General features: G+C 38.1%; 1 protein-coding gene across 1 annotated transcript; it reads left to right on the top strand.

The window, feature by feature from the left end:
- The first annotated feature begins 51499 nt into the window (after positions 1–51499).
- Positions 51500–276893, top strand: CDH12 (cadherin 12). Its single transcript, XM_054191248.1, has 12 exons — positions 51500–51584; positions 117508–117923; positions 152006–152300; positions 203225–203344; positions 209038–209205; positions 228247–228434; positions 236716–236969; positions 257381–257517; positions 265017–265138; positions 266696–266813; positions 271767–272018; positions 276394–276893. Exons 2-12 carry the CDS (start codon positions 117693–117695, stop codon positions 276891–276893), a joined length of 2385 nt encoding a protein of 794 aa, XP_054047223.1. The 5' UTR covers positions 51500–51584; positions 117508–117692.
- The last annotated feature ends 11465 nt before the right edge of the window (positions 276894–288358 follow it).

Here is a 288358-nt window from a genome sequence, read left to right as displayed (position 1 = left end):
TGCACTAAATGCTATACCAAATCTTCAAACTTAATTGCTTTTCAGTCTCACCTAAGGTTTTAAATCCTTTAGTTACATGGATAATTATTGTCTCAAGTATATAGATAAATGGAAATGGGGATGCAATGAACATTGCAGCATTGAAAATATAGCCCAAAAGCATGATTTCAAATCTCAAACTAAACAGCTCTTTCCAGCCATTTGCCAGTCTGTGCAAGGTTAGCTCACTCATTTTATTATACAGGTTAAGAATCTGAACATGTCATCTTCTTTTACACAAAATGAAAGTACATCATGTATGATTTTTAGACTTTTCCTCTTTATTCTGTGAATCGAGCTCATCGTATCGGTAGTGAGAGAGAAAGCTTTGTGTTTTTTTAAATTATTATTATTGTTGTTGTTGTTTACATTATTAAAGGATACCCCCAGCCTAGCAAGCAAGAAGACTCCATAAGTCTTTAGATATTTTGCAATTTTTAAAAGAAATGAAAGCTGAAAGTGCTACATGTTAATTTACATATCACTAATCATAAGCAATAGCTATCTTATGCGTTGTGTTATGTATGCAGGTAAATCTATTTCTAAGCATGAATGAACCTTTCATCCAGAATCCAGATCTGAGGTCAATTTCCACCTTTCTGTCATCTCAGTTTAGTTTAGTTAAGAGGTATGTAGATGAGATAATACAGAGGTAATATCATTAGATGCTTGCTGAATTACAGCTTTTTTTGGTGGTCTTATGAACAGATCAGCAAATTAAAGAAGTAACATCCAACAAAGTCTGCCAAGGTTGGTATTTTGTATGAACAGAAGTGGTATGTCATAGGAAACATTGATACAGAATATGAGCAAAACATATACTTAATATGAGCAAAACATATTCTATCTGGGACACTTATCTAAATATGACCAATGAGAGCTGTACAAATAACTGATTTTCTGATTCTTATTGTTTTCTAACACTGGGAAAATCTGAAGAAACCTAGATAGTATAAAGAAGTCAAGATTCTTCATAAATTGAAATGCCAAACAACTATGTCAAATAAAATGTCTTTTTACTCAAATCCAAATATTTTCTATAGAGTTCATCCATTCCTTTTAAAACATATGAATATTTACTTTTTTTTAATAAAGATCTTATTTAGAAAAGGCTTTTTATTACTATCTGAGTTGATTTATTTTTTTCCAGGACAGAACATGCTCAAAATAACTAAAAGTGGTGACAAATTTTGGTATTGCTGCATCTACAAGACTTTTTTTGAAGAATAATACCAGGTTCACCTATTAAAATACAGAATTAAAATGAATTTTGATAGTATGTTTACATGTAGTGGTATTTTAGAGGAAAGCGAAGCTAATACAAATGTCACTTCTTATTAGGGAGCTGCTCAAAAGCAAGTACTGCAGTTGTAGGTGTAGGAGTTAGGCACCATCCACTGTTTTGTTGCAGAATATGGGTTTAACCGAATGCCATAGCACGGTACTGGAAAATGCAATTTGTAGCACAGATTTCTGTCACCTCTTGGAAAAACTGCAGTGCTACTCTTGGCTTTGAACTGATCAAATTAGCTGGCAAGTTATCTCCAGTTTAATTTCCTTAGTTACTGTTTTATGATGTCCAGATGGTTACAGAACATATCCTGAATACTGTCTGGATTGGGACTTGCCAAGGAACTGCATGGAGATCAGTGTCTGCTTCATTGTACACGTTTGAGACTCTGCAGCCAGGGTGATAAAGAGAGACATATGTAGGAGAACGCACTAAACATGCTATTTAACTGCAGTCTTTTTCCAACAGCTCAACACAATGCTTCTACACCAGTATATTTTGACAATCCTGAGCAAGTTTCTGAGCTGCCGGGTCACAGGGCAGAAGTGGTAATCCCTATCAGGTCAAGCAGAGGTGTATTAGTGCAGGGCTTATGATTCCAGAGCTTTGTAACTTCATATTAAATGCTTCAGGCATGAAGGAGAGAGCTTGTGCGTTCTTTGTGCAGGCATGACGTTGGTCCCTTCAGTATCTGTTTTAGGTGATCAGTGTGCTATTGCTTAAACTAGACCTGATTTTATTAAATCTCACTGTAACCAAAATAAATTTAGAGAGGCGAATATTTGTGTTTTTCTTTGTTAGCAGCAACAGATCTGCTTTTTGAATTTGTGTTCCCTGCACTTAAAACCACAGTGCTGTCTGAAAACTATAATAATATATTTTCCTTGCAAATGATTAGCCCCTTCCAGTTCTGTCTGTGGAAATACTTCTGGTCACACGACAACATGACTATGCACTTCTCTTGCATTAAAGAATGGTATCCCATAAGAGTCCTCTCAACATATTTTTTCATCTCGAACCTTTAATTTAACTTCAGAAGTAGTCATTTTTGTTTGGCTAATCAAACTTAGATTCCCATGAAATAATATCATTAGTGCTAACTTTTTATTTTCAAAAGCCACTTCTGTTTCTTCCTGATGTCGGTCCTGAGTCCAGATACAAAGTAATGAGAGATTTTTCTTCTTACTTTTTTTAGGCATTCTTAAGATATACTGGTAGCTTATGGTGGTTAACATTGTCATTAATAGCAAGTGTTCGAGAAATAGTAAAAATTCTTAATAATGTATGCATTTTCATAATGCTGTGGGATATGTACTGACCTCTGTTGGTTGCTGACATATATTTGAACATGGGAGGATTAATAATGCAGCTCCCTCTGCTCCATTGACATGTCTGCTCTGAATCTCAGAGGAGGCTGCTTTTTCTGTAATAATCAGGATTATTCATAACCCAGTTATATTGAACAGCCATATATTCTCAACCTGAACTGCAGCTTATTAACCAACTATACAGCCCAGGAATTTTAACTAAAATATTAATATAGTATGCTATTCGCTCAGGACAATTCATGTCATCACAATTGGACAGGTTCTCTTGCTGCGTCATAAATTCTGATTTTTAATAGATTATTACACACCACATCAAGCTAACTGTTGTCATGCAGGATGTTGTCTTCTTGTCAATGATTTTTTTTTTCCTGATTAATAGCCTCAAAGTTTCATATCATGATATTTTAGAGATTGGCTTTGTTTTACACCTTCACGTCCTGCAGTTGAAATCTGACATTTTAGTGGAACTTGAGTCTCCTGAAGTTGCTACCATCTGTTCCTCACTGAAAACATCCTAAGACGGAACAGAGTACGATACGTAGTTTATATGTAATAAGTACATAATATGCATTCACAGTGGAATGCCATATTATTAATTTAATCATACACATATTCAAATAATACTAATATAGTGGATAGTACTACTGAGCAATAGTCTATGGAGTGTGAAAAGACTGTTTTTTTTAATGACCCTTGTCATATTACAGTGTATTGCAAGAATCTAGAGCGTAAGTACAGAACGCAAAGACTGAAGAGGTCAGATATTAATTAAACAGATAGTTCATGTGGGTCTATAAACAATTCCTCCTACTCCTACGGAAAAGCCCAAGAAAGTATTGAAATAATATTATCTCTTTGGTTGTAGGCTGATGTTTCCCCAATCATAAACAAAGCAGTTACAGTGTGTGACCCAGGTACTGTTGCCTATGTGATATTATAAATAGGAATAATTCTTGCAGGCACTAAAAACCTAAAGGTGAACTAAGGAGTTCAGTATATCAGTATAGATATTCTAGTACATCAGATGATTTTATTTTGACACTCTGATTACTTATTTTGAAGAACGATTATCTGGTATTCTTCAGAATTTATTTCTCCTCTCAATTATTTTACTGTTTATGATCTGCATAACAATATGCTGCAGCCTTACTCAGATTTTTAGCTCTACTCTGAGATGTAAAATTAGGCCTTGAGCACTTGTGGTCATAAAAGACTCCTTGACACTTCTTAAAAGAGAGAAAAGGGTTAACCTCCTGAAGAGTGGCTTGCTCTGCTAGTTAAGGCCTAGTCTGGGTAATTCATTCCATTTTATTTATCTAAAAAGAAAAACAGAATGGCCAGATTGTCTGTCCTGATAATGCCATAAAATGAGTGTCTGTCTGTGTAAGAAACACCATGTTTTCCCCAAATATAACTAATTTGGTGATTAGTGAGGAAACTGTCCCTATAAGCTATTCATAGAAATCTCATATGCTGTAGTAACAGTGCAATTTAAGTTATAAAATAATACATTTATTTTAACTGATACGGATTGAGGGGAACTGTTTAGGAACATCCTCATAACTCTGATTTGGGAATCTAGACCAAAAAGCGACATTATTATTTGGAAGGTAGCGTTAAGCGTTGCTGTAGAATTTGATGTACTGGAGGTGAAGGTAGAGGGGGGGGTTGATGTTCAATTAGTTGTATTGAAAAGTACTGAAAGTATCTCTGAGTTAGTTTATTCTAAGATTAATGCTAAATTGTAAAAAATGCACGCTTTGTTTTGTTGTTTTTTTTCAGAACATTTAGTTATGAACACAGTCCAAAGTATACTTGAGCCTCTGCCTTATGCACATAGATCCTGCACTGATAAGACGCAGTGTGACAAAATATGGATTTCCCCAGCGTATTTTGGTGTTAACAGGATGAAGGGATTAGGATTTTTAATTATCTGTTGGAAACAGAAGTGTCATCATCAGATCAATATGCTGACTCTTACAAGTATTTTGTTTTCCGTGGTTCCTGAATTGGGCTTCAAGAGCAAGTCTGCGAGGGCGTCAGTATGGTTTGGACTGTGTGAGAAAAAATTCAGAAGTTTGCTCCCAAAGAGAAACTGTGTTCTGAACTCCTACACTTGTGACTACTTTTATTGATTGGATTGATTGGTTTCTTTGTACATCCCTTGGGGTCTGCCAGTTCTCAGGGAGAGGGAGTTCCTCTCTAGCAGGTTTGTCTCTGTCGCTCTTTTCTCTGTTATTTGTGTACTTTAAAATCTTTTTATTGTGTCAGGGAATCTAGATCTAGAAACTTGCCATGAGTTCCCTTAGGGGAGATGTTGTTTGAAGGTTGTTTTTTTTCCCCTATTTTCCTTGCAAATGGACCTAAAAGGTATTAGAAGACAGAAAGAGCTAGAAAATGGTATAGCTAGATCATCAATTTACCAGATCACATTCTGTAATTCCAGAGGGATATAATGAAACTCCAGTTACTATCCTGGAATCTGAACTATCTTTAGTTTGCAGGCACATAGTCCTTTTTTTGTTTGTTTAAAAAGCAGTCATTTAAAAAGTAGTAGCCTCTTCGTGTCATTAATCCCGCCCTTTGCAGACTGACTAGTCCTGGGGAATATACTGCCAGTAGACAAGTCTACTGCCTGGGCATAATTCTCGGCAGTAAAGCTGGCATTGGGCCTGCAGGAGTAGATTACTATGGATTGTTTCCCAGGAGCAGCTTTAAGAATTATGTCATTTGGCATCTGAACCATATCTTTGGGAATACCCTCTTCATGACTTTCAAAATTCAGTCTGGATATTCACTCTGGACTTAACTTTCAGCAAAGTGCTCGTAATTCACCGCAGATCATTCCACGTTAGACCCCTTTACTATAGTTGGCGAACTTATGCAAAACTGTCAGTCCATGAAGGAAGAGCTGGGACCTGGTGATTGAGTGTTTTGGCCTTGGAGTTGAGGAAGCAAGCAGGTCAGTTAACACTTTAAGGATTCTTGCTTACTGTCCCCATCATTCATCTGAAATGAGTCTCTGCCTACACTATATTATAATATCAATTACAGATCTGAGCGTGGTGTTTGTAATTAAAGCCTTTGTTTTTTTCTTTTTCTTTTTTTCCTCTGTTTTCTCTTTTTCCACTGTTTTCCTCTGTCTTACAAATTTATTGAGTGTAGGGAAATGGATCACTGTGTTTTCAAGTATCTGAGTATTCTTTCAGACTTCTGCTGCGATTTAGAGAAGCGTTTGAACTGTCCCATCATTCAGCCAAACCTTTAAGCACATGCCTGAATGTCATTCATTTAAGAATGCATTAAGGTTACGGATTTTTTCAAGTGCTTTGGTGAATTAATATTTTAATTTTTAAAGTAGAGGCTTGACTTCTGGTAGGGGACTTCAGTTATTAATAGTAATAATAATAGTATAATGTTTTGAAAATCCAAAGTGATCGTGGTTTGATTGGGCTAACTGCTTCTAAACAGAAGAAAAGAGTTTTATGCCCCACTCTGGGCATCTTTAATAGATAGGACAAATAAAAAGCAGGAGGAAAAATAGCATTATCTCTACTGTATTATTGGGAAACTGCCATTCAAAGAATTTTAGCAACCTGTACAAATGACAAAGGAAGCATACGTAGCAATAGAAATGACCCCTTGCCTTCACAATCTTCAGCCCCCAGCCATCCATTCATTTTCCCTCACTGCTGTGATGTCCCTGAAAACCGGTATGTTCCTTTTTCTTTAATTAACAGTCAGCTAAAAGATACAAGTCCCTTTTAGAAAGAAGAGACTTGTCTTTGACATCCTTTGTCAGATTTCCTGTAATTGGAAAATCTGGAATGGCTCTGCTCATGGGAGCTAAATGTTAAAATCCAAATTCAGTCTTTAGCCTATTAAAAACCATCTCATTTTCTCTTCCCTCAAGCAGCATTGTCAAAATTTGCTCCCCAGGTGTCTGCATAGATGGAAGTTACAGCTGGTGTCTGTCCCGCTCTTTACATTGATGTTTGTATTTGTCCATCTGACTGAATGCCACCTGCTGCAAGGGCAAGAGGGTGGGATCACCCATTTCTGAACAATGTCTTTCTGCCAACAGAAGGTTATTCAATTAGGCAATCATTCCTGCTTAATGCTGGATGGGATGATGTCAGCCACCTGCACTCTCTCCCCCTCACTTTCCACTTCCTGGGGACAACAGCCTTTTCTGTCCCTGGAGAGGAGGGGAAGGTTTTCAATCTGTTCTCTTTTTGCATTAGCTTCTGACTACAGTTATTAGAGTCTGACATTTGTTTTCCTTTCTGACTGAGGCTATATTCAGTATGGACACTTTGTAGAAATACGAATAAGCATTTGATAAGATATTAATGTTCTCGCCCCCCTCCCTGTTCTAGCGGGCTGAAATTTTCTCTTGCTTGCCTCGTCATGGGATTAAGAAATTTCACATGCTTCAAGGCATTACACTAGGACCACTAAGGGAAGAGTCAGAATTCCTAAGTGCAATGGCACTGTGAGACTCTCCCTGCAATTTTGTATGCATTTATATGTTGGAGGTTTTTTAAAGATTTGTGTGTATGGTTGATTTTACTGGAGTTACTCCATTTTATAGAAGTAGAAACAGTATTTATCATTCTAGCATCACAAGCTGGATACTTTTTGTAGAAGAGTGTTCTCTTTGTTTTTTATTTAACTGGATGTGTGGCCTTATGACTTTTCAGGGTGTTCCCTACACTTTACATGGTGGATCTCATTGTGTGGAAAAAAGAACCAAAAAAAAAAAAAGACAAACAAAAGGGATGGGGAATATCATCTGTGTCTTATAAACAAACAGACATGTTCCTTTGTACCCTTTCTTAAAACTTCACTAATTCATCAAGTATGTCAAGCAACAATCTATTCCAGAGTTTATTTTAATAAGAGTATAATGACAAATCTTATATTTCTATCCGATTAGATAATAATTTCCTGAAATACAAAATATTTGTGGCATCTTGAAATCTTCACATGAATCTGGAAAATTGTCCTCTGAGCGTGGTTATCAGAACAAAATTGAGTTTCATTCGGCCCTCATATGTCCCTGAGGCTCTATTGAACCCAAGTGCCATATTGTTGAATTTGAAGTAATTCCATTTGGTTTTAAGTGAACTGAAGACAAGATTGAGTCTGTCAGATCTTATTTTAGGTGAAGGGCATAACTGAAATTATTTTCCTACTCTGGTAGTGTTTAACTTTTTATTTGTTTCTTTATTTTCCTCTTGATGTAGTCTTCTAGTCTCTCGAACGTTTCATTTACATAGACCCTGTTGTGACTGGAAAAGTGTCGAGTCATTATGTTAAGTCCTATTTATTAATGTTTCACTAGTTTTAAAAACTAGCTTTTCCAGTAGAAACACACATTTTTCCAACCTGCATTAGAGCAGTGTTCACTGCTTTCAGATATACTTGCTGCCTTTGCTGTCTCCAAAGTATTTAATGATCTCACCCCAAATGAATGTATAAACAGTTTTCTGTTTAAACTGAATCAGTCTGTTTAAACAGAATCATAAAATCATAGAATGGTCTTGGTTGGAAGGGACCTTAAAGATCATCTAGTTCCAGCCCCTCTGCCACAGGCAGGGACACCTCCCACTAGACTGGATTGCTCAAAGCCCCATCCAGCCTGGTCATGAACACTTGCAGGGAAGGGGCATCCACAGCTTCTCCGGGCAACCTGTTCCAGTGCCTCACCACCCTCACACTAAAGAATTTCTTTTTAATATCTAAACTAAATCTACTCTCAGTTTAAAACCGTTACCCTTCAACCTATCACTACATTCCCTGATAAAGAGTCCCTCCCCATCTTTCCTGTAGGCCCCCTTTAAATACTGGAAGGCCACTATAAGACCTTCCTGTAGCCTTCTCTTCTCCAGGCTGAACAACCCCTACTCTCTCAGCCTGTCTTCACAGGAGAGGTACTTCAGTCCATGATTATTTCTCTGGCCCTCCTCTGGACTTGCTCCAACAGGTCCAAGTTGTTTTTATGTTGGGGGCCCCAGAGCTGGACGCAGTACTTTGGGTGGGGTCTCATGAGAGCTGGGTAAAGGGGCAGAATCGTCTCCCTCGCCCTGCTGACCGCTCTTCTTTTGACACAGCCCAGGATACATTTGGCTTTCTGGGCTGCAAGCGCACATTGCCAGCTCATGTTGAGCTTCTCATCAACCAGCAACCCCAAGTCCTTCTCCTCAGGGCTGCTCTCAAGCCATTCTCTGCCCAGCCTGTATTTGTGCTTGGGATTGCCCTGACACACATGCAGGACTTTGCACTTGGTCTTCTTGAATTTCATGAGGTTCACATGTGCCCACCTCTCAAGCCTATCCAGGTGGCATCCCTTCCTCAGGCAGGTCAACTGTACCATGCAGCTTGTGTCATCTGCAAACTTGATGAGGGTGCACTCAATCCCCCAGTCCATGTCACCAACAAAGATGTTAAACAGCACTGGTCCCAATACTGACCCCCATTGTAATGTCACCTGTCCCTGCTCTCCCTTTCATCTTGACCTGTAAGCTCTTGGTGGTCTCATCATCCATCCCCCACGTGGAGCTCCATGCACTCCAGCTGGTCATTGAGATACAGGGTAACACCCCCTCCTCATCTCCCCTTCCTAAAGAGCCTGTATCATTCCATGTTCCACCACTCCAATCATCAGAGCCATCCCACCACATCTCCGTGATGCCAATAAGATCATGACTCTGCAGGTATGCGCACGTCTCTAACTCCTGGTTTTTTTCCCATGCTACGTGCATTTGCATAGTGGCATTTAAGTTGTGTCCCCCGTTGAAGCTGATTGACTGTCTGGAGTGGCTGGAATTACTTTGTGCTGCACTCCAGGTTCTCTCGTGCTGGCCTGTGATCTTCTTCAGGCCCTGGCACTGGCACCAAACTGATAGAAGTGCGATGGATTGAGGTTCCCCTCCCACAGCAACTTCAGTTTAAAGCCCTCTTCACGAGCTTGGCAAGACTCTGACTGAAGATGCTCTTCCGCTTCTTTGACAGATGGACCCCATCAGCCCCTAACAGACCTGGTTTCTCAAAGCGAGTCCCATGGTCTATGTAGCCGAACCCCTGTCTGTGGCATCAGTCCTATAACCATTTTTTGACTCGACAGATTCAACTGGTCCTTCCCTTTGACTGGGAGGAAATAAATGTCCAACCAAATAAAACTTCTCCAAACCAGAGGACATCACAAGTATTTTGTCTCAAAAATTATGAATGTAAAAAGAGAATGGGGGGAAAGAGAATTGCAGAATCATATAAACAGTGAAGATGAAGGAGAAGCTTAATTCCAGGCAGATAGGTGGAAGGTAGCTTGGAGATGAAAATAACTATATGCAACTATTGAGTTGAAACAGGGATGAAAAAAAATACCGTAGTAAAATAGAGCAATTGAATCACTGCAGAATTAGCCACTATAACACCTATCATGCTTTCAAGGCATTGTAGGACTTCCAAAAGGTGTTTCCAGACCACATTACTTAGTAAACGTTACATTTTCAGCTGGACTGTTGCACTTTGTGTCTCATGACTTGACACCATAATTACATCTCTGAGGTAACACAGAGGTGATTTTTACTTCTTAAATGGTATTGTGGAAGAAGAAGGTTGCACTGTCCTAAGGAGCTTAAGATGCCATTTAATTCTCAGACTGATACACAAATTTCTCCAAAGGCATGTAGTTAGCGGCAAGCCATCCAATGCAAATATCCGCTAGAAGGAAAGCTGACTCCTTGAAGAACTCTTGACGTATCTTCCTTCAATACTAGAAATTAATAATATGGGTCAACTCCGTTTTCAAGACAAGAATTTTCTCAGTTGAAATAAAGATAAGAAACTGAGTGAGCTGAATTAGGTCAAGGATAATGTTTAAACCCGTTGCAGTAGTACAAGGGCTCATCCTCCCAGCACTTATAAAATATTAATATGTATCAGTTTAGAAAATTAGAAAATTATATTTGGAACAAGCATTTATTTGACATTTACATTTGTACAACTTAATGTTACGTGTTGACAGAAGTAAACTAGACTGATTATAAATATCTGCTTTTAGTTTTTTAAATGTGTTCAAGATAAGTAGGAGCCCTCACAGAGATCCTCATGTGCACACAGAGTCTGCAACTACAGACCGAAGCCCATTTATAGTTTCCTGAGCATGCAAAGAGATTTTCAGCAATCCCAGAGATTTTCAGCCAAGCAGCACACTGACACTCAAGGGCAGACTGGCCACAGCTGGCCACAGCTGTGTGATTGGAACAAAGGTGGTGGAGCATTCTGTGCTTAAGCTTCCTTTGGAAAATTGCACCTTCACAGCACGACAGACATAAAATATGGGTCACGTCTGTAATTCATATAAGCCAGTGTGCATCAGTGGAGATGTTCTATAATGGAATTAGCCTTCAAAGGGAGATGTCAGTGGTAGGGATCATAAAGCCCTCTATTACGCATGTGAATATATATATATGCGTGTATATAAAATCAGTAATGTGCAATTTAGGTTGAAAGTTAAGTTTGTTCCTAATAAAAAACCATAGAAATCTTGATGCTACCACAGATAAGTATATGGCTAACAGTGTTTAGCTTTAAACAAGTAAATCTCTGTTTTGATTTACGCTTGCAGCACTCAAAATGGCAGAATCAATTTGTTTGAAAATTGGTAAAACAAATTTGTTGTGGGCTATGACCTTGTATGCCGAGCTTCATCCCAGAAGTATTTTTTCTTTATGTTTGAATTATAAATCTTGGAAAAGCAGTTTTTATTGCAGAAGTATTGACATAGCTTTAACTGTAATGGTGTGGCTATAATTTTGTTAAACAGTAGGTATGTGTATTGCTAGCTGTTAACTAATATTTCTTAACTAGTAGACGTTAAACAGAGAAGCCAACGAGAAAACTGCGGGGGCAAAAACCAGTAAAGTAATTGATGTGAAGAATTAATAAAAGCGCAAAAAACTACTATAGGAATGACCCCGGATGAAAACTATTTGGATAGCTGAAATTGTTAAACATGTATGTGGAGATAAGCATACATGGAGGTTTATTGGGTAGATGTTGCATTTTCTGCGTATTTCAAGACTCAGTTTTGTTGAGAGAACACAACAGCACTCTAATTTTGTAATACATAAGATTATAGAAGGCAATAAAAGCAATTATTGTGGCTAACTGCCACATGACTTAAAACAGAATTTGAGTGCAATTTTACTAGGTACTACACTGTGTCTGTGCTTGAAAAAAAACTGTTCTGCCTTTTTTGGAGGAAACATGGGAAGTGCTGGTTATCCTCTGTAGCATTAAGATAGAAAGATGTCTGATCCTGAATTATTTGCTAAGGGCGAATACTTGTTTTCACCTGTGGTGCACTCTCTTAAGATTCACATATATTATCGGATGTTCAGATTTAAACACACTGAGAGCAGCTGAGGTTTTTGTTGCATTCATGTTTTCATTCATTATTTTTTTAAAAAACTTAATTAAAAAATAATTTAGGCTAAAGTTACTACCAATTGCGCATAATTACTTAATAAAGATGTACCTTTGTGATAATCAAATAAATTCTCCACAAACATTCATAAGAGCTGATGTCAGTAAAATCTTATGTCAACAGAAAAAGAACCCAGTTAAAGTGTATCTTATTTCGGTGGGCCTTCATTTTAATTGAAATATGAAAGGATGAGACTCTTTAAAAACGTGGGAAAGAAATAAGCATCTGTGTTGAGAGTGTTCTCTTTGTTAATGTCAAATCTGTAAGTTGGTAAGCATTCCAAGGTCATTATTTATTGAGTGATACTTGTTACCTGGAAAAAAGAAGGACATTTTAAAGGCAAATTTTCTATCAAAGACCAAAATGGAAATCTAAGGCCAAACAAATGAAAATATTTGTGATTTTTCACAGAATCACAGAATGGTAGGGGTTGGAAGGGACCTTCAGAGATCATCTAGTCCAACCCCCTTGCCAAAGCAGGTTGACCTGTATAAAAAGAAAAACTTCTATAAGTACATCAGGGGTAAAGGCAAGACTAGGGAAGACGTGGGCCCTCTCAAGAAGGAGACAGGAGACCTGGTCACCCAGGATATGGAGAAGGCTGAGGTGCTGAATGACTTCTTTGTCTCGGTCTTCACCGGCAACCACCGAAGTTGCAGGATGCAAAGGCAGGGTCTATGAGAATGAAGAACCGCACACTGCAGGAGAAGATCAGGTTTGGGACTATCTGAGGAACGTGAAGGTGCATAAGTCCATGGGACTGGATGAAATCCATCCACGGGTCCTGAGGGAGCTGGCAGATGAAGTCGCCAAGCTGCTTTCCATTATATTTGAAAAGTTGTGGCAGTCTTGTGAAGTTCACGCTGATTGGAAAAGGGGAAACATAACCCCCATTTTCAAAAAGGGAACAAAGGAAGACCCAGGGAACAACAGGCTGGTCAGTCTCAGCTCTGTGCCTGGCAAGATCATGGAGCAGATCGTCCTGGAAACTCTGCTAAGGCACATGGAAAAGGAGGAGGTGATTGGTGACGGCCAATGTGGCTTCACCAAAGGCAAATCATGCTTGACAAATTTGGTGGCCTTCTATGATGTTGCCACAGCATTGGCAGATAAGGGGAAAGAAACTGACGTCATCTACCTGGACTTATGCAAAGCATTCAACACTGTCCTGCATGACATCCTGGTCTCTAAATTGGAAAAGCATGGATTTGATGGATGGACCACTTGGTGGATAAGGAACTAGCTAGATGGCTGCACTCAAAGGGGTGCAGTCAATGGCTCAATGTCCACATGGAAACCGGTGACGAGTGGCATTCCTCAGGGGTCAGTACTGGGACCAGTGCTGTTTAACATCTTTGTCGGTGACAAAGACAGTGAGATCGAGTGCACCCTCAGCAAGTTTGCTGACGACACCAAGCTGTGTGGCACAATCAACACGCTGGAGGGAAGTGATGCCATCCAGAGGGACCTGGGCAGGCTTGAGAGATGAGCCCATGCAAACCTCATGAAGTTCAGCCAGGCCAAGTGCAAGGTCCTGCACCTGGGTCATGGCAATCCCAGGCACAAATACAGGTTGGGCGGAGAATGGCTTGAGAGCAGCCCTGAGGAGAAGGACTTGGGGATGTTGTTGGATGAGAAGCTCAACATGAGCTGGCAATGTGCGCTTGCAGCCCAGAAAGCCAACCACATCCTGGGCTGCATTAAAGGAAGCGTGGCCAGCAGGTCGAGGGAGGTGATTCTGACTCTCTACTCTGCTCTGGTGAGACCCCACCTGGAGTACTGTGTCCAGCTCCGGAGTCCTCAACACAAGAAGGACATGGACCTGTTGGAATGGGTCCAGTGGAGGGCCACAAAGATGATGAAAGGGCTGGAGCACCTCTCCAATGAGGACAGGCTGAGAGAGTTGGGGTTGTTCAGCCTGGAGAAGAGAAGGCTCCTGGGAGACCTTATCGCAGCCTTCCAGTACCTGAAGGGGGCCTACAGGAAGGATGGTGAGGGACTCTATCAGGGAGTGTTATGATAGGACACTGGGTAACAGCCTCAAGTTGAGACAGGGTAGATTTAGATTGGATATCATGAAAAAATTCCCTTTAATCATTTCCTTTATTTTTATTTTTATTTTCTGTGTCTGTGTCTGGCCTTGCTATTGACCTTTTACAGCAGAACACAAGGGCAATTCTTGAGCTTTTCCTGTCCTTAGTGACCACTAAATGTTAAAAAAAGAACTGTTCTTACTTCCTAACACCCTATGTTGATAACACAGCAAGCTAACAAATCTTTTAAATCGCAACTTTAAGGTTCCATTGGTCTGGGAAGTGAGCATCCTACAACGTTTAAGTACAATCTTATAGTATCATCAGCTCCACTGAATTCTCTGCTCGAGGCAGTTTGATACGTTCTGTCAGCTCAGCAGCATATTGTTTGACTTGCTCTTCAGTGCAAATCTAATGGGGATTAACGGCAGCAAACTCAAGAGCACTCAGGGGCTTGTTCACCCTACTTTGACTCCAAGCAGCTCCCTAGAACGCTGAGAAAAGTGCTCCAGCTTAGGATAGTCACAATGTCAGTCAATTCACTAAGAAGTGCCTACTTTAGGGAACCCAATATTACAGGACGAAAAAGGCCTTTCTAAGGGTGAAGACACTTTTTATGTCTTTCTAGTACCTAGTGCACATTTAGAAATTCTGTCAAAATTTTGTCCCTGTGATGCCACAGTGCAGTCCTTCACCCTGTTTAGCAGACTGTCCCTCTTTTCTGCAGGTCCATAGGTAGCATGTGTATAATTGGTTAGAAAACTTGGAAGTTTTATTTCTTATCATTTTCACAGGAATATAAAGTCAAGAAATAGATTTCACTGAAAAAATTGTTTGAGGGAATGTTTCATTGGTGAAAATTGAATTAAAATAATTTTGTTTCCATTTGAGTCAAAAGAGAAGCTCAGTCTTCCAATCCAGAATGCATCAAGGTGCCTTATTTGACTTCTGTAGTAACTCCTAGTAGGAATATAATTCCAGACTCCTTATTTTTAGCTCAATGTCCCAAGTAGACAACAAACACTACATCCCAGAACACAGCGTTCTTCTCCTCCTCCCCCCTCCTCCAGTATAGACTATGCATCTTTAATTTAGAAAGCTGGAATTCAGTTTTAACTCTCAAGTTCAGTTGTTACTACTTGTGTAGCTGCTCTGTACTAATTGTGTTGGTGCAGAAGAATGTCCCCAAAGTAACTGAAATCACACATGACACAGTATGACAAAGACCCCCTTGTGTACCCAAGACTGATATCTGAATACAGGAAGGTTCCAACCTTCTCTAAAAATCAATTCTTATCACATAGAAACATTGCACTGTTAAAATAAGATTGGATTGCCACACTTCTTTCATTGCAAAACAATACTCCTAATTATAAACATTTATTATCGTGCCACTTCTCAGAAGATTGTAGTTAATGCATGTTCTTTGCCACTGATGCTTCAGAAATCATCCTCAAAAGTTCACCGCAGATCATAATATGTTAAGTGATATCAGAAGCCTGTAGAAATGGAAATTTTTTGAATGTAGAGGACAAGTCTGTGCTTTTTATCTAGTTTAATTCTTGCTCAAGTGGGTTTCATTTTATGAAGACGTTTATAGTATTTATTTTTCCTTTACCTATGATAAACTATTTCAAAAGTGTCTACTCTGGAAGTCATGAAGAAGGAGATGGATAGACACACGTTAATTCAGAGTTTTTTAGACATGTTGTATTAAAATAATACTACTATGTGTATCCATCACATTCAATTGTTAAATCTGAAGTATTGCCAAATTTTAAGACAATATCAAACACTGTAACTCTGTTTCTGAAGCATGAGTTCTTAATTATATGCGCTGAAACATCTAACGTATCAGTTTATAAATATTCATTCATCAGTTAAACAGCTGGTCTCTCTCTCCCTCTCTTTTTTTCCCTATTTTTTTTTTAAATATACATTTGTGGGTTTTGGATGCTGCTGCTTCTCGGAAAACATGCTTTTCATCAAAGCAAAATCCTTTTCATGCCAGCATACCTAGTTTGAGAACTTTTCTGAAATCCAGGTTGTATTGTTTTGATGAAAAAAAGAGCTTCATTCTCCTACTATGTGGGAGATGCAAGATCAGATTCTCTTTTCAATTGTTATTAAACATAATGATGCAAGATCAGATTCTCTTTTCAACTGTTATTAAATATAATGATTTTATTTTAAAAGTATCCATTTTTATAATGATTCATCAAATTTTAAACGACTCAAAAATAGTTCACTACATGAATAGAATGATCTGAACAGCTTCAGTGAGGGCAACTGAGAGATATTAACCTCAAAATATTTCAGACTGGATGTAAGGGAGCTCTCACTTAGGATGTGGAAGACCAATAGATTCAGGGACCTGAACCTGGCATTTGCCACATACTAGGTGAGTCTTCTCACCTTCTCTGTGGTTAAAATCCCTCTGACTCTCTGTTTCATTCCGTTCTCTTTCTCTGTCTTTTCCTTTCTTTTTCCAGAAAGTCATATAAAAGGCGTTTGGTTTCATTTCAGCAAATATTTCCTATTCTTGATACCTCAGGAAGAACTGTCTTACAAAGAAAGATTTCAGCACTTTAAAATGAAGCACCATCTTTAAATGTAATTTAAAACATTAATATTATCAGCTATTGCATACATTTCACAGAATGCATTTGGAAATTATGTACATCTTTCATTTCTCATCTCTTCAATCTCCAAAGTTATATGTAAATATAAGAATTGAATTCTGGTAAAATCTCATCTTGCAAGGGAAGCTGCCTCTGAGTCAAAAAAAGGACAAAGACTAAAATTTACCTTATCATGAGAAAGGAAATGGAACAATTGTCCAAACTACATTTTAATTCTTCAGTCAATGGGTGGCAATCCATTGCAGATCATATTTATGTAAGAGACGAGGATCACCTACATTTTGTTTCTCTACTGTATGACACAGCTTGGCTAGGTCATTGTCTGACGAATTAAGGCACCATCGTGGTTCTTCACAGAAAAACTATGTTTAGAGATATTGTGGAGAAAACTTAAAGCATGCGAAGGATACGAATCTACTTTCTAATCTCAGTCCAGGTGATCTGAGAGAAGACTCTGGATGGTGCAAATTGTTCTGAGTGCTTTTACGTCTCGCTATTGTCGCTTTTCTTGGCCAAGTTCCATTTTACTGAATTGCTTGCCATGATTTACTGCTTTTGTTTAAGCTTAAGAAAGCAAGGAGATGGGTCTGCTTACAAACAATGGAAAAGAGATGTAAGAATAACATTGTCCACAGTGTCAGCTTAGACTCTCTGATCAGTGTTCCTGGTTTGGGATAGCTATTCAGTTGCCAAGAGAGGTTGAGTCTTGAAGGGCTTTTCAGAGTAAAGTTTTATGGACGTATGTCAATCTATAGGAAGGGACAGGAGGCAGTTCAGCCCTTTTATTCATTCTTGAAATTTTTTAGGAGCAGCCTAAGAAAGCATCTGATAATTTGGTGCTATGTGTATCTGGACCTAATAACTATCTAACGTAATCTCTCACTGGTAAATGAGTTTTGCTTGAACTGATACCGTGTGGATGCCTGTGCTGAATGTCTTGGGAATAATCTCCAGTGAAAATCATGTGGAAGAGACAGTAGGATTCTGTGGAAACCAGGAGGGTCTGAAGTTCTCCTAGGAATACAGTTTGTTTGTCTGTATGAATGCATGGATTATTCTTCACTTTTTGACTGTGCTGCTTAGAAATGTAGACATTATTAGGGTATGATTCTCAGAGGATGGAGAAAGGAAAAGTCACACCTACATGCAAAGAGTAGCATGAAACGAGCACCGATAAAGATTTCAGTAGTTAATTTAATAGAAAACAATTAAAATTAAGCATGTTTGAAACAAGGATATGAATCAAATATGATAATGTGTTTGAACAAAAATATAAAAGTATCAGAAAAAGATAAAAGAAGCTCATTTAACTACATCATTCAAAGCCTATTTCTTACCAGATTTTTTCCAAGAAAGCCCATTTTAGCATCAGTTTTATGCTTCAGTTTAATGTGAAGCATTTTCTGTCAGTTGCCAGAGTAGATGATAGGATGTTTACATGTTATTACAGAAGAATTCATGGCTCATAAGTACTTTAAATTTGATATTTCTGGTTGAAGGATCCTGACTGGCTATAGAATGAATTACATTTTATATCCATCTGGTTGGTGTATGGAGCTGGAATGAAACATGAAGAATTAAAGACTGAACAATTAAACTAGGCTTTTTAAATATAGTAGTAAAGGGATAAATCTTGTTTGAAGTGTACAAATAATGTAATTTATCTTGCAAGACTGACGTGAATAATTGCAGCTACCCATTACCCTGGTGAAATAAATTCCACTTACATATCACGCTATCGTGCTCTGCAACTCAGTTTTTTTCCACCCTTTCACCATCTAACACTAACCAGCACACATCAATGTGCAGAAAAAATTTCCCTTCAAGAAAGTCATCCACACGAACAGCCTTATTTGAAAGGCTTAGAGGACGATTAGTTCCTCAGGCTATATTCCTATTTAAAAAGGTAGAGAAGAATATATGATAGTAAGCAGCATGTGTGAAATTTAAAAATAGTGAATTCAATTTAATCTTGACACACAGATTTGGCATTCTGTAAAAAAATATAAGTATATAAATTTATAAACATAAATTTACACTTTGAATTGAAGTCATTAAAAAATAGTATTTTTCCATTTAAGCCAGAAGCCACGTGCAAACCTCTCAAAGATGCATTTTCTTCTTAGTAATATATCTTTATTGATCAACCAAAAGCAAAAAAGAAAAAAAAAATGTTTGAAAGTTTCTTTGAACCCTAAGGAGCAGTTATGTTCAGAAAATTGATTGACTGTAAAAGGGTTGTTTTTATGAAAGTTTTGAATAGAGTCTCTTTACCTTGTTAGCTAAAACAGGTTTGTATTATTTGCAGATATTCATATTGCACTCAGCACAAAGGGCGCTTCTGTTTTTCCTTTGCTTTTTGTCCGTATCTCAGATCGTTTTCATGAAGTGAGATGGAGAGTGGTCAGGTAAATAATAAAACCCGCAGATCTGAAACAGCAGTACCAAGCAGTGGGATGGCAACCACTTAACCAGGATCAGCAGCGTCTGATACAGTCAATCTGATCATGCTTTAATATGCTGTGTTCTCTACGTGCCAGTTACCGAGGCCACGTAAAGCTCTACAGCAGGTTGCAGTAATCAAAAGCTTTTTATTTTATTTACCTTTCTAACTCATCTTTCAGAGATTACTTCCATTTATAGTTTGTTTCTTATCACACTAAGTCTTACTCGACCCACAGTTCTTAACAGTACTATTTTCTGTAACAAGTAAAGTAATGGCATTGCGTGTCCTAGTATTCATTGACTCTGGAACAGGGATAATTGTATTTCTGATTTGAAATGAGTTGTTTTGGGTTTTTTTTTAAGAAAGCTATATATTAACTTCAAACATTTGAACATGCCTTTTGCCCAAGTCCAGAATGAAAAACAGTTAGGTCAGTTAGAAAGTTATTCTAAAATAGAAAAAAATCAATACCATACAGTAAAATAATTTTCTATACAAATGACAGCCCTTCTGTTTTAAACTGGTCTATTTGCTTACCAAAAAAAAAAAAAAAAAAAAAAAAAGAGAGAAAAAGGAGATTTTTTTGTACATACACTTGAATTAAATTAACTTATACCTTTAAAGACCAAAAATACCCATACACATTATCGGTTTGTTTTTTAAATGTGGGGTCAGTTCAGCAAAAACTTGAAATCTTCCATTGACTTTTTTCTTTCCTATTTTCTACTGATAGTTCTTTTTCTTTAAAGTTCTTTGATAAGCTTTAAGGTCCTTTTGAAAAACAAGGTTTCAGTACAAAAGTAGATTTTCAGCTCAGTTTCTTTCATTAATCTGTTAAAGGGGTTTTGTGTGAAATGATAGTTCTGTGATATGTCTGAGGTAGTTCTGACTTTATTAACTGAGAGAATTTGGACTGCTCTTGCATAACATATTAAAATATCCATAATTCATTAATCAAACCTGAGCTATCTAACAACAACAAAATTCCATGATGTGAATTCACATAGATTGGCCTGTTGCTGGATTCTGGTGTCCTTGTTCAACTTCTGTAATAGCTTATTTCTTGATCTTCTTGCTAAATAGTGTTCCTTGAAGTGACTAACAGAGTCAGAAATTCAGAGCAAAAATCCACTAATAACTGTAATATTTAATTCAACTTTAAAGTTCCTTCTCAGATAATTGAAGTATTTTATTCTTTTTAATCTATGAAAAGGAAGAACAGAATTATTTATTGTTGTTTGTATATTGTCAAAATAAATTGAGACTGAGGAAATCGATATATTCTTTGAAATTTCATATGTGCTGCTAGTTCTCAGAATAAGAACTTCTAAAAGAGCTTTTAAAAAAATGAGAGCTCTTTTTAAAAGTTTGTTGTTACAGAAATTAGCATGGATCAGAAGAAGCAAGTGATTAAAAACTGAGATGGATTTCGGCAGCAGTCTATAACTTTTCTGAGATTTGAGGGGAAATCATTTAACCTCAGAAAAAAAATGACTGGGGCCAGAGCAAGATTCCATGTCATGCACAGGTATCTATTTATTAAATTATCTTTAGCTTCTTATGTAGGACCCTCTTCCTATTTCAATTCTTTGGTCCTCCTCCTTGAAGAAGATAAAAAGATATAAAATACACATGAATGATAGAAGCATAAGGTTCCTCTTTCTCCATGTTGACCTAGGGGTTAATCAGTCTCTTGACTGGGTCTTTGCTCTTTATGTACGCTGACCATCAGGCAGACTTTATGAGAAAGCATCCCTGTGTTTCGTACAGTAGTAAGTTTCTAGACATAACATGCTATGTTTCCATAATGCTGAGAAGGAAATTTAAGCTTTAGACTTTTGTTAGTCCAGCAGAGAAAAAAAATAAAATAAAAACCTCTCTCCGTGTTCTCCAAAAAAACCTGGGTGGGAAAGTTAGAAAAATGACTGCAGGGCATCAGCCACCTTTCACAGGACGGGACTGTCTCTCCACAGGATTAAGTGGGCCACAACTTAAGGGGGCCCAAGAGGGAGGAGGAAGAAACCCCCTTCGTGAACACGACATGCTGGAAGGGCTGCAGCCTGGCAATTTGCTGTATGTCCCTCTGCCGTCCCCACCTGCCCTTCTGCATGCACACACAGTGACCTTCTGCAGGAAGCCAGACACAGCCCGTGGTCAGGCCCCCAGGAGCCCTGGAAAGGTGGAGAGTAGGAGGGAGTAGGAAGTGTGTGGTTTTTACAACAATTTCAACTGCATGGTTGTTGAGGGGTTTTTTTTGTATTTGAGAATGTGGACTGTAAAAACTGTGAGCACATCAGCCACACCAGCAGCGCTTTGTTAGGACCACAGGCACGACATGACAGGCTCTTGAGGGTAAACAGTGGTGGAAAAGGGGGGCAAACGCTTTAGTGATCCCAGGAACAGTGACATGGTGAGCCACCCTCTGCGAATATGTCTCTGCAGGTGGCCAGGGGTGATGGCAGAAGACTAGGAAGGCAGAGATTGTGTCAAGTCTGCCAGCTGTTTGTGTGATTTTGTTTTATTTTGTTTTATTTTATTTTATTTTATTTTATTTTATTAGCAGTTTCAGTGATGGAGGCTCACTGAAAACATGAGAAAAGGGAAGAGAGGTTTTTGCCTTGGTTTTGCTGTCAGGCTGCAACTCCAGCTGGGCAAACTTTGGTATGGAGAAGAGGCAGCAGAGGTGCCGGTGGCTCACATTGTTACCCCAAAACCTGAGAGGGAGAAAAAAAAAAAGCAGCAGCCCCTGAAGCAGCCTGAGAAGAGGTGGGATCCAGGTTAAAAACCCAGGGTTGCTGCAATCTGTAGTCATAGTCTGAGAAGATCAGAGGTCTTGCTTTCTCTTCTTTTTTGTGACCTGGTTGAGTCCAGGTGTTTGGTCTTTTTGGCAGGCTTTTCTGTGAACCGAGGGCAGAAGGCCAAGCACACCTGTAGGGAAGACAAGAAAGAGGAGAAGGGCAATTTCCTCCACTTTCCCGACCCCACCCTAGATGCCTGCTCTGCTGGTCCCAGAGCTGAGCTGAGTAAAGGGGTTATACTTGGGAACCAAAGCTTTGGGGCTGGGCTTCTGGCACAAGGGGTTCCTGCAGTGTAACCATCCAGAGCTTCCTCTGGGAAAAGTGACATCCAAATGTTACACAGCGCAGTAAAAAGGAAGCAAAAATATGCGAGTAGGAAAAAAGCTTTAAAACCGAGGACCGTTGAGTAAGTGCTCACTGTACTTAAGTAGCGTTCAGTGAAGCGAGGTAGAGCTAACTGCATAAGCCAGAATGTAAACCTGTAAGGGATGATTGTAATTGATGCATTCAAATAGGCATTTATTTTGAATAGAAAGAAGAAAAAAGAGAGAGGTGAAAGTTTAGGTGCAAGAAGTTGATTTTTTTCAGCTAAAATATGAAGTTTTATGTGTTTGTTCTAAAAAAGAGATGAAACCCAGGGGTAAGAAACAAGGCTGTTGGATCACTGAACAGTTCCTTAAGCACACCGAGTAAAATATTCTTACCTAGTAGTAAAGCCATTCATAATAGATACTGCAAAATGAATTGAGAAAGCAACAATGCTGCTAATTAGCTGGAATGTCACCAGAAACTCCTCCAGAAGGAGATGCTTTGATTGGGTTGACAAAGATAGCTATTCATAGCAGTCTTGGCTGCAGGGGTTTTGTGGTTTTTTTTTTTCCATAGGTAGAACAGAAGGAGAAACAATCTATTTCAGTCCTGTGGGTATTGTTAGCTGTGTAATGCATAGCTTTGGATTTTGTTTTGGTTTGTTTTTTTATTACCGTATCTCAATACGGGGAAAACAAAAGCTAGGATACTTTTCTTATGAGGTCAGTTGCCACGGCTGAAGTTAAAAACATAAGAAAAATATGCACCTAGATAAAGAGAGAACATGGGCACTGTTTAAAGTGGGGTTTTTTTCTGTATTAATTTGGATTAGAAGTGTTACTGTAGTGAGACTAATATCTCTTTGTTAGGCTCCCTCTGTATAGTGTGTTCTTTTTCCCATTACACTACTTTGAATATAACAACCCAGAGATGGATGCCCTGAGCTCCATTTCTCTGTCTGTAGAGACAGTTTTACCTAGGTTATGATTAGACTGTTAGTGCTGCACAGCACACAGCAGTCTGAAAGCAAAATAGATCGTACTTTCACTTTTTTTTCTGAATTCAGCTGAAAATCTGATCCATGTCTAAGTTACATGCTGAAACTCGGTGGGTCACTTTGTGGCCTACTCCGATCTCAGAACTCAAGGCGTCCAATCCCTTTACCTCCTTCCTGGGTGGTATTTTCTGCACGTTCCAGGTTGAAGTGCTCCATATGTTTGGACTTGCAGAAAATGCCTCCCCTCTGCCATTGCTCCTTCACAATTAATTGCGCAGAGGAGAATACGATGACATTTTTTCTAAGACACTGGATTGGATTGTGGAACCCAGCAAAAAATAATCCCTTTGTTCTCTCATTTGAATGTGCACCTCTGAGTCCGAGGAGATTTTAATGTTAGGAGGAAAATTCCTTTAACTATAAATACATGCTCAATTCAGAGCATTATCTACAAAACTCAGAGAAGATGTGTAAACTGAAAATTGTGCTATCTTACTTTCCCTTACATTGAGTTTTTCAGAACTGTTTGCCTACCTGAAGTTAACTGTCAAGATGTCAGAGTTGATGCAAATAACAAACTAGGAAGGCAGAATAAAATAAAAAAAAAACACCAAACATTAAATATCATGTTTTATGATAATACTTCTTTGTATCTTTCAGTTAATTGTTTTTCATGTGACCTCCTAGAGGAATGCCCAGAGTGATGATGTGCAGACACAGGTTAAATCTAAAGCACGTACAGGCTTGAATGGATTTACTAGAGAGCTAACGTAGCTTTACTTGGCCTGCTTGCACTGCGAGGGTTGGCACGCATCTTGTATTGTATTATGAATGTGATCGTTGTTTGGCTTCAGAGTACTCCCTTAGCTGAGGTTCTGTTAATATTATTGTTAATATTACAGTCTGTGAGTTGGGGGAAAGCAAAGAGTGCAGCTTATGTGAACTTTACATCTTTTTTGGATTTCTACAAATCTCTGAATTTTGCTGTTTTCTTATCATTGATGGGTCCGGTCCACCTCTTCAATCACTGTCCTGCATTGAATGCAGTTGTAATCTCCTTTTATTCGGGTACACAATATAACATATTGAATTCCATAAACTTTGTGTATAATGAGCTCACTTTTGTTAGATATCCACACTCCATATTCCACAACTAGACTTTTGGTCATCTTCCACGAGTAAGCTCTCCCGTGGGTAGGTAGAGGTTTTTTTGAAAAGAGAAAATACGAGTCAGTGAGAATGCTGCAAGACCAGGGAGGGAGACCGATACTTGCACAGGATGTATGGACTCATTTCTTCTGTTATCAGATGCGAATCTCCAAAAAAACCCACTGCTGAATACATTATCTGCATGTCAAGAATTTTCCTTGAATATTCCAGTTTGCTATTTAAACTTGGGCTGCTTCAGATATCTACCTGTTTTTTTCCTTTTGGAGTTTTTGAAGTAGTTTTCATTTGATTTTTGTTCACAGCAAATATCCAGGGCCGTATCCTTTTTAGGGCTACACACCTTTAACTTAGTATTTAAAGCTGATATTGCTCAAGGGCTGGTATCTTTACTACTCAGTCTTCAGACTTGCACATTTTCTTTTCATCAGTGCTTGAATGCAGTGACCATGTACTTCATGCTCTAGACTTTCCAAATACTTTTAGGATAAAAGCCTGTAAAAGCAGAAGGAGATACTGTATTTATTTAGGGGTTTGCCTTTATCCTCTGCTTTTCCATAGCTCTGTTAGCCTAATATGTCTTTCTGTTGAATCCTTTTAAGATGCTCAAAGATGATCCTACATCTTGTGGTTCGTCAAATCCCAATTGATCATAGTGCTAATACTTTCATCTCTCCATACCAACATCCTTGTAACGCTTTCCTTATACTGTGGTAGGTTTGTTTCAAAGGCGTGTTGGGTAAGATTTTGAATGGTTACTTTGAAACTTATATGAATTTATGATAAGAGTAAAAGTAAGACTGTACTTCGTTGAGGAGGTTAACATGATACCATAATTTTAATAATATGAATAGTCAGGCTGACTGGCATCTGGGGTAAAATGAAATAATCCACTTTCTTTTATTGCATAAGTTTTGTTTTCAGTGTGACACTCAGACTTGTAGTTGCATCCCGAAGGGGAATGTTTTATATACATGGACATTTTTAAGGCTTCACTGTTTATGTTTTTGGGTTTTTCTTTTTACCTCTTCTAATTTTTGATGCTTTTAGGAGCACTAAATTCCAGAGCACAATTTTGCCCTTTGAGGGAAATTTTGATCACTGTAAGAACTCTGGTTGTTCGCCTAAAATCGTTACTTACTACTGGTTTATGATGCTTTTAGGTTTACTGTTATTTGAACGATTACTTTCATGGTATTAATTTATCAGGGTTTTTGGAGGCAAATATTTGATTTTGATTGACAAATATTTCATTCAGAAATGCTTTTCGGCTGATTGCATCCAGGACAAGAGAAGACATAAGCATGTAATTCAGTCTTTCCCTAGATCACAGGTCTGTAAGTCTCTGAAATAGAACAGAAATGTCTTTCTTCTATCTGGAGTAGTGAATGTACAAATTCTGAGTAAAATTCAGTGTTCACATTTATTTCAAGACAGTGTTTTGCCAAGAGCACAAGCACAAGAAATATCTATGAAAAGAAATCTACACTGTATGCTCCTTGTTTAGTTTCTAAATTTTATTTTTGCCTTTCCTTTCAGAAAGGGCTTGAGCAATCCATAGCAGGTAGCATGCAGAATTACCAGAGTCTTCATGAATACACATCAGCTCTAGACTCTCCTGGTCTTGCGTCAAGGCACTCACGGTACAAATGGGTTTTAAAACCTTCTGGAATAGACTTTTGTTAGCAATCTTTCTCTGAATAGGATATGCATCTGTATAGATTGGAAACATTTCATTTAACCTTTTTCCATATCTACTCCATTTAAGATACGTTAATTCAAGAAATACTTATCTAAGAGGTTTTATATTTATGTATAGTTTTTTGCAGTTGTATTTTTTTGTGTTGTGTGTAATAGTTAATTCTGCAGAGCTGTGCCATTGAAAACGGTGTTGCAGAAAATTTGTGACGTTGGCCATTGAGATTTAGCTAGCATAAAGTAGAATAAAGCTGTAATCATGTAACTGAGGGCAACATATTTTTAAAGGTTACATTTTATATAACCTTCTTATTATTTCTTTTACATGGGAAATGTTGGGTTTTTTTCTGTGTCTTGATAAATATTTTAAACTAGTTTCTCAGTTGGGAGGCGAATATCATCAAAGAAAAGGATTTCAGGAAGCTTAGAGGACCAATTTGCCTGACATTACGGGGATGTTGTGGTTTGGAAATAAAGCTGTTGCTGTGAAACTACTACTCTATACATACATCCCCAGGGGCATACAAGGAGGAATTTTTTTCTATAAACTGTTAGTGTGATGCTCTCATGAATTTCCTGAAAGTAATCAACAGGCTGTTGATAGTGTTTCCCACAGAAGATTGGCTATTTTGGTAGGCAGTGAACCCGAACAGGGAGTCAGCTGTTCGAAGTGCAGCCTGACTCCAAAGCAGCAGTCTGCAGTTAGAGATGTTACTTTTGTACTGATAGGGAGGATGATACTTTGAGTATAGAATCCAAAGGGAGATAGCAGTCACTTATACTAGTATTTCATTTTTTTAAGCAATCTTTCCTGTTAGTTGGAAGATTCTTGTAAAATGCTGAAGAAAACTGCTTGAAGTCAATATTCTCATGAGCAAAAATTTATTATTTTTAAGATGTAAAAATTAATAAAGACCGTAATACAAAACTATTTCTATATATCGGATAGACCTAACTAGATAACACCACCTCAATTTTAACACAATTATTTTACTTTTAAAATTATATGTAATTCTTACACAAAATATTTACTATGGTAAAGAAACTGAGTCAGAAATAGAAAAATAGCTCACACAAATTGTCTAAGAAGCCAATGAGAGGTCCAGGAATAGAATCTGACTTTCCAGCATCTCATTCTAGAAGTCTAGTTCTGAAAAATACATTGTATAATGTAGCATCACAGTTAGGAATTAAAAAAAAAAAGCAAACACTTTATGCAGAGCAGATTTTCTATTGGAATAAATGTGTCGCTGAAGATTTTCCACATACATGCTGCTTTTCATTTTGACGCAAGCATATATCAGAAAAATCTAAATGAAATATTACATTCTAAGCAGTTCATTTAAGATTATTTAATTCTGTTCTCTCTCTTTATGTGTGCTCCTGGTTGTTTGATCTTGGTTACATTTTAAAAAGGTAAGGGCATGAAACTCCCAAACTTTATTTCTTTTGAAAAAAATATAGTACCAAGAGAGATGACCTTTACTAATGAACAGATTCAAAATAAAGTATTTTGGGTATGCTTGAATCAGACAGAAGTTTTTCAATTTAAGGAACTTCAGCATATTGTAGTTTGTTACATATTGACTTTTTTAAAATGTTTCACAAAGTGGAACTTTCAGTTTCTTTCTCTGTCTTGGTAGAAAAGAAAGATGTTGAAACATCATATTTCCTATGCAACAGAAATAATGAGGTTTGCCTAACTCTAATTTGAGTATGTCTATTACTCTAGAAGGTAAAAAGTCTTTTGTGAAAGGAATCAATATTTATCCCACCATGAAGGCCGAAGCAATTTCTCGAGTGAGGTGAAAGTGTGTATTAAAAAACATTTTCATTATGAAATCTGAGTCCCTCAAATTTTTTGGCATTGAAATGTTTTCGACATAGTTTATGGAAAATATAACTTTTACCAGCAATTTTCTACTTTAATCTAGCACTTAGTTAAGTACTTACTGATGTCAAGGACGTGGCTGTAACCAAGAAACTATAAGTAATGTCTTTTTAACAGAAAGTGATGTTCCCACGTAATTAAGATGCACAAATAGCATCAGAACTCTTTTCAGTGCAAACCCAGAAGTTAGTCAAAAGTTCTGTAAAAGCTGTTGTTTCGGTGGTGCATCTGGTCACTCCCCATCTTAGAGTAGTTAGCAAGTAGTGAATGCAGCTTGGTTGTTGACATTCCATTGTATTCTTAACTTGTTTGGGATCAGATCCAAAATCAATTGCTATCAATGGCAGTTTTCTGACCTATGTTAAGGAGAGTTGGATCTGGCTCTTTACTCATTGAAAAATTTTTTATCATTTTCTGTAATACTGTCTGCCACACTGAAACACTAAACAGCTGCGGGGTTTTGTGCTTTTCTCTGTTTCATTATGAGACATGGCATCTCTCTTGACTAATGGGATGGAAATCAGTAATAATAGCAGTTAGCAAGTAAGTAACATTCTTTGAAGATGTCAAAACAAACAACAACAACAACAACAAAAACTCAGAGAGAGAATTGATCTTTTTAGTAATTTTCCCCGAAATGACTAACAGACACAGGGCTTGCCATCTATAAAATAGATTTTCGGTGAATCAGGAGAGAAAAACAAAACAAAACAACACACCACACCCCCTCCCCGCACCGTCTCATTCCACTGGTGAAATGAGCTATTCTGGGAACTGAATTTAAGACTAAATGGTACCTTTGTACTTGTCTATATGGAAGACAAATGCAGGATTTGGCAGCCCAGAGCCATGATATTTCGAGGATGCCTGCTTCCAGAAAGACGAGTCAGAACTGGAGATCATTAATGCAAAATGTGCCTGAACAACGTAGGGCACTCTTCAGCAGCCTGAGAAAACACGCAGGAGCTATGGTGTGAATGTTACAAACCACTTGTTTCTTCTTTGTATTTTAAACGTCAGTCTTCCACTGTCTGGTGGATTTCTTATATTAAAAAGTATGCAAATTTGCTACTTACTACAAGGATTAGTTTTTCAATCATGATGTCTTGCATCTGTGTCTAGTTGTGATGGCTTATATGTTGAGGATTACTGAGAATTTCTTTTCATTGTGTCTCTCGGTCTTCATGGGTAATACTAGGGCTTTAGATCTGTGCCTGACTGACAGCTCTGAAAGGCAGAGGTTTTCTACATTTTCTTCTAAGTTTATATAACGTGGATAATGCATTCTCCATTGTAGCTTCCTTTTGCCTAACTTGAAATCCTGATGGGACATCATTAGAAGTCTTCCTTACAGATCTTGGTCACTTTGGCTGTGTCCGTATCAATAAATGAAACAGACCAGGCTCATTATGATGAGGGTGGTGAAACACTGGAACAGGTTGCCCAGAGAGGTGGTAGATGTGCCATCCCTGGAAACATTCAAGGTCAGGTTGGATGGGGCTCCCAGCAACCTGATCTAGTTGAAGATGTCCCTGCTTATTGCCAGGGGGGTTGAACTAGATGACCTTTAAAGGTTCCTTCCAACACCAACCATTCTATGATTCTCTGGCACTGTGGTGAAAAAGCAGAGAACAGCAATGTAATTAAACTCTCTTAGCTTTCAAAACAAGACAGTGTCATGCATGCTCCCTGTTGGTCTTCGCTACCTCCTAAGCCATGCACAGGAATAGCTTGCAAAAAAACATGGAGGCTGCAAGTGGGTCAGAATCTATTCTAATAATTTTGTGGTGTGAATGATTGAGCCCAGTGCCCAGGAACATTCACAGACTTTGATTAGTTTAATAGTATAAGCATAACTTTTGAGGCTGCTGAAAGGTTTGAAGTGCTTACTATATTTTTGAATGGTAGGATTCCATTTAACATATAGGTTGGAAAACAGTGTCAGGACATTTCCCTATCTGGATCATCAGTGGACCCCAGCTTCAGATGTAACATGATAGAGTTCTCACCTGTTCCCTCATCTAGAAGTACCTTAAAGATGACAGATTGAAACCAACTGCAATGTTAGTACTAGGATTAGCATCGAGTCAATTGAATCCACCGAAGGTGAAGTGTAAGACAGTTAAAATGATGCCTATTAAAGAAAAGCTGCCGCTTGCTCCTGAGGCCAAAGTGGGATGCAGAAAATGATGCGTGTCTTTGTATGGAAAGCTAAGCCATAATACCTTTTCCACTCAGAGATGCCAATGCATCTCTTCACAAATATACCAAAGATAGCTCTGTGCTCGCTGGCTGGGATGCTGATAGTGATGTAACTGCAGAACTACAGAGCTCGGTTTGGCCGGCTCCCTTCTTTGGCTGCCCTGCAGATTTGTCTTAAGAAAGTCCAAAAAGCAAAAAAAAAAGGTTAATGCTGATTATTTGACAGATTATTAAGTATTGTAGCAAATAAGGACTGTATCAAATCAAATACCTTTGTATTATACATTTTTATGTACGTACAAATTATACACAGTTTATAGGACACATATATATTGTTGGGGTTTTGATTTCTGCAAAATAATGATTTTAAACATCAAATAACAAAATGACACAGTAAAAATGCAGGAGACTAGCAGAGACATCCTATTTGCAGGTTTGCAGTCATGGCTTGGGAGTACATTGAATATGTGTTCAAACAGCATCTTGCTTTTAGTTATGCTGCTGCAGAAAGTCACAAAACTGAATGCTGTGATTCAGGTATTGTTCCTGGGCCACAGTTGGGAGGATCTTCAAATTTAGATTAATCTTCTTCATCCAGCTCCTAGTATTTTAACCCTGCAGTATTTTTAACCCTGTAAGAAACCCCTACTTTAAGATATTCTTTGTTTATGGATATATAAACAACAAATTTTTTGGTTATCTAGTATTACGTATAACAGTATTTATAAACTTATATTTTCTGTGTGCTTCTTGGCAGTTGTCCTTGCAGTATTGTTTTTGGTAATTGCTATATCCCTTCATTCGAACTGATCGTATTGGTATGAAGTGTTCTTTGTTAAATCTCAGTCTTTATAGGACCAAAACCTGAGGTCCTTCATTCTGCCAAAGTCAACATCAAATGCAACAGACGGAATGTAGTTTTTGTGTGTGTGTGTCAGCAAAATGGAAGCATTTTGGCATTCTGATCCTCAGTTTTCTTAGGTCACACGTATAGAGACATTATCATCAATACCTAAAATTCATAGAACTGTAGAATGATTGAGGTTGGAAGGGGACACCTAGAGCTGGTTGTCCGGGGCTATCTCCAGATGGCTTTTGAATATCTCCGCGTATGGATACTCCACTACCTCTCTGCGCAACCTGCGCAGGTGCTGTCACTCTCATAGTGAAAAAGTTTTGTCTTACACTCAGAGGAAACATCCTGTGTTTCTGTTTGTGCCCATTGTCTCTGGTCCTGTCACTCGGCACCACTGAACAGAGCCTGGCTCCGTCTGATGTACATCCTCCCTTCACGTATTTATACACATTGAAAAGATCTCCCTGAGCCCCAGTCCCTTAATCATCTTTGTGGCCCTTCACTGAACTCTCTCCAATAGCTCCATATTCTTCAGTGCTGGGGAGCCCAGAACTGGACACAGCACTCCAGGTATGGCCTTACCAGTACTGAGGAGAAGGACAAGAAGGTGATCTCCCTTCAGCTCACCCTTCACCTCCCTCTGCCTGCTAGCAATACTTTGTCTTAATGCATCCCAGGATACCATTATTTGTCCTGGCTGCAAACGTCATGATACTGGCTCATGTTTCACTGGTGTGCACCAGGACCCCTGGGTCCTTTTGGCAAAGCTGCTTTCCCCAGCTGTCCATTCTGCAAAGCTTGTTGGTCACCAGCATGTACCGGTGCATGGGGTTGTTCCTGCCCAGGTGCAGAACTTGCACTTCCCTTCACTGAACTTTGCAAGGTTCCTGCCTGCCCATTTCTCCAGCCTGTTGAGGTCCCTCTGGATGGCAGCACAACCCTCTGGTGTATCAGCCACTCGTCCCAGTCTTGTGTCATCAGCAAACTTGCTGAGAGTATGCTCTGCCCAGTCATCCAGATCATGAAGGAACGTGTTGATTGGAGATTGGACTCAGTATTGACCCCCGGGGTGCATCACTAGTTACTGGCCTTCACCTGGACTTCATGCCACTGATCACCGCCCTTTGGGCCTGGATGTTCTGCAAGTTTTTGATCCACTTCCCTGTCTGCTCATCCAGCCCTTAGTTCAACAGCTTCTCTATGCGGGTCTTATGGGATCTTTACTGAAATCAAGGCAGACAATATCCACTGCTCTCCTCTCATCTGTCAAGCCAGTCATTTCCCCACAGACGTTTATCAAGTTGATCAAGCATGAATTCCCCTTGCTGAATTCCTGACTATTCCTGATCACCTTCTTGTCTTCATGTGCCTGGAAATGGAACATCAGGAATTGAAAATGGAGTTATCATTGTTGAGCTGGGGTTATATACAGAGGTGATATTATATATCTTTTGCTTCACACATTGCACAGTGACAGATGGGGAGGCTAGAGATAGTGGTCAGTGTGAGGTGTTTTCTCGTTGTTTTTAATTTACACATAATATGTGAATGTATTTATTACAGTAAGAGGAAAAGTAAACTGCAACTGGAAATGGGCATATGATTAAATTCCTTAAATTGTAATGGGGTGGGTTGTGTTTGCACAATGTCCCATTAACATTACAGTCACTGTTATGAGAATGAGTTCATGTTGTTCCATACTTTGCCCTCGTTATAACCTTTTTATTCCCACATAACCATGCTGTATTGTTGGGGTAAACAACAGCAAACTGTGTTAATGCCAATTCCATCTCTGTTTAATTCTGCTGACTTCATTTGCCCAGTGCCTAGTAAAGGGCATAAAAAGATAGAATAGTATAAGCATCAGAAGGTGAAAGTCTGATCTTATTTAAGTGAATGGGAATTTAGCCATTGGTGTCTTTGTAGTTGAAATTACTTCTGTTATTTCAAGACAATGCAGATACGATGGGAAAAGTCCTAACTGAAATCAAGCTGAAAACGGTTTTGAATTTGCGTTATGCCTACTTAGGAATGAATTAATCAGCCAAACTTTGAAATTATTTTTAAAAGAAATTCTAAAAGAAGTCCAAACTCTAAACCCACTTTATTTTGATTTCAGTTTCTTAAATTGTTTATAATTGCAATTAAAATACAATATGGAACAAAACATCAAATATAAAAAATTTAAGAATATTAAGATGGGAATACTGGAGATTCAGGTACACTTTTAACTTGTCAGGACAAATTATAAGAAAATCAAATTTCAAAGCATTTTAATTTAGGCATATGTTTTCTGACAGAAAAGCTCTTATTAATGTTTTCATGAAAAATTTGCATGTAACCTGAATTCCCTGGGATGACAATATTTACTTCAGGAAATGGCATAAAAATAAAATGATGTTAGTTTCAGAAAAAGTAACAGCTGATATAATGACAAGTGTGCCACTTATTTTCTGTAGTTGCTTTTTCACATAGCTGGCATGGATAATTTGCTCAGAAAATAAGAAATTAACAAGATATTGTTTAAACAGCGCTTCCCCTGTCTTTGCTACCTTTCCTTGCCCATCTTTCTCAACTCTGGAGTAATGAAGAAATATGCCACATGCCTCAGTTATTTCACACAGAGGCTTCGCATTGCTTCTTTGCTGAGGGTTCATTGAAATATTCAAAAGGAGTTACTTGCCTTTTAAAACCAAAAAAAAAAAGTCAAAACTGTGATATTTTTTTCCCTATTTATATATCCTATATTGGCAACAAAAAAGAATGAAGTTATAGACCCAGTTTTTTCCTTCTGACTATATAAAGTCCGTAGTCTACACCTAAAAGTGGCTTCAACTCAAATTGCCATTCTGTGTTTTAGATCAATTTATAGATGCTCAGAAAGTCTGTGTATCAAATAATTTTCATTTAAGTAGCTACTCGATATTTATTTGACAGTCAAATTGTGGGGATTTATTTAATAATTTATTTTAACTGGCAGTACATTGGCAACTAAAATCCAGTTTTATTTCAAGGTTTCAAGATTTCAAAGTTAGGTTCTATTTCAACCAGAAAATGTCTCATCTTTGCATCGGTTTGTGATCTATCAAGGGGGGAAGTGGGAAGAAAAAAAAATTAAAATAGTTTGTTTCAGAAATTTCAGGGCATTTTCCCAGTTTTGTCTGAAGAAAAAGATCACTAAATTTCAACTACTTGTAATTTTAGTTTTTGACAGAATTAAAACTCTGCATGCAAGGTGTAATATCGAATGTTCATATCACAGAACATGGCTTTCTGCACTGTTCTTTAAGGGAAGTGTTCTGTTCACAGATTCTTCCATAATATTGAGAAGAAATCTCCTTGTACATTGATAGGGAAGTATGAATAAAGTCAAAGTTGAGAGTTATTAGAGTATTAGTTATGGAAAGTGTCCGATGTATGAATGTGGACATGTTTGTCTCCATGTATTGTACTGAAGATACCTTTTATTTTTTAATTGGTCAATCACTGTTATTTGGAAAATTTTTGAGTCCCCAGAGCAAAGGTGGTGTAGTTAATGGAAGTATTCGCTTTGTATGAGGCCTCCGTGCTTCACTGAGTGATGGCTGTTGTCACAGAGAATAGATTTCAATTTTTCAGCAGGAAAAGACTTTGTGTTCAGTGGAGAGGTCTGGTTTCTTTGAATGGGATCTGACAACACTTATCTACTACTTCCTTGAAAGTGGAATATGTTAAATGATCAATTATGGGAGTTGTACTCTATACTGGATTGTGGGTAAGCCCTTTACAATGTGATTTTAAAAATTAACATGAAATACCCATCTTGTTTACAGGAACAGCTATCATACATCTACATCTGAGTGACTTGAACTTCTGGCTGTGAAATCACAATAGCTGTCTGTCACGGCTCTTCTCTCATTTATGAAATGAACAGATTTATCCTATGATGGTATTGCAGCATAAGCCTCATTTTGTTAAGGAACACAGCAGTTCACCCTGGCTGTGTCCATTCTCTTCCCACTGATATCAGCCCTGCCTTCCTGTTTACCTCATGTGCGGCAGGACTTCATGGCTATTTGGAGGCAGAAACAGTAGGGACCGAGTGGCTAATTTCTTTCATTGGAAATCACCCTGTAACAAAAGCATATCTATGAGAAAAGAGTTAATGACTAGTAAGACAGAATATCTCAGATATGAAAGTAAATTTATGCAATTTTATTCCCCATCTTCTACTCCTTCTCCCAGCCTGGGTCATAGAGGAAAAATATTTACAAACAGATCAAAATCTGAGTAAGACTGCTTTGATAAAGATGAAGAAATTATTTAAAGAGTAAATAGTAGGAGGAGACCATTTATTTCAAAGTTTGACCACTTACTTGGATAGATAGCATTAACTAAGTTAAGAAACTTAATGCTGAAGTTCTGCTGCGTAAAAGGTTTATATCTGTGTAACTAAATGGCATGCTATGAGGATGGTGATAGTTTACAAAGTGCATTTGGGATCTTAAAGATTCTTTGCGTTTTTCAAAATTTATTTACCAGGTATTGTTTTGGTTGGCCACAGTTAGTTTGCACTGTAGATATATTACTTCGTCATGATCGTAGTAAAGTGATATAGCATAATATTAGCTCATAAGACTCTCTATTCAATACCTAGGGAATACCTAGGGAATGTAGCTGTAAAAGCTTGACAGAGAAAGACAAAGCTATTGACCAGAATGTATGTTAAAAAAAAAACCAAAAACTGTATTTTTTTCTGTATAGTTCTGCTAAAGGAAGCTTGTGGCAAGTAATTCTGGGATTCTGGTCACTTAATATTAACTGTCTAAAATTTTGGCATCGGATCTTAGCAAATTGTCTATGATCTTTTAATAATCGAAGAGGGAAGAGCTAGGTGCCAGCCAAGAATGATAAATCTCATTTTGAGAAAGATATCTCTGTTCAAGTGGAAGAAAACTTACTGACATTCTTCTCTAATAATGGACTATCAGTAGCCTAAATGACTAGCTTAAGTTAGACGATTAATTGTAACGGTGCAAACTCAATGAAATAAATCACTCATGAGAGCCTTGTGCAGTTTTAATGATATTGCAAGGCATACAGGAATGTTGCAACGTTCCTTACAGTGGGACTCTTAGTTGTGAATACACTAATGTGAATACATCTGCACCAAAGCAGACCTTCCAAAAACTTCTGAGTATACTTTGGTTTTGGTTAGGATGTTGTATACTACCTTTTCTTCTTATGAGTAATTCCATCTATGTGTACAGACACATATCCCATATTTTAGCAATACGACCACTGCCTTTTTTGCTTGTTCAGGAGTTATGATTCATGAATAATTTGAGTTATCTATGATTATGAACATGATTATGACATTAGAAGTCAGTCTTGGAAACGTTAAGATGGGATTTAATGAGTTGATTGACATTTTTTGTCTCTTTTCTGCTCAAATAAGGATAGTCTCTTGAAGAAACGTATGCGTCTCACCCACAGTCTATTGGCCTACAAATTTCATGTAAAGATTCTCACTTAACTCACCGGAACAACTTTCTTTGAGACCATAATGAAGCAAGTGGAAGCATGGGGTGGATTTTTTTGATGGGATGTGAGGGATATGCCCTGCATTGTCCCTTTGGTCTCCAACTTACTGTTTGCTGAGTGTGGTATTTTAAAGAATGCATTTGAGCAGCTAGCTTGCAGTTAGCGCTCTGTGCCCTGCTACGCTGTTAACCAGTATTTGAGCTAATTAGTACTAACTCAGATATATCTGTGTGAGTTGCAACCATTCCCAGTCTGCCTGTTGTTGAGGATAAAATCCCTCATAAGTTCTGGAAGACGAAAATTTGTGTCTGGTGTTTTACAAAATGCGATACTCTTGAGCTTTGTGGTGTGGGACCTGCATGAAAAGATTGCTGCTGTGTATAACACCAAGTGGAAGTGAAGTGACTGGGAATATGCCTATTAGTATTGAGAATGAAGCGTGGAAACAGACAGCATTGTGCTACAAATTAAAGGGTACAGATGTCATCACTGTTGCCATAGCTTTCCTGTATACTTCAAAAAACAGTTTGGAAAAAGATGCACACAAAAAGGAAGCTAATTTACCATCTGAGCATGTTTAGATATAAAGGATGAAAAGTTGAGGTGAAAGTAGACATAAACAATGGGAAAGCCCCAAACACTTGAAAAGCAGCACAACCGTTTAGAAAGGCCACTTTAATAACTATTTTACTTACTGGGAGACTGACTGAAACACTGTAAAAACCTGTTGCAAGAACAAGACATATACTTACAGAGATTGTCAGTTGCGGCCGACATTGCCTATGAATCTCTGTTGCGTTAGATCCGTAGTTATACTTGGGTACAGGATTTTTTTTCTTACCCATCCTAGCCATCATTTCATTATTCTATGTTGCCCTGTTTTAAAGATTCAGGGCTTTGAAGAAGTGATGTGCGTGCATTTATCGTCAATCTCACACATATATTTTCACAAATTAGACAATAAATGACACAAAGTACAGATGCTTTTTTTTTTTTTTTAACTTTGTTTTCTGGTGTTGTGACTTCTAGACTTCGCATGTCTTTCATTAATACAGAAACTTTTGTCTGAAAAAGTAGCCATTTCAGAATCAATGCTCAATGATACAGCACAGTAAATTAAGCCATTGTTACACCACACTTCTTATGCAGGTACTTACTCAGAGGTTGTTCTGAGACATGTATTTCACCACCGTTTACAAAGGCAGTGGAGTTCTTTTCTATGAGTGTAAGTCTGTATTTAATTATTTTCTAAGCCAAATTAGAGCAATTTCATCCTGGGATCATGTTCATGGAGATCGGGATTATTTATTATTAATACTGTGTTTTCTTCAACAAATTAATATTTTATTATTAATATCATCATAAATAAATAATTTGTATCTTTTATATCATTAATGACATTGGACAAATATGTTTTCGGTTGATTGCAAATGTGCGCTGTGCAAATGTCAGGGTGATAGAGAGAGTTTATTTTATGCCATTTTCTATAGTTTTAATTAAGCAATAAAAGAAGACATCCAAAATAATTACATACTGTTTCCTGCTTGAAGAATACAAAGCTAAAGCCTATGCAAACACAAAGAGTGCTAGAAAAATAAAACTGACACTTTTTCCTGCCTAGCCTAGAATAACCTTAAGTACTTCAAAATATGAGCATCAGCAACATCCAGATTGTATTAACAAATTTTAATTAAAGATGAGCTGATAAGTAAATGAGTTTACTTGTAGGTCCCAGCATCTAAGAACCAGTATATGCCTTACCTTGATAACTACTCATTTAACTTGTAGCATTGAACTACACAGCACTGCCTAGTTTTTTTATACAGATTTAGGTAAAAGAAATAAATAATAATCATTGTTTAAAAGAACCTGTTTCCTAAAACAGTAATTAAGTTTCTTTAACCAGCACTTCTGAGCTCTATCCTTGCTCAGCAGCCTCCAAATATGATTCTGAAGACACGTAAATAAAATCCGTATTTTCCTTTTAAAGTTGAAATATGATGCAGAAAGGGAACAGAAGATGAAGCTGCAGCAGTTTATGCCTGACCTGGCAGCTATAACACTCACCTGGGAAGACAATCAGGGCTACTGGTGGGTGTCTTTGCCATTTTTATGTCTGCTGCCTAAACAAGATTTTTCTCCTCCGTGATGAGCCACATCCCAGCTGAGCCAGGCTCTTTGTTTTCCTTGCCACTTTTCCTGCCTGCTAAAGTGCTTTCTGCACGGTGCTCCGAACTTCAGACCTCCAACAGGCTGGCCTGAGCAAACCAAACCTAACTAAACTTCACAGACAAAATGTAATACTTGTTTCTGGCGTGATACCCTCATGTCATTATCGAGTATCCTTCTCGTGAATGCTGTACCTGTGTATGCGATGTGTTACGAAAGTTTTGTGATCATTACTTTTTTTCAATAACATAAACACCATTGTATCACAGGAGCTAAGTAAAAATTTAGTCACGGGATGAACTCACAAATTTAATAGTGTCATCCTGATCCCAGATTCTCACCACTACAGTGTTTGAGATCGCAAGTGGTGAGTCGCTTGCTGTTGTCAGTGACTGGATTGGTAAGCATGTGAAGTGGCTGCAAAGCTTACAAATGCTGAAGCCACAAGAAAGTTGTGTTAGTGACATCAAAATAGTGCCAATAAATGCTTTATTCCTCATTGTCACTTACAGGGAAACTTTTCCTGAATATGTGTCTTAAATAAATTTTATAGGGAGAATTAATTTTAAGAGAGATGTAAGAGAGAAAACTATAAACTTTACTTTCAAAATCTTGAAGAGGCAAAGAAAGATATATCTTGATTATTCTATTTTGCAGTAATAGTTTTCTCTTGGGCTCTTAGACGCTGGGAAGCAGATAGTTTTCCAAGTTACAGAACAGGTGTGTCTATTCTGTAGGTAAATATATTTCATTTTTAGAGCATCTCCAGACAAGGGGGTAACTTGAGAGAGAAGTGCACAGGGTACAGGAGTGGGAGCTTCCTTTTTAGCACTGGACCTTGCAGCACATATTTTAACGTAGTGGTTGAAATTAACAGGGGCTTTTTTGCACTCCTCTCCTCTTCGTTCTTATCGGGGCTTTCTGTCCTCTTGTATATCAGTGTAGGGTGAGAGTTTTGAATATGGCAGTGTATAGATTGTTCACCACCTTGCTTCTATCACCATCGATCAACACAATGCAGTATTCTCTACAAAATGTCAATGTTTGCATAAAGCGCAACTCGAACAAACATTTACCGTATCAATGGAGCAGAAAAGCAAAACTTCTCAAAGAGGGGCAGAAGTGGTCTGAGCTCGACCCAATTGGTTGTCCATCTGGTAGAGTTTGTACAGGTCTCAGTGTTTTTTTAGTAGTGTTCCCAGTCTGCATGGAACATAAAGCACTTTGAATATTTTTCAAATCATTTGGAGCGTTTTGATTTGGGCAGGTATGTGTAGTATACCTGTTAGGATTCTACCACAATCCAAACCCAGTCCCCAAGTTCCTATCAGCTGCAACCTAGAGAACAGTTTTTCTCTTAGATTGCTCATTCAGTTCGTGGATTTAGCTTGGATATCACACATCTCCACTTGCTGCCCTAAATTCCAGGCAATGATATATTTCTTACAGCCTTAATGAAAAAGTCTTCCTGCCAGTACCTGCTAGTAGTACCATACAATAATATGAATTCGTGTTCTCCTGCAGTATTAATGTAGCAGTGTCTGTTTTCCTGCAATCATTTGGGAGATATGGATTAAAAGGAATTACTGTAAAACTTAAAAAAAAAAAAAAAAAAAAAAAAAAAGTGAGTGGAATACTTAGAGGATTAAAGATTAAACAGGGGTTATTTGGAAAGCAGAAAGAGGCAAGTATATTTTGTAACATACAGTTTGAACTAAATATGAGAATCTAGATCTAGTCTTATAGACAGCATGCTTTCTATCAACCTCCCTAGATGCAAAATGAACCAGGCCTAAAAATCCTAACTGAATTTATGCCACCAGTATTGGGCAGTAGTGTTTGCTTTCAGTTGATGCAATTTTAGGTACAGATAGCCCGACATCAAACGAGATGCCCTATAAATTAGAATTTTCTAGTTTCCTGACCTTAGTTTTGTGCTCATTATTACTTTTAAAATTTTGCCAGTATCTAAGAGCAGACCATGTTTTGTTTTTTTTTAAAAAATGTGAAAGTGCACAGTATGTTATATTTGTCAGTTCCATTTTTTTTTATTTGTGGATCCTTTGGCACACTGAATGACTGCCTAATACATGGTAGGGCTAGCACTGCCTGCCCTCCGGTGGTATGTTAAATTCTTCACTGGAATCTTATGATTATTTGCTGAACCATCACCATAATTGTCCCATCTACCTCCATTTCTTTCTAGTTATAAGCATCTTTCCCCTTAGTCCTCTCCCCTTTCTCTACTCTCCATGGCCTCGGGCAGGTCACTTGCCCTCTCTGCTAATGCTTCTCCATCTGTAAAATGGGAGTAAACTGAGCTGTTGGGAAGATTAATTAGTGAATTAATATTTGTGAAGCACTTGAAAGATGAGAAGCACTAGATAAAGGCTAAGTAGTGTAATTATTATTCTCAGAAGTACCTTCATGAATAGGGGAAAAAAAAAGATACAGGGTTTCTGCAAACTGTGATTAATAATCAGTATAGATGGTTCTGGAGATAGCTGAACACGGGCTAGTTGGCTATGCTTGTAAAGAGACAAATTAACATGAATGAATGTGAAGCGTTTATTTAGGATACTACACACATACATGTTTACATTTCTTACCCAGCATTTTTAACAGACAATGTTAATATTACACATTCTCACATCAATCACGAATCACAGTTTGCAACCATGAGAGAAAATGCAACTCTCTGAAGTTCAGAAGCGAGGCCTTGTACCTTCCAGCTTCCAAATTCTTCTACTCTCATTCCATATATGTAAGTGTCTTTTAAACGCGTTACTTATTACAGATGCAAATGCAACTGAGACAGTAACTGAGAATAAATATTTTAAGGTAATATCATACAGTCTCAACTTTGTATTGTGATTATAAGACCATCTTCTCCCCCACCCCCCAAAAGGGACTTAACTTCCTAGTGCTATAATTAAGCCATCTTTCATTCCTCCATATTCATAAAAAGGGGAAAGAGACGCTAATGGCCCAAAATGAGTATGATCACATAATGATACTTCCTGTCCAGAAAAGATACAATTATTAATCTGAACATTATTTTTTTTTTAATATATCATATAATTCATCTGTCTTCTGTGGCTAGAGAATTCTATTCAGTTTAGCCACTGGAAGCCAAATTGTGTTACTTAGCCAACTGTCTCAAACCACGTCATCTTAAAAAGAGATGAAAGGTGGCTGTGCTTTGTGGAAGCATGTTTTCTTCCAACGTATTTCAACAGCAAGACCTTATTAAGGAAACTCTATTCCAGCGTGCTCTGTACTGGTTTTCGGCAGCAAGCTGCAGTGAAGCAGAGTTTAAGATGCTACTTCTTTATTCCCTCTGTGGGATTTGATGCCCAAATTTACGTTGCTGGACCATTGCCTCTGCTTCCCTGAGTGAAGAGGCTGAGACGTGGCTTTTCCTTGGGCTGCCTGAGCTAAGGAGGCTGGTTTTTTGCTTGGTTCTCCTCCTGGTCCCTTCAGTTTCCTGCTGGCTAGAACTGAGTGTCACATTTCATATCATGATCTGATTCTGTGTCTTCTGAGCATTTAAAATGTTGGTATTGATAGAGCCCATTGTAAATAATGGCTACAGGATGGAACAATTAAGAAGGCAGTTTTGTATATTATTGCCTTTTCATTCTTCTATCCCTGCTGATCATCTAAGGGAGATCTTAGGAAATCTGATAATCAAAAAGGCCCATGAGACTGACGTTTTTGAAATGCAGGATAGAATCAAAAACAGGTGGATACGGAATAACATGCGGCTCTGCAGAAGGAAGCAATAATTTTGTTCAGAATTTTGTTATAGACTACAGAAAAGCAAACAAATGGGGTAGTAGTATGTAGCATGCTGTCTGTAATAGGAGGGCATGGGAGGGGTTAACGATGTGAGTCGTACAAACAAGAAGAAAACTCTACAGGGTTAGGCCCTGCTAATTAGTGTCAGTGTCTGTATACTAGATTGAAATCTTCATGTTCTTTGGTATCCAAAAATAAGATCTATATACATTACGCCGTTCAGCTTCTTTACGTCATGAAAGCCACTTAACTTATTAGACACTTGGATGCAGTACAATGCTTTTGGAGTAATGGTCTTGCCATTAGGCACGTGGGAGGAACTAAATTACTTACATTCCTGAAAGGCTCCGAAAGTTCTGCTCTTCTCAGAAGACTGGGAGGAGGGACTGCCTCACCCTCCTGTCCACCGTCAGCTTGGCATGGTGTAGCTTGAGCATTCACACAGCGGAATCGAGCCCAAGAGGTAACCAGTACAGTCACACTTGAAGGGAGAGTGCTGACCCTGAATGAGGCCTTGCCTTACTGGCCACTTACTGGCCATCAGCCTATTATTCCAGGGCTTGGCATCAAAATAATGTTACAGGTACTCTCTGTAGTATCGTCCAGCCTTCTCCCCTGTTTGCTGTACAGGAGGGAGTCGTCCTTTACAGCCGAGGGGCTGGTGTCTGTTATCTGAGAAAAAAACCTAGGTTCAGAACATGAAGAATGAAAGCAAACTAGGAATTACAAACTTTCCAGTCCTGCTCCTTTGCAGCGTCTCCAGCTCCTCTTGAAGAGTATTTGAGAGAATGTGATGCTAAAAGCAATTTTGTCAGCACTTCATTCCTTTTCCTACATAAGAATTTTTTGTGTATATGGAAAAAATTCTTCTTCTATACCATATATCCATTCTAACACTGACAGAAAAGGCAGAATTATACCTTTTCTTCCAAGACTGCCAAAAAAGAGAGCAAGAGAACAAGGAAGGAGAAACATTAGCAGAGATGGGGAAAATAATCCATGGAGAAAAAAGATAGGAAGTGCTTGTGCTACCGGAATTAGGTAGGAAGAAACATTAATAAGGAACAATTAAGTGGAAAGAGAGCAGATTAATGTAAGAAACAGAGTGTTTAATATGCCGAGAGAACAAGTACATTAAAATAACTTGAAGAGAAAAAGCAGATTTTTTAAGAATTTAAAAAACAGATTAAAAGATAACTCCGAAATGGACAAACTGAAAGAGAGAAGAGCATCATCATGTAAGGAAAAATGTTCAAGGGTAAAATTAAACAACAAAATAGAACAAACAAAAAAATACACAAAACCAAATTCCCCAAAGTCAGAATTCTAAAAACTAGTGAGAAACGTGCAAGTTAGGATTGCTGGAAAGTTGGTTTAATTGATGTTTATATTTGTTACTGTATTTTTCTGAGCTTTCCCAGAAACCAATAATGTCTGAACAATCTCAGGCAGAGATGTTGTCACCTCCTAAGATCTGATTTTCTCTAGGTATTATAAAAGCCCTGTGGTCCCCCTGAAAAATGGACAGATATGATGTTTTATGACGCCGAAAATGTGGCCCTTAAAGTGTGTTAGATTTATAGTATGAGGCTGAGTAAGTAGCAGAGCAGGCTTCAGCTATAAAAATGCCAGGGAGAATCCCAAGACTGAATTGCAGTTCAGTTTTGTCCCCTTCAAGGGGACAAGCAACCCCTCCTTATTCAGGCAGGTGGGAACATGGAGGCTAATGGATAGGTAGAAGATATTTATGGGGTTACAAGCAATACATTGCGTCCCTGCACACTACTTTGTGCACTGTCCCCTCTCCCCTATCCCTGCATGCTAAAGCAAGTGGATGGCAAAGGGGAGTGAGCAGACAGAGATTTTACTGGGAAGCTGTTGTAAATTGCTGCCGAGACAGGTCATACCACAAATCACACTGTTCCCTTCACCTGAACAAGAAGGATGTGAGGGAGGAATTGTACTCTAGAAAGGATGTCCCTGAGTCATTCTGTCTCCCACGTTGCTCCTGTGGGGCAGGGCTTGCAGGGCACTCCTGGTTTTGCTGTTATGCCTAAAGGAGGTCTATAGCCCCCCGGGAAAAAGGAGACCCAGACCAGAAATTACATGTCACACTTTGCCACAAAACCATGCCCTTGGTCACAGCTGCGTAACTTGTTTTTAGTTGAACTGCATAGGCATATTGCTGACAGAAATTTTCAGCAGAGATAAACTAACTTCAGATATAAAATTTCCTCTGTAGAGTACATTTAGTAGCCCTGAGGTTTCCAACTTATACAGAAGGACATACCAAACAGACTGAACAGAATTTTGATTCCATGTTTTAACAAAACTGCCTTTGTAAGTACATATCTGTAAATAAATAGTATTGCAGGCACGTATCATATTTAAATAATTGTCCATTTTGTTTCTTTGTTTACGATTACAGATAACCGTAATTCATTTTGTGCTTGAACATAAACCATATTCCTCTGTGATACAAAGTATATTTTTCTGAGATGGTAGTAAAACTGAGGAGGCATAATCAAAACAGTGGTGGCCTGCTTCCACTTCACAACTTCTCCCTACCTTTATTTCCCTTTTCTCTTTACTAGGTCTGAATACGCCCTTAAAAACATTGTCCTTCCATGTTCCCTTTCACTCACAGGGCTCTGTACCTTCTCTATCCGTAAGTTCTCTGCTCTTGGGAAGAACAATGTTCTTTAACACCTTTCAGAACTGAATCATGGAGTACTTAGTCACCACCAGCCTTCCCACTGTCATTATGCTTTTGGAACTGTTTTACTGTGGTTTTAGGATGTTCCAAAACTTTCATTTGTTTCTTTATGCATTTTGCGGACCTTTACTTAAATCCAGGGCTACCCATGCCTCCTAAATATCTCCAACATTGTGGGGATGCTTCCAAGGAAACAGAGAGCACTAACGCTGAAATGTCTCAGTCTACCACCCTAGCTTAATAAAAGCGTACAACGAAGCTCAAACTGTACATTGCATAACGTGATCAGAAATGTCTTAAAGCAATATGCTGTACTACTTTCCTCATCTTTGGAAGTTTGGCCTAAGTAAAAAGAATGGTACTGAACGATAAGCAAATGGCCTAAGTAAAACGGTATAAGTAAGAAGAATGGTAGTATTGTGAAACTGGGCGTCGGAACAGTAGTCACATAGGAGCAAGAGCACCGTGGATTTGTCTGAGCCCCCCCAGCTATCAGAAGGAGAAGCCTGAAAAGTGAGCGGTTTTCCACTGGGTATGGCTAGGATTCAGCTGTTTCCTTCCAGCCAGATCTTTACCTTAACATCCAGAACCTGTTGAACAAGGCGTTAAACTGAAGCGCTGAATGTTCAAGATTACGCGTTTTGTTAGATGCAAACGAGTGTCCGGTGTTGTCTGTACTCACTGTGACCAGAAAGTTTGGAAAAAAATGATCCATATAAAAAAGAAAAAAAAATGGGATGATGCTGCGGGAAGATTGATCTTTGAAATCTGGTATAATATTCATTGATGACGAATTGTATTGCTTTTACACGAGATCTCACTAATTTATAAATCTTCCGTAGAGTTCCACTTAAATCAATGCAACGATGCTGATGTAAGCCAGATGAGAATTTGGAGTTGAATCTGCTCAGCTTGTGCTTTTGAAATTAATGAGGATGAGAGTAAAATTTCAGTGCTAAAATGCATGGCAATTGTCAGGTACTACTGCGAGTTACCTAATCTGGTTGTCCCTGGCTGCCACGGGGAAAAATGCTTGCCAAAATGCGGAAAATCTGTTGGTTGTGAAACTTCAAATGGTTCAAATGGCTTTCTTTTACTTCAAAGCTGTTTTAATGTGTTTAAGTGGTTCATTATTTATATATTTTTCTCTGGAGAGGTGAAGGTTAAAGATGGTTTTACTCAGTCTCTTCTATAAAGGCTTTTATTCTGCTGGTTTTGCAGCTATCACAGAGTATTCCCACACCTGATTTCTAGTTACTATTTTTCCAGCCAAAATGAATCAGACAGTACCTCTTTTTGTTGATTACTTATTAAAAAGAAGAAATTACTGACCAAATTGACGCTCTCAATATATCTTTTTCATAGCAAAGGATCTTTTTAACTGGAGAAAAAACAATTCTGTAGGTTGAAGCTATGGGTATAGACACGATTCACTTCTCATTCACTGAGTTCCTGAGCGTCAGCAGAGCTGCGGCAACCAACTGTGCGTGTGAACTGGGCCAGCAGAAAAGTTGTGAATATATTAGCATATAGGTGATTCCGTCCCTTTTCTCACTGCTCTTCTATGGGCTTTTATTCTGTATGGAATTTACACTCATGCATGGTGAGGTATTGTGCTGCAGTAGTTCGTGTCTCTGAACTGAAGATCTTTACATGAATTTTAAAAAACAGTAGTATAGTTTTCATTATTTATTTTGGCATTCAGTCTACTCAGATGACCAGTTTGGGAAATACAGCTCGTTTAAAAAAAGCTTTTCATCTGTTAAAATAAACCCCAAGCCAACTAAATAATTTGCATGAGTACCTAATGACCTTTGACAGTAAAAAACCCATGGTTTACGCAATAATACCGTAAAGGTCTTCTAAATTTTACTACAAAATGGTATTAGTTGGTAGAGGATTTTTTCCCATGATTAGTATCTTGTCTTGCCCATGAGGTAATATTTTTATTTCTCATTGAGGAACAGTCCTGAAACAAGGAAGCTTTTCTTGTGTATATATTTTAAATCCTGTCGTGATTTTAAAATTTTCTCACATGTGTATATTTTAATTCTTCGCTACAGTCATGTCTTGTGGCAGTGAATTCCAAAGGTTTTTTACTAATTTAATGTACTGTTCCCTTGTGTAAGAATGATAAGCCGAGAAGGGTTTTTTTCTTAGAATTTTGGAATTTTTTTTATCTATGTAAGTGATTCTCCTATATCCTATTGAAGACACATTATTTTTCTGATCTTGCTCTGAACAACCTCTGTAGATGACTGAGAGGAACTGAATTCTAAATTTTAAATTATATTTAGGATTGGGAATAGGACCCAGGACAACTGACTTCGCTTCCGTTATTTAGACTGCAGCAAGATTGATGAGTGACTCAAATTATTGTTTCCTTTTGGTAATGCTGAATTTAAAATGTCAGTTTCTTACCCAGTCGTCCAAGTCAACAGTAAGCCATAATTGTTTCTGCACAAACTTAAATCACGTTGTCGCTTCAAATTTTGTCACTTCATGTTTCAGTCCCTTTTCTGGACCCGCTGTTTTCTTTTTCAGACTTTTACTGGCGGTAAGAAACAATTAAAATAATTCAGTTATGTACTATGAACTTCTGATGAATTTTGACTTTTAAACCTTAAAAAGACAGTCAGAACACTAAGAGAGAAGGACTACAATTTATATTACAAGAGTGGAATTTTTAGTATAAAGCTACTGAAAGAGATTTGAAAAGGGGCTAGTAACAGGAAGAGCATTCCTGACACGGAGATCTCTTAGGTTGTGGAACAGTAATTTATGAGAAATGTTGAAAATTCCAGGGCTGGTGAGAGTTAGGACTCACCTAAACTAATCAGCATGAAACCTGAAACTGGAAGCTTTCAGGAATGGCAAAGAAATTGTCTTAATAAGGTCTTTTTCATATTTAATTTCTTTCATTGTAGTTGAAATAATAAATAATACAGTGCGTGTCTGTGGATTACCTGTTTCATGAGGGGTGCCGTGTCAGAACGGATAAGATCATAAGCGTTGGGATGACTTGCTGCCCATTCTGTGGTACAAATTTATGGGTAAGGAAAGCAACCTCTTTTTCAGGGAGGGTTGTAGCAGCAAATCACCTGAGTCTCGACACCTGAAACCCATTTAGTCAAGCTCAAGAATGTGTTTATGTTTCACATTAAAGTGTGTAAAAGCCTGCTTATTTGATTAATTATTATTTTGTTACCATTAGTCCCAGGCGAAACGGGAATCCCTGGGTGACGGGCATTCTGTAAATCATATTAAAAGATAACCAATGTTCTAAAAAAAATTGCTGTCTGAATATGGAATATTGCCAAAGACAATCTTATTATCCAGATTTTGCACATGGAGTGTCACGGTTTAACCCCAGCCGGCAGCTAGGACCACGCAGCCGCTCACAGAAAAGGGAGGAAAGAAGGGGAAAGGGAAAGGAAAAGGAAAAAAACCCTCGTGGGTTGAGATAAAGGCAGTTTAATAGAAACAATAACAGAAAAGGAAAACAACAATAATAATAGTAATCATAATGACACAAGTTACTCTCGCCACCCACTGAATCAGCACCATCCTGAGCAATGATCATGGATTCCCACCTCCCCCAGCCAAACCCCATTTATACACTGAACATGATGTCTGTGGTTGGGAATGTTCCATGTTCTGTCTAGGCTCCTTCTCAGCTTCTATGGGAAGCTGAAAAGAGTCCTTGAAAAGTATAAACAACACTTGGCAACAACTAAAACAATAGGTATTGTTGACATTCCTTTCGGCAATCACTAGAAAGAAAATTAACTCTTTCCCAGCTGAAACCAGGGCAAGGAGCTTTTGATCAGTGGGAAGAGAGAGGCATTTCCAGAGGAGGACCATGAAAATTATGTATCTACCACTGTTAGGGAGATGTATAGAAAAGCTGGTCTCTTCCTACTGACTATGTAGTTGGAATGTGGGACACTTAGTTTTATTGCCGGTTTCTCAGGCATTACAGTTAGGATGACTGCAGTTATGGTGAGAAATCATTGTCTTCTGTGTCTTGCTAAATAAATCGGAGATTCAAACTTTTCTGCTTACTTCTGAGTGATCTAAGTCACATGATACTGTATTTTCTGTAATAATAAGATTTCTGATGTGAATGCCTTCAGGAAGTAAATATGTAATCTGTTTCCTCTGCCATTTGCTTAACAACTTAAAAATTACTTTCTTGACTGCTTATCCTGCTAAAATAGAATTATACGAATTTACCTGGAAAATGGATAAAACCAGACTCAAATAAACGTGATTAAGAATTTCAGTGGATGTTTATGATTATATTTGTTTCAGCATTCATAGAGTAGTTTATGGTAACTACCTATGATCTAACATTGCTTTTATACGTTCCAAAACTTCTGTAGCTGCTATCAAAAAAACCCCAACAAACCTATCCATTTCATATTGGTGCATCAGACCACCATTACTAAATATGCTATTCTGTGAACTCCTCTCTTAGTCACAAACTGGTATTTCCATGGATAAATCTGAATGCAAAATTGAGTCAACTGGCTAGTGCCATAATTGTTGTCCAAGAAGCAGGAAAACAGCAGATGAGGACAGTCATTAAAGTTGACATACTGAACTTATTTGACCACATAAGCCTAAATACTTGGTACATAAAAATCTAGTTTCCGTAATACCCTAGAACCAAAAACAGGCAACAAATACACCTCATTCTTCTTTCACTCTGCTTTTTTTTTTTTTTACCATCTAAATTTAAACTGTCATCTTTAATAGATTTATTTGTGTCAGTATAAATGAAAGGCAAATTAGGTCCTTTAAATGCATTCCGTGATTTTTCCCCTCTACTGCAAGCATAGAAGAGAACTTGTATTGTTGTGCTTTGTACTGATCTTATCTCTATGTTGAAGACTCCTTTCCGTACTAATTTAACATTTTTTCTCTGCGTTTTATTTAAATTGCCACATACACTTGTTAAATAATTCTAGTCTGTTTGGGTTTTGTTGTTGTTTTCTTTTTCTTTCCATGGTGATTGATTGCCATCTGGGGGCTGACATGAGCCCACCAGGCTGATTTCACTTATTCTGCCCATTAACTGCTGTTGTCTCCAGGGTCAGGGACAAATGTATGAATCCACTTTATCTCTCAGTTTACAGAACATCTCATACAGCGAGCCTTGTATTACGAAAAACGGCTACATCAGGCTCTAATTACTGAGCTCTTCCCTGCTTAGAATGCTGGTGCACCTTGAGAAACAGCATGCAAAAGCACATTTGTTTAAGTCCTCAGATGGTTAACATTGTGCACAACCTCCTCACAAATTACAGCCTCAGCTGCAGCACATCCATTAGTCTGGAAGAATGAAGATTCCCAAGCGGCCCTGGTGCCTTTCCCAATTCCCTTGCGACCCACCAATCCTCTCAGTGCTTTCTCTGCATGTAGGGAGTGTTCAGAGCTAATCAGGTCAATGATCATCTCACGGCTCAGGGGACGTGACAGGAGCCTATCACGGCAGTTACACGATCTTCCAGACCTGAGCACGCTTGCTGAGAATCTCATGTTAAGAAACATTGCTTTGGTGCCTCTTCTCTCACTCCCTGGGAGCCTCTGAGGATTTCAGCTTATCTTTCTCTCTCTCCCCTTTAGACAGTGAAGAGTTCCCCGTCAAGGAAAAAAAAGGCAGAGCAGCATGCAGCTACCCGGAGGGTGTTGATTGAAACTTAGATTACCCCCAAATCACTGTTGATTTGACTGATGCTCCAGCTTTACCAGAGAAAAGATTTCAATTAAGGTAAGTGCTGCTTTTATCTGGCTGACTGCACCACGCCGAATTTCTGCACTGGAAGTTCAAGCGGAGCAAAGGCAGAGCCTGCACTGCAGCAAGGGACGGCGCCGGGGGTCAGGAGAGGGCTGGGGGGCAGGGGCAAGCGTCCCAGCCCGCAACTCCTCTCTGCAGGGAGTCACGTTTTAACCAGCTTCTTGTGAATGGCTGCAGTCATTGCCGATTCGGTGGCTCTCTGAAGCTTGGGGCGGGGGGGGGGGGGGAGGGGGAAACAACCAAAAAAAAACCCCAACCACCCCCAAACGAACATGTTAGCAGCGTGCAGGGAGGAGGAGAGGCAAGCGCACTGTCCCCCGTTGTGCTTGGTGCGTGTGTCTGAGGAAGCGCAGCAGCTGGAGAGCCAAAGTGCGTTACGGTAAAACTTCGTTCCGATCCAGGAGCGTCGTTCCTTCGCAAGCGGCAGCTGGCAGAGGCGAGGCTTCCCGCTCCCGTGGCCCTGCAACGAGGCAGAAAGGGGTTTTTTTTGGAAACGTGAGTGGAGGACACGCGTGCCGTTGGCCAGGCTGCCGTCAGGCCGAGGGCTGTGCCTGGCGTGTGCGATGTTGTGCTCGGGGGCTGCCGGGCTCCGGGTGGTCGCTTTCGCAGGATTAGCGGCGCTGCGGGGGGGAGCGGGGGCGCCGGTTCAGTACGAGCGGCCGGCAAATTAAATTGGTAGTTGCCTGGGGGGAGAAGCAGCGTTTGGGCGAAGAGGGAGAGGACGTGTTTTTCACGGGGTGGTAGAAAGCGTGGCGTATCAAAAGAAATAGACCTATGATTGAAGATCTCTATCTGGAAAGAAAAAAAAAAAAAAAAGTAGATGAGGGAGGCTGCCTTGAAGATTAAATGATTAATAAGAAAAAGTCTGGGATGCTTACGCAGCCTGGAGTTAGTTAGATGACCTGGTGTACCTGTGGTGTATCCGCCCTAAAATGTCTAAAAGTGCACTAAATTTCCTAGCCTCCGTCAAGTCCACCCTGAACAGTTGTGGTGTTGGGGGACATAATTAAGGAGCTAGTAAACAGCCCAAACTTTTTAATACCGTAAGGGCTCAAACTAAGATACGTTGTAGTAAACATGTCCATGTTCTTTCTGTTGCCCGCAAAAAGTAACACATTGCGTTTAAAAATCTGTCATAATAGGGAGAAAGTATCAATGGAAAGTTAACTGATTTCATATCTTGCTGCCTTAAAGGGGCATATAACTCCTAGGCAGTTTATAAAAGTGTGAATTAATTGCATTGCTTTTTTCAGCCAATACTGTTTGCTTTTATTAAATCTGTATCGTTGGTTATCGTCCAGTGTTGATAATACAATTTATAGCACTGTATCTTGCATTAAAAGCTTAGCTACTCCATATGGAAATTTTATTTTTTTTCATGCTCAAATACCTCCTGAGCACCTGTCCCACTCCGTTCCTCTCCCCCCACCAAAAAAAAAAAGAAAAAGAACAGTTCAGGGGAATGTTGGTTACCTGCAGGTTTGTTACTTATTCCATTAGCTCTTCCAGTGAGAAATAACCAAGTTCGCTTTCTCACAAAAACATAAGCATATGGGAAAATGACCTGAGGTTTTGGGGGAATGTACTAAGAATACTGACAGTTTTAACCATCTACGAGTATATTTTCCTTCTTGAAAATGATTTCTGAAACTAATGTTTCTTATAATGGCAACTCAATATGTCCACTGTTTTCTTGGAAGGGAAGTTGGTTTTGGAAGTAGTTACGTGCACTGATTCGCATTTTGGTGTAGCATATGGCTCACTTCTTTTTTCATGTTACATTAATATGACATTTGCAAAGTTTTGTGCTTCTTCCATCCAGAGATGCAAGTCTTGACCAAGGTGGAAATATTTGAATGCACAAATCAGCTGCCATTATACCTGTCTTCACTTTTTTTCTTTCATGAATAATCACAGGTTTCTCAGCATAATTAGTATTCCTTAATACACACCAGAGTATTCATTAAAAAAATTGATAGACAGTAACTTAATGTGTTGCACGGAAAAATTTCTAGTGTAAACAATTCCTATGCAGTTGCAGACATCCTGGTTGCATACAAATAGCAGGAACTTCTGTTCCAGGCTTTCACAAGGACTGGCTACAAACATTGTTTGACATGATGGCTCTGTTCCCCTTTTGTCTCACAACGCTGTTGCTGTAAGTAAAAAATAAATAAATCACGCTTTCATAGCAGTGTGTCTGTGGGTTTCTAAACAAGTCTTACAAATGCACTTACATCTTTATTATTATTTTACAAGGTGGGATGTTCTGTCTGCTTCTAAGTGAAGAGCACTTACTTTCTGGTAAGCTAGCCTCAGAGATTGCAAGGCGACAGTTCACCAAACACAAGGAAATGCTGGTTTTTCTCATGTTTTGATAGAAATAGACAATAAAGCTATAATTATTTTCTCATCTGTTCCATTGGTGGATTGTGGGCTTCTTTATACATAGTGACGGTCCAAAAGTGACCTCAGCAATATGGAAAATATCATTCCTCATTAAACAAATAATTTGGGGCATCTGATTCACTGAAGCTTTTCAGACTTGGCAAACATAGAAACACAGGTTACACAGGAAGGCAGTGGAAGGCATGTCAGTATAGCCTAGTTCCTGCTCTTGGACTTTTTTCTTTTTTTTTTTTTTTTTTTTTTTTTTTAACTCTAAGGCCATATCAAATAGTATTAACTATATAGCTGTATGCAGAGTTCAGCTTTATTTCAGATGTTTCAAGTTCTTTGAATGAGGCCAGTGTTAAATTTTTTTGCCTCAAGCTACATCTCCTTATTACTGACAGAGGAGTACGATTGCTATCTGGCCTAACTCCATTGAAAATTAGTGTTTGATGCTAATTCTTTAATGTCTTAGGAGCTTTTTAGGGAAATTTATTAAAGTGAGTTTTGGAAAAGGGTAAAGCAAAGGGAGCTCTCTGAAAGCTGACATAAAACCAACAATAGAAGAGCAAGGAACAGTCCTGCTAAAGCAGTGATAGTGTTACATGAAAAAGAAAACAACTGTTAACGACTATAGTTAATAATCCCGATAATGCAACGTAAAGAGATATATTGTGTCATTTCAAGAGGATAGGGTGAGAGTGAGACAGAATAAGCTTCAGGGGTTAATGAGTTTCCCCATCTTCTTTTCTCAAGGATATATGGGAATTTGCTTTACCAGAAAGGGAGGGTTTTCAACCCTACGTTATTAACATGCATTGGAGAACTAACATCAGCTTTCCTGGGAAGACCATTGTATCCCACTAGACTCATGTTATCCCTGCTCCTTCTGTTATTTTCATAGTCTGTTTCTTGGATGCTTATTCTTGCACCTCTGTTTAGCGCCTTCCTCTTCACATAGCTTCTTTGTCTTCCTAATGCTTTGTGCTTCTTTTCATTCTGTTCCTCTTAGCGTTCTCCCTCTTTCTTTCCTTTCCTTTTCTTCACCTACCACAATTTAATGCTTCATCAGTTTCACATCCATTCTCTTCCTTCCTTTGATGCTGCGAGGACATCGCTTTTCTCACTTGGTCCACCTGTGTAAATTATTCTTTTTAATCGAAACAGAAAACCCCTCTGAAGACGCTCCAGTACTCACATGAATGGTGAGACTGCTCCAACAGTCTACCATCTCTTTATCCCCGTTCCCGGTATTTTTAATTGTTTTAGATGGTACGCTCTTTGCATCAGGGGCTGTATCTCAGTGTACAGTAAGTAGCTAGCACAGTAAGAGACTCTTCATTTTCCAGCTCTGGAGTCTATGTGTGTGTCTACGCTGCAGAGAGCATGTGCGCTTAACTGGTTCATGGAAACAAAGCTCTACAAGGTTTAACTCAGATACCTCATTGTTCTTGCAAAAGCATACTTTTCAGTTAAAAAGAAACTTATATTGCAGTGTATATATTTATATATATGTTGGCAAATATGTAAATTTTCATCATATCTTCAGGGGTTGTTATTTTCAAGACACTATGAAAGTTGCACTTCCTGAGTGACTTCTCAGAGTGATAATCAGTTGATATAGAGGCCAGTGTAGTGTTTGCTACTACTTTTTCCGGCCTTCTCTTTTTATTGCTTTTTGTCATAAATGCGCCATATTAAACAATGAGTTTTAAACCTTATCTTCCGTTGTATTGATAGAAACTTTCACTGAGGTCTGCTTGTTTTGCAGAGATGTAGCTCATTGAAGGCACTGAGCTTGGCGTGTGTCACTGGATGAGTATTTGTTGAGGCAATAATTTTGTAGCAAAGCTTTGAAGCTTCTGTTGTGTTTTGAGAGAGAGGAAGCTTCAGTCTGCTTTCTTGTTGAACCTTCAAGCCTGGTAGTCTGGGGGGGACGGAATCGTTCATGTAGATAATTTCTCTATCAAAGTAAAATTCAAACCTACACCACTGTATTTATTACTGGACTTTGTATTTAGCAGAAGTCAAAGACATGTTTTACAATGCTAATTTTTGTAACGGATGATCATTTAAAGAGGCTTCTTCTTCTCCCAATCAGATGGGAGCTAAGATACCACATCATGAGACTTGGTCAAATTACTTTAGGAGCAGCTGTGGTTCAGTTTGTCAAATATATCACTTCAGTTGTGAGGATGAAGAGTCTTCCTGTAAAGATCAGACAATTGATGTGCACCAAACAGTTCTGGGACTGGAGGGGCATCTTTCTCCTGCAGATGTCTCAGCTGTCAATATTTTTTAAGGCAATGACTGCATTGGTTGACATATGTACAATGTCAGCTATGTTTACAGTCCTGTGTCCCAGCAGGGTGTGATTTGGGGTCTGTGGGTGCTGAAGTCCATCTCTGTGGTGGTGTGCTGAATGGCCCAAACCTGTAATCGCAGCTCAGACTGGAAACCTTTACCAAGACATTCGTAAGAAACATATAGGTCTGAGATTCAAAATAAGGAAGTATCTAAGCATCTAACTCACGATAAAGTGCTATCTCTCACTGAAGTTTAAAAGTTGTATTTTTAGGTACCAGAGTTATGTTGTCCTTCAACTTCTAGAGTACAATATATTCAGAACAGTCTCCAAAGCAGATGATAAATACTCAGTTAAATGACTTGGATGAGGAGGTTTGGTTCCAAATTTAGATTGGATTTATTATTGTTTTCATGCATGCATTTACTCACTGACCGCATTAATACTATGTCCAGCACACCAAATACACTTACAAAGTACAATTGTGGCTGACTTGGTTAGAAAAACATTCAATTTTATTTTTTTCTCCAGTGAAGGTAAATAAGATGCAAACCCACTCCTTTTCCAGAAACCAGACAAGACTTTTGACCTTTCTTGATGAACAGTATGCTCCAGCACTGATCCCAAAATCCAGCTTTTTGACCTAGGTCATTTAGAGTCTATAAGCATTAGGTAGGTTCTTAGCTGCTGCTCTCTGAAGGCTGCCAGCAAGTGCTAAACGTAATTGTAAATGCAGAAACACATTTGCTAAACAGTTGTCTGGGACCATTTATTAATTTCACAAAGATTTTGTTTGTTTATGCAATTCAGCCACTACCCACAGGGCTTGGTTCGAACTGGTGACCTAGGTTCTGAGCTCCCTTATGCTCCCATATATTCTTCAGAGCCCTTGGACCCTTCATATATAAATATATATATAATACAGTGTTTCTGTATGTGGATTTGAGATGGCAGTTAAAGCAACTCTCTTAAAAGCCTGTATGATGATCACAAAGTATATTTATTGAGAGGCGTTCTGTCCTCAGGCATACTGACTCTGTGCGTGTTACACACTTTCATATATCTGTTTTATATTTAGTTCAATATAAAAGGAAAAAAAAGAAAAGGCTCCATCCCATGGTTCATTTTTCCTATTTAAGAAAAGACTGCAAATAAAAACAATACTGTTAAATGGAACAAATATACCAGATAGTACAATGTAATGGCAGTTTTCTAAGAATACTTGTAGCATGAAGAAAAGCTAAAACTTAGTATTTCTGAAATAGATTTCCATTGTCCTGAACAGTCTGAGCAGGCTTTTACCCAACACTTTTGCTACAGATTTGACGATGAAGCCATTCTGCCAAATCTGAATTCACTCAAATTTAGTTGCAACAAGCTTTCTGTAAAACCTCTTCAAGTAATATTTCAGTCATTAAAATGGAGTATTAATTATACAACAAAATGAAAATACATTTCATTTCTACTTAGGAAACTTGTATCTTTGCTTCTTAACAGTTTTTTTCATTTATGCCTAAAATATTAATAATAATCTTGGTACTTGTTTACCCTAATTTTAAATATCTCTTGAAAATGGTAAATGAAATACAAATTCATTGCATTCCCTGTCACAAGTAACACTTTTTGTGCTTTTTCTGGGTAAAATAGTAGATTTACCTCATTGTAACTCTAAACAGATGTTATGGAAGTTCTGATTTACACTGGTAGAAGGGAAAAAAAAAAAGCCCTGTGCCTTTCAATAAAGATCCCCTTTTTTCTATCACTGTGTAATGAGCGGTCCTCTCAGGATACTGCTGTGTTTCGTATTCTCATCTTTAAATAGTGTTTTTTTAATCTGACCACCTATACAGTGGGACTCAGGTTTTCTATGAAAGAGATATTTCGGTAATTTGGCCCTTCTACCTCTGAACTGCTACTCGACATACATCAAAATAAGTAAAGAGATAAAATGTGGTATACTTGTCTGCTGCTTGAAAGAGTGCATGTGTCAGAATACATACAGAGATTAAGAGATGATGTTGAGAAAGTAAGTGCTGATAAGAAAAACACTCAAATGAACTTCATAATTAAAAAGCTTTTTGAAGAGTATCACTTCTGATGGTTTTGTGATTCAATGTAAAGACTTCTATCCCATTTTTTGGTCCTCACTGCATATAATTTGATTGAAATTTCAGGCACCATCACTTTCGTCTGCATTTGTCCTTGCGTTGCCCCATCTTCTTCCCCACCTCCCCTCTTTTATTATTATTTGGAATGGAAACGTCCTTTGTCTGGTGCACAGAACATGTAAGCAACTAAATTCAGGTCCATCAATGGACATCAGTCCCACTCAGAATTACCCGTCAGATGTAGCACATAGCAATTACCCGTCACTCTCTTTCACCCTGAGAGCCAAAATGTATCAGTCAAGGACGTATTTGAATTCCAGCAGCCAAGAATGTGAGTAATCCTAGGCTGAGTGTAGAGGAGATGCTGTGTATGGCAGAATGGAGCAGAGCCATCAGGGCAAGCATCTGGCCGGTTTTGATAGGTAAAGTTAAAAAAAAAAAAAATATATTCCTGTAGAAGTATTTTTCTCTTAGCTTGTTATTTAAACTGGGTGGGTTTGTTTCTTTATTTGGTTAGACTTTTTTTTTGTCTCATCGTGGAACTCCCTGGGGCGTTATCTTTCAACAAACAATGGGCATTTTTTGCAAATGTTTTTTAAAGGTCACTCTTTTTTAATCAACTCACTTTTTCTGTAATAACTGTATGACATTTTTTTGCCCTATTTGTGATCAATGAGCATGAATATTTTAAATAGAAAACTCACACACTTAACCATCTTTCTAAATGTTGTTGTTACAGTTCTGTGGAGGAGCTGGAAGGGGGATGCTGAACATCCAGAATTACCATTCATTTCTCATTGCCTGGTGACTATATGGCCCTTTCTGTGCTTACAAGCCTAGTTCAGGTATAAATGGCAGGATGCTGTGTTTTAATTTTCTCTTGAATGGAAGTCCTCACAACTATTTCTAAACATATGCATGTCTTCTGGCTAGTCTAGGTAAGAACTGGGTTCGTCTTGTTCAGATAACCTAGTGACGGATGATGATTTTAACTGAGAGCTGAGATTTCATAAATCTAACTTGATATAATTGTACTTATTTGATAGAGAACAGGTGGAGCTGGTTACCACGCAGCCTAACTCCGTTGTTTCTATCCGTGCAGGCTGTACCGGGCAAAACACAAACAGATCTACCTAAAAAATTTTGAATGCAACATTTAGGCGCATCACGCATTTCTCTTTCTACCAGCTGTTCTCTAGGATTTCTTTGGACAGATACCACGGTAGAGAAATAGTTTGTTATCCTTTCCAAGCATACTTCAGCATGTATCATTGTTTGACTCTCTGCCTCTGGCTTTGTGTCTGTATGCCTTGTGCAAAAATGATTAATTAAGGAAACAGAACTGGAGGTCTTGTGCCACCTAAAACTATAAAACATACAAGTGGTGAAGGTTTTATCTGTTGGTGTTTTATGTTTTTTCTGCCCTTCTTGTTTTCAGATTTCACTTTTGAAGAATAATGGTCTGATTTTACTGATGTCCACAGTGAAACTAGCCATTTTAGGAGTCATTCTTCTAGATTTTCTGATAGGTTATTTTCCCCCTCCCCAGTAAAAGTAAACAATAGTATTTGTATTGGAAAGTGCTTCCTTCATGCCTCTTTAGCAATGATGTCCCACATAGAAACTGCGCTTCTTGCAAAGAAACAAACTTTGGTCAGACGAGTCTAGTTTTCATGGGATAAATAGACATATTTTTTAAAGTGCAATTCATAAGGCATAAGGTTTTCAATAGCTTGTCAGGAAAAATAAGTGATTTTTAATGCAGATCTACCAAATATAATGTTCTTTAGTAGCATCAGTACCCCCAAGGCAAACATTTGAAAAGGCAGAGAGTGCCATAACACCAAGATAAATGTTGTGAGTAGGATATAAGGCAAAACACAATACAAGGAAATAGAGGAATATCTTCCATCAAAAAGGAAAATATTAGTAATCAAAATTATTGTTGTAGTTTTCTGTTTCTTTGCAAATATCTAATGAGGCATTTGGCTTTTCCAGTATTAAGGTTTTTCCCAGTAATTACGTTTAAAACATTGTTAAATCTTTATTCTGAAAATAATTAGGAATACAAATGAAAACATTAATGCTTATTTTCTTTAAAAATGTATAGCTGAGATACTGAAGGAAAACACAGCCACAGGAAGGGAAACTAATTCTAAGTAATCATTTGAAGTATGACTTTATAATTCTATATAGGAACATAATAACGTGTGTATTGGAATTTGCTATTCTGAAAATCGTGAAAATTCTCAAACTCTCTGTGAAACCAAATGTTATTTGATAACTGTTGACAAGAGATTTATAATCAGGTAATCGTATTCATCCTCTTTGAGACAATAGGCTATGTTTTATGGAAGGTACAGTGAAAGCAGCCCTACTGCAGTAAAGCTATAACCTGGCTTTAATTTCATTAAAATAGATTTCACGTTTACCAACCACACAATGGAAAGTTGTGGAGTCTGCTCAGTGTATCGCCTCGCAGTTAAAAAAACCTACTGCAACAGAAGTGACGGGCAAAATTGTTTTACAGAAAGGGCACAAAAGGATTGAGATCAGTCAAACCTAGATGAAGAATCAATTTAACCTTCTCTGACTTCAACAGGAGCTGCATCAGGGTATGGCTGTGAGGGACGCTGGATATGACTGATAGAATTAGAAAATCAACTGAGCAAGTAGGTTGATAAACACTCACGAGATCTTTGAAGTTTTATGGATTGTCTAAACAAAGCCAGTGTTTCAGAGCTATTACATCTTGATTTCTACTGACTGTTATGTCTGGTGTTGAAGTGTCATTCAGCGGCCAGGATGTTGAGTAATGGACAAGCTCCTCCTTTAAGTGGTCATTAAGCCAAGTAAGTGCCACGTGCTGGACAGTACAGCAGCTCTGACCATTTGAGACTAGGTGAGGATGTGATTACTTGTGTGATGCCATCAGCACTTGTCGAGCTTTTTCTCTCAGACAAATTGGAAGTTTAGCAGTACTGAAATGATTTCTGTTCTCTGCTGATATTGCTTTGCCATATAATATTTAAGTTTGTTTGTCTCCTTCCCCCACCATGTTGCCCACAGAGAGGCTTCTCTTCCCAACATTTGAGAAGTGCTCCATCTGTCCAACATGAAGGTCAAGAGAGTGGTTCCCTCTTTCATTTTTGTCCCCACTTATCATACCAAAGGTAGTGGGCCAGTATACCTGCTTTCTGGGAGTCATGTTTCCCTCCACAGCCTCTTATCATCATGTTCTCTTTTCTGTGCCTAAGGAAATAATGAGTTACTGCCTTGACAACACCTAACTCAGACTTTCACAAGAGATTGGCTTGTGATCACAAATTGCCCTAATGTCAGATATTAACCCCGGGGATTATCCTAGCCCTAAGAAGAAGCATTTGTAGTTTGGATTAAGGAATTGGTGATGGAAGAGGGATTGAGGCTGAATTTCTTCTTGAATATGGAAGCGGTATATTTATTTTCACTAACAGCGTCAGCCAGTAATTACAGCCTTTTCTCATTCTCCTGCCTCAGGGGAACTGAACTGCTGCTGTCTCAGGGGAGGCTGAGCTGCTACTGCCTGCTGCCATTTAACACTTACTATTCTCCTTTGAACCTGTTTGTGAACCACTTCTTCCCTGTTCCTGTTTCTTTGCTTTCCCTGATACATATGTTCCTGAAATGCCCTTTAAAGCAAGTTTCGATATCTGTGCAAATAATACGGTTTAAACACCTGGAGGAGACTAACAAACATAAATCTTCAGTTGAAGAGTCTATCTGCAACAAACTCCCCCTCTTCTTCATAATTGGACGCACTTTATTACAATTGCACATAATATGTATTTAATTTTTTCTTTTTTTTTTAACACACAATTGAGATTACAGCTGCCTCTTTGTTAAATATATCATATGAAACAATATTCTTACTTCTAAGAGAGATCTCTTTAACTCAAAAATACCAGGCTTCCTGCCCTGTGCCAAGAACTGGGTAGATTAACTAGAATGTCAAAGAAAAAAAGGTTTAGCTTTTACGTTCTATAAACAGAATGTACATTTTCTAAATTGGACTTCTTACTAATATTCCTGTACAGCTATAATAGTTCTCTATTGTTCTTGGTCTCTCTAATGCCAAATAATGAAAATTTAACCAGTGATGATTTTTACTGGCAGATAAGTGAGTTCCTATTGTGTGTATATGTTAGTAAATGCATCTGAGGAAAAAAAAAGTAGCATTTCTGAGAGCATATGCATACATGAACCCCTTAGTTTTGATTGTTACTGGCAGGTAAATCTCGAGCATTGTTTAAAATTAGTTTAATACCCAAAGCATTAGTTGTTTACATATTCATCCAATCCTTACATACTTTGGATGATGAAAGCAATACATTCCTCATGCTTTGAATGGACATTTCCTAATGACGTTCAGTTTTTAATTGGTTATTTCCTACTATTTCTTCTCTTAATTATGTCCTCTCTAAAATCGGACTGTCTGCTATTCTTTGCCAGTACTACAGTTGCCATTTCCCCAGGACAGACTCTCTACTTAAAAGAGACTTTTAATTTCTCCTCAATTATAATCCTTTGTTTAACAGTTATTCCCCAGCACCCATCATTTTAAAACAGATGAGAAGTCAAAGGAGTAAAACAGGATGTGTCCGATCAGCTCATCTTAAAGATTTTTTATATTGCACGAGATCCACGTATATTCACTTACTGTTTTTCACTACTGAACAAAGTTTTGTTTCTGCAGCACAGAAAAACTGTGCACGGTTTTTCTTCCTCTATGGTTGTTGTAAAGGGGTGCACATAATGTGCAAATGGAATGAAAGGAAATACCAATCCAGTCGTACATTATAACTCTTTAAAATCAGAGTGAAACCAGCCCCTTAAAAAGTCATTAATATTATCTGCAAAATATGTTTTTATTCCACTGTTTAGAAGGCTGATGCATTTACAGGACCCAAATAAATGAGAGCTATGCAGGATAGTCCAAAAGAGAATTGAATGGTACAATATAAGGATTAATTGTGAAAGTAATCATGTTAGTTTTCTAATTATTCAAATCTTAATTACAACTGTGTTGGCCCAATTAGTTCAAAACACAAGGCTAATGTTAGGGTTGGGTGGGTACTCAGCATCTGTGCATAAGTAAGAGGCATCTGTTGCCAAGTGGTGGAGTGATGGAAAGTGTCAACGCACCAGCTGTGAAGTCAACAAAGCTCTTAAAAAACGAATTTGAGCCAACACAATGATTTAGCACACTTGGGGGAGTGTAAAGCTTATTGCACATGTATACTTCAGCTAGCTGTTGTCACCTAGTGGGACTGGAATCTAGAGCAACTATGCACATTTAAATCTTTGCCTGCTTTCTCTAACAATGCCCTGCCTGACAGGGATCTGCAGTGGGGAATCTGGCAGTGACATTTCTGCCTGTCAGTGCTGCAGAGGGCTGATTTAGGTGCGTTTTTCTTGAGCAAACAAGAGAACAAAATATTACTAAGCCGTTCAGAATATGCCATGTCTTAAGGTGGTTACAGCATTTTATAAGTATATACAAACAGAGTGTATATATATATATACACACGCAGACAAAAGGATAGAAAACAGTGAAATATTAAGAGAAACGTCTTATTTAAAAAGTGTTGGCTTTTCTTTCCTAACACCAGTTTCCCCATTCTCTACAGTTCTGTAGGGAGAGGTGGCTGTATTAAATATCAGCGGTACCTTGCCCACTGTTTATTGCTATCATAGAATGAAAGACAGGATTTTTATGATTCTTACTACTGATTCTGATCTTGGTAATTTCTAGTATCGCCAACAGAGATTGAGGATATTAATAGTGTTGCTAACTTTACAATGGTCTGTTTAATATTTATGCATTATTAACATTTAATGGTAATGTGTAAACTTTACTGAAAGATAATCAATTGGCAGAAAGAACAAAAGAAGAAGGTGAACATTAAAACCTAAGATGGAATTATATTGAACACTAATGCATTCACTTTTGACCTAGTTCTGAATTTTATGGATCTTTTGTCAGTGACTTCATTTGCATTACTTTCAAGTTTTTATTTATTCACATTTCACAAAGTACAGATGGAGGAGTGCTTAGATTCATTGTAGTCTGATAATGTTGTTAATTTACATGAAATGCATAGAGTTTTGTACTGTACTGCAGTGTAATAGGAAATGAGCTCAATTTTCAACATTGCCTTCACAAGACTTTTCAATTACATTAAAATAAAATTAAACAGAGTTAGGAGGCACTTCTAGCATTCTGGATCCACGTTTCCTTATTTGTAAATTACAGGAAGAAAGCCTTTGATTTCCTTGCTGTTTGAGCAAATAGCCCTTTTTAGGTATGGTTTGCACTTTAATATAGAGCTTTTGGCTTTTAAAAAAATACGTGTATGCCTGTATGGCAATACTTGATCTATCCTATTAAAGCAGCACCCGGACCGGACAGAAGAAGCTAAGCGACTCAGCCCACCTCTATAAAAATATCTATAAATAAACGCAACTGCTTCTGGGCAGGTGTAATGAAGTGTAAACTGAGGACTTTGACGACTATGAAAGCACTTCTTTGCAGTTACAATTTATTCAGGTGTGTCAACATCTGCACATTTCATACTCGCAAGGCAAATTCAGTATTTCTCCACATTATACTGCAGTTTGTGTATAAATGCGTGTGCGGTGATGTAATGATACAGACAGTAGTGGTACATTAAGTTTAGCTAAGGTTACCTGACCAATTTTACTGATGTTTGTGAGAACTCAGCAGAAGCTGCTGGAAGATCTAAAGCTGCCGCCTCCACCGGTGTCGTGAGTCTGACTACAGTATGTCTGTAAACGGGGAAGAGAAGGGGCACAGTGAGACACGCAGCAATTAGTTATACGCGCTTTAGTGTTTTGGATTTCAGCATCCTGTCGCAGTTGCAGCTGTATTTCACCTGTAAAATGTTCTTTCCTTTTAAATCGTACTGACAATGTGAATAGCACGTGTATTCTTTAACTAAACAACTTACCATTTCAAGTGGGCTGCCTCAGCTGTAAGACGTGAACTCAGAAGTGATAAAGCATGGCACTGCTTCAGTAAAATGGAATAAGAAATCATTTTGACAGAGCTTAGATCTTGGTCTGGGCTGTTGAATGGGTTTGGTTGCGGGATTTATTATTCCCCCTCCCCCCTTTCCTTTCAAGGTCGATGTTCCTTATTTTGTATAGAGTACATCTTACATGACAGTACAGGAAGAAGTGCGAGCTGGCTGGGTTAATGCTTTGGGGGTCAAAACGGACTCCTGAACCCAGGGAAACAGCACCTGAGAAACGGTGCTCACTGTCACCCCGTAAAGGCAAACAGTGACTGAATGCCAGAGGATCAGGCTACAGATCTTTACTAGGGGCTCGTTATGAATGATTTTGAAAGGAAATATTTCAGTCTATCAGTAAGTAAAGGAAATACTTCCCCTTTCTTTTGTTTAACTCCCTTGACTGCATGGAATTAAAGGAGAGTGGAAGCTGTGATGTTAGAATGATGATTATGAGTTATGTCTGATAACTGATTCTCATTTATTGGGTCTGCAGGTACCTTTAAAATAGCAGAAGTATTCAGGCAATTAGTAGTATAAATAATACCATTTTTTGTTCAATTCCCATCCTGTCCTTTGCTAATGCAGGCAACACGATTAAGGTGAGTAGCAATGATTATTTTGGAAGATAACTTGACATTTGCCTATGATAAGAACAAATTTTTAAAATGCTTAGTCCATAATCATGCAGATGACTGGCTATAGAGTGTCTGAAAGACTAGTTCATCTTTTTTGAAGCTCTCTCAGGGCCTCAAAGGAGCAAAACTGTGCTCCTCTGATCACAAAGGGAGATGTTTCCTTTGCTGCTCTTCCATCCTACAAGCCACAATGGTAAAGCCTCAGCTGCGTGTAAAACAAGCTAAACTAACTCTTTATCTCACCCCCTGCCTGTACCACTTCCTGTGACTTTACCTGTGTGGGTTAAAATTATGCGAAGTTACAGCTTGTCTCAAAAATGAAACACCTTATGGTCAATGTGTATCAACTATTTTACACTTTTCTTTGAAATAAAAGCCTGATGTTCACCTAAAACTAATGAGGTAAAACAGAGTAGACGGAACATTTAATCTGACTACCTCATGTAAGTAATATGGTATTTTTTTAAATCATTTGTTCCAAACCCAAAATGATTGCTCTCTCATCATTTTACTCTGTTATGTTTAAGTTGTAATTTCTTCCAAGAATTTCTCTATGAAGGCCACCTAGGTCACGTTAGCAGTTGCAGTTTGAAAATGCATGTTGAAGCTGCACGCAGCATGAAACTCTTCTCTCAAGTGAATACAGTATATCATGCCTTAAACTTACCAACTAAATCAAGTGACTTCAGTGAAGTTATTCCAGAATGTTGTTAGTCTCCATAAGAACAGGTACTGGCAGTATCTGTCTGATAGAACCACACTGGCATTTGCTGCTGCTTAAGGTTGAATTGCTGTTGTCTTTCAAATGAAAGAAACTAGAAAAGGTTATATGCCTAGCTGTGTGACCTAGGCATATGTTACTGTAGGTATATGTTAGGTACATGTTGCTGTTTATATCTCATCACTAAAAGCTATTCACACTGAGGTCAATGACACGTTTACTTGGACAACTTTAAAGTAACTATTCGATTTTACGTTATACTGAAAGAAAAAGAATATCAGATCTTGATCCAGTGAAACGTCTGTCATATTGATTTCAATGGTACTGGATCAAGATCCGATACCCTGTTTTTCAAAAGGGAAAGAAAACAGAACCAAGTCCTAAGAACACAGGAGGAGCTGTCTTTGTAGTATATCTTGAGAGCATCTCACTTAATACTACGTTCATCGATGTCACAATCACTCCTTTGAAGCAAAAAACATCATAACAAAACAGCTCTGGATTCTTGAAAATGTAAAGGTATCAGGAGGCCGTATGTGCTCTTTGTTCATGAAAATTGTCTTCATGTATTGCTCTGTAGTTGAATTTTTCCACTAATAACCTTGAGTCATCAGGACACTGATGCAGAAAGCATAGACTGTTAAAGACAGCGTGAAGCTTTTAATGTAAAATATCATTTTCCAGGGAAAAACAAAATTATGCTAACCATGGCAGAGCAATATGCTGCTATGTTTATCAGCGTAGACTCTTTTATGTCAATTAACTTCCACGTCTACAATGTGTGATCACAAAGAAGGAACTGATTTTATAGTGTCCTGCTCTAAAGTTCAGTAGCCATGTAATTTTTATGTAACTTGTATTAAAATATAGAAGGTGAACAGAAGACTTAGAGTAGAGGTCAGGTAGTGATTTACCCAGTAGGCTATGGTGAAGACGACACAGACCAGTCACCCTGGTGTGACATACTCCAGCAAAGATTCTCTTTGGAGTTTTGCTTTGGTAAGATGAATTTTCTCCAGTCTCCTTCAGGACAGGAGCAAATCAGACATGAGATAGCATCAGTTTAGTTTCGCAGGGGAAGAAAATTTTGATGCTTATTCTCTCTGAGACACATTATATTCCAGAAGACATGAGGAAGCAGGTACTATTCTTGCCGGTACAAAAATCAAGGAGATCAGTTTTTCTGAACATAGTACGAAGGATGCTGATGGTTCTTTTTATAATCCTATAGCTTTCTATGTGTGAAGTCAGGATTTTTCCTCCTACCTGCACTACTATATATACACTACGTTTAATAGCTTGATTTGATTTCATTATTTGAGACCTTGCTTGTGGTAATAGCTGGCCATAACTTTCTCTGTGTTATTATTAATAGAAGTCCTCATTATTCATAGTATCTCTTCAGTTTCTAGATTCTCCTTCTACTTGCTTAGAGTAACTTCAGAATAAATAACAGAGAATTCTTATTGCTAGTTCTGACTTGCCCATGCTCATAAGGGTTGTTTGGATTGTAAACTGAACATAAGAACTACACAACAGCCAGATTTTCTTCTGTGTATTTAGGATGAATTCAAGTCCCAGTGATGGCTTTCTGGGCTGCAAGCGCGCATTGTCAGCTCATGTCCAGTTTTTCATCCACCAGTACACTGAAGTCCTCCTTGACAGGGCTGCTCCCAATCCCTTCATCCCCCAGCCTGTACTGATACAGGGGCTTTCCCCAACCCATGTGCAGGACCTTGCACTTGGCGTTGTTGAACCTCATGAGTTTCACGCAGGCCCACTTCTTGAACTTGTCCAGGTACCCCTGGATGGCATCCTGTCCCTCAGGCATGTCAGCTGCACCATGATAAGCTGGATGTCTTAATCAGCTTCCCACATGATCTCAGTGGTGCAGAAGAAGGATCAGACCCACATCGCAAAATTTGTTTGGAGAATTACATGTTTTCATAAGCAAAAAGTTGAGAGACAAAATTAAGACTCTGTTTCTGAAATTGGTTGTACCAATTGCTCATGCAGTTTTGGAACGCTTTATCTGAAACAGAGACTAGAAAGGAAAGAAAAGTTTGTCCTGCATGAGAAATGTCATATCATTTCTTCCAAGTGCCTTTAAGATTGGTAATTCAGGAACTTAGAGAGTTATCAGGGAGTTTCTGTTAGAGGTATCTCAAAATGGGAAAGGCAGGATAACTGAGATGTCAAGAGAGTATGTGCTACTGTGAAAAGTATGGACGGCGCTGCTGCCTCTCCCTGAAGACAATGTTAAGCATTTGGAGTCCAATCAGGGTCTCTGAGACCAACTCTGAATAGAAGCCAAATTTTTAGGCTGGACAAATGTTTCAGAATTTTCTCTTTGACTTTCTGATTCCTGAATTTGGAAAAAAAAATTTGTATAGAAGTCACGCAGCATAATAGAGCTAGTCAAGAACATATCCATGCCTTTCCAAAGTAAGACAAAATCCATGAGCTTGTAAGAAAAGGAACATTTATGTATGTACCCTAAATGAGACTTCATTTTTCTTCTTTGAAGCACGCAAGAAAATTCACAAAATACAGGGCTTTCTGCAATAAGTTGACACAACTAACCAACAAAAAGATTTTTCCAATTACAAATAGTTTTGTGAGCTTTTGAATATCTATGGATTGTCTGCAGATCATCAACTCTGTAACATAATCTTAAAATTATTATTGTTCAAGGTATTGTGTCCAAACAAAGATTTATATCAAGGAACAAAATATAATCAGGTAGACAAAATGTTGAATGAAAGCATTCATAAAAAAGACCAACAATTAATTAATTTCAGTTTGCCTGAAATATTTACTCTGAGTTTCTTTTTTTTTTTATTTTTAATTTGCATTTCAGGCTTTAAAAAACATTAAACTATCATGGCAAAAGCTATAGAATTGAGACTCATGAACAGATTTTTTTCAAAACTGGTGAAAATGAGTAGCAGAACTCTGATATTGTCTGTCATCTGTTAGGCAACAAGAACTGAAGCCACAGGAAATCATAGAATCATTTAGGTTGGAAAGGTCATCAAGTCCAACTGTAGACCTGACACTCTGTCGCGGGCGGAGTGAATAACTTCAATTTTAAGAGAGTAGTGAAAGATACCTAGGTTCCCACTCCGGACAGTGTTTTGGTTATGTTGCCAGCCATCTCCCACAGTTCAATTCATAACAACTCCTGCTGATGGCCATGGCTTGAGCCGGAGCCGGGGGGGATGAAAAGGGAAGAGCACACCGCCACACTCTCCCAATTCCACCACTAAACTATGTCCCTAAGCACCACGTCTACATATCTGTTAAATACCTCCAGGGATGGTGATTCCACCACTTCCATGGGCAGTCTATTTGTGTGCTTGATAACCCTTGCAGTGAAGAATTTTTTTCCTAATATCCAATCTAAACTTCCCCTGGTGCAACTTGAGGTCATTTCCTCTCATCCTATCACTTGTAACTTGGGAGAAGAGATTGTCACCCATTTCTTTACAACCTCCTTTCAGGGAGTTGTAGAGACTGATGAGGTCTCCCCTCAGCCTCCTTTTCTCCAGGCTAAAGAAAACCTGTTCCCTCAGCTGCTCCTCATTGCCCTTCTTTGGACACACTGCAGCACCTCAGTGTCTTTCTTGTACTGAGGGCCCCAGAACTGCAGAGAGGTGGGGCCTCACCAGTGCCGAGTACAGGGGGACGATCACTTCCCTAGTCCTGCTAGCCAGACTATTTCTGACACAAGTCAGGATGCTATTTGCCTTCTTGGCCCCCTGTGCACATTGCCAGCTCATATTCAGAGAGCTATCACCTGACAGCCCCAGGTCCTTTTCCGCCAGGCAGCTTTCCAGCCACTCTTCCCCAAGCTTGTACCGTTGCATGGGATTGTGACCCAAGTGGAGGACACAGCTCTTGGGCTTGTTAAATCTCCAGTGGGCCTTTTCCCATTTTTCCAGCCTGTCCAGATCCGTCTGTAGACCCTTTCTACCCTCAAGCAGATCAACATTTCCACCCGACTTGCTATCGTCTGCAAACTTACTGAGAGTGTACTCACTCCCCTCATCCAGATCGTTGATAAAGACAATAAAGAGAACTGTCCCCAATACTGACCGCTGGGGAACACCACTTGTGACTGCCACCAACTGAATTCACTAGAACACTTTGGGCCTGCCATCCAGCCAGTTTTTTACACAGCTAACAGTATGCCCGTCCAAGCCATGAGCAGGCGGTTTCTCCAGGAGAATGCTGTGGGAAATGCTGTCAAAGGCTTTATTAAAGTCCACGTAAGCAACATGCACAGCCTTTCCCTCATCAACTAAGCGGATCACCTTGTCATAGAAGGAGATCAGGTTAGTCAAGCAGGACCTGCCTTTCATAAACCCATGATGACTGGGTCTGATCACCGGTTTGTCCTGTTGTGTGATAACACTCAAGATGATCTGCTCGGTGTCCTTCCCTGGCACTGAGGTCTGACTGACAGGCCTGTAGTTCCACAGATCCTCCTTGTGGCCCTTCCTGTAGATGGACGCCACATTTCCTAACCTCCAGTCAACTGAGACCTCCCTGGTTGGCCAGGACTACTGATAAATGATGGAAATTGACTTGGTGAGCACTTTCGCCAGCTCCCTCAGTACCCTTGGGTGGATCCTATCCAGCCCCATAGAATTGTATGTGCCTAAGTGGTTTAGGAGATTGCTAACCATTTCCCCTTGGATTTTGGGGGTTTCATTCTGCCCTCTATCCCTGTCTTCCAGCTCAGGGGGCTGGGTACCTCAAGAACAGCTGGTCTGGGAACTAAATACCTCTTCGCATCAGTGCTTCTTTATTTGCTGATTTTGTCTTTTTTTTTTTTTTTCACAACAGTTATAAAGAAATAAACCTGTGTAAAATAGATGTAAAATTGAAGACAGAAATGACCAAAGTGTGTATTTTACATTATTTGCTATAGAAAGGAGCTGCTGGAAAAGATGAATATGCAAAATATCAAGGCAAAATTTTGGCTAAGAATTCAGACAGTTATTGTTTGCCAGACTGACTGAATTTGACTCAATTTACTTCAGACCATTGCAAATTTATGTACCCAGTTGCATTTCTAAGTTGCGTGAACAATTGTGATTTTTCACTGTACACCGGGCGCATGAATTCATGTATCTGTGATTTTTGAGGGGCCTATTAGTTACTCAGTAATAGGTTTCTGGAGACAGTAGAAAAGGATCCAGAACTCAGAAGGTTTTAACCTCTTTTTTTCCATTAGCATCATGAGGTGCTATTGTGTCTCTGTGCCATGTGATAGCGGCTCTATGACGCCGAAGTCTTTCCCAGGCTCTCCTGCCTTGCTTTAAACTTCATTAGACATCGATTTTGTAGAGGCACTTCCAGCTTTCTGAAGTCCAAGTCCTTAATTTTAACTTAGTTTACAAGTACAGATAAAGTTTTTCAAATGGTGATAGACAGGCAGGCAGATAGATAGATGGATAAATGGATGGATGGATGGATGGATGGATGGATAGATAGATAGATAGTTATTTAGTTGTGTGGGACGTTTCCTTTGTATCAAGTATGAGAGCTGCTCAGTGGATTCTTCCCATGTGTGAGAATATTTCATTGATCTACTTAAGCCATGGTGATTAAGGCATTTATAGAAATTGGTGGGAAAGGAGTAAGTCTCTTCACAGAATTTACAAAAATATAATCGTTAGTTTTGCCCTGATGCGAATTCTCTGTGGAGAGGCTGCAATGTTTATGAACTTTTTTGTTGTTGAATGTTTTCTGCTCAGTAAATAGTTCTTTTCTCATTAAGTTTCTGCTCTTGGATTGCTTGTTAATTTTAAGATATATCTCTACATTTGGATTGTAACCAAACTACCTTTTTTTCACTTTTTTGATTGAATTTTTTAAGTATTATTTTTATTTTCATCAGGTAACTGTTCTACTTTTATTGTCTTAAAAATTTTTATGCATGTATGGCTAAATTAAAGTACAGAGGGGTGGTCACAACCCTAATCATTTACAGAGTAGTGTAAGTAAAAAAAATGGAAATAAGGCTATAAATAAAATTCCATGGATTATTACCTAAGTGTATTTTTGTAAAAATATTTTAAAAGTCTTTGCTACGATACATATTCACAAAAAAGTGAATGCACCCTGAAAAGACTCTTAAGGATTTAGAAAAAATAATTTACTGACCAGATGAAGACCTTCTTGACAGTAACTTTCTAAAGGTGTAAAAAGGAAAAATACTTTGATTGTATTCGATGCAATAGAGCACAATCCAAACCAGCTTGTTCAAAAAGGAAAAAAAATATATTTTTTTTTTGGTAGCAATTGATTGAATTCCATTCAGATTGCCCCCTCTACAATAGAGCACCATACTTTAGATTTATTCTGTACCAAATATACAATGCTGGGGAAGGGAGTTTTAGTGACATCTCTCTCTCTCAACCGTTCTGCATAATACAGGAGCGCACTGGCAAGAAAACACACAGTTCTGTGTGTAGAATTTTCTGTGCAATAGGTCTGTGATTACACATGTGGTCAGTAAACATTGAAAGTTCTTTTGGTTGTTTGCCTCTATTTCTGCAGAACAGGATACAAACTTAGTTTTTACCTTTCAGTAGTGCTAAATCCTCCAATAACTCAACTAAAAGATGATGGAGTCCCTCCCTGTGAATTACTGAGGTACTAGAAACACTAGGTTATTTAATTTAGGAGTAGTTGCTGGCAGTGAGCTTTTCACTCCAAAGAAGTTTAATCTTGTTATGTTTTATTGGAGCTCTGTTTTAATTGTCCAGAGAACTAAACATGATAAGATTCCTCTCATTGAGTCCAGAGGTACTATGTAAATAGATACAATTTTAAGATACAGCTTGCATACAACAGTATAAATCTTGGATACTACACTTCTAGCTTGGGAAAGTTGCTGGGATGTTTCGCAGGTATGCTGAATTACATCTGGACCAAATATTGGCCTTGGGAAGGGACTAAAACCATATTAGAAATTATTCTGAGATCGTGAGATTAATTCATTTATGCATAGATTTTGTTTGGGGATTATCAGACATAGAGTTTATTTAACTTCCAAAATATGTAACGCGAGGTCCAACTGGGATCAGTTTGTTAAGATTTGACAATTTGAGTTCTTTATCCCCAGTTAAGATAAGCTATGGAGTTGTTTTAGTAACTACACAAAACAGCTTGTTTGTCCCTCAGACTCATGCAAATAAGTTCTTATCTTATAAATATTACATGAATTTAAGTAGCAGTAAAATATGATTCACTTAGAAAACTCCTTTAACAATCGTTTGTTTTAATACCTTTGTAACTTGTGGAAAACAACTGTAATAATAATAATGTGCTAACAATTCACCAACTATCATCTAGAATGTAAATCCTTAACTCCACTACTCAATTGTTCTCTTCTCTGTCCACACCCTGCACACTTTTAAACAAGTTAGTCCAAACAGATATCTCAGAGGAATTTCTCTTATTACTTGTGTTTAAGCTTTAATGTGAATCCTAATATTGACTTACATAAATTATCTTCACATGAAGAAATCAGTGATGCAGTACGTTGTTTGCCTTAAAAAACATTCAGTCTTTACCAGCATGAAAAACATACTTCAGTACTCTACGTCTCTTTCTCATCTCGCTTATTATGATTTTGGTGGAACAGTACATTTGGAATAAATAAATATATAAGAAGAAAATGCACCCTCCTGGGAAATCCGTGTGGTAAATTGCCTTTATAATGTGCCTTTTGTCACATGCTCACAATTCCTTTCATAAATTCTTCTAAGAATGCATCTTAAATTGCAAATCTCCAAGTGTCTGGCATTTAATACGTACACAGCATAGAGTGTATGCCTACGTATGTGTTTACCATTTCTTTCTCTCCCTTTTCCCACTGAGATATTAAGAGTGATGCAACATAGCGGAATGGAAGAATCCAGATTTCTGGGTGGATGGCTCACTTTTCCATCACTCGATAGGCTAAAAATATCGTCCCTTGAAACTGTAGCATTGTGTATCTGTGTCAGTTACTGCTTAGATCCTGCTGGCCTTGTGCAGAATTCAGCAGGAAAAGCTCTTTGTATTTTGTGGGAACAAAGCAGAAAAACTGTAACACGAGGATATTTTTAGAACTCTTTAAACTTTTTATACATTTTTAGTTGCCTGTGTACGTTTCAGACTGGCTAATTGTGGGGTGTAGTACAGGGTTATACAGACCTTTATTTAAGATGATTTGTACAAGTTACTCATGGCTTCACACAGAACCTTAGAAAGCACAAGAGAATAGCTGAAAGCTGTTTTAAAAACTAAGTTACATTTGCCAAATAGATAGTTTGAACATCCAATAATGTGAAATCTTGAAGGAAAGATTAAGAAAAAGGCCTAATCACAGCTATGGATCATCGTCCTCCAAATGGATCTGCATGACCGGTCTCTTTTATAGATACATTTTTACAGGTGCAAATTCTTGTCCTTTACCCACAGATATGTGTCTTCAGTTTTTGCAGATGTCTTGAGTATTTCCAGTGGAAGAAAATGTTTCTACATTTATCTGATGGTATGTTCTTTTTATTTGGGTGAACAGACAATATATGTCCAGCATTGGTTGACAGCCGGCTGTATATGAGCCGGCGGTGTGCCCAGGTGGCCAAGAAGGCCAACAGCCTCCTGACTTGTGTCAGAAATAGTCTGGCCAGCAGGACTAGGGAAGTGATCATACCCCTGTGCTTGGCACTGATGAGGCCACACCTCAAATACTGTGTGCAGTTTTGGGCCCCTCAGTACAAGAAAGACATTGAGGTGCTGGAGTGTGTCCAAAGAAGAGCAACGAAGCTGGTGAAGGGTCTAGAGCACAAGTCTGAGGAGCAGCTGAGGGAACTGGGGTTCTTTAGCGTGGAGAAAAGGAGGCTGAGAGGAGACCTTATTGCTCTCTACATCTATCTGAAAGGAGGCTGTAGCGAGGTGGGGGTCAGTTTCTTCTCCCAGGTTACAGGCGATAGGACAAGAGGAAATGGCCTCAGGTTGTGCCAGGGGAGGTTTAGATTAGATATTAGGAAAAATGTATTCACCGAAAGGGTTGTCAAACATTGGAAGAGGCTGCCCAGGGAAGTTGTTGAGCTGCCACCCCTGGAGGTATTTAAAAGATGTGTAGATGTGGTGCTTAGGGACATGGTTTAGTGGTGGAGTTGGGAGTGTTAGGTTAACGGTTGGACTTGATGATCTTAAAGGTCTTTTCCACCCTAAATGATTCTATAATTCTGTGATTATATGTCTTCACAGTTATGCATCTCAAACGAATTCTGATCTTTCTGGAGTGGGATTGATGGAAGTGAGTTAGCAAAATGATTACCATGAAAAAATGAAGCAGTGGGAAGATAGCATATCTGACATAAAAGTGGGGTTTTGTTTTTGAGGCTGAAACTCATTTTCAAATGGAGGTCAGAGTAGCATAAGTTTTTCCCTCAGCAGGTCTTTGGTCTCACCTTGTATGGTGTGTTTTCGTGTTATTTGTGTAATGCATTTAAATAATTTTTCTTGATGCTTGTTCTGTTTGAGTAAACATGTTTACTGAGCTTAGTGTGAGGTTGCTGTGAGGTTAGGAGGTAATGCAAATTTTGAAGCTTCACTAGGAATATAAGTTTACTGACCTGTGTTTAATAAACAAGAGCAATGATTTATTGCAACAGACCTCAGTGACGGCTGTAGGACTTTTTTTAATGATAGGGATTCAATGCAAAATCATGCTTCTGGCATTCAACAGTCGCTCTCTGTCCTGGTTTGCTTTTGCGGGGTCACTCAATGTCACTGCAGCTTGTCTTCTCCTCACCAGCAGACAAGTACCCTGAGAGTAATATTCCTGACTAATATTTTGACATTCTTGTGTTTCAAAATTCTCAGCCTACACGGGCGCTCCTGGAATGTAAAGTGAAAACCTCAAACGTGTTGACTCACCAACCACACAGGCTTGCTACAAAATTATGCATTAGCTCATACTGATTAAAATTGGTCTCATCTAAACAAATTAAGGGGTCTGATCTCTCATCCATATGCATGGGTAATTCTCATTAATGCTAATAGAGGGTATGTGCATACATGGATGGGAGAACAGACCTCTGAGGCTGACTGTTCTGTTTCAGTTTGTTTTATTTTCTACAACAGCAACAAAACATTCAGTGTTAAGTGTTTCAATAATTTAGAGAAAGATCAAAGGGGAGAAAGGTCAATAATGTACCTTTTCTTGTACCTTACAGTGGTAAATAGATAAAACAATATATCCTATCTCTTGTAAGCTGGGAGGCAAGTAGTATTTTTTACCCGCTGCTGGCTTTTTATAGTATCTACTAACAGATTCAGATTTATACGCTTGTGTTTTCAGACAGAAATAAGGAAAACACCAAAAGCAATAATGCTACAAAGTTCCATCCTCCCAAAACAGTGAAACATTGATTTCTATTGAATCTCTTAATGCCATCTTCATAATTCTACAAACTATAAGTACCATTTACTGTATTTGTGCATGTGCCTGTGCTACATACAGCATATCAGCTGTAATGTCATCTTAAGAACTCCTGTGATTTAGTCATTTGATATTCAGTTAAGTGTTCACAGAACGCAGTCTGTCAAAACATTTTAAATATTTGTATAATACTGTAAAAATAGTGTCGCGCATATGTTATCAGACAGTAGGAGCTTAATTAGCATTCTTAACAGCCTGAGCTACACTGGGATAGGGAAAGAGGTGCACAGTGCAAGGGCTGATGCCTCAAGGGAGTTTGTTCTTCAGGTACAAGGTCTTTAAACCGAGCCTCAGTGGGAGAAGCTGGTCTGGATTGTTTGAATTGTAGGAATTTCTAAGTAAGAATTGATTCATTCATGAGTACTGAAACACACCAGGCACAGATTTGTGGCAATTCTGGTACCTAAGTGACTGCTCTAGGTACAGTGGAAACCTTGGAAAGCTCAGGGTCTGTTCTGGGCTACGCATTCCTTGGTGGAAGGCTGCAAAACATGACCATGTGCATCTCTGTTCTCCTAGGCACAATGTAGAAGGTCTCTGAGTATGCTCCTGGCCACCTAAGCCTAGGATCCTAGTGGAAATCTAAACCACAGCATATGATGGGGGCTTCCAGAGATGAATATTTTAGATTAGTTGTCATGGGTAAGGTAGACACAGGAACAGAACCACACCTATCTGTGGCATATGATGTAAAAAGTATATATAAGTAGAACGAGATCTGTGTGTAAGGTGTTCTCCATGAGAGGGTGTTGTTTTTTCTCTTTATTGCTTTCTAACGTAGCTGTTTGGTATAAGCCACCAATGGCTTCGTTGGTGAATTATAGCCTTACCCCAGGCCAGTCTCTTCTACTTTCTCCATAGCTAAAGCCATCTGGCTATTATTGCCTGGGTTACTAATGCTTGCTGGCTCCCTGCTCCAAATGTGTTACTTGGGCACAAAGTTGTTAAGAGTTCATCTGTGCTTCTCTGTTTCTTTTCTGTCTGTAACTCATCATTAGAGCAGGTCAGGTATAGGCCAGAGCTTTTGGATAAGACCCTACATAACAATTATTTGTGCTTGGTTTGTTTTCGTAGCGCATACCACCGTCATGTAAAAGCTCAGGCTGGGCACTGGGCAAATGCAGTCAAGGTCTCAATTACTTTAGTGGTGCTTTCAGGTAGGCTTTACCCTTTGGAAATTACTGTACTTTGGGAACATACTCTGAACTTCCTAATGAGGGAGTGAGGCCTTTCATGTGTTTCTGATTAGAAAGATGTACGATGCAACGATGCTTCTTCGAATCTTCCTTTAACTTCACCCAACTTGTGACTTAAAAAGATGTAATTTGTTATACAGCATCACTAGAGTCATATAGATACTTCTTGAAAGATTTAGGATCTTGAGTTCTTCTTTAGAGTTAAGGTTAAAGGTTGTTTGTCTTGCATTATTATACAAAAGGCACCAACTCCCACAAATTACCAAAAGTAGTAACAATGTGTTTGCATGGCAATGGAGCCATTGAAGGAGTTCTGGTCACTTGAGGGGGTCACTGTCAATCTTAATCACTTAAAAAACCTTTGTACAGTAAGAGGTTCACGGTTTGGATTTGAAACATAGTCAATAATTACTTCGGTAGTGCATAACCCAAAAGTGAACCAGTTACTTTTCTACAGCAGTTTAAAGTGTATTCTACCAAAGGAAAGATAAAAAAAAGGAAACATTGTATGAAATAGACTTAAAAGAGAAGACAACTAGGTGTTTTTTTTTACATTTATAAAAGTACAAGCGGAAGAGATCTGTAGCATCCTTTTTTTAAAATCAAACCTATGTAGTAAAGTATCAGAAAAGTTAACATTCTATTACAGTATGCAAATTACATTCAACAATAAGTATTGACAAATAAAGTCCCATACAGAAATTACTTTTCATTTGGATAATTTTTATTTAAACACACACGTAACAGAACATATTTTACTGGCTAACTAAAATTAAGAAGCCAGTTTCTTCTAGCAATGTATTAGAAGATAACTCTGTACATACAAACATAAGAAAAGTGGAGCTCCTTAAACAGCTCAGTGTTTTGGAAAGCGCTCACGTGATAGGATATGAATACCATGTTGGGGGAATTTAATTAGAAAAAAACCACTGATTAAAATTGCAGGGTTTGTAGCGTGTATTTCCTGCAAATGTGTCAGACCTGGTTGTGGGTTAAAGCATAGATCTTTAAAGCGATCCAAGTTTACAAAGAACCAGAATGACACAGAAAAAAAGGAATGACAGAGTTTTGTTGTATGAATATGAGGTCAGCCAGCCCCTCTACAAACCAAAACCACTCTCCATGTATTTATAGTATAATATTGTATTTTTCCTTTTGATTATATAGTCTCTTTCTCATGTTCTAATTCTCCTCTCAAACAGTTGTCAACGTACTGTGGAAACCTGCCTTCGTCCATGATTTTAAGTCAGGCAAAACTGTGACTGTGCTGTAAATTCTAGAGAAGTAGAATTACTATCCAACTAGTCCTATAATTTATTAAAACTGCATCCCTTAATCTTATCTCTTAAAACAAATATGCATGCCTCATTAATTGCCCGAAATAAATCAGCGGCAAAAATGTAGCTTTTGCAATTTGCCTTTAATGAGGAAAAAACAAGGACAAACAGAAACAGCATCAGAGAGGTTCATGTGGGAGATTGTAAATTGATTTTTTTTGAGATAGGACACGAGGGTTGCAATTCTGTTCGATGCTGGCTCGTTTGAGTATTTGTGCTGGTACAAGAACATGCTGCAAACAACATGAGTTGCAGAATGTGTTGTAGTCATTCTTATGCATCCATGGTAATGTGAGATGTCATTGAAGAATATGAAAAATTCAAGAATGCAGCATTTATGGTTGGTTGTGTTAAAATGGAGATTTTGATCAATATGGAGACTTGTGACAGCCTTACTTTAAAATGAGAGTAAGCCCTTAGAACAGCAGGATAGAGGGGTTTCAGAATTATTTTATTATTATTATTATTTTTCTGGAGTATATAATATAAACGGGATTAGATTACATGAAAATTTCTCATTTCCTAATCTTACACTAATGCTTTAATTACCATTCTGCAATTAGATCCATGAATCCATTCTGTTCACATAGAGGCAGGTAAGCATTAGTCTTCCTATAGGTAGTACAAAAAAATATGTTCATACAAACTTCTCTTGTGGAATTAGATCATTTGGTTATAACATTTGTGAAGATGTTACTTACATGGTAAGCCGACTTTTTCCTCTCAGCTATACTTAGTCAGGCAAAGCAAATTTTTCATAGATGTAGTTAAGGTTAGAGGTGTTCATTAGCAGCTGAATTTCCTGCTGCTTCAGTGCTGGCAATTGAGAATTAGAACATGAGCAGTGTTAAATGGTACAGTTATTTTTCATTCAGCATTATTCCTTTAGCTCTTTATATATAAAAATAATCCCACAAAAATAGCATTGGACAGGATAATTCAGCTTGTGATTGGCACACAGTCTTGCAGCCAAGATATCTTTCTTTTCCTCAGTCTAAAACTTACTTCACTGTGAGGATGCCATTTTAAATACCCAGTTCTCTTTAAGTGCTATCATTTGGACTGCCTGCATTTAAGTACTTAAGCATTTATAAGTGCGGTCTTTAATAATTTTATTCTCTGGTATGCCATTTGAAAAAGGTGGACAAGACAGCTTTTGTATATATAAAGTTAGTTATATAACAACTTCGTTATATAAAGTTTGAAAGGAAATGTGAAGTCTTCGGACAAAGTTCAAAGCTATATTAGGATACAATGAGCATGAATTTATGAAAGCGGTAATACAGAACCGTTACAATAATATTATGGGTGATTTCTTAACTTGAAACCAGGTTTATAATTGACTCTGGTTCAAATGACTGAGTTCTTGCACTGATTTCACTTGCTTAGATCAGAAAATGGAGCAATAGGTGCCAATGTCTGAAAAATTCTACTTACACAGGAATTTTCTCAAGTGTTTTCTCTAGTTTCAGAAAGAGAGAGAAAATAAGAGAAAGGTTTTTAGTTTCTACCAACTATTGTGTTGAACTGCTCTGGTTTCTGAGAAAACCCCTCAAGGAACTAGATGATCTTCAAGGTCCCTTCCAACCCAAACCATTTTATGATTCTGTGAAAAAGCAAAGCCTTGCACTTTAGCTTTTTGAATTTGTTGGTATTGTTTTGATGTAATAGATTTTATGACTTACTTGAAGTACTGTGATGCTTGAAAGGTGATTTTTTTTTTAAACGATTCTTCATGGGCTAAGCTAAATTGTTTTACTGTAAGAGAAGTCGGGAGTGTCCCAGTGATATAGTGAGTTATAGTCTTACATATATCAAGCAGAGATGAAGACCAGTCAGAAAAGGAAAATGGAAGGGGAAGCAGAAGGGGATGAGAGGAGAGGAGAGGAGAGGAGAGGAGAGGAGAGGAGAGGAGAGGGGACCTCTCCCTCCTTCCCTCCTTCCCTCCCTCCCTCCCTCCTTCCTTCCTGCCTGCCTGCCTGCCTGCCTGCCTCCCTCCCTCCCTCCTCTTTCTCCTTCCTCTTTCTCCCACTTTTTTTCCATTTTTGTAATATCGTTCCTTACACCTGACTCCCTTATTCATATACTCTGGCTTAATTTTTATTCCTTATTTTGCTGCATCTTTCCTAATTTTTGAGTATCTAAAATACAGCAGCCTTGCTTCTGATGCCCCAGAATTGGATATTGCCACATAAGCCTTTTGTTTCTTTGTTTTCTATTTTATAACTCCAGCTACCCTAGTGACTTGTTCAGGAGAGGGAGATTCATAGTTTTTGTAGAATTTAATACATGGAAAACTGTGAGCTGAGCAGCAGATCTATTAGCTATGCACGTGATGGACTCATCGATGTACCTGCACTTTTCTGAAGTTGCCTTTTATGGGCACAGCAAAAACAACCAAAAAACACCAAAGACGCAAAACCCTGTGAGATTTGGATAGGGAAGAGTGGTGAGGGAGGGTGGCCATTGTACACAAGGGCAAGGTCTCTGTGGGTTTGAAAGCATCAGGAGACCTGGTCATCACCCCCTGCAAGCCCCTTCTCTCCACACCACCTGTGCCCTGGTCATCTGCTGCTGCTACTGCCACCGCACAGGTCTGACTTGTCCGTAATGGGAACAAAGATGCAGCAGGCTCATGCTTTTGGAGCAGCGCCCTGCTCCCCCAGTGTACCCCGCTGTGCCAGGTCTGGGGCTGGCTCCGATCAGCAGGACTTCTCGCACGCTTGAAGTTAGAGCTGGGGCAGAAGCACTTTGCTGAATCAGAGGCTTAGCACACTGATTGATGTCTGTTCATCATATCGGCATTCTTCAAAGCATTCTCTGTCACTTTCAGTTTATTAATTCATTATTGTAGTCCTGTACCAGTGATCCAAATATCCCTTATACCTTACATTTCAGTGATGGAAGCATGTGTCTGAAGCGTGATAACATTAAGAATGGCCAGTTTGTTGGGACATAGATGTCATAGATCAAAGCTGAGCTTTCACTGTAAATCGAGGGGAAATTAAATTTTGAATGACTTATGGCTCTGTTTTCAACTCCAAATACTCCAGCAGGATTTCAAGTTAGACTGTGCCAACATTCATACAGTCAAATGGTTGCATAATGTAAGAGCCCAAATCTAATCCCTAGAAAAGGTGGGTTTTTTATTATTTTTTTTAAAGTTCATTTAGGTATCAGAAGTTTAAGACAGGAGTGTATTATTTGGTTTTTGTAATGAAACAATAGAAAAAAGCATGCCAAGAAGGCCAACAGCATCCTAGCCTGTATCAGGAATAGCGTGATGAGCCAGACTAGGGAAGTGATCATCCCCCTGTACTCGGCACTGGTGAGGCCCCACCTCGAGTACTGCGTTCAGTTTTGGGCCCCTCACTACAAGAGGGACATTGAGGTGTTGGAGCGTGTCCAAAGAAGGGCTACAAAGCTGGTGAGGGGTCTGGAGGGCAAACCTTATGAAGAACGACTGAGGGAGCTGGGGTTGTTTAGCCTGGAGAAGAGGAGGCTGAGAGGAGACCTTATCACCCTCTACAACTACCTGAAGGGAGGTCGTAGAGAGATGGGGGCTGACCTCTTCTCCCTGGTGACAAGTGATAGGATGAGAGGAAATGGGTTCAAGTTACGTCAGGGGAGGTTTAGATTGGATATTAGGAAACATTTTTTCACTGAAAGGGTTATTGAACATTGGAATAGGCTGCCCAGGGAGGTGGTGGATTCACCATCCCTGGAGGTGTTTAAAAAAAGGGTAGATGGGGCACTTAGGGACGTGGTTTAGAAGTGGCTTTTGTCAGGGTAGGTTAATGGTTGGACTCGATGATCTTAAAGGTCCCTTCCAACCTCAGCAATTCTATGATTCTATGATTCTATGAAACGTTTGCTTAAAAGCAAGGTATGTTTTGCCAAAAAAAGCTTAGTGACAAGAGGAGGTAGAGTATTTGAAAGTTATATCCTGTTATAGAAAAAAAAATCGTAGTTTCCTGAAACCTTTTAAAACGAGCATTGGTAACTAATTAGAGTTGGACTACTCCAATTATAATAAAATTAATAAAATTAATAAAATTAATCTTGAAAGTTAAAATATCGTGAAAATATCACGTTAATAATAGTTATGAAACATATAATTACACAAGGGACTGAGATTTGTTTGACACAACGACATACAAAGAAAATCAGCTGTAAAGGAAAAAAACCCCAGACAATGGAGCAGGAAAAAAAATCATAAAACTATGCAAATGCTTTTGCACTTAACTTTTTGAGGGAGAGACTATTATAATATGTAGGATATGAAGGTGAATTGATAGTCTCGTGAGTTTAAACCAATTTTTATTGATGCTAAGGTGAGAAATTGGAAATATTAATACTAATGTCCATATTTCTCCTTTGGTTAGTGCTGGATGAATCGTTTTGCATGTTGAGTCTTTTTTTGTCTCTGACAATGAAGTCTTTTCTCCTTCTGAGAAGGTCCTTTTATGATACACTGAAGAGCGTGTGTTCCACCAGGGCGGCTTTTCTTATGAAAGAAAAAGTGATCAGGACTTTTCTTATCAATAATGACAGCCTCGATACAGAACTACGTGTCAGGTACAATCCAGAGGTCCATGGCTCTGGGAAGAATGAATGACAGTTGACTTTAGGTTTTAAGACTGGCTAGACAGTTCTCTATAGTTCATCTGAGCGAGCTGTATACAGCCAGAAAGAGCAGCAGTGATGACATGAACTGAAGTGAAGCCTAATTAAAGCCACTGCTGTCAACAATTTCACTCCACCAGGGCATTTTCTCTTTACTTCTCTTGAACTTAACAGGTCTCACTTGAGTGAAGCTAACCATTAGGCTACATAAAGAAAAAAAAAGGGGTCATTGTCATAAGATTCTCTCTCCTGAGGGGAACACAAGGCCCCATATGCCAAGCAGACCCACTTCTTAGGGAAGTCTGCTGCCTCCCTGGGGCCTGGTTTAAAGCTGTGAAGAGAAAGCTTCCTACCCTGGTACAGCCTTCAGATTACTATCCATTATTGGTTTTTTAGGTAGACAGCGATGAAGTTGCAACAAGAAGTCCAAGGGCAATCAAGAGAGACTTCAGGGCCTTCGGATGACTGGTTGAGGGGATCAGGAGCACAAGTTCTCCTCTATCCTTGCAGTTGCAGGGAATGACGAGGGAGGAAACAGGAAGAGCGAGCAGATCGATACCTGGCTCTGAGGCTGGAGTCACCAGCAGAATTTTGGGGTTTTTGATCATGCCTCAGTTTACATGACACCAGGCCTGCTGGCAACAGACAGGGTACACCTGTCTTGAAGGGGAAAAAGGATCTTTGCATAGGAGTTAGCAGGGGTCATTGAAATAGCTTTAAACTAGATTTGAAGGGAGAAAGGCATAAAACCAAGCTTGCTAGAGATAAGCCTGGGGGCGTTACACCGAAGTTTGAGTGGTGGTGTCCTAGTGAGGTCTTTCAGTCTGCTTCACGATGTGTTGAGTACACGGGAGCACATTTGAAATTTCCTTTTTGTTGTATTTGCTTTGGAGGGAAATTTCAGGTGTTAAGGAGGTATGCAGTTCAAAGAGGATAAGAGTTTTATGCGCTGAATTAGCTTTTTGATGCATATTTAATTAACTAGAAATTAGCTACATACTGTGGCCTGATGATATCAGAAGTAGACTGCTAGAGTTTTATCTTTAGTGTCTTAATAGGACAACCTTCCCGTACATGCATACAGACATTCATTTGACATTGCTGTTAAACAATGTTAGAACAAATCTTGAATCCTTTTGTGAGCATGAGAGGAAACAGTGAAAAGCAAATCGTAGTATAGCATATTTTTTTTAACTAATGGATTCTGTGTCATTTATGCTTTATGCTTACCTCTCCTTCTTGCTAGCTTTTCTCCACAGTGTTGTATATAATGGGAAGTCCTATATATTTATTAAGGCTATAAAGCAAAGCAGTAATACCCCATGTATGGACAGACATGTCCAACAGGTGTTGTCTGTGGTCCTCTTTACCTAAACATGGGCAGTGTTGATTTCATTGTCATTATGGTCTGTTCCTTATGGCCTTTTGCCTGTTGCCTCTCATATGACTGGCAGCATGTCTGTCATGCGACAGGTTCACATTTGGTTGTGTGATGGCATCACATATATGTAATTACATTACGTCATATTGTGCAATTTCTGTGCATCCAGTCACATAAGTATATGCATCATCTGTATATCCATCATGTGAGGGACGGGGCAACCTGATTTGTGATCTTATGAAGTTGGTATTCTGTTCATGTAAAAGGCCAGGAAATATTTTCTTGAATATTGGCGTAAGAGGCTGTGTGCCTTTTTGAGCCATATGAAGGTTTGTGTATGAAGAATTTTGCAGATGAATCTAACATGGATGCTGGGGGAAACATCAGAAGACATGAAAAAAATGGCTGAAAGAATCATCCAGCTCATGACTGTATAGTTCAGTAGTGTATATCAAAGAAATCATAGACCTTGAGTTGAAATTTTAACCCCCTTGCTTCATCCACGTGTAGTTAAATCCAGAGCTGCTTCTTTTTGTTTTAATGCCACCTTCCTATCAATGTGCATTCACAAGCATTTTTAGGCATAGTCTAGCTAGTCATAAATCATCTGATTTATGATCTGTAACTTTATGGACTGATACAAAACTAGGTCACTTTTCAGTATGTATAGTATTGTGTGCAAAACTGAAAGAATAGAGTTTGAGAGAGATGCTGCGTTATGATACTGACTGCTCAAAAACCACAAAGTAGACTCTGACCACAGAGAAATGAGAATGCATCTGACTTCGGGCCGGTAGAAATTTTTTATAACTAGAAAACTGAAACAGAATGAAAAGTAGAAATTACTTAAGATCAATTCTTTGAATTTGTGTCATTGCTGCATCTCTGACGGTAGCTAGAAATATTAATGGCCTGAGCTTCTCTGGGGTAGAAAAGCACTTTTACCTGAAGTTGCTTTTAAGTGTCCTTGTGTCAGTCTGACGTGACCAGATCTACTGCAGAACTTGAAAATTGTCATGTTTAGTTTTGTCCTCAAATGTATGACTTCAAGGCACAAGGGGTTGGGAAGGATTAATGCCAATTTAAATGAATCCATAAATGTATGAAAGAGGTACAAAAGAATAAGCAAGACACTTTGAGGAACTATGTGGGCTTATTAAATACATGTGCCAGAGCGCTCTGCTTGGATTTCAAAAACATTCCTATCACTTGTTCCTTGCTTGCTTCTACAGGCTATTTCGCACGTAATTACATTATATACACCTGGCCATGAGATTTGTTATATTTTTCTCAAAAGGTGAAAATGCTGGCTAGGGGACCAGCAAACAGAATTCAGAACATTACTAACGAAGCCCAGACAAAATACTTGAGGCAGAAGCGCACACTCAGTTCGGAATTGGAAACCATAAAACCTGGCATTTAGTTTACAGACATGGATAAATACAAGCCTACCTGGAAAAAGATGGAAGCACTGTCCTAAGCTGCTGCTTTGCAAGGGGAAGTGGTGTTTAGAGGCTGGAAAACAGGGTACTCTCTGACAAGAGAAAGATTCTGTGGAGCTGCAACTGAACGATATTACAGATAAAAAAGAATAGATTATCTGCATAGGGAAAACACTTATTAATTTCAGATTAGGCATTTCTATATCAGAAAGGATGAAATAGTTACCAAGCGGGTAACAAGGGAGTCGGAAGGTAAAATTCATCATATATACTGGCAATTTCACCCATATTATTGAAGTATCTGAACTACATGTGTACGTTAATAAACTGGAGAAGGAATGACAGCTTGTAATAATGTCTTGGTAAAAGAGCTGGGATTGGCAGGAAGGTGTTTTTATTATGTTTTAGGAGATGTGGAGTACTTCAGAGTCAAAGCAAGACTCCAACCCTACCCACTATTCATGTAACTAGGGTATTCCCCTTTCCCTGGAGAAAAGCGAAATTCCATTATTAATATTTTTTAAGAATGAGCAGGCGACGTGTAGTATGTCTATATTTTTAACCTGTTCTAAAAAAAAACCAACCAACGACCACCACCAAATGACCTGTACCTCCAAACAAAAATTATGATGGAATTCTTTCCACCTATATAGAATCAAATAATTAAAGAAATGTGACAAAGGAAATTTTTTTCTATTAAAAAAAAGAAAATCTAGGAGACATGCTTTTTCAATGCTTTTATTAAAAAAAAAATAATTCTCAGATTACTTTCTGGGTTGCCTTTGGCATCTAGGATATCTCCTGTGAAAATACACTTTTTTGATATAATAGAGAACATAATGGACATTTAATCTGAGGGGGAGAAACAAATGAAGGAAGATGACCAGAGATTCTGAACGGCACTGGGAAGAGCTAAAAATTCCACAAAACACAAACAGGGAAAACACAGAAAATAGAAAATAGGGAAATAATAAGTAGGAAAAGTAGAGGAAAAAGTAAAAAGGAAAATAATAAATAGAACAAAATGTATAAATATGTCTCAAGATACTTAAGTCTATATCTGGAATACCTGTTTTAGTAGTATGTGAGTACAACACATCCATGGATTGGTAAATACAGGGAAAAAAACATTTTTTTAATTCTGGAAGATACATGGGACATAAAATGTATCTTTTAGTAAGGATTTCGATAAACTGAAGGAGTTTAGAGACATCAAGTCTGTTTTTATAGGAAGCGAACATTCAGGTTGGTTGCTGATTCTTCCAAGTAGGCTGTTGGCACAGATATTGTGTCTGGTATTTTGCAGTAATAACATCAAAGAGAAGCCTCTGCTTTGGAAATTAAAACGTCAACAAAAGCTGCAAAGAAACATTTTCAAAATGAGAAAGGAATTTCAGCCATGATCCATGAGAATGTAAAAATACATATTTTTATAAAGGGATATTAGAGATTGCTGAATCTGACTGTTACTGATCTTTTCACTGGTAGCTTAGTGAAAAGATCGTTAAGAGTGGGAGATTTTGCACAAATTGTAGAGACCACTCTTTACACCATTTGAGGTGCTCGTGGAGCAAAGGCGAGAGCTTGCTTACAGACATGTCATTCAGTACTGTGCAGTCCAGCAGCAACAGAGCATGAGACACTGCAGGTTGTAGTTAAGTCATTAGAGCCTGGGACTTTATATATATTGCCTTTCAAAGTTACCCCCTATGTCGCTGTTACTTCAAAGTAGGGTTTTAAACAAAGACAGCAGACTTGTGACTTTGTGTCACTGCAGAAAAACATATTTTCGTAACAGTGCGTGAAGGTTATTTGAATTACAGAAAAAAGAAAAAGTTTGACTTATTTATATCAACCTCAGGTGCACAAGGAAATAGAACAAGCTGGGAAAGCCTGTTGCTTAGGCCAACAGTGCGAGCTATAGATTGCAGAGCCTAAGCTGGTTGTTAGTAAACCAAATAATACCTCTTACTCAGCAACTTGTAACGCTCCTTGCTTCCAAAGGAACAGTGACTGTCTTAAATTTTAAAAAATCGGAGTACAGAAGAGTCACTCTGAAATGAGATCTCAGAAAAGACAAGATACAGCTTTTTGCTTTGTCCCATTCACAAGCAGAGAATCACAGAGGTGTAAAAAGGAACCCAGCAACCTGCAAGGAAGGAGAGTCATACGTAGTTTTCAGCTGCTGTCCTGTGCTGTCATATACCGAATTAGCAAAATGACAGATTGCCAATAAAACTGAAATAATCACATTCTAGGACAGCATGAGCAATATGAGGAAAGATGTAATCCATTTGTTGGGCTGTGTCTTCTGTTGGTAATGGAAAGTGTGTAGCTATCTGACTTCTAATTTAAAAAAGAAAAAAAGCTAGCTAGTTACATTTTATGATCATATGACCTTAATTTCGTGTCTGTGCTGGGCATGCCCAGTAAGCTCAGAATACATTATACAAACCTGAGTCCTTTGAAAGGCTGATGGAAAGCAGACAAGAAAAGTCATGCTCAAAATGTAGGATTTTAATCACCACCTTCTTCATCTGAAAAAAATTACGCTCACACTCATATATTGCCATGGTCTTTTCCATTTACTAATATGGGAATGAAAAAACTATTTTGACACTAAAGTTTGAGATTTCATGCAGTAAAGTACTGAAGACCTTGTGTAAAAAAGTAAAAATTGAAAGTAGGCTTCTGTGGGAGTCAGTAGTCCACGTAATTCATGCAAAAAATAAAGTGTCAGTGATCTTCAGCGTTCACTAATGAAGGTGAAAGATCCAGGTCTGCTTATCATTGCACAGGTAAAAGCCAGGTTGAGTCATAGGAAGAAGCGGACAGTGGCTTAGAAAAAGACGTTGAAAATCAGTCACCTGAGAATGACTAATTACTACCACATTTTATCTTAATAATAATAATGAGCTATATACCTGTATAGCATTGAAGTATTCGTCAGGTATGTTTGTTAATATGGAAGAAAAAAGATGTAAAATCCATAGTGTTTATTGATTGTATATCACAATGAAATACATCAATGGTTCACCAAAGGAAGAGAGAGGATGAAATTTCTCTCTGACCGAGTAAAAAGTTGTTAACTGGTCAGTCAAGCACAGGATATAAAACACACATATCTAAAGCAGCAGAAAAGTACTTCTTTTATTCAAAAAGCACAGTCAGCTTATTTCCTGTGCAGGCAGCAATATGGTACTTTTCCAGGAGAAAGACTGAATCTGCCTGGGCGCTTTGGGAGACTTGATGGGGGAGCATGGCTATAGGAATGTAACATTTCACCAAAAGGTAATGATTTTTGATGGAGGCAGTAAAGGAGAGGTTCTCTCCAAAAGTGCTCTCTGGGGTATAAAGTGAGGAAGAGCTTGTGAATGCCTCTTTCCTGTGAGAGCATAGCAGCTATATCTGATTTTGAGAGGGGGAGAAAGAACATTCTGGTTTAACCTTAGCTGAATAGACCAAGTCTCTCTTTTGAACACATTTATAAGTAGTAGAGATGAAGAGGAAAAAAAAAAAGGGTTATTTTGAAAGCTGGGGGGAAATATGTATTTTACTTTAACTTAGATTCTGTTAAAGTGATTTTTAAATGTGTTGGCAGGTGCTTACCACTAAGATATTATGAACATAAGGGTAGGATGTACCCAAACCTTGTCTCTCCAGCACAGTGTTTGAGACATCCAGACAATAATAGAGCAATTCCCCATTTCATCTGCATAGATCAGGCATCGTAAAGATCAGAAGACCCAGACAGGTTTTCCAATTACTACTCATGGTAGCCTGCAACACGCTGTACATAACACACTACTGGGATGCACATGTGAATTCTGAGGGTTCTCAGGTAGCATGTCATATTTGCAAAGTAAATAGGATTTGTGTCTATTCTCCTATGAATTAAATCATGGTTTATCCATCACACCAGTCACATGCAATATTATGGATTTGGTTTGGGTTTGTTTGTTCTGGAAAATTAAATTAGGGATAGTGAAAATACAAGTACTAAAGCAGAAGTCATTTTTGGAGACCTGACATGACCCGGGTAAAAAGAGGCTGAATGGTCTGGTAGTATTAGACAATCTCTCTGGTAAGCAGTGAGGCTTTAGAATAAGCATATGAACTGCAGTGGTCCCCATGGAGTGCGATGCAAATAGGTATAAGTGAGTGAATGGTAGGGCAGATCGATTTTCATAGTCAGTGTAGGTCCTTATCTGAATTGTGAAAATTGCATATATTAAAAAAAAATCATCCTTATTTTAATAACAGTGTAGATATTACAAGATAACAACTCCTAAAATTGATACAATGCTTTTTCTGTGCGCCAAAACCAATCAGTGAGTTGATTTAATCAATGTGTCAGTAATGTTTACAGAAACGACTGTCCTAAGGGGAAGAGAAATATGCTGTGTAAGATACTGCTTGAAATCACTCTTTTACGACAGTTTCAATTTTGTAGTCCCCTAACATGTGCCATATAGAGAGCTTCATTAACTCATTTTTGTTTCTTCTTGATCTGCTGTCAAAAGGAGACATTTGTATCTCATTGAAGGCCACTTATGATCCCTCTAGGATGAAATGGGCTTTAAATGCACTAGTTGTGAGATGAATTGTGAAGTACGATGTAGTATGTTACATATTTCTATTTTATAAATCAAACCACCACATCATGCCAAAATACTTGGGAGTGGAAACCTTGACAAACAAACATTTATCATCTTACGTGAAATCATTAACACTCAATTTGGGAGGTTGGTTTGGATGAGTAGACATATCTCTCTATGAATATGTGGAAGTTTCCTGATCTTCTGCAAGCCCAGTGCAGGTTTTGAGAATGAGAAATACATAAAGAGCTGGTTTTCTCTTTGAGAGTTACAAGAGGTAGTTTGTGCAACAGCTTCTTCAGCTACAGGTCAGGAGAGCTGAAATCAAATTCTGGCCCTTTGTTCTTGATCCCGTCTGAGCCTTTGAGCTCTGACATGAGCACAACAGTTACTCTCGGTGAAGATTAATACAATCACCTCTTTGGTTAAATGCGTAATTTAAAATGGAAAGGGTAGAGAAAGATGCAGATGGAGTAAATTTTAAAAAAACGTTTCTGTTTGTAAATACTCTTTGATCGCTTAAAGAGAGAAACTGAATTTGCAATACAGAAAGAAAAGCAGAAGTATCATAGGGTTTTGAGTGCCAACAACATAATACATTCCTGCTCACCAGTGGAATTTGGTTCCTTTGTGGTTTTATCATCAGTTTACTTTACCTGCTTCAGGGAAATTGAGATTCCCTGAATCCATTTGTTTTTCTTCAAGCACGTTTGATGAAGAAAGATGTAAAATAATCGATATTTGCTACTTTTAAAATTTAGTGGAATTTTAGGCTTGCAAAAACTGAAAAATCCCATTTAAGTTATTCAGAGTCCTACTAAGGTCTTTTGTAATACATGTTGCCACATAAGAAAATGAATCCATATTGTCTATAAATGAACCAGAGTAATAAATCACTTACATTTTAGGTAACCAGTTGTTTCCGTTTTTCTGCTGCTGATGTGACACAAGCAGCTTTCATTGTTGGGACTATAAAAACTTTTTTTTTTTTTTCTGTATTTTACTAAAGGAGAATGAAATCTTTTTGCTCCGTGGATTGGGGGAAGGGAGGAAATGATGGAGGACAGTAGTTTCCTAAGCAGGAAGCTGGAGTGGGAACAAAGAGAAAGTGGAAGGGAAACAGCCACTTTCACTCATCAGGGTAAAATGGTCAAGTAAGGACTTCAAAAAGGAGATGATGTTTCATCTGAGAATTTTTTTAGTCTTTCTGAGATCTTCAGGTGTGAATTTATATGAGAGATTTACTTTGATGCCAACAAACCATCAGTTTGTTCTTTCACTTCCTAGTGATTACATGTTATCAGTAGTTAAAATATGCAGAGTTTAAGATCAGCTTAAGCACCTTAAATGTGTAGATCATTTGTGAATTTAATAAGAAAACTAATTTTTGATCAATATGTAGAAATAAAATTGGAGATAGTGCTGTACTATCATGAAGTAATACTAAAAAATTATAACCAATTCACCTAAAAAATATAACCAATTCACTGGTCATTTCTTCAAGCTTCTGTAGGATACAAAAGAGTAACATATATTAAATAAAAGCAGTGAATTACACACAGTGCTATTAAGATGCAATTGTTACAAACAGAGGTTTTACAGAGGATAATCATCCACTCCCTGTAGGGGGGAGAGGAGTTCAATAGTATTCATGACATAGTGCACCTGAATAATCAAATTTCTTATTCCATTCTGCACAGACTAGCTTCCCTTTGAACACAATACACAATTTAGAATAGCCACAAATTATAACTCAACAAATAAATCACTGTGCATTTTCTATAAATTGCAATCAACCCTGGATGGCTTTCCTTCACCAAAAACTCGTTAGTTTGTGCTCTTGTGGAGCTTCTAAGCTAGTAAAGAAACTGGTGGTGTTTTGTATGCCTTTTTTTAAAAAAAAAAATTAAGTATGGGCAGTTCAAGGTAACATGCAGGATAGATCATAAATCCACATGCATGTTCCATGCTCTGTGCATGTGACTTCCTGCAACATGAAGACATCAACAAGACAGTCTTACAAGTGAAATCTCGGAAGCTGAGGAAAGCACTTTCTGTGCCACACAGTTTTTAAGTAACGTTGTCAACTATTGATCCAATTTTGTATTCTCAGGACGCAGTTTTTAAAACTGACATAACCTTTTAGATATGAACCTTTTGGTTTTTTAATCTATCACTTAAAGCCAAGAAGGACCAAGTAAATGTTGAAGTTACAGGGCTGGATCTAGTTCAAATCCTAGCTCTGGTATATTCTGTTGCTCGCCCTGATGGATGTTTTCAGATCACTTCTCTCTCCCTTCGATTCTCACTTTGTGAAATATAGTTGCTGTTATTCATATTCTGTGAGCATCTGTCAAGATGTTTTATTCATTAATGCTTAGAAATTCATGTGCTACACTCTGAAGCATTTATTAATATGGTCTGTATGGGCGTATAAATGAACAGTCCTACTATGTACACTGCTTAGTAGTATTTGTAGCACTATTTAGTTTTTTGGTCTTTGGAAGATTATGTAAGCAACTTCTTATGTAGTAAGTATATATTTACTTTACTCTTTAAAAAGTTTGATTACTTCATGTTCACCACCAGCAAACTGGGCTGTAAATAACTGTACAGCTATATTATAAACCTCTTTCATTTGTGTTTTCTTTACATTAGTTATTACTTCCACAAAAATGTGTGTTGTTGTTTGTGGGGTTGTTTTTTGTTGTGGTTTTCTTTTTCTCCTTCCTAAACAGGACAGAAGAAATTGAAAATCAGTTTTTCTTTTGTTGTATTTTCTTTATTTGCCTGCATTACAGTTACCATGCTCTGTCAGGGTTGGTTTTTTTCCTAAGAAGTTCAGGAATAGAATTCAGGATAACAGTAGTAAGGTATCTATTAACATCATAGCTGTAAAGCTTACAGTAGAATTTCATTCGTGCCAGTGTGTTAGATGCAGGGGGCACAAACTCTGTTTCCTTTATAATGGAAGCTCTGCCAAAAACTTATATGGTAAATATTACGAACCTGCTTTTGATGAACATTGTATTGAGGAGGTCCATGGAAGGACATTATACCACGCTGAAAAGGAAGTTTAAGTTCCTCCATGCGTGGAACATGAAAAAATTCTACCTACATCTTCTTCCAAAGCAGAACTGAACAAAGTATTATCCATTTTTGTTTCCTCAACTGAAAAGATAGCAGAAGAATTCTCCTTTAATGTATTATTATTTGTAGCAGGTGCAAAAGACTATATTATGAAAGTCAAAGAATGAAGTTTTAGTTGCCTTGTGATTTACAGGGTTTTGAAAAGAAGAATAATTTTACCCTTTTTTCTCTCTTCCCATTCGCTGGTTGACTCTGAAAAAGGCAGTTTCCAGTGTTTCAGCTTCTGAGCTGAGAAATGGGTTTGTGTAATGAGTGGGCACCTGCTTTCGAACAGAGAAATGAGCAGAACCAAAAGCACCATCAGGGAAAATGGTCCATTGTGACCAAAGGAACGTCATGCTGTCTACCAGGGCATTGCATGCTCACATCCCAGCATGCGTTGCAGCTGTTCTGAACAGAAGTAGTACTGGGTGTCCTAGGATGTGTTACCTGTAGTGACCATGTGCAGAATAAGGAGCCGTAGGAAATTTATAGGCTTTATAAGAAACATTCACAGAATTGCAATTGCACTACATCCTTGAAGCAAGTTTGTCCCAAATCCTTGATTAAATTACTGAAATTTGCAGCACTGAGTGTGTATAATGTTTTTCAATCTTTCTCATATAAGAATGAGAAAACTCAACTATCAGTTTTTCAGGATATTAGGGACTTGAGGAGTTCATTTCAGGTGAAACTGATGTATACTGATTTATTTTTTTTTCCCTGAAAGCTGCTTTTTCTTCTTCTGAAATGCCTTTTTAAAATGTCTCTAAATCCTGTGATCACAAAGGTTTGTTTTTTCATTCATATCATTGCTCTAAAATCCATTCAAGAAAAGTGGAAAGAAAAGTGGGAAATTATTTTTTGGGCTTTTTTCAGCATCATTTTCACAAATGTTTCCTCTGTCTTCTCCTTTCCTTTTTCCTGATCAACTTTAGCAAAACAAAAGGGAATCAATGAACTCACAGAGATGAATTATAAATGACTGACATGCTGTTGACTTCATGATTTATGTGGATGCAAAAGAAATTAAGATTTTTCACTAGCACCCAGTCCTCCCTGTGCTACTTTGTCCTGATGTTCGCCCATCCTCTTTCTTTGCTGTTCATAAGAAAAAAATGGGTTACAGTTTAGCCTGTGATTCTGTTTTCTTTCGTTTCCCCATTTTTTTTTTGCTTGTTTTTTCAGACTGCGTGAATGCTGTATGTTTCTAGTCTCTTTAATAAGCCTAACCACATTTTTGTGTCAGTTACATTGATAAAAATCTGTAAAATAACTTGCTTGTCCTTGGTGCTTGTCTAGATATCTGTCTGGTACCTGAAATCCAGAAAATATTTTATCTTTTATTTTTAAGGTCTAATTACTGATTGCTCAGGAGAAAATTGCTTGCCTACTCCTGCAGGCAAGTTTTTCTAGATCCCAAATTTGGTTTGCTTAGTGTCTGCATAACAATGAAGTGTCAGATCTGTTGCTGTTTATTAAGTTAAATGGTGTTACAAAAGAAAAAAGAAAAAAGAGAAGAAGAAAAAAGCAGCAAAACAGAAAAAAAGGCATCATTGACTTTTAAGTGGCTACAAATTTAGTAACAAAAAAAATGCACAAATTCAGAGAAAAAATCCATAGCGTCAAAATACTCAGTAGTTTACTGAAATTCATTTCCTGAAGATGGTGGGACTATAAGAAAATGATTTTCTATCAGTCTGTCCCATTCCTCATAATAATTTGATTTTACTCTGAGGTCCAAAGTGCCTGTGCAGGGACAAAAAGCACATTTGCTTCCTTGAGAGGATTCTGCTTCACGCAATGTCGTAACCCACCCAGGCTCTCAAAGTGACATGCAAGACTTTCCCTACCCTTCTCCCTCCTCTATGAAACATTTCATGATGGAAGAGAAGCGTTAGGCTCCTCTGAGTGATTTCTGCTCAGCCACACTAATTCCATTATCCGTTAGTCATGTTTACATCAGGCTAACAGCTAATAACTCATGTGGAACTCTGTAACCATCTTTAATCTTGTTCTTCATCCAAGCCAGTGCTCCATGAGCCCGGCTTTCTCTGATTATTAATGGTGATGGGGAAGTGTCCTGTCAGGCTTCTGCTCACGGAATCGGAAAGAGGCACAAGGTCAGCCCTTTCAGAACAGCTCTCTGGAGTGACATATGATAATCGCAGGTACCCGTCCTCCTGAGGGAAAGAGCTGGCTATCTCATACGGAGTCCCAGAATAGTAATGTAGAGCTGGTTCTCACACAACCCATTAAATAGCTGAATTTTCACTTCTGAAAAAGTTGGAGATAGAGAGGTAGAGAGAATTGTGACTGATGAGAAGTCTGCTGTCAGCTGGGTGGCAGGCTGTTTATATCCAAGTGAGTCTTTTTTGTAGTCAAATGATCTTACAGAAGATTTCTGAATCCCAGTAGGAATACAGATGCCAAAGGATGCTCTCAGAATGAAGTATAGCATGGGTGACACATTGTGAAAAAATTACTTTTTAATACTTTTCTGACTGACTTAAATGATTCAGAGTATCAGCAGTATTACAGAGCAATACATATTTTATATTAAATTGGTAAAATGTTTATGTATGAGTACTTGAAGGCATGAATAGGTGCTATAATTCTCGTGCATGTTTATGTAGACAGCAAAAAATTATTAGTCTCAATACAGTAATATCAAATCACAGCTTTAACTTTAAACAATATTGGATAAGAGAGACCGAAGTAGGGGGAGAACTTACTTAAGCAGTTTCTATTCAACCAGGTAAATCTGCTCTGTTGTTACAATCAGAATGTAAGTGTAAGTGTAAGAAAGAGCGTAAGCAACTGCGGGGTAAATGATGGTGCTTTCTATCCTAGGCAGTGATCAAGAAGTCTGTCTTTTTCTACTGAATAAAGAGGATGTGCAGGTTCCTGCCAAGCTTCAGTTTGTGGAGTCTGAATGAGGCCCAGAGCAGACCTTGCTGAGGAATCTGTAGTTTGTGCAGCGCTGAAATGCTGAACCTACTTAAAGGGATGTTACTACTTTTGTGATTTATGCATTTCTTTTTGTTTAAAAAACTAAAGAAAACAAAACAAAACAAAAACCTATGAAAAAAAGCCTCCACCACAATTATTTGGTCATGTAAATCTGTCAGGAGGAAAAAATAAAGTTTAGGATCAAAATCATCACTGTAGTCTGTGCATGTACTGTGTTCTGCAGCAGTCTCTTTTATCCATTCCCATGTAAAATCTGTAAGTCTGAAACAGGCAGGCAGGTCCTTGTCTTAAGATATATCGTATCTGCAAACAGATGATGGTTAATTAAATAAAAAGGAAAATTAAGGGATACAATGGGATTTGTGAACTTGTGGATTGTCTCTTGATGGAAGTGGGAAGCAATCTGCTGTCTCAGTTAATGTTTATAACTTGACTGCATCACTATATGGTAAAGAACAATTACAAAATTATATGAATAGGCATAATGGACTTTAAAATCTTTTCAGCCATTTGTGTTGATCGTTTAAATACAAAATCTCTTTTCTTCCCTTTTTCTTTCAAACCTATTAATAGTTTTATTCAGAAGACTCTAGTTCATTATAGAATTGATAACTGGTAAATAAACACTTGGGGACAAATTAAGAATTTATTTAACATTATAAAATGCCAAAGTCTACAAGTACTTGAACTAAATAGTTTTGGTATATGAAGTTTGCAAATTATTCATTATTCTTCGAAGTCGTTGGTTAGTAGCTGTGGGACTGTGGTGGTATTATTTAAGCTCCTAAAGTTTTGTGAATGCCTACAGAATATAATTAAAATACAGAATAAGAATGTAGAGCCAGATTCTGATCTCCACTAAGGCTATATTAATTAACATGGGAGATTTACCTCACATCACAAAACTGACATTGGAAACTGACACTTTTCGGCTCTTTAAAATTTTTAATTAATGTAATCACTTCTTACCTTAGTGGATAAAAAATGAAGTATAGAATAATATTACTAATTCAGACAATGGGAAAAAAAATCATATGGGTAAAATATTTATTTAAAAAAAAAACCAAGGTCAAATGCAATAAAGATTAAATTCTGTTAAGCATTTTTCACTATTTTTTTGTATGGAATGAAGTGTAATGTGTTTAACTCAATTATCTTTATTGTTTCCTTTTCTTAAATCAGAATAACCAGGTTTTGGGTGGCAGTGATTCTGTAAGACAGAAATCTTAAGTGACACAAGTGGCCTTTGACTCAAAGCGAGGGCTTTCTGTCACTGTATGTAATTGGAAAAGATGAGAGGAGAACACAAGTGACAGAAGCGGATGAAGAAAGCAAAGCCAAGCTTACGGGCCCTGTGGAGGTTGGTTTGCCAGCCTCGATAGCTAGAGCAGGTGCAAGCATACAGGTCTGCCAAGAAACTTTGTGTTGACAGCATGATGGAAATTCATGCAAATAAGTGTTTCATGTCACAACTCAGCATTTGGTACATGAAAATGATGCTGATTTTATAAAATTAAACTGTCATTTTATGGAGAGAAATATTTAGAGCTGCTGTGTTGTAGTATTCAATCATATGAACGTAAGTACAGGCAGACTTCACAATCTTTCCCTCTAAGTCCTTGCTTTTCCTGCCGGGTTCCAGGAACGCTGTAGCCTCCTTTGTGTAACTCGTTCTGCACCTGCGTCTTGTGCACGAAGCTGCTGAATTTCTGGAGTCTCCAACTCATAAGGCCACTGCCCATCATGGGGACACAGATTTTACCTCTCTGTTAATATGACATGTTAAACCATCTGGGCAGGCTTCCGGCTTGTGTTCTATACTGAAAATCGCTTTTATAGTTTTCTGCCTTTGCTTTGTTGGATGGCGTCTTGTAATCTTCTCTCTTCTTCCTTTGCTTTTACCTCCCACAACTGATAACTCCAATTGAACTGTACTCCATTTAATTAATGATAGCAGTGACTCCAGGATACAGGGCTACTGGTGTACTTGGTTTTATTTCATTTTAATTGCTGGTATTTTTGTTCATAAAGATTTGCAGCGCTTCTGCTATGAAAAAACAATTCTGTTTGGTTTTTTGTGTTTGGTTTCTTGGGGGTTTTTTTGAGGAATAAAACATGATCTACAAAGAAATTAGGAAATTTCAAAATACTTTATGAAATGAAAATGTAAATTTTTTTTTTAGTTTTTGAGTGTTGAGGTCAATAGACATTTTTTTCAATGCTGACTATTTTAATTTCAAAATGTTTTTGATTTAAAAGGTATTTTATGTCTGAAAAAATCTATTTTGAAAAATTATGAAAGGGAACAGGATTTTTAAAAATACTTCATTTTGTTTCTAAAATAATTTTTCTTTAGTTTTATGTGTATTAATTAAGTTTAACCAACAATACTATTTCTGATAGGAAGCTTTTCATGTAAATTGTCAGTTATATTTACTTTTCAACAAACAGTTGAAGGACATTTCAGATCTGTAAGGCCAAAACGAGAGATCTTTCCACCTTAATAAGTTTCCTACTTCATATACTCCTAGTAGAGTATATTTAACATTAAATCTAATTTCATTATTTTTGCTATTGTCTGCATGCCTCTTTTCTTTCTTTGCCTTTATTTTCTGCAAACTAAATAGGAAGAACTTTTTTAAGTTACATTTGGGGGTTTTCCTGTGAAGATCTGTCAGATTAACTCTTCCACTGAGTTCCAGCGTCCGACGGTAAGGACATAGCCTCTCCACCCTACGCTATCAATAAGATGCAGTGTTGTGTGGGAGGTACATTGCCCCCTGGCTCGCCCCAAATTCCTGATTCTAGTGATTCAGTTTTACATGTATGAGGACTTTCATTGGGTTGAGAGTCCACCACAGTCATTAGCCTTAAGCTTCTCTTCTGTGACCAGAAATTGGAGCAGTAATTCTACTGCTAAAATTTCCCTGGGAATAACCGTTTTCTGTAATCCAGGCTGACACCACCATGGCTGCTGATGGGCTGTTTTCAGGGCTGAGGGGTTTTTATGGGTAAAAAGTTTTTGGCTCCAGGAGGCGCATCGGCTTGTTACAGCTCTTGGGCTTTGTGGCCAGCTCCTGTTTGTGGAAACAGCAGACATCCATATGACTAACAAAAGATATTCTCTACTGCCTCACTGCTTAGGTGTTAAAAGACAAATTTCATCTTGTTATTGTACAGTGAAGGAGAAATACCAAGCTTGCCTTTAAAAGTGGTAGATATTTTATTTCTCATTGCAGTATTATGATAACCTTACTAAAGCGGTAGCAGAAGAAAAGTGAAAATACCACCAAAGAGTGTATGAAAAGATTGGCCGTTTAAAATTGTTACTCTTCTTTTCTGCTTCTGTCATGTTTTCTTTTGAAATTTCTCATCTTCCTTAAATCTCAGGAAGCATCCAATTCTACTTTCACAGCGTTACATTTTTCTGGCCTTCTTAGTTTTGCTGTACTTTTTGAGTACCGCAGTAAGAGTTTGAAAAGCAAGGACTATTTCTTCCATTAATAACTTACTTTGAAAGAATGCAAAATGTGTATTAGCATCACATTATTCCTCCTGCACTGCCCTCTATAACCTCAAGAAGCTTCTGGGCCACATTAGGATTCATTTTATTTCTTTTCCGTGTCAAAATTAAATCTATAGTTCCAATTTTGACAAGAGAAAATTTAAAAATGAAGCATGGAATGTGAAAGTGCTAGGGTAAGTGCTTTAAATTTCGAAATAAATGTTACTGGCACACAGTCAAAATAATAGAAAGTGCGTGTGAGTTTTGTACAGGGACATTATACTCTTTGGGATAATGCATTATTTTCAGGGTTTTATTTCTGCAGAAGAATACACTTTGTTTTCTTATTTCCGCGTCTAGGCACTGGACCAGTGCACTTTGTGGAGAGTATAGAGATATACTAAGTGGCTACTTTGGGGCTTTTTTAGCACTGGAGAACAGCAGCTCTACTGTTGAGAGTCTTTTTGGAGGGAATATGGTATAGGAAGGGAAACTTGCACCTTAAAAAAAATCTGAGGAAGTCATACCATTGGTGGTATCCTTCAGAAATGCTTACTTGTTATATACATTTGGAAGTGGAAAGGATTTTTACACTGTATTGAGAAGGTTAATATATGTTAGTCATCAGCCAATATATTTGGTGGTTTTCCTGACAGTTTACCACTCTTAGGCATGCCTGTAAGGAATCCACTTTCATTTTCCTTGTGAGGCATGCACAAGTTTTTGTATATATATGTGTTTCTGTTAGTATTTATGTATACATATACACATAGAAACAACACAAATGAAAGGAAGTTTTTTTGTCTGGACATTTCTGGCCTAAAAACCAAAGCAAACATAGTTGTCATGAAACCTTTGTCCCACTTAATGAGGAGATTATATCATATGAATGACTGAGAATTATTTGATTTTTGAAATAAATTGAAGAAAATTAGAGACCTGAGGGTTTTGCCTTGATTTCCTGGGAGTATATATTAAAAAAAAAAATTATATGTATATATATCTATATCTCAATAAGAGCTGGTAGGAGAATTTGTAATACTTGGCTTTGGCTTTACTCTGAAAAAAAAAAATCTTTTTTTTTTCTTAGGTGGAATGCTTAATCTTTGCATAACTAAAGGGACATTTGGGAGACGAAACTCTTCTACCTCCCTTAGGCTGAAAAGGTCATCAACTCTGAAAGTCAATTAAAAAAAAAAGTCTTAGTTTTGCTGCAGATACTTGAAAAGTTTAGTGTTCTTCAGAATCAGATTGGTCACAATTTGGTCTCTGTTTCAAAGACCCTTCAGACAGCAAGCATGCCAACTAAAGCATCACTGAAGATGCTGTAAATTTTTCCAGTACTTTCACAAGTAAACAAACCCTAAATTTTGACATGGCATATGTTCCAGCCTCCTATACAAACTGATCATGAAAATATACGTCGTACCCTGTGCTAATATGTATCTAAAACCTTGTCCTGATTTTCCAAAGTACTCCGTGCAAGCAACCTATGACTGAGAGCATCTTTAAGAAGCAGACCTCTTTAATTCAGGTGTCTAACTATAAACTTAGTGTCTTGTGTTAGTTGTTGCATTTTAATAAAGAAGACAGTCCCATTTTCTCTCTCTTCCCTTTGCCCTCCTCTAAATATGAGTTATAAAATTTGCTACGGCAGATGAGAGAGGGAGATTAATAAGTGAGCAGTAAAGGGGTGAGTTGATGAGCGTGTTGACAAGCTGGAATGCTGGTGCTGTATTTTGTTCTTAATTTATGCAGCTTGAGACAGTTAGACAACTGGGATGCTGCACAGTTGCTGGCACTCGTCTGTGTATTTATGGGGCAATTAGCAATTCCCTGCACCTTTTCTGCAGGTTCGCTTACATAATTGTGATGTGGTTGTTTCTCGGTAGTAGTAAAATACGAAAGTCTGGAATCTGGCTGAAAGCTCTTATTTGCATAACTGTTATTCAGGTTGTTTCTGAACAAGGGACAAGTAGGTAAGTCTTTTTCATTGATTAGCTGAGAGCCATTTTAGCTACCTCATTAAGAAAAAAATCACAATAATTATTTCTGCTCTGATTGTCTGCTGCTCACAGGAGCTACTGCCCAGCCAGGCTACCAACTATTGCCCCAGATGCTAACTGGTTAAATATTTAATTATCATTAGTGATGCTTGAATACCATAATTGTGGCTAACACAGGTAACAGCGAAGTGGAGTCATTTTTACTGAGCTGGGAAGGGCCTTCAGAAAGCATCATACTTGCTGTACTTGGAGGGCATGCATCCTAGAGGATGAATTGCTTATTCCATGCTAATGGCAAACCTGAATCTTGGAACCTTGTTTTTTTGTTTCCTTTGGTGACAACAGATTTGTTTCTGAGCTTTCCATCATTACATAAACAAGTATTGCAGAAACATCATGATAAATACTCACACATAAACATATGAGATTTCAGTCATTCTGGGGTGGAAAATGGGACTTTCCAAACATTTGGCAAAACGGAGAGGAAAAATACAGGGATAGCCCCCTTCCCTAGTATTATCAAAATATAGTTAGGGCTTTCAAGTGGGTGACCTTAGTGCCAGTCCAGGTTTTGAACTGCTTACAGGGTTTCTGTTTCACACGTCAGGTGAGAGGTGTGTCTGTTGGGCTCTGGTCTGGTTTCTCTCTTGCTTTGGTCCTCACCAGAAATTCCTTTCTGTCTCTGTGTCTGAATGAAGCTCCCGGGCAAATAGGTGGAAACACATCTGACAGTTTAGCAGACGCTGAGGTATACAGGGTTGCAAGCGATGAATCAATGAAAAGTTCTCATTGATCATATGAGTTTGTTGCATTATGTTTTGCCTGCAAAACCAAAGGAGTAGTAAAGCCAATAATGGTCGGCATCGTCTCAAAAGTAAAACTTTATTCAATTTCTAAGTTGGAAGGTTTGGATTTTAATGCTCTTTAACACCACAAACCGTATAAAAATGTGTATGTGTATCAAAAGGGGTAAAACCAAAGAATTGTTTTAGTTCTTTTTGAAATGGAAAATAGGACTCTTCCAGGGGATAAAACCCTCCCAGGAATTTCAAAAGCTCTAACATCAGACAAAATTTTAGCTAAAGTGAGGCAAAGTCATAAAAGCAGTTCAGCTGGAATTTCTCTAAGCAATAAGCCTTTACTGTCTTTTATATCATCAATTGCTTTTAACACCTTACTAACACACAGCAAATCAAATACTTGATTTTATGGGGAATTAATTGTTCACTTTATATCTGTGAATAATCTGTCATAAAGTGATAAGAAATAATTTTACTCTCTCTGTTAGTGAAAGCTAAGAAGCTGAGTATGTTTTTAAAGAATATTAGAGATAGCAATTAATTAATCTACAGATATATTTTATAAAGCTAACTGTGCAAACTGAGCTTTCTTTACTTACATATGAAGATTATCCAGATAACAATTGTGTCACAAAGTTTGATTATTACGTTTATGATAAAGTATGGCCCAAAAGCATTACCATTTAGAGGTTTATATGAAAAAAAAAAATCCTATATAAATTTTAGGTATCATAGGTGAGCTAATCTTTTTGTTCACTAGATTAAAATGCTATCTTCCAAATAGCATTTATTTGGTGCATTTAATATCTATTAAGTATCTGCATGTTTATTCCTATTATTTTGTAAGTCTCTAGAGTACAGAGCATATCTTGTTCCTTGAAAAACATTCTCAGCATTTCACCAGGCACTTGAAGTCTATAGTGGCTCTGAAAAATCAAACTACTTTTATTTAGAAGCATAGAACTTACACCTATATTTTGGGCTCCCATGTTAACTAATGCAATTACTAACAATAATAAATACAGGCTAATGCATTAATGCATTTAATTAGGAAATTAATTGAAAAATGAACTATAACCATCTCTAAAATTCCTTGGGACTTTAAAAGACTCCTTTCCTAGGAGGAAGAGAAAAGAGTTTGACAAATGAGAGAGTTAATTTTGGCTCACTTACTGGCTTGGCATGAAAAACAAAAGCTACCTTCATGAAGAGACATACTGCTTGTGGGTGAGGCTTTGAAACTCCAGAATACCAGGAAGCTGCTAATGAGTAGAGCAAGATTTACCCACAGTGGAGGAGAATCAGGTTGGGAGCACTTTAACAATCTGCACAGAGGTCCATGGGGCCTGAAGGGTTGCATCTATGAATGCTGTGGGAGCTGGCTGATGTCATTGCAAGGCCACTCTCGTTATCTTTGAAAAGTCATGACGATCAGGAGAAGTTCCCAAGGGCTGGAAGACAGCAAATGTCACCCATATTTTCAAGAAGGTCAAGAGGAAGATCTGGGGAACTACAGGCCAGTTAGCCTCACCTAAGTCCCTGGGGAAGTAATGGGACCCTGGAAACCTGGAAACCATTTCCAAACACACGAAGGACAAGACTACTCTCAACACAAGGCTGAGAGTAGTCAGTATGGATTTACAAAGGAGAAATCATGCTTAACCAACCTGGTAGCGTTCTATAGTGAGGTGAATAGCTTGGTGGATGAGGGGAGAATAGAGGGTGTTGTTTATCTTGACTTTAAAATGGTTTTTCACACTGTCTGGCCAACATTCTCATAGAGAAGCTGATGAAGTACTGATTAGATAAACGGACAGTGAAGTAAATCAAAAACTTGCAGAATGGCCAGGCCACTGGAATAGATTGCCCAGAGAGGTTGTGGAGTCTCGCTCTGTGGAGAAATTCAAAACCAGACTGGACATGGTTCTGGGCAGCCTGCTGTAGCTGACCCTGATTGAGCTGAGGGGTTGGACTAGATGGACTCAAGAAGTCCCTTCCAACCTCTGTCGTTCTGTGTTTCCGTGATTCTGTGATGAACAGAAGCACACAGTGGGTCACACTTGACCACACATCAGAAATTACATTGAGGAAAATGTTTATTTCCACCAAAGCAATAGCTCCTTCTGTGGTTTTTCGATGTAGAGTATTAGCCTTCCTTTTAGTTTAGTCTTTGTCCCGGTACTCCATTTCTACCTGGACAAAATGTGTGTGACTCTTTGGGCTGTGTCCTCTAGTAAGGTTAGTTGACACATTTTAGGGAAGTATTTGATTTAGGTTGCTCCAGACTAAATGTGTCAATCTTTCTACCTTGAGGCCTGAAGGTATTTTTTTTAGTACAATAGGACTGTGCCCTTAGCGATTACAATATATCTGATTGATTGGCTGCAATCTATAATACTGCAGGTATGACATTATCCTCTCTCTATAATGCTGTTCTTTGTGAGTTCAGGCTGAGGTGCAATTTCAGCAGGGACTATTTCAGCACTTTGTTTCACTGAGCTTAACCTTAAAAAGGCATTATTGATTTCCTATCTAAAGCACAGTTTTGCAAACTGCAGTAACTAGACAAATTTATGCTTATTATAAAAAAAAAAAAGAAATATGTGTCATAAACAAGCGGCTCATTACATGTCTTGAACTAAGTTATATAAATCATAAACCACCTATCCACTATACAGTTGCATTTTTACTGTAGCATGGAGGGAACTCAGACGAAAGTAAGGAAAAAAACTTCACTTAAATTGCAAACACAAAAGAAAAACAAACCACTGCCTGTTGTGAAGACTAAGGATATTGAGTGTATTAGTTTTTGAAAGTCTGTGCATTATTTTAATTAATACTGGTTTATCTGGCTATTAAAATAATTCAAATCAGGATGTTAGAGGAAAAGTGTAATAAGATTATATAGTTTCTGTTCTAATTTAAATCCGTGCTAAATGAAAATGGCTTATGACTCTTTATGGATATTTTTGTTTCCAAAAATTTTTTTGAAGTTGTAAATAAGCTTTCAAAGAATGATGAGATTTTGCATTTCACATTTAAAGTTGTCTATTTCCTGTATTTTTTTGTAATGCTGGGAAGTGGGGTATGTGTGAAGAGCAAAACATAGACAAAAGAATACATGCCTTTAATTTATTAAATTAAAGCACATGCTTGTGTGACTGAAATTATGAAAACATATGCACACCAGTTAATAGAGGCCCACTTGAGTACCATATGGGGAAAAAAGGGGTCAGTGAGAGGAAGCCTCCAGTAATTTATGTTGCTGGGTGTGAGTGTTATACAGATGACAAGACCTGTCACTCTTCTAATATATTATTTTCTTGTTCTTTTAACTTAAAATTTGAAGGGCAGGAAAGAATCTTAAAAGGAAAATTATTTTCACAAATAAGATTGGCATTTATTTCTCTGGACAAGACAGATAAGGCTGCAGTAGTAAGTGGCGCTGAAATAGGCCCTCGATTTCCTCCTGCACCACCTCATCTCTTGTCAGCGTTGGGCCTTAATTGCAAGCATCTGTTTTAAAATTACTCAATTCATTAGACTTGAATTTGGGAAATGAACAGTCGCACACGAGAGACATAAGGATTTATAAAGATGAAAGTGAGGCAAGAATATTTTTTTATCTTTTCTAGTGACTACACAAAATGCCTCGTGGTTGCTTTTGACATCTCTGAGTTTAATTGCTGACTTAGGTTGGGAACAATTCCACATTGACTTGATAATGGAAGGTTTTACTTGGGTGAAAGGTTTCTTGAGGAGAGACTAGCTGTTCACAGACACCTCTGGTATTTTCATGAAACCCATCTAGTTATAAACAACAAGAAACAAAGGGGCTTTTTTAGGTCATCAATGATCAGAAAAGAGTCAGAGTCTCATTACAAATGCCAGTCCTAAGAGAGCATATGTAGGTAGGGTGAGAACAAGTCAAAACAAGTTGTGAAAAAAGATAAATTACTAAGCATAAGAGTTATTTATTATTGAGTATTGGAGTAAGGCCAGTGTAAAGTAGGTGATTCCAGAATATTGGCAGCCCTGAGCCGAGTGTTCTCACAGTTAAGAAAATTGATGGGTTATCTCTCAGTCCTGTTGTCTCTGCGACTACCTGTTAATATTCACAGGATTAATGGCTTGAAACTCAGTGGGCAAAACTGCTGTCTGTCATTTTTTCCTGAGAAGGGTACCATCCTCTGGAATTACATAATTCACGATTGTTAGCACAAACCTATTAACCTTTCGAAAGACTGAAAATGTAAGAGTTGGGATGAAAGAACAAGTTGAGCTATGGATTTCCATAATCCATTATGGAGAGGAATATTAAGGATTAAATACTTTTTAATACTGTGGTGAGGGAGACAGAGACATTTAAATCTATTTCATCCAAATCACAATAATTGGCAATAGGAGACCCATATTTTCAATTTTAACTGTCTAAGGTTATACACCAAGTTTGTACTAAGCAGTAATTGTGCCATTAGATACACAATGCATAAACAAATGCCTGCAAGGACTCATTTTAGAATATCTAGCCTTGAGTTAGTTATGTGAATTAGTATATTTACGTAGTTCTTCTAACAAAAGAAACTATAATGCATTGTATCAAATTTATTATAATCAGAGTCTGACGAATAGCAGAAAGTCTTTTTATAATGGGATCTTATCTAAAGTATGTTTGTAATCTGAAGTAATTGATAGAATTCTTGACAGGTTGGGAAAAAATAACTTAAGAAATAACAAAATGGTATGTTACAGAGCACATTAAAATGTGTTCACATTCATTTCAGCTTCCTGTGTTACCTTCAAAATTATAAATATATTTGAGTTGCAGCCTGAGATTTGTCAGTTCTTCTCTTAGATATGTTGCTAATGTGTTGAAAGGTTTTGATTTGTTTGCCTTTTCTCCTTTCTCTCATCTCATGTATTCATTCAAAAAAACATAGGACAGTAGAATGAAGGATGGTTTCCTGATTGCCCATTCTTTGACATTGACAAATTCCGACCAGGAATGAAAATGTTTGTAATTTATCAAAAATAAAGATTCTAGATCATCGACAAAGTAGGTATAGATTCACATAGTACTTTTCTGAGACAAGACCAACATAACATGATACAAGACAAAATAAAAATAAAATTAATGATGTTACTTCATCATCTGACCATCTTCCTAAAGTAAAGGAAGCTTTGTGTTGTTCTGTGGCATTTTGTTTCTTAATTTTAACTGGTTGTTACACTGTAGAGCTGTGTTACATATTTACAGAATGGTATTGGCCTGGATTTGAATCTCACTGAAATAAACGTTCATTTTTAACCTGTTGTGAAAATTTCGTTTTACCTGAGTCAACTTTCAAGAGTTCAACGAACTGTGGAGGCTTGTGCATTCACTGAGGTATTTTCATTTTTATAATGAAAGTCTCGGTCTTTTTTTCTTTTTAAAACAATTATCTCACTGATATTCTTATGCACATTTGCGAGTTAGACGTGGTAATTTCCCATGTAGAGGATGATGCTTCAGTGGCTTATATTTAAGTCATAAATGATGTCCTGTAAGTATTGATAATGATGACAAAGCTGACACAATATATATAAAAAATTGCATATAGAACCAGTTTATTGTTTTGTGCTCACACAGAGTATTTTTATATTGCTTTTTTTCATTACATTTTCTATAACCCTCAGTATTGTACAGCTACACTTTTTTTTAGAAGTATGTATCATCTTATTTTGTTATGTTACCAAACTCTCTTAAGTAATAACTTTTTTATATGCTAGAAAGCCAATTATTAAAGCATGTCTGTGGAGATATAATACTTTTATTATTGTAGTGCTTAGAAATGCCAAACATAATTAGACTCCTGTCCAATGTTAGGCACTCCATAAATATATTTACTGGATACTGGTATAGTATATCACAGGTTTTTTGTGCTGTAATATATCTTTGTGGTAACCTTCGTATGTAAGTGCTGCAAGGACAGTCATACAAGAAGATCAGGGACATCATTCTCATCTCACTTTGGTTTTATGCCAGTAAAAACTCAATAGAGTATTTCAGATTCATATTAGTATCACTCCCAATACCTACAGGCATAACTGACATTAGAATTGAACTCTTAACTCAGTATAGAAACTACAACTCTGCAAATAACCACTAATAGAGAGAAGGGGGTAGCTTTGGCAGTCAAATCCAAAGATCATAGCCTTAATCAAACTAATTTTTCTTGCCAAGTTGAATAATTAGTAACTTTATATCAAGCAAAATACTTGCCATGAAATATTAGGATGTGGGGACTTTTGTAATAGAATTTAACAAAAGGAGAGCTGAATTCACCTTATTGCAGGAGAAGAGCCCTGATTTGCTTGCTGTCCAGTAGTTCAGACAGTACAGTTCTCCTCCAGATGATGTCATATATCCTCCAGAAATACCAAGATTCATCTTCCATTTGTGCATTTTCTATCCATATTTCTCACATTTTATCAGAGTGCTCTCATCACTAAGCTATAGAATATTTGGGGTTGGCATAGGATGTTGGGTTTCTGTTCCTCCTGTTCATCGTCAACTTCATATAAACAACCACTGAAGTAGGAACTGAGATTCAGGTGTTCAGCTTCATGAGGGGGGGGTCAGTCTATATAGCTAGAGAGCCATTCTAGGTTTCTGTGGCTTATTGTGTCCCACACAAAGGGAGATAAAGGAGTTAACTGTTTTGGATTACATTAAGACCCCACTAAGTCGGATGTTTTCTTAGCAGGTAGAAACACTGGTATTTTTTTTCTAGCTCATGGGAGTTATGTTGCATGGATTCCAGATGTTACACTCACCAAATGGGTTTTGTGGCTCCAGAGGTGGGACTTGCTCAATTACTCTGTTGAAACTCTTCTGACTTGTAGGATGGATAGATTGAGAATTACTCTCCTTGGTAGTCTTGAGGTTTCTAATCTGTTCACTTGTAATCTCCCTCCTAACACTTATTTTAATGTTACCAAATAGTTCCTACCCTAACTAAAAAAGGCACGATGGAAAAAAGGTGGAAGAAAGGAAGAATTACTGTTGTTTCCAAGGTGCCCAGATAAGTTGTGAAGCTCAAGAAAGTCAAACTCACAAAGATATATGGACACCTAGAGTCTAATCAAGTGGGAATTCTTTAACTAAATACCTTTGACAATATCAGCCTAACTGATTTGCCTAAGGTCAGAGAAAGAAAACTTATCAAGGTGAGAGATGAACTGAGGTTTTCCATATCATATTACCATTCCTTTAACCGCACTATAGATCATCTCAAATGCTCTAGCAGTTAATTTTAATAGCTACTAAGAGCATAGGCTCTTTTTTTCTGTTGTTGTATTTTCTTGTTTCAAGATATTGCAGAGAAGCGAGGTCAGATGGTCAGCTATTACAGCATATCCTCAGTTATAGATCTTAGCTGGCTTTCCATCTGGCACAGATCAACCGTTTTACACTACTGCCAAGTTTTTTCAAATGTCTCTACGGGTAGGAAGATGGTTGCTCTACATTATCTGTTTCTTCACATAAGTGAAAGCATTCTCTATGCGGATAGATTTATGATTAAGGTGGCTGCAGAAGTGTTCCCACCATCAGTGCATAATGGATGCTTTGCCAGTAAGCAATTTGCTTCCATTCACACAGGTGAAATTGTCAGCTTTGTTGGTCTGAAGACGGTTTTGAGTGCTTTGTGGAGCTTTAGTGTTTCTTGCTTGTCTACATGTGGCACTAGTGCATCTGCAGCCTGAGCCAAGTAGATACTTCATACATATCTGCACTGGTTTTGGCTGGGATAGAGTTAATTTTCTTCTTGTATGGTGCTGTGTGATGGATTTGAGATTGAAACAGCGTTGGTAACACAGGAATATTTTAGCTATTGCTGAGCAGTGCTTACATAGAGTCGAGGCCTTTTCTGCTCCTCACACCAGGTGAGGAGGCTGCCAACAAGCAGGCTGGGGGTGCACAAGAGTCAGGGATGGGACACAGCTGACCCCAACCAGTCAAAGGTTTATTACATACCACGTGACATCATGGTCAGTAATAAAACAGGGCAGGGTGGGGGGAGAGAAGGAGGAAAGGGGTAACACATGGAGTTAAGGCATTTGTCTTCCCAAGTAACCGTTACGCATGATAGAGTCCTGCTTTCCTGGGCATGGCTGAACACCTGTCTGCGGATGGGAAGTAGTGAGTGAACTTCCTGTTTTGCTTTGCTTGCACGTGCAGCTTTTGCTTTCCCTATTAAACTGTCATTATCTCAACCCATGAGTTTTCTCACTTTTACCCTTCTGATCCTCTTCCCCATTCCACTGCAGGGGGTGTGAGCAAGCAGCTGGGTAGGGTTCAGATGCCTGCTGGGATTAAACCATGACAAGGTCAAAGATCATTTAGAGTTTCCTTTCAATGACTGCTCTAAATTAGGCCTTATGTGCTTACTAGTGAGTGCAAAGGATGTATGGCTGTCCTCTCTAGAAGGGATAACCTTTGCCAAGCTTGGTGAGGTGATTTGTGTCTGCAGTGCCATGGATCTCTTTGATTAAGGGTTATTGCAGCAGTAATGGCATGCATCAGTTTTGCTATTCTGAAAACATTCCTCTGCTCGGGGTGTTCAGATTAATGGCAGTATAATCCAGGTCAATATCAAAATTCTTGCAGGAGCACCATTTATACTGTATTTTGTTATTCTCAACAAATAATCTTAGTAGTGGTATTTAATTAATCATTTGCATTTCATGAGTTTCTTCGCCTGCAGTTTTGGGGACCCAGTAAATAGGATCAAGATTTCTTAATTATCATGTTTGAACAGATTGTCCATGCTTGCTGCTGGGTCACTTAATTTTTCAAACTGGGGGAATGAATAAATGTAATCTCAGTATATAAAAGCATGTGTGGGGGTAAGTTCCTACAGGCTCTCCCTCTGTAGCTCTCTTTATGGGTTAATTGTCATGCATAATGGTACTGAAATCCATATAAGTTAGTCTGAAGAAATGACTAACAACTAATTTGGGGGGAAAAAAAGCAAGATCTAAGAAAAATCGGGCCTTTTGTACTTTCATATGATAAGAGGAAGACATGCGTTGAGATTGCATGTCTGTGCACAACTCTCTTACTAGGTATCTCTTTATGAACATCAGATGAAATAATTCCTTTCAAAATGTAGGAAATATAGAACCTTCCTTGTGACCAAATGTTCTGATTGGATTTCTAAACTCTTATCTCCTATTCCTCATAGCAGTTTTCCGGGCAGAGGCATATGAGGGTGCTAGATTTAAATGTCTAATGAGCATATGACAACATAAAAGCACCAAGATAGGTTGAGGCATCCTGGCTGGAAGACTACCACATAGCTTAAAAATAAAATGTATCACAGAATTGTAGAGTCATACAATCATAGAATACCAGGTTGGAAGGGACTTCAAGGATCATCTGGTCCAACCTTACATGGCAAAAGCACGGTCTAGACAAGATGTCCCAGCACCCTGTCCAGCTGAATCTTAAAAGTGTCCAATGATGGGGAATCCACCACGTCCCCGGGGAGATTGTTCCAATGGCTGATTGTTCTCACAGTGAAAAATTTTCCTCATGTCCTGTCAGAATCTCCGCAGAAGTAACTTCTAGCCTTTATCCATTGTCTTTCCCATGTGTCTCCTTGTAAAAAAGGAGTCTCCATCTTCTTTGTAGCCGCCCTTTAAACACTGGACCATGGTGATAAGGTCTCCCCTCAGCCTTCTTTTCTCAAGGTTGAACAAAGCCAGTTCCCTCAGCCTTTCCTCATATGGCAGGCTTCCCAGTCCTTTGATCATCCTTGTGGGCCTTCTCTGGACCCTCCTGTCCATGTCTTTTTTGTACATCAGGGACTAAAACTGAGCAAGTGCTGAGTAGAGTGGGATAATGACTTCTTTATCTCTGCTGATGATGCCCTTGTTGATGCAACCCAGCACCCTGTTGGCTTGCTTTGCCACAGCAGCATGCCGGTCACTCATAATGAGCCTGTTGTCCATCAGGACCGCCAGCTCACTTTCTGCAGAGCTGCTCCCCAGCCAGGTAGATCCCAGCCTGTGCTGCACTCCTGAATTATGTTTTTCCAGGTGCAAGACCTTACACTTGTCCTTCTTGAACTTCATAAGGTTCTTGTTAGCCCACTCTTCCAGCCTGTCCAGGTCTTCCTGCAGGGTGGCTCTCCCTTCTGAAATGTCCACTTCCCCACATCTTTTTGAAAATGTAGGGGATGAAGCAAATGCTGGCATTGCTCTTTCCTGACTCTGCAGCGTGTGTTCTGGAAGGCAGTCTGGGAGACTGACAGAGAAGGGGTTAAAGTGCTCTGCGTCTTGCACTTGGTTGCTAACCTTCCAGCCAAGGGGGAATTGTTCTCCTTTCATTGAAGTCCTTCAATCTCTTTGCATTACTTTTGGTGCTGTATAACATTTTAAAAGCTCCCTGACTGACAGACATGGCCGGAGGCAGAGCTCTGCTGGGAGAACTGTAATGTACAGAGCCTCCTCAGGAAAGAGCAGTGGTATAGCAGTTCAATTGAATACAGCGTGATTTTGGGGTTTGTGAGGCAGCGCAGACTATCCCACCACTTTTTTCTGTTGTTTATTTACAACAAAATATCTATGGCTGGGCAATTCAAAAGAACACTTTCAGTTCTTTGTTTGGTTTTATTTTTTTGCTATGTTTCATGGTAACTACGGTTTTGCCATAAGAACTAGGTACGGACCCTGCAACTGGATCAAGAGAGGCAAAGGAGGTTGGAAGTCTTGGAACTGAATTATGGATGAATACAGTCTGAACGTGGTGTTATATACCGTTGAATGCATTGAAGAGAGAAGCACAAAAAGTCCTGTGAACTGTTAAATAAAAAAAGCTGTTAATGGACATACATACCAAATACATAAATATTGAGTGCAGTTCTCTAGTGTGGTAGGGTCCTGTCTTAAAGTTTCTTTGCTGGAATAAAATCCATAGAATACAAATGACAATGCAAGTGGGAAGTTTGCACCCATTGGACCTAAGAATATTTTGCTTTAGATAAAAAAAAATTAAAAAGTGTTGAGCACAACTTAGAAAACCTTTTTATTTTTAAAAAGGACCATGAGTGGATAGAATTTCTTCCTTCATTTTTAGTCCTTTCTGAGGGTAGAATTAAAACACTCACTTGCACTAGACATTGTTTCACCACAATTTTTGCTTTCTTTTTTATTAAGACTTAAAGCATAGCCTTTCTAATCAGAACAGAAAATCTTACCCTAAATTTAGAATAGGAAGTCCATTTATTGTTCTAGGGTGGGTCTTTTTCTTCTTCAAAACTTGTTAGGTTTTCCAGGCTCCCAATTATAAATCCCTTCCGTTTTGATACTTCAGCATGTACCTAACAAATAAGAATTTCTATGTTATTTATTGTGATGGATAGTTATAATATTATTCATAAGGAAGATACAACCTTTGTCAGTGTTTGAAAATGAAAAATATATATGGTTAGGTACTTTACTGTTTCTTCTTTTCTGAGGTCCATATTGTGTCATTGATTTTTGAGCAGAACTCTTTATTGATTTGGTAGAAACTTCTGCTTAAAAATCAATGTCACAATATGGCCCTAACAAAGCGGTGAATTCCATAGTGATATAAATTTTATTTTTGTTTTTAAAATGTAAAATGCATCCGTCTTAAATCCTATAAGCAGTATTTCTGGTACCTGACAACCAGCAGACCGTAGAGTAGGCTGGAACTTCATTCATAGGTTGTAAGTCTTAATGAGAGAAGATGATTAATTTTCTTAATGTGGATCTTCAATCCACAGTGGGATTTAAAATTTGTTAGCATAGAACTGTGCTTTATGGAAATGTTAGTTGTCAGAAAACAACTTTGATCCCCTTCTGTTCAAGTTACTGCAACATGCAGCCTGACAGTCATCCCCCCATAATGAAGAAGAGCCATGGAAGGGAGAGTGTATTCGTTAAACAGATGTCCTGGGTCTTACAAAGTGTGAGGGTTCAGTTTTAACAACTTGCGTCAGGGCCAGCATAGGCAAGGATAGCTTCAAGAAAGCCATTAAGCCATTTTCTGTATTAAAAGGAAGATCAATAGCTTGGAAGAGTGGGGGAAAAAACCCACTAAAATCTTCATGTTGCCTCATGAAGATAACGGCTGCCCACCTGAAAATCAATGTAGACGTTGTATTAATGTTTATTGTCTAATTCTAAATTCTAGAATAGATCCATTTGTTTCAGCATGGATTCCATAGATTTAGCAGGCTTCACGGTGTCTTTATCAGGGGCTGGGTCACAGTATTTTTAGGTGGTGTGAGTGCTCATTTTCTCCAGTTCTTATTGCTGCTGAATTTGGCGCAAAGTTGCAAATGACAGCTAGAGCTGCGTTTTATTGAACATGTTTCATACTCTATAATATTTAAATACTTAACATCCCTAATGTTTAAATATTTACATCCTTTAGCACTATCATTTTGTTAATTTCAGGCAATGAATCAGGACATTTCATAAATCCAAAAATAAAGCACCTCTGTTAATTATAGTGTGGCTAGAAAACACAGTATATTTTCCTATCTGTCTTTCTGTTAAAATGGTCTGTGCTGCTAGAAACAGAGCAATGTGAGAGCATAACAGTTCCTTTAGGTTTTGGTTTTGGTTTGTGTTGTTTTTTTCTTCTTTGCTGATAGCATTTGGCTGCTACAAGGATCACCACAGTTTTAATTGTCACCTTGATGTGATAGTTCTGTCTCAGCCCTGTAGTTAGTTAGCACTGATTTATTTTTAATCTGAGTACCTGGCATTTGTCAGTATAAATGAGTATCACTGTCTTATCTTACTGGCTTCTGTATTGTTTCATTTTCTACGCTGACTGCAGTTCTGTCATTTTCTCCGTATATCAGGACTGCATTTTTTAATGTACTTTGCAGTAGTCCTTGAAGAACAACACAGCTATCATTTTGATACAAGGCTCGTCGTGAGAAGAGAATGGAAGTCAGTCATGGACTTCATATTGTGTGTTGGCAGCTTTGTGGTATTTAGCTGTATGGGCACTATTTCCCATTTTTTTATTTCCCATGGAATTCATACAAATCTATCCTCTAGAGTCCAAAGTTCAGCATAAACTTTGTCCAAGTCCACCCACAGACAGAAGGGGATGCTTCCAAGATGCTTTTCTGTCAGAGACAACAAGCAAAGCATTCCTGCTCTGGACAGTAGGATGGAAGAGTGGGTCCCCTCTTCCCCAATATTTTCTGCATGAATCTGGAGTAAATATTTTTTACATCACTGATGCATAAGAGTTTTGTCTGATAATTGGGTCATAAAGCAAAGGCTACGGGCCTGTCCTCAGACTGACGCAACAGTAATGCTAAACAGAGCAAGAATGAGCTATTCCTGTAATAACTGTACAATGTTCTAGAGCAGCTCAGTGCTACAATGAAAATAGCAATCACTTTTAAAACTGTGATTCCTAATCTTTTTCTCTGTCTCTAGAAACTAACTAGGTGTGAGAATTTTGATGAACGCTTCAATGTAATTTTATGTAATTTGATGTTGCCATGTAAATCTCTTTTATAGGTCCCTTTAGATGGAATTTAATGCAGCAAAAGCCTTGTCATCAGAAGGATTAATGCCTGCATTAGCATTTCCGCAATAAAATCAGAAGCTAAGTGGTGGAGGCCACAGACACCTCAAACCTGGATTCCTCTGCTCTGCATTAAGTGCTGGAGTTTTTATTACTTGCTGTGGGGAAGCCATTGCCAATGCTTACAAGGAACTGCTTATCCCTGCTTCTCTGGGTCCTGTTTGATGGAGGTCTCCTAACGCCACTGCATCCACAACCACAACAAACTGTAGAAGCAGAGCCGAGGGAGAATGTTGTCCCAGTGCCAGGGAGGAGGTCATCTGCCCAGCGAGTCAAACGAGGCTGGGTGTGGAATCAGTTTTTTGTGCTGGAGGAGTACATGGGCTCCGAACCTCAGTATGTGGGAAAGGTAATTTTTCATTCTTTCTTTAAGAGTTAAAATGACACAGATGAACAGTAAAATGTGCTATAAATGTGTACCTGTTTTTGGTGTGGCAAATCTTCTTCAACTGCCGGTACATCCCTCTGTTCATCTCCTTCACCATTCAGCCTCTCATACAGCCACTACAGCCGTTGTTATTATTTTTAGTGCACAGGTTTATAACAGTTACTTTCTACCTTTGTATGTTTGTCTTATTTCTTTATCCTCGGTTTCAGAATAAAGCAAAAGAAATAGGAGTTCTGAAATAAGTTTGTGCTGCACAACTGACTTTAGTTGAATCTACTGTAATAACGTACTTGATTTTTAGCAACGAATGTCAGACTGATATCAGAGATAAGATTTAAACCAGAAATCTCCAGCCCAGAATGCACCGTCATTTCTGCGATTAGTATGGCTACTCCAAGTCAGTTTTCAGCTAATGAAGATAGCTGCTTTTTGCTCTGTTATCTCATGCCTCAGTATCATTTGCTTTTATTTCTGATTCTTCAGATTGTTTTCAAGTGTTTTTAATACATTGTATTGCTTCATAATTCAAACTCTTGCATTATAGCTTTTATACTCTGTGTGCAGATGCGCACATTCAGACATGCAGAGAATTTATGCAGTTCTCTCTCATTATATGACCACTGTTTCTGTAATAAGGCATAAGTAATTTGATAGCCAGCCGTTCGAGGGGTGTGGGGAGTGAATTTAGATAATAGAGTTTTCAGAAAGGAGAGCTGAAAACGAGACCTGAAAAAAATAGTAGCACAGTATGTAATTGCGTGCTATGTATAATATTCAGTTTAAGTAAAGGCCCTTACTCAATGAAAATAAGAGGTCAAGGATTCCTTTCCTGGGTCCCCAAAGGCTACTTCCCTTGATAGTGAGGTTCAAATTCACCTACCGTAAAAATGAGACACCATGCTTCAATTTTTACTTTAATACCATGTTTTAACTTTTATTTTTTAATGCAAAAGCTGGGAATGTGTGGTTTTTTTAAATATAAATAAAATTCATAGAAAATTTATTCTCCCTCCTACCCTTCCAGAAAAGTATGCTGAGTGGAGGATGTATAAATAAACCAGAAGATGACTACATGGGGTTCACTAGATGATTTGACAAACCAGCCAAAAACGTACTTGGATGTTACGCATGTAGGCATTAGTGTTAAGCACTAAAACATATTAGTCAAAACAATTTACAAAGCAGTATGTTTATATCACAAAGATAATATAATGAGTTTGTTTTACAGTCTGAAGTGAGGAGGATCACATAATGAAAAATTGCATCTTTGTGACGTCCAGTTGATACAAATTACACTTTCTCTAACACATATCTTTGTTCTGGACACTCGCTAAAGATGCGAACAAAGACTCTAATCATATTTGATGCTGTAGCACAGGCAACGTGATTGCCGTGCTTTGCTTTTTACCTCAGAAGCCGTGCCACTGTAATTCATTAGTCTTTACTCTTTTATGTAAGATAGTCTGGGTAGTCATTTAGGGTCAGTTCTAAGCTGCCAAAATAACATTAATTTTGCAGAAAATTGACAATTATCAATAGGTTTGAATTTGAGCTTATAAGCAACTTAAGAAGTAATGGGATATTTTCATTAAGAGTAACATTTATCACATCACAGATTTGCCTGGCGTGTTTTTAACTCTTAAGACTTTTTTGAAGTGTTTCGAGTTGCTGAAAAGACACTTTTCAAATATAAGGAAAGATGTAATGGCAGAATAGCACATACAATAGTGATGTTTCTTGACAGGATAACATATGCCACTGTTACGCAATAAACAAAATAATATACGGAAGGCTCTTGGTGGTGAAAAGCAAAATAAATTAGGATGTTTAATTAGTACATCAATAACATTAATTCAAAAAACCTGCTTCCAGAATAATGCAATTCATTCCAGATTATAATTTTTTTCAACAATGTTTATTACCTGTTAAGCATTCTTTTAATGTTTATTATAACTTATTTTCTCTATATCAGCTATTTGCTTCAGTATACCTGAAAAAAGAACCTGCCAGTTTTTGCATGTCTTCTTTGCCTAATCCCTTTTAAAAAAAAAAACAAACAACAAAAAACCAAACCCAAACAAAAAACCTCTAACAAAACAACAAACAAAAACCAAGATGGAGATATTAGTGTTTTTTCCTTATTTTCTACAAAGCTGTCAAAGAAGGTAGTGTACTGAATGGGAGAGGTTCTTTAGAGAAATTGTGCTTTTAAATCAAGATAGTGAAACCCATGCTTAATATAAATTCTGATACTGAAATACACTCAACAGTAGCTAATCAATATCTTTAGATTTACGTAATTTTTTTTAAGTCACAGGAAACTTTTAAGGTGTGAAATGTGATCAAGTTCTTGATTGATTGCAGAAATAAATTTGGGTTATATTTACCATAATTTAGCTTTATTACAGAATCATATATTTTCAAAGGGATTATTTTTATAATATTACTTTGTTATATTTTAAAGTGATATTAAGTATATGATGAAGTGCAGGATATTTCACATGACCTGAAATCACAGGGTTTTTATCTTCTTCCTCCAGCCATCATAGTCAGACACAATATAGCGACATGTGCATTGGCGTTTATATTACTTATTATGGAACTGCTGCACTAATAATGTCAAGGTAATTTATAAATTGCAGTTTAATGTGTCTATTAAATCAGCTGACAATTTCACTAAACAGTTAGGGGTGACTAGTTAATTTTGGAAGCCACCTGTAAGAGAACACAGATTTACAGCAATAATGTCAGCTGTTATCGGCCAACGCACTTAATTCCTTTTATGTCTGTTTTTAGAAGACTATCTCAAGAAGTGTCAAGTTGCAAATCAAAATACAGCTTAGAAGCTGGTGGGGATTAGTCTAGCTCACAGTTAAAGATCTTGAAATAGTGCTTCATGTTGACACATTAAAAGCTATTCAACCTGAATATTAAATCAAAGTTTGGAAATCCTCTGCTTGTGTAATATGGAGGAGCCGTAAAAATCCATCAGATTACTGAAGAAAAGATATCCGCCTTTGGTAGAGATCCATGTAAGCAGAACCAGGCTAAAAAGCAAAATTGGAATATGGTGTTGCCATGTGACCCATGAAAATTGAAGGGATGCTGGAGGACTTGCTGCGAAACAGGGCTTGCTCACGTAGTTACATTGCCGTGCTTTGGGTGTCTTCCTGGTACTGTGAAGCTCCAGAAGGCCACGCAAAACAGCACATGCATGGATTAAGATGAAAAAGTTCTTGATTCTTTTTTTGTGCCAAAGCTCAGTCCTCACTGAATGGTGATAGAAATCGTCAGAGTATCAGATCCTTAAGCAAGGCCACGTCCCAGCACAGTTTATAACCCCTAACAAGGTAGTAGTTTTAATTGCCCTTATGCAGGGGTAGCTCAAGGGGGTGCAACTCTGCCAGAACATTATAAAACTTTCTTTGTTTTTCTGTTTCAATAGCGACATGCAGAGGCAACATAATAAAATGAAAGTTCAAGAGAACAAAAGAGATGAGAACACTATAGGTTCTTCGTTATCAAGATAGTACTAACAAAAGTTTTTAGTTGTTATACGCGTAGCACGCTTCTATTTATGTATGCATGTCTTTGCATTCCTAGTGTGTAAATGCGTTACATCTTTCCTATGTCATACACCTGCACAGTTGCTCTTAGCAAGGTTTTTTGCTGGCTGTCCTCAAGCTTGCAGACAGGCATGTGGCAACTTGTGCTGAACACCGCCTGGGTGCACAGGAAAAGACTGCAAAATCCTCTTCAAGGAAATGGCCATTTTTCTTCTGTTTTCCAGTGTGCAACTACTAAATATTCTCAGCTAGCCAGATATTATCTTGCTAATGAATAACCCAAGTGTTTTGCAACATTTTGTTCTTTAAACCTCCATTAGATTATACATGCTCACATACAAACTACTACAGATTATTATTTTTTTTTGTTATGATCCCCACCAGCTGAAAAATGCAATAGTCACAACTGGCCCATGGCAGGACGGGGTGCACGTAACAATATGGTATATTTCATCTGACTCAGTCCCGAGAAAGCCTCATCATCTTCAGAGGTTTCACCATATATCAAGGCAGAAACAGTGCTGATTTGGAGGAAGCAGAGCTCTGTATCTGTGACCAGAAGAGAGTGCTTTTCTGAAACCTAATAATTTATCCTCTGCATCTGAAATACAAGCATAGAACTTATTTATGCATTTTATAGTGAATAGATTTTAATATAATGAAATTAATGTTGACCACGTTCCATCAAGCTTGAGTCAACACCCCTTTCTGAATGCACTCTCAGATTTTACAGTTATTTTCCCTCTTGGGTGAGTGTCTGGATGACAGGGCAGTCTGTAAAGGAAGTTTTGCACTGCGTGTGTGGAATCTGTTCTCACACAAACAAATTTACAGTGCTGTGGTTATCATTTTGGTGTTATTCACAAGCACTGAGTTAGCTTGAAAGAAAAAAATAAAAGGAAAAGAAATACATGCAGTGAATTGGAAAGCTACTGTCCTTTGAAGAAAAAAAAAAAAACACAAACAAAAAAACAATTTAAATCTCTGTTCATAACTGTACCCTGATTAATCTTCTTTTTTAAAAAAACCCAAACATATTTCTACTAGATTTCTGCCAAGAGGGTCACAATAATATTTAATTTAAAGCTGTCATAATGGTTTTTCCTAGCTTATCAGATTCTATGCCTGCAACTGAAGTAACAATACTAGAGAGAGACCTGTATATAATTTCCATTAGATATTTGCACAATGCCATCTTCAAGGAGATGAGAGTTGTTTCAGTGACCGCTGCTAGTAATGTGTTAATTGACTCCCATGATGGAGGACATCACAGTTACTCATTTCTAGTTAATTTTAATATGAAAGATCTTCCAAATAGTATTTATAAGAATGAGCTTGTTCAGGACATCTTTAACCCATAGGAATTCATACACCCACCTCTGTCTGCAGACGTCACAGTGAAATTCTTGTTGGGCCTTAGTGGTCCTTAGATGATAATTTAAAGCGTGATCAGCCATGATCGTGTTAGCCTGGCTTACTAAACTGACTGACTGAGTTTACACCATGCACATTTTCAAGTAAAAGCATTGTCACAATTTATTACAGATAAGAAAATTGATGAGGAGAAATGAAACAGTAAAAAAAGTGTAAGAGGAATCAGAACAGGGGGCAGAACTTCAGACTTCCCATCTTGCTGCGCTGAGCCGAGACCTTTGTCTCTCTCACTTATGTCTGGCTGGTGAAAAAAGTGATGACTTTAAAAGCTTTGCATCCTGTGTATTGCATAAAGTATGTAAGACACAAAGCAATTTTGACAGCTGCACGTGAAAGTGCGAGAAGGAAGTAGAACCACGGAAACACAAAATTCCCATGAGCAAGTTGGACTTGCATTTAGTGTTTACTTTTGCAAGCTTATCTTTTTACAAGATGTATAAAGACCTAGTTTTATTGTCAGACGTGGTAGAGATGAACAACTTGAAACAGAAAGTTTCTGATCGACCTCGTGGCTTCACTTATTTGTTGATTTTCTTAGGTAGCGCATAGTGGTTAGCACTAAATTAGAAGCAAAATACTGATAGTAGCAACGTCTTCAGCCTGTGGTCCTTGCATTCATGAAAATTTTGTGAGGCATTTGGAGATGAAACAAAGGTGAGCACTGTGATTTCATTAATTGCATGAGAGAGGAGAAAGAGTGAGTTCAGGACTAAGAGAGATCAAAATAAAAAGGAAGGATCAACTTATTGAGCTGTAACCCGAATTTTAGGGGATGTAAAAGGTTGTGGTTATTGTTCTGGACTACTAAGGAGGTCACAAATAGAACGAGTTAAAACTCTAAATCTCAGCGGGCTGCATTGGCCAAGAGCTCAGAGATCAGTGTAGGAGACAGAAAGCCTGCCGAGATGGTCCTGTTAGTGTGAAGTCACCAGCTCTCACAAGACCTCTCAACACAGCTGAGTGGATGGTTCTATTCTATGATGCTATTGTTCTATGAAGGAGAAACTAACTGACATCATGAGATCTCCTTTCTGGAAAAGCATTAGAACTCCAGGTAGGAAATTAAATAGAATTAGCCGAAGAGCAAAATATGGAAAGTTATTAAATACCAATAGACATTCCTGTATGTGGATAATAATGTGTAAACCAAAGTAACAAGGGTGTTCAAAAATGAAATAAAATTTATGATCGCTGCAATGTGTGAGGTGTTAAAAACCAAGGGGATAGCATAATATCTCACTCAAACATACTACAAAAATACAAATTCTCAATAAGTCAAATTATAGAAACGTTAATGAAGGAATTTCTAGATGATAGGAGACTAGTTTAAAGCTCAGGATTTCAAATCTATGAGAAAGGTTTTTGTTTTTTTCAAAATGTGGACTTTTTTGTTTCATTTTCTCATTTTAGGGGGATGCTGACTTGGTATAAAAATGCCATTTGCAGGAACCATTAGAACAGCAAGCTTCGGAAATTTAAATTTATAAAATTTGTTTCATAATTCCACTTAAAAAAAAAAAAAGATGTTAAAATGTGAATATTTACATCATCTAAATTCATTGGTTTTTCAGCCACTGCAGTTAATACCCTTTTATGTAAGTTATGAACAGAAATGAAGATAATTAGGACTGGCAGACTTGTCAGGTGCTGCAGTTACATCTAGCACAGTTTGCCAGTCAGGGCTCTGAGAGGCTTTTCACAGCAGATGTCCTAAGGTGCAAAAATCCCTGTACTTCTGAAGTACATATATCAAACCACAACTATATCTGATACAGAAAGCAATGAACTCAGAGCAGGTATTGGCTTTATGGCACGTACTGTTTCCCTCTCCCTCACCCACCTCAGTGTCCCACAGGCTGTAAATGACCTGTCTCTCTTCTCCTTCTAGAGATAACCATCCTCTAATCCTTCTTTCTGTCTCCCTGTACCTGACATCCACTCTGCTGCAAAAGCTACAATTGTTTTACTCCTTACAGAGGGTCTGTTACATATCCAATTAAATTCTGAACAATGAACTCAACTTATAGTTAAGTTTAGACTCTGCAGTTTCTGTTGAAGCACGCCTTGTCTACCCAAAAACTTGCTAACATTTTCCACATGTGTGGGTGGAAGTCTAATGGAAGGATCATAAATGATCCTTGTATTCACTGAAAAATATTTTATATTTAAAAGAGATTAGTTTACATTTTATCCACCTGGAAAAAACCTGACATGAACGAAAAGTCAAAAAAGATCTTAACAAAGAAGGAAAGTGGAAGGTGACAAGACTAAAACTGAAGAAAGAATACATAAAAATAAACAAATATTATCCAGATGTCCCACTACTAGAAAATGTTTTTGTTATAGGAACACTCCGGTGTAGTTTTGTCTCTGTTGCTACTTGGTCCTGAACATTTACTCCATCTAAGTATAGATTATAAAATTCCAAATAATCCAACAATGTTGTAGAGCCATTTGCAAACCAGAGATTATGCTGTTTCTAAGAGTAGAAGATGAACTCAACCATAAGAACAATCTGGTTGAATATTGCCCTTTTCTTTTCTTTCCAGGGTTATTTTAAAACTTTGATAAATTCCTTGGTATCATACTTTGTGTTATCAGAAGCATGTGTACTACGACCGTTGCACTGCAGTGATATATATGTTCTAGTGCTGTATAGGCAAGAGAGGATGACTAAGGAGGAAGGTGCTTCAGTTGACGCTGCTGGATGGCATTTCTCTCCCCCACCCAGCCTGGGGGCTGGTGTCTCTCAGAAGGTGAAGCAGGGAGGGGAAAAGCTGAAAGACATAATGAATGAAGAAAATGTCCACCAGCATTGACACAGGCTGAAAGTAAACCTTGGGTAGTTTTAATTACTAGTTACTAGCTTAGATTTAATTTTCTTCTGGAGAAGGTTTTGTTCCATAAATACATGTGAGAAAAAACACCCACCCTGTTGATTCTTGCTGCATGTCAAAATATAAAAAGGGAAGGAGAAAACCGGGTTAAAATAGAATAGATGAAATAAGATTTAAAGAAATGCTCAAGAAGTAAGATGGCAAGAGAGAGCAGTTTTATACAAATTCAGAAATTCTAGCAATAAAGGCGTAGATAGACAGTAATGGAGGCAGTCAAGATCCTCATCATTTTAGAGCTTGGTGGGACACTTGCTGCTGCGGCAGGAAAATGGGATTGCAAAGGACATGACATTGCAGTATGCAAGCTGTTCTCTCACTGCACTAACATTTTCTGTCAGGTAGTTTAAAAATGTCATTTTTCTTCCTCTAGGTTCACATACCTGTACTTCATTGTATTCTGAAATTATTGGTTCCAGTGATAGTAGCCAGAACATTATGGATTGAGCCGAGGCATTGTCAGCTTAAATAGTAAAAAATGCTTCAGAAGTACAATGGGTTTTGTCTAAACAGCTGTGTGCAGTAGTTGTATTTGCCAAAGAAAAAAGTGTGTGTAGAGAACAAAGTCAAGCTTGGAAAAAACTCCTGTCTTCTAGCACCAGCTTTAGTTACAGAGACTATTTTCTTGTGTATGTTGTATTTATTTTAATTGTCAGTCCTTGAACAAGTAAGCTAGAGTTATTATCGATACTGTTGAACTAGTGCCATTACGACCTTGCTACTGCTCGCTAAAAAATAGATTTTCACTAGAAGATGGATTCACTCCTACTGTCAGACACTCTTGTGCTATCTTCAGTATAAGTAAGGATTTAGGCTGGGGCCTATCTTGTTTAACATGATCTGGGAAAGGGTGTGAGTATCCAGGTGGCAGTGTTTGCTGTTCATATTAAGCTATTTGAGTTAGTAAAGGCAAAGGCTGAACGGGAAGGGTGGGAAAAGGACCTTACGGAACAGGATTACAGTAATAGACAAAATTTTATATGAAGTGGTAGATACTGGGGGGAGGAGGGGGTAATTCTAACTTCATTAATAAAATGTTGTGCTCTGAGGCAACTATAACCTCTCTGAAATGAGATCTTGTTTTGTAATAGTTGTATGCACGTTTGCTTAGCATGCAGTGAGTGCCAAAAAAAGCAAATGGGATGTTAAAAATTCTTAGCAGTGGCAGAAGAAAATAAATGCCATTCATACAGCTTTGTATCGAAATTTCTTGTGATCCTGTATCTTCAACACTATGTGACTTATTTATCTCTGGTCCCAAATGAGGACAGGTGTCCCACAGAACTGGGAAAAGTACAGAGAAGGATACAAAGGGAATCAGTACCTTTGGACTGACTCCTCAGTAGGGAATGACTGAGTAAAATGGGATTCCTTAGCCTGGAAAAGAGAAAAAAAGGAGCAGATATGATAGGTCTTCATAACATCTAGAAGAGAGTGGTGAGGCTAAAGGGGGAGGAATCCCTCCTTCACCGATGCAAGACAGGGGGCATGAAATGAAGCCAATAGGTGGCACATTCAGAGCAAAGAAAATAAAGTGATTCTTCCCAAAACGTATAAATTTGAAAGAGGTGGCTCCCTGCCACACGGTACTGTGGGTATTAGAATTGGTCATGCGTGTGAGAAGAGCGTGAAGACATTCATGAAGAATCAATTTGCTGAAGGCTAATAACTACAGAGTCACCACTAACGTCTCCACAAATTACTGGAGGCTTGGAAATTATGTGGTGAACTGCGCTTTCTCTAACCTTGTGCCTTTCTCATGATATCCATTTTTGGCCTATGCCAGAGACAGAGTTCTGTGTTGGAGGCCACTTGCATGCAGCGCAGCAGACCCTTCTTCTGTGGGGGTCATTGGTAATAACTGACGTTTTCCTTCACCTTGGAAAAAATGTAAATGAAAGATCTTAAATGAGAAGTGTTTCTTTTGGTCTTGTCCCAAAAGTGACTCATTTAGTTGAAAGTCATTTGGACAGTTTGATGGGCAGGAATATGATCAAAGAACACTTTAGTTCTAAATAGAAAAATATATTTACTTAAATATTGTTTTTCCTAGTGAAAATATAAACATTACTCCTTATACGTAAAAAGCAGCTATCTGGAACGCCTCTCTTATGAAGAAAGGCTGAGGGATTTGGGTCTCTTCAGTCTGGAAAAAAGACGGCTGAGGGGGGACCTTATCAACACTTATAAATACTTAAAGGGTGGGTGTCAGGAGGATGGGGCCAGGCTCTTTGCCGTGGTGCCCAGGGACAGGACAAGAGGTAACGGACACAAACTTGAGCATAGGAAGTTCCACCTAAACATGAGGAGGAACTTCTTTTCTTTGAGGGTGGCAGAGCACTGGAACAGGCTGCCCAGAGAGGTGGTCGAATCTCCAACTCTGGAGACATTCCAAACCCACCTGGACGCATTCCTGTGCAACCTGCTCTAGGTGACCCTACTCTGGCAGGGGGGTTGGACTAGATGATCTCCAGAGGTCCCTTCCAACCCTACCATTCTGTGATTCTGTGATCTGCAGTACTTATGTGGCAATGTACTAATTCTTTGGCTAATGTGGCTATATTAGTAATAATATTAGTTTAGAAAGCTTTAAGACAGTAGTGCAGATCAGCATTGTAATGTGATGTTGAGAAAAACATCCCGTTACCAAGAGTTTTGTGATATTGTTGCAAATATTTGTGCGCTGCGAGCTCTCTCACTTCCTACCATTTCACACTGTTTCGTTAGTTTTCCAGTCCATGTAGCTGGCAGAGGATCTCCCTTTAAAAGATCCTTAAAAAGAGCTGAGCCAGCTCAGGCCTCCTGCAAGCCCCTCAGAAGATCCCTTAACTCTAAAGTTGTCCTAAGTGCTGAACACCTACGCCATGCGCGGCTGTAGATATACTTACTGTCCTGTTGGCTGAGGGACTGAGCTTGTGCTGCAGCCTGCACACCCAGTTTCCCATGCTGCCTGTGGGATTCTCTCTCTGCCTTTGGGTGAGAGGGAACCAGCTCAGTCTGCGCTCAGGCCAACCTGAGCACAGGAGAGGACTCCACCAGGTGCAATGAAGCCTCCCAAGCAAGCTCGTCATCTGCATGTAACACAAATGTGAAACCCCTTGAACTGCAGTGGCATCTGAACTCAAGACCAAACTCAAATATGGCTGCGAAACACAGATATGAAGCACAAATATTCCCATATGTCTTCTTGCTGTGATGGTTTTATCTTTTTATACAAATCTTACGCCATTCTTCGAAAGTGCAGTACGTCATTCAAATCATACTTTGCTATCTACTTCATGAACCTAAAATGACCTATTATAGTGGCTAAGAGTTGAAATCATGTCATGCTAGTCTGACTGCCTGATAAGCTGAAAAGCAAAAGGTAAATGAGAGGAAGCCTTTGTTATACTTTCTGCTTTATTTCTGTGGAAGAAGTCCTTGTTTATCTTGGAAATTCAAAAAACCTTCGGAGTTCTTTATATGTTTGCATGCAGTCTTTATATACACAATGAATAGCACATAAATTGAAGGTGAGTAGGTGTTTTATGTGCAGGTTGATTAAGAATTTAGGCCTGTCAGGAGTGTGTACACCAGCCTTTTGATTTTTCTTTACTTCTCGGGGTCTTTGAAAGTGGTTTTCTGATTTTCAGTTCCACTTGCCCTTTAAAGAAGCTTAAGGTGAAGCAAAATGAGAGAGAGTTTTCTGTTCCAATATCTTAGAGGACAGTGTCAATAAATGCGTTTTAATTAGTAAAACCTTCTGTTTCGGTGACTATGGCAGTGAGTAAACTATAGTCCCTGGCGATGACACTGTGTCATTCAGCAGAGGTTGTTCTATTCAGTTTTTTTCTGGTGTTGTTGCTTTTCAGCAGTGATCCCTCAATAAGCTGTTGATCACAGCTAATGATGAGTATTTTTTTTCTTGGATCTTGGTGTTGATGTAGAATTACTCTGTTGAAGAGAGTACACTTCTATAGTATTTTGTAAGAGAGAAACCAAAGCCATTTTCTTTGGTGTGTCAAAATACAGATTTGGTTAACAAGAGTCATTGTGTCAAGAAACATTAGCCTAAAGATATTTATGTGTTGTGGCTTATGTGAATTAAGGATTACAATTTAAAAAGTGGTGAAGAGCAGTCTAATTGCTCTAACAATATGTTTTTCTTATTGTGAGAAGTTAAGCATAAACCGTCAAAGAGAAAGCCAAGAAAAGAAATCTCATTGAGGTTATTAGTGCAATGTGTATCTTCTAGAATCTCTGGGCACTTTTTCAGCACTATGATATAAGCCAGTTAATAGCTCCTGCTTGTCAAATCCAGATGTGTCAGCCCGACAGCAGGGAACTGCTTCTAGTTTAACCCTAATTGATGCCACTAGTAGAGTCCAAGAAAAAAATTTATGGGTGTTTGCGGAATCGTAAGATTCCCGCTTAAGCCTAATTCATGCTGGCAGACAACATTTATGCAGTTTAAGAACTGTAATAAAGATGCTCAAAACTTGAAACACTGACCAATTTTACTAAGAAATTCTTTGCAGTAAAGGTATGTGTTACTGTGGCATTTTAAAAAAGTACAGTATTTACTCCTTTTGAGTAATTTTTATGCTGATAGACTAACTTGGTATTATCAAAAAGTTATAACATACTTGTTATCTATGTTAGGAACAATAATTCTGGCTTTTTTGTATAGCAAAACACAGTACCAAAAATAAGTTCTTCTTTCATGTGGCATACAAACAAGATTGGTTTACTTTATTTACCATTTTGACATGTTCATTGCAATGCTTCATTTGCTATGTCTGAAAGCTATTGTAAGGTCTGGTTCTGAATTGCACTTACTATATCATTCCTTCCTCAGCAAGCTGAGTGTAATATTCTGCCAGATGAGCCTGGTAGCAACTATAGCATAATTTTATTATCCAGGGTAGTAAAACTAGATATATTGTCAATTAAAAAATAAATTAATGTGTAACCCATTCTTCTGTTTCGGAGGAACTTTTTGTTGTTCTTGTTAAGAAATCTTAATTGATCCTACACAAAATGAACTGTTCTGTCCTCTACACTTATTACCATCGCTATAAAGTACTGTGATTCAGAAAGGTGCTTTTATGGCCCTCATCACTAAGGCATCTGAACATGGCAATGATTATCCTTGCAGTGTCTCTGTGAGACAAGAAAGTATTAGCTGTCTTCCATAAGTAGGGAGTTGGAGCACAGCAAAGACTGAATTACTTGTCAGAGTAATTATCAAAATTATATTGAAACCCTAGAGACTAGAAAGTCCATCCTTCTGATTTTTTTTTTATTATTTTCACATGTGCTTTTTTATATAAATAGTGGTCTGCAGTTTGATATTGTCTGAATTGATAAGCCGGGAGTTCTGTCTATGCTGAACAACACAGTAACTGAGAGAGCTAGGCAGATCTACCTACCTGGAAATGAAATAAAGGATTACTGATTACATTTCTCTGCATCCACCCACTGCAATGCTCTTTAGATTAAATAGTTGGCTTCCGAGTCCATTCCTAGTCTTGACATTAATAATGTCAAATTTGTAACTGCAAGGTGAAGTAAGCTCAAGGGAAAGAGGGAAGGGGAGAAAAGGGCGGTGCTGCCAATTCCTTGCTAGCCTGCTGTACTCATGGATAATCAGACTAGATGACAAAATTATTAAAATAACAGAGAAAACAGTCAATCAAAAGTATTGTGCTGTTAAACTCATAATAATCTTTCTGCATTATGCTTTATGCTTCTTCACTTCTGTTCCCTTGGAATAGATTGTTAACTTGTTTCTTTGGGGAGCCCAGCCCCAGAGACTGATTCTGAAGTAATGACTTCCTTCGTGTATTAAATAATTCTGACAGGCTGCTAATTTTCTTTAATTATCTCCAAGTATCAGTAGTTAAAAACTTGTAAAAAATAATGGTGTAAGTAATTAGCCTGTTGGCATTACTTTTCCTATAGATTATACAAGATAATAAGAACTGTGTACTGAATTTGATGACATTTTATGCATTGTACAGATAATTCTGCATTATTGAGGAAAATAGAAAATATTATTACTTGGGAAAAAAAAAATGCCTGCAACCCCTCTGCCCAATGTTCACAAGACAGGAGCCAAAGATTCTTTCATTCTGTGTTTGTGTGGGCTCTATTGCCATGCTTGATAAGGATGGACAGTTGGTATGCTAAGAGTTAGATAAATGCAGAAGTTATTTGCTTAAGTAGTTTATCTCCAGTAATGTAGCTCAAACTGCAGGAAAAAAGTAAGTTACAAAGATAAAACACAGGTAAAATTGACGTTGTATCATGATCATGTATTTAAATAGCTGAAAGTCATTTATAGTCTTAATACTCGTGACTTATAAACCAAAGGACAAGAAGAACAAGGGCCTAAAACAATACCTACAAAGAAAGATAATGGTGACATTTGTCTAAATGCTGCCAGTACCCCACACATTTTGATAGACTTTATTATCACAAATCCTTTTCAGAAAATTGATCTTCAGATTCAGGGATTTTAAAGTAAATTTTCTTTTTTTCTTGTTAAATTCCAGTTCACATTATGCCACCAGTAGTTTTATAACCAGCTGATGAGAGCTTTACTTCAAGAGAAATCACCTTTGTTTATCACACGAACATAAACTAAACCTCACTTCCATTTTGAGCTATGTCTAAAAGATAAATTGGGCCTTTCCTAAAAAATTCTTTTTGATTCTTTCAAAATAAAGAAGTGGATATTATCCTTCTTAAATAATGAAATCTTGACTGTGTTTCAGAATCGTGGCATTTGTGCGTTACCTGATAGTTTGCGAATCTCCGTGAGTGTTTTCGTTCTGATCTAAAATGCAGTTTTGAGGCAAATCTCTTGGTCATTCAGACTTACTATACTTCATATCAGGAGAGGTCTTGAAGGGTACAAGCTACATCACTTCTGTATAAAAATAAGCCAAGAGGATGCACTACATGAATTGGCACTTAGTCCATTGAACCAGATGAGATCTTGTCCACAGCAAAAAAACCCTGAGGTGCCTTTGTTGTGGGCATCGTTCCTCAGTTGCTTCATTCTACAGATCCACACTTACTGGTTCACGTTACTTGCTAACATAGGTACAGCACGTGTATAATAAAAAATAGATATGGAGAAACTACCCAAGGCTAGGTGAGTGCTGGCATGTTTAGTCAGCCCTCTTTCCCTAAATTTCAGTCAAATTTTCCAGTCCTTTTAAGAAGAGCTACTGAGCAGAAGTGATTTATGCATTCAAGTGTCCAAAGGTGAGGAAGAAATTATGGAGAATAGTAGGATAAAGTAGGAGAGTATGATCTCAGTTTTGGAGTAGCTCTTACTTATATTAAGATTTATATTTATGCAATTTATATGCATAAATATGTCATATTTTCATGCTTATAATGTATAGCTCTCATAGTCTACAATCCTTGAAAAGTCTAGGTACTAGAAAATAAGCCTTTATATGGTTTGCACGAAATCAGAGCAGAGACAGGCTATTGAGTTAGAAGAATTGAGCTTCCAAGGTACAGAGGCAAGAGAGGTGCCTGAGCAAAAATTTCCGTTGGTTACTCATGTGTATATCCTGCTGTGCTGTCGAATCACTTTTTAAACAACCCCAAAATCTATTCATGGAGCCTAGTATATATATACGTGTGTGTATGTATGTATACATGTATATATTCACAAAAATTCACAGAGAATTAACCTGCATGTGAGGTCTACAGGTGGAGTGCAAGTACAAAATAAAGCCTAAAAGTTGTGTTTGCCCATACGCCTTCTTTTTTTGATTAATTCTCCATCTTATTTGTGTTAGAACGTGTTCAACTATTACTTTTTACAATGTGAAAAAAAAACCCATACAAAGAACAATACAAATTATGAGACATCAAATTTATGTTGAAGTCACTGAAAGATTTCCATTTTAATAAATTTTGACTTGATCCTAATTGACTGATAAGACAAAGCATGAAACAGGCAATGCGAAGCTATAGCAATCATGATAGAGAAATGGAAAATTATTTGTTGATCTATTTGGTTTAGGAAATGTGTTATATTTAAACAAATTTTTTACTGCAATAACGAAAGCTAACATGAAGTCTAGTTAATTATTTCTTTTAAATGGAAAGAAAATTAGAATAGTCCAACTCAAAATTTTGGTGTGAAAAAAGGGTAAAAGAAGTTATGAACAGATGTCATTTTCTAAATATTGTTTTATACTCTTAACAGTATATGTATTGGTTTGAAGGCCAATACTTTCTCCTGAATATGTGCTCATGAAAATATTCACTGTAATTTTTTCTAAACTACAAAAATTAATATTTCAATACTTTTTATATATGAAAAAGATGAGAAAGGATGCATACATTATTCACAATCTGTGATAGAGAAATCTTGTATGTAGAACTCAGTCTAAAATGCCATCTGTTTTTTCCTTTAAGATTCTCATAAAATGTGTATTTTAAAAATCCTTGGCTATGTAAAATTCATTTGCCCTTTCTTTTGGAAACATTTGCTAGCTGTTTTGCAACATCCATTAGTAATGCATATGATTTACACATGTTTGATCATATTCTTTTTTTTTTTCTTCTGTTCTCTTTTTTCTTTTTTCTCTTCTATGTCTCACCAGAAAAAAGAACTACCCTAAAATAAGCGTATGGAAAACATGTGGCTATACTTTTGTGTGTGTAAAACTAGCAGCTGGGGCAACTTCATTTGCTTATTTACTTTTGTGATGGTAAATGATCTAAATTTTCTTTTCATAGGCCCTCTGCTTCCCCTGTCTTGGCCTTTAGCGTTTTCATGCTTGAACCTCCATTGAACTGTCTCCGTTTCATATGAAAGGAGGACAAGTTTGCTTTAGCTGGTGTTCCCTGTCGAGGTCATCATCTCTGCTCTTCTTCAGAATCATCTGTAGTTATTGGGATTGATCATTTCTTAGGTGTTCCCAGCTGAAGTTGTATAAAGTTAGATTATTCTGCTTCACTTCTCTGATCTTTGTTTGGGGTTCTGTGACTTGAATGAAAAGCAAACTTAATGCTCATCTACAGCTGCTATTGTGCTGGAAGGCAGCTAAAAGATAGAGTAGTGCCATTAGAGTCACTGCATTTTCACTGAATTCTGTTTACAAATTGTACCATTGAGCTACTTTGTACCCTTTTATTTCTTTGTCTGTTTCCCTTTCTCTAAGTAGGGTTTATAATGCTCTCTATAAATTGATGTACAGTTATCATCTATAGCTCTTACATGAATGTGGGTTTGTAGAACCTGAAGATCATTAACTTCCCTGTGTCAAAGTCCATAATACCTCCAGGACTTTGACAGTGTGTTGCTACTCAAATTCTATATACACCCTGCAGTGCTCATATGTGCTGCTAATTTGCTGTTGTCACGACTAGTTTATTACTTTGCCTGTCCACGGGGAAAAGTGCTTTTCCATCCTTTTCACAGCAGGCAGTACTGCTCGGCAAGGAACTGTAGGAGTTCTTGTGGACAAAGTAGAGAAAGAGCTGGTATCTGCTGCCCTGGTGTAGCACGACACAGATACGTCCCCTGTGGGAGAGAGGTATGTGGAGCAGCAGGATCAGCCCACAAAATGTAGTCAGTAGTACTGGGAGAAGAAAGGTTTATTTGCACTTTTGCGAAGTCATCTGGAAGCACCTTACAACCTTCCCTCCGTGGTTCTGGTGCATCTGTGTTGCTGTGCAGAGGAGAGATGTATGTTAGAATGCTGCACTGCAGCCACGGGGAGAAACATCCTCCAGCTGAGATACGTAACCGGTGCTTTATAACCTCTTTATAGATAGGCATGTACCTCCTCTTAGCTATGCTTTCTACAGCCCAGCCTGGCTGAAACACCTGTTCATCTGCTGATCAAAGTTGTGACCTTCATAGATCACGGGCAAGTTGGAGAGCCACTCTCTATCATTTTTTTCTGTCTTCTGAAAATGTTTCTTGCTGCTCTTTCTTAAAAATGAAAGCAGTGCCTTTCGAGGGCAAACTTGCTTCGGTGGAGAGGGCATGTATCAGAACTTTTTTGAGGGGGAGGTTAATCATCATTTCTGAGGTTCTTTCTTTTATGAACAAAACAATTTTTTATGTGTGGAATGAAGAGAGGTCTTCCCTCGCTTCCCCCCTTCCCTTCTCCCATTGTTTTCTAAAATACAGGTTCATTTCACATTCATCTCACGCTTAAGAATGAATTTGTGTAGGTTTACCTTTACAAGGGTAAACAGTAGAGTTTTTACTAAAAAAAAAATAAAAATCCCAAGGAATCCCATGTTACATGAGCAGTTTCATGGTGCTGATAATGAAGGAGTCACACGGGGCCCAAAGTTGTCACGAGGGGTCCACAATACTAACACAGCTGACTGAAAAATAGACGCTTCAGGAAGTCAGAAGTCCTACGCTGCTACTAGCTGCAGCTGCTATATCAAATTAGGAAGAAAGTAAATTACTGTTTCTCCAGGTAACAGCTGTTCCAGTAATGAAAACTCCACTACTCAGAAGTACTGTTTAAAACAAACTGATTTTAAGATTATTTTTATCTTATGGGACATCAGTGTTATAATGGCATGTTAATCATGCTGGATAAGGCCAGTCTAACCAGGTTATTAAGGTAATGAACAAATCGGCAAAGAAATCTTAATGTATTTATGAGTGTCAAAATCTTTAGCAGGGGTAGCTCACAAATTTTATCCATTTTAAAAGAATATTTAGAGAAAACTTACTATTCATTTGAATTCTTACAGAAGAACATCATACTGATAAGGCTGTAAGTGTGCTGGGAAATAGTTTATTCATGATTTCATAGCGTGAAATTTTATTGTGACAGGTGTTTGGCATCTCACAACACCAATTCTTGCTTCCTGTAAATGTGTCGGTAAAATGAAAAATATGCACTTTTAAGGCACACATATAGTAAATCAAAAGCTTGGTTTTGCTTAAATATTTTCTTTTGCCTGTGCTGGATGATTTTTCAAAGCATATTTTGCAGCACTCAAAACAAGGCCAGCTGGATGGCAGCGAGGGATGAATCTATTCTGAAAGCTTAAAAAGGCCCACTACAAGCGAATGCTGTATTCTTTTTATACCCTTAAGCCAACCTCTCAAAAGACTTAGTTTTAGATTAAAGGATGTAGCTCTAAATTGGATCTCATAGCAGTTCAACAAGAATGGCTGTTTCCCCGTGCAGGTGTGGAAGGTGAGGGTAGGAGCGGGAAGCTCTGTGCATAAAGCCTTTTTCTTTTTGTGTTCTTATTCATTCAAACTCCCCGTTGTTCCTTTAATAGAACAAGCTCTATGGGGCACATGGCTGGTGCAAATAGACCTGTGCCCTGCTGCGGATATGGGTTTTGGCAGTTGCGTGTTATCCCCTATACGTAAATAAAGTGCAATACTACCGAGCCTTGCATGTCTTTCCATGGGTGGCTTCCACGCTGTGTTTTCAGAAGCTGCACCTGCTATGTTCAGAGGCACGCGCTATGATCATTGTCTGGGAGGTAGATCTTGCCTCCTGAATGAGATGGAAAAATGTCACTTGCCTCAATACTAGAGACCAATACTCTTCGATTGCTCTTAACGATGCTTACAAGAGAATACTCTGGTGCGGCAGTTTTCACTGCACTGAATCTATGCAATACCATTCTGCAGAAGATAAATCACCATCAGATATCCTTGAAAGAAATGAGATTTTTCTAAGAAAAAAAACTTTGCCCTGAAAAGAAATATTTTAATAATCAATTTGTTAATGAAATTAGAAACACTGGCTTTCCACAGATTCAGTAATTTGTATATCTAGAGTATTTTCCCCTCAAAAAAAGTTGAGCAACAGAAATAACTACCGTTTTCTGTCTTACTTATTTTTGGCAAATTCATTAGTCAATATGTGTAATTACCTGTTCATTCCTTGATTTGGTTTAAACAAAAAGCACTGTTTATGTATTACCTTCCTGAGTGAATCGGGTTCTTGCAGTAATTGACTTATTGCCCTATGTAAATTAGACTACATTATCCTTTGTTGTTAAATTCAGTTCAATTTATGGTGCAAATATTGCTGGAGTAAGAGTTTCATTAACAAAGAGATGCTAATTAGTTTAGGATTAACTGATCTAATTCTAAATAGGTACCAGTGTTCTGTGACCGCATTAACAAATATGTAGTATAGTTAAAATTAATCTCTCTCTAGGTTGTACCTTTCGTTAAAATGCCTTATTCCGAGTAGAGATTCTCTATGATTCAGTGAGTAAAATTATTTGTCAGGACAAAGTAGAAGTTTGTTCTTTATCATAAGTCACGTTCACATTGTCTGTTTAGAGAGGCACAAATGTGTTTCTGAATCCTGGCTTCTGTATTTAGAGCAAGCGTCATAAGGTGATGAACTTCAGAACTGTGTTGTAAATCTGTGAAAACTCAAAGGCAGACAGCAAAGAAAATAGATGCTTAGAAGGACGAAGCCAATGGATTTATTATTATTTAATAGCTAAATCTGTTCTTACATTGAAAAAGAGCATGTGCAAGTCATCTATCACACCAAAGGAATATTTTTAAGGAAAATTGCTAAAAAATGTGTCGCTTTGTGAATATGATCATAACTAGCAGCTACTGCAAATCCAGGTGAATTTTCCCTTCAACAGCTGCAATGTTTGTCAGTGAAAGAAGCCTTACTTCTGTGAACGTTAATAAATGCATAAAACTCTTGCCACACAACAAATAAGTGCTGCACCAGTGGAAGGATTTCACCGTAATTTCTATCGTAACTGAAGGTTTATTGTTAAAAGTGGATAAGGCATTATTTGATCAAGTTTATCCCATCTCTTGAATCTTGAAGCAATCGAACAGTATCATTTGAGGTTCTGGAAAATCAGAGAGAAAGAGGTGGTGAATCATTTCTACACAAGAAAAGACTTCTGTTGTTTCTGTTTAGAGATCTTCAGTTTGTTAAAACTTAAAAGTGGAAAGAAAATTTACCTTAGTGTGTGGATTGAAACAAAATAAAATGTTTACTTTCACTCTGAAGGAGAGTACCGTGCTAGTACTACTCTGCAGGAGAGTACTCTGCTAGTACTCGCAAGGCTCTAATTATTACTGAGTAAAATTGGAGACAATGGGAGTTTTGCCATTGACTTTTGTCGAGGCCAAGATTTAAGCTTTATGGACACAATTAGGCTTCCCTGGAGCCTGGAGAGATTTTACTCTTGCAAATTATTTTCCCCAGGACTTCTGGAAGAACCATATGCAGAAGAATTAGAAAGAAATTAGCACTTCTCTTCTTTCTTTGAGCAGCTCTATCAGAAAAGGGGTGGAATACAAACTCACCCAGACGCAGCTCTTGTACCTCACTTCCTGCTTATTCCCTCTTCCAAGGTCTCTGTGGCAGTAACCTGGCCACCCTCTGCCTCTGGGGTAAAATGACTCCGTGCTCTTCACTTCCTTCTCCATTCCCAATAGCAGCAGCAGAAGTGGCTGTTCTTTCATCTCATCAGAAGGGAACATAAGTACAGCCACAGCTACAGAAAACAGAGATCTTACCACAGCCATATAATTATTTCTGTTCCAAATTATAAAGCTCTTTAATTTCTTTATCTATTGTACTGTATTCTCTGCTGATTCTTAAGAATATTTTTTTATCCATTAAAAACATGAGTAAATCTTGCAAGTAAGTGCTATGGTTGGAATATAACTTCATGTAAACTCAAGACATTTTTTAAAAAATTGCATTGGGACAATCCAGTAGAGACAATTGCTGTTCAAATTTATAATTAGAAATGGTTTAGCCTTGAGCTGTGAAAGATATTTGTCTTTTGCTTGTTAGTACATAGGTGTGACGTTTTTATTAAAAAAATGGCATACCAATATTCTTGCACAGTGCAACTTAATGAAATGTGAAATATGAATGTATCCGTAACTTACAATATATACAGGATTTCTATGATTTGATTGAGTTCTCCATAGTGCCATATAAATGCTTTTTGTTTTAAATAATACAGGCCTGAAGAACAAATTCTATCTGACGTTTTACCTGTGTCCTAAGAACCTACTTTTATCCCATCCAAAGGTCGATTAATTTAAAGACCCCACTGAAAGAGAAGTTTTCTTGTTTTTGCAAAACTGCCAAAAACTTTTCTGTAAATCAAGCTAGAATAAAATGCAAACTATGCAGTGTGTCACTTATCTGTTGTACCAATTTACTTGTTTTATTTATTATATTCTCTAACTTATTGTGGTTTTGGCTGGGATGGAGTTGACTTTCTTACTAGCAGCTGGTATAGTGCTGTGTTTTGGGTTTGGGATGGGAATACTGTTGATAGTGCACTAATGGTTTTGGTTGTTGCTGAACAGTCAAGGCCTTTTCTGCTTCTCGCACCGCGCTGCCAGCGAGTAGGCTGGGAGCGCACAAAAGTTAGGAGGAGACACATCCAGGACAGCTGATCCCGACTGACCACGGAAATATTCCATGCCATGTGACATAATGCTCGTATATAAAGCTGAGGGAAGAAGAAGGCGGGGGGACATATGATTCTATGATTCTGTGATTTGGAGTTGTGGCGTTTGTCTTCCCAAGTAACTGTATGCATGGTGGAGCCCTGCTTTCCTGGAGATGGCTGAACACCTGCCAGCTGATGGGAAGGGGTGAATAAATTCCTTGTTTTGCTTTGCTTGCCTGCACAGCTTTTGCTTTATTTATTAAACTGTCTTTATCTCAACCCATGAATTTTCTCTCTTTTACTCTTTTGATTCTCTCCCCCATCCCACCGAGGGGAGAGTGAGTGAGCAGCCGCATGGTCCTAGTTGCTGGCTGGGGTTAAACCATGACACTTACTAAGTTTTAATATCGTGAATACCAACTCATATACATTCTATTGAAATGACTGGTACTATTGCTGAAGACCCTGATTATATTTGATTGAGTAAAAAAATTGTAGATATGACCTCTTTGTTTTTATTTCTAAAACTCTGAAATTGGAAATAAAGTTCATATCCCTGCCAGCTACATCGATAAAGTTTTTGTGTTTCTAAGAGAGCTTGAAAGAGTAATACAACCTTTTTCTCAAGTAGCCCTTTTTTCCTCTGCCAGTGTGCCCTGGTTTCCACCACTGATTTTTAGTTGTCATTCTGAGTATGAAATGGTGTCTTGTTGCAGTACGGAGATCGTGATGCAGGAGGTGATGGGCAAGCAGGCCTGCAAGGCATATGCTCCTGAGGCACTTTCATTCCTCTTCCTCCAGAGTGACCACATGAACTCAGCCACCTCAAAAACATGTTTCTCCTCCTCTTTCTGTAGCAGCTCTTAATTAATCTCGTTCTCTTTTTAATTTGTTGAACCTACTTACATTGAGGCCACAAAATTTCGTAAGTTGCTACTCTGCTGTTAAGTCATCACTGCCTGTATTTTACCAATTTCTTGTCGGTCGTCGAGACAAAGAATGTAAGTTGATGAGACCAGAAACCAGCATCAGCAAGTACTTTCTAAAAGTGGAGGGACTGCTGTTTATTGCATTATTTTTTGAATTGTACCGAGGCCACAGTCAGTGTTGCAGGAAGTTTGTCTCAATGCTGTAGGAAATGCACAGGAAGTTACAGTTTCATGCCTAAAGAGTATTTAGCCTGAAACCATTTTCAGTGTTTCAGCAAAATGAAACAAATAAATACAACGAAACCGTTTCCTAGGTTCTTCTGAAACCTGAGGAAAATCAACGGTGAAAAGGTAATTTCATTAATACAGCCTTTAAAAATATTGTTCCGAGGAAATCTTGCAACTGCAACATGATTCGTGTGATTGCACTTTCTTGGGAGTAAGACATCTGAGCCCAGAAGTCATCTTTAAGCTTCTCTGCTGTACCATTATTGATTCATGACTGCTGGTTTATTTTGCTTTTTTTTTTTTTTTTGTGCTTGTTTGCCTGGTTTTTTGGGGTCAACTTAAGTTAAGACAAGGAGATCAAAAATTCATGTTTCGCTCATAAAATGCTGTGCCTCTAAATGCCTTAAAATTGTCGCTCTACTATGTGTGTTAATATTTTCACCTCTGTGATAAAAACTAAGGTTTGGTTTTTTTTCTACTTTCCTATTTAGAAAAGAGAAGTGGTCAAAAAGTTTATAATAGTATGCCTTGCCACAGCGACAGACAGGTTGAAGCAGAATCTTTCTATTCTGTCATTCCGTACATGTTCTAGTGTGTCATTATAAAACAAAAAGTGACAGTGCTTTACAGCAAGTGTGATTTACAGAACAAGTTTTTTGTATTTAACATAACATTAAATTTAAATACATGAGGGAGAGAGTTTTATATTCATTTTTAATACAGTCAGTGAAGAAAAATATTTGAAATAACGAAAAAAAATGTATTAAGAGAAAGATCAAAAAGGAGAAAGTTTAATCAGCCCGAACAGAATTTAATAGGCCTTTTCTCTAAACCCCCCAAGATGAGGCTGAAATTACAGAGCATACTGATATAAATAAAAAATGAAACAGCGGAAGATTGATTTGCTACTTAAAGTTCCAATCAGTGTCAAATTAAGCATAAGCTTTTCTAAGCGGTTTAGAATCTTTGACCTCTCCAAATGCAATGGACTTAAACTGATACTGTTTCAGAATATGTTTCCAACAATGTGTTTACTCAAAAAGGAGGAGACCCTACAGCTCCAGTCTTTCTTTTCATGTTCTAACCTCAGGAACCTGTTCTTTTTAATTTATGACAAAGATCCCATTAAAAGTACTTAAAAGTTGTGTATTTATCAGTGACTTTTAAAAATTGTTATTATTTTTATTTTCATCTTTGGGATACACACAGAAAAGATTTCAGCATAGGTAGACCACTGGGTAACGCAATTGGAGTCTGTATGGTGATCTGTGTCCTTTCATGTCTCTGCGTGTCAGAGAATTGTGGCTTTCTACAGAAAGGCAAACCTAGTTTGGGGAGTTTTATGGAGGGTATGCTTCTAGGAACTATACTGAGCCTTTAACTTTCCAGGGAAGCTCTCTCTAGATACTTTGCAGAGCTGAGTCAGGGAGACAGTCAGGCTTAGGATTCACTTTGTGTGTGTTCAGGTGCACCATTTCTAAGGCTATGGAGGTCAGCTAACCCCTAACCACAGTTTTGAGTGTTTGTAGGAGATAACTGGCTTCGTGACTGCTATGCCTATGTTTATGACTACATAGTTGGAGAGATATTTCTTCTCCTAGTTGCAGGTGTGGTTTGGAAAGGTATGCTGCTCCATACCTGCTGTCCCTCGTACAGGTTGCTGCCTCCTCAGAACAACTCCAGCAGGATGTTTGAGTTTGCCATAATTAATTTCAGAAGAGCCAGGCTTACAAAGGGCAGCTATTCAACTGCTTTAACTAGATGGGATATAAATGATGTAAAGAAGTTCAAGGCAATTCAATTATGTCTAGGCGTTTGGAGTGGAGAAGCGAATGCCACTAAGGGAAGGTGTGGGAAGCTGCTCAGAGCCGTGACCTCTTCCAGTAGCAGATGTTGTTCTGTAGACCCTATTTGCCATGGCAGCCATCAGAAGGCAACTGTCTTTTTGGCTGTCACTTCAGAAGCAGAATGGCATACAGTACACTGTTTTCCCTATGGCATATTCATAGCTAATCCTACAGCCTGCACAAAGGCACTCCCAGTGGCATCAGTAGGGCAATTCCTGTGAGAGAAAAAAAAAGGTTGTGCAACTGAGCAGCTGTAGCTATAGCTTCCATGGGAAACTAAATCTCAAGAAAAAAAGTCCATAATCTCATGACCCATTAATAGATGAGATGAGGAATCTCGTATATTGATCGTATTGGGTTTGGTATTCAAGCACTTGTCCTCTGACACTAATGGTATTTTATGGGTAAAGCCCGAGTAGTTAAGATATAAGGAATAAGGAAAATAAACCATGATTTTATACCTTGTAGCTTAAGACATCTATAGAGTATAATTCTACAGAAATTGGATCACGTTCACACACCCTTGAAAGAAAATAGACTTTGTCACTTCACAAGCATAAACACCTTGCTTTAGACTGAAAATACCTAACCTTGCCAACAGCTTCATTTCAGTGACATTTTGCAATATGAAGTCCTGCTTGTTCTCAATTTTTTGAAGAGGGGTCATCTGGTGATCTTCAGAGAGACTGTTTTCATAAATATAATTAGGCAGTCATTAGAAATTATGAACTCTCCACTAATAGGTGTCTTACAAATTTTGTTATAGATATAGCGTGTTTCATGTAAAGCCTTCCTATGTGTCTAATGTCTATTTTTATTATATTTATTCATACAGCATAATTAATATAGAATCATAGAATGGTTTGGGTTGGAAGGGACCTTAAGGATCATCTAGTTCCAACCCCCCTGCCGTGGGCAGGGACACCTTCCACTAGACCAGGCTGCTCAAAGTCCCACCCAACCTGGCCTCGAACCAGAGAGATGCAGATCTTTCTGATATTCTTACGGTGATTCCTGTTTCAAAAAGGAAATACTACAATCTTATACGCTACCTAAAAAGAGCACTACCCCTCTACACTTACCGTTTTCATTAATTACAGCAATGCCATTGGGTGTTTTCCAGATCTTGCACAATTAAATAGCAAGAATGTAGAATTTCATTGTAATGTTGTCTTTTCTTCATTTAGTTTTCATAATGAAAAAGTAAGTCTTGCCTTGAAAAGGAATACAAGTATCTGCTGCTGAAAGCTGTGATGGTTTTTCCCCAGACCTCTGTTTGTGGCAAATTCCCTTCCCTCATTTCTCAGTTTCAGTTTCATTACGCTCCCACTTAGCCACCGGGATTCCAGCCAGGCACTGGTTTCACAGGTGTAAATCAATCCATCTCCACTGGTGCCAACTGAAATGCATTCATTTGTAACAGGTGATGTCTTGCACAGACTCCTTTGAACCAGAAGGTAGTTTATCATAGATTTCAAGTGCACAATAGCGAAGAGAAAGGAAAAGGTCACATCTGTGTATGAGGATACGTGGCACAACCTCACCCCTCCCATCTGATGCAGTCAGGTGTTTTGGGCTGCAAGGGTTTTAGGTTCAATCCCCTGCTCTGTTCCTATTAAATACTTTGAAAAATTCTGAAATTATAAAAATTTAATGAGATGGTGAAATCATTTTCCACTGAGCTGTCATCAGCAGCTGCACGCTTTATTGTAGCTGATATTCCTTCAGCAGAATGTATAAAATTGCGTAGGAGAAAGAAGAAATTGAAAGTTGATAAGTTTCCTCAAATTTTGTCTTTTGTTGTTGTCCAATGGCCGTTACTGGAATTTGTTGTTGGAACCCGTGTTTGTATTGTTACTTTACCATGGTAATACCTAAAGGCCCCAGCAGATTCATGGTCCCACCAGCTGTTACCGTTCTGCAAAACATTTCTCTCAAATGGAATTCAACATAACCGTGGACTTAAACCTATCAACATACGTACACAGAGCACATTGTAACATGGACTTATATGTATTCGGTAAGAAAAATTTAGTAAAAAAATTACTTCCGATACTGGTTCTTACATTGATGTTTAAGAAGGGACACGGTGTTTCTGTATGCATCAGCTCCAGCTGAAATGTGATGTAAAAGCCATCGTCAGAAATACATGCAGCTTGTAACTTGTATAAGCAAGTTATAATGAAATATTATCGATAGATTTTAATTTTTTCAATATTTTACTAGTGCATTTTTTTTCATATAACAGTATTTTTTTCTGTCTAGGGGCAATTACATTTCATGAAAGAAAAATATATTTAATTTGAAATGTGCTTTTACAAATGTTATTATTGAATTACGCACAGTGCAACAAGAATATTCTTGTACAGTGGAATTAGAAAAATAACAATCCCTGGCCTCTCAAGTCAGCGATGTTGATAGGGATGAGGATTCATTTTAACCGACCAGTCAGTTACTGTTTTTATTCCTTGCTCATGACTTATTTGCCATCATATTACTAACTGGCGACTATGCTCGTTATTGGAAAAGACTGGTCTGACTTAGTATGCTTAAGCTAAATCCCTGTGACAGAAGGAGATAATGTATTATTTAATTGGATAATCGGTGTTTTAATTTAAATAAAGCTCAGATTTATTTGCCAAACAAGAATCATTAGAAAAAGAGTAGAAAACCTTTTTATTTCATTCCTCTTGAATAAGAAAGTATTCTAATCTAATTTGGACAGGGTACAATAGATAAATGCGGAACCATGTTGTCTATTACCATTTTTTGTAAAAATTAGACAGAAGAATGCCAATTCTTGGAAGTAGGTATTTTACTAAACATAGGAAAAGAAGCTGTAACAATACATCCCTAAGAAAACTGGTCATGGTGACATGACATGCACAGCTTGCTAGTTCAAGTAATTGTTTTTTTTTATCCTTGGTATGGTTTTTATATATATTTTTGTATTTTAATGCATATATGTGTTCTTTAATTGCCATTTTTAATTATTGTTTAAAATTCTCATAGCACTAAGAAAGCCTAGTCATGGATGTGAGTCTCTTGTAAAAGCCTCGCACAAAGCTAGAACAAAGCCACCCCTTCCTATTGCAAATAATATTCAGTATTAGGAAACAAAACCATCTTTTCCAAATGACCTTTAGAAAACAGCACACTTCTTTTTTTGTTCATCTTTCTGTTACCTCATCATTTTGTGGTTGCACTCGATGATCTTAAAGGTCGTTTCCAACTTAAATGATTCTATTTTAGTTGCTGCTTCTTTCCATACGCCTGTTTTGCAGATTGTTGTTCACCTGATCCATTTTGTAGTAGTGTCCTGACTCCTCCCAACACAAGCTTTAGTCTGCAGCCTTGCCTGATTGATGTATGTTAACTGAGGTTTCAGAAGATGCCCTAGGTAATCCAGTTCTTTCAGATCAAGAAACATTTGCACTGAGTGCGTTGTGAGCAGATTTTGCCTTGTCCTTAAACTTCCTCTGGAGGGCGGCGTGTGTGTCTCTGTCTGTGATGGAGAGGGGAGGAAAGAAAAAATATTTGACTGGATTTGATTAGCAGCCATTATATTGTTGATTTTACCACTCACTTTCCTGAATTATTGTCTCTGATACCACCACCCTCTTTTATCTCGGGAAAATGTTCAACTTTTATATATTTTTGGAGGGAAGAAAAAAATGCATTTGTATAAAAGCAGTATATTAGAATTATCAGTTTTTGAAAGGAACTATGCAATCTGTGTAGACCATAGAGCTCTTGCCAATAGAAAATGTGTGTAGAATAAGTATCTTTTTAAAGGGCAATGTTCCAAACAGAAAGTCATCTTAGATGCTTAGTATCAAAGGTTTCTCTAGGCTCATTTACACTCTTCTTTCCTGTAGTGGGCATCCCTGTTCCAACACACAGACTTTTTGCAGTAGACAACTGCCAAAATAGCTCTGTTTGACATACAACAATGACGTTTTTGCTTTTCCTCAGTTTAGGACGTCATTCTGTGTTTGCAGTCTTAGGTAATACTGGATTTAACCAGCTATTTTGACTTCTCAGACAATTGTCATTGTGAATCTCACCCAAGAAAGAGCATGGGGAGGAGCTGGTGGCTACAGAGCAAACGGAGATACTTGGAAGTAGATACAGACAGAGGAAATAATGGAATAAGGTCCTAAAATATATTACATAATGAAAAATGTTGAAAATATACAGATAGGGGATGGATAACTTGTACTGTTGTGTATGCAAGGAAGAGTTAATATCTTGGAACATTTATCAATGTTTTTAGTCCAGATATGCACTGCAATATAGCATTTAAATAGATCTACTAGCAATAAATAAATTGAACAGTGAATTTTTCTTCATCCTGTGAAACTGGCAATGGCAGAAGACTTAGAATCCTAAAATATATCACAGGATGAATATATCAATTTAGGGATGTTAAACATTCCTTGACGTTTAGAACTTTTTTTTTACTTCCTCCTCTTTTCTTTCTCTACCTTTTTTTTTTTTTTTAATTGTGTATGGATGGGAAATTAAGAAAGGGAACCAGTCAATTCATAAAACAACTTTTCGGTGTCTGTGTTGCTGTGATATTAAGATCACAGCAATCCTAGTGAATGTCATAGCCCTTGCTTTTGCACACTCTGTGAGGGTGTAGCGATTGCTTCATTTTAAGGCCAGACTATCTTGCAATTTGCTAAACTTCTTTTGCTTCTGATTTATTAATTCACAGACATTTCATTGTCTGTGAATTTACAAATTTGACTTTCCAAATCGTTGTAAGTTCATTAATGCAAACCATTGAAGTTTTTATAAAAGAGAAGATGTATAGTTGAGGATCAGATGCATAGGATACTGAGGAGCAAACCAGCACCAAGGAGCAAATACTTCTGATCCACACTGCTACCATGTTGAATTTAGCTAGGGGTATACCGCACTTCTTGAAGTACATTAGCTAATGCATTTCTTGATCTTTCACGTGGTTTCATATGTAATATCAAATGATTTGTGCAGGTGTATGAATTCTTGAAGTGACATGGAGTTAATAACACCGAGTTAAGTCAGTGAGATCTTAATTTATTGCTAAAATACGAATAATCATACTGCTCGTTAGGAATTGGACATAACTATCTGAAGAACTGAATAAATAATTTCTCCCAGATGTGCTTGTAGTGAGTTGTTACCAACTTTTTCATCCTCTCTAAAGCAAACTAGCTTTCAGCTAGTTTTAGGCTGAAGCAGATTGCTAGATCACATGGACTTGTAGACTGATTCAGTCTGGCATCTGGTCTTGGATATGATTCAAGAACACTGTCATAGTTTCTGCATAGATTTACACAATGTATTTCACAATACTCTCCATCTTGTAATTCATACTTGATTTTTTTATCAGTCATTTCCTTTGCCATATATGTTATTGTTTGCACACATTAGCAAGAATCGTGGGATGATATGTCTTTATCTGCCACCACAGAAAAATATTCATGATTTTCAGCACTAACAGAGTTTGCTGCAAGAAATCACTAATTTTACACTTGGGGCAGATTTACCCAAAGATCTGACACTAAACTCTGTGTTACTTAGGTAGTGAGAATAACAACGTAGATTTGAGCAAAAGTAGAAATGATTCCCTCACTTTTCCAAACCTTTGTGGCATTTTTAGTATTCAGGATTTGCAGAGAAAACATAACGGTAAGAAAAATCCATGTCAATACAATATTTTGTACCACCTTGTTGCAGTAAATTCAAGTAATTCTGAAATGTAAACACATTGAGGGAATTTTGTTAAGACTTGAGCACTTTTTCTCTTTCCCTGTAGTTTTGCTCAAATAGCAGAAGAGCAAAAATTAGAAAATAAGTACAAGCAAGAAGGAGAAATGGGATACAAAACCAAAACGACTGCTGGACACAGTGTCAGAAAAGCTAGTCTCTCATAAATCTTCTGTAAGTTTTTCGGCACAAAAAATAAATGTCTTTTCTTCCAGTGCAATACAGCTTGTAACACATAAATCAAAGACACACTAGCAAGCACTTATTCTTTAGCCTAAACTGCTTTCTGAAAAATTTCAGGCATTGAAAGTCAGGATTATTTTCTAGTGTTGTGCAAGTCTCTCTGTCCTTGCATCTGAATCTCACTATTGTGTGCCTTTTATTGTTGGAGAATTTAGTTCATTTTAAATTCAATCAATCAGCTATTCCCCTACAGTAATTAGACACTTTGTAATGTTGAATTGCCCCACAAATTGCATAGCTCAATGTGGGTTACAAATAAGCACGCATTTGCACATTGTCCAGCAATGACATCTAAGAAGCCTATATCGAAATCATCAGATTAGCATGATTTGATGAACAAATGCAATGTGACAGATCCCAGCTAATGCAAAGCAATACAGCTCTGCTTGAATCAATGGAATAGTTCCTAGGTTATACTAGCTGAGGGATATTTGTGAAGCACAGTAAACACATCTATAACTGTATAATTGCTAATGCTGCCAGTTACAAAGCTTTTTTTGCTCCAATCCAGTTGAAAAAAGCTATGTTTATGCTTGTCTTTGTATTTCACTCTTTCTCTTAATAGCCCTTGTTTTGCTTTTTTCTCGTTATATTTTTTAACTTTTTACCCAGCTAGGGGAAGCAACCATAATTATTTCTCTCTAGTATAATCCAGGTGCTCGGATAACACATGCAGTTCAGCCTGATTTGTTACTAGTTGAACATGAACCCCTCGACTGGCAATCAGAAAAACACTCAGCCACCTCAGCTTTAGTGCCACATCTGATGACAGGAGATGGGAATAGAGACAATATTCTTGGCATGCTTCCCTGTTTACAAATCCCTGCTTCAAGCCCACGTTCTTTTGCTCTGTGGTATTCTTGCTTCCAGGAGTATGGAACAAGATAGACTTCACAATAAAGCCCAGACATACTTTATTTAATACAGGGACACAAGTAAGAAAATTGTGCAGTTCCCTCTGTAAAGTTCTAATGTTTTTTTCTTTGAGCTTTCTCATAATCTTTTTGATTTTTTTTTTTCATTCCATGTGTGTCTGTAAGCCTCTATATGGTAATGGAAGGAAAATACTAAGTTTTAACTGAGCAAGGTATAATGGAACAGCAGGAAGCTCGTGAGCCACTTAAATTAAAATGATGAGGAAGAAATAGTCATTAATTATCTCAGGTTGCATTATCTTTTCATTTTGCAAGCAAGGAAATATTTAACACCCCAGGAGGAAAAGAATTAACTTCCTTTGAATCTTTCCACAGTGAACCAATGCTCAAGAAGCAAAATGCTTTACTTCGAACTGGAGAGATAATTTTAAATCACAGGCAGGGGGCAGCTAGATGAAAGATCAGAATCTAGTACATTCACTGAGCAGGAATGATGAGATGAAAAAGTAGACAAAGAAGAGACTATGTTCATGTTCTCTCTATCCCACAAACCATGACCTCTTCCACAGTTACAAGGACCTATTTTCAATTTCAAGGCAATAGCTATAAATGTTAATAATTGCCTTTACCTCTTTCTTTGTAGCTTAGCTTCTTGCCCCATTACCAAAACCATTTAGTTTCTCAGTAATTCATTTTCTACATAATCTCCTTTCATGTCCCATGTTTCCTCTATTGTGTTTCACCTTGGGCAGTACATCATGTAAATAAAGCCTATATCCATAATCGTTTTACTGTACTGCTTAAGGGAATTCACTCTTGAAGACTCCATTCCAATCCGTGTCCATTATAGCAGATCTCTTTAGCCCTCATTAGATGGGACAAGCAGGCAAATTTTTTAAAAGTTATTTCAGCATCAGTGATGTAACCTTGAGTATCTATTCAGAACTTTTAGAGGTATTTAAAGGATGAGTATGAAACAGATAAAGGCATCTGAGAAAGAAGTTCATCATACTGTATTTCGTTTTCAAAAATCCTTGCATTTGAAATGGTATTTAAGGCCACATTATGGTAGTATAGACACAGACCAAACGGACAAAAACTTGTATTCAAGTATTTTTTTCAAATTAGAAATAGAGATTTAACATGCTAACAGCCTGGAAAATGTATGTATTGGTATTTAAGGCAGAATCAATTGAGTTAAGGCAGAAATGATTGAATTCTGTATTCTTCCAACGAGCAAGACAACTCCTAGCTCCACACTGTCTGCAGTGTGACTGTCTCAGAAAGGACAGAAACAAACGATCAAATATTTGTGTAAAAGAGGTAGTACTTTCAGTTCTGTTTAGCATGTACCATAATTAAGAGGTATATATTGTCTTTTTTTAACCAGGTTTGTCTTTGAGTTTGGGTTTAGGATTCTGTCAAGCTTTTGTGTGTAAAATGAAAATTAGATAGTTCTCTTCTACTTCTCTGGAATCCAAACGCCTGTGCAAGCTTTTGGTACTCTCTCATGTCATCTCATGTTTGATGTGGTTATTGGTGGTTTTCCATCCTTAGTCTTAAATTTCAAGCCCTGCTTCATTGCAGTTTTAGTAGTGAACAGTATTCATGGGAAAAAGCAGGTAGAATTTTGAAATTATCTCTGTGCTGGGTACTAGCTGGAGGTAAAAATATTACATAACAATGTTACCCACATTTTTTCCGAGCACTTAGAGGCAGTTAAGGAGTTATGAAATTGGTTCCTCTGGTACATTAAGACAAATAAATAAAAATAATAATTGCCTTCAAGCTTAGAAAAAGCCACTAATGTTCTTTTCCTCCTTCTTTTTTTCTTTTTTTTTTTTTAATTCTCAAGCTCCATTCTGACTTGGACAAGGGAGTGGGCACTGTTAAATATACACTTTCAGGAGATGGTGCCGGCACGGTTTTTACCATTGATGAGACCACAGGAGACATTCATGCCATAAGGAGCCTAGATCGAGAAGAAAAACCTTTCTACACACTCCGGGCTCAGGCTGTGGATGTTGACACCAAGAAACCACTAGAGCCGGAATCAGAATTCATCATCAAAGTGCAGGACATTAATGATAATGAGCCAAAGTTCCTGGATGGACCTTATGTTGCCAGTGTCCCAGAAATGTCTCCAGTGGGTGAGTAAGAAGCTTTAAACACTTGATAACTAATTGCATATTACTTAATTGTCTCAACGTGCATTTCCTGCTGAGGAAAGGAAGAGAAAGCTGAAATGAAAATATAACTTCTAAAACTCATTATTAGAAATGTCTCGCTCTGTGCTTAGAAATGTACAGATTACAGTTTTGTTTTAGCTTTATTTGCTTATTTAGAAACTCATTCTCCTGCAAAATGAGTGCTTGTGACTTTAAGTCTCTGAGGATGGGAGGAGAAAAAAAAAATTATGTACAAGACAGGTGTGCTAAGGTCCAGGGGTTCTGAGGACCCTCAAGCCTGTTATTTCACAGGATGAAGTGCGTTCCCCATGCTTTCTAGTTAACGTTGACTGTTTGCTGTACAGAATTAGGTGGTACAACAGCATCTTGCCAATTACTGTTCTTGTCTTTGTGGCTGTTAAATAGCATTTGCATGATCTCCTAATTATAAATAAGGGAACAATTCTTTATCCAAGTCCTTCTGCACTGTGGGTGCTGAAAATAGCACTTGCCCTCACCTGGCTCTCCACAATGCAAGAACGGGAGTCAAGAGAGGCCCATCAAGACTGGCTTAAGGTCTCAAAAATCTAATGCCCAAGAAAATATTGAGTGCTTTGGATTTGTAATTCAAAAAAAAGAGAAGACTGACTGGAAACATGGTAAGTTTTCAAAAAGCTAGTATACAAGGGACACAATAATTTTCTCTCCAACGAAAATGGACTCTAGCAAGGATACTGAAGCACTGGAATAGGTTTTTGTTTGAAGAATTTTCACAACACAACAGGCGGTTGCCAGGAAAGACATAAAGAGCATTGATCCTGCTTTGGAGCAGGAGAATAGACTAAATGGGCCCGTCGGGTCTCTGCCTGGTGGCTGATTCTGCAGTGGTTCTGAGGAGTGTGTGCAACACAAGCACACCGCTTGTGCCCTGCTGCCAGATGGTGCTTCGGGCTTCCCTGCGGGCACCAGAAATGAATTCATTCTGGGCTGGGAGGCCCTTAACTTCCCAGTGCTAGTTTCATCTTATTGCCATTTTCTCTCCTGAGTTGTCTTTTCCCAGTGCTTCACAAGCCAGTACTAGTAGTTTAATGCTCCCTGTAGTTGCTAACAGTTGCAGAAGTTTTCTGACTCTGAAACATGCAGGGGGATACTGTTGCTCATTCAGCTATGCAGCTCAGATGGTGATGTTTTGAAAGACAATCTGGGAGGCAACTAGCTGTCTACACAAGTTGCTATATGGAATTAATGAGGTAGTATTTTAAATTTTTTGATAAAGAGTGGTAGAATATAGTAAAATGTGATTTGAGTAGACATATGGAGATGATCACATTGGTCTCATACACGTGTAGAGACAAGTTCACTGTAGTCATCTATAGAGGTGCATCTATAGATTCACTATATAGGTGCACTATTGTTGTTGAGATGTAACTGAGTATGCTGTGTCATGCATACCGCATTTTAAAATAAATGCTTTTAAATTTATTGTCCTTTGGAAAAACAGCCGAAGATGCCATGACAAAAATGCATCCTCCTCATCTTCACTTCATTCAGTCACATTCACTACTTCTAGAAGATTTATTCATAACAGTTTTTATTTTCCTCTATAAAAAAAAAAAAGATGGATGAAAATTGATCAGAAAAGACAAGGCAAGGCAATAGTGCCCTAAGTGGAGGCCTAAACTGCAATTAGCGGTTACTAAAGCAGATAACAGTTTTTGCTGTTGGGTTGTCTTGCAGCAAAAATATCCAAAATTGCCTTCTGTCGTCTGCAATGTGCCAGCAGATTGTGCCTTCTCCGATGTAGGTCTCTCCTCTCTCTTGCTCTCTTTTATCCATGCTTTTGCTACCTTATGCAAGCATAGATTTCTCAGAGGATCTAAAACTACTGTTCCCTATCATCAGTACCATTTAGTTGCACCTACAGAGATGCCTAGACCTTCCACTGCCTGAAGCTGACATTGAAAATCACTTTGATTTTTTAGCTGGTGCAGCATATGGTTGTCTTGGCTTCGGCAAAAACCCTGATGAACTCTTCCTCTTATCTGTTTTTTTGCACTTTCATTTTCTAGTTGCCAGTTTTCAATTCCCAAATGTCCTAAACTTCACTTACTATATTTTTGCAACACTATTTATTACGAACTGCACCCAGGCACGCTGTTTGCATTGTGAGAAATGCACTGCAACATGACTTTTTTTCCCGCTTACTAGTCGTTTCTATAAGCCTGACAAGGCTGTTGCGTGACACTCGTATCCAAAGGTTTACTCAGTTTGGTAGTTTATCCTAAGGTTATTGGTAATAATAAGCAAAATGTGGATGCCAGAGTTCATGTTGAAAGGGGAATAGAGGGGTAGAGAAGTAGCTAATAAAATCCTGAAAACTTTAAACTCAATATAAACACACAGTATATACTCCATTTGGACAGTGAAATAAAGCAAATTGTATAAAACACCCTTGAGGTACCACAGTCCGCAGCCATAAGAGAGGATTGTGTGGGGCTGGGAAATGTTGGGAAGAAAAGTGTCCTTCAGACCCTTTACACGCATTTTAGAAATTTTCATGGCTGCACTGTTTTCAGTTTTATAACATCTCTGACCTTTGTACTAATTGCCGTCACGGAAGCTTTGTTGGCTGAAAAAATGCCGTAACGTTCATCCCCGGATTCAGAGTTCCGGTCACAGCGTTATAATAAAATTGCATGTCAACTTGATCTTGGACCTTGGTGATTTTTTTCCTGTAAAAGGTACAAAAAGGTGGAAATTTGTACGATTCTCAATACCTGGTTTTATGCACATATATATGATTTAGACATATCTGTCATATCCCAGTTTTCCATGGTAGATTTTCTAAGAACGTTTTTGTGCTCTTTTCCGTGCACGTTTTAGGTGGAAATTTATTTTTTTCCATTCAAATTCACTTTGAGGTTACGTTAAAGTTTCTTCTACAGTTTTTGTACACTGGGGTTTGTTTGATTTTCCCTCTAATCAATACCACTCCTTAAAAACGATTATGGTAGTGCATGTCTTTTAGCCTTCTCTGAAGAAGAGATAATTTTAGGTTTGCCATTTTTACTTGGTGGTGTGTTCCTTACTGGGAGCCAAATTCTTGCATACGCTTTTTGCTAAGAAAAAAATGTCAGCAGGATGTTTACTGTGTTCTAAAACTCTAATTTAAGCCCGCTACAAACTAGGACGCCTGCCTGTTTTATGTCAAAGGCTTGAATGGCCAGCTAGCCTCTGGCCAGCTAGCGTACGTGCACTGTGCTCTGCTCATGTACGCTGGAGAGGACAGTCGACCACACATTTAAACAAAACAGATCCTCTCTTGAAAAGCCCCTTGGTTATCGAGTGGTGTAACACGCAGGCTACGGTACCCATCTATGACTTCCATTATTCCTGATACTTTTTAAAGTGTGCGTAGTTTCTGTATTGCTGTGGAAGGATGTTGGTACCTCCAAAGCTGACAGGGTGATGTTCACATAATAAACAGGGTGCAGAAAACTTTATGGTGAAGAATTTATTTTGGGAAGGACAATGACGTGAAATTCCCTGCAGAGAAACTCAGCAGATGAAGTCAGATTACAATGCAGAACTAGTATTTTAAGAACAGAGATTGCTATTCTGTTATCCTGTGCCTAATGAGAGACATGTAAGAGCTTAAGGGCTGGACTCGTAATGTATTTTTCTGATATGGCATTGGTTTTATCAATATCTTTATTTGAAAATATTGTCTTCATTTAATAAGAGTTCCAAAATGTAGAACGAACCCAGAATTTATGTATGAAGACTGAAAACGGGGTTGTAATTTCCCCATTTGTAAGTTAGTATTAGCAAAATGTGTTGTTCTTAAGTATCGTTTAATCAACTCTGTTGTTGCTTCTGGCAGCTGTGCCAGCTTTTGTTGCAATATAGCTCACGTAAACATGCAAATATATGGTGAGTTTAAACCAAGGTTCTTCCCTTATTAAAGCTATTAGTCCAGATGACTGAGAGTAGGGACATACCAGCGTTAAACACACATTCAAGGAAAGATCTTATTATATATTTTTATACATTTATACATAAAAATGTGCACAGAAATGCATCTGCATCTCTCATACAATTCTTTTACTGACTGTGCTGATTTTAACTGCTCATATGTATTACATGTGACACATTTGTAACCTCCACTGTCACAGTCTCCTAATTGTTCCTCTGTGCTTATAGACAGACCAGCAAGGGCTGTACTAAACCCATCAATTCCATAACATACAGATTCCATACGTACTTTCCTAGGCAATTTCCTTTCATACCTTTCCACTAGATTGACTCTTTATTGCTTAGGGGGGCTCTAAAAACTCCAGATCACCGTGGCAATTATTCTGCCTTTTTGGTTATTAATTAATGAGTAATGGAATGTGTTCACATTAAATAGCTGTATTACTGATTAGGTTTGAATATTCTATTTGAAACTGCCTCAGTTGTAACACTACGTTGTAACACTAAAATGGTCAATGATACTAGAAAGTTGATATCAGGTTATTTTTACTGTGTATCCTCCGTGGTGCAAGACAGCTACTTGAAGAGTGTTATGGATTTGCTTCCCATGTTACTGACAGCCTAAAAATCATCTCTATAAATTTTCTGGCAGTTTTCCATATGAAGTGAATATTTAATTGGCTTATATTTAAACATTGGCTTGTACTTATACATTGACTTGTATTTATACATTGACAAAAGCTTATTTTTATATATATATATATACACACACACACACACATTCACAAATGTAACGTATGTTTAATATGTCCATCTATGTAGTTTTATGTGAAAGGATTAAAACGTGTAGAAAGCTAACCTGATGAACTGGTGGGCAGGAACCTGCGCTCCGATTGGGCATAGCTTAGTACCGTGTGCTGGAGTTTAGCCTGAAGTTTACACTGAGCAGAGGCTGGGGAGGGAAGGATTATAAAGCATTGGAGCAAATACTGAGCGATCCCTCCCTTGATATAGATTCCTAGCTTCTGGCGACATATTTTTAAGGAGTTCCAAAAGTGTACGCGGGCTGTTGCGGAAGATAATACTTTAGGAATCCGTAGAGGCCAGAGATATTTTTGAATCATATTACGCATGCTCCTGGAGAGATAACTGGCAATGTAATCTGTCAGGCCCTGGCTGCAGTTCCTCCATCTCTACCCTGGTCTCCATGCTTTTTTCTGGTGTTATCAAGTCCTTAGAGACAATGATGGGAATTGGATGTTGTATTCAAGATACAAATATCTTGAATAGTCTTGTTTATTCCCTTTTCCTTATCTAATCATTCCCGTCAGTCATTTTCCCTTTTTTGTCCACTGTTGATCATTGAGATTAAAACTTTGGAGGATTTTCCACAGTGATCCCATGGTCAAGAGTTAATAGGTAACCGAGCTACAGCCCACCTCTGTGAAAATACTGATAGGGTATTTTTTTCCCATGCCTCTTACTTTGTATTTCTCAGTGTGAAATCCCCTATCCTCAGTTACTTGTTATGTTAAGATTCCCCTGTAACACTTTGCAGCCAAGCTTTCATTTTGTCAAGCTGTCACCTGCTTATATATTCTCTTTTACTGGCAACCTATGAGTTCAGATCCAAGTGAGATGCCAGTGGAAACCCACCTCTTATATAGACTGGCAATTTATTCCTACCATTTGATTTCTATTTTTATTTGGATGTTATCTTAGAAAAGGCTGTTCTCTCTTAATCTATTTTTGGGGGGGTTTGGTTTGGTTTGGTTTGGTTTTTTTAAGAACATTTGCTTAGGAACCTTGCTGAAAGCTCTTTTGAAATATAGATACTGTTTATCTATGCAAGTAATCTAGAGCTATATACTCACTGATTCACCCAATGGTTTTAACAGGTTTTGTGAAGGATGGCTTTCCTTCACAAAACTGTATTGACTCTCCCCTCTTACAGGGTCATAGCCACATGTCCTCTAATCTGGTACTTTATTACAGAGTGTACAAATTTGTCCATTGCCTGGGTCAGACCCAGTGCCCTAGGTCATACAGACCACTTTTCAGAAAAATTCATGTCCCGTCACTGCCTTTCAGTTCTTTATCCTGGGGCTATCTCAGGTGGGAGTTTACCCATCACAATTAATGTTTCAGCGGTTTCTCACTTAGAAATGCTTTCTTAAGTATGGATCTTTGGGTTTTGATTCTTTTTTTTTTTTTGGTTGTAAAAAGAAATAGGCACTGCACTGATCATCAGACTAGGTTTTAGAGCCACTAGAGGGAAAGGTTAGTTTTAAGTGAGAAGCCAAAGGAAAGGCAGGTTATGTCTGCTTAGCATTTTGTCAAAGAGTGTTTTCCCATGTATAAGGGGCATTGCACAAAAATACAAAACAAAACAAAACAAAACAAAAAATTTAAAAAAACCACTGAGATGTTGAGAGAAAATTACAAGGCAGTAAATGCTTTTGAAACAAAAGTGTTTCTTGACACGATGATAGATCACTAGGCAACCTAGGCAGCTTCAGCCACTGTGAGAAACCTTACATATAGAAAACCCTTTTAGATCAAAAGGGAGAAAGAAAACAATGCAGAGAATCAAGGCTTGCTTGGTTAAAGAATTGTGGCTATTGTCATACTCACTGCGACTTCCATTTCATACACCCTGTCTCTTGAAAATTGTCAGCAAAACAAGAAAATTTGGCAGATACTGTTAGCTGGGAGAATCTATGTGAAATGAAAGCTGTGACAGACAGGACCCTAAAAACATGCACACAGCGAAATGGCTGAGGAGCCTTTGCTGTTAAAAAAGTGAGATGCTGGATAAATGTTTTCTGCTAGCTGGTTTCACAGTCCCAAAATGTTAGTGTCAGTGCCAGTGCCGAATTCATGCAAAGCATTTGAGTCTTACTTCATGTATATCCAGGCCTACTTTATTGTGTTCAGCAGGAAGTGGTCAAAGTTAAAAACTCCTGTCACAGCAGATAAAACCATTATGTTCCTATCCACACTCTGACTTTAGTCCAGCTCAGTAGCATAAATCAAGTATCATTTTATATTTCATCACAACCAAGTCTCTTGATGCAGACCCCTCTGTTAGGTTAACCAATACTTTCGTTATTAAAATTAATCTATTTGGGTTTGCTCCAAATGCAAATGTTGGTCATTTAAGTGGTGCTGAATAATAATTAAAGTTTTAATTCTTTTGGCATATATTGGCCAATGGTTTGGGTCAGAAGGGGCCTTAAAGTTCATCTAGTTCCAACCCCCCTGCCATGGGCAGGGACACCTCCCACTAGACCAGGCTGCTCAAAGCCCCATCCAGCCTGGCCTTGAACACTTCCAGGGATGGGGCATCCACAGCTTCCCTGGGCAACCTGTTCCAGTGCCTCACCACCCTCACAGTAAAGAATTTCTTCCTAATATCTAATGTAAATCTCCCCTCTTTCAGTTTAAAACCATTGCCCCTTGTCCTATCGCCCCCGTTAGGTATTATTTTTTTGTCAATGATACTATTGCTGAGGGAATGGTATTGGCATGTCTTAGTGTAGTATTGAGAGATGTAGGAATTGTTTTTATACAGGCGCATAGCATCTCTAAGCATAAAACATTCTGTATTGATGGTTGTTTTAGTAGCCACTGATCAGCTGTAAATGTTAAAAATTCACAAGAAGTTGCTTTTTCCTTACCACAAAATGACTCTGAACATTAAATATCTTTTCAGCAAGAGTTGTTCTTTTGGCCACCAAGTGGTTTTAAACATTAAACATATTTTAAAAGTATTACTGCTCTCAGCCACTGGGTGACTGTAAACATTAAATATGTTTTATAAAAGCTGCTTTTCAAGCTCCTGCCTGCATGGCTATGAACATCATTTTTCTTTAAACTTGCTTTCCAGCCACTGAGCTATTTTTTTCTTATAAGCTCAGTTCTATTTATAATTTTTCACAGACGAAACAAGTGCAAGGTTTCACTGGCACAAGGCAGCTCTTCGTTTATGACAAGTAATCGTGTCCTAGCCATCTTCTCATAAAGACACTGCAGGTAATGAGGCCAAAATTAAAATGGAATTTTACAGATATTTTGCATGGACAGTGTGTGCATATCTAGGGTCCTTCTCCCCCATTTTTGTGTATAATTCTGCAGTAAACCAAAATAATAAAAGCAGACATGAGTGATATTTTATACTAAGATAACTGGTCTAAGAAGTCAGTTACTGTTGGATTCTGTAAATCAATCAAGTCATCATCAACCCTAGAGGAGGACAAAACAGAAGGCAAAATAGTCACAAGATTGCTAAGCAAGTGGGAGTCACTAAACCAAATATGATTAAGGGCCTTAATTCTGTGTGCAGAAATAACTCCATGTGGCAAATTAGATGTAATCCTAGGAAGGCCTGGAGGGATAAGAAAAGTGTTCATGAGAATCTGGCTTAACAAGAGCTAAGAGAAAAAAATCACCGATCACAAATATTCTGTTAAGGACAAATTATTCTGTTTAGAGAATCCCAAAAGGCTTAGAGTCTACAGCAAAGACATGGCAGGTAAAAATAATACCTTAGGGGGGAAAAAATCTACATAAAACAGAGGTCTAAATGTATCTACAGAATAAGGAACAGCACATACTGGAGTATCTTAAGTGGCACGTCAGCCAATTAGTAAGTGTAATGGTCTGTCGACCTTGGATTTAATGAATCCTAGATGCTAAACATTTCTCGTTATTTGTTGTAAGGAACGGCATAGATGGGCAATCCAGCCCAATGTCTATCCCATACATTGTAGGTCTTCCTAACTAAGGAACCATTAAAGATCTTATGGGAACATGAGCCTGGTGTCCCTCCAGCCTTTAATCAAGACAGGTCCCAACAGACCTGATTGAAACCTTTCCACAAAAGCCATTTTTGCTAAGTTTCTGTAGAACTGAAAGGTGCAAACATGTAATACTGTCAAAACTTGTTATGAAAAACCAGATGGCTGTCTGATGAGTCATCCCCCAGGTTAACTGGTGACTGACAAATTAAACAGGCGGTTCCCAAATTAGTAGAGAAGCATTCTTTATATCAACCTGACAAGCCAAGCACTGGCTGGCTGGGAACCCGTAGGCCATGCAGCCTTCTCTGGAGCTGGGAACCTGGCAGGTTTTTCTGTTCCCTGATTTCTCTGCCATACAGTTGATGACAAGGCAAGTTGCCATGCTTCCCAGACAAGCTAGTCAGCCTGCAAACTGAACTGGTCATAACTACATAGGAAGAAGATCAATGGAAATGAAACAAACTGTCCTCTTTGCTAAAAACTCAGCAGTGCTGATGTTGTTCTCTGGAGTTTTTCTGGAGTGAAGCAGGATGAAGTGAAAGGCCAAAACTATCTGAAATGTCCCAGTAGAGCAATATTCCACTGTCTAGACATCCTTACTTGCCAGTTATGGGGACCTTTTGTGCAGAAGCCAGCAGTAAAAGTGAAATCATTGAGGGTTAGAGAGGAGAAGACTGGATATAGAGATGGGTGCTGATTTCAGGCAGATGTGAAAGTAAAGAATGATAGAAAAGGAAGGGAGAAAGCTTTATAAACTCTACAGATACAAGCGTCCTTCAGCAAGCACTGCCTGACACACCAACATGCACCAGTTGTCGACAGAGAATGTTGCAGAGGCCCACAGAGGTGTAATTTCAACTAACCACTAACCACTTGCATCTTGGTACGCAATTGTTTACAACTGATTATTTTCACTGGAAATAATTGGTTGACTGCTAGTCATCCCATTGAGGCTAGCATGATGTTTTGAGGATAGAGATTCTAACTGGTAAAGGATAATATACATCCAGTAGTCAATCCAGTAATAACCAGGATAGGACATCTACAGCTGGAGAGAATCTCAGTCACATCCTTCATCTTCCATCTGTGTTTATTGCTGTTAGTACAGCAAGCATCAGTTTTATCATTTGTTCTAATCTAAAGGAGTATCCTAACTTATTTGAAGCGTAAGATAATTATATAGCTAGGTTTCCTGTATTGTAGGAATATCACCTTAGAAGCCTGTCTATCCTCCTGTCTCTGTAAATGGCCAGAAGTAGAGGTTAGAAGAAAGTTAAACACACATTTAGGTAGATTATCATGTAACAGTCTATCTGGAGGTAGGTTTTATCCAAGCACACCTTATTTACTTATTTTTTAACTCTGTTGGTAGAGTTCACAATCATATCAAATACTTCTCTAATCCCCATTTTGTTAGGTCTAGTGACCGTACATTCTTGAAATCGATCATGTCATTCTACAAAGCATTTCCTTTTCCTAGTTTTAACATTTTTTGAATTTCAGTCTGGAAGATAAAAGGTGAATAGGAACAGATAATTTAGCTTCTGTATAGTCCTAACTACTGTATACATCTGTATCATGTCCTGTCTATTTGTCTCATTTCTAAATTAAACAGATGAAATCTTTAAAGCCCTATGTGGAAAACTTTTCATGTCTCAAACACTTTCACTGCTTGCCTCTAAGGCCCCTCTATTTCTGCTGTCCTTTTAACGATAGGGCAACAGTAATCAATATTTTCAACAGTCTTGAGAGAATTCAGATTAGAAAGATGCCTGAAGGGCAGGTTCAAGTGCTCAAGCCTGCAATTTATGGTCTTGCAAGAAATGATACAGACACAGATGCTCAAATTATCAGCCCCACTTGCTACTTATTTGGTTCAGTAGCTCCAAATTCATCCACTTTTTCTTGCTGCCTTCACTCCGTATCACCTCATGCCTGAACACAAACCAAACCCTGCCAGACAGTTTTCAGCAGATGCTTGATAGTCCTGGGATTCTTTCATGGCTCTTGCATGTGATTCTGAATGAATCCTCTGTTCACAGATTTTAAGTCCTAAACCAATATTAATCACTGAGCATAATCCAGTGAGACATAGCACCTCGCTGTTCAAACAGCAGATGATCCTGTGTGCCTTCAAAAGATCATCCAGTTGCTAATACAATGCGGGGCCGGGGGGGGGAAGTTTTCCTCTCATTGAGTAGAAAAAATAGCTTTACTATGATATATTAAAGAGCTGCATTTGATAGTTTTATTTGCAATACTGGTGGGGGCATAAGGAGAGGAACTGTTAACATTTGTGGAGGGGACACAGTGCCTGAACATATGTAAATTGCCGCTTTTATTTGCCACAACCCAGATTCAAACACTGGTGTATTAGGAATTGCTCCAACATAAAATAAGGGATAATCAGTTCCTACATCAGCTTTTCTTTGTAACAAATAAACAAAATCAAGTTCTAGCTTTTCCTTCTGAAGAAAACCTTTCATAAATGACCTGAAAGGTGTCAAGATGTCAGACTGCCTGCCTGAATCAAAAGATGACAGCAAGGCATCAGCTCCTTAAATTCCAAAATCCATAAGAAGCTGATAATTGAACTGGCAAGTTGTAAAGACGGAATCCTTTCTTTGAGCCACTGCACAGCAATAAGAGATCTCTGAACTGCTGATTTAAAGGAAAGATACAGGATAAGAACTGCACCAGCACATCCTACTGATTTACTGTAGAGCTGAAGTAGTGGCAGTTCGGTAATACCGATGCTGCAATCTGGGTGATTTATATTTTAGCCACCTTTATCAATTTGCTTTGGGTAGGACAAGAGGACAGTAACAGTGACGACAGGATAGGTTTTATGGCAGCATAGTACAAGGGACTTCGGGATACTAACTCACCAGCTACCTTGCAGGGATGTCCTAATAGTTCATTTCCAGTGCTACTGTTACCCGGCCTGCCTACGTTAAAGCCCACCTGAGCCTCCCTGCCCACGTTGCAAATGTGGTTTATGATTTGAGTGTTGACTTACTTGCGGACACAGTGTGTCAGTCATGTCGATACTGCTCTCATCAACAGTAGAGGTTTTAGACTTGTTAGTAGGATCTCATTACTGAATGTCATCAGCACATTCTCAGGACAGATTTGTAAAAGTAACTTGTCACTGAAAGATTTTTATAGGCATCTTGCGGGTTGGTTTTTTTTTTTCCTCGATATCACTAAGTGCAGGGCACGTAAATGGTTTTGAAAACCCTAGTCAGTCTTTAGTCTCCCAAACAGCTTTTAATAGCTTGAGCTGCACCACCAAGTTCCTCAAGCAATGCTGAGCATCCCTAATTTATAGGTACCTAAATTTTGCTGGCATACGTTGTAAATGTGAAACAAAATGTTCTGGAAATTTGTAAAGGTAGTCTGAGCAATATCTCCGGAGCCCAACCAGAACAGACACAGATCAAATTCAGCACGACTACAGTAGGTGATTTGGGGTATACCATGCAGGGTTAGAACTCCACATGGATTTATTTGTCTAATTCTACATGAAGTATCTCAGTACCTGCCTGAATCCGGAAAAAAGTAAATTTCTGTAAAATTGTTTCATGGGTGCCTAAAATGTCACCTAAGCTTGTCCCCAATCTGCTTACACACAGAACCATCTGAACTTTACACTGCTGAGCAGCTAGATGCCAATTAATGCCCAAGCGCTGTCAGAAATCATAAAGTAGATATACTTAATTCTTTGTCGGAAGTCAGTCAGTGACATTTTCAGAGTTCAGAGTTATATCCCATGCAAAATGTGGCTGGAAGAGAGGTAACATGGGTTTGATTTTGCAGTGAGGGTGGTAGAAAACTCACACAAGATGCTGCAGGCACAGTGTTAATCCTTTCCTTTTTTTAAAACCCCCTCCTCATGTTTTAACCACCAGGCCAGAGAGCCTTTCGTAGGCTCTCTCTCTTCTCCATTTTTTTGATTTGATGAATATTTAATGATCCTATATAAAACAGATCAGCTTCCTTCTTCAAGAGAGTGGTGGTCTGAGCATTCACTTAAGAGGTGGGAGGTAAGCATTCAACCACCATATAACAGAGGAGTGAGTTAAAGTAGTCTGTAGCTCATGCATCCACTGGGCATTCAGGAAGGACCATCATCTGCTTCTGCATTTTGTCAGAAGAAGGTTACTTTAAGCTGTTAACGCAGAAAAGGGTTCAAAACAGTTTTTATCACGTAAATACTTTCTGAGAGAGAAGGTATCTAGGATGCAACTTGTCTCATTGGTATTTCTTACAGACTACAGCACCATTTCCCTAACAAGCTCGCTTATTGCTAGGCATCGAAATAACACCAGGTAGAAAAAAACTGCGGCTGGGCATTTTGCAGTAGCTCTTTTTGTGATTCATGGCCTCAGTATCTCTGTGTTGTAGTTGTTGTGTATAAAAGCATTGTGTAATGTTACTTCTCTGTTTTATAGGTGTAGTCTTGAAGATGGTGAAAACTGAGAAGGAATATTCATTGCAGAGCTTGCTTCTTAATGCATATATATATTACCAGAACTGACAAACCACAGATGAGAGTGTACGTGCAAGGAAACTGGTGGAAATTCACCTTAAAAAAATAATATGTCTTTTTTAATATGTTTGTGAAGGATTCAGGAAAAAAAAATAATATCTTCCAGTATTTTGTTTTGTTTTAATTTTGAAACAGGGTTGAAAATAGAATAGCTTGAGCAATTATAAGTAGAACTCTAGTTGTTCGATTCAAATGCCAGCTATAAAAATACTCCAGTTTATCTCAGTGATTACAACGAAGGTCCGGCTGTCTGACAATGAATTTATAGCTGTGTCCTGGTTTGAGGTAAAACAGAACCAATTTTGTGTTCAGTAATTTTGCTTTTCAGCTAAGCCTCTCCTAACTAACTGAACTCCCTGAAATTAGCAGCGTATTTTTTAAGAGAGTAGTCTGCTTCCAGAGTGATAAGACCTAACTGTTTATAACTTATACCAAGGAATGGTATGCAGAAAGGCTCTTTCTTATAATTTTTACTATAGCAACTAAGGTCAGCTAGTTTTGTTATATGCCCGGTCGGAGAGTTGGAAGCAGAAAAGCGTAGAGGGGTCACACCTGTGGGGAGGAGAGGACAGGACAGGTGACCCAAAACTGACCAACAGGGTACTCCATCCCATCTGCTCCACGCTCAGTACAAAAAGTGAGGGATCAAAGGGTCAGCCCTCTTTCTTCAATGGCCGGCGTCCGAGGAGGACTTTGTCTGTTCACCTGCCTTTGATCCTGATCTGTGCGTTTCTGAATCCAGATCCAGAATCCAGTTCCTGTCCGTCACTGAGTCAAGTTTGGGACTTTCCCAGTGCCTGCCAGTGATGTGATCATCATCCTGGGAGCTTGATACGTTTTTTTATATATTGTGTGTATTTTATTATTTTCTTTTTATTATTAATATTTTCCTTAAAGTAGTCTTATTTCTTTTTAAACTCATAAGTCTCTTGTCTCTCTCATCCTTCTCTCCCTGGAAGGAGATGCTCTCCCTTCTCTGAAGGGATGTAAAAGAGAGCATCTGTCATTCATTTTAGTGGCCAGCCCAGCCCAAACCATGACACTAGCCCACATATTTATTTTGTTTATTTATTTATTTTATTTGGAATTAGGATAGAGTTTTGTTTTGCAGATCTTACCACTCTTGATCTTTGGGGAAAATCAATACCTTGGATTGTAAATTAGAAATTTCAGAGGGAAGACAAAGAGTCCCTGAATATTGAGTACATTCCAATTTTAGATAGTTGATACGTAGGCCTGGTTTTGGATTTTAGCAGACGCAGATTCATCTGCAAAACAATAACACAACAGATGTTAAGCAAATATTTTGCTAAGAAATGTAAAACTTTTTTTAGGAGCTAAGCAATAAGTTGCAGGATATCTAGGCCATATTTAGGCATGTTTATTTCCAGCTTTGATATTTCATTAGTTCATAATTTTATGTATATCAAGGCTTGCCTATCTCACAGATTTTAGAATTTATGAATAAACATAAAGAAGTTGGCGGGAGGGGGTGGCATAGAAAAGCAATTGTCTAGAACAGAATCCTCACTGCAGTCAAAGGAGGGTGAAACTGCACTTCAGCCTGGATAACAATCAAATATGGTCTGTCTTTACCATTTGAATTTTATCTTTCCTTAGTCTGGGGTTGGGTTTTTTTGTTTTGTTTTGTTGGTGGGTTTTTGGTTTTGGTTTGGTTTGTTGGTTTTTTTTGTTGGACAGTGGTACCAACTTAAAAATTGCTTTTTATCTGGTCTCCAGAGACAAGTGATTTTGATCATCAAAATAGAGAGAGAAATGCAAATCAGAGGAAAAAATTCCCAGAGCAGGCTCAGAATAACTCTAACAAGTAAATGATTCAAACTCTTATCTGGTAAGAATTGCAGAGTTTCTACCTTGATCATTTCAACAACATGAAGTACAGAGTTAGGCATTTTGTAGCATCCTTAACTAGAATTTTCTGTATCATGGCTGTGCCATACAAATATTGAAATACTTGTATTTATACATGTCTGTATGGGCACAATTCATTTGCATGTTGTACTGGTCTTTTTTGTCTTCTGCCTTGTTTAAAGAACATAATGCGTTGCTGTAACATTGAGGTATTAAAGAAGCCATTGAATAAGCTGCAGGAGTTTAGGATTAAAATTTAGAAAAAGAATGCTGTGACCTTGCTCAAGAGAGAGAAGGAGCACACTGAGGCAGCAGCAACTTTTTCCTTTCAATTTTGAAAACAACCAAATTTGACATCAGTGTCTGATTTTACTCTTTTTTTCTTTTAAAGTTCAGGTATTTTAATTAAGGAAATTATAATTTTTCAATGTGTTTCATTTTAAGATCCAGATTACGAGTGAAATGAGTGGAACGTGTATATATATATATAGAGAGAGAGAGGCATGTACGCCTTGACTGACATCAGGAGAAGGCTACGTTGTAGTCGCTGGTGTTTGCAAGGTGTTAACTTACTAAATGGCATGATGCCACAGAATTCTCAAATAAGAGAAATTCTTCTGGAAGAAGAATTTTTTAAAATGTTGTAATAAAGATTTGTCTGTCTGTAATGTAGTGATAGCAGGGAAAGGCAAATAAATGTTTTCTGCTTAGATTTTAGAGGTGGGAAAATGCACAGATAAGGAAAGTTACTGTGTTACAGCTTAGATTTTTCCTCAGAGCTTTCTGGCCACCAGTTATACCCCTAAATTTTTGGCTACAGATAAGGAACAGAAGAACATGATGAAGGAATGACCATGCATTTTAAGGATTGAAACTACCTATTCTATTACTATATACCTTTCAGTCACTCCAATAATAAATCCCAATTACCTTTTTTTTGTGTATAATTAATTGGTCACATTGGTTTCATTACTTTTAAAAGGATTCTTTAACCATATGTCTAAGTGATTTGCTGAATAGTTATGTTGTTAAAGGTTTTTTTTCTTGAAGCCAGGCTTTCATTCATATTTTAGATAGCTCCAGGCATTGCTTACCCAAAATATTTGGGCCGTGGAGTGGTGTAATAGGATCCATGAGTGGATATGCTGATCTGGCCTGTTGTTCATCAGTTTACCCAGGGACAATTCTCCATGAAGAGAGAATAATTTCTCCTGACGCTGTTCGATCCATCTAAGCTTTTGACAGCACTTGAGCGTCAGGGAAGGGAGGAGGCAGAGCCACCCTGGGTGACAGGGGGAACTCAGGACAAGGAGGAAGAAGCTGGAAGGAAGTCTAAGAAAAAGACACCCTGCAGCCCTCATGCAGGCCAGGTTCAGTGCAGAGCTCCTGCTGAAACTGCTCAGAAGTCCTCTGAGAAAACGTCTGGGGAAATGAGGTGTTTTGGGTACATATAATTTCTATACCAGAAGGGCTGGGACGCTGCACTCATGAGAACCATGCAGATGGGAAGTGAGAATATCACATAGGCTTCCGAGAGGTGTTTTTCAACATTAGATACATTAGCTTTTAAATACGTAGATAATAGGCAGAAATGCATATATTTGGGTGTTTTCTTTGACATAGCCTAAAGCTGATGTGCCCCTGTGTTTCTGATATTGTCAACGCATCTGTCTCAGCACATTTGAGCTCTCTCAAGTGGTAACAGGCCGATGTACATCCAAGAGTGTGGCAGCTCTCCTTGGTGACTGGTATAAGTTTCACAGGTCATGCACACTTGTTTTTTCCCTTCACACATCATGGTAGCAAATACTTAATCCTTGCCATAAAGTTTGTCTGATAGAGAATAACAAATACTGTTTTCACTGTTAGAAATACCTTCATTTTTATGATCAGGAAGATAAACCACAGGCATGCCTCTAAAATCCAATCTATACTATATGCTCATCTATACTGTACTCTGTCTCATCCAAACAAGACAGATAAAATGGCATATTGAATTATTTCTCTTGGTACCAATATTTAATCTTAACTGTTTGATACCTGGATATGTGTTTACTTTCTAACATCTGGGGGAAAAAAATGGGAATCCCGGTTGTTCAATTTTTTCTCACTTGTTCATGGGTACCTGAGCTACACTGTATTTTTACAGCTTAGCAGATGAAGGGTCTGACACTGTATTCCAATTTGCAGAACACCAAAAGTTATCTAGTGAAAGTCTGCTGTCATGAACTAATACATTCCATGGCAATTTCCAAATTTTTCATTCAAAACAGAATCTGACAGGATTTCTGTTTTAAGGTAAAACAATGTCATAGTTACAGAACTGCAACTATATTCCCACATGCAGAAATAGATAAACTCAAGCTCTTAGATAGATTTATGAATCTGGGCAACTCAGAACTTCATTCTTCTTCTTGGCTGTTTTTCTCCCTAATCTCCCATCCGCATTTAGGGACTCCCTTCTGACAATGAAGTAGTGCTGCAATATGAGAAATGGAGTCTAGCCAGAACTCCCAGGCCTATATTAATTTTGTTTATTTATTTTGTTTGCGGTTCTATATTTTGTTTCTCCAATTCCACGAGAAATAGGATCTTATCTGTGCAAAAGCACTTTTTTTGCGGTTTACCTAATGGAAACAAAAAAATCTCATTTTCTGAGAAAGCTCACCATATTTTTAGAAGGAACAGGATTCTTCTGATCTGGAGAATTTTGTGAGACTAGCTGTTGTAAAACCAAGAGGAGTACTGCATGTGCGTATTGTGAGAGTACAATTGGAAAAGTTGCCAAGATCTTCTCTTTCATTAGGCTGATGGATTTACGTGAACTTCTTTACAGATGTTCACATCAGTTCTGAACATTTTTCCACTGTCTTTGTAAATTAGTTCTGCATTCAGCAAATTCCCAAGTATTCCTACAGATCTTATGCCCCAATTCAGCAAAGAAATGTATCATTTAATCTTAGAATATTGAATTCAAGCATATTGAAATACTTTAAAACAGATTTAAGGCATGCAGCTTTTCATTTTAAACTACTGCTTGTCTAAATATCCATACTATATGTAGAATAGGAGATGACCCATACTGATTACATGCTTATTAAACTCAGAATACTGAGGAAAATTCTGCTAGTAGTATTTAAGATAAGAGTGAAATAATATAAGCATGCGAGACATTTGCTGTCAGAGCTCTTTTTCTTAAGGGATATTTCCTCGCCTGTATTTTAGTACAATGCAACTTTCAATTACGCATTATGGTGACATACAACATTCAGTGATTTTTATCTTTTTTTGACCACAGGCCATATGAAAGGCTAATGACCTTTAAAGATGGGGTGTTTTTTCATACACTTACTTAGGTTTTTTTGAGAAGATGCTCACTGCACCTTTCTTTTGCATTTATACAATAGGAAATGGCATGTCACACTTTGGTAATGTACAATAGATTCGCTTTTGCCACTACTCCCCTTCCTAAACTAGATCTTTAACTTGTGAGCAGAAATTTCATTTTGCTTTATTTTATTTTCCCCATCTGGGGACCACGCTCTGACGTTGTATTTTCTTGTTTCACAAATCTCATGTTTTGAAAAATGTATGCTGGTGTCCTGAAGAGTCATCAGGACCTAATCTTAATGGTGAGTCAGAGATATATGTAAAAACCATTCACCTTTATTTTAATATTTCTTTTTGTACCATCAAAATTAAAAAAGCTATGACACAGAAATATGTCTGTACTAGCAACAGTTTTTTCTTAGTTCACTGACCTGCAAGATTAGGATGATGTAAAAAAATGATTCATTTTGGAATCAGAGCATGAAAGTTTCAAAACAAAATGCTTTCACCATTTTAAGTGTTATTTCAGAGAAGTTTGTGGTGAAGCAGTTCAGCACAAATTTTGAAATATCTTTGATTAAGCTGAACCTCGGTTTTTCAGTGATTTGTCTACCCTCCAAAATTCAAATAATGTTTAGGATTGTGTTCCCAAGGTCAAAACCCATTGCAAAGCCTTTTAAAGACTTTTTAAGGTTTGAAGTGTTTATAAGAACAATCTTAGCTTAAGATCGATTATCTTTTGCGACGTGGCTTTTGCAAACTTCTGTGCAGACTCACTGTGCGCTAAGAACGCTAAGATCGGCTTGGCGGCTGCATGGGATGTGTTGTGCGTATCAAGATCTTTTTAACAGTAAAATTCCCAGCAGAAGTGTAAATAGCCTTTTATCCCAGATGTCGGTGTGCAAGAGGTATGTAGTTGCAGATCTGTAAATATCGCTAAAATGTTCGTAAATATTTTTAGGATTTAGGGGTTTTTTCATAGACGTTTCCCAGTATTTTTCGCCTCCCTCACATGACAAATATCAGCAGATGAAAACGGGATTTCTTTTCCTCCAGAAGAGGGATAGAATTACACCCTTTTTTTCCATGCGCCTTGAGTATTTTAGAAGTACAAGCATAACTGAGTGGTTAGCAAGCCAATCCCTGTTTCATCTATGTGCCTCCAGTCCCAACCGGCTTAATGAGTTCCTGTGCTTGTCATTAGGCTGCTGAGCTCTGATCACCCTCGTGACACTGCGTGGATGCACTGTACAGTCAAAGCCGAGGCTGCTGATCTCCAACCGTCTTCAAATTTACTCACTACAGTGCCTTTCACTAATTCACAGTTTTATTAAGCTACCAGTAAGAACCTGAAAAATCACCTTTCTATGCCTGAAAACCCCACTGAGCCTGTAAAAGGCCGGTGATAATACTGAGAAGCTGCATTGAATTCTAATTGAAATGAGCCTAACCTGAAGGAGGAATGTATTTTTCTTCCGAAGACTATAGTTAATACTGCCATTGCTGTAGGTAAAAACTTCATTCGTATTTACGATTTGGTAATGGATTATGTTAGACTGTATTCAGATCACCTCTTATGCAGGGAAATTATAATGCTTGAATGCAAATGATTCAAGTAAAATGAAGTGAGCGATTCTCTGGCCAAGGGGACTGCAACTGGCCACAGCTCCTCCAGATGTTTACAGAGGACCTGTTCAGCTGTCCACGTCTGGTGTCAACCCAAAAGGTGAGCATCTGGAAGTGTCTATCACAGAATCACAGAACTTTTAACAGTTGGAAGGGATCTCTAGAGATCATCTAGTCCAACTCCCCTGCCAAAGCAGGATTGCCTAGAGCACATTACGCAGGACTGCATCCAGGCAGGTCTTGAAAATCTCCAGAGAAGGGGACCCCACAACCCCCCTGGGCAGCCTGTTCCAGTGCTCTGTCACCCTCACTGTAGAGAAGTTTTTTCTCATATTTGATCAGAACTTCCTGTGTTCCAGCTTGTGCCCGTTACCCCTCGTCCTGTTACTGGGAACCACTGAAAAAAGTCTGGCTCCATCCTCCTTAAACCCACCCTTTAGATACTTGTAAACATTAAAAAGTCTCCTCACAGCTGGCTCCAGGCAATAGACGGAGGCCAAAGAGAAAGAATGTTGGAAGCCAGGCTGTGAAGCACCTCTCAGTCGGCTCCCCTTGGAGCTGTTCCCTCTGCTGTGCAAAGTGAAGGCCAGCCGGAGCGAGGAACCCCTGAGACATTGCCCAAAAGAGCCAGGCAATGGCAGGTATTTTGGAAGCAAAACATAACCGAAACTGCTCAGGTATAAACTTTGTGACGATATGTTATACCTATTGTGGTTCGTGTTTTTAAAGGGCATGGCCTTTTTAACAAAAAGGCAGGGCTGATGGTGGCTTCACTGAGGACAGCAGTGAAAGTGACGAAACAGCTCTGCGGCTGGCGCTGTGCCATGAGCCAACCCGTGCCATGTACGTGGCTGGCCCAAATGGGGCTCCAGCAGACCCCAGCTCTTCCTTCTTGCAACGTGAAGAAGTTTTAGGACAATATCAGTAGGTAAAAAAGGCATCGAGCTCTCTGACATACAGTGGTTTTAGATCACTTCGTCTCCAAAAAAACTGAAGTCGCATCTGATTTTCACCATTATAAGTTATCTAAAGATGCTGGGTGTTGTCTTTCAGTCTGTGGAAAGCACTGTGCTGTGCTAGGCAAGCACGATACTTTTGTGGGAAATAAAAGCTTGAAAAAGAGAAAAATAGCATTTTTTCCCCTCATGCTATACTATAATTTGTTTAACCTCTGAAAATCTTTAAAAGGATTTTTTGGCCAGATTGTGGGAAGCTAAACAGGTAAGTTTTGTGTTAAATTTCACCTGAATATGATTTGAAATGGAGGTGATATTAAAACCTGAAAATAATAGCTTTAAAATGAAAAAAAACCTAACAAATGTCCAGAAAAAAAGAAAAGAAATCTATACCGCATCAGTCTAGAGTATGATGCATCAGAAGTATCAGTATGGGACTGCATGTGTTTATTACATCTCAGTGTGTTGTTTCACTGTCTTTGTACTTGCTGGTCTGTGTAATCATCGCTCCCGGTTGGATTTCATGTAAATTCCAAGCGCAAGCAATACTTAGCTCTTCTGGAAGCATTTTGCTGTGCAGAACTACCACACGAGGCGATACGATATTCCCATTGCTCAGTGGTCCTCTTGTTCTTTCAGCCTTATCTGTCAGCCCTTAGGGAATGAGGCGGCATCTGCTGTGGAGCTGTTTTTGTAATAGCTCTCTGAGAGCCTATTCCAGGTAGTCTCTAATTAGACACACCCAGATGGTGGGCACTGAGCAGATGTACTGCCAGCTTGGGGTGGATATGGAAGAAAGTTTTCTTTTGGCTCCCCATAGTTTGTCTTTCTAATGTTTCTTCTCAATTTTTCTTCGCAGCCATCAGTTGAAGCCTTGGTTTTGTTTTTTTTTTCACAATTCCTGAAATACGGAGCAAACTCAAGCACTCTAATTTTTATTGGAACTCTAATCTAAGGCACTAAACATTCACAGTGCTTGGTGTAGTTTGAAGCCTAGACATATCGAACTCATGTTACCCAAGTGCTGTCATGAACAAGCCTGCTCATTTGTGCTTTGATACAGAATCTTTATCAGCAATTAAGATTTTGTTCTTGGAAACTAATTAACAATTATGTTCACGCTGCCAGAGACATAAGTAAGCACACTCAGTCATGTCTATGTCGCCAGCCTTGCAGATCAAATGAATGTAACTAGCTGGAATAGAGTCTGATGTTTTCAGGCACATGAGTAAACACAAGAAGCAGATCTCCAGAGTGAGAAACACTTATTTTCTGACAGATTCTTTTCACAGTAGAACCATACTTTAAGTGTTTAGCCACATCTGACACTGAAAAGATTTCAAGGCAGAATACTTACTTACTTACCCAGGAATTCGACCATCATGTTCACGGTGCAGTGCTCCATGCTTCATTTGCCATTAATGTTGATGTATTTTTCAAAGTATTTGAGAATTCAAGAATATGATAATTTTAATTTAAAAGTTCCCGTATTATTCCTCCACCTTTATAAGCCTGATCATACAGAATTAAAAAAAAATAATTATATATATATAATCACAGCTCAGACAAAACCTCTTGGATTTGGAGTACAATGTCCTGAAATCACCTATGTTTCAACAGTTTTAACAAACTCAGTCTTCAGGTATCTTCTTTCTAGTGATCTAATGTATTTGAAAGCAATGTTCACAAAATGCCTTTGCACCAAACTTAGTCACGTATGATGTGAGAATTTATAAAATATATAACTTGGGAACTGAAGATAAACATGAAATCCTGAAGGCAGCCTTCATGAATCAGAATGCTTTTTTTGAGGAGGTTTTGAATACATCTTTACAATCTAACTGTCAAGAAACATAACTAAAACATGATTAAGTCATTATTTGTGTAATACTTGAATAGTAATAGCTTTTCACAATCCATATGAGGCTTACTGTGTTCCTTCTACAGAGTACATTGCTCTCTCTTTCCTTCCTTGGAAGGAAGTCTTTCAGTCTGTGTTATCTTTAAATATCTTGTATGAGAGAGAATGACAGTGATAATTGGTGAATAAGTAGGATGCCCACTAAGGTGCTGCTTAGTCATGCTGCTGCCAGCTGAAAAGTAAGGAAATATGGCAGGGAGATGCTATTTATATCTCACGTTTTAAAGAAGAAAAAAGCAACCAAACCAAACAAAAAACCCCACACAAATCTTTTGCAAGTATTAGATTTTTAGAAGCTAAACGAGGAGAACCTTTTCCACTTTTTCATCATTTGACCATTATGGAGTTGTTGAGACCATCTGACAAGATACATGAGCCACTTTGAAAACAATTTCATCAGTAACTATGTTGTATGTAGATATACTTTAAAATTAGGTAAAGACAGACCTATTCAGTGAAGAATAAGCATTCTTCTAAAATATTTCTAGAATCAGTCCGACTGTGAAAATTCAAAGATGCTCTGTAATTAATCTTTATTTCCCATTATGTAATCATTTTTATTTGTATCTTCACCTCATTTTCTAATGGAAAGTGGCATCAAAACTTCTGAGAAATCATAAGCAAAAGTGTTTTGCAACTTCTGCTGGCCAATTGCATGCGGAGTATTAGAAATCTACTTGAAAGAGTCTTCTCTCATGGGTTTTCAAATTCAATTTTACAGACTTAACAGATCTAGAGAAAAACTTCGATTAGCTTTCCGACTCCCAAGTCTTTATCTGATTGAAATCAGAACTCTGAAATTCTTGAAATTCACCCATGGCTAGTGAAAGTGTATTAGTGCACACAGTTACAGTATGTATGGCAAAAAACTTTTAAAGTTTTTAATCTTAATATCCACTGAAGCCAGGCACATGATGCCAACCACTGAAAATATGGCTTAGAAAACTTTGTGTACATTGTCAGTGTTTTAATACATTATGGCCAATGCAATTGTGCTTCTCATGGCATTTTTTGAATGTTTGTTTTGAGGCCATAATCAAGCAATTGCTGCAAAAATAAATACGGTGATTTAAAATCTTGCTATGCCTCAGAAGTACCATCCCCATGTTTGAGGAAGCAGAAAGAATCACATGAACACTCCTCATCTGGTTTAGGGGCGAATCATCTGTCTTGGCTTGAGCTGCTGCTGCTGAACGCTGTTCAAGCCAGGCTGGAGAACATTGCGCTGGGTTCAGGTGCAGAGAGCTCACAGCCAACGTTCTGGAAACTCGGCTGCGCAAGATCTGACGTAGAGAAGGTGACAAATGCGGGTATGGAAGTACATGGGTGGGAGCAGCTCAAGGCTCCTGATTAAAGGCTGAGGGATTTGGGTCTCTTCAGTCTGGAAAAAAGACGACTGAGGGGGGACCTTAACACCTATAAATACTTAAAGGGTGGGTGTCAGGAGGACGGGGCCAGGCTCTTTTCAGTGGTGCCCAGTGACAGGGCAAGAGGTAACGGACACAAACTTGAGCATAGGAAGTTCCACCTAAACATGAGGAGGAACTTCTTTCCTTTGAGGGTGGCAGAGCACTGGAACAGGCTGCCCAGAGAGGTGGTGGAGTCTCCAGCTCTGGAGACATTCAAAACCCACCTGGACGCGTTCCTGTGCAACCTGCTCTGGGTGACCCTGCTCTGGCAGAGGGTTGGACTAGATGATCTCCAGAGGTCCCTTCCAACCTACCATTCTGTGATTCTATGATGACGGTACAAGAGTAGGCACGCTGTTGTGCAGTCTGTGCTGCTCACCTCGTACCTGCTCTTAACCCTGGTAGTGAAGGGCTGCAGGGTGGTGCAGTGGTGGTTTGGCTGTGGTGTAAGAGAATGTTAAGAAACTAGTATGGACATTAAAAGTGGTTTAACGAAAGCAGTGTGCTCTGTGCCTGAGGTACTTTGTGTTGGTATTGTGGCTTTTCTGCTTTTACAACCTAACCAAGCTCTTGTTCATCTCAACGCAGCGTGACATTAAGCCGTATAGACCTAACTAGGTAATTTTAGATAGCTTAGTTCAGGGATAGAAGAGGCTGTGGTGGCAGTGCATGTAGTCTGTCTGCATCACTGCTTCCACTGCTACTTCTACAGTTGGTGGGGATTATACTCCTAGGGTTTGGGTTTTGCCTGTGTCATGTTTTAACCGACCTTCTGTCACTCTGCTCTGACAGTATGTAGTACCTTCCACAAATAACAATAGCGAAAGCTTAAAACCCGGCATGGTCCTTATAAATGTAATTATAACTAAACACAATTTTCCCTTTGTCTTTTAAATGAAACGGACAAAAGAAGTACATGTCAGTGATCTTAAATGAATGTTAACTCACAAAATCAGAGGAAGGAGAAAAGAACATTCACATTCAGCCTCAGTTATGTCTATATTATTAAATTATCTCTGCTGGTCTGCCTATTATTTTGTGCTCTGAGTCCTTTCTTTTCTTGCCCTTGCTGTCATTCTTATCTCCTTTCTGTAAGAATAAGTTATTTATCTGATTAAATGGTAATTAGTGACTTCAGTGGGGCTGCGTGTGTGTAACTGAGAACAGAATTTTGCCTAAAGAGTTTTTAAAAGCAAATATGCAATAATAAAAGGAAACTGAAATGGTGTATGGTTTTTAATATAATTACCAAAAAAAATTCAAGGAATTGAAAGCGAGCTTTCTGGAACAAAATTCTTTCTCAGCACGTGAAGTAAGCAGAGAAAAGGGGCACAGCACATGTCACGTTTGGTAGATTGTTCTTTCGTATTTACTTTTAATTTGATAAAGTTCAGATATACACAGATTAAAGAGAGAATAAAAATAAAGTGCAGGAGTGAAGTATCTTTAAGTTTACCATAAAATTAGACTCCGACTCCTATAATTGCTTTGTTCTTTTTAAATGAAACCTTAAAATACATTCATCGTATATCTATGTTTAATGCAGTGTTTAAGTTGTACAGTACTTATCTTGTTGGTTAATACCTGCAGAGGGCTGGGAAGAAAGGAAAGACCTGCCCATTTAGTTCCTGGATAACATCTGAGGAGGCTTTATTTAGTTATCTGTTTTGCAGGTAGCCTTGTACGTCCTTGCTTTGTACATCCTGCAAGTTGAATTTCTGTATTGCTCAGGAGGCCACTGCAGGTGTCACCCAATAAAGCACACACACAAACGGCAGTGGACACAAACTGCAGACCAAATGGGCAGCCGGTGCAGCAGGTTGCAGGCCATGACTATTTGTCACTCCTTGTGTTCTGTTGTCCTTAGCAGCTGCCTGCTTTTTGGTCCCCTGAGTGGCTCTGTAATAAGATGCTAATAGCTACCTGTCAGCAGTCCCAAAGCTTTATCCCTGGGAAGTGAATGGGAGTAATTGGGAATTAGAGCTAGGTACCTACTGAAACGGAGGGACAAAAGGCTCCCCCAGCCTTTCTGCGGTCTTGGTAAGTCTCATGTGCGTACCCGTAGCTTGATAAAGATAAATCAATAGCTTTCTCTTCTGTGCATCAAGCAGAACAAAGCAAATGTGCCAACAGTCAGTTGTGGAGATAACTGTATGAGCTTTGTCTTTACCAAACCCTGAGCCCAAAGAAACCCCAATAAATTATCTAGAACAGAACATCTGATTTCATATTTGGTGAAGAAGGATTGCTTTTGTAGAAAAAACTTAATTGTATCAAAAGGAAGAAATCTTTGAGCTGCTTGCTTTACTAAGGTTCAGTTCTGATTAGAAGTGTTTTTTCCATCTACCATATGACTTTCATAGTAATAATGTGAACACACTTGTAATTTTCAGTTCTTTCCTTTCATGAGCTTGCGCATAAGGAAGTCTGTCCTACTGTGACGTAGCTTGCTTGCTTGCTATACCAAAAAGGGATAATTTAATCTATTCCATAGCTTCTTATACAGGAGGGTACAAATTTCTTACTACAAGGGGATGAGAGAACAAAAAGGAGAAATTATCCCATACTTGTTTCAGTGTTTCTTTGTAATGATGGGAATAGAAATGCTTCTTTTAATGCATTATAATCAGGAAGTGAAAGGGATGAAAAATGAGACATCATTAGAATGATGTCGTGCTAATGGCCGTGCATTGTTGAAGCCAAGTAAGAACATAAAGTGGACAAATACTGGAAAAACAAGAGTTTAAATAAACATGTCATTTCAGATATCTACTTGCAGCGCTGTTGAAAGATGTATCCTTTTAAGTGAGTCCTGCCCCAGATCGTCAGTAACGTCTGTATGGAGTCAGTCCTTAGTGTGTGTGGCTTGCTGTCAGAAGAATTCCTTGTTGGTTCGTGCCACAATCCCTATGAACGTCACTCATTAATCATAGCCGATAATGATCATGAAGTCGAAAAAAGGCAAAAATAGGAAACTTTAATGGCTTTATTTTGATCTAAACCACAGATTTTCTTTTGTTTATTTAAGGAACTCTGAAGAAACAGCCAGTTATCTTGATAGAAGGGCATCAGTATACATAAAACAAAGATACATAAACCAAAGGATTTCCGGAACTTACAGGGTCCGGTTCAGAATACCATAATGACCATAGTGTTTTAAGTCAAGCTATCTGACATATTTCATTCCTTCTGTGTTGACAAAGGACTTACTTCAAGGGTGCTCCTGCTTAACCTTTCTCGCACTGCCACTGTTCTTTAATTAAATGCATTCCCCCAGTGAAAAGGAGGAATAATGAATGCGTAAGTCAGACCTTGCATCACAGTCTAGGAACAGCAGCTAATTCCATTGAAGGCAAATTTAAAACAAAAAATAATACTCTTTGAATGTATTCACACTTCCCACAATCTGAGATATGGAAAAGAACCACAGTCAATAAAAACAAACGTGCTCGAGGTAGAAGTCAGATTCTGTCAAATTTTGGATTAGTGCCATAATACCGTAATATCAATTTTTCAACACTGTTGTGGCTCCTGTCATTTTAGTTCAATTTCAGAAGACAAGTCTTGTTCTAGAAGTGTACTAATACAATCCATTGTAGAAACCAGCACTGGGCTGAAAAACAAATAATCGGGTTCAGCAGATTATCAATATTCCTTTTTTCTGACTAGAGAATCATTAGCCTAAATAAGCTGAGAAACTGTTACAGAATGCTTTTCTAGCAATTGTGTAATTCACCATACACAGTCATGACACTGTGTAGTTTGCATAAGAAAGCCTGTTACTACCACCATCAGTTAAAAAACAAACAAACAAACAAAAACCACAAGAAACTTTATACTGTATAAAATCCTACAAATTATAAATGTGAAAAAATTTAACTTTCTCAGGTCAGTAACAGAAGACATATATAAACACACACACACACGTATATATATATTACGTATATATATATGTAATATATAAAAACACACACATATATTCATGCCAGAAACCCAATTTGTATACATTTATATATGCAAAAGTAGGATGTCTAAATCTGGAAGTTTGACTACATTTGTCTGTAGAAAGGATATTTAGTTTAAGGAAAAATCTGTAGAAAAACAAACAGACTGAGAACCAGTTGTGAGAAAGTAAAAGCTAAGGTGTTCTGAGAATACATCAGGCAGAGAGCACACTTACAAAGATGAGAGTCCTGCCAAAATCCATTAGTGTTGTCCTGAGTAAAGCGTGAGAGACTCAAAGTTTAAATGGGAAAGTCTTTTTGAGAAAGGGGGCACTTCGGTTCAACAGAGAACTCTGCTTACAGGGAGTTCCAGAGTTTGGAAGAAACTGAAATGAGGCATTATGCTTTTTTTTTTTTTGTCTCAATGTATAAATTTATTGCATTAAGTAGAGAAGCATTTGTTTTGGATCCACTTAGGCTTTCTGTGCGTATAGTAGTAGTGCAAAGTCACCACCTCTCCCTGCACACACAGCGTGAGAAGCAGCTTTGCTCCCATGGCTGTTTGTGCTCATTAGCACACCTCTGTGCAGAGACTAACATGTCCTGTATCTCAGGTGGGTAGATTAGCACTTTTATGCCTATGCAGCTTTCAGCCCTGTGGTGGCTCATAGCATATAGGAGAGCGTCCAGAATTAGCGTCAAACCATTTAGTCTGTGTTTTCTGTTTAATCTGTTTTGCCTGTGCTTTCTCTCTAAGTGCAGTGTTTATCCCTACATATGTGCCTCGTTCCTCAGGCACCTCAGACTCTCTTGCTGTCAGCTCCAGGTACGTTTAGGCTGGGAAAGGTAAGGAGAGGTGGGCTGTGGCAGGTGGGTCGTGGGAGTCTCTTTGGGAATGGAGACAGACGAAGATCCCCTCTCTGACAAATGCCACATTAAAGTTGAGGAAAGAAATCATGCACTTCCATTAAGCCAAGAGCGAGTAAGGGTGTAGGGCCCTGTACAATGGTCTTCTGGTGTATTCACACAGTCACAGAATGATAGGGCTTGGAAGGGACCTCTGGAGATCATCTAGTCCAACCCCCTGCCAGAGCAGGGTCACCTATAGCAGGCTGCACAGGAACACGTCCAGGTGGGTTTGGAATGTCTCCAGAGTTGGAGACTCCACCACCTCTCTGGGCAGCCTGTTCCAGTGCTCTGCCACCCTCAAAGGAAAGAAGTTCCTCCTCATGTTTAGGTGGAACTTCCTATGCTCAAGTTTGTGCCCATTACCTCTTGCCCTGTCCCCGGGCACCACTGAAAAGAGCCTGGCCCCATCCTCCTGACACCCACCCTTTAAGTATTTATAAGTGTTGATAAGATCCCCCCTCAGCCGTCTTTTTTCCAGACTGAAGAGACCCAAATCCCTCAGCCTTTCTTTATAAGAGAGATGTTATAGTCCCCTAATCATCTTGGTAGCCCTTTGCTGCACCTTCTCCAGCAGTTCCCTGTCCTTCTTGAACCGGGGAGCCCAGAACTGGACACAGTACTCCAGGTGCGGCCTCACCAAGGCAGAGTAGAGGGGGAGGATGACCTCCCTCGACCTGCTGGCCACACTATTCTTTCCTTTTAAAAGAAGGATCAGGCAAAACCATGGATACTACTTCAAGTCCCATTAAGATATCATATGAAGATAAAAAGAGGGTAAAGTTCTTGCTAAAATGAGACTCTGGACTTGTATTCACTATTTCAGTTATAAGGGACTGATAATGGAACAGTAGACGTAAATGGATTCTTTTCTGATAAGTATAACTAATTTGAAGTGATAATTTGAAGTAGATCAGAAGATGCCTATGATTTTTTTTTTATTTAGTGGATAGATCCAACTCAAGCTTATGTCAAATCTAAGATCAAAGTTTTTTAAAAAAAATTAGAAATATATTGGCCAAGGATAACACATTCTGAGCAATTATGTAAGACAAATTTAAGTAGTGATACCACCGGAAAAAGTAGGGGACTGAGGTATAAAGTTTTGCTTGTCTTTTTACCATTTTTTTCATTGAGTGCCTACAGGTTTTACATCAGAAAATGAGGTTTTTTCCTCAGGAAATAAAAGGTAGGAAGTTATATGCAAATGACAACAGCAGACAACTCTACTACTGAGTAACATGCTGCCCATGCTACATCTCTGCCCATCTACCCTTCCTTGAGAAATAAATGCTCTGACAAGTTTAAGTCTTTAAACAAAAGTCAGCATAGCATTCATAAATGCATAGGACATAGCTAAAATGGTGAACAAGTAGATATCAATTATTAAACAATATCTGTGACTAAGAATTTCAGAGCTTTCATGGACCAAATTCAGTATCCTGGTAGGAGAATGGCACCATCTGGTGGATCTTCTCTTTGGAAAATTTCTAATGGAAATTACAATCATAATTTAGAGACTGTTCCTCTATCATAAAACAGAATATTTTTAAGATGTGCTAAAAATTAAATAAGATAAGAAAAAAGGTAATAGTGACTAAGAATATAATTGTCACAATTGTCCATTGTGGAAGCTTACGGTTATTTCATGCACAATAAATGCCATGCAAATATTTAAGAGAACAAAGAGAATTACTCAGAAACTAAAACATTGTTAAGTGTTTACTTGAACTATCAGTTCAGAGCTATGAACAGCTGTTAAAGAAATGGTTCTGTAATTCTATGAAATAGAACTTCCTGAACACAATAATGGAGTACAGGAAATCAAAGTAAATTATTTTTTTTTTTTAAATTACTCTTTTGGAAATTTGGGGGTTTTTTTTGAATATTACTCTTTTGTAAATCTGGAAATTTACTCTTCCAGTTGAGCACAACTCAGCTGATTTAGGGACTTCTGTAGTAGTAATTTTTTATTTTCAAATATGATGACAGTCATCGCTAAATGCATGACAAGGTTACCAGTGTCACGGAGGCCTCAGGTAATCAGTCAGTAGCTCCCCTGCAGATAACGCTGGTGACCATATCTACAGGAATCTCTGAAGACAGCATATTCTGGCACCTTCTGCCCATCATACCTGCCCTGCTACATTGCACTGCCTGTCACTTACCAGGTAACTGGATGAACTGGTCATACTCCCAGAGCTCAATTCTGTCTAAACAATGTGCAGTCCGTATGATACCTTGCTACTTCATGGTGGTCCATGAGAAGATAGTTTGGGAACCATTACTTTATGAAAATTAACATCCATAGTATCTGCATTATACTGTAGAGGAAAAGATTCCAGAAGACTTTTCCAAAAATTCACGTTTATCCTAAATAAACAAATGGTATTCTAGGCAATGTGAAGGAATAAGTATAGCCAAGCAGGATTTTCCTTTGTGTGACCACAACCAGCAACTGACGTGTGCTTGTGATTTCAGTGAGAAAATACTTAGAATTACTTAAGGACAGTAATTTGCAGCTGCAAATTTCAGTCGCTGGTGGGAACCCCAATAGTCCCAAGCATGTAACAGAAACATATTGAAAGCGACAAAGGAAAATTAATTAGACGTTTTTACATAATGGTCAAAGAGTGCATTCCCTCATTCAATGCAGCCTTCAGATGCCTACTGAATTTTAAGAAAACCAGACTGTATTCTGCATTTTATTTAGCTGCAATAACAAAGAAATGAATGAGCCTGTTTTCTCCACTGTGTTCCTATAAATTTGTCCACGGCTAGCCCCCATTCACATGAATTATTATTAATTTCCTTTTTTCGCTTTCTATGATACAGAAAAGCATAGAGGCCCATAAAGTGAAATGAATAAATTAAAACCCAGACAATTAGAAGTGACCTGACACCGCTTAGATTGCTCATTCAAATTCCATATTGTTTAGCTAGTTGTGAGCTACACTCATTTTTGCCAGCCTCTTGACATGAAGCCTGTTGTTGGCACTAGATGCAGTGGGGCCAGGAAAAAACTAGTTGTAGACCAGTGTCAATCATTTGATATGCAGTGGATTTCCAGAAGACACAATCTCACTTTTATTCATCCCATAATTGATTAAAAAGACTGAAATGCATCAAAAAGAGTTATTTCAAATACCACTGTAAAAATTAAAAAGAAGGTGAAAACAAGAAAAGTAGGCTAATTGGAGTCAAAGGATAAAAAACGGCTGAGCAGCTGAATGTCAGCTGCATCCAGAAGCATGGCTTTCTGGGAAGGAGACAGACTACAAAAATCTAGGGAAAGCAGGAGCTGCTTCAGGGATGTTTTATCAAGCTGGCATTGGGCAAGGTTTGGGAGTGGAAGTCCCAGAGGAGAAAGAGGCAAGTGGAAAAGGGAGGTGGTTGCAGACAAACAGGCACATTAGGCAGGAGAAATGAGGAGGATAAGCAAATGTTGTAAGTAAACATGAGAGAGTGCAAATTAAATTGGCTGAATTTGGAGCAGAAACTCACTTTGCTCTGTGTGGCTCACCAGCTGGACTCTATGGGAATGGACATAGGGCAGTCAAAGATTTATGCCTCTGGAACTTGCAAAAGTTATGAGTCTTCTCAGCAGCCAAGGAGAAGACCTACCGTCTAGGTAAGGTATCATTGTTCTCTAAAGAGGAGAGAATACTTTTAGCAGCTGGATGGAAGATGTGGCGTTTTTATTCTTTTGGGTTTGGTTTTGGTATTACACAGTAACTTGTTCTATGACCAGAAGCCTCAATAGGTTTGAGATGAAAATTGAGAACTTACTGCATCCAGATGCTCAAAGTTTTAGCATCTCTTCCCACAGCTGCAAAGTGTATTTGCAAATGCACGTGGGGAAAGAATAACAAAAGAAGAAAAAAAAAAGAACAAAGTGATTCTGCTGTATGAATAAGGCACTGTTCATCTGAACTACAGTATGATCCTGTGTAATATACAAAATGATCTCATTTGCCATAGGTCTCTAGTAGCTAGTAAAACAAAACTGAATGCTAAAAACAACTGCTGTTTTATGCCTGAGGCTTGTTACTAATTTTATCACACTGTTGAATAATTTGGATCTCATTTCAGGGATCAGTTAAGTTGACAAATGTGATTGTGGCTCTTGGGGAAGGAAATGATGTTAAAAATGTTTAGATTTAGGCCATAAATAGTAATTTATTAAAGGGGTTATTTTTTTGTCTCCTCTAGCATTTGTGATACTCTTACAGGTTGGGATGCATTTGTAAAAACCTTTAACAGTGCCCTGAGTCAGTTTCAACAGAATTTACTACAAGAACCCTGACTACCATGTTTTTGGAAGTGCCAAGAATTGAAAAGCTGATCTAGTAAGTTAGATAAATGATTCCCATGGAAAGAAAACACACATAAATTCTTCTTTAATGCTTCAGAATCTAAAGATATTTTTTAAAAATGTTACTTCTCAAAGGCATACCACTTTGCAAAAGGGACCAAAATATATTGAAATTAGATTTCTTTTATACATTAATAATGAGATGTATCTGTGGCAGGTAGCAGGAGGTTTTATATTTGAAGAGTTCCCAGGGAGTTCAATCACATATTTTGGATACAGAATGCATTGTCTGCATAGTTAATGATTTGAAGAAAAGGATGGTTGTAGAATCATGCAAGCAATATTTCAAGTCAGTATATCCACGAGAAAGGCTGCTCAAAATCAGGCGATAGCTCACAAGATCAAGTTTGAAAATTTTAATACCATTTCTTTGTATATCAACATGACAGGAAACATCTGGGTTTACCTAGAGGGATCAAGCTAGTTGGATTTAAAATTTCAAAACAACAGGGATATATAAATGTATGGTCCTTCACTATCCAAGGTAATGAGAGCTTTGTTGCTAATTTTGGGATGAACAGGGTCTCACGCTTTCCAAACAGGGCTTTACAGCGGGAAGTGCAGAACAGCATGAGCTGAAATATCCTTAATTGGGAAAAAGATGAGGTGTATAATTACATTTTACCAGGAGATACACTCTTCGATTGGCTATGAGAACAGTTTTCTTTGCCAGTCATGGCTAAAAGAAGGAGTTTTGAAAGTGGAGGTCTGGGTTTTTCATTTACCTCTGACACCCAGGGAGGAATGGCATATACGTGAATACAGTCTTTAATATCACCTAGGAGCCTAGGACTGCTGGCTAACTCTTCACCAGATCTGGCATAATTCCAGTTTGAAGTTTAGCAGCCGCCACCCACTCAGTCAATAACACAGACTATCTCATGAGGATTCAGGCATTTATTTTTAGATACAGGATGAATGAAGATTTAGTTCATAAACAGCCAGTGTCTGTGTTTTTGGGGTGGGCAGGTACATTAACTTCTAGAGTGCTGAGATTGAAATCTCAAGTGCCTGAAGTTAAATCGTAAAACTTCAGCACCTACAATTAGGACACACCGATGAAAACAATACTAATTTTAAAAAAGAGCAAGCTTAGAGTTTCTTCATCACATTTCTTACTTGCCATGGTACTAGTTTATGCTGGAATCACAGCGCTGCCTTGAATCTCTCTTAAGAGATGAAAACTGAGTCACAAAGGACAAGAGTGTTACTAAAGGCTTTTTTGTGTTAGTGAAGAGTTCATTCACTTAAAAACTCAATCCCAGATATCTTGAAACTGTTTGCCAGGAGCGGTCAACATGCTGGAGGGAGGTCTTATTCCACCTATTGTAGGGAAATGGCCGTCTTTCAGGCTCACGTGTTAATATTGTTCCACGTTGCTGAAAACCCTTAGATTTTCAGTCATCAGGAGTGCTCATACGGAAGAAACTGAGAAGGAGAAAATGAAAGAAAGAGTGACACTGCATGAGAGTCAGGAAGCTGTAACCTTGTGAATAATTAAATGAATGAAATGTAAAAGTTTGTAAGCAGTCACACGTATGAAATTTCCAGAAAGGTGAGCAGTACAGATTTGAACTTCCTCAGACTAAGAAAGGTAGCTGAATTGAGAATTCTGGCAGCGTACATGAGTGTCTCTCCACCTCTCATGCCATCTTGGAAACAAAGGCTTTCTTGTTCTTGCCTGTTTACTGTGCTCGAAACTGAAATGTTTTGCATGTATTGGAATGCCTGAAATTAGCTTAAAATCATGGGTTTGCTTGAGGGTTTTTTTGTTTGTTCCAAAAGCCACACTTTATCTTTCAGTTTCTAACAAGGCAAACAAACAAAAAGAAAATCAGGTGTTTGCACAGCCGTAAGTTACAAGGTGCCTTCTAAAACTTCATAAACTTTGGTCCGAAATAAGCAATATTTTGCAATTCTGTCAGCTCTTGAGATTGTCATTTGACTGCTTCTTGACTGTAGTCCATAGTTCTTTCAAAAGTATGACTTCAAGGAATTCGAAGAACACAATATGCTGCTTTATGTGTCTTAGATTAGGATAGTCTGGTGTTCTTCCCAGTGATACATTTCCACATTATGTATATTATTATGTCATCACCATCGATATAATAGAAGACCTCTCTATTATCACCACACTGGAGAGCATCAAAAATCATCACGCATTGAACTGTCTTAGAACAGCATCTACCACTGTAAGTGTGAAGGCTCATGTTTCCATTTTATCACGAAAAATATAAGAAATAGTGAAATACTTCGTTAAAAAACCAGTCTGGTATAGAAGTAAGAACAGGACAAGACCTCCCTGTTCCAGTCTTCTGCTTCAGTTACTGTCTTTCCTGATGTTGAGAAAAACTCTGCCTGCTATATCTTGAAACAGAGACGTAAGGTAGAAAAGAGCGAAAAGCACGTTTCTGTGACCTTTTGGCAAAGGACGTCCTCCTAGTTGTGCCTGGGAAGTGCATTCCTCCACTGAAACACTGAGATTTTCTTTGGCTCACTGGGCATTTCTTAAGAAAACTGGTTGTAAGTCCGTAGTCTGGCAGCACACAGTCCAGAGATTTGCCTGCTGTGAAGGACACTTGAGGGTTTTTTTTTTTTAAATACTGTTTTGTCAAAGCATTATACTGATCCAAATTATGAAGTAAATACAAAATTGGATTTACTGTTCAGATCAATAACAAATCAGAGTGGTACACTAGCAGGTTGTAATATGATTTTATAAAAAAAAAGATAGAATGCAGACACATGAAAAGAAGGGAGCTGTCACACTAATATAAGATATTTGAGACAGGAGAGTCACGCTCACAGCTAATGTTAAGTGGGTATATTTAAAACTTCCGTATGTTTAATATGACCTTGTGGTTTGAATTTCCTTTCTCTCCTAATCACTAAAATATTCTATTTTCAGTGCTATGAAATTTGCAAAATATGTATCGTAGTATTACCATAAAATTTTCTGTCTTCAGCTGAAACTTTATAGATTTTTGCTAATTAAGTTGCAACTCTTCCTTATGTGACCTAATAATGATACCTATGTATTGTTCTGGTATTACCTAAAGGCTCTGAAAAGGATTAGAGAAGCGTTTACACCTGATGCTGTACAAAGAAAGAGTGCTACCTATGTCATAACAGACAGCAGTATGATGGAATAGAAACTGATCTGTGTGGTGAAACAGAGTGTGCTGAGAACTTTAGCATCCAGAGTACGATCTGCTCTCATGGTTTCAAATAAACTGTCATCTGGCCTCTTGGACTGAGCACCTACCTGTTAACATATGTGTTGCATCAAGTGCATAGCTACAGCATACCTTCCAGCTTAACTTCACCCCAAAATAATCCGGTTTGCACACTTAAAAGAGTGCTTCACATGTTAACCAGTAAGTGGGATCAATTGGAAGATTTGCTTCAGAAGTGCACTCCTGACCAAAATTAAAGTGCTAACACAGAGGCACTTCTGTCATAGCCACGTGTGCAAGGACACAGTAGTACTCCGAGGGGAGGGTTATCTGTTTACACAGTGCGTGGAATCGCAAAGCTAGGGTTAGAAGGGATCCCAAATTCACTTAATGCATTTACATGAGGATCAGCCACATATATGTCATTCCTAATGAATGTCTAATCTGTTCGTAAGAACTTCCAAAGACAGTGACACTACAATCCCTCTAGTAAAATAATAAAATAAAATTAATTCTGTGCTTTGTTTGAAGCCTGACCACTCTTAACCTGAATGCCTGCACTGATTTCTGTTGCCAGCTATTTCTTCCACCTCTCTCTCAGGAGTTTCTGCTGCAAGAATGATTCAGCTGCTTGTGCAAAGTCCAGTAAACTGCTATGAATTATTAAGGAAATCTGAAGTTTACCTTGTTTGTACCTTTATAAGTGGCTGGGACATTCCTACAACAGGAATGGGATTTCTGAGAGGGAACAGAAAGCCTGGCTGAGAAAAGTCACCACAGTCGGTCCTGTGCAAGCTGCCTCTGTTCATACATCAAAAACCTCTGTCTCCCTTGCTGTATGTTTGGTTCATTACTCCTTACCCTGTTCTTGTACAAAGGGAAATTCGTTCATTAGCTTTATTTTAGGAAGGCCCAACTATTGTGGTAAAAGGTAAGAGATGATTGGAAAGGATACAAGGGCCAGGGTTTAAACCAATGACTGCTAGGAATTGGACCAGGACTTATATAGGGCCATGTTATCTTGAATGTTTTCAAATAATGGATTTCTTCCACCTTTTTTATGAAATACTGTTTGGGATGGAGGCTGAGCCTGTTGTCACGTGGAGTAACAATGCCTCTTACCGTTTTTCTTATTCTTGCAAATGAGTTTGGACAAGGGGAACCTTTTGTCGGGCCTGAGGACATCCATGCTGTTCCACCTTCTGAAGCCCATATAGTCAGACCCCTGTTACGGGTATGTTGGGTTACTGTCCCCTATCACTGCTGAAAGTTAGTGTAGTTGGATGTTGATCTAGGAAGCTGTGTAGAATAGCACAGAAATTATGAATTAAATCACTGAATTGATCAGATGACATTTTAAATTTTAATGCAAATGTATAGAGTAAAATCCTATGGATTTTCAGTGCTTTCATCTTGAAGTATCAGGAAGGTCTTCAAAGCAATATTCTGATTATATAATTAAAGAAAAATCAACACCTTTCACAGAATATCACATTGCATACTAGATTGTGTAGAAGTCACTGTTGTGTTCTGAGGTTATTTTTGCATGTTTTTCTGTCTCTGTCTAATCCAACTTTGTACTTAGGAGATTTGTAGATTTTAAATAAGAGAAAAGATCCAAAGTTAAATACAAAGAACATGAAGGAAAAAAATGTTCATGAAGACTGCTCTGCATCCTTCTTGAAAGATTTACCCACAACACTTTAAGTAGGTAGAAAAAGATGTGATGCAGGCAAAACAAACTTTAAAAGAGCTCAGTCATCAACCTGTCCAAATCTCTTTTTCTTGAAAGGTCACCAGATTAGTATGAAATTTGGTTACCAAAATTTGATCCTAAGTGCATGACTATTAAAATATAACTGACCAAAAGGTCCTGATAGACTTCGTTCTGTCGTGCAAAACTAAAAAGATTTTTTTCACCAAATTCTGATGTAGAAATTAACTTTATTCAGGTAAAGATGCCTGGGTGAGCATAGAATTAAATTATTTCTAACCAGGGCCAATATCTGGTGAAAATAAATGAAACAAACTAGCCTCCATATACCATCCGAACATCTACTGAGAATCAAAACGAAGTCCTTTCAACTGACATTCAGTATGAATGACGTTTATTTCACACTAATTTTTTCTTATGTCCTATGTAAAGCTCAAGTTTTCTTATCACTACATTCTGAATAAATCATTTGACATTTGAAGAAATGATGTGTGAAACTCCAGCTCATGAAAACTTCAAACAGTAAAGTAATGGAAATACACTATGACATGTTTTCTCCTTGGTGCGATGTCCACCACATTTGGCATACTTTTTTGGGGGTGGGAGGGGTGCGGTGTCACAATTCCAAGACCTTTGCCACACCTTAAGAATCTCCAGGAGCTCTTCCACAAGAAAAGTGAATGTCTTAAAAGTGATTGCTTGAAGTTCTTTTCCTGATACTCTTTCATCTGGCTGTAGAAGGATGGAATGTTGTTGAAAGGCGTGCAGCTGATACTGGCAAATGCTGGACAGCTAAACATCGTGACAACCGTCAAGTTACGTTAGCATTCAAAAGCGAGGAATGAATTCCAGTATATCACTTACCTCATTCAAACCGAGCTTAATACTTAGCCTTTTCTTGCCTTTTCTTTGAACACTTGCATCTGAAAAACGTTTTAATCATACCGAACCACTTTACAGATTAATAATTGAATAGCAGCTCTTTGTGCTCTTTTTCTGGGGTTCACTCTTTCTCCTCAAACCCTTAAGATTTCGGTGCATCTATTATTTCACAATTCCATTGAAGAAAATATTTACTTCCTAGGGCACATCTATTTTCATACAATGTTTTTGGCAAAGTCCTCTGGTTCAAACATAGCATTTGATATCAGAAAGGTTCTTTCTTCTAATACAGCTTATACCACCTCTCTGCAAAACATAAACTAAATCAAAAAAAGCATGCTTTTATCAGCAGAGACATCTGCCGTAAGAGTTTTTGCCAGCATAGGTATCGTGATTAGAGGGTGTACTGTTTATTTTTATCTCCCACATCCTAGCCTTGATGGGTATACTGGCAAAATTAAGTCCCTATTGAGTCATGGCCTGAAAAGTTATCAAGTTGTCAAGATGATAAAAGTAAAATTCAAGGCTAAGTTTTTCTATTTGCTAAATTTCATATGTGTGAGAGGACCTTCTGTCACATTGGTAAGAGGAAAACAATCCACAGACTTGAAAGCAAAAAAGAAAAATCACTCTCAAGAGATGTATTTTTCAAACTAAGCTTAGTATTTGCTAATTGGTTCTTGTGCTGCTCTCCTTGTGCGTTATTTCCAGCAGTTGCTTTACCAGGCTACTCCTTTATGTGCATATTGGGTATAGACTATTAGCTGCTATTTCAGGCTATTCATTTTCTTCAGAAGTGCAACCTCTGTAAACATCATTACAGCCTTGGGACTGTGTAAGCAGCTGGATGTCTTTATAAATAAATAAATAGCCTAAATTAATAAAAATAAATACATTAAATAAATATTCAGTGCTAACAGAGTCATTATTAGCTTAGTCAGATTGTGTGCCCTTAGTGGCTTAACTCTGGTCGACCCCAACAGATGAGGGTAGGAAAAAAAGGAAAAAGAAAATAATTGCTTTTCTGATTTCCAAGCTAAATAATTATCTAAAAGCCCACAGCTGTAGGTTTCCCCTGTTTGCCCTCATCATCCATGAGGGAGACAGGGATGGCCAGGAGTAAGGGACCTATAAATTAATTTGCAAGAAAGACTTTGAGAGATAAAGACATTGCGGGCAATGAAATGCGCCGACTCTTTCTAAAACTTAAGTTCTGCTTTATGAAGCATTTAGAGCATAAGGAAGAAGAAACAAGAAAATCTTTCTCCTTCACAATGTCATGTCTTCCAATTTGCCGGGAAAAAACCCTCAACACTTAAAGCACTGTTTTCCCGATGAAATCAGAGTGGTTATGTAGTTCAGCTTAAGAAAGCCAGCTTCCATACTACCTGGAGTGTTGCCACTGTAAATCAAATGTTATCCTGGAGATAGCAGAAATACCTTTGATTATGCACTAAATGCTGAGACTTGCAACAGCTGCTTTTAGCTACCAGCACAGCAAAAGTATTAGCAAAAAGCTGCCATTCTTCATCAATTACAACAGGGAATGGCAGTATTGCTTTGGTGGACATAGCTGCTTCTGACAGCTGAGAGAAAAATATATATGTTCTGTGTGATGTCTGGAATGCAAAACAGGAGAAAAGTGTGCTTCCCCGATTGTGGGTAGTATTCAAGATATTGATGGAGCCAGCAAGCTTGTGTTATTATGAGGGCTGCACAGCCATGAATATATAAACTGGAAACTGGCTTTTCCAAGTAAAATATGCCTCCCTCACATTACTTTAGTGGGAGTCAGCTTCAGGAGTATATCTTCAAAACGTATTATTGGTAATTCCTTCTATAAAAGATAAGCCCCAAAAGGGCAATGTCAGCATCTCTCCTTACAGATGCGCATGTTCTCCCAGTGCTGGAGCTTTGCCAAAACTGCCAGTGGCAGGTCAGGGGGATATTTATTGAGACAGGGAATCTCCTGATCTGAATTGCAATGTAGTGCCAAGTTGCCAAGGTGCTATTCTGGGAATTGTTTAGGAAGAAAATTGTGCAAAGTAGTGAGTTTCTATGCCAGCAGGTATGCTCATGCTTCCTCCCACCCATATAAAAAAGGTTTGCACAATCGTCTGATTTCTGTCAAAAGTACCACGCGCCCAACTCCCAGCACAGTGACAAAACCACAAAACCATACATGTGGTAGGGAAGAGGTTGTACAGCAAGATGATGACAGCTCTTCTGACTCTACAAGAAAACCATGCTGGGTTAAAAAAAAAAAAAAAGAAAAGAAAAAGAACGTTTATGGCAGAAGATCTGCTATTTGATCTTTACTCACCATGAATAGATGCAACTACCTTGACAGTCCATTACAAAAAGTAAATTCTGTGAAAATTCAGATATGTTGTCTCTTACTTATTTCCTACTAACAAAAGACAGGAAAAAAAGTGAACAAGATAAATGGTAAAATCACAGCCCTGGACTTCAAAAGAGGAGACTTGAGCTTGTTCAGGAATTTTCTTGGCAGAATCCCATAGGAGCATCCAAAGAGGCTGTGGGATCTCTGACACTGGAGATAATAAAAATTTGGCTGGACAAGAGCCTGAGTGACCTCCTCTGACTGAACCTCTGATCTGTGCGGAGTGGAGAGAGGCTCCAGCGAGAGCCTGTGGAACACTTACAACATGCTGAAGTCCTGCTCTCACTTGCCATATCTCTTCCCTTCTCAATTACCCTCAAACCTTACTGCTCCCATCCAGCCCCCTCTTGCCTCTTCAAAACCTCAAAGCAGTTTCCCCTCACTTTCTGTGGAAAATAATGCACTGTCACTACTTACCTGGATTTTGGCATTTATTAAAAGACTTAATGGGATTTGCAGGCCAAGTGAAAGCTGACGTTAGTGAGAAAAGACTTGACATATTTCCACCTCCATTTTAATTTGTCTTTGCAATTCTATTGACCATAAATTATTTTTGCAGGATTAACGTCTAAGTAAGTATGTTGTCCACTTCTCCTGGCCTTGAATCCTCTCATTTTCTTCTACAGTAAAACAACCGATTTATCTAGTCTCAGTTGAATTTTGTGAGTTCTTGGTCATGCCCTTTAGTTTAACGAATTAAACATACAAAAGATTCCCTGCTTGGTTATTTTAGAAGCCAACAGCAGCTCCACAGCCAGCAAGATATACCACCTACACTTTGGTGATGGCAAAACTTATTTCCAAGCTGAAAGAGTACAAAAGGTCAATATTTTAGTCTTTTGCAATAAAAAGCCAGGAGGGGGAAATGAATAAATTAAATGTTCTGTTTTGAAACTGGGGATGGTCTGAACTTCGGCGTAATTATTGTAACAAATTTTGGCTGTTCATTCACAAGGAATTTGAAAATATCAGACTGGGTGTATTAGAAAATTTTGACATTTCTTTCTAATACTTTTTGTATGGGAAGAGATTCAAACAATACTGCTCTTCTTTCAGAGATTCTTTTGTTTTTGACAAAGTAGCATTTTTACTAATGAAAGACTGTCAAAAAAAATGCAGATAGTTCTAGAAGTCAAATCCTTATTTCACAAACATTCTCACTATGGTATAAACTCAGGCTTCCTATAGTTCCCTCCAGTCATTCTAATATAAACTATGAGGCTTTTTTAGTGCTATTTCAGTCAGTTTGATCAATGAGTTAGAAATCTTGGGCCCCATTCTATTTGCAGTTATTGCTGGATTGCCTGTGGACTTCAGCCAGAGTAAAATTCAGGCCAGTATGCTTGCTGTGATTAAAACAACTATTTACAATATGTTAGTCCTCAGTATCGTCTGTATTATTTTAAAGAAAATATAATCTTCATTAAAATTCCATACCATTTCCTTGAGCCATGTGAATGGTTTAGAATTATTTTCCTTTTCTTTCTAAAACATAAATAACTACTTAAGCAGTTCCATTCTTCTGCATTTTATAATGCCTTACGTCAAATATTTGTTGATTGCACATGAAGAATTAAAAATACAAGTCTCTTTAAATGCTGAATATCTTATAAGGTGTTTCCAAACAATAAAAAATACTGTATTTTTTTGTTCATTTGATTACTCCATGTAGTAATGTAAGTACATATTTTAATTAAAATGTCACAAGCTATAGTGAATGTGATCCTCCATCACCACCTTTGTGCATTAAAGATTTACAGCTGTATTATTGCCTGCAAAAAAATAATTAGATTTTAGAGTCTGCTTTTAAAAGTATATTGGTTTTATGCTTTGCAATAAAATAAAAAGCTTGTTAGATGCAATGGTCAATGCTTGATAATACTGAAAGGATGAGAAACCAATTTCAGAAAACCTGTTTAGAACATTAGGTATGTATTTAAGTTAGTAAATGACTTGAGGCACATTAAAATAACATGCCTGACCTCTCATAGAAATATCTGTTTGTCGTAAAAGATCTGACAGATGAATTAACACGGTTGAAACTGCTATGACTGTGAAATAGATTATTTTTTATATTCAGTGCCGGCTATTTATCAGGCTAAAACATGACTTTGAATGTCTGCCTTAATAAAAGTTCATTTATAAATCAGTATTTCTTCTTTCTTTTTTGTAATAAGGTTGAATTACCTGGAGCATGTACTAAGAATATCTAAGAATTCATCTGTGCAGGGATCGTCAGGCACCTAGCTCCATGGCAGAACTTTCAGGCAGGCTAATGGACGCTGTCTGCTTCCTTCACCTTGCAACATCACATTTTTGCATGAGAGCTTAGACATAGATATGGATTGAGCTGTGGTGTTTCATGTGGCTAGCTGTGCATCACTGGTACATGCAAACCAGCGCTACCAGGTTCACTGTGCCTAGCCCCTGGCTACCAAGGGATCTACAGAGAGATCTGGACGGGCTGGATCTATGGGACAAGCCTAATTGTATGAAGTTCAACAAGGCCAAGTGTCAGGTCCTGCACTTGGCTCACAATAACCCCATGCAATACTACAGGCTTGAGGAAGAGTGGCTGGAAAGCTGCCTGGCAGAAAAGGACCTGGGTGCATTGGTCAACAGCCAGCTGAATATGAGCCAGCAGTGCGCCCGGGTGGCCAAGGCGGCCAACAGCCTCCTGGCTTGTGTCAGAAATAGTGTGGCCAGCAGGACTAGGGAAGTGATTGTCCCACTGTACTCAGCGCTGGTGAGGCTGCCACTTGAGTACTGTGTGCAGTTTTGGGCCCCTCACTACAGAAAAGACATTGAGGTGCTGGAGCATGTCCAAGGAGGAGCAACAAAGCTGGTGAAGGGTCTAGAGCACGTGTCTTATGAAGAGCAGCTGAGGGAACTGGGGTCTTTTGGCCTGGAGATAAGGAGGCTGAGGGGAGACCTTATGGCTCCCTACAACTACCTGAAAGGAGGTTGTAGCAAGGTCAGGGTCAGTCTCTTCTCCCAAGTAGTAGGCGACAGGACAAGAGGAAATGGTCTCAGGTTGTTCTAGGGGAGGTTTAGTTTGGATATTGGCAAAAATTTCTTCACTGAATGTCAAGCATTGGAACAGGCTGCCCATGGAAGTAATTGAGTCGCCATCCATGGAGATATTTAAAAGACGTGGAGAGGTAGTGCTGAGGGACATGGTTTAGTAGTAACTTGGCAGTGCTATGTTAACGTTTGGACTTGATGATTTTAAAGGTCTCTTCCAACCATAATAATTCTATGATTTTATGATTCTAAAGTGAACTCCAGGTGCCTGGTATGAGTGTAGATGCCTACATGGTAGAAGTCTAATAATAGGTGACATGAACACCACTAGAAGTATTGCTGTGAAAGCACTCATTCTGGCTCACACTCTTTCAGCAAATCCTTGTTTTGGTTGGAGGAAGATACTGCTGGTAGTGTAGCAGTAGCTGCTTGCTGGTCATAGTAGTTTTGGAAAGAAGGGGAGATGGGCACTGCTCTGTAAAAAGGATATTGATTGGTTTTAAGCTGCTGTTGCTAGGCCTTAGGGAACAAATGATGGAATAGGGAATGAGCTCTAAAATCCATTCTCAGCCACCGTAGATTTGCTTTGAATATGCAAAACCAGATAAACACAGTTACTGGTGTATCTGTTGTTTCAGCCTCCTGAGAGAATGTATGGATTAAATTTATGAAAAATTACCAGCTTTGCTAATTAAAAATCCCCCCACTAACACATTCAATACCTCACATGCCAGCATCTTAAATATATGTGAATACTTACATCATAAAAAGAAAAAATAGGTTTCTTGAATATTTAATTGACCATTTCTTACCTAATGCTGTCGGAACTTAAGAGAAACTGATGAATGTACTGAGTGAGTAGTTCTTGATTTGTGTTAGTTTAGTATACTTTGTAAAGTTTCTCCTATACTGAAGTGCTACCAGTCTATGCATTCAGTCATAAATCATAGAATCATAGAATGGTTTGGGTTGGAAGGGACCAGGGTTGGAAGGATCATTTAGTTTCAACTCCGTTGCCATGGATAGGGGCAGCTTCCACTCGACCCGTTTGCTCAAAGCTCCATCCAACCTGGCCTTGAACACTTCCAGGGAAGCGTCATCCACAACTTCTCTGGGCAACCCGTTCTGTTGTCTCACCACCCTCACAGTAAAGAATTACTTACATCTTACTTACATCTAATCTAAATCTACCCTTTTTCAGTTTAAAACAGTTACCCCTATCATATCACTACACTCCCTGATAAAAAGTCCCACCCCATCTTTCCTGCAGGCCCCCTATAAGTACTGGGAGGCTGTACTATAAAGGCTTCCTGGAACCTTCTCTTCTTTAGGCTATACAACCTCGACTCTCTCAGCCCGTCCTCATAGAAGTGCTCCAGCCCTCTGATCATCTTCGTGGCCCTCCTCTGGATCTGCTCGAGCAGGTCCATGTCTTTCTGATGCTGGAGGCCCCACAGCTGAACACAATACTCCAGGTGGGGTTCCTCAAGAGTCAAGTACAGGGGGAGAATCACCTCCCTTAATCTGCTCGTCACTCTTCTTTTGATGCAGACCAGGATATGATTGGCTTTTTGGCTGCGAGCACACATTGACTGGTCATATTCATCCAACAATACCCCCAAGTCCTTCTACACAGGTCTACTCTCAGTTGACTTATCTCCCAGTCCGTACTAATATTGGTGACTGGCACTACCCAGGTTCAGGACCTGGCACTTGGCCTTGTTGAACTTCATGAGGTTCGCGTGGGACCTGCCAAGGTTTCTCTGGATGGCATCCCTTCCCTCCAGCATATCAACTGCACTAAGCAGCTTGGTGTCATTGGCAAACTTCTGGAGGGTGCACTCAATCCCACTGTCCATGTCCCCAAAAAAGATGTTAAATAATACTGGTGCCAATGTGGACCCCTTAGAGCACCACTTGTCACTGGTCTCCACCTGGACATTGAGTCATTCACTGGAACTCTTTGAGTGTGACCATCCAGCCAATTCGTTATCCACCAAGTGGTCCACCTGTCAAATCCATATCTCCGCATTTTAGGGACAAGGATGTTTTGTGGGACAGTATCAAAATCAATTATAATTTTGGATTTGGGGTGTTTTTTTCTGTTTTATTTCACCCGGAGGAAATACATTTATGAATTCCACTAATCCAGTGTCATGCTGATCTGTCTTATTCATTCCATATGACTTTTTCTTGTGGGTTATCTTTTATTGCAGATCTGAATAGAACTTAAATACTCTACCATGTGCATAAAAAGGTAGGCATAATGAGATAAAATATAAATAATGCAGATCATCTTTCCTTATTGTTCTCTTTTATAACAAAAATAATGAAATGTCATTTAACCATAAGGAGTCAAAATAAAATTTATTCTAGGTATTAATTTGATAGAATAAAATAGTAAACAAATGAGTTGGTATTTTATCAATAATTCTACAAATAAAAGAATAAATCACACTGTTCATATGAAGGTAAAAATTTCTTAAAGTATATGTAAGTTTTCCATAAGAAAAAGACCGTAGCATTTTTTGCATAAACTTTACCAGAGCTAAATCTGCCTTCTGAATATGACCTAGCGTAGCAAACTATCATATCTTAGTCCTCTTCAAAGTAAACTGTAATTATTTTTTCCTGAACTTAGCTTCTAAGGATTAAAAGAAAAGCTATGATAGTGATAAATACAGGTGCAGAATTGTAACTGAAATGGATAGAAAATAAGTATTACTATTTAACAGCTCGAATACTTAAGAGGCACAATGCTGTCTTCTTAAATAATTTCCTTAAAATTTAATAACATGTGTGATTAATTTTGTCTCATTGCAGCTTCAGTTTATCAGTTAATATTAATTTCAAATCTCAAGATTAGTACAATATTAGGTTTAAGGAATCTTTTTTTAAAGAGCTGGCATATAGACTTATGTGTTGTTTTCAATTTGCAAGTGAGGTGCAGTGAAGCAAAATTCATGAAGATGACATATCCTAAAGTTCTGCAAAAGTATTGAATAGGTAACATGAGATTTTCCTCACTGCCTGACTTTCAGAGTCTTTTAAATATCCACATTTGTCGTCCAAAGTTAGTCAACGTGAACAGTCAGTAGTAAAATATGTGATTCACCCTCTTGAGGTGATGACCAGTGCTCGGTGTGACAGGTCTGCTCTTTCTATCAGACAGCATCAAGTAGTAGAGAGGTCTTCTCTAAGGTGTTTGCAAGTTCTCTGTTGGTAACCTGTGAGAAAACGGGGGGTGTGGCTAGCCTTCCAGAATGTACAAAGAACCTTAACTTTCTCAAAGAACCTTAACTTTCTGCATTTGTCTTTGTAAATATTGGTCTGCCTGTCCTGTTCTTTTATGGAGAATGTTGCTCCCTTCAAGGTGCAAAGCAAAGGTCTTGGTAACATGATGACAAAATTTTGTCAGTTCTTACTCAGAAGACAAACTAAAATCAGCTCCCTGAAGTAGAAACCACTGTGGCATCAGAAACAAGAGCCCTGGCCCAAGGGGAGACTTGGGAATGTGTAACAGCACTGTCTTTTTGTTGGGAAAAGTGCAGGATATTATCTTAAACCAATCCCAAAGCAGCGCATTTGTCAGCCAAAGCTCTCAGTCAACCAGTTCCAGCACAGACCTCAGCATCTGGGAATCTGATGCTTTCTGCCACCACCTCAGAGGGGAGCAAAACCCACCAGCCAAAGGTCAGAACACAGTGAACGACTAAACAATTTGGTAGGAAGGAAAGGAGGAGGGAAATATATTAAAAGGTAGCATTTCTTTTCAGTGGAAAAAGTAGACTGAATTTTTTAGGTTGGAAAGATAGTGAGATACTGTAACAATAAAGGAAGACAGCTGTGTTTATACGAGGAAGGGAGGTTGTACTGTACATGACATGAACATGACATGTTTTGTCAATGTAATTGTTCCAGAAGGAACAGGTCCAAAGGTGGCACATACAGCGAACTTCTGTTTTTCGAGGAAAGAGGGGAAAAATTTCAAAGCCACCGTTTCCTTCTCCATCTTGGTCACAGAAGTAGAACTGTTATTGCTGTGGATCCCTGAATTTCTGGAGCAGAGGACAGGGCTGAAAGTGGGTGATCCTATTACAAAGATACTCCTTATGGACAGGAGCAGAGGAAAGCCATCAAATGCTCTACAGGTATTAGATAGCTTCTGTATGTCGTTCCAGCAGGAAAATGTATCCCTCCAGCTGGGCTTGTCTGAGCTATTTAATGTACAGTCGGTTATGATTATCTGTTATGTAAAGAAAGGCACAAATGTTTTAGTAGGCACTGCTTCCACAGTTGTTATATGAACCTGGACTTTGGTGTTCTCTAACACGTATCATTCCTCACCTTTCACATCCAGAATATCAAAAGAGTTGCCTTAGGCTTTTAGTTAACTGAATCCATCTCAACAGTTTATTTTCATTAATTTATTCATTTATAATCTTTCATTTCTTTTGGAAGTGGATTTTAATGAAACTTGCCCAAAGCTTAAAAACACGATCAGCCTATTGACTTTAAAAAGTGATTGTTAGTCAAATTACACTTACATTTCTGTGTCTTCTTCAGGAGATAGAAAGAATATCTCTTGGAATACCTTTTCATTCTCTATTGTTCAAGAAATAACCGTAACAGCAGCAGTCTTGTATGACCAGCCACCGTGCAGCAAGTATTTTTACAACGTTAATTCCAAACCCTTCAGCACCACTGTCAGTCCTTACCTGGAGAGATTGTTGGGGGGGGTGGGGACTGGAAAAAAAAATAATTCTCCAAACAGCTACCTTTGCTATGAGTTACTTTCCTGTCTAAGTCGTAGGACCTTTCACGTGGAGCATCTCTCATTGAGGCACTCCCAGAAATAAACTTCGACAAGTCCATTAAGGTTAATTTTAAATTGTGAACATCCTTTGAAACTTGCCAGTTTTCATTACAGAAAAGTAGCGGTCTTGAAGCGCTTGCAGTATTCCACGGATCTAGTTGAAAAAATGTAAGATGACCTCCAAATGCAGAACATTTCTTAAAAAAAAATGGTGGGGATAACCCTCTTCCCTGTGCTGTTTCTCGTATAGGTTGTCTTAACCCTCACTCACTCCACATCAGCATTGCAGACCCCAATGTTCATTTGCACAGAAAATTGTAGGAAACTATTAATTCTTCAAAGCTGATGGGAGAGCCTAAATATGTGGCCATTTATTTTGCTGAAGACTATAGTTTGAACACTACTTGCATCATGGGGCAGTGGGGAAATGCAGATAAATTGCTTAGTAACCAGCAGGAGGGACAAGACATTTCTGCAAGACTACTGCCATTTGCAGTGTGTTTTCTGTCTTCACGTGCATTTCTTTCGCTCCATGGCATGGGTCCCCTTTAAGTTGGAATATGAAGTAAACTGCACTAGGTCTGGTCTATAATCATGAATGAAAATAGAATATCAAGGGGAGTTTCTTCCTCCATGGTATTTTTGTTTCTTAATTAGCTCTATTGGAAAGGGACGAAGACTGAAGTCTGGATTTTGAAGACAACTGGCTCAACCAAACACCTCATTTCATTCTACAATGGGAATGTGAATTCCACCTTTAGGACACTGCAGTATAGTATTTTCAGGTACTTAGAGATTGGTTCACTGGCAGATTCAGGACTTGCTTGACCAGAGACTTGTTTTAAAGGCAACTCACATATTTTACTTCCACAGTTGTCAACCTTTTCACACAAGACTGTGAGGCATACTCCTTTTTCAAAATCCGGTATTGCGCTTCTTCAGGCCTCCATCCTACATGTGTTGGGCAAAAACTTATTGTAATTAGTGCATGCATCATAAACTGTTTATAAATATCTTCTGATTCTGGACTGCTTCCCCTTTCCTTCCCATGATGCCTCAGCTGTTACCTAGATGGAGCTGAAGAATTGACAGTTTTATTCTCACCTTGTTTCCAGTGGAACAAGTATTACAACCGAATCCAGTAACAACAGGACTAACGTGTCTGAAATATCCCTGATCACTGCTCTATACTGAAAACGTGATTACCTGTGTTTCTTTGCAGGTGCATATGTGCTTCAAGTAAAGGCAACAGATGCTGATGATCCCACTTACGGAAACAGTGCTAGAGTGGTTTACAGCATTCTTCAGGGGCAACCGTATTTCTCCATTGATCCAAAGACAGGTAAATAGTTTATCAGCAGCAGTGGGAGAATGAAACTTTGGATTTTGATTCAGGTGGGCAATATCGATGAATAAATATGGACTAGGCTGATATGTCCAAAAGCTAGTAGAGTAACTTTGCACATGATATAGTTTTGAGTATTGACTAGGTTTTGGATGAATTACAATCTGTTGTAGAAAAAAAAAGAAACATGCTCCTCCGGTGAGTCCTGGAATATCTAAAATATACACTGAGAAATTATTTTTTTATGCTTTATCTGCTACATGCATTCTATGTTTCGGGGTTTTTTTCCTGATGATTTGATGATTTGTTTTTGTACCCTGGGTCTACATTCTTTTTTCTCAGCATTTTTAATTGCTGAACTTACAGTCAGAAATTTTCTAGCAATGACTGTTTTGCTATATGGAGCTAATTTGAGACTGTGGAACAGCTAATCATCTCCTGCTCTCCTCTTTTCCTGGGGTTTGTCTGGGGTTACTGGATGTGTGAATGGAAAAGGATAATACGTTTAAAGAGACTGAAGTATTTGTGAGGTTGGTAGACATGTTAACTAGATATCTGGTCCTATATTTCTAAATGTCATTCTTGTTTTTATATTCAGTAATTCACTTAAGGAGCCAATAACCTGCATAGTGAATGCCATGCATTGTGTCATCCTGAATGTGTTACAGGGATAGTTGTCCATATGTTCCTTTCAGCAAATAGTTTCTCCTTCCAGTGAAGCTGTACATGAATGTCAGACTGTGTGTTAAAGAGCCTTTATCCCTGATGATCAATAGTTTGGCGTTGAGAACCTCATAAGGCTGTTAGTGCACTATCTCCAATGGGCGCATTCCTTTGTCACGTGCTCTATTTAGCAGATAGTCTTGCAATTCGCAGGGAGCAACTTTACTTTTCAAACTAAAATGGGACTTCTTCAAGTGTCTGTGGGAAAAAAAAGTACTTACCTTTATACGTATTTCTTTATTTCAGTCTTGTAAAGAACGAGTAGGAATTCAATGGCAAGAAAAACGTTTACTGAAGCCACAATTAGAGTTCTAGTACAAGTTTCACAAGAAAAAAAAATAGTTATTAGTACTTGAAGAGGTATTTTTCCCGTGGCACTTCGAGTTGCTGTATCATATGCTCTCACCTATTACTCAGTAATGAGTAGTGAGTGGACCACAGGTGATGGCCTGCACCCTGCTAGCCCTGGAACATCATACAAACCCAGTGTTTACACATCTGTCTATTAATATCTTTAATGAGTTAGTCAGATGGACCTTGGTGGTAAAAGAATGGACACGTCTGCAAAGGAAGATTCGTGAAACAGCTCTCCCAGCATAACTTAAAATCCTATACCAGAAAAAAAGCATATAGATTCGTGCTTCTACAAGCAATAATAATGTGCTGTAACCCGACTTCCATTAGAAAGATCACAATATGAGTGTTACCTGTGGGTCTAACAATGACTGTAGAGATAAACAGTATGTGAATAATAATGCACAGGATGCTGCTTAATGATTTGCTCTAAAATCCAGAAGTCTTGGGCAGCACTACAGATCTGGCATTTCCAATTGTTTATTTTATAACTGAGGAGATGATACAGAATTTTTTCAATGCGGAGTTTTACTGCCAGACACTTACCTTGAGTGTTTTTGACAGGAAAGAAGAAAGCCATTTGAGTAGAAAATGACAGATAAACTCAGAACTGCTGGTAGATGGATGTGCATTTACTGGGTTGCTGTTGTTGGCTTTTTTGCTGTCTCTTGCATTCTAGTGTCAAATTTGAGACATTCCCTTGTAGTTATTTAAAGAACTTAACATCCATACTAGGTCAGACCAAAGGTCCGTGCTGCCCTGTCTCATGTTTCCAAAAGTGATGGCCTACTCAGCTCTAGCGAAGGACAAAAGAGGAAGTGTTTAGTGATGCAGTCCCTGAATAGTCTGCTAGTTTTCAACAACTTGTTCTTATGGAGTTCCTGGGTGATCGGCAGTGTCCATGTAACAAAAACTCTAGAAGGATTTCTCCTCCATACCTTGTCCACTTCCCAGTAGAGTTGATGTCCAGGAGCACAGTATCTGCACACCCAGTGACTAGAAATGCCACAGTAAAAGGGTTTTTTTGGGTGAAGAACCAGCTCCTCTTGCTTCTTTGAAACACAACAGATCTTAACTTCTTTCATACCTCACAATTACATAGCACAAGATGGTGAGCAGCTAATTCCTATTTATTAGTTCCCTATAACCTTATAGGCCCATATTCTCTCCCAATTGCCTCTTTTCTAGATTAAAAACTTCTTTAAACAGAAGCTGTTCCGTAACACTGATTATCCTTCTCCTCCGTATTGGGATGAGAAAGTGCACACAGTATTCAAGAAGGCAGCTCATATGGATGTATAAAATGGTTTGATCGTAACACCTTTGTTCTTTATTCTTTTCCAAACAGTTCCAAACATTCTGTCTAATTTTTAGCTTCTGTCACACAAAAGGTGATATGTTTGTGGAAATTTCTGTTACTACCTCAAGATCTCATCGCAAAACGATAATGGCGAAACCACTGACCATAACTTTATATGTGAAATAAGGATTGTGTTTGGCATGCACATGACTTTACACATATTCCTTTCTCAAATTATTCCTGACAGGTGATAAACATTTACTCTGATATGAACCTAGTACACTGCATAGTTTTGAACCTCTATGGGTCTGAATGTCACAGCTGCCTCTTTACTCCTCTTCTTTACTGACCTCCTAATTTTTTGCAGTGCTTTGCTGGAGGTAAGCAAACTGTGTGGAAATGGGAGAGTTAGCTTTTATTGCTCTTGCAGGAAGGTTAAATGCACTACAGTCCCTGATGGAGAGCAGCTGTTGAACCGTCACATTTTCAGGCCTCAGATCTTATATGTGGGGGTTACTTTTTGATGCTGTGAAATTGGTCTTCTGATTTTAATGTGAGTTTTCTTTAACACAGAGCACTTTGCTCAGACAGATAACCTCCCTTATCTTTCCTCTGTATGTTCTGTTCTGTTACTAGAATGTCCTTTTGACAAACTTCTTTCTAACCAATTTTCTGATGTGTTTATGAGGTCGATATTCTTATTCATGGCTAGATGTCTTCAGTTTTTTCTTAGACTCAGTATTCTAGTCCATATTCTGACCTCAGTTATATTCTCGAAATCCAAATTGGTGTCAGTAAGTATTGATTTTAATATTTATTCAAGAGGTTTGTCATGGAACCTGGACTTTCTCTTACACATAAGTGGATCATCTCCTGTTGAATTATGGCTCAATAATGTTATAGAGTATATCTTCTGGTCCAGGTCCCATGTATATTATTTTCAATTTTCAGCAGCCTCATTGAGACCATACTTTTTTGCACATTTGATATTGATGACATTTGTAAAGAAAAAAAAAATCAAAGTTATTCAGTTCTGGAGCTGAACAATCTTGGTTGTAAGATCTTAAGGTAGAAGGATTTAAAAACACTCAGAACACCATTACATGCATGTAAGGCCTCTACATTATAATAAGCCTTTGATTTAAAGTTCAGATATTCCTTCTGAAGCTGAAGCTGCAATACCAAAATTTGTAGTCCATCCTTTCCCATGGATTTTTACTTCCATTTTATTCTTCTATTTTACTTTAAATTACCTTTGTCCTGTCCATATGAACTGATGGTGTTGGTAGAAATAGTACTTTTCGGGGGTTTTTTTATGTTTTTGAAATATTGTAGGTAAAAAAGGGAAAATTGCCTATGAACTGCTAGACATGAAAATCATTCCCATTGATTTTTTTCGCTGGAGCCAAAAGTTTTTTACAGAAAAATATATAGAATGTCCTTATACATCCAGATAGGAATAAACAGTGGATGATTGGGAACTTTACTACCAGAGTGATAGCCCATTCTTCATTTTCTGAAGACCATCTGGAATATTTCTAACTGAGAAAGCCACTCAGTTGTACCTAAAACATGTACAAGAATCAGATGAACTGCATCTCCTGCTCACAACCTACTATCTGCCCATTTCCAGTTTTTCCTACTTGATGTTATTTGGTTTTGCTAGTCTAAAAAAGGAAGTCTTTAATTATCATAGCTCTTTTCTCTTTAGAATGAGCATACCAAGGATGTTGTAAAGTACTGTAGGACATTTGGTCTCCACAAAGCAAAAATACGGATTAAGAAATTAAAGAGGAAACCTAGTCACGTTCATCCTATTTACAAAAAGATTTTTTCATGACTATCACATGAATATGAACAAATTTTTACAGTTTTACAATTCAAGATTTCTGTCTGGAATGAACAAAACATTGAACAACACTGATTGTTTCCAAAAACTCAAAAGGATAGTGTTGCAGTATCTAAGTGTTCTTAAGTATTTGCTAGTCACATTCCAGATCTATGCAACACAGTATATGCCATGCTGAGGTAGAAAATAGTAGTTATTATTAATGTTGTCATTATCATCACCAGTGTTACAAGCGGAGAGAAAGGAAATTGTTATACAATTCAATTCAACTGGAATTTTTAATAGGTTCCAGAAATAGAAGATTTAGGTCAAAGTTATTTCTAGACTCTGAACGAGTACTATAAGCTAACGGTTCCCATTCTTGTTAACACGGCAGTGGTTAGTTGCTATAAAGATAAGAATGACCCTTAAAGCTTGTTTCTTATCATTGCAGACCCATTATAACACCAGGGGAAAAAGACTGTTTTAAAACCCAAATGGTTTAACACTAGAAAATATTTTCTAAACCAATAATAACTTAGAGGAGAAGCATGTTTCCAATTGGTTTATTTTTCAATTGTGCATGCTATCTGCACCAATCTGCACCTAACCATTTTCTGAAAACTACTGCTGAATGTATAGCATTTTGAAATGTAATATTTACTTGTAAAATTTTGACAAAGGAATGCATTTTCTCCTGTAAATTTGGTCTCAAGAGAAAGGATTGGGTGCTCCAAGCCTTATTGCTTTTTACAACCTCATCAGCTAGTAGTACTAGCTGATCAGTAGTACTTCTCTCTCTCTACAAGTCCTCCTTTTATCATATACATTCTTAACATATCAAAAGGGAGATTATGACATACCTATTTAGATATCAGTTATCCAAAATAACTGAAGATTGAGAGTCATTTGGGCAATGTCTTACCATGATATTTTAATTACATTTCTTTAAGGAAACTCCTAAAGTTTTCACTGCATCTATGTGCTATATCAAGAAAATTTTCTCAAGCAAAGGAGAATCTTCTAATAAAGACCTCCTTTTGTACAGAAGGAATATTGTCTTGGCCTACCATAGCCTAACAGCGATGGCAAGTGGCTGGCTGGAAACAACTGAAGATGCAGTCTCTGAAATGCATTGCCGCCTCTTCCTACAGTGTCCTACTCTGCACAATGGCAGCATTCTTTGGTCTCGATGTTGCAAACATACGCTCACGCCATTCACATCCCTAGTGAAAATGCAACATTCTCTTTCAGCCGTTCATGTCCTCATTGAAAAGACACAGCAGGCATTTTGAATGGTTGAATAGCTGACGAGCACACTTTTGAAAAGCCTGAGTGATTTGCATGTTTCTGTGTGAACTCTTTTATCAACCCTTTAGGAAGAGTTCCATTTCTGGTCCAGGGGATCCAGTATTAAAATGTAATAGTAGACAATCACAGCCCGTTTGTTTACTTGTTCTTTCTCTTTCCCATTTCTTCTCGTAGGTGTAATAAGAACAGCTTTGCCAAATATGGATAGAGAAGTGAAAGAACAATATCAAGTTCTAATCCAAGCCAAGGACATGGGAGGACAGCTGGGAGGACTAGCTGGTACCACAACTGTAAACATTACTCTCACGGATGTCAATGACAACCCACCCAGATTTCCTAAGAGTATGTTGTATTCCAAATGCTCTATTTTTCAAATAAGCATGACTGAAAGTATTAACGTAGAAAATCTTTTATATAAGGAATTGAGATCCAAGGAGAAGATCAGTATATGATGAAAAAAAATTAGAATATGCTGTTGTTTTTTAAAATAATATAAAGCTCAATTTGAAAGTATGAGTTTTGAATGTTTAAGAGGACTTCTATCATCATTCCAGAGGACCAGTCTGAGCCTCAGTGTTCATTTCGTTTACACTTTAAAAATCATTTGGGAAATACTATTTTGTCAAGGAAAACTGGATGATCCCCTTCAAATGACAAAAGGTTATAGCCTGAGACTTGCAGGTAGCAAAGACAGAACTGTCTCACACTAAGCGTCGTTGTTAGGATAATCAGGAACAGATTTTTTACACGTCTTGGCTCAGAAGATTATCTCTGTCCTTGAAAACACTTACAACCTCAAAATAGTGATCATCCACTGACAATTTATAACATTTCATATCAATTAGTTTAAATGAGGTTTTTCAGAACTATGCTAATTCAGAGTTTCATAATCTGTGCATGATTAGCAGGATTGTCACTTGCTGCTTTCTTTAAATTTACTGAAGTTTTCTATATATTCCGTACTTTGGAAATGCAGGCGCTAATCAAGCATAAACCTTGATAACTATGCCAAAACAATTAGCTCCTAAAAGTTATTAATAAGGCAAATTCATATTAGAACATTTGTGTGAATTTGCAGTAAGATCATGGCAGCTTTTTACTTTGTATCTCTTTTCTTGCACATGAATTGTAATCCCACTTTATGTATTATAAATGTTCGTTAGATACCAAACCACACCTGAAACCTCACAGTTCTCTCCCATGTAAAAATTCTTTTACTTCTTTTCCTCAGCATGTAAAGATACTGCATTTCTGCAGGCATGTAAGAATGACCATGTTAAGACAAAGATCCATCTGTCCCTGCCTTCTGTCTCTTATACTAACATCTAAACTGACATTTCCTCAGTTTCTAACCATTTTTAGCCCAGATGGTGTCGTTGTATTTAACAGCCCTCAATGGCTTTTCCTTACAGCAAGTTGCCCTGTTGCTTTGAAACTTATGTAAAATTTCAGAGTCCACAACATCCTATGTTAGTGAGGTGCACAGATTAATCATATATTAACAGCTTCCCTCATTTGTTTTGAACTCATCCCTACATATCTACCTCCACGTTGACCTCTGTAAAGAATTCAGAAAGCGTTGCAAAATATGACCTTTATTTAGAAATGCTGTGTTGACTTTGTGGGGTTTTTTTCCCAGTATGGGATATTCTCCATGAGTCCATTAATCCCGGTCCTGTTGTTTGCCCTGGGCATGTCAGTCATATCCATCCTTAGCTCCCTTGAACTCCCTGGAAATCTTTGGGGAAAAAACCATCAATGTTAGATTAGCACCTCCAAGCCTTCATGTGCCACAGTGGTTTGAAGCAAAATATTACACATCATAATAGTTCACGTATTTCATCCTTCAGGCTCTTGGACGTGTAACAGCTAATCCCAATAATTTGTTACAGTTGTGTCTGTTCGTTCCACAACTGCTTCTATAGCTAATTTAACTCTCTCATGGGTCCCCCATAAAGACAGGCTCCAGGATAGAAAAATTCCCCAGCTATTCTACACTGAACAGGAAGAAAAAAATGCGTTAAGTTTTTCATTTGTGATCTTCTCTGATCATTTCTTCTATATCTCAATTTTGGGTTGGCTTTACACAGTTCCTTTCAGGCTTTTGCCTCCAGGTGTCTTTAAAAGACAACTGTTATTAGCTTGTTTGCCAGAGATTTATTCAAACTCGGTTTTTGTCTTCTTTATTGTGGTTTTATAGATAAAGCAGATTTTATGGTTCTTTCTATTGTCCTCCTTGAGACACAACTTCATTTTTTTTGAAAGATGTGTTCTTGCTTTTATTAGCCATGTTATTTAGCCTTACTGACTTGCTTTTTAATGGGCACAGTGCATTTGCTGTGCGTCTTCAAAATGGTGTCCCTAGATAGCATCCACACCACCCAGTGGAATTTAACTGTCTCAGCCATTCCATTCAGATTTTTTATAGTGATATTCTTCAGTTTTATTTATTTCCACTCTTAAGCTCATTACCGTTGCTGTAAAATTTAGAACTAAAGAACTTTTCCTGACTGGCTAGCGTTAATACTGTTCTCTTCTTTAAGTCTTATTTGACTTAGGGCTTCCTTTAACAGCCATCGTTATTCCTCCACTGATAAGGTCTACTTTGCCTTTCCTGTGTGTTTTGCTCCTTGGTACTCTGCTGCCTGACTGATCTTCTTTCCCACAGATTTCGAACATGCCTATTATGCTGATATTCTTGTTTACCGTTAGGCATTTAAAGCTACCCTTACTAGTTCCCATTTTAAGCCTTGACTTTATATTGTGGCTTTCTTTCTCCTCTTTACTTCACCCTAGTTTGATTCTATGTGATCTACTGTTTCTGCATTTCCTACTGGATTACCATCACCTTTTGTAGCATTCTTCAGTGAAGAATGCTGGATTCTGGTGACTGCAGCCTTTATCGGAAGTGTGTATTTTTGCCTTTTTTAAAATTGTGTACTTTCCAACACCTGCAAATTTTCCTGAACTTTTCTGCTAGAATCACGATGGTCATAGGAAGGTTTTTAAACTTTCTGAAGCCTGTTTTTCTGATGGCCAAAATGAATTTTGCAGCTTCTCTGGGGGCACCCATTCTTTAGCAAGTGCTCCTACTTTCCAATAACGTGAATGCCTTCTCCTTACACGTTTTTCTCAGCCAGGCATTCAAAGCTTTGCCTTTCCATCTTTCTCTCCCTGATTGTACATAGTGTGACAATTTCAGACTGCGCTACTATGAGTGTCCTTAACTTCAGCTTTCGCTGGCCAGCCTATATTTCACCCCCAACACCTCTGTCCAGTCTTACCTTAGTTTGTCAGAGCTCACATGTACTACACCCACTGATGCCTCCTTGTGTTTCCCAACATCCTTTCAAAACGCTTGTCAGATGCTGCAAATCTAGTCAACAAGCAAATCATCCCGGAGAGTTTCTTTGAACCAACATTCTCACTGTCCTTGTGCTCAATGCTTGTTAAACCACCCACCACCCCAGTCTGCTCCTTCCTTTCAGCTGGAACCCCTGCCGCTGGAAGAGTACCGCAGGTGCAAGAGGAAATAACATAAACACCCAGAAACTGAAAAACTCAGAGCTTTGGCAAGTTCCTTGGGCCCAATGCTGTTTCCTACGTCTGATTTTCGGTTGCATATTTTACTGTCTTTGCTGTTAGGGACCTAAGTAATTTTCTATTTTATTATATACCTTCATCTACTATGGTGTTGCAAGAATACACAAGTTTTATGTAATGTCAGACAGTTTTCATGACACAGATAAATCATGGAATATATCATCCTCTTTTAGGGAGATAGCCTTGAGATCTCATTTAATGCATGCGCTGTAGTTATCACGTCTTTGCCCAATTGTTGCTATGAAGAAGCAAAAAAAAAATCACAAGAGATCAAGCTTGTCCTCTGCTTTGCGTGCTAATAGGGTTGAAAACCATTTCTTTCTATGATATATCACAGAAGCCAAATTATAGCAGTGACTCTCAACAAAACAGAGAGAATAATATTGGAGGTTTGTGTTGATATTGAAAATAATAAACATTTAGCATGGTTTACAAGCTGAAGTGTCAGCATAGGGACTCCAGTGTATTGGAACAAGCTTGATCAAGGCAGACAGTTACCTGAAACATTCTACTTTTTGGGTTGTGTTACAAGCAACATATTTATATTCTTGTAAACTAAGGACTTCTGCTTAATCAAAACAGCAAAAGCAAAAATCCTGATCAATGGGGATTCCCTTAGCCAGTCCCATTTGGTTAAGCAGTATGTGAGATTATGTCTAGTGTGCCTGAAATTCACAGAGACACAAGACTAATGACAGCTAAACAAAAATAATTGATAGAAAAAAAAATGAGTATGAATTTCATTTTTAATATAGTAACTGTATTTTTCGGTTTTAGTCTTTGAAAAACATTGCCATGATTCAGAGTAGCTACCTGCCAGGAACTGGAGTTTGTCATTTGCTTGATTACCATAGCTGAAAGGATGCTTGTGCAGCATTTTAGTTTACGTGAAAAATAAGCCTTTAAAATCAGGTACAGGTGGGTGCCAAGTTCAGGCCTGGTAAGACCTAAAGAGCCCTCACTGTTGCTAGGATTGGAGACCTGCAGCGTCACATTACTCATCACTGGTCAGCAAAGCCAGGAAGTCCAAGTGCAGAATGAAAAAAGGGACTGAAGATCCTTTAACGCTAACTGCAGCGGGGTGAATGTTTTTGCACTACATAATCAGGACCACAGTTTCCCAAAGGGCTCATATCAATGATGCCATGCTATAGATTACCTTATCAATAAGAAGATATTAATTATTACATAATAAAGTTTAAATTTATTTTCTGAACTCAGTTAAGCTGAAAGAAAAAAAACCAACCGAGATTTCACAGTAGAAGTGGGAGGACATACATTATTAATACTTGGAAGAAGCTACATTGATAAATAATACATTACAAGCTTGCCAAAAAAAACGTATCATGGAACACCTTCATCTCATCGAGGGTCCTTTAAGGAGACAGGCAGGTTCGGATGGGATATTGGCATCCAGTGATGAAAAACCACAGACTATCCTGCTGAACATGGAATTTTTTATTTAGAACCTGTGCTTTTGAACATATTCAGTGGGGAACTCCCACCTTGCATGTCTCACAGTAATGAGGAGTGTAACAAAGGGGAAACCTCTAAACATTATATATTTCTGTCGGAGTTGTTTGACCTGCAGGTATCTATTGGCCCACATTTCCGGAAAATGAAACACTTCAGAAAACTGATATTTTCTTTATAACTAGAAGGAAAAATGAATCTGAATGATTTTATTAGTAGAAATTCATTTCTAAAAGTGTTTTATATATGTCTTGCCAGACTCTTCATTAGTACACTGACTTTCTGCATTACTGTGCATGTTTCATTATTAAAGATAGAACTTTTTGTAAATATTAAAATAAATGTTTCCTACCAAAGTTTGATTCTTGCCAAAACCAGAAAAAATACGTCAAAGACTGAAAGGGAAAGTACTTTTCCTATCATAGCAATGATGTTTAAGCAATTAAGTGAAAATCTGGTATAACACAACATTGCCTTTGAACAGAGAAGAATGGTTAAAAGCCGTTTATCTGCATCCTGGTCCAGAAGGGAGCTGATGGCCTTTCTCTCTCAGCTACTCACATACATGATAGCTGGTTAAGTAAAAAGACAGGTCAGTACAAACTTCCTAGAAGCTAATGGGCTAACCCTTAATGCATCAAGTATTAGACCAGTCTGAGCTAGCTGCAAGGACAACTGTGGCTTGTTTCCAACTCTTAAAATAAGCTTCAAGAAAGGATGGATGGGTTATATTTACTTCAATATTTAAATGACAAAACTATACTTTATGGAATCAAACCAATTAAGTGAAGTGGTTGATTCATATTTTGTAAGGTTATTGTGCTTCAGTTTTCCTGTCTCTCTCTTTTGTTCACTGAAGAGTCACTCAGAATGACTGAGCAATAAAAGCACACGTCACTCATTTTACTCAAAGGAATAGTATGTCTTTTTATTTTAATAAGACATAAATACACTTTAGAGGATAAGGCCCTGAGATAGAAGAAATGCAGTTGAATTTTAAAATTTCTACAGTTTTTATTCTGAAATTAACAAATAAAAGACAATTCTCAAGTTCTTTATGAAGTCAGCAATAAGTTCGGTATATTTTTAAGGTGTGCAATTTAAAGGTGACGCCCCCTTAATTTACTTTTTTTTATTCAAAAGAACTGTTTGGCTAAAGCTATGTTTAATCGTCTCATTTCCAGCTCACAGGAGAAGTCAATATTGTAGGGGAATGATTGAAAACTGCTTTTAACAGAAGAAAAATTAATTAAGATTTGGACCCAATACTTGAATTTTATCTACTTGTGCACATCTTGGCTTTTCAAAAAGGCATCTCTCTGATGGTCAGAAACCATTATCTCAGGGCTGTTTTGCAACCACATTTAAAATGTTAGGATCCCTATAGAGCAACCTCTAGATACCACAAGGGACAGTTTTTTGTTGCCATTGGTCTTTCCAGAGGCATACCAGTGAAATCAATTAAGTTAGTTTGCATAAAAGAGCATGGAAAATTTCCAGAAATGCTAACATGTTTGGAAACAGAAATGCCACTATTCATCTCTCTGGTAATGACACCTTAAATAAGACAAGGTTGAAGGATCATTCCTGGGGCCTTGCACATCGTCGGCCTGTCCATACTGTAGGATATTGCAGCTAATTGGATCCGGATTTCAAGAGTGGCCAGTACAATGCATTTAACAGAATGTATTAAATCCTCCATTGGAGACAGCAGAGGAAACACCAATCTTAACTAGAGAAGTCAACAAAACAGACAATTCAGAAACCAGAATAAAATATCTGTCGTTGATGCAATTTCAGGAATTTCAGTGCAAAAAAGACCTTTATAACAGAGGTCTAGGCTTTTTTTTTTCTCCTAGTTGACTAACCTTTGCATACTACTTGAATGATCTATTTATCTGTTTCACAATTATTATATTAGGAATAGAGTTTGCGTATTATTACCCTCTAGATAGCATCTATTTTCAGTGATTATTTATTGGTAATAGCATATTTTAGTAAGTTTACTTTCTAGTACTAAAATCTGCAGGAATATTTTGAATGAAAAGACAAGCAAGTACTAAACTTGGAATGGCCTGCCTGTACGTACTTATGTGTACACACACTATGGACTGAAAACTCTAATCATAGTTATTCATTTATATATTCTGGGAAGCTTAGTGCATCACAGAAATTGCACACACACTATTTAGCATAGAACTTACTCTATAAAAGCAGGTCAGTTTTGTTCACTCGGTAAACTCAATGTGGCTGATTCCATTCGTGTGGCTTTGAACCAGTCTTGCTCCGATTTTATTGCAAAATTGGGTACAGATACAGAGCGCAAGCAAAAGGTCTTCTGATCCACATGAGCTACAAAGAAAAAACTTTTGACGTACTGCTTTGGATAAGTGGCCTATGAGAGAGAAGTTCCTTATGTATTCGTATCTGCTTTTAAAGATTTCAGAATACGACACAGATACCACAAAGTAGTAAATTAGACATTTGCAGAAAAGGCCTGTGTGATTAAGAAATTATTCTGTTCACTAACCTAAAAAATTAAAATAATGAAAGCAGATGTTTTTATTAAAAAGAAAACGAGGAAGATTTATTCCCTCCCTATTTGGCCAATTTGCTAGAAAACTTACTAAGGATTAAGGTTCAGAGCTCCTATCTGCATAATTAAGTATTTTAACCAGGGTGCCCAACTTTCTGGAGAGCTATTCTACCCACTGCAATTTAGATGGGGAAGTATGACTTTTTGTTGATGCTCCTGTTAAAAGTTGTAATGCTTTGTATACAGCACTTGTATATCCATTGGCTCTCAGAATGAAAATAAGTCTCTCTCTCATTGATTGAAGAATTTGCCTGTCTGGGCAGACAAGATGCCCTAATTCAGTTCCAGCGACTAATTACTCATTTGATACCAAATGGGAGATAGTTACACAGAACAGGTGGTCAGATTCATTGCAGACTAGCCTGCAGACAACGATTAGGTGGGAGACTGAGTCAGAGCTTGCTTTGAATCAGAAAGGGAAGGAAGGTTGAATCCTGGTCTACTCGGTCTTTGTTAATTCTAACCCCTATGACATAAGACATAAAGGGAAAAAAGCACCAGCTTGGTTTTCTAAACCAAGCTTAAGTCTTTTAATGTCAGAAAATCTTAAGCAAGTCTGATTTCCATTTACTTGTGAGTTTTGGGTAAACTAAAACTGTGTTTTTGAGTTGAATATGTATTTTAACCAACCATTTCAAGGAGTGATGGAAGACAGGAATGCAAAGACTCCGGAAAGGGGCCCATGTAGTTGTAAGCCAATCATGAAGCCAGCAGCCATGCTTGTCATTATAATTTTGGATTGCAATATCAGTGAGTCACTTAACTACATCTTTAACACCATCAAAGCAATAGTTAAATCGTGAATAAATACTAGCTGTATTTACGTGAATACATGTTACATAAGCAGATCAGTATTTGCACAGTACTCTTACAGGAACCGGAGGAGGACTTATAGGGTAACTACTCTTTAATCCAGGTTCCTTCCAAGTCTCACACCTCTGTACTCTCTGAATCTTTGTCTTCCACTCCTTTGGCCTCCTCTTTCCTCCTCACCCCATCTATCCTTACATTCAACATGCCCTCCTGTCTCCCTTCTCCTAAAAGAGACACAAATTTATCCTTCATCTCGTTTTCATCTTATAACTACAGTGTGGCCATCTCCTCCTCCCCGAGTATGTGTTTTTTTCTCCCCAATAATAACACTGCTAAAATAAATTGTTCTTTGTTGGTTTACTTCCAGCTCTGAGTCTCTCCACATTTTGCTGTACTGAGATCATGGTTTTCACCATTTCAGATAAGCTCTTTGCAGCTCTGTCTTGCTTGGTTTGGCCGCTCCACTGTCAGCTCAGTGACCCTTGACTACTGTGTCTGTTTGATCCACCAGAGTTAGCTACATGTTTGACAGCTAGTCATAAAAAAGCCTCTGTACTTTTTTTTTTTCTACACCACCACTTGATCAGTGCAATTATAGACATTTTTACATAGACTAAAAGAAGGTATACAATGGCTCATTTTATTTTGCTTCGAAGACTTAAAGAAGGGCATGAGAGTGTCAGGGAAAGTTCCTGGACGTTTAAATCATCTGTACTTTAGCCTTAGCCCAGTCACTGGGCACAGCTTTGACCAACACCAAATAAAGCTTTCTCAGACAAATTCAGGGCATTTGGGAAAATTAGTACAGATCAGGAACTATTCTCTGCAGTCACTTGCCATGAAGCTGACCTATTTTGGTGGGGGTGAAAGAATTTAATGACATGGAAATAGGCCATTCTATACTGGCTAGCTTCTGGGCTGCAGAGTACAGCTGGTACATGAAATTTCGTTGTACAGTTGTAGCTTTTTTGAGCCTGTGCTTTGTAATCCAGGCCATGCAGCCCACCTCGGGTCACAGCACCTGACAGCTAAGTGGGCTTCTGTTACTATTTGTGTGTGTGTGACATAAAGGAGTTAACATAAAATTCAACATCTGTACTGATTTCAATTTACACCTACGCCTTTTACTTTTTTCTTATTCATTTCCACATCAGAATTCTTCAAGCACTTCCAGTAAGAGGTGATTTGCCCCCCAAAGTGGATAAAGTCTTAGTAAAAGCTCCCTAGAAACTTCTTTTTTTTGATAGCTATCACTGTTGCGTGATCTTGATCTTAAAGCATCTTGAAGAGTGAAGCATTTGATTTAGACTGAACAATGACACAAACCCCAATGGAAGCATAATATTAAAATAAAAGTGATAAACAAACTGAAGGGAGAAATATTCAGTTACTGCAGATTCTCAAAACACTATAAATGTTTCGTAAATTTTATGTCTGCTGTACTTATATTGTTTTTTAACTTTCTCAAGAGTGCATAACTAGCAAAGGCTATTCTTCGGGGACTGCTTGGAGTACTGATTGAATGAAACAAAAACCTCTTTAAAGCTCTAAACTGAGAGAGGCCGAACCCTCAGCTGCAAAGCAGAGCTTGAAAACAAATATAGCTAATTCTTGGTACTATTCCATAAACAATGAAAAATATAGGTAATTTGTCACTAGGTAAAATGTAATGCTCTGATTGCACAATAATGAATAGTCCAAGAAATGCAAATGAGCACAATAGTGGTTAAAGTTAAATATTATATATTGGTCATAAAATTCTGTTGTTAGTCTGCATTTATCCAACTAATTTCCCTGCTACCATCAGGTTTACGTGGTAATTGATCATTAACAGCAAGATTTAGAAGTCAATTATTTTTAAACACATCATTATCATCACAGTATATTATTATCATTAATAATTGTATTTTACATCTGCTACCTTCTGTATAGAAGGTGTAAGCAAATACAGTTCATAGAAATTCAACAAACTTTGGCAGGAATCATGACATTCATTCCACCCCAATATGTTTTCTGTGGGGACCGGTGAAGAAATTACTCATTCAAAACAAGGAGAGTAATTAGATTGGATGCATGAAATTATCCATGGTAACCTTGGGATGGCTTAGAAGCACCCTGCATCTCCACCTACTCTCTGATACTGAAGAGTAGCTAGGGCTACGGATTTAACAGCATGGGGTTGCCTTGCAATGCCTTGAGAATTGGTTGCAAAGTGACTCACAGACTACAGTGTAAATTGCTGCATCACCATCATTTCTGGCAGCATCTGCCTTTTTCCCCAAGGCCTTCTGTCCACGGAAGAACATTGCTTCTGACCGTGGTGGGCTGGCTTTCTGAAAATTTAGAGGCTCCAGTGCAACATGAAGTGAAACAGACCATACGTAATTATCTAATTATAATCACAGTAGTTTAGGCTCGTGATTTTCAGAAAGACCTAACAACCACAGTTATAGTCAGATTTTCAGGAGTACTCCACTCCTTGGAAAAGCATTAAATGGGATATCCGAAAAGTGCTTGCAACAAGCTTGCAACAATCCAGAGGTTCCTACTGACAGCAACAGGAGCTGCAGATACCAGCAGTTTTGAGACTGTCTTCTCTGAGTCTAAAATACATCTTTAGCTGGATTTCTGCATAAAGAAAGCTATACAAATAAGAAGAAAATAACAGAAATATTCTAGAGGAATTTTTTCATGTTTTCTCTCGAATTCATGACAATTATTTTTTTCTCGGTGGCTTCCACAGCAAATTTGTTGATCTTATAAATGTGATCAACAAGGCTCTCAAGAGAAGGATTTATAATTAAGCACTCACTACCTACAGATTGCATTGCAAAAGGAGCAGTATCTATATAGAGATCTCACTTTTAGACACTTAAGTTGGACAACATAAACATCACTTGATAAGTTGATCATACTTGCTGTAAAGCATAAGAGACTACGAATGTGAGGCCAATGGCTACCCTATTGGATCATTGTTTTTTGGTCTATATCACACACTAAGTCACAAGTATTTTAAGGAAAATTTGTGCAGTAACCCAAAGCTTAAACCAATGAACAGTAAATTATTATGCACTTGTACTTGATGGTTTTGCATTTTTATCTTTAAAAATAATAATTTTCTGCTTTGGGCTGTGCCAGCAAGGTGAAGAAAAGTATTATATACTTTAGGAAAAACCATTTACGTAAAATGTACCCAATGAGCAAGTGAAAATCAAAGCTTCACAGGTGGTCTTTTGAATAATACAGACGTTGAGCGTATTTTGTTTAGGTGATTTTAGGTATGCAACTTAGGTGTGACTCAGAGGGCTAAAGATAGGGGCCTAATTTCCTTAGTCGATGGAGAGAAAAATGATTCTTCCAGTACAGATGATTTAGAGCACTTGGCTTAGATCCTAAAGTAGATGGTTTGACCACATTATTAAGACTGAATGAGTTGTAGTAAAATTGTGTTATTATATTTTGTGCCAGAGTAATAAAGAAAATATGAAAAAGCTCCCACAAGATATTTAAGAAGCAGAGATGTTAAGCAGAGCATTGCAAACCTGTGTCCCATCCTCGGCAATATACTTTTTATCATGTTAACATTTCACATATATCATGCAATTTAAATTTTATAGAGGGAATAAGTGTATTGATTTATTTCATGGTGACGGTATGATCACCAGAATATTACCAGCAGACCTACCTGATAAATGGCAATTACTTGATGCCTGAGATTCTGAAAAAGGAAAGACATTTTGTCCTGAAAACTATTCTTTTTTCTATCCATAAGGCATACTGCACCTTGTTAATTCTTTATAACACTATATAATTTACATAAAACGTTTGATTCAAGGTTTTAGAGTATATCCCAACAAAATTATTTTTCTCATCTCATTTTGGACTGGTTCTACTGATTTTTTTTTTGTTTGGTAATATTTTCTCAATCGGTAGACTGAATATTAGCAGAACAGTTCTTTATTGGTCATGATACATAATGAAGCTGATCATCTACAACTGGGTTTTCCACATGGATGCAGGAAGCATGTTGTCTAACACATGAATGCATGGACAAAGTCAGACTTTGCACAGATGACCATTTAGCCACCGCTTTTCCGTGGGAAAGTACTAATGGTGGGATCCTTCCTACACAGTAATAATGGCATGATTAAAACAGTTGTTCAGAAACTTGATTTGGTCTCCTCAGCTTGTCAGAGTTAACTCCGTATCATCTAGAAGAAACCTTTAATTATAAACAAGAGCACATTCTAGAAATGTGCATTTTCTTCCCCTCCTAGTAAAACCGTGACACCATATAAAAGAAAAAAGATTCTTCAAAGAATCTTATTATTCTTGCCTAGGCATGAGAGCACACACATCTGAGTGTCTGTGGCTCCAAAGAACTGCTTCTAGAATTATTTCTGCATTCTGGTGTTAAACAGAATATTCTCTATTGTCTTTGCTACAGCCAGCACTCTTCAGAGACAGAAGCTGTGCGTCTGAATATCTGCAGCTGAGAAAATGAACTGGCGTTTCCCATTTTCTGAACCCTTGCTCCAACAAGGGGGATATTACGCTCTGTGGCATAATAACCTCTGACATGCAACGGGGAGGTTTATTTTTAGAAACCTTTCTGACAACAGGTGATCAGTGGGAAAAATAGCAAATTGTTAAACTGAAATTTTTCAGTATATAAAAATTATATCCGGTATGATGAACATTATTTTTCCCTTTAGGGAAGGAAGAAAGAGGACAGCCTCAAAAACTCAGTCTGCTAGCTCACCTGAGGGACTGATAAGAGTCCTGGCTCAGCAGCTACCAGCCCCGGGGAAGCTCCATTGTGTACATTACACCAAGTTTGGGCAGGATCAAACTCAAAAGGGGTTTCACTTTTACTCATTTTCCGTTGAAGAACTGAGGATCCTTAGACATCCGGGATCTCTGCAGCCTGGGGACGTATAGTTCTTGCTAGGTGTGGACTTTGGGATCCACAGGAGAGAACCAGAAATTTTTAAGAATGGCTCTGCTTTATCTAATGAGGCCATAAGGAGGTCTAGAGCCCAAGACTTAGAAGGAGCAGCTGAGGTTGTTTATCCTGGAGAAAAGGAGGCTGAGGGGAGACCTAATTGCTCTCTACAGCTACCTGAAGGGAGGCTGTAGTGAGGTGGCTGTTGGTCTCTTCTCCCACGTAGCAAGTAACAGGACAAGAGGCATGGCCTCAAGTTGCACCAGGGGAGGTTTAGATTGGATATTAAGAAAAATTGCTTCACTGAAAGAGTTGTCAAGTATTGGAAGACAGCGCCTAGGGAAGTGGCTGAGTCACCGTCCCTGGAGGTATTCAAGAGACGTGGAGAAGTAGTGCTGAGGGACATGGTCATCCTCCCCCTCTACTCTGCCTTGATGAGGCTGCACCTGGAGTACTGTGTCCAGTTCTGGGCTCCCCGGTTCAAGAAGGACAGGGAACTGCTGGAGAGGGTGCAGCAAAGGGCTACCAAGATGATTAGGGGACTGGCACACCTCTCTTATGAAGAAAGGCTGAGGGATTTGGGTCTCTTCAGTCTGGAAAAAAGATGGCTGAGGGGGGACCTTATCAACACTTATAAATACTTAAAGGGTGGGTGTCAGGAGGATGGGGCCAGGCTCTTTTCAGTGGTGCCCGGGGACAGGACAAGAGGTAATGGGCACAAACTTGAGCATAGGAAGTTCCACCTAAACATGAGGAGGAACTTCTTTCCTTTGAGGGTGGCAGAGCACTGGAACAGGCTGCCCAGAGACGTGGTGGAGTCTCCAACTCTGGAGACATTCCAAACCCGCCTGGACGCATTCCTGTGCAACCTGCTGTAGGTGACCCTGCTCTGGCAGGGGTTGGACTAGATGATCTCCAGAGGTCCCTTCCAACCCTATGATCCTGTGATTCTATGGTTTAGTAGTAACTTGGCAGTGCTACGTTAATGATTGAACTCAACGATCTTAAAGGTCTCTTCCAACCATAATGACTCTATGATTCTATAAACCCTAACTCAGAGCAGTGGGTTTAAAGATAGAAGAAGTCTTGCCATAACTGAAGTTTTACCAGCCTATGCCAGGTGATGCATGACCTGCATCAGAGCACATGGTGACAAAGCCCGTTATTTCTCTTCCCCGTGCAAGGCCACAGCCCCCTGCAGGGGACAGAGCCACAGCTAGGAGAGACGCAAATATATCTTGCTGCTGTGCTAAATCACATCTTCCCAGTTTTAGGAGGATGTACATCAGATGCTTCTAATTGTTAAACTGATTAGCTGTAGCTGATGTAACAGGTTTATTATCTGCTTGTATTTGTACTATCCTTTCTTTTGCCTATTACACTACTGTTAAAACACCAGCAGGTAAAAATGAACTCTTGTCTTTGGGTTCTTCCAAAAAAGACAGAAATCAGTGCCCTTATAACCTGGCCAGGATAAAAACTGAAATGCCTTGGTAATTTAATCTAACAAGAATATAATAATATACATAATCTGTTGGTTTGGGTTTTTTTCCTGAGAAAACATTAAAGATTTAGATTAAAGACAAAGACATTATTTTACTTCGGTGTTGTTACCTATAAGATTCATGCTATCATGATTGACTGCAATGTAATACTTTGGCAGCTGCCAAAGATAATTGAAAAAGATACAGACAAAGAAAAAGCAGGAGAGGATAGTCTTGCATACACAGTGTGTGTATGGTGACAGATTGAAAAAAAGCTCGAATAGCATTTACAGCTGCTTGGGTGAAGGCCATTATGCATTTAGCTTAAGCCCTTAGATGCTAACCTGGGTTATTTCTTAATGGCTGTTTTGCTGGTGAGTTATAATGATGGTTTTCATTTCTTATTCTCATCAGAATTGAAAACCTTTTTGGTAAATGATGGTGTACCCATAAACGGCAGGTGTGGAGAAACAAAACAAAAAAAACCCCTTTGTAAGTAAAAATCAAACCCCAGAACAGCTTTTGAGCCTTAAAAACTAAAACTAATCTAATCATGTCAAAAGAACTGTAAATGTGTGCTGAATTTCAGTCAATATGACTGATTACCTGTCACTTACTCAGCTCTGATTTCTTCACGCTATGCGCTTTGGAACCATCTTTGATTTAGAAACTCAGAGGCAGCGTGTATTAGTTGTTAGCTCACCTCCACCTTGGTTTCCTGAATGCCTCTGGGTCTGAGTAATAAGCTCTATCAGTCATTTCAGTGTAAAAGCTGAAAAAAACCAGCATCATCACTCATTTATTTTTATCATCCTCATTGATGCTGCTCAACCTGAAACTCTGAGGAAGTTTCACACCTTGAGTCACGTAGACGCTACACCGGCTTTAAAAGGGAATGTCTGAACAGTTGTGTTAAGCTACATAATCACCAAACTTTCTCTAGTTTTGGACTCAGGGTTGAATTTTTAGTATAATAATTTAAGTGCAAAGTGTTGCATAAGTTAAGCACGTTAATTGGCACGTGACTTTTGGCCTTAAAAATAGCAATCTTTTTTTCTTAAAATTCCGTCTACAACAGAGCAAACAGTCTTGACAAGGCAATATGCATTGCTACTAGCTTTCCTATATGTGAAAATATTCTGACATGCATGCAATATACATGACTGAAACCAGCAGAAGGGTAACTAGTTGCAGAGTCCAGTTTCACAGTGCAGTCTGAGAGAAATAAGGGCTTGCTCCTTTGGTACATGCCATATCACTCATCCTTTACAAAAACCAGCAGCAAACTTAGAAAATACATTTAAAAGAGATTTATGCAAGGAGAAGGAAAGATTTTTGTAGGCAGAGAAGTCACATGAGACAATCTACAAAATTTGACAGAACTGTTTGAGCAGCATAGCCAGCTGCTGCATGAGTTTGTCTGAGCTGGTTGTTCCGTCATTCCTAGAAGCTGCAGAGAACAAGGTTTTTGGGACCTTCGGGAGTAAAAGGCTATTATTCAGGCCTGTTTCAATATAGCTCTGTAGCAAATGGAGGTAGTAGTGTACACAGGCAAAATGGATATAAAAACTGAATAATGCTAAGCTGTCACAGCAAGTCCACAGCAAGAAGTAATGTCTTCTAGAAACAGAAAAATAAAAATCTACAAAACTGTCTTTCTGTTACATTTCATGTGCAACATGTATTGATCACTTCAGGTGTCCTCTATACAAAGACTATTTGAGGGGGAGGGGTGGGGAGAGAAGGTTTTCATGCTGTACATTATATTCTCTTGAAGTTTTTCCGTGAGCAGGCAACAATATATATTATTTGTTTTCATTTATTTTATTCGGGAAGTATGTTGTCACAGTAGCACCATTAACAGCTTCCATATGCTGTGAAGATACTATTACAGGAGGACGATGACAGTGTAATTACATACTACATCTTCAGAGATCTGACTCTGGCAGAGTTGAAGATTACTTCAGAGTCTCAAATTAATCTGAATGACCCAATCTTTATTGCTGTTGAATTTCTGGAAGTGATGAAATGCCAAGTCATTGAAAATAACCGATAAAAGCCTAAACAATCTGAAATGAGTAATGTAGTGTTTCTTTGACTTCATCTAAGTCCCATAAGCTTTACAGCCAGGTGCAGTATTTTATAGAGAAATGTTTGCTTTAATGAATCTGAGTGCTCTTCAGTTCACTAAGAATAGATCGACTAGGCAAAGAAGGAAAAATCCATTATCATATGCTCTTACATTTTATGTGCACCAAAATTGTGGATGTAAAGGGCAAACACTGCAGCAGTGATTTCTGTCGTACCATGTAGGTGTCTGTAAAAGACCTGGGCATCAGGGGTAGAGCTATGTTGTGGAAATGTAATATACAATTCAAGTGTGGGCAGAGGCCTTTTGGATCCCTTTTCTTCCACCTCTTCTGAATAACTTGCGTAGCAGAGACCCAGTAATACACACATATTTGTAAGTGACATTAGATGATAGGAGGATACCATGATAAAATTTTATTCTTTACTCAGAGTCATTGAAGTACAACTAAGAAATAGCTGAGGCTCCTCTGCCTTGATGATATTTTGCGTCATAGTGCTCCTTGCCAGATGTTAAAACAAGAAAAAGAAGTAAAGCTTCCTTTAGTACATTCCCTTGGAAAAAGAGGAAGGAAAGATTCCTTTAGGAAGTTCCCTTGGAAAAAAAAAGTGAAATGATAATTGCACCATTCTCAGTAGCTCAGTCAATGGGTACTACAAAGCCACACATGGTAATGTCCAAATGTGGATGCTGACACAAGCAGACTTTTTACTTAAAAGGATTTTGCCAAACAAATAAAGCAAGTTTTGTCTTCAGATATACTTTGCATACTGATGGACAGAGGGAGGAATCAGGCAATACTCATTTTTTCAGAGGCAATCAAATACCCAATTATACAGGTACCATAACCCAAACTACTAGCTGAAAAAAGAGTAGGTTTATTCCTAATCCAGCAGTGCTAATGTAATTTTTTTTCCTCACCTGGAAGTGTAAAGTTGAAAAAGCTGAGACAGCATGCGTTGTAAGGAGATAACGACAGGGAGCAGCGTCTGCTGTGCAATTCAGCGGCTGGATGCGAAAGTCATCTATCCTGCTGTTGCATGGTATACAACTTCTCAGAGACTTATTTTGTGAAGTGTGACCGAACCACTAGCAGGAGGAAATCTCTGAGACATCCCCATAATATGCCTCCCACTAGCCACAGATGCGTGTCCTGCTATACTGTTGAAAAAGAGGTGTAAATTTCCTCCTACGTATTCACGCGTAGAGGAACAGAGAAGGCCATTGGCAATGTTTTCCTGTGCTGAAGCAACTGCTCTGTGAGAGCTGTTGGAGGATGACCCAGGAAAACGAGATGTGCAGCTGATGGGGCAAGCAAATACCAGCTTTGTTCAGAGCCAGGATGAAGCGAATTGAACATCCCGGACCCGCTGAAATCAGCTCCAAAAGCTGCCGGTGGGTTTGACAGCGAAGGTTGCTGCATGAGGAGAGGTGAGCGCTACCTGCCCAGAGGAAACACCCGCCATGGTGGTGTTCGCTGCCAGCTGTGCAAAACAACAAGTCCAGCAAGAGGTGCAGCTGTAGAGGGAAGGCAGGTGCTTCAGCAGCGGCGTAATAAGCCAGGGCACGGTGGTATATACTAAGGCCTTCTGCTACTGATGTCGTTAAAGTCAAGGGTAACTCAAAGTACTTTGGGACCTTTTAGCTATTTTAACTATTATATCTGGCATTTTTTCAACATAGCCGTTTCCCTGAATGAAACCCTTTTGTCCTCACGTATCAGTAGGACAATGCTTATTTTAAGTGTGTAATTTTCGTGGTTTTTTTTTTTTAACTTGTATTTATTACCATTAATAGTAAATAAACTGAAAATAAAAATGTGCAAAGCTAAAAAGCTTAGCACTGAAATTTTAGAAAGAGCACCCTCTGGTGGCTAATGGAAAAACAATACTCTTTATATCTCCCCCCAAGGAGTGGTACATGTAATTATAATACTGAATATTACAGAAATGAGTGAAAATCCTTTTTCCACTGAATTTTTCATTTCAGCTACTGTGAAATGCATGTGTATATGTTCTCAATCAAAATAAAAATTCAGATACCAAAAACTGTTAAACATAGAGGTAGGAAAATGCTTATAAACAGGTACTGTCTACAAGTATAATTTAATTAAAGACAGAAATATAGATAGATATCTCAAGAGACAGAGTTGATAAGGCCCTTACAGTTGCACTGGACCAAATCTAGAAACTAGGGGAAATTAGCATGTTCAGTGGGTAAAACATGCATATCTTTTTCTAATCCTTTGTTGTTTTGATCTCATCATTTTAATTGGATGATTTACGTCTGTTTATTTTGCACAGACTCCATGGTTTTAATCAGATACACTATGTTAATTATCAAGAAATCCCAATAATGACTGTCTTCCACTTTGTCACAGGTATCTTCCATTTAAAAGTACCTGAGTCCTCTCACGTTGGATCTGCTATTGGACGGATCCGAGCTGTGGACCCTGATTTTGGGAAAAATGCAGAAATTGAGTACAACATAGTTCCAGGAGATGGAGGAAACTTGTTTGACATCACAACAGATGAGAACACCCAGGAAGGAGTCATCAAACTGAAAAAGGTATGTGGCACCAATAGGGAGTATGTACCTATGGCTCAAGTGATAAGAGAATTAAATAATAACTAGATAAGAGAATTAAATGTTGTGCAATGATATCTCATAAGTAGCACACAGTAGTTTTAATCTTTCTTAGAATCTGTGGTTGCAATCTGAGTCTAAAAAGAAACTGGAGTTTAGTGTTTCATTTCGTATACAATCAGGTATGACTTTTCGTAAATAATGTCAGTTTTAATGGCAGAGAAGTAATCGTTATCTCTGTCTAGAAAGTGTGATTTCTCTTTTGTGGAAGTTTTCTACCTAAAACCATACGAAAAATGCTACAGTTCAGAGCATGGAATGAAAGAGCTATATTTTATGTTTGAGATTATATATTTCATTTTTTTTCAAGCATTTAATTTTGAAAATTTTAGTTTTGTGGGTTTCATTTTAATAATGAAGCTGCTGTACAGTACTATGGTGAACAGAGTTTTTACTCAGATTAGAGGAGTCCCAAATGGTTGCAAATCGATATGTCCTACTTCCAGTCTCCTAGTAGTGTCCCAAATAGCTGGTTATCAGATATTCCTGCAAGGGAGCACACTGCGTCTCCGCTGTTGATGTTGCTTTAGTGTACTAAAGTAAGTTCAAGATTACTGAATTTATGAATTTCGAAGATGGAAAGGATAAGAGTTATTTGGAATTTAGTGATTAAAGCCCTCAGTAGGAGAGATCCAAAACAGGGACAGTCACATTTTAATGAATGGTTGTTTGCTGAGCCCAGGCATGTACATGTATGCCAACGATCAGCTGGTTTAGTAGGGAAGAAATCTGAACTACCAGATTGTTTCAAAAGGCCAGGTTATGTTTTATAGACAGCTCATTCTTGTAAGTGTAATTTTTGTAAAATAAACACATCTATGAGCTGAATGCTTCAGAAGGATTTGGGAAGGAAAGAGTTCTGGACATGTATTAAGACAAGCTTTAGAAAAAGAGAATCTTTAGCTCCAATAAAATTTAGAATTTAGCTACTTAAATTTCCCCTGGGTCTGACCATGGTTCTATGGCATTATACTCATTCTAACAATTAAATTCCTGGCTTCAGCCTCTTGACCTGGGAAATAGTAAATTATCCACAGGTACATTAAAAGACCAGATGATGTCAAGCCACTTACTTTTCTGCTAGTTTTAGTGACATAAAATGGAAGCTACGATAGCCACAGGAAGTAATTTGTCAATGAAGCACAATGTCTTTGCACCCTTCACACACCTCCTTCTTTTCTGACTAAAAGTTTGAATGTACTGCTTCCTCCTTCCGTGACTTTGTAAACTTTGTTTTGTTTTTAAAAATTGTTCTGATCACCTTTTTCCCTCTATGCAGATGACTCAAAAATAGCTCCATCTGGAACTGTCAGGCTGAGCAGCTGCATGTCCCTCCGTAGGCACTGCCAGCCGGAACCAGCAATGAGTGGGAACCATTGAAAAATGAATGTTTGAGCATTACGAGTAGGTTTTTGACAGGATTCAGTTCTCCCTGGATTAGTCCTAAGCCTCAGCTGTGCTGCTTGGTTTTATACATGGCAATGGAGTTTTTCCATACTTACGGTTAAGTATATATATTAGACCGTAGGGACAAAATATTCAAATTGGCAATGCAGATTTAAACAGCATGCACATAATATTTGTTACTGATGTAGAGCACCCGCATATGAATTTGCCTGATACAGTTATCTTAGGACCAGCATAGGCAAAATGTCTGGCCACTTCTGAGATTGCTATATAGGGAATTATATCATATTTAATCAAAACACTAATTTAGAAAAAAAAAACAACTAATTCTATATCCAGATACTTTAGAGTTGGTCATTGTATTTTGCTGTGTTTATTTAGTCTTTTCAGTAACAAGACAAGGCATATCTGAAAGTTTAGGGCACTTTTACAACAGCAGAACAACGGTTGATGTTGCCTAACGTAAATGATAGATCTTTGTGACTGAACAGGAGGGTTAAAAAAAATAATCCTAATCCCTTCTTAATCTTCTTCATCACAGTGAGCCCGGGGACAATGACAGGCTGTGAAGGTCAGGGTATGCCAGCTTTGTTCTATGAAAGAGTGTGGAAAGAAGATAAATCCAATACGCAGGTCCTCCAGCGCAGAATGCCTTTATACAGACCCTACACATTGCCCTTCACGAAACTTTTCTCAGGGCAAAGGTCCCATTCACTAAGCTTTAAATGGTCCACGTGTTTTAAGACATTTTGGAATCATCCAGAATCCATCCACTTAAGTTCCTTGCTGGATCCCAGGTTAAACAAGAGCAATCCGGATTCTTAAATATACTGTTAACTGAGTTGTCTTTTCATATCCTCTGCGCTTGTAATAATATAAATGTGTTTCCACGGGTTGTGGTTTTCAGATTGTCAGAAGGGCTGGACATCACAATTAAAATGCACGCTACCCGTACTGTACAAGCCTGCAACAGCCCTATGCATTTGCCTACACAGAAGCAATTTCACATTGCATAGTGTTCAAAACACTGATTTGACCTTGTGGGATTATGTAAATATTTAAGTTAGGTATGCATTTAAGTCCTTCTTTAAATCAAAGCTGGTGAATGAGTAGGACCAGCACTTTCAATGATGAATTCTCCATAATAAGCAGTCAAAGCCACTAATAAAAAGTGCCATGTGCTTTAAAAACAGGTTTGCTCTTTCTTCTGTATCGTAGCATATTCTGATGCTGTAAATGCTGCAGTGATTCAGTGCTGAGCCATTTCAAAACCATTTTTAAAGTTTGCTTTTATTTTTTCTGAAAATTTTCTTGCAGCCAGAAACTGTCAGTCACAAAAAAAAAAAGTTGAGACATTTCTACATCAAAATTGATAAAAGTGAAGCCTTCCTGGACTCCTTTTATTTTTGGTGGAAAATACATTTGATGATAAAAAATTACACAAACCAAACTGTTCTTTTCAGCACACTAAATGCATTGGTGGAGGCAAAAGGCCATTTTCTGCTTCACGGACACTAAATGGGCACAAACACCTATAGCTGGACAAGGTGCAGATCTTAAATCATCTGGTTTGGTTGCTAATTTATTTTCATGCTATGATTGTGATAGGCTTGATTACTACTACTCTTGTGCAATTTACATATATTAAAAATGGAATAGCTTTTCTTATATTCTGCTAAAGAAATGATCTAAATGCCAGTTAGCACCGCTGTGTGGTTAGTACTGTAATTGCTTCCCCTCTCTCAAAAAAATAACAGTATCAGTAAAAAGAGGGAAAAATGTCTGGCTTTAGAATAGTGCTGCATGGAGTTCTCTGTAAGAGTAAGATATATTAATATATTAGGAATAGACTGACCAATTTCTTTCCTTATCCTGTGCTATTTTGTACAGTGTTTATTGGGTTTTATATTTACATAGTGTCTGTCATCCTACCTGAATGCTTCAGCAAACTACAGTGAGTGTAAGCTACAAGGAGCAGGGTGACAGAAGGGACTGCCTCCTTCATAGTGAAGGGTAGTGGCCTCAGGTGGGGCACGGAGTAGTGCTCCCAGGTATGGAGGGAAAATTCATCAGTCCCAGGCAAGCTCCGGATTTTATTGAAACTGATAAGACATCTTTAATGACCACACCCGATAGAGAAGGAAAACAGAAGGATCCAAGCTTCACTGAACAGCTGGCACTAAATTTATTAAACTAAGGATGAGTTTATAGGATAAGCCCATTGTGTGCAGAAGCCTCTTAATTGGCTCAGCATGAGCTAATCCAGAAATTAAGCAGGGTTCAAGCACTGAGTCTGGTTTAGACATTATTTTATTAATTTCTGCAGTGTCATTAAAACTCAGGAAAAAACTGTTTCCAGGTGTCATCTGGTATGATCCTACACTGCTGCACTATACTGGCTGAGCTTCTCCCTGTGGGTCTGTGGAAGCTCAGGGAACATCTGCATCTTACTTTTTGTAAGCTGTGTACCACTGCTCACTGATCGGGTGACACAGCTCTATCCATGAAATCACAGCATATCAGAGAGGACATGGCACCGTGTGATGAGAAACAGTAACTTCAGTGATGATAAAATAACCGAAACTGGGAGGACAGTGAACAGACCCAGTAGCTGCAGGGGGGTATTTGGAGTGTATGCGTCCTTGTAACCTCAGGGGCCACTTTTTAAAAGCCTTTAATTGGAGTCAGCAAGCAGAATTTTTACTGCTGACTAAGCTGAGTTGTCTTGCTCATGGGATAGCCCGTGTATGTAGTGTTGGGACATTGCTATAATGCAAGTTCAGTCTGATAGCATCCGTACACCATAATAGTGAGCATAAGGCAGACTCCTGATGTCCCTCAGCCAGAATTGCATTACTTCTACTACTTGCTTTACTAGAAAGACTGTACACTGCTCATCCCACTCCACCCCTTCATTCTCCAGAGGCGGGGAATCATAGAATCATAGAATCGTAGAATCATAGAATGGTTTAAGTTGGAAGGGACCTTCAAGATCACCTAGTTCCAACCCCCCTGCCCTGGGCAGGGACACCTTCCACTGGACCAGGTTGCTCAAAGCCCCATCCAGCCTGGCCTTGAACACTTCCAGGGATAGAAGTGTTCTGCAGCTGTGTGCATAGGCACTGTCTGCCTATAATCATAACTCATGAGTTTGTGTGAGCGGGAATTGTGGTTTTACATTTTGAGGAAGACAAGCAGGCGATACGAAGTCCTTCAGTACAGGAAGAAAGTGGTGACCCAGGTGCAGATGCAATCGCAAAGACCATGGCAGCCACAGAGAAGGATGATGGGAAGAGTGAGGAAGGGAAGACCTTCAGACTCTGCAGTTTGCAGATACAGCTGTTGGTTTGGTTTTTTTCCCTGAAACGGTGAAAGGCAGCTCCAGAAACAGGTAAGATGCTTGAGAGCAGCAAACAGCTGAACCCCTGACATTGGTCAGCTTCTTTCCTTCTCCAGATACAGAACATATGTATATTTTGCCCACTTCCCATCGAATCCTGAAATGCTCATGTCAGATTTTGTCAAATCTACAGCACTTGCTGTAGATTTGGCCTACAGATCTCCTTTTTGACTGTGCGTTCTCATCTCTGTAATTAATGAGACTTCTTGGTTAACTGGAGCTTCCTTTAATAAATCAACCTGCTGTATAATACCAATTATTTCCTTATGCTGTTTAAAATCCAGTGCATAAGTGCAGTTACTGAAACACGCCGATGCACAGCAAGTAGTCTGATGGCAGTATTTCACAATCCATACGGTTGCTCAGCCCATCTTCAAGGGGAAAGTGTTGCCAGGTTTTGAGATGGGCACACATGACACAGAGTTGTTTTACAGTTGCACAGTGCCAGTATGAAGACAAGTCTCCGTTAATACGTGCTTCCTCTCAACCGCGTACTACTGTTTGTAACTGTCCATATGTCTTGGGGCTTAGAGTCTCATCCCAAAATGCGGCTTTTCCATCATTGTAGGTGTGGATCATGAAAGCTTGTATCACACAAAATGCTGTTGTATCTCTTACGTGTGGATAAAAAGCAGAAATTTCTGGAGTTTCTGGTCCCACCTCTTTGTGAAGCACAGTAAACTGACAGGATAGTTCTTCTCCCACCTTGCCATTCTTCTCGTGAGAATTCATTATATCTTTCAGCCCATTCTTATTTCTTTCAGTTCTTTAATTCTCTCTCTCTTCCCCCACCTATCCATCTGCCTATCTAATATATAAATTAGGACACAGATACATCTATATAGTAGCATTTCTTAACTTCTGCCTTGAATATGGGAAACAGTAATATTTCAAAATGTATTTATTTCTAACACAGAGCTGTTTATGTGCCTTCCTAGTCATACTAAATAAGCCCATTCATGGCAATTCCAGCCTTGCAAGATAAAGTGATTTGTCAGTATGTGTTATTTGATTTTGGGATTTGTAGAAAGCCTCTGCTGCACACAGCTGTGTATATGCTGATAGTGCTTTACTATGCAACTATATAGAGCAGCTTGTCACCGCGACACAGGAAAAGGCAGATAAGAACCGGTAGGGGGGCCAAATACATCTATTCTGTCACTGGTACTTAGAATATCAATTAGAAATACTCGTCTAATTGTTGAGTAGTGCACAGTTAATAAGACATTGCCTTAACATTAGCAAAAGTTATGTTTACTGTGGAAAGCTCATAACTTTTGTAAAATAAAAATCTTATTCAAGCTTAGATTTCTGAATGTAATTATTTTTATAGAAGGAATAAATATTTCTATTGTTTATTTTAAAAAAATAAAAACACCTCTATGAATTAATCCCATTAAAAGGTGATTAATTGAAAAATGTTTCTGTAATCTTACAGCTTTTCTCTGTAAGATTGAAATATTCCGCTATGTTTGTACCCTTACCAAAAGACAGCCTGCAAGGACCGCATGGATCATCATGGTCTTTCCATTAGTGCATCTATCTGCAAATATAATCATGCATAACAGGAGCCAGACTGAACAGTTTTAATGCAATTCTGGGGATATGAAAGACATATCCAAGGCATCAGTTAGAATTACTATTTAATTGAGAGCTTAGATTTCTTGCTTTCTCTGCCATAATCATTTATCTCTAGCTTAACCCCTAATACTTAGACTTTTTCCACTCCAGAACGGTTCTTTAAACTCCAGGTTTTCTCCCCTTAATATATTTTTTGAAAACACGTTAACAATTTATATAATAGTATGGAGAAGAGTTTGTGTAGGGTTACACAAACTTAGGGTTTCAGCACCAGGGCACAAGATCTTCCACACTTAATTTTGTCTGTTTCTTCTTAGTCTTAGTTTCTTCTTCTTTCTGTCAGTCCAGTCATGAAGGTGCAACTTGTACTGGGTTTTACTGGGAATTTTGTATGTAGGAGGGTGGTTGCATGTGGTGGTGGGTTGGTTAGTAGTACCTTGGCTTTCAAGCCTGATTATTTCTATGGTTCATAGACTTGGATGGCTAATTTTAAATCCCTAGCTCAGAAAAGACCGACCATGTAGTCTATTAAAATTATAAAATCTTTCATAAGGATTTAAAATCATTATGCTAGCTGTTCAGCTAATGTAAGTCAAGGTAACTCGATTGATTTTAATGAAACTACTTCAATTTACACCAGCCAGTCATCTGGCCAATTATGTCCTGTTGTGATAAGGACAGAAAATGGCAGAATTTAAATCTGTCCTAGCTGTGACAAATGACTGGAAACACTGCGGTAATGATGGCTGGGAGGAAAAAAATGACAGACATTGAAATATTCTTGCTTATACACTTGTGATCCTGCTCTCTTTTCCATATAGCATAACCTTTCCCGTTAAAAAATTTCCAAATTGACAATTATAGGCAGAAACCACTAGGTGCCAGTGTTACCCAGACAGCAGGAAAAGACTTTGTCAGTAACATTAAAAACAACATGAAAGCCAATGCAGCTAAACCTTTTAACTGAAAATAAAGCTTCTGTGTCTTTTCAACTAAATAAGACTGCATTAGGGCTTTTGAGATTACTACTTTTCTAAAAGCAAAGGCACTAAATTGACGTACATTGACAGAAACCAACACCAAAACAATGTGATTGAAGGGTGCATTTCCATCCAGAAACCAGCTAGGTGCACAAAGGCTACTATGCTGCCTTCAAGACCTTACAGATTACACCTAGGATCATAAGTCTGCATTTTTCAACGTACGTGCAGTTCAAATATACGATGTGAATAGCAGTTCACTGCTAAGATACACATTTTACAGGAAAAACTTGGTTCAGATGAAGTTTGAATTCAGATTCCAAGCCGCACCTGAAGTTTGGTTTGACCCATTGGTATATATCAGAGTTTTGATTTGGGCTCATTTCCATCATTGTCCTGGTCCTCTGGAAGCTTTCCCTGCTAAAAGAAATGGAAATCTTACGTTTAAGGAACTGGATCAGTAAGCGACAGCTGATTGCCTGGGCACTGAGGTTGTGAATGCAAATCTCTGGCTAACCTGCACACAGCTCATTTGCAAGAGATGAATCTCACTCATTTAACCTCAGACATCTACAGTGTAACTGTTTACATCCATGCCAGTCATCCTGATTTTTTTGATGTGGAGAAACAGTCATTTCCTGGGTATGATTCATCTGGCCTATTTCAGAAACCACCTTAGCATGAGACGAACTGCAAAAACAAGATTAGTTGATTAGCTCTGAAGGAGCTGAAGTTTACACTGAAGGTGTCTTATGTCAGATTTATCCTACCAAAGTGATTTTGCAATGTTTAATCTTTAGTCAAATCTGATGTTTTGCTTTTGTTCTTTCCGCAGCCATTAGACTTTGAAACAAAAAAGGCATACACCTTTAAAGTCGAGGCCTCCAATCTCCATCTTGACCATCGATTTCACTCGGTGGGTCCATTCAAAGATACTGCCACTGTGAAGATAAATGTGTTGGACACGGATGAACCTCCAGTTTTCAGCAAGCCTATGTACACAATGGAGGTTTATGAGGATACACCTGTGGGGACCATTATAGGTGCAGTGACGGCACAAGATCTCGATGCTGGCAGCAGCTCGGTTAGGTAAGAAAGCTTTTCTTCCTTCAGTGACTCTCAGACAACCCAAAATGCTGCTGACAGTGAGACTCGGTGGCAAAGAGCTTAGTAAGAAGATATAGATTGTTCCAAGTCTGTCACTGTAACTGCTGCTCTGAAAAATACTGAAAAGATATGCTAGTTTGGGTGGGTTATCTGGAAAAATACATTAAGTGTTGACAGCTTCTTATCATACAGATCCTGTAAGTTACCATGCGCTGACGTGACTTCAGAGATGGTGTGCTCAGGCTAAGGAAGTAAAAACATTGTTTTGCCTGGTGTCTGGGGCTTCCACAAAAGCAGCTCAAGTACAGGAGTGAAAAAGGAGGTACATGCTACGTCTGTGTTATACCTCAACGGGTGACAGCGAGCACTGCCCCTTTCACAGGAACCGCTCACTCTCTACACCTGGCAAGGAACAAATGCTTTGATAAATAATTGCTACATCTGTCTTGGCCAAGGCTGTGGGGATGTGATTGCTGAGCGGCACAGGTGGCTGTGTTCAGCAGACTTCGTCACAAGTGAGCAAACCTGTGAGCAAAACCTCTCATTTACTGGTATAGCTTATTTTCCTGAAATAAGAGGGAGAGGGAAGCTGTTATACAAATGTAATATATTGATTTTGCTGATGTATTCCCAGCCACGTTAGAAACTATGAAGTGAACCAGACTCATGTACCAATAAGGAAGCTCCTGGGCAGACATGGTCTAAGATGTAGGCAGACATTGCACACACTGCCAGTACCAATTCATGCTGAAGCTACCTGACATCAGGAAATATTTTTATTCCCAGACTTTCATGAGCAGTATTGCAGACATAATGGAAGTCACCAATCTTTAAATATTAATGTTTATCAAATAGGACTGTGGTGGAATAGGAGAATGCCACTAGTATCTAGCAAGTGCATATGCATTCATGCATATTTGACTACAAATTTAATTTGGATTTTTTTAATCCATCTTTATTAACTATGTGTATTTTGACTCGGTACTTACTTAAGTACTCAGTACTTAAAATGTACAATAAACATGCTAGATGATATGTTGTAGTCATATGCAAAAATTTAACACGCAACAGTGACTGTTTAACTTCTGCTTCGTCAATTCACTGTTAATTATTGCTTAAAACTATTATTAATGTTGGTTGTTTTGCTGGTTTTTTTTTTTAATTTAAATACATTCTTCATTCTTTTCTAACACAGAACTGTATTTGTTTGTGACTCTGTGACACATTCCTTACCTGAGAAAGGATCAAAACCTTCACTAACAAAGACTGAAGTGAGAACCTTTTTCCCTGGTGGTAGCCTATGAGAATAACACCACTGAAGTCAATATTCTGTTGAAAACCACACTCTCTTCTGAACAGATAGAAAGCCTTTAATCATATTGTTTAACAGCTTTTCATATGACAACAGAATCATTTGAATGTATAACCATTCCTCAGTGAGAGTTTTTTATTTCACAAACCCTCCTAGGAGACTCAAGTGCTTTAGTTACTGATCATACCTTTGCAACTATGCGGGAAAAATCTTTGTTTCATGATGGTTTCTGCATACACTGCGCTCACTGTAATATTGAATTCTAAGACGTTTTGAAGTGTCCGTGTCTACCTTTTTAAACCCTGAAATCATGACTTGGGTATCCAAATGCCCATTTACAGTTCAAAGATCAGGAATATTATAAAATACCCTTGCATTTTAGTCTCACTGCTCTACTTGCTGATCCCTTACACCAACAAACAGCAGAAGTGCTCCCAGGGTCACTTTTTATGAACCAATTCAGCTGGTTCATGCCCAGGGAAAAAAATGAACCAATTTCTCAGAGGGACCACCCATTCCTACCCAGAAGTAAGCCACACATTTAATTCAGTGGACTTTGGAGGGACATACTTTGCTTTAAGGAGAGAGATGTGTTCCATTAAGCGGGATGACATGCTGAGAAGATTAAGCTGGAAACCTCTTCATGCAGCTCTCTTATGGCTTTGTAAGATCACTTATTTCTACCAATTTTCATGTTTCAGTCCTGAAATCTCTTCCTTGGCCCTCATTTACCTGGAGATATATTTGATTCTCTGTATTCAGCTTGATATCCATCTCTCTGAATTTAATGATAAGATTCTTACTAATTTATTGGAGATCTGACCATGCTCATATGCTCTGAAAGAACCCGTCTCTATCCAAATGCTGACTATTCCAAGCAGAAAAAGGAGTTATATGCAATTGTTATTTACTGATGTATTAATGTTCAATATTCCACGTTTTATATCCTCTAACTGAAAAGAAAGTACATGACAAGAAGTTAGAAAAGCATAAATTAGTTTGAAAGTTGCATATGATTACAATTTCTTACTGTATCTTAAGCAATTATGCTCTTTCAGCTGTATAAAATCTAGATCATCTCACAGATGTAAAAAATGGCTCCATCAATTTAATCATATTTTTAAGAAGGAGTCCGAGCATCTTCTGAGTAAATATGGCCTCTAAACAAACGTGGAAAAGCAAGTAATGTTCTTTGACGCAACAGCCCATACAATTTGCTGGGTGGCAGAGTTTCTTTACAAATTCATTCATTTTCTCTGAAATGTTTTCCTAGAGCAGTTTGGCCATTAAGATGCCCATTACAACAACAATATCAACAATCTGGCAAACAATAGAGACTGGGATAAAAGACCAATCTGCACCGTATGCAACAGAAGGCAAAACTCTGGACAACAAAGCAGTCTACACCAGCTCACATGAAAGGAAGCAGCACTAGTCACAGCAAATCCATGTCATCAGACAAAAACTAGCTCTGCTATGCTAGACACATGAGGAAGGGGGAGATAACAGCTAAGAACGGATTCAGCTGGTAGAAAAAGAAAAATATTTTGCTGGAAGCCATTGAAAATGTTGAGATTTATATTATTTTTCTCTTTTCTCCTGTTACTGGAATCAAGTTTTTTGGCCAAGTTAGGAAATTTGAAAGGTTTGTTTGGGGGGATGATGTTTTGTTAGAGATGTTGAAACGAAATGGCACAGAGCGCACATTCAGTAAGAAACAGGAAATTAAGCACAAAGAGAAAAGGGGCCGCAGGTATTCAACACCTGCAAGGGTGACTGGCTTGGAAGCTGTTTTGGTACATCACCTCAGTGCACCTGATTTTCAAACTGTGTTAAATCTGGAGTTTATGTGTCTCAGAAGAGCTATTTTGTCTATTCCCATTTTATCCATAGTGCTGCAAGAAATGCTCAGCATAAATGTTAAGATGAACATGTACTTTGTCGTCATTAAAAATCCCCAAGCACTTCTGAAAAGAACAATGATCTCCTGTTCTTCTCAGACTCCTCTAGTTCATGATGGTTACAAGCTGTCTGGGAGAAAAAAAAAAGCACCTGTGTTGAAGTGTATTACAATTTATGTAGCTTGTAAATATGCAAATGTTTTTAGTAAAGAACCTTGTATTTCTGGCACAAGGAATTTTAGGACTTCCTAAAAATCACTTTTATACGTGTCCATACAGCATGAATGTTATAGACAGAGCTGTCTAAATAACAAGTGCAAATGGATGGCAAGACTGAGCTATCTGCGATACTTTCTAGAATAATGAGGTTTATCTAACAGCGTGTGTGAAGTTCAACAACTTTTCACTGACACCTTTGAAGATGTCAGATTTCCTTGGAGATTATTTTGTGGCATAAAGCATGAAAGGATTTTTGCCCCTGATGTGAACCCCAGATATGACTCCCATTACAATGAGTTTCATAGTCCGTGCCATAACACTGCCCTTCAGATCTCTGCTTGAGTCTGGAGTTTTGCCTTATGAACCACAAGAAACACAAAGAAGAAGGAAAGCTGTGGGGACTGTGCATTTTCCTGTCCAAGTCCAGAGTCATGAAACCGTGATATTAAAGAAAGAAAAAAGTCATGTGTAATAGTCACAGGTCGATCCTGCCCTCAGTATCGTGGGGACATGACTGTGTTCCCTGCATGTGCTTCCAAAGGAAAAGTCTTATTTATTTTCTGAACTAGTTCACAGTTGTCCAGAAACTTTTATGGATAGGTTCTCTTTTCACAGTGCAATACTTTATCATGTAAAGTTCTAGAAAATACAAATAGCAGGTTTTTTCCTGAATCCTTAAACACTTTATCTTAATGTACAAGCACAAACAAGATGAATTAGTTACGTATGTAACACAAAAGTGCTTGATCTTCCAATCGCATAATTCTTCTGACGTTTTTTTGTGCATACACTTTTTGAATTTTCTTTTTCTTCAAAAGGAAAAATCGCATCCTGTGACATGTGTCTTATACAGACATAGAAAGACTTGGACATCTAGTTCCAGCACCTCAAGCCTCTTCTTTTAATAACAGATTAAGTGATAGCTATTTTTCTGTGTATGGTATCACTCTGGAGGGGAACAAGATGCTTTGCCTGTTGGTTTTGCACAGATAAAAGATGGTGGGACTCAGGAATTTTGGTTCCTTTTTAGCTTTGCCTTTTACTGCAGTCACACCTCAACCACTTTCAAGATGTCTCTTCCAAGTTCTAATTTATCCAAGCTTACCAATTCAAATCCCTGCGCCAGTACCCCTCAGTTCCTGCTGCAGATCCCTTGCTATCTTTTGCAGTCCTCATACTAGCCCACTGTTTTCTTATATCTCCTATGCCCGGGTGGTCTAATACCAGTCTCCTATTTCACAGTCCATCTTTCTCCCACAGCTGGTTTCTGCCTTTTTCCTCCTGAACCACATCCCATTAGCTTCACTAGCATCCCACTCTACTGCCTTCCTTTCTTCTGCTGATGACAGACGTCTTTTTTGATCTTAGTGGCATGATGTATTTTTTTCTTTTTGTTCCAGTTACTTTGATCTTTTTTCTAGAACTCTAGAAACCGGGTTTCTATCCCAACATTTTCTCTGAATCCCAAGGGGTATATTTGGCCAACACAGCTGCTCTTTCCCCATCAGCTTCCCTAATTTTCACTCTCATTTGGCTCAGTGAGCACTCAGCTACCAAATACACAACAACATCCCCATCTACCTACCTCCCAGGAACGCTGGAAATTATATAGGGCAGCAAATTCCTACTCCTTCTACTTCTCCCCGACTTTCTGACTCTTCCTTTGTTTTCTTCTCTGGTTCCTAGACTTTGTCTTCATGATCTCAGGCAATCACATCCTCCACTCCATCATCCTTTTCCTGTAAGTTCCTCCCCATATGATCCCATGTACAGCCCTGCTGATCTCAAGGTCTGAATGAGCTGACTTCCTCCTAAGCAACTGGGTGGCTTTAAGGGATAGAACAGAAAGGTGACTTCTTTTCAAACACGAGGCAGAAAAATCTTCCCCTTCTGTGTATAAACTGTTTTTCAAAAGGAACTGTTTTCTTGCAGCTTAATGAATTCCTGCACTTCAGCAGTCACAGCAGCAGACTGTATCTCTCTGCTTTACCTTTACCGTGAAGCAAGATGTGTAAAACAAATTATTACGGTAATCCCCTTCATGGTAGTTTAAATTAATATGTTTTATTTCACGTTTGCAATGGATTAGGTGCACACAGGCAGACAGTTACCACAGCTCAGTTGACAAGCCACTGAGTTGTATTAATTCAAGGACTGTGGTACCTCAGTTCCAGTGATCAACTTAGAGCTACTACAAGTAGCCACTACAAAAAAAAGTGCAGATTTTTTTTAACCTTACTCTTAAATCTATAGCCTTAAGGCTGAAGGGATCACACACCATTCTTTAATGGGGAAGGTAAATGCACTCTCACTCATTAGCCCTCTGTGATGCTGCAGCATGTTCACTGGGAATAGCCAGAGACCTGAGCTGAAAAACCCTTCTTGGTCATTTTGGAGCACATGCAGAATGACTTTTTGATCTGTGTGGGTTTTCACAGGACTGGCAAAAAGATGGATCAAAGGTGGAGTACTTTCTGGCACAAGTCAGAAATCCTGCACTAGAGGAAAGTCAGACCTTCCCAAATAAACATTACTAGGATTCATTTGACATGCATAAGTTTTCCTAGATCAACTTCTGGAAGCACTTGCAGCATGAAGTAGTATTTCCTAAGTCCAGTAAGTCAAAAGCATCTGAAAACAAAATCTAAACTGAGAGAGGCCAGTAACCTTTATTTAGAGTCAGTAATTCATCAACTTACTGAAGCTTGTGAAAAACAGCAAGTGATCTTCAGTTGGCATATGCGATCATATTAAGCTATAAAGCGACAGTCAGGAGTTTAGAACTAAAAGTATGTGTAGATCCTAGAAGTTTATGGGCTACTGCTTTCAGTGAATGACCTGTTTGTGAGGGAAGTGGATGCTGAAAATCAAGAAGTGTGCATTCAGCTCCAAGGCAGAAAAGAGCAACTTGGCAGGCAAAGCTTTTAAATTAATTGAGAATAGCTAAGAAGCCAGAGTAAGGGGAAAGGAACAATGAGACCGTAATAGTTCTGGTTTACTTCACAGCACTTGTACCACCTGGTGATGTGATTTTACAAACCTAGTTCGCATCCCAGAGGCACACACTGTAATTTTACTTTAGCTCAAATAATAGTCTTCCTGATTTTTGATCAAGGGCTCTTATTCCAAATTTCTCCAGCAATGGATTTCTCAAGCATCCCAGAAAGCAATTGTGAGGTTAAAACAGAGGTTTAATGGCTGCAACCAGTTCACCTCAAGCTGTGAACCTCTCAGGGTTTGACACTAAGAGAATTACAAAGGGTCAGGACTTAAACCGACATCTAAGAATAGCTTATGTGCTAAAGGGAAGCATGCTAGTTGGTTATTCTGCACAGTGGTACACACAGTCAAACCTGAAACCATCTTCCTAGTGTAAAATTAAGCTTCCCAACATTTTTTATTAAAGGTCTTATGTCCCTTTCCAGAAGAATAACTATTTTAACCATTGCAACCTAATCAGATTCCAAGTCCTTTCAATCTGAATTTCTCCTTTAGGTCTGTTTGTAAACATTGGCTTTATTTTCCTGTCCCAGAATGCTCAAGTTTATTATTATTATTATTTATTAATTTAAATAATTATTGCATATAGAGTTTCTTATATATTTGGTAAATTTTTTTTGCTTGCAGGCTTGTTAATGAAGTTTAAGCAACAGGGGTTTTGAGAGTTATACACTTTTGGGCATCTATGTTTCAGTCACATCCTGACTGTAGATGCAGACAGACCTCAGATACTTCTACATTTATTGTGTCCGGTTCTAGGCTCCTCAATACAAGAGAGACATGGACATATTGGAGGGAGTCCAGCAAAGGGCCACAAAGGTGATGAAAGGACTGGAGTATCTCTTCTACGAGGAAGGGGACTGTTCAGTCTCAGGAAGGGAAGGTTCAAGGAGGTCTTAACAATGCATGTAAATACCTGAAGGGAGGCTACAAAGAGGACAGAGACAGTCTCCTTTTAGTGGTGCCCAGATGACCTCCAGAGGTCCCTTCCAATCTCAACCTTTCTGTGATTCTGCAACACAGGGTCATTTAAGATGGCTGGATATGAAAAAGGAGCAAAGATAATCTAAATACAATGCTGAGGTTCAGTATGTGTGAACACTAAAAAAAATAATTAAAAAGACTGCTATGAGCATTGATGTGAATAATAAGTCTACATATTTATGTTAACAACTTAATTTAGGTAGTAAATCTGAAAATAGTGTGGAGGAAACACAGTGCAGAAATTCCAGCCCAGGTAGAAGGAGAGGAGAGCTGATTTTAGAGGCAAATGATGGGACCTGGTCAGACCATCAGCATGCAAGGGGGGGCAAGGAGTTGCTTATCCAGCAACTTTTGCCTGGGGCCCTCATGAAATTTGTAAAACCTTTGAAAAGGTGACTCCATACTTATATTGATTTCTGCAAATTCTGGATTCCTTTATACGTGCAGAGGTTTGGGGATGAGAAAAAGGAAAATGCAGCAGCTCCTGCAGTGTCAGAGCTGTCCTGAATAACCTCTTACTTTATGGACGCTTCACCAAACCAGCTTCAAAGCAACAATGCAGCCTCCAGTTCTTGACTTTACTGAGTTTTTCCCCTTGCAGATCCATCTGACAATCCAAGTGAGTCCCAGCTGAGGATCTAACCGAGCTCTACTGTGTCCTGCAGTCTTCTCTAGAGTCAGCATGATTGCTGTTATTTGCTCTTTCTTTGACTGTCTCAGCATCAACATTTTACTTCAGCTTTTTTTTTCTGGGGAAAAATATGAGAGATTTGTTCAGATTTTGTTATCCAAAAGATATAGAACGGAGATAGTATTTACAGCATGCAAAAGCAAAGCAATCAAAGATTATTCCCGTTGAATTTATGCCACTAGGCCTGCTCTACTCTATAGCAGCTATGCTGCTTATTGCCTTAGCACTTTGTCAGAAGACAAAGAATTTCAGGCCAGGCATGGGAACAGAGGCCCAGGAAGCATCTCTGTCTTATCCCGTGGTGTTTATGTCACGTGCACCCAAGTACAAAATAGAGTTTCAACTTCTACTGAGGAGTTACCGCATCTGCTTTCCCCCTCTCAGCTTTCTTAAAGGTTGGGGGGTCCACTCAGACTGATAGAGTCTTTCTATATTCATTCTGCCCGTTGATAGAGATACTGATACATGTCCAGATGCCCATCCCAGCACGTCCTTTCGCCACCTAAAAGCAGCAAAGCAGGAGCTCCGCTCTCCTCTTCGCCAGGTGTGAGAGGCACCCTCTGGTGCCTGGGTGCCTCGGTGAACATGGGTGGCAGGTCCTTCGTGCCCTGGGCAGGATGAAGGTGGAAGGAACAGGCCATGGGAAGCAGTGCAGAGGGCAAACATACACCTTTCAAAAGCAGGGTGAGACGGTGTTCAGGGCCTATAATTTGTGGTGCTGGTAGAGAAAGTGCTCTGCTACTTTCCCACCATGGCAATATCGACTGCTAAGCCTGGAGTGAGGGGGTTAAGACCAACAGGCCTCTACTGCTGCGCACAGTCCAAACAACTGAGATTTAATTAAACTACAGGACAAAGCTTTCCCTCTGCCTGGCTGTCTTGCAGTTCTGCCTGCTCAATGAGGCAGGGAAAATGATGTTAAAAATGAATAAAAACAATGCATTTTCGAAATGACAACGGCTTTTGATAAGGTACTCATCTGGTAATGAGAAATGCAGAGCAGACAACAGAGCTGACTGAAGGGTTTGATAAGCAAATGAACAAAACCTTTAAAGGCAGAGGGTGAGGAAGCACAGGAATCTGTAGACAGGCAGAACTGGCAGTTTGTAAGGGCTGATAACTGAACTGCAGCACATTTTATTTCCTATATTGACTAGACTGTTTTACTAAAATTCTTATGTAAGATTTATGAGGCTTATGAAAAGTTTAACAGCTTCCCTCACTTGGCTCTGACCCATCGTTAGAGTCTGGCTGTCTGCAGCCACTGCTTCCCTCTCAGTTAATTCTGCATAATGGTCGATTTTCTCCAAAGAAATAAATATGATTTGTTTGCACTGATGTTGCTCATTCCAGATCAAGTAAGCTCCTGACTGCTAAAATCACTAATCCTTCACCCTCCTGATTAAAAACGCAGAAGTGTGAAGGGCTGTGAACCCAGACGTGTAGTATGCAGAAGACTCAAACTGTATTATTTTCTCATGTGGAAGATCATGTGTTATATGCAAGGCGCGAAGATGATAGGCATATATTCTGACAAGAATTGTTTGCTCCTTCTCCCAAAGTGTAGCAATTCCATCTGTCTTTCTCTAAAGCATCACTACCTGATATGCAGTATAGACAAGATTCATTCTGGGAAGGCTGGAGTACAGCTCACAGGATATCAGTCTGAGAAATTATACTGATGAACGCCTTTGGAAAAGGGGACAGAGGAGTGCAACAATTTATTTGGGCTTCTATCAAAATAATCAAAACATTCTCTGCTTTTTATGCCAAAATACTTTAACAAATACAAAGCTATCCTTCCACTAAGGGACTAGGTGTGTTGCTTCAGCGGGATGTTCAGAAACACTCAGCTTTGACTATTAAAATAGCTTTACATCAGTGCTAAGTACCTTCGAAAATCTCTACAAAATCAAAAACGAATATGACATTTTGAGTGGAATAATCAAAGAAAAATCAAGGTAAAACTCAAAAATATTTTAATATATCAGTAAATTGGGGGGTATATTTAAGGGTGGCAAGTGTGATGTGGTATAATCTGAAAGACAATTCTGACACTTACATAGCATCGCCCACACAGGCATCTCTAGTTTTTGCTACCGGTGAACAAAGCAATGCCACTAAGACCCTTCTACCTATGCTCGCCTTTTTGTTTTTGTGTTATTATATGGCAGTAAAGGCACTTAGAACGAGTTAGACTAACTACATTGGCTGTTCATTTTTTTGGTTGCATCTGAATATGCAACCTTGAGACACTCATTTCAAAGCATCACCCATGAGAGGGTTATCGGCATCGGTTCTGCAAGTGCAATTGCCCATTGAGCCAATTTGTGAAACAGGTTAGGTTAGAAACCACCTGAAACCAGACTGCTTCTTTACAAAGTGGCCCATTTAATTTTGAAAGGAAATCACATTTGGGAGAACTGTGTCAGGACTAATACTGACTGGAAACAGGGAGTGAGGTGAGTATAAGAGATAACCACTTAACCTGGAAGAGCTGCAGAAGCCCTCCTGTGATTGTATCTGACTGGGCAGTTAGGAGAGATGTTGAGATTTAATGGCAATAGGTAACACTGAATGGTGGTGCTGGTTCCTTTTCACATTTCAGCTAGGATTTGGGGTTTTTTTGTTGGGTTGGTTCAGTTTGTTTGTTTGCTGGGCTTTTTTTCTTCATGTGTAGTACCCTTCCTGGAAAAAAAAAATAAAACAAAATTAAGCCCTGAGATTATTTTGCATCTGCATGAGATCCAGCTGGGATCCACAGGATTACCCAGAGGATTAGATCTGACAGCAAACCAGTCAAGGTTTCCCTTGGTTTGACCTCTAACGCCTCAGCAGTGTTCTGAAGCTATTCAGTAAAGGTACAGAAAGCTTCTGGTCCCATTAAGGGAGATGGCTTAATAAATTATTTAAACATATAAACAAAAAAAAAAAAGGCAACATAGCAGAACAGCATCTGTCACTTTGGAACATTACCACATCCTTTACATTTTTTGGTTAATGACAGGAAGATTTTACAGCAAAACTTCATATGTTATTTTGCTGTTACTAGCACTAGATTTTTCTAATAGCTCTTGCTATTAATATATCAGGTTATGTTTTTATGTGACAGTAGATAAGTTTGATTGGCTTTACTTTCTCTAAGTATTAAATGTTAATACTTAGAGATAAATATTAAATAAAATATTTATTACATACATAATATCTATATAATAGATATATATAATATCTATTATATATAATATAAATAGATATACAGATTTAGAGATATAGATAGAGATATAGAGATATAAATAATATAAATAAAATATAATAGAGATAAAAAATAAATAAAAATTAATACTCTCACAGTATTAAACCCAGGGTATTAAAACTAGAAGTTTTGCTCAAGAGAGGTCCTATTTCTTTTCATTACATTAAGAAATTTATTTTTTATATTAACAGTTTTATCCAAGACAAAGTATTTTTAGTTTATTACATATCTCTAGTCATTTATATATCTAATACTTTGTATCCATACAGCACAACAATTGCTGGGTTGTACAGTGTAAAGGGCACTTAAAGAAAGATGAAGGTTGTATTACCACAGGATAACGTGAATGATATGCAAAGACTATTGTCTGCAAGAATAGAAGGTGCAAGAATACACCTTATTTTGTATTATCATAATGCACGGAAGAGAAAAAAGGGTATTTACCTCTGCTGCTCTTTTAAAACCTCAGAGATGGCATTTTTAAGTTAATAGAAAACAACAAGACTCAGAATCATGGGTAATCTTTAAATCAAATGAAGGTATAAAAAAGAAACTAAAGTAACTTAATACCGATTGAAGTGCTGCAGCCCTGAGGAAGAATTTGGAAATGTAACTATCCTATTTAGCCCTAAAAGCAGAAAACTCAGATGACTGTATCATTTAGCACAGGAAAACAAAGTGTTATGTTACATCTAATTATACTTGTTTGAACTTTGTGGCCGTGCACGGTCTACAGAGGACTTGCTTTAAAAATTCTTGATTGCACTTTTATCAAAATCACGGCAATCACTCCTCAATCTTAACTGGAAAGGAAGATACTTCCAGTAATCAGAAGAATAGTTCAACACTTACATTTGAGACAAGCAATAAGGAACTGACTTAGCGTTTCAAATATGAATATATGTACATATGGTGATACAAAGTTTTTGAGTTTTACACAATGGTAACTTAGTGAATAGATCATCTTAGGAATTGCAGGAAGGAAATTCCAGTGGCAGGATGGGATTTTGGAGGACACAAAGTGTTTTGCACGCTTCAATACATTACATTCTCTAACATTCTAATCTCTTTGAGGCTTGCTTGATGTCTGAATTTCTTCTTTGTCATTGTAGCAGTGATTTTTCTGTTTCTCTACTTTTTAATAACTACAATCTTAAAAAAAAAAACAAAAAAAAAACTTTTATGGTTATATTTTAAAATATTTGGAACTGCACCTTAGAGCAGATTTGTAACTGAGTATGATTATCATGAAGATACTCTTTTCCATTATATTTCACAGTTTAGCATTACAGGGACTAATAGGATTATTCTGTCCATCTGTCTAGAAATTTCAATAGGGCCTGTTGTGATAGGACAAGGGGTAGTGGTTTTAAACTAAAAGAGGGTAGCTTTAGACTAAAGACATTTTTTACAATGAGGGTGGTGAAACCCTGGCACAGGTTGCTCAGAGAAGTGGCAAATTCCCCATCCCTGGAAACATTCAAGGTCAGGTTGGACGGGGCTCTGAGCAACCTGATCTAGTTGGAAGATGTCCCTGCTCATTGCCGGGGGTTGGTCTAGATGACCTTTAAAGGTCCCTTCCAACCCAAACTATTCTATGATTCTACTCTATGTTTCTATGATAAATTTCCCTTACTGCACAGTCTCCATTATTTTACCTAGCTGAGCTTTGCGGCACCAAGTGACAGAACTCGTATCATTCCTCTTGTGTGCAGCATAATATACATCACTGCCAGAAAGATTTTACTGCCTAACGTAAATTTTCCCTTTCTTAATTTTGCCCCTCTGCTTCTCTCTGCTGAACAAAATATCTTTCCTTTCTTGGTGTCTAGGCCCTTCAGCTATCTATATACCATTACCGTGTCTCCCTTTTGTCATCCCTTGTCCAAGCTAAACATATTTTAGTTCTTTTCATCTTTCCTTATAACTCACAATGCCTAGACCCAAGACAGTTCTTCTTGCTCTTCTGTAAACTCCTTCCAATATGTTGATATCTATCTAGTGACGCGGTGCCCAGGACAAAATCTGTTGTAGAGGTGTCATTTTCTCAACATCTGGTTATATGCAGTAATCTATTAATTTCCAGCTGCAGCACGTGATTATTCTACTCATGAAAATTCCTTCGGACTTTCTGGTAGTCAAATCACAACTAAAGTCTCATTTGTATTCTTCTACTCCCTCACCCCTTTTGCCACTCCTGCCTTACATGTTTCTTTCATCTATTTAATTATATAAGTATTGTAATTAAAAAAAAAAAATCTAACTGATTACAATTACCAAATGGATCTTCTTATTTTTCATTTATGTTTCTAATTTTTTTAGCTTCCCGTCTTCATTTCTGATATGATGGGTGCTATTTAACTGTCCCAAGTGGGCATAAACTCTGAATTTCATTTACCTGCAGTTTAATATTTAAATAAAACTTAAAGTGAACACAGTTTAAACAATTTAAGGTCACATACACAATCAGTGATCTGTTACATTACAGAAAATTGTTATTTCATCCCTCACCTTTCTTTGCAACATTTTTCTCCCAAAAATCAGTGTTCTATCTCACTAGGTACTGGAGGAAGGAATGTGCTTTACATCAGCAAAATGTGAGTTGAAGACAAGTTGAGGTATTTTTATAAATCACTTCTATCAACCAGCTTATTTGTCCCTCTCAAACTAAAAAAAATCAACAGGAACTTTTGAGGAAATGTCTATTCTGCATGAAGGCACAATGATTAGAAGCCATTAACCTTCAAATGCCTAATCTGCGGTTGTGCTGAGCTCATGTTGCCACTGTCTTTAACTCAAGGTTACTCCTTGCAGTGAGGCACCAAGTAATTTAATAAGAAAAAAAGGAATCACTTAAGTCCGTATATTCTGAAATCAGTCACTTAGCTGTCTCTGAGGATCATGGCCTACAGAGCTGATATTTTACATGATACAAAATGTAGCTTTCAGTTACAAGAGAAAAATTACCAGGACAGTTACCCATTCCCCCTCTGAATATTATTATTAACTGTGTCTTATCGTTGCTGTTGCTCCCATTTCTTCCCATGATCTTTCCCCCTCAAAGCAGATAAATTCTGTGTTTCTGTGAATTCTTTCATTCCCTTAATCGTTCAAGATTCATAGTCCAGTGTAGCTAATTTGCATATATTAACATTTCATACATATTGCTCATTTGCTCCTTATCAGCAGAACTACTTTCAGCAGCAATTCTCTCCAATCGGTCAGACTGAAACCTCTCAAGTGGGTAATACTAAACAAACCAGTTTCAAGCACCGAAATACACCAACGATTCAGCCTGGACTGAGAAATTCACCTTTACCTCAGTTGACTGAGTTGCCTAAATCGAGACCTGCATCACAACCAGCTCCTCGGGTATCTGCAGGGTGACACAAGCACTCTCAGAGGTGCCTTAGCCCAGCTGAGAGCTGCAGGCACCTCCTCCTTCCACCACTGGCCAGCCATAGGAACTTTCTAGAGTTTCTGGGCAAGGATGCAGTGCTTGGGGAAGACTGGTGACCCAACACAAGAACACCTTCAGCGAAATTAAACTTAAAAAGAGCCCAGCCACTCAAGAAACTACTGAAAGTGAAAGGAAGGATCCTTCCTCTTTCCACTATGGTTCAGTTACAGAGGAAGGCATTAAGTATATATTTGAAGTTGGAAAAAATTGTGGGTTGGAAAAAGTATAGTCGAAAGCACAGTTTCTTTTAGAAATTATACTTCTTTTTACCTCGTCGCATCAGGAATTTTATTACATCTAAAATGCTTCATTCCAGTGCTTGGGTTTGACAAGCTGTAGTTGGAGTAATAAGATGCTTTCTAAACTCGGGTTGGCAGCCAAATTATTCAGAGTGTACACAGAAAATTTGTGGTTTGGGTTCTCTTAGATTCAGGATCTGGGTCTGCTTAAGGTACAATTTCAAAATAGAAATTGAAATACAGACAAGAATATTTATGCTGGTCAGTGGCACAGATGATGAAGGACAACTCTGCATCAAATATAAAAATTAAATGAATGGCCCCTTGTAACTTTTTTTTTCTTTTCCTTTTCTTCTTTTAGAAGACTGGTTGCAAGTACTGTACCCTATTTATGGAAAGTAAAATACAAGGGAAAACCAGTAATTAAATGTGTTATTGCTCACTGAATTGGATGACTCCTTTCCATTTTCATGCCAATTCCAATTGAATAATGTGCGTTACTCTTTCACGTGATTTTCTGTATGCATGCTGTTCCAGCAGGAGTAAGTTCGGTCTGAGTGCCTTCAGTTTAACACCGTCTCTAGGGGAATGGTCTATAATTCCCTTCCCTGCTTACTATAGAAACAGTGAAAAAGAGTGTAGACAGCATCTTTTCTTCACTGTTCCTTTCAGCAGGTTGGACAGGTCAGAGCTCTTCACCATCACTGCACCATACCCATCGTCTGTGTTTTAGCACTCTTTAACTAAAGTTCCTTTAGAGTTTTACTTCTGTGGCATTTGGCCTTAATCCTCCCAGTCTAGCTCTAAAGCAACCTTCTCTTCCTCTAAAATACACACGCTTATATATGTTTTACCTTGCTCTTTTCCTGTCTTGAATTGTGAGTGTGAAATATCGTGAACAAGTTTCAATATTCATATTTCATTTCAGATGGTCAGAGTTTAGCCATGTCCCAAGTGTTCCCTCTATTAATCTTTCAGGTCCAGTCTCAGAAAGAAAACTTTGTGGAAACAAATATTTTTTCTCCAGATTCATAAGTCCCCTCATGCATCTCATAGGCAGTGGTATCACAGAGCTACGCAAGACTGTTCCTGCTTGTGCTCTTACTTTTTAGGAGGTATGGGTGTATATGGGTACAGTATTGCAACTCTGCTCCTTTAACTCTGAGACCTTCCAGTCCAAAACGATGTCAAAGCAGCTTGTCTGAGACCTGGATGCTGCTTTTCAAGTATGGATGGATGTAGCCATCAGCTACATGTGGGCACAACCAAGGATAAATACACTGGGGTGCTTCTGGGCTAGGAATGCACAAGAGAGCACTTAGACCTTGATATGACCCGGCTTTCACCATGCCAACATTGAGTACCTGTTAAATTTTTCTGGTACCCCTTGATTCTCTGCTACTTTTACTTTCTCTACATTTATGACAAAAGAAGACCTAAGAGCCCTTCCATCACTAGAACAATCCCAGCAATCACAACCACCTCGTAAGAGGGTGCCCCTACATTCTTGAAAAGAATAGAACAAAATACTTAGGCCAGTACTTTGCAACTGTCCTTCTCTGGAGGCAATAAAGCCCTGTCAAAAGGGAGCTGAGAAGAGAAAAATGATACTGGGCACTTATGGTGGCTGTGATATTTTTAGCTGGTGGAATATCAACAGCAAATTTTATATGTATGTGTGCATATGGAATGCGAGGGAGATTTGAGTATGAAATTGTAACAGTACAGATTATTCATTACCAAGGTAATACTAGAAAGACTAGAATTCCCATCTGAATTTTGGAAAACAGAAAAAAAATGGCTCTTATGTTGTAAAGGACCTTGTAACTTTCTCATAAGCTGCCCTTTTTGAGCTTAGTCCAAGCCACAATATGCTTTCCTCTGCAAATTTGGGAACAGCTGTGAAATCCCCACTAAGGGACAATTCATGCTCACACAAATGCATACTCTGTATTGTGTGAACAAAAACAGTAATATGTTGTAAGTTATTGCATGCTGTAACCTGTTATATGATTCCTCTGTTGCATTGTGTCACCACTGCCGTCACTATCAAGATAGAACAACAAAGACAGACTTTACAAGAACAAAGTTTACAAACTTTTGGTGAGGATGGACCCCACTGTTCCCTAGGCAGGGGAATTCCGCCACATTTTTAAGACCGAAAACCAAAACCCAAGTCCTTTGATTCACAGCCTCCTTAAGGCTCCTGCCACCTCCCATCCCTCCTGAGCATGTTGTCATGCATGTTTCCATAGGAGCAGCAGGACAGCTGTCCAGTTCTTTTATTGATGGTATAACAGTCTGAGGCAACTACAGTTGTCTACTTGACAGCTCAGAGTTCCTGTTATCCTCACAAGGGTGATCTGCTGTCACTCATGCGTTCAACAGCGCTCCATCAAGCACTCTGTGCTATCTTCTGTACTGCAGCTAGAGTTGACACAGTCTTCCCCATTGTCCTCCACTGTTCAAAAGAAGATGACCCCTCTTTCAGGGGAGTGCTCTGTTGAGACCCCATGGGCTGCGCACAGCCTCACCATTTAGCCAAGATGAATGCTAATTATTCTTGGAGCTCCTAAGTGGGCAGTGTGTGGATAGGAGTCCTTCAGACTTGGCTCTTATTATTTTATAAATCAAATATTTCTATTTTGTCTCTTCTACTTGATGCACAAATACAGCTAATCTTGAGAAGACCCAAACAATGTTAGCAAAGGTATATCCTTCCACACTTATCCTCCCCCTCTTCAATAATATAATGTGGAATACAACCCTCTTCTAGGAAGTGTATTTAGGGAAACATCTAGTTTAAAGTTTCTTCCCCATCAGTGAATATGAACAATATACCAATGTCCTGGTACTCAGAGCTGCCAGGTTGGCCTGTTCAGGTGTTTCTGAAACATAATACTTCTGTGTCCTGTGTCAATAAGTAAGGCCGTGCCTTTTCTCCCTACCTTTTCAAGGAAAGAGCTGCCTCTTGGGATTAGTGCAGTTATCCACGATGAGCAGTCAAACAAACCAAATTCAGTTGCTTCAAACTGCTAGACCATGACTAGAAGATCTAGACAGCTGTCCTAATACCGGGATTTCAACAGTGTTCCTCTCTGTGTCACAATTTAACAACAAATATCAGGCTTTATGTCCCAGATGTCTGGGTTTATCTCTGGAAACTTGTTCAGTTCCCACAGATCCCACTCCCAGAGAAGCCAAGAGGAATTCTGCCGTTGGTTTCAGCAGGAGTAGCGCGAGTCATGCAGTGCTGATTGTGGACTTTGGTCCTGCTGATGCTTATATTTAGGAGCAGGCATACTGGGCTTGTGCATGAAATTAATCACCTATGTGAATGCTTGCAGATTCTGGTCCTACAAATATTCATGCTCGAACTCCAAACACGACAGTGTTCAAACTGAGTATGTTTTCTGTAGTTTCAAAGCCTCCTGGTAAAGGAGGCTATCACCTATATTGTGCTTTGAATTAGGCCCTGTACTTTTTTCATGGACTCGTACTGTGGTGTGTAGGGTTCTTAGGCAAAGTGCATCTTCCTAAGGGGGAAGATAAACAAAGTTACTTTCTCATGCTTTGATCCCATTTATTTGTGTGTGGCTGCATATTTAATTTTGGAAGAAATTATAAATCTATTAAACATGCAAAGCCTGAAATAGTAATTTTACTGTTCCAGAAAGAGTATCTCAGTGTAATGATATTTCTAATACATGGCTTACATATTTTTCATAATATTTATGTCAACCAAATTTTGAACAATGAGATTGAAATTACAAATGTGGGTAGACAATATTATCATATTCATGAAAATGTGCCTACTCAGCTGTGTAAAAGGATACATGCTGCCTTTCACAAACCATTTCTGAGGCTTTTCAAATAAAGTGGTGAACAGGTAATCGTGCCTGTCAATTGATGAATATCTGTATTTCATCTACAGATAGGATTTTCTTGTGATTTTGATTAAAGAAAATGTCTCCAAAGGAGCATGGTACGTTATTTGTGGTTGTTTTTTATTATTCAAGTTTCCTGAGCTATTGGCATTCTTTAGTTACAGTCCAGGAACATGCCAGATACCCCTTTCTACCATTGCTGCCTTCTATAGCAATAAACATAGTGTTTGTCGTTACATTCCGTATATATTCTTTCCATAAATCACACTGATCAGAGAAAGAAATACTAGCTTCTGTTCTTATTCTCACTGGTTTACATGCAATGAATTGTCATAGGCACAGTCCTCTGGCCTTTATGATCTTCTAAATGTACTTGTTGTTGAGTGACATTTTGTCCTTATTGCCTACTGCTTCCTCAATTTTATCCTGCCTAGTTTTTGAGAAACATCATCAAGGTATGAAGAGACTAACAATGAAAAGGAAATTAGTAGCCAGCGGCACTTCATCGGAAAAATTATTATTCTGTTATGACTACAAACAGTAGCATCAAATGTGAAAATAGACTTTCAAATTAATTAGCATTTAAGGGAAATGGGTTTGCAATAATTATCAGATTGCTTTTAAGCAGCTATGTTTACAAGCATATTGCTGCTTTCTATTAAGTTCTTACTAGGGAAAAATAACAAATAAGTACAGATTTTGAGTTTTGAATCTGCTCTATGTTCATACTTTTTTACAAACAAAGGTTCATGAGAATAAAAAAACAATGGTATTGCTCTGTTCCTCACAGCTCCAGGGAAAGTGGAAGTTGCCTATTCTTCCCAAAGGCAAAGAGCCTTTTATTGCTCCTATAGATGTGGGGGAATAAGCATGCTCTTCTCCATCTTCCATACTGCGGCTCTTCCAACATCCTTTAGGTGAGGAATCTTTAAGTAGACTGTGCCAACAGCCTATATATATCCACTAGGACACTTCTTTGCAAGCCCAGTGAGGCTACTTCCAGCCTATTGCAGCTACAAATGGATGTAAAGAGATGAGATCTGATTCACTCTTCATCGTTATTCATACCTTAAGCAGTATTTCACATATCTTTTCTCTTTTTCCCTCTAAGCCTTTCTAGTGCTTTCCAAAGTGACTGGTATAAGTGATCAGGGTCACAGAAGCTGGGCATCAACTTCTTGGGAGTACAAATATTTCAAATACTCTGAATACCAGAAGTACTACAACTTTTATTATATCCCATTTTTCCTTTAACAGTCCAACACTGAAAACAAACAAACAAACAAACAAATCATTCTTTATTGTCTTCTTCCTGCAAGGATGGTAATAGCTGGGAAGAGAAAAATAACAAAACTTGAGCTAGCTAGACTGAGCTAGACTGCTGTTATGATAAATGAGTAATCTTTGCACATTTGCATCTACTTTATTTAATGTTTTTCGCATACAGATATTTCATCGATTGGAAGAATGATCTGGACAGCTACTTTACAATAGATGCTACTGAAGGAACCATTGCTACTAATGAATTACTGGACAGAGAAAGCACAGCACAGTACAATTTCTCTATAATTGCAAGTAAAGTTAGTAAGTATGACACAAACTGAAGTAATATTCTAGTATGGTATTTTTTTCAGAATGTAGTGCTCTGGGGTAAATATGCTGTGACAAATGCATGTATTGCCAAGACATTATTTAAGACGGCCCAATAAATACCATCTTTGCCAGACTCTCTGTGAGGCTCAGTGTGAAGTCCAAACAGCCCTGTATAGTATGTTTTTTCTAGTAGCCCTCATGTAGGCACAGTTCCCTCAGAAGCTGAAAAACATTTTGTCATCACAAAGGGCATGAGGAGCTGTATGGAGACCTTCCAGTTCTTATTTCTGATTTTGTAATTCACTCCGTATGAAATTAGGTTAGTCAAATAACAGCTTTTTAAAGGTAGAAAAATTTAAAGACTCATTTGTTTCTCAGACAAAAAGTACACTAAAATTGAGTCAAGATTTAAGGCCCAGAATTAATCAATCTGTGTGCTGTATCTCTGCTCTTGTTTTCTCTCTGCCCAAGACTTTGTGCCTAACCAGTTGTTTTCTTTTCCTATACGATTTGTGATGTGTTTTTTTAATTTCTTGTCTTTGTGTTTTCTTCCATGTAGCCTTTTTTTTAGAACTCCTTCTTCCTCTGTATTATCTAGCTGCAGCTTGCTTCATTGCCATTCTTCCTTGTAGCATTCCTCCTTCATGATCCTGTCAAACCGAAACTCTCATAGGCATATACCACCCTTTGAATACAAGGCTTTTGGTCACTTAGCGATTGTGTAAATGCCACAGAAGTCTTTCTGTTGACATCAATAGGCTGTAGAAGAGAACCCCTGCTATACTTCCTATTCATTCCTATGTTTATTTGTCCAGAAATGCAAGTTTCTAAAGCGAAGAACATGTTTACCTCAATGTATTCTTGGTATTGAGTCCTCAAAAAATAATACATACTACTAACAGGAAGAGGGAGATTTTGGAAGCAGAGAAGATATACATTATTTAAAATAAAATAATAAATTCTCAGTTGTAGTAAGCTGAAAAGGAACCATACACTCACTAGCTGGAGCCTGAAAATATAACAAGGACACCAGTCAAATGAAAACTTGAGTTTTATCCGTAGCTTGGAAAAGGAATACACTAATAGAGGAAACTAATCTATCACAAGTGATGGAGTATGTGGAGAAACATCTGCATGTGTACGTCGACATAAAGTCCAGCAGAACTGTAATTTGTTTCCAGACAAACTGAAAGTTGGGTAGATGCAGAGGGAAGGTCTCATAATGGTCTATGTTTCAGTAAAGCTTAACTATTTAAATTTATTGGTGGACAAAGAACATTTGAGATTTGTAAATTTTTTTTCTGCAGGAAGGCAGCAGTTTTAATAAACTTGGTATGAAACTGCTTATTATTACCAAGAGTAATTAAAGCTAGCTAAAAGCTCCAAGTCTACTTTTCTGTGCACTTTCTCAGCACATATATAGTAATATTATGTTTATGTAGAGCTGTAGCAGGTAGGGTATATTACGAAATTCCCAATTTTAACAATTGCCTAGTTAAGAATTTACACCTAAGACGTATTTGTGATTCACTTCAGCATACCTCAAAATATTTATACATTGACCGTTATCTATAGCATTAAAAGCAATTGCCTTATCGGTACTACACCAGCAATATTTTGGAGGATTTGAGGTGTATTGACTGTCAAAACTTCCTATGCAGTTGCCTGACTAAGGGCTAGCACAAAAATAAAGGCTGAGTTTTGAGGGATGACAAACTGCACACAACCAAGCAAGGTTAGAGAGAAGAGAAGAAAACATCTGAAGAAACAGAGGGGGGAAAAAATTACTATAATTGAAGAATTTCTGCTACTAAAAAAAATTGCCATTTGTTTAGTGCTGATGTAGAAACACTGAAACTGCCATCTCTTACTAGTGAAAAAGTGCACTGAACAGTGCCTTGACATGTACATGATTACCTAAGGGAAGTCGCCCGGTATTGCAATCAGTTGCATAAAGTTGCCTCAGGAATGGATACTATTGTTACCCGAGTATTTTCAGTTCCCCATGACCGTATCTCTTTAAAATAAACAGACTCCAAACTAGCAATAGGCATATGAAGTTCTGTTACTTAAAAAACTTTATCGATAAAATAGGTATTTTGCCTTCTCACTATGAGGTGACAGCAACCACCCCCCAACACATAGCTTTTAGACACTTCCTAATGGTCATTCTGCAAATTATCTTTTTTTGAACAGGCCAGTTACAAACAAAGACCGCCATCTTTTTCCCCATCAAGTCAGAGAGAAAAATAAATTAAACCAGTTTTGCCATCATTCCCCTATATGTGGCAAATAATGCCAAGGTCACGAGGCTTGCATGGACTCCCTGCCTGTGCCTTAGCCTCAGACCTTCTAAGTGATTGCTCCCCTTTGTTCTTTTGTAGCTTCAAAATGAAACCCTGTATGAATCACAGATGATACTTGTGTTACATTTTTTCTCACAGCCAGTAAATTCTTGAAGTAATATTATGACTTTTGAGCAACTAAGTTACCTTCCAAACAATGGCATAAATGGCATGCAGTTTAGATCGCTAAACATAGGAGCAGGCAATTGGTAAATGTAAATGTAGATACAGAAGTACCATTTGGACTTTTCTTACAAGCTGATAAATCTGACTGTTATTAGCACTAAAGCACGAAGAGTTTTAATTTGTAAAGGAATAGATTTCAAAAATAAGGCAGAAGAGAATTACCTTGTGGTGATTAAAGTAACCTTTGCGGACATCACCTATTGCAGAGAAAAAAAAAAAAAAGTCTTGTTCAAAGGCCTGGTTGTTTGGGAATTTGTAAATGGTTTCATGTGTCTGCATTTGTTTTACATACATATTCATATATATATATTTATATATACACTGAGATTATTTTTCCCTAAATGCCAGGCCCTGCCCCTTTATCCCTGCCTACGCCAGACATGGTGCAGGTTGTCAGATTAAAGAAAGGTAGAATTTGGACCCTTAGCAAACAGTTAATTATGAAACGGGTTTGTCCTAGGCTTGCTTGTGTCAACTTGTACACTCACAGCCAGGGAAGTGCTGGTTACCCAGCAATAACACAGTAGTATATCTTGCACATAGACAGTAGCTGCTGGTTCCACATAAGGAACTGGGATAAGGGAAGTTATTCTACCCAAGTTAAGCAATGACCAACTCTGACCACGTAGCATTATACTGTGCTCTTTATTTCTAACCCTGAAAAAATTCCAAACATCTGATCTGTGAATCTATCTCCAAATAGCAGCACAACCGACTCTTGAGAACATCTCAGAGGCGTACCCAGTGTGGAGCGACAGATAACCTACTGTCATGTTTAACACAAACCACCTTAACTTTATTCTCACCCTTCCCAAAGCAGACATCTTTTTAAGTGGGAGGTGGATGATTATTCTGCTGACACACAGGTGATGACACAGACCTGAAGGCAGCTGAATGCAGAAGGTCCCATGCTAATCCATAGAAAGAAAAAATCAGCCTTTATATAGAACGAAGTACATGAACAGGGAGGGGATATTTGAGACTCACGTTTTTTCCCCCCATTTCACTTCCCAATTTCTCCATACTTCTTTTTGCCCCCTGTCTATATTTCATCATTTTTGGTTTTGTTTTGTTGTTTGTTTTTTTTTCTTCTTAAGAGTAAATCAACACCCTGGTAGCCTTCATGGTTGCTGTTTCTGAACGTTTTTGATCCCACAGACTCTGTCCAAACTAATAAATTAAACATGGCTTGCATTCGTTTCAAGAGCAAAGGCCAGCTGCCACTGAGTAGCCTATTTCTATGCCATTAAACACGCTTCACTTCCAAATAGGATGCCCACATGTAAATCGATTCTTTGAGAGTGGTCCCTTGCTTATACTAACTCCCAGCACATGCATGTGAATTGTCCGCAAGATCACTAGTTGCCCCAGGCCGAAACTGTGCCTATGGCTGCTGTGAGAACATAACAGTATAAAAAAATCACAGTCCAGTGCTCAAAAAGTTCCCTGGGGTGGTGCTTAATTAACTAGTATGGAAATGGTTTTTGCATCTTACAAAAGAGGAAATAGACAAGAAGCGTAAGATCTTATTTCTGCTTTCCCCTCCTCAAGACATTAGTTAAGGTTGAAAATAAGTATAAAATAAACATAATCCTTCCTGTCCAAACCATCTTCCAAACTCATCTAACTCTAGGCCTAAATTTTGTGAATGCTAAAGAAACCTTAGCTTAAATCTCAAAATGGCATTTATCTTCTCCTACATACCATTAACTGGGATTAAGGAATCACCAGTTCTCCTCAACGGTCAGTATCTATTGTCTCGGATATCTTGGATTTTCGCAAGTTCATTAGTCAAAGTATTTTACATATATTCTGCTACTGTAATATCCTTTGAACCATAAAGATGTTAACGGATGATAGTACTCAAGCAAAAGAAGGAACCGGGGTTACCACAGTCTTACAGACAGCAAAAGTGAAGAAGGAAGAAGTGAATTAATTTGCCTGTATCTTACAGGCAGAATTGAAACATCAAAACAGTGTCTTAATTCCTAGGCTAGTGATTTAACCAATTTATCTTCTCATCTGTGTAATCTGGGTTTAAAAAACATGAGCATAAGTTTTCAGCGACTCGCTCACTGATACCAGCATGCACGTCACTGCTGTGCTCACAGGGCTCAAAAAGATTTGATTTTGAGACAACCAGCAAACAAAACAACAACAGAGAAAATGGAAGTCAAGTCTGCAAAGTGGTATTTGAAATGCAATTTTTTGTCCTCATTCACATCAAGTATTACAGCTCTTTGTAATTATATATGAATTCAAAGCTGTACGCATTCTTCTTGCAGTCTTCCTTTATATACATGAGCAGTCAAACTGATACCAGTGCAAACCAGAAAAAAAAGATTAATTCCATCCCTGGAAGTGTTCAAGGCCAGGCTGGATGGGGCTTTGAGCAGCCTGGTCTAGTGGGAGGTGTCCCTGCCCATGGCAGGGGGGTTGGAGCTAGATGATCTTTAAGGTCCCTTCCGACCTAAACCATTCTATGATTCTATGAAATAAAGTGAAATTCAGAATTAGGTCCATTTTATGCTGTAGTAATTCTGTTTAGTTTCATGTTTAATTTTTGCTGACCATTTATGCAAGGTAAAATTCTACCTTCCTAAAATGCTTAGCAAGAAAAGATTTTGGCCTCTAATATATCTTTCAGAGAATCATAGAAAATAAATCACAGACCATCAGTGAGAAATAAATGTAAAAAGTATAGTCATATTTGTGTATATTTCTAGAGCATGCTATCCTATCGTGATTTTGAGGAAAAGCAAAATGTCAAAACCCTTTGTTCATATTAAAAATATACAGTCCCATAATAAGTACGCTGATCCAAAAAGCTGAAAAAATAATTGATGTAAGGTACTTCAAAAAATATAGCCTAAAAAGACTTCTTACAGAAACTGATGTATTTGATAGAAATTATCAAAATCAGCTAATATCTCCCATGTACATGATGCATAAATTTTGAATACAGTCATTCTTTTACTGGAGAGGCATTGTTAACATATTTCTAAGAGGAAAGGAACTAACATCTATGCCTGTACTTTTATGGCAACGCGTTGATCTCTAATGTATTTGAAGAATGTATCTTGAACTCCTGTTGTTCGTTGTTGTACCTTAAAAGAAACACACAAAAACAAAAGGAGAACCTGAGTTACTCCATTTGAGTTGCTGTGCTCTTTGCAGCGCGCGCTGCTAGGAGGGAAGTTTTAAGTTAGGTTGTTCCTGCCAATAACTGTGTGAACTTGACCTGCTCGGGGCTTTTCTGATCTCTGTATGTATTTGGAGTCAGGGTCCTGCCCTCTACTGACTAAAATAACTTCTTAGTACTTTTTTGTTTCCTGTTATACAAAGGAACCTATTCAACTGTGATCTAGATTTCTTCCGGTTCTTTGGGTATCTAAAGAGCCGCTGCCTAATTCCCAGCTGCTGGACCAAACTCTGTCTTCATTCATACTGCACAATGCCTTTCTCCACAGAGACATTCTGCAAGTAGGGATGATGCTGGATTGGAAACGAATGAGGATTAAAAGAGATATTATTAGATATAGTCACTATTAATTAGATATCTTCATAGAAAGGAACTACAAATATTGTGTGATTTGGGTAGTGGGTTTTTGTGGGTTTTCTGTTGTTTTTTTGCTACAAACTGAGTTTGTAGGGTGGTCAGTTAATCCAGAACATGTGAACAGGTAAAGCACACTTCCACTTGCAGCTGGGCAATACCTTTTGGCTTTGACAGAGGCCTCTTGAAAACCCTTCATTTAGTAGTTCCTAAGAACAGGAAAGAAATCATGTAAAATTTCTAGAGTGCCACCATATAGAGACTTTGCCCCTTGCTATGTTAGTTATAAACAACAGAAATGCAGATGTTTATACAAACTGTGAAGTAAGGAGCTAATGCAAATAATTTGAGGGGTCCATTTATGTCTGAAGATTCCAGAAAACTGTTCTTGTACTTAACCATGACCCCGTGCTGTCGCTCCTACCCCACCCTGATTGATAACATAGATTTCTTGAACAGTTAACTGTGTCTGTAGAGTGGCTGCCACTCTTCTTAAATGCAGAAAGATAAAATAATTATCCTTTTGACTCACCAGCTAAACTGTTTTTTATGTATCTGCTATCTTGCGAGGGATCTCAGCATCAAGTGAAAGAGAATATTGTCTGCTTTGTTTTGAATTTGTGTCTCCTTTCTGTCAGACATTGCCTTTGCAGATAAACTTGCTTACAAAATGCATCTAGTGACTGATGAAGATTATCTGCATTGGTAGGACAATGGAAGGAAGCAAAATGTGTACCGGTTTTTAGCATTTCTTTTGCACTGAAAGTATTTGCTGCTTGCAAATGCTTTTGCAGTTAAACAAATAACTGTTACAACATCCCCTAATGATTTAACCACAAGATGAATGCTAACTCTACGTGTTTCACTGTTAAATTTACCACTGGTTCTGTCTGGCTTTCAGCAAGATTTTCCTTTATATCTTTCTCTCTTACTTTTCTCTATCTTCTAAATGGGTATGCTCCACTTACTTCCTTAATATCTTTAAGATGAAAACAGTGGATAAGAAATAAATATTGATTTTTCTACATTCCATTGTGGAAAACAGAATTCCATTTTAATCATTGGAAGCGTTTTCCACAGACTCCAGGAAAAGTGATCTGAGAAAAGTTTGCATCCACAATTACAGGTACAACTTCAAATTCTTTAATTTATGGTCTTATAAACATAATCATGTTGATTGATTCCTGACTCCATGAAGAGTAATGGGTCAAAATCTGGTACAAAATGATAAGAAGTTTGCTTCTGATTTCTCCATAGTACAAATCAGAAATAAATGGAAGTCAAGGGCTTTTAGAAGTTACAGTACCTGGATCAAAACAGTTTATGACAGCTCATGGGCACTGGTGATGACAACAAGCATAAATAGTATTCCTTAATGCTTTTCTCCTAAAAATTATTTATAGGTAACCCACTATTAACCAGCAAAGTCAACGTTATAATAAATGTTCTGGATGTCAACGAGTTTCCTCCCGAAATTTCAGTTCCATATGAGACATCTGTATGTGAAAATGCCAAAGCAGGACAGGTATTTCAAATTTGTAATGCTTGCTCTTTTGCTTTTTCTTTCCTTATTGTTTATAGCAATAGAAATTTCTGCGTTTGAAAATTACATAATGGTTAGACTTCTTTTACAAATAAAATGTCTGTGTTGGAAATACCTTTCGAAATTCTGGTTTTGACTTTCATGGCCTATTTATGGTCTATTTATTTTTATCATCCCTGATTAAATGGGCCTGATCCACCTTCTACTGTGCATTTAATAGCTATGACAGGAGAAAGAATCCCTTCCTTAAAGACACTTAAATATGAAAGTAAAACTGCAGTGAATAAATGGAGTAGGATGGGTTACACACAGTTCCGTGTCCTATTCAGAGAAAAAGAACCCACAACTCCAAAGACAATCCTCCTGAAAGCTTGTTTTTGTAAGCAGTTTCAAATATAGGCATAGCATGCAAAACCTATTTCAGATTCAGAATATCACCTTATACCATGAGTGATGCCTGCATTAATAGAGCTGGCCCAAGAAGCTGTTGGCGTGTACTCCTTGTGCACGAAATGTGTGTAATTAAACGCAGTTCTGCAAAGCGCCAAGGCCACCCATCATACATATTAACAGCTAATACTGTTTCCAAGACAAGACTGGCAACTTCCGCTGTTCAACTTTGAGAGTTACTGCCAGCCACGGAAGGAACACATTCAGCCTGATGTGTAATCAGTGACTTCTCTTTATATGTATGTAATATATAATCAAGTTCATGTGATTTCTCTTGCCTTTATTACAGATTTGTCCGTGACTTCATATGATATTCATAACTCTTTTTTTTTTTAAATATATACATATGTTTTAACTAACTACGATACAACCTAGTTTAACTTTTAGTTTATCAGATACCTTTAGTTACTACCTTATCCAGGCACCAACAATAGAAAGGGGAACCTTTTACAAGGAAGGCTGAGATAAGCACTGAGCTGTCAAAAATTATAAATATTTAGAACTTTGTTACATAAAAAAATGCCTTCCTTTTTAAAAGATCAGTGGCAATCCTACTATGAAACATTTTAACTGCACTGTGCTTACCTGAAATCTAGTAGATAGGACTCTGGGACCCAAAAGTTCCTTCATGCCTAGATGGTGCAGACCTTTCAACCCTCTCTAGTTCATTTCAGGCTGCAATTTCAGGGTGCAGCTTTGTGAAGTACTACAACATGTACTAGTTGTAACAGGGATAGCAGTAGTAGCAGATAAAAGTGAGTTGCCTTTAAGTAATCACTCACTTGAAAACAATCACTAGTATTTTGATACAAAAAACCAGATATTAAATACTTCTGCTATGAATATAGGGTAAATCTTTCTGCTTTCCTTCAGATACGTCAGAATGAGACCTTTTGAGACATCATGAGTCCTCTGGAGGCTATAGTACTCAAATGTCTTGCTTCCACTGTCCGATACATTAGGGAAATGAGAGTAATTCAGCAAGATTTCACTTCTGTTGTTTCATTTAATGTTCACTTTTTACTTCTACAAAACTGTTTCTTTTAGAAGAGTGAACTGACTTCAGAATTAATCTTAATCTGGTTTCAGGTGATACAGACTGTCACTGCAGCAGACAAAGATTTGTCACCAGCTGGGCAAAGGTTTTCCTTCAGACTGTCAGCTGAGGCTTCCAACAAACCAAATTTCACAGTCCATGACTACAGAAGTAAGTTGCTTACCCATATCTCTCTTTCCAAGCAGCAAATTTGGATCATAATGACAAATATGGTTGCTTTGTATTACAGTCATGTCCACAGACTAACTTTTTTTATTTGACATTTTTAATTGTTAAACTATCTAGGACAAATATTAATATAAATCCAGGTCTTGAACCTTTTCTCATTTTTAGGGTGACAGAATTGTCAGAACACCAAAGGCTGAGATTTCCCTACAGGCCTGCAAAAACACTGCTATCTGTTTTATTTTCTTCCTTTTTTCATTTAGTATCTCAGGAAGAACTCATATGCCAATGCAGGTATACCTTTAAACAAGGCACTATTGCTGCCTTGTTTAAATACTATTACTTTGCTAACTGTTCTCAAAGTACCCAGCTCTTGTGCTTTCGGAGGATGCACAGTCCTGCAGAAGAATCAGTTCTGAATATGGACATTCCTGCAGTATAACATCCCACAACACTCAATAACTTGTAGATGTATATAATTAACATCTCTAATTTTTCCCCCAAGTTTTCTCGTAACTTTTTTTTTCATCTTTTTTTTTTCTTTTTCACTTGAATGCTTTTGATAAATGGCAAAGAATAATCCGAGATGAAAAAAATGGATCTTTTTTTCTATTGTAAACGTCTTCAAGCGTGTAGTCTCGTGGACAGAGACAGCTAAAACATCATAATAATCTGTATAAAATTTTCACCACTAACTACTTCAATCAAATAAAGAAAAAAAATTAACAATTAGTTTATCAGCTATTAGGGGATCTTAAAAGAACTGTGATATGATAAGCTTTTAATAAAAAAAGGGGTTTTATTCTTCTCTGCAAAGAAAGAACACCTAAAGCCATCCAATAAAGTTCAGTAAAATTCATTGCCTATTTAACTATTAAGGTTATAAGTACTACTTTTAAGAGAAAGTATATAATTATTATTTTAAAAATAATTATTAATTATATTCATTATTATTTTCAATTTAAATTTGAGACAATACTGAGTATGATGTAAAGGTTCCTTTCTCGAGAATTAAGTAACCCAAACTCTATACAGGGCTACAAATTGATAACATGCAAAATGAAAAAAATTGCAGAGGCTGCTTATTTAGCCTTTTTTAAAACCATCTAAGTATGTGACTCACATTCTTTTTGAAGCCATACACTTTTGTCAATGTTAAGTGATGTAAAATTAAAGCAAACAATATAAGCACAACTGTTAATCATTAAGACCTTTACCATTAAGAAAGTTCAGGAAGAAATAAATTTGAAACAGCAGAAAAATAAACCGTGCTTATTTTGTCTTTTTATATAGCTTCTCTGTGAAGATGACAAGAAAAAAAAAGGTCTATTCCCAAACTTGTTAGCGAATTTTATCTTAGTATGTCATAGATAACTAAAAACATTTTACAGCTGAGCAAAGAATTTCACTTAATGATTTCTAAATACAGTATATAATGAATCTGTAATAATTCATAGTATTGCAGATGTGAATAATAGTAACTTATGAAACCAAAAAATTTGTAGATCAGCATTTCATCAGAGGCCATTCAAATAGTTTTCTGAGACAGACAGCTCAATGTATATGAAGGACAACCTTGCAATGGATTCGAGTCCCCTTCTGTTCTTGGAAGATTAGGTCATTACTCTTCTCCAGAAATGCTTAGTCTAAACAGTTTGGTTTTAAGAGCTACTAGAATTTAAAAATGTTGTGGCATTTCAATATCTAACTAGAATTGTGCCAAGCAAGATTTAAATGCTTTACATCTGTGTCCCACTGGACTTAAAATTTTGGATAATGCTGAAGTTTGCTTCCCCTTAATGCTGTACTGTAGATTGTTATTTTCCATTCTCTACACAGCTGTTGGTAGTCTTTCCTTGGAAAACTCAGCATGATGAACTTTACTAATGGTTATATTTAAAAAGAAAAAAACATGGTCTCTGTATCTTAACAGAAGGAAAATATGCCTCTTTAGAGCTTTCTCGTATTTTACATGAATTACTTTCATCTTTTCACTTTTCAACACATTTGAAAGACCATATGGGTAGTATCTTTGTAATTATGTAGTCTTATAACACAAATACTGTGTGTTGCTAAATACCTTTGCTCTTTTGGTCAAGATTTCTTTAAGAGCTTCAATTTCTTTCTTTGTGTCCATTTACTAAAATTTCCCTTAATGTCACCAAGATTTAATTTTTTCAAATAATTACAAACTATTGTTTTAAATATAAGTCTTCCAGTTCTCAGGTCATTTTAACATATTTAATTCCTCAAAAGAATCTTTAATCTTAAAAAGGCTACACAGTAATTAAACTTAATGATCTTTCTCATTTTTTGTGAAGTGTGCTTAGCATATAAGTTTGGTGAGGAAATTGCTCAAATATTATTAGATAATTAAATTTCCCCATTTGAACCAGTAATGCGGACACCAAGAAGACTTTGGATCTCAGTAGTCTGCTAACAAACTTTCTCTATTGTATAAAAATAAATGCAATGTTCCCATAAAAAATGGAATTAGAAACCACCAAGACACACAATTTTTCATGCATAAATGTTTGTGTGGGTACGTACATATATACACACTCTTAAAAGCATTTCTTAACACTTGCTAAAAAAGAATAAAGAAGTATACTATTTATTGAAACATAAGGAAGACAGAAAAAAAAGCTTTCATGGAATATTTTCCAACCACAAAAAAATTATTAGCTTTTTATGATTTTACAGAGCTATTAGAAAAAAACCTGTCCAAACAGAAACTCTGCACAGTATTTTCAGTATCTTCTGCCTTTTGTTTGCCAAAAAGATGGGAGGTCTGCTCTGTGCACAACGTAGAGGTATAATAACACAACCTTATTTTCACTACAGAAGCCTTTTAAAAACATAAATACCATTATCTTCTGAGTTAGCAATTATGTTAGTACCAAGCAGGTACTTTGTGAAAGAAATTTTGACTTTTTTTGAGGTAACAATCTTCTTCACCGTGTTACAATTAGCGCTCTTACAAATAAATGTCGTTTAACATTTTTAAACACATCAAGAAGCCCAAGAACCAACGCTATTATATACAGCTAAAGATTATGGCTGGTGTGATATTACAGCAGGTGTAAGATGTTCATAGTGCACCCAAGAGAATAAACTTTTCCAGGTTGCATACTTCCTCTGAGGGTAACTTAATGAGGACGGAAGTAAGACGGAAACTCAAGGTTGCCATTTGGAGTCTCTATAAATATAAATACCGGGAAATGTTATGTTTCTAAACTATGCCTTCAGCAACGCTGAGACCAATCCACCAGCTGTGAATAGAAGTGAGAGGCTCTGGCAGAGCTGGAGTGCCTCCAGCTGAACCGCCCACCTCCCTCTTTCCACTTTCCTGGCCTCACACTGCTCCCTAGAGGGCTGCATCCCTGCTGAGCACACTTGGTTGCTCATGTAAGAGAGAGTCCAGACTGTCACACGCATCCTGAAAATGAATTTATTGCCAACAGACTGAAGAACCAGAAGCTGTCTCAGCTTCTGACTGCAGCTCCAGTCTGCTCCGTCTAGAGTTCAAACACGTGCCTGTGTCCCTGTTTTCAAAAGGACCTTGAACAATTGAAAGGGATTGTAGAAGAGTGACAAAAATTGTTCAAAGTCAAAGACTTAAGAGCTCGATCTGTTTGATTCTTCTCAAGGGAGAGTGGAAAGTCATTTGGTTCCATCATAACATGTATTAAAGTGATCTTCAACATTGCAATTAGAAGAAAAAAAAAAGAAATAATTCTATTAATAGAAATAGAAATAAGATTAAGCTGGGTGACTTCAAATTAGATCTAAAATTCTTTATACAGTGCAGATTAATCATAGAAAGAACAAGCTGAATATGGTAGTTGGTTTGATTCAAACAATTTTGAGACATTTTTCTTTTTCAAAACTAAATGTCACTGAACTTGATGTGTCTATGTGCCATGTTTGAGTTTGATAAAAAGGGGACTTCTGAAATAAACACTTTGTCAGTCAAGTGCTTTCTCAATGGTGCCTGATCATAACATATCTAATTTTGGATATTTATGGTTCCTTCTTATTGTCCTTCTTCAGAACTGCACACAAGTATCTGAGTGTTTAATTCAGAGCCATTAATCCTTCTACCTAGTGACAAAGCTCCAAGAAGGGATGAAAGTCATAACATAGACAGCAAGGGACCTCTTCCAAAGATACAGTAAAGCACATAGCTGAGATAGCAAAAAGATGACTGCTGCAAGCTTCATTCAGATCTGTCAGCTAATTAATTCCCTGCTAATTTCATTTTGGACTTCCTTTCAATGTAATTCTTTTAATCTGCACATTTCCTTGCTGCTCTGTTTGATTCAAGAAAAGCAGTGATAACTGAACATCTACTGGGAAGAAACGACAAAACGTAGCTTCTAGGAGTTCTGAACACATTAATGACTAATTAATGGAAAACATACTGATTATGAAGTACTCAGTTCATTTCTGTACTTATTTTTAATGGGGCAGGAAAGTTGAAGGAAGGGGTTTTGCATTTTGTTTAGCCATATTACTTTCAGTGTTAAAGGGAAATGAATTAATAAGAGAATTGATTCTAAATCCAAGTGCAACCAAAATCCTTTGGACTGCAGGCTTGGAATAGAAGGAGATGAGGAGAAAAGAAAAACTGAGAAGCCTTCCTAATCTAATGCTTTTTTTTTTAAAAATTATTATTTATGTTGTCTTTGAAATTTTAGCTGTCAAGCTAACAAGTTTACAAGAAATGGAATATTATGTAATGCTCTGCAAAAAAATAGCTGTACCAGTCAGAATACAATACCTTCTGTAATGATAAAGCAGGGCAATTACATAAAGTGTGTTGTCCACTGAGCTTCAAAAATGGAATAGCTGCTTGTTACTGAAGGTGATACACACTGCAATGGTGAATTGAAATACCCAATAAAAATCCTGTAATGACTGTGTCATATTTTACAGACAACACAGCTGGGATTGAAACCAGGAGAAACGGTTACAGCAGAAGGCAGCAAGAGTTGTACTTTCTTCCAGTAGTAATAGAAGATAGCAGTTACCCTGTCCAGAGCAGCACAAACACAATGACTATCCGTGTTTGCAGATGTGATTCTGATGGTACCATCCTGTCCTGCAACGTGGAAGCAATCTTCTTACCAGTAGGCCTCAGCACAGGAGCGCTGATTGCAATCTTGTTGTGTATTGTTATACTTCTAGGTTAGTTCTCGTGAGACCATGCGATGTGTATTACTCTGATTTTTCACCTGTGAATTAATTTGTGTTGTCATTAGCTTCATCTGTAGTTTAACAAAAGCCGTTGAAACTGTGTGGCAGTTTATGAGAACTCTTAGGCTTCTACATTTCTAGAAAAGCTTCCCAAAGCACTGAACACAACTGTGAATCTGCTAACATCTACGTATTTCTTATTGCATGTAGAGAACCAGCTTTCAGTGGAATCCAAACCATATTTTTTTCCCTGAAACAGTTTCATTTAAATGTTTTCCTTGAAGAATTAATATTTTTTGATTATTACTAAGGTAGCCTTAATGAACTGGTAACAAAATAAAGACAACTTTGTAGCTTACACAGGCACAACATGAGCTGCAGAAAGCAGGCTGATTCTTACAGATGCTAGCCTATGCCTCTTCTTGCTACAAGTGAAGTTCCTGTATCTCACGCTACTCCTTATGTAGGTCTAATGCATGGGCAAAAATAGCTGTAGACACAGAATATAACATATGGATACCTCTTTACATTTGGATAATATAGTAATTTACCAGTTAAGTAAACTATTGTAGACTCAGGTTACATAAAGAGCTTCTGAGTGGCAGCAGGTGAAAGTCAGAATTTCTGTCCCGTGTAAAAAATTTATGTTGTGAGAAAAATGTAGTTTCAAATCTGAACGAGAAAGGCAAATGGTCATACTTCCCATGGAATAGGAATTAATAACAAATACACCCATTCTGAAGAATTTTTTAAAACAAAACAAAACAAAACAACACAAAACAAAACAACCTTAGGTCAGTTTTTTTGGAAGCAAGAAGAATGCTGTCTCCTTTACCACAATTCCTTGGGATTACTTTTTTACTTTTAGGTGTTCCCTGGGTAAAAGTAGCCAGGGGTGAGGCTCAGCATCAATGAAATTCCATTATGAGAAAAACTTTAACTTATTTTTACATGAAGAGATAAGTCAATTAGAGCTCTGTCTTAAGGCAGGACTCCCAGGGTATCTAACTTTTCTGTTACAGAGCAAAGTTCCTAGAAGCCCTTAACATACAGCTCTAGCAAATCCTTTCAAGCTGCCACCTTTGTGTCCAGTAATAGGGACAGTGTGAACTACACAGCAAAGAGCTTGGTGCTCTTGGTACAGAGATCATTTACAATGGAAGAGTCTCTGGGGGAAGCAGGAATATGTGAAGTCTGAATTTCCCCCAGATTTGATAGGTGATCATGGAGGCCTCCAACAGAACTGCATTTATGTTTCTCTGACGGTTTGTTGAAATAAATGCAATTTTTATTTCAAAAACCTGGCATATTCAATCAAAAATAATTATGTCAAAGAACTCCTTACCAGATCTACTGCTGGTTGATGTGTGAATTTTAATTCCTGCTTTGCATAGAACGCCAGACTAAATTACTGAGATTATGTTTGGAAAAGAGGTTTTGGTCCTTTAATAACTCCCTTCATTCCAATCAGCCTGGCAATATTATGCAGAAAAACTTATGTATAAATAATGAGATCTCCAGTGCAGTGTGTAACCTAAAAGAATGGCACTTATCTTATATCCAGATTTTCTCCTTACTATTCCATCAATCAGTTTAAAAACTGCTTTTGGATTTTCATTTCTTGCTGTGAACCTGGCCTGACACAGAGTCATTAAAATTGTAGTTGAAGTCATTCTCATCTAACTCATCTCTACACAAAAGGCAGTCAATATATTACCAGAATCAGGAGTTGGTTTAGGCCACACAAGCCTGACCATGAATTTAGAATCATTGCAACTCCTGTATTCATTACTGTGTTACTTCTAGAACACTGTCATTTAGACACTTAGAACATGGTCATTTCTGCAGTCAGGGAATTAAAATTAACAAAAAGGCCAGTTTACTACAAGCAAATTCTGCATTCAATGGAATATATCTCAAAGACAATCTATTGAAAAAAACCCCACAAGCTGATTGCCATTGAGTTGCCATTTGGAATAAAACCAGTCTGTAACATTTTATATCATACAGAATCAAGATATCACAGTTGGAAGGCATCTCTGAAGATCATCTAGTTCAACCTCCCTGCTTACAGCAGGGTCAGTTAGAGCAAGTTGCTCAGTATCCAGTTGGCTTTTGAATACCTCCAAGGATGAACACATCAAAACCTCTCTGAGCAACAGGATCCAACGCTTGACCATTCTGACAGCAAAGAAGCTTTTTTCTCAGCCTCTCCTCATATGGCAGATCTTCCAACCCCCTAATCATCTTTGTGTCTCTGCACTGGACTCGTTCCAGAAAGTCCATGTGTGTCTTGTACTGAGGAGCCAAGAACTAGACCCAGAACTCCCAGTGTGTCTGACCCGGCCTGAACAGAGGGGAATGATCACCTCTCTAGTCCTCCTGACAGTGCTCTTCCTAATGCAGCCCCAAATGCTGTTGGCCTTCTTTGCCACAAGGGCACATTGCTGCTGATGGTGAAGTTGTTGTCCACCAGGACCCTAGGTCGTTGTCTATCAAGCTGCTTTCCAGCCAGTCAGACAACAGCATCTACAGCATGCGGTTATTCCCCTCCATGTGCGGGACTGGGCATTTCCCTTTGTTGAACTTCATGGGGTTCCTGTTGGCCCATTCCCTCAGCCTGGTGAGGTCCCTTTGAACAGTGGCACAATCCCTGTTTTGTATCACCTGCAAACTTGCTGAGGGTGCACTCAGTCCCATGATCCAGGTCATTTATGAAAATGTTAAACAAAACTGGTCCTAGTATCGACGCCTGGGGTGCATCATTAGTGACTGACCTCCATCTGGTCTTCGGGCTGTTAATCACAACCCTTACAGCCTGGCAGTTTGCCCAGCTTTGCAGTTTACCTCACCATCTACTTATCTAGTTCACACTTTTTCAGTTTTTCTGAGAGAGCTATGGGACAGCATCAAAACCTTTGCTAAAGTTAGGATAAAAATGATGCAATTTTCTCCCTTTGATCCACCAGTCACCTCATAGTAAATCATTCACCTTCGTAAATCCATGCTGACTACTCCTCATCTCCTTCCTGGTCTTGCTAGGTTTGAAAATGGTTTCCAGAATTATTTGCGCCATCTCTTTCCTCATGGTAAAGGTGAGGCTGACTGGCCTGTAGTTACCTAACTTGTTCTTCTCACCTTTCTTGAAGATAGAAGAGGCACTTGCTCCAGTCCTCAGAAACTTTTCCCAGTCCCTATGATGTTTCAAAAATTATCACAAGCAGCCTCACAATGACATCAGTCATCTCCCCTACCATTCATGTGTACATCCCATCAGCTACCATGTCCTTGTGTGTGTCCGGTTTGTTCAAGCGTTCCCTAACCTGACCTTCTTATACCAAGGATAAATCTTTCTTTTTCTGGACTTTCCCTCTGGTCTCAGGGAACTGGGATTCCTGAAGGACAACCTTAACAATAAAGACAGAGGCAAAGAAGCCGTTGAGTAGGTTGGCCTTTTCTATGTCCTTTGTCAAGAGGTCCCTTGACCCATTCAGCAGTGGGCCCACATTTTCCCTATTTTTTCTTCTGTTGCTGTCATAGTTGTACAAGCCCTTCTTGTTGCCATTCATGTCCCTTGTGAGATTCAGTGCAAATGCTTTGACTTTCCTAACTGCATCCTTGCGTGTTCAAACAGTCACTGTATATTCCTCCTGTCTCACCTGTCTCTGTTTTCACCTCTTCTATGTCTCTTCATTAATTGCTGAGTTTAATCAGGAGCTCCTTATTCATCCATGCAGGCCTCCTGCTGCCTTTGCTTGGTTTCCTGCTCATCAGAATGGACCACTGTTGACCTTGATACTTGAAAATCAACCAGCTCTCCTGCACCTCTTTTCTCTCCAGAGCTGTATCACATAGGATTTTTCAAAGCAGATCCCTGAAGAGGCCAAAGCGTACTGTATAAAAAGCTGAACTAGGACTACTTTTTTTCCATTTCAAAGATTCCAGATTCTTTTTTTCTCTATAATGCTGCATGGGTTGTTTTTTTCCACAGTGGAAATTTGGTAATTTTTCTCCATTTTGCTGTGGAAGATATTTTTTTAAAAAATCCCTTCTCTCTGTCTCTCTGAACTAAAAACTGAAGTCTTGTCCACTTCTATTTGTTCACAAAGCAGGCCAGTAGGAAAATTATTTGTTACTTCCTTCAGCAGCACAGCAAGAACTAAGGAGTTAGACTCACACATCAAACAGCAAATGACTTTTCATTGGCTAAAGCACTGCTGTTTTTAAAAGAATAGTAGGAGCATGTCTTCTAAGGAAAAAAGTCCCTTTGATTGCTTGCAGCTTTCAAAGGAAGAGATAATGATATATCATCAGAGTACCAAATTATTTCTGTGCATGTCTTAACTTCAGTTTTCTCTCGTTACAGTCATTGTGGTACTGTATGTAGCACTGCGGAGGCAGAAGAAAAAGGACACCCTGATGACCTCTAAAGAAGACATCAGAGATAATGTTATCCATTATGATGATGAAGGAGGTGGGGAAGAGGACACCCAGGCTTTCGACATAGGTGCCCTGAGAAATCCCAAAGTGATTGAAGATAACAAAATACGCAGGGACATAAAACCAGACAGCTTGCGTTTTCCACGTCAGAGACCACCAGTGGAAGATAATACGGACATCAGAGATTTCATTAATCAAAGGCTGCAGGAAAATGATGTAGATCCAACTGCCCCCCCTTATGACTCCTTGGCAACCTATGCTTACGAAGGAAATGGATCTGTTGCAGAGTCCCTCAGCTCTATAGACTCCCTTACTACAGAGGCAGACCAGGATTATGACTATCTGAGTGACTGGGGACCTCGCTTTAAGATCTTGGCAGATATGTTTGGAGAAGAAGAAAGTTATAACCCTGACAAAGTCACTTAAGTACAACTACAACAGTGAAATAAAAAGAAAAGTAAGCCAACAACAAATTTAAATGATAAACCTAAGCTTTATAATAGGACAGGATTCCTTTGATTATAAAAGACAGCAACTGTTTCCAGCAAGTTACTACATTTACCATACTGTCGGTTTTGGTTTGATCTACGAAGGAAAGATAAATCCTGTAATATACACAGTTTTTTTGTTGTTGTTATTTTGTTACTCTGGAATTACACTGAGACAAGCTCAGGCCTACAAGGTACAGTTTACTGACCTGACTTAGAAAGAAGATAGCTTTCTGGCATCACGGTGGAAGAGTGGTAGCTTTTTCGTAATTCCACTAAAGTGCCTATTGAAACTTTTCTCATTTAAGTGGTAAAGAGTCTGCTGTGATGGTGTTGCAAAACTGAATGGTAAATTGGGCAAGAACTTTAAGACAAGAAGCAATAGCAACATGCTGACTTCTTTTGGAACAAAAATGGAGATCATTTCCTGGAGTATATCTAATGACTAAAACTAAGGGGGGTATCGGGGTGGGCGTGGGTAGGTGTATGTTGTGTTTGGGGGTTATGTTTGTTTTTTTAAAAGAAGAAAATAACATGTCAAGATGTTATATTTCTTCTTCCAAAATTTCAGTGAAAATTTAAATTTATAATTCTGTTGCTCACTCTGAAGCTATAAAGCCCAAATTAGAAAGGGGAAGATCTTAGCATACATCAATGAATATTTAAAATGTTCATGCAAATATTACACTTTTCCAAAATAATAAAAAGATGAAAGCAGCTACTTCTTTATGTGAAGGAAATTTCCCTTGGCTCCCCCTCTTCTTTTTAAATGAGACTATTATTAGAACGTAAAATGGAGAGGGTTTTTTAAGAGTTTTATTGTATTTTTAGTACCAAGACTTTTTTTTTTCCTTGTAAGTATCACTGAAGAAGTATATGTAAAGAACTCCACATCACTTTTGTTTGCAATTAGATTGTTACTCTGTAGGTACTATAGGTATACAGATTGTAGAGACAGTTATTTTTCAACTGACCATCTGCAGTTCAGCATATTATTGTATTTCACCGTCAGACCCACACCGAACATTTTAGAAAGTCTTTTGAGGATGGAAACCTTATTAATTTTGTTCTTGCCAAAATATTAACAGAGGCAGAATAAAAATATAAAACAGTACATTCGTCCACACTTTATGTACATACCCATGCATAAATGTAGCTGTGCAGGTAACAGAAGTACAGATTTGTGCAAGGCATTATGCCATGGAAGATCTTTGTAAAACTATTTCATCTGACTTTTTCTGATTATCTAAAGCATAGACATTTTGTAAGACAATGGTTTATGGCCCCCGAAGCGCATATATCCTTATATTCACCTTCTAAACTCTCTGCAGTGCTATACAATCTGCTTGAGCTCCACTCATGATTAATGGCACTGGCAAGGTCAGGCTAAGTCTGTCATGAATCAGAAGTCTTTTATTCACCTCAGGTATACAGCTTGCTTTTGTGTCGCGGAAGAATTAAAAACTATCAGATATAGTTAGCTCACAAGTCTGATATTAGCGTACAAAGTTCCGTTTACTCTGTTGGGTCAAATGTAAAGGTATTCCAAAGTTGTATGATCTCCTGATGAGACTTTAAAAGGTGTATGGTTTAGATAAGTTTTGGATCATTTGGTGCAATTGGACAAGGCTGCATTAAAACCATGATTGGCATCGCTGCTATCAGTGGAGTGCTGAGGAGGAGACACAGCATATGGTAACAAGAAAAGTTTGTGGTTGTTTTCATTACCAGCAAAGGTATCCTGTGTTCCTTGAAAGACAAACTAAGTCAACTAAAGCTCTATTCTCACAGAACCGGGAAGCAGATGGAGTGGCAGGACCCATTTGCAAGTATAGCAGTTCTCGTGTGGAAGGCGATGTTTTTAATTTTCGCACATCTTGACAGCATAGCAAAGGCAACTTGATACTGCAGTAGGCCTAAAACAGAGCTCTGGAAAAAAAAAAAAAGTATATATATTTGCTACTAGTTACAACACAGGTTTGATTCATACAAAATTCCTGCTTGTGGAGGTGCTTAGCAATGCTCCCTCATCTAGCATATGCGTAGCAATTCTTCCTACCCAGCTGCCACAGCTAAAATAAGCCTCTGACACTTCTCATTTGCAGATGTGCAATCCTATAGCCAAACTCTCTTCTTAATAACTGCATTAGTACTTTACATGTATTTTGTAAAGTAAACATAAGCGAGAGCACTGTTTGACTTTTTGACATCACACGGCATGCTTGCTCCTGCCTGGGAAAGCTGTATTTGTGGTGGGTACTGGGTGAACATTAGGTCTCTTGAACAGATTGCTCTAAGCAGGACATTCTGTATGGGAGCCTGACTTCCAAAATGGGTAGCCAGAAAATGTGGTCTTAAACATGCTGCTACACACAGTCTATATTTGAGAGTGAGTTGTATGTTAAATTGATACCAAATTGAATATCAAATACGTATTTTTGACATTTAAGAGGTTTGTAACTGAGATGTTTCTATCACATAATTAATAAACCTCCAGGAAGATTTAAAAAAAATGGTATGTAATTACTAATGCAATTGTCTTATAAAATCATAACTAAAATCTTTTCAGATCTTTTTGAAAAAGTGATCAAACAATTTTAACTTAACAGATTTTTTTTTTTTGTAAACAGCTGTATAGAACTAAGGAAAAGAATTGCTTTTCATTCATGCATAATCTGGGATCCAGGAAGTTTTTGTTTATTTCCATGTTCTCTCCCTCGCTTTCTAAATGATGCCTGTCAGGTTTTTTACACCTTATTTTTTAAAAGTTAAATATGAAATTTACAAGATTTAATATATGTGAAGGCATCTCAGATGACATGAATTCAATGGGATTAAGTAACCTCAGTGCATTTGTAAATGGTATGAGGTAACTACTTCAGCTTTCAAGCACTATATCTTAAAAAAATCTCTACAAACCCTTGCACAATCAAGATGTTAAAGTGGATGTCTGTCTTCCTCTCGACTGTGGAAAGAGCCATAAACCTCAAATTCTATCAGAGTGCCAGGAAGCTAAGATAATGTTTAAAAGGCACAGAAAGGATAGAATTGAGAGAAATAGTTCTGTTTAAATTTGAAATGTAAGATAGTGGTGCACAAACATCTAGCATCATCTTACGTGTCTCAGCAGTGCTCTCCCCTGCAAATCACAAGACATTCTGTAAAATGCCTTCTGTACATGAAGGCATTGAGACACTTCACCGGCACAAACAAATCGAGGTTTTTAAGTTAAATCGTTATGACACGGACTAGTGGTGCTGAAATTGAAGTCTAAATGTGAAGCATTCAGCTAAGGGAAGTTTCTGAGGAAATCCAGCTGATAAGCTTACATTGTGGACATACAGAACTGAAGACAAATTTAAAACAGAATATTTGAAAGAAATTTCAGGGAAGAAGGAAAAAGTCTTCTCTGCTAATACTTAGGAAAGTTCAGACGATTTCTCTGACATATAAGATTTCTAATATTTGAATTTAAGAATGCTACCACACAAATCTGAAAATGCTGTTTTCTCGAAATGCAGATTTGCAATATTGTCAGTGAGTCAAATACCAAGAATTTGGAAAGCACTGACAGTACATGATGTCTCTTGCAGAAAGACATGTTTGAATATTTTATGCTTTCATGGTTTTTATTTATTTTATACATTTTCTCTAAATTTTGCTGTTCAAAATAAAATCACAGTTACTGAGGATTTACTCTAGGTTATGGAAGCAGAGTTCATTACGAAGTAAAGAGCAATAAATGACTCAACAGATTACTGACAATATTATTCTAGACACTACCTTGAAAATATTCTTGCCTTAAGAATAAGTTGTCCATATCCACAGAAACACAACTGTCCTTCACACTAGTAAAATCTGTGGCTCTGCAGATTTATTATTATTTTTTCATTTCAGATTTACCTCAACTATTGTTATGAAAGAGTTCTTGAGACTATGTTGCTATGAAATAACAAATCTCTATTAAATGAATACAGGAAGAAAAATATAATAATCCACTGTGTTGCAGGCATTTCATATGACATTAGTGACTGGATTTTACTTGCTGAGTTTTTGGATTTGTAAATTCTTTGCAGTTATTTTATTAGTTTTATTATTATTATAACAGAGACATTCAAATCCTGTGTGTATAGAAATATTTTCGAGCTTTACAAACCTTCATGAAAACAAATAATGAAATGACCCTTAATAATAACCCTACTGAGGTGACATTTAAGTGTGAATGAAAATCAAAGTTTATATTACACCCCTTCACAACCTTCTCTTAATGGCAAATCTATAATAACCCAATTCCTTTTCTTTTCTTATTTAAATCAAGCAGCAGATAAGTTTTCAGAATGCAGGCAACAGTCACTATTTTGAGCAAATCTAAGTTCCTGTTTGCTGGGGTTTTTTTTAGTGTTCTATTTATCTAATTGATAAACTTCCTTTATTCAGCTTTAGTCTGCAACTAAAATCCCCAGATATTTTTTTTTTTTCTAACTTACTGTCATTACTCTGATCCCAGTCAAAATACTTCTCAGGGCTCAGGAGGATCTTATCAATGTGCAGAAATACCTGACGGATGGAAGTAAACAAGGTGGAGCCAGACTTTTCTTAGCGGTGACCAGTAACAGAGGCAATGGGCACAAATGCAGGAAATTCCATTAAAATGTAAGAAAAAAAGCGTCTTTGCTGTCAGAATGGTCAAGCATTGGATCCTGTTGCCCAGAGAGGTTTTGGTGTGTCCATCCTTGGAGGTATTCAAAAGCCAACTGGATACTGAGCAACTTGCTCTAACTGACCCCGCTGTAAGCAGGGAGGTTGAACTAGATGATCTTCAGATCATCCGATGATCATCCAGTCTCAGCCTTTCTGCAATTTATGCTAAAACTAGCCTGTCTGTGTACTGTGTAGCCTCCTAACTTCTACTAAACTCAATGATATCAGGGACCTAACTATATATGCATAGTAACTGACTTGTTTTGGAAAGACAGCTCAGGTAGGAGCGGAAGAACAGGATAACAATCTATAAAATTACTAGCAATGTGGATAGACTAGAGAGCGGTAAACTATTTATTGTCACTTTCAGTACAAGAAGTAAGGGATATCACATGAAACTAGCAGGAGTCAGGTTGAAAATAAAAAAATGGAGGTGGTTCTTCACACGATGAGTAGCTGAGATAGTCATCGAGGCTCAGGGTTTACATAGTTTGAAAAAGAGGATGGACAAATTAATGAAAAACTAATAATTTGTGTGTTGATTAATACAGAGGAATCACATCTGGCTTGGGGAGTCCTTGAACACTCCTTGATTAGCATCTGGGAGAGTCACATAACCTGGTGTCTTCCTATCCTACATGTTTTACTGGGGTATCAGCTTATGCCAGTGCTGGAAAAGGTCACTACCCCAGTTTGATCAATCTTGGTTTTTTATTATGATTTTATTGTAAATGTATTTGATCCTCAAATCACCATTCCCTCAGTTCTAATTTTCCAAATTGCCTAGACAAAGCCAGTTATTTCTTTTTTTATTACATACCACGTGCATATATGCATGCAGATTTTATGATTTCCCTCAGATTTCAACTATTGCAGTTGCCGTATTTCCTTCAATTCTGCACGCCTTTATATAGTACTTACACACTTTTGTCTTTGACAGGGACACTGACACTGATTGCTGTCAGTGATGATGACACAGTTTGGCTTAGTCTATATTTTTAAAAAATGATTTCATTACTGCATAAAGATGATAACCTCTACAATACATGTAATCTTTTGCATGCATTTCACTTCATGAGCTGTCCTGGTTACTTCCCTGTGTCCTGAGAACACATGAAGAAAGAGAAGGGGGGATGTAGCGACTGTCTGGCAGGGCAAGTGTCCAATGTTAGTCCAGTATTCAGGAATGCAGCCTACTGCTCTCCTGTTATGTGTTGTAACATTAGAGGTAATTTATTGTTAAATCAGGTGTTGAATATTGTGCATTTACTAGTCAAATGCATGCTTTTCTACTATATGCCTCTGTCAGAAAGGATAATTCAAGAAGCATAAATTAATTCCCTTCTTTCTCTGAAACTATCAAGGTGTATGGGGAGGAAATTGAATCATATTAGAAGAGATCAAAAATAAATATGCCTTAACAGAATGTCTTATATTATTTGGTCGCATGCCTGAAGTAAATAGTTACATTTTAAATTTTGTCCTTGGGGTTCATTTTCTCACTGTAGTCAGTGAAGTCAGGGCAATACATTTAATGTTATTCAGAATGCTCCCATCGCCTTCAACCCCTGCTGCTTTAGCCTCTTAGGGTTACTTTGAAGTTTGATCTTTATCCCCCTGTGTGTTCATTACTCTTCCAGTTATGGGTCTTGCTGCACATCTGATTACAGCTGAACTTTCATGGTAGAAACATCTGACAAAAAAAATACATGACACAGCAGTACAGAAGCACAACTGTAGTTTGGGTTTACATAAGATGTTTCAGAAAGAACAAACATTAACTTAATGTTCTGCAAACTGACATCAGCAGAAATCAGACTATGAACTTAATAGGGAAAAAAACAATCACAATATCAAAACTTTTAGTATATTTCTCCGGTTCTGCTACAGTATGTAACTCACACCCGTGCTTTGTGTGAAGGGAAGGAGATACAAAGAGAAGGAGGTGAAGGACTCTGGAGTTGTCATGTCTTCGTTTTTCTGCTATTTATATCTAGCATTCCTTGGTAAATATAAATAATACAATATTTCTTAGCTTGATTTTATTTTGTAGTCTTAAATTATGAAAAATATATTCTATGAAACTAAGGCAGATTTGGCAATGACAAATGAAATACATCAAATGTTTCAAATGCAGTACAGGAAGATACTACTCTTCAGTTCTTAAAAGGATAAATTTGAGGACAGAAATTCAGCTTATCTTTTCTCAGGTTCGCTGAAGTTACCTCACCAATGAGGTAAATGTTCTTAGTAATGCTGTTCCACAATTGGTAAGTGCTTTATTTTGCTTTCTAGGACTAATTTTTATAATTGCAATTGTAGTGACTTAAATTATTTCAGATTGCATACTTTAGTTGTTGATCTTGGTCCAGATGATGTGACTGAAGGTACCTGGTTTCATATGTAGTTAAGAAAGCATGGTAAGTAAACTCAAAAAGTTATTTAATTAAACTATCTGCTGACCAGAGATACTCAATGACAGATATTGAGCACAGGGATTTTTCTGAATTGTTGCCTATCTGGAAGATAGTATTCTGCAGCCCAAGCTGACAGAGGTGCTTAAGTTCTCTCTTGATAGTTATGGAGAGGTGAAAGCCCTGCCAGGGCTCAGATTTTATGAAGCCACATATTTGACAACTCATCTAGGTAATAGCTCTAGAAAACTGTTGTCATGAGCAGAATGAAACCCCCGTTTCAAACACTAAGCAGCAGAGGAAACTTAAGTGTATTGGGAAAAGCTATATGGGACCATTCTTCCCATTGAAATCATCAGTAAAGGACTGTAGAAGTCCTAGAAGTGGCACACCACTTCTGATCTGTAATTCATAGATCATTTATGCGTTTGCACTAAAGCTCTGCAGGATTAAATGAAACAGCATAACATGAAACAGATAAAATATTGTGAGTCACGACTGATCTCTCTGTTTTGTTAGCAATCTCTGAGCTGAACCAGGCTCCATCATGCTTATAATTTTCTCTGTATTCAGGAATTCAGAAATCTGCCGCCTTTTCTGCATGTGACAGAGCCTCTGTGGTGGGTAGCCAGCAGCTAAGCACTACACAGCCACTTGGTCACTCCCAGCCCCCACGGGGATGGGGACAGAATAGGAAGAGTGAAAGTCAGATAACTCATGGGTCAAGATAAAGACAGTTTAATAATTAAAGGAAAGAGGAAGGGAAAAAAAAAAAACAAAACAAAAAAAAAACCCAAAACCAAGTGACGGACTCACCACCTCCTACAAGCAGACTGAGGTTCAGCCAGTCTTCAAGCAATAGCTACCTCCCAAGAAAACACCCTTTCCCTACTTTTATTGCTGAGCATGACATCATATGGGGTCATAACAAAGTTAGCTGACCTTGGTTGCTATAGCAATAAGTATAAGCAACAGCCTCTCTGCCTACCAATCTTTAGTAGTAACCATGAACGTCAGACGTTATCACTGCTAGAGCAGACACTGTCTGAAGAATATACCGTTAATTTCAGAGAGTGCAGTCAGTTAGAAGAGACTTAACTGAAAAGAAAAATTACTGAAAAGGAAAATTGGTTTTGTTCTATCTCAAACCAAAACACACATCTACACCCTGCTGAAATGCAGAAGGAAATCCCCCCTCTTCTAAATCGCCAATGGCAATCCCATGTACAGCACATCACCACACAGGCTGCAAAATTCACTTGCAGAAATCAATCAAAACAAAAGAAAAAGCTAACCTTGCCAAATGACAAGAAACCCGCTCCCTCCTATGCAATAGCTCAGCATGCCCACAAAATTTAAGAGCCCCAGTTTTGATGCTCTCCAAAGGTTACAGCAAATAAGCACCTTGTGTCTCCCAAGAGCGTATTGAGGCCACTGTTGCGTTCGTCACACCACCTGCTGAAGCTGTGTAAAATTATGTGTAAAAGAGTGCATGATTTATTAAGCCAAATCCAGAAAACATAGTCAACATGCTCCGTAGGAAAGGTCAGGCTTGCAGGCAAGCCACTCTGCTGTCTGGGTTCTTCTCCCACTACTAGCCCTGCACCTTTTACTTTGAAAAGGCTTTGAAAAGTCCCTGGCAAACTCCTCTTCCCTGACTCAAGAGAGAATGAACCTTCATTCACGTATTCCTTCCAGGAACTTCTCTTCTTTCATCAGGAAGACCAAAATATCTATTTTACAAGAAGGTTGGTCTTGATCAATCAACAATAAATGCAGGCTGATCTTACATGCTGCTTAGGACTGGGACTGAAGGGGCTGCAACCAGACCCAGACAGGTACATGCTGATTCCCTCTCAGTGTTTGGCTAATAAATCAACTGCTCTGATTCGCCTTTCTGAAGCATACAGGAAACCTAGATGTCTAGTCCAACAGCTAACCTTGAAGTATCGTTTAAACTTTTTTTTCTGGCCTAAAGTTACTTTCTGTAACCATCCAATAAAACAAAGCCAAAAAGCTTTTCTCTAAGTTCTCAAAAGCTGTTAATTTTGTCTGTGCATGCACATGCTGAATCAGCAATATTTAACATAACTGAATAATTTTGTTCTGTTTTCTATTTATAGCATGAGAAGCACTTGTAAGAGAGCCTACTGCAGGTAATAATTTTTAATAATATGCAGAGTAAATGTTTTCTGCATTCCCCCTGCAATGCTCAGACACCAAGAGCTTGTGGAGTAGCATTAAGAAAAAATAATATATTTTTATGAAAAATTCATAAAGCAGTAAGCAGTTATTAATGAGATATCAGAACACTATTTTACCTGTACGTGACAAGGCATTTGGATATGCCAGTTAACTACTTAACAGATACAAATATTTTTGAATAAAACGTAACAATTTTTTTTTACTTATATAATTTTGTCATGTGATGGTTTTTTTGAATGACTGACGTTGGATGTCATACATGTTCTACAGTAATGTAACACCATGAACTCTAGTGGAGATACTCCTGATTTACACGGACAGACGCTTTGTATATGCAAATAGTAGTTATTTTGAGTTGCGAAGTTTGTTCTGGGATACAGAACAAGTTTCCACTGAAAACTTGTGTATTTTACTATGGTTTTGGTTTTTATTTGTTTATGAGATTTCATTCAAAAATTATACAAAAATACAGCAGGCTGGCATCTCTAGGCACTGGAACAGCAAATATATTTACAACAGGAAATGTGTTTAAAACAAATACATGAACTTATTCAAGCATGGCTTTAAAGCACTTCAGAAAATTTAGTATGATTCCCAGGACCAACAGAAGTAAAGAGAAGCCACTGAAATAAATGAGGTACACCATACTCGGAAAAATGCACAGTAATTTTTTTTTTTTTAGTAACAGTCAACATCTTTCAAATTAAATCCCATTAAAAACAGAAAAAGCTAATGAAGATTTTAAAGAGTATTGCTCATCTAGACAATAAAATCCCTTTTTCTAACCCCAGGTATCTTACTTTAAAACTAGGGGGTTTTCACTTTGCAGTCAGGCTGGTACATTTAGGAATACACAGGAAATAACTTTAACTGTTGCGGTGGTGTCTCGTTTCCTTTATGATATTCTATTTATACAGTTTGTTAATTTTTATTTCCCCCAGCCACCAAAAAGTTGTTTTTAAAATTTATTTAATCAAATTTGGTGACATTTTCATTTTAAATTATTAAGTTTTAAAACCAAATGCTGAGCATTTTTAATAAATATTGAAAATTGGTTGAAGTGATTTTTTTTTTTTTAATGATCAATACATTTCGATACATTGATTTCTAAGCATCTGAAGGAACTTAAGGAAATTATTTCATCATTAATCTGCCAGTTTTATTAGGATGAGTCATTCCAGTATAAAGACTCAGAGTGCTTAGTTTTCTAAAATGGTGCAAAATCAATGGTTCTGTGGTGGAGACACCCTCGGCCCAAAACATAAATGTGCTGCCCTGTGAAAATGAGGTGAAAGAGAATAAGAAGGAATTTGGAAAAGCTTCAAAGCCTTTGCTAGTTTAAAGCCCCTGTTAGCACCGCAAAGAAATCTATCATCATGTATTTTCACACAAGTCAGGTTTTACCGCCTACAACGCACGACTGGCTGAGTCAGCATGACTGACTGAAAAATGTTCTACTGCTAAGAAATTATGGTAATGGCATGCAAATAGATTGGAAATAAACACAAAACCAGGACGAACTTATCGCTAGAGTTAGTTTCATCTTCCAGACCTAAGGTTCAGTCTATTTCACTAACCTATTTAAAGCGTTGTCTCTAGAATAATTTCCACTTTTACAGCAAATTGGACAATGGATGTTTAGACAGCACAATTTTGATCTGTAGGCAGTGACATATCATCATTCCTATGGGAGATGCCCACAAATATTCTGAATTACTATTATATTGGTCTGTTCTGAAGCATAAGCAGGATTATTCATGTGTTGGTACTCTTGATCACTTAAAGGGGGTCATGATGAAATCCTTCTGTCTCAGATACAGCCTCTGCACCACAAAGCATGCGATTAATTTCAACATCTGTCCACTGGCTCACATTTTTACAACAGTCTGCTGAAGCGCTCACAATGGACCTGCACTCATTGCAAATCTTGATGCACAATTGATATGCTCCTTATCACATCTGTTTTGTGGCGTACGCTCTAGCTCTTGCCTCCCTCCTTTTGCTTGATACGCTCTATTGAAGGAGGGATGTTTGCAGCTATTTAATCTGTTCCGAGAAACAGTTTCCTGCTCTATGTGATACA

Source organism: Rissa tridactyla, chromosome 2 (assembly GCF_028500815.1).
Source record: "Rissa tridactyla isolate bRisTri1 chromosome 2, bRisTri1.patW.cur.20221130, whole genome shotgun sequence".
In the NCBI taxonomy this organism is placed as follows: domain Eukaryota; kingdom Metazoa; phylum Chordata; class Aves; order Charadriiformes; family Laridae; genus Rissa; species Rissa tridactyla.
The sequence above is the reverse complement of the archived record's forward strand: the minus strand, read 5'-3'. Positions and strand labels throughout refer to the sequence as shown.

Excerpts from the sequence above, each read along its gene's own strand:
- CDH12 (XM_054191248.1), top strand. The coding sequence starts at position 117,693 with ATGCTTACAAGGAACTGCTTATCCCTGCTTCTCTGGGTCCTGTTTGAT. Across the intron at positions 152,301-203,224 it reads CCCAGAAATGTCTCCAGTGG|GTGCATATGTGCTTCAAGTA; the intron begins GTGAGTAAGAAG and ends GTTTCTTTGCAG. Across the intron at positions 209,206-228,246 it reads CCCACCCAGATTTCCTAAGA|GTATCTTCCATTTAAAAGTA; the intron begins GTATGTTGTATT and ends ACTTTGTCACAG.